The 228,553-nt window shown below is 42.0% G+C and overlaps 1 protein-coding gene, 1 long non-coding RNA gene and 3 pseudogenes across 9 annotated transcripts; 2 read left to right on the top strand and 3 right to left on the bottom strand.

The window, feature by feature from the left end:
* Nucleotides 1-29,981: 29,981 nt before the first annotated feature.
* Nucleotides 29,982-31,347, bottom strand: LOC129037831 (zinc finger protein ZPR1-like; annotated as a pseudogene).
* Nucleotides 31,348-60,596: 29,249 nt separating this feature from the next.
* LOC129037832 (large ribosomal subunit protein eL43-like) lies at nt 60,597-60,846 on the top strand (annotated as a pseudogene).
* A 30,335-nt stretch (nt 60,847-91,181) lies between these two features.
* On the top strand, nt 91,182-216,970 carry ARMC2 (armadillo repeat containing 2). 8 transcript variants are annotated; one of them, XM_054490015.2, is made up of 19 exons: nt 91,190-91,329; nt 94,435-94,545; nt 97,041-97,301; nt 100,985-101,057; nt 111,582-111,753; nt 118,888-119,095; nt 136,934-137,010; nt 142,159-142,257; nt 146,652-146,827; nt 152,846-152,948; nt 154,282-154,505; nt 170,126-170,271; nt 178,907-179,006; nt 195,108-195,426; nt 204,104-204,226; nt 204,547-204,660; nt 206,692-206,824; nt 207,490-207,650; nt 215,841-216,970. In XM_054490015.2, the coding sequence occupies exons 3-19, from the start codon at nt 97,084-97,086 to the stop codon at nt 215,996-215,998; spliced, it is 2,604 nt and encodes an 867-aa protein (XP_054345990.1). In that variant the 5' UTR covers nt 91,190-91,329; nt 94,435-94,545; nt 97,041-97,083; the 3' UTR covers nt 215,999-216,970. The 8 variants fall into 8 exon arrangements, with proteins under 8 accessions (XP_054345987.1, XP_054345993.1, XP_054345992.1 ...); XM_054490011.2 differs by lacking the exon at nt 91,190-91,329 and adding an exon at nt 91,474-91,577; XM_054490012.2 differs by lacking the exon at nt 94,435-94,545 and having other exon boundaries at nt 91,182-91,329.
* LOC129038233 (small ribosomal subunit protein eS12-like) lies at nt 97,557-99,516 on the bottom strand (annotated as a pseudogene).
* On the bottom strand, nt 150,087-166,095 carry LOC129037834 (uncharacterized). Its single transcript, XR_008502998.2, has 3 exons — nt 166,053-166,095; nt 164,963-165,032; nt 150,087-150,690 (listed from the first exon to the last, which is right to left on the bottom strand). It is a non-coding gene; the product is annotated as an uncharacterized LOC129037834 (long non-coding RNA).
* Nucleotides 216,971-228,553: the final 11,583 nt, after the last annotated feature.

Below are 228,553 nucleotides of genomic sequence, written 5' to 3' on the forward strand. Positions count from 1 at the left end.
AAGTTATCCAACATCTGGCAGCTGAGCTGCTACTTGCTTTTTTAAGCACAAAACGAAGCATTCAAATGTTCCCAGTTTAGCCTCATAAGCATTATATTGGGCTCCTCTACCTTGGCCCACAGCTGGCAGCAGTTCAAAGCTCTCTCTTATACAGATACGTTCAGTTTTTTTTCCCGGCATGCATTCCCTTCATCCCCAACTGTGATGAAGTCACACTGGAGGAATTTTTCTAGAGGCAGCCACTCTTGTGTCTTACCAAGGTTAGGTGTCCAAAAGGTTTCTCTGGGGCTGAGGTGGAGGTGGGAGTGTCCTCAAAAGGTGGCCTTCTTGAAAAGCCAGTTCCTCTCTGTAGCCAGGCCCTCATTGCTAGCAGCCAGTTTAACTTGTGCCATGGACGGGTGGTATGGTGTTGGTGGGGAAAGCTAACCCCGCCTTTTTTCTCCTTCACATCTGGGCAGTTTGAGAAGCTGGTTGGTGGGAGGCTGAACTCTGGAGTCAATAAACTCCATTCTCAAATGCTAAGCATCCCGTTTTGTGAGCCCGTTCATCTCTTGCTGATGCTGTGCAGGACCTGAGGGCTCCTAGGCCGCCTGATCCCTCTCTCTGTTTTTTCTCCTGTCATGCTGCAGTTTAGTGCTGCCTTCTGTAGGGAGCCTATGCAGTCAGGGAATATCGGCACTAAGGGGCTTCAAGCTTGTCTCATCTCACTTTTTTTTTTTTTTTTTTTTTTTTTTTTTTTAGGCAGAGGCTGGAGAGCAGTGGCATGATCTCGGCTCACTGCAACCTACACCTCCCAAGTTTAAGTGATTCTCCTGCCTCAGCCTCCTGAGTAACTGGGACTACAGGTGCCTGCCATCATGCCCAGCTAATTTTTGTATTTTTAGTAGAGACAGGGTTTCACCATGTTGGCCAGGCTGCTCTCGAACTCCTGACCTCAAGTAATCTGCCTGCCTCAGCCTTCCAAAGTGCTGGAATTACAGGTGTGAGCCACCATGCCTGGCCCTGTCTTACCTTCTAGTTCAAAGCATGGGCAAACTGACGTTGATGGCAGGTTGGAGACCTGCCTCGGGTCTTTTCGCTAGTTAGTGGCCCAGCTTTTAGTCCTGATCCTAAACCAGCATGCCTGTCACAATAATGGATTAGTAATAGATTAAAGCTGATTTTTTTTTTTTTTCCCAGACAGAGTCTCTCTCTGTCACCCAGGCTGGAGTGCAGTGGTGCGTTCTCAGCTCACTGCAAGCTCCACCTCCTGGGTTCATGCCATTCTCCTGCACAGCCTCCAGAGTAGCTGGGACTACAGGCACCCGCCATCACGCCTGGCTAATTTTTTATATTTTTAGTAGAGACAGGGTTTCACCGTGTTAGCCAGGATGGTCTCTATCTCCTGACCTCATGACCCACCCGCCTCGGCCTCCCAAAGTGCTGGGATTACAGATGTGAGCTACCGTGCCCGGCCGAGCTGATTCTAAAATAGCATTTACTATATGCAGGATACCATTCTAATGTATATATAAAATCTTCCCATGTTATGCATGAAGAATGTAAGGCAAAGAAAGGTTAAATAACTTACCCAGAGTCTCAGATAGTAAGTGGCAGAGTTGGGATTTGATCCCAGGCAGTCCGGCTCTGTTCTTGACCACTCCACTATACCGATACACTAATACCCATTCTTTGACTTGTTTACATCAGGTCCAGATGAGAGATCTCTAGTAAAACTCCTTGGTCAGAGGAATACTGGCTTAATATCTTACCCCTGGAGGAGCATTTCCCAAAATATGATAGCAACAGGTGTTAAACAAACTAACCAAAACAAAAATAAATGCTATGGCCAAATAAATTTGCAGTTACATTAAACCAAGTTAAACAGGTTTTATATTACAGAACTTCTGAGAGCCTTTAATATGCTAATAGACATTATAAATTCTCTAAAGAGTCTAAAACATTTCCCCAACTTTTGGGACAATAGAAGCCTTTTTGATGCAATGATGTCATGACATATCATGTGCCCTGTGGAAAACTCAATTGAGTAAAAAAGGCAAATTGTGTATTATTACAGAAAGAGTTTTGACCTCAAGAATGTCCTAAGATGGATTCGAGAGCCAGGCATGGTGGCACACACCTGTAATCCCAACACTTTGGGAGGCTGAGGCAGAAGGATCCCTTGAGCCCAGGAGTTCAAGACCAGCCTGGCCAACATAAGAAGACCCCCTAGCTCTATATTTTTTAAAAGGCCTTTTAAAAAAATGAAAAAACAAATAAGATGAATTCAAGCACCCCCAGGGTTCCCTGGTCCACACTTTGACAACAGCTGTCTAGAAAATACTATTTAAAATATAAGACTTGAAGCTCATCTTCAAGGAAGGCTAAATACCATATCATACTGCCCCATGCGTAGGATGAAGGAGAAAAGCAAATGAAAGAATGTGGATGTGTGTTTTAAAAACAGTCCCCTTTCATTTCACACTCTATGTCCATATAAATAAAAATAATAATAAAAATCAGTCCCCTATCCTACTAGTTCTTTTTTTTCCTTTTTTTATTCTCTTTCCTCTTTTTTTTTTTTTTTCATTTAAAAATCTTTTGTTGCTCCATAAAGATTTAAGGTAGTTTAATCTTCCAGTGAGCCAATGTTCCTGTTGACAGAGACATATTTAAGTAAAGGGTCATTATTTTAGGGGGACTCCTAACCCTTCACTCTATCCTAAAAATTCCCTATTATCATCCTACAGGTCAACCTAAACTTTCTGTCCTTAGCGTTTTGTTTATTGGGGTAAGGCCATGTCTTTCTAGAAAGAGGCCTTGGGTTAAGATATAGTTTCATTATGTGGCTAGGTGTGAACACACGTGGCTACTGCCACATGGGAATGTGTCTCTCAGATTAGGGCACTCATCCAGGAAGAGACCCCTAAGGACAGGGACCCAGGATGGGAAAGTACTGCAGTGGGCACTTGCATGCAGCCCTAGAAAGTGAGGTGCCCTGCTAAGAAGTCACTCTTTCCTTTTTAGGGAGATGTCCAAAGATACGTTTTATTTCTTTAACAGGTTTGCTTTTTTTTTTTTTTTTTTTTTTTTGAGACAGAGTCTTGCTCTGTCACCCAGGCTGGAGTGCAGTGGTGCTATCTCTGATCACTGCAACCTCCACCTCCTAGGTTCAAGCGATTCTCCTGCCTTAGCCTCCCAAGTAGCTGGGACTACAGGTGTGTGCCACCACGCCTGGCTAATTTTTTTGTATTAAAGTAGAAATGGGGTTTCACCATGTTGGGCAGTCTGGTCTTAAACTCCTGACCTCAAGCAATCCACCGGCCTCTGCCTCCCAAAGTGCTGGGATTAAGGCATGAGGCACTGCACCTGACCTCTTTAACAGTTTTATCTAGGGCCTACCCTTATGCAAGGTCATTTTATGTTTATATTAGACTGCAGGTCTTTGAACCTGATTTCAAACCTCATGTCAAGGCTAATGCAGCATCTGCAGTACTGCACCCGAATATGACAACCCAGACCAGGTAGGGAAAATGAAATCTAGTTCAGGCTGGGTGGCCCAAGGTCCCCCTTGTTACACTGGCCAGCAGCAAGGTAACACTGGCCTCGGCTCACAAGGCACGTAAACCACACAAGATGCTGCAGTCAACACCACTGAGGCGAGAGAGAGAATTACAGACTGGAGGGGATGCTAAGGGTCCTCTTCCCTGAGAACCCCACCGTCTCCCATGCTTCTTTGTTGTCTTCACAGAGTTGGGGGCTCCAGCTATCTGTAATTGGGAAGTGAAGAGGATGTGACCGCCAGGTGATGCTAACCCCGAATCCTCGGTGCCTGTGTTATGCACCATATGCTGAATTTCGGTTCCAGCTGTGTGCTAGGTGAGTCTTTGGGTGTTTCGCTGAATGATCTTTTAAGGCTGGTGTGCCCCTCGTCAAGAGTAACCCATCCAGCTAAGTGTTTTCTAAACAACAAAACAGTCTGGGCACAGTGGCTCACATCTGCAACCCCAGCATTTTGGGAAGCCAAGGCAGGTGGATCACCTGAGGTCAGGAGTTTGAGACCAGCCTGGCCAACATGGTAAAACCCCATCTCTACTAAAAATACAAAAATTAGCCGGGTGCGGTGGCAGGTGCCTGTAGTCTCAGCTACTCAGGAGGCTGAGGCAGGAGAATTGCTTAAACTCAGGAGTCGGAGGTTGCAGTGAGCCAAGATCATGCCACTGCACTCCAGTCTGGGCAACAGAACAAGACTCTGTCTCAAAAACAAAAACAAAAAACAAAACAAGCTTATTAGTTGTTTTTGTACATATGTTAGTAATGCATACTAATTATAGAAAATTTAGAAAATACAGATAAGAAAATGGAAAAGTCGTCATAATCCTATCACCCAGAGATAACCACAGGTGACTTTGGATGTAAGTCCCTCCTGCCGGTCCTTCCCGCCTCTAGCTCTCACTACATATGCTGCTGATGGGATTCACGTGGGATCTAAGCATTGCACTGCCCCACCTCTCAGACACTGATCGGCAGCCATGACTGACTTAGGGGAAGGGGCCAGTTTTTCTGTTGGGCTTCTTGGGCCTGCAGGGTAAAGGGAGAGGCTAACAGGGAGCCTGGCCCTCTCTCTGTCTCAAGGCTGGGTCTGACCTGGCAAAGAGGAACTGGCTCCACAGCTCTGGGCAGAATCCACTGCCGCTCCCACACAGGGAGGACCAGGGGAACTGCAGCCCCACTCTGGTAAGTGAAGGGAGGGAAGCTGTTTATCTTCAATAGTGCGCTGGGGCTGCTATTTTCTCTCCTGGCACCCCCTTCCCGGGGCAGGGTCCTCGGCAGTAGTGGACAGAGATAATGTCCTCTTGGCCACGCGTCCACGTCCTTAGCTCCTCACACCCCCTCCAGCACTGGCCACTGAGGCTGCTTTGCTATTCCTTTTAGATTTCCCAATTCCAAGTCTATATTTAGTCTTTTCTGCACTAGAACACGCACGGCAGTTAAATATGAAATCTAAGATGTCATCAACCAGCAGCCTAGGATTCCACATAAAATGCATGCGGAAATGTACTGAGGCCTGGCTGGCTGTGATGAGTCACCTTAGGGCCCCCAGCCACTTGCCATCACTCTTAATTCTTCACATTAAGCAGGGAGAACAGCTGGGGAAGCTGGGCTCTTGAGAGGCAAACACTGGCCAACTAGGGGATGCTCCTCTGCTGTTTCCACTTCTCCCCAGGCAGCCCCTGCTGGCTTTCTGTTTATTTTGCAATTAGCACTTGAAGGAGACTCTGGGGATATTTTTGCTTGGGGGCTGAGAGCTGATATTTCAGAACTTCTTCCCCTCCTTAGAGCACTAGTTTCTGGAAGGAGGGTTTGGAAACAACAGCTCTCAGCGTTCTTTCCAATAATACTCCTGATAATGATCCTTGGCAATTTCATTATCCACAGACACGATCCTTCCAATACTCAGCCTTCTGGTTCCTCTCCTTGCTCTTCTCCACCAATCTTGTCCTTTATGGCATTGCGGCCACTCACCCCTATGGCCGTTCCCTTGATTGTGTCGTTACTCCGAGTTGTGCTGTCTGTACCATCTTGAATTCAAACATCCCACTCTCCTAACACAGTTCCCATCCCACTCAGTCTTCCCTCTCCAGTGATTCTTCAGCTTTACTGGGACCCACAATTGACTGATCTGCCATCTTTTCACTGTTCCTTGCTGCTACCTGCAAGTCCTCCCTGCCCTCTGTACCCACTTAGATACTGTGATCTGGGGCCTCATCCCTCCCATCAATACACAGTCAACTCCCTTGACCCCCTCTCCTTTGTTGTACCTGCCTGGCAAGACCACAGTCCTGGCTGAATCCTACTGTCTGCCCACTGTGTGCACATGCCCGGCTGCCTGGTCTCACTCTAAGTTCGGTCTCACTCTAAGTCCAGCCTCACTAGCTGCAGTTGGGTCCTGGTGTTTGGCTGGCCCTTCTATTTCATTTCCCTGCACCACTTATTCTCACACTCTCCAAGACAGTGATTTCATATTTTCTCCCCGCTCAAACTCACAACACGTCCTCCCCTATCCTCACCCTCACCTGATGACCTTGCTTCCAAATTCACTGAGATAGTAAAATAACTGGCTGCCAAGTTCCCATCTTCCCACCCTCGCCTGCACTCCCACCTCCATCTGTGCCTACCCGCTCTGCCTTCCCGCCTTGGACAAAGAGTGAATTTCCCAAGCGCCTGTCAGCAATACCCAGTGTAGGCCTGAATCTTGACTGCATCAGTATCACCTGGGGGATGGTCAGAAAATGCAGCTTGTCCACCCCTAGTCCAGACCTGCTGAATCAGAATGTCTGGGGCGGGGCCAGGCGCAGTGGCTCATGCCTGTAATCCCAGCACTTTGGGAGGCCGAGGCAGGTGAATCATTTGAGGCCAGGAGTTAGAGATGAACATGTGAAACCCCATCTCTACTACAAATGCAAAGATTAGCCAGGCATGGTGGTACACACCTGTAATCCCATCTGCTTGGGAGGCTGAGGCATGAGAATCGCTTGAATCTGGGAGGCGGAAGTTGCAGTGAGCCAAGATTGTGCCACTGCATTCCAGCCTGGGCAACAGAGCAAGACTCTGTCAAAAAAAAAAAAAAAAAAGAATGTCTGAGTTGGGGCCCCAGAATCTGTTTCAATGGGCTCTCCAAGGCACTCTTATGCATGGCACTAAGCTAGGTCCCTTTCTCTGTCACCTACTCAAGGACATCCCTCCAGCAGTTGTCTCTTCTCTACAGGATCATTTCCAATATCATACAAACAAACCAGAAACAAAACACCTCTCTAGACCCCAAACCTGCCTTAGCTACCACCCTATTTCTCTACTTTCCTTTTTTCTCTTGAACTCCCTTCAGTCTTTGGTTTCCACCCTCCTCTAAAAGTACTCTTGCCAAGGTCATTGTGAGAGAAACTGGCTAGATGGTCACCAAACCACTTCCTCTTCCAGGGCACACAACCAAATGATGTTTCCCAGTTACTTTGCCTCTAAATGAGGCTGTGTGACTAGTTCTTGTCATGGGAACTCCAGTGGGGTCAACGTGCCAGCTTCAGGCTGAAGCACCAGAGCTCAGGTGTGCTTCTACATGGACCACTCCTTCCCTTTCCAAGGGAACCATGGCAGGTGTGCACTGAAGATGGAAAGAACCTGGTACCCAAATCACAAAGAAGGCCACCTGCCAAATACTTGACTGGACTGTGAGATGAGTGAGATAGAAGCTTTTTATTGTACTAAGTTATTGATTCAGGGGCTATTCATTGGAGAAATAAGACTGCCCTAATAAAGTCACCAGGGGCCTCCAAATTTCTAAATCCAATAGTCAATTCTTAGTTATTGCCACTTGTGACCAAATAGCAGCATTTGGCAAAGTTGATCAATGGTTACTTTTTGAGAAATTTTCTTTATATATTCTCTAGGTTGTTTTTTTAAGAAAAAATTATTTAACTCACTTTAGTATCCTTTGCTAAGTCCTCTTTGTGTAAGATTGCCCCAGGACTTAGTCCTTGGATCTCTTCTCTCTCAGTACTCACTCCTTTGTTAATATCAATCTCATTCTTGGCTTTGAATACCTTCTCTACAGTGATGATTTCCAAGCTTACATCTCTAGCCTGAACCCAAGACTTGCTTGATCCACAGGCTACTAGACATCTCCACTTGGTGTCTAATAGCTACCTCAAACTTAACGTGTCCCAAACCGTACCCAAAACCATATCTTGATGCCTTTCACCCTACTTCACCCATAACCTTCCTCTTCCCAGTAAATGTTAACTCTCTCCTTCCAGTTGCTTCAGCAAAAGAAACTGTGGACTAATCCTTGAGTCTTGCTCATTTCCCATATCCTATTATTATTAAATTCTGCAGGTCTTACCCTAACAACATCCAGACTCTCAGCTCATTCTTATGCTGCTGTCGTGGTCTGAGCCACCGCCACCATCTCCTGTTTGGGTTGTCCTGCTCTTCTCCTCACAGTCTCGCTGTTCACATTCTTTTCTGCCTTCTTTATAGTCTTAATTGAGCACCCAGCATGAGCTTCATACACAAAAACCAGATTGTCTCACTTTTCTGTTTCAACCCTCCCCTTCCGCCAGTATTTTCCCAGATCACTCAGAATTAAAAGTGCTGAAGATGGCTCGCAGGCTCCCTGTTGCCCCTCTGCCTTCATCTCTCTGGACTCTCCTTGGCTCAATCCATTCCTGTAACACCCTCTTCTTTGCTGTTTGAATCCCGCTCTTGCCTGGAATATGCTGGCCCAGAAAATCTTCACTTGCTCCCTCACTGCCTTCAAAGCTTTGGTCAAATTTACCTTAACAGAGGGGCCTTCCCTGATGTCAGCTCATGCCCTACACTCCCTGTGCCTCTTAGCACTTATCACTACCTAGACAGTTACTTTATTGTTTGTCTACTGCCACCAGAATGTAAGGTGGGCAGGGACTTTGTCTTGTTTATTCTGTGTCTCCAGAACATAGAACAGTGTTGGCTACACAGTAGGTGCTCAATAAACATTTGTAGAATGAATGAAAGAACAAACAACTGAAAGGGCCAGCTACAGCCTCCTTGGCTTAGGTGAAGAAGCAAGTTTTTCCAGTTGCATTTTGCACGTGTGCTTCCATTCTAGTGGACCCAGAGTCCCTCCTTCCTCTCCTTGTGAATTTTGTCTCAGGGATCTTGTTTGCCTCTTGTGTGACCTCTTTTGGACTGTCCTGGGTGACTTGCCCATCTTCTCAAAGAATTGGCCTCGCAGATAGCTGGTGACATCGTACGTGACTCTCTACCATAGGTTCTTGTCCATGAGGCTCCAGGACTCCGTTTTACACCACGGGGAGGGCTGATCCTCCACCTGCTGAGCTCTGACCAGGGTCACCAAGGGCAGCACCGGGTTGTCCTTTTGCAAAAGTGCAGAAAAGCAATTATGAAACCATCAGAGGAGAGGAGGGAGGTGTGGAGGCCTGTCCAGTCATAGGATTCTGGAGGAGGGATGAGCGGGCTGGGCAGGCTGCTGAGGAGGTGCTTCTTCCTGTTGCCCTCTCCTCTCCAGCACTGTCTCTGGGAAAGGTTGTTGGAGCCAGAAAACACACAGCCTTGGTTGATGAAAAGCCTGTTTATTCCTAGTACACTGGACACTTTGTTCAGGAATAGTTCATCCATTTGAAAATATTGCCCTTGTAATGGTGCCAAGGTCATTGCCTGCTGGGGTTATCAGCACTGTGTGTGCCAGCTCTGACTGGGTGTTTTAATAGGTGGATCATTTCCCTGCCAGAGGGACTAAAGAACATTGAATGGTTAATTTGTATTCAGTGCTATCCCTGCATGCAGTCTTCATATTAAGTTTTTGTTGGGACTTTAATTAAAAAAAAAGAGAAATGAATAAATAGGTTAGGATGCAATGAACTGCTTTAAAAAGGAATTTTAAGTGGTACTGACTCATTTTAGAGTTCTCCATACCCATCTGATAATAACAATATACCTACCTTTGCAAAGTACTGGGGAGTTTGCCAACAACAACAACAACAACAACAACAAACCCTTGTATTCATCGTCTCCTTTGATGCTCAAATCAATCCTGTAAGGTAGGGTGGTGTGGTCCCCTATTTTAGGTGAGAAAACTGAGGCTCAGGGAAATTAAATGACTTTTGTCAAACAAGGTCAAAGAATTAACACAGTGGAACCAGCATTGTGACCCACGTCTCTTAATGCCCAGGTTTGACTATGTCCATCCCATCATGGTGAGCCGGGCAGGTGTAGTAGAGGGGAAGGATCTAGCTGGGTTTGGACAGAGATGCTTGAAGTGTCTAAGTGAATGTGAGTGAAGAATAATTTTGTTACTAGCTATAGCCCTCTGTCAGCCAACACACGGTAATAAATACAGTTGCTCACCTTGAAAATGGTGTGAAGCCCCTACCTGCCGAGTGGATGATGAGTATCCACTCAAGTGTGGCCAGGCCTGAGGGAGGCAAACATCACAGGCAGCAGCCTGTGGCACTGTGGGAAAATCTCTACTCTGGTTTTTAAGAGATCAGAGTTCTAGTGCCAGCTCCACAGTACATAGGTCCGTCGTGTGACTTTGAGCAAACAAGGTCTATAATCTGTAAAAACATATTTGGTCATATCTGTTCACCCCCCTGCTATACACAGCCAAGTTTTATTGCAATGTACCAGTGGCTGGAATAAAGAAATAAAAAGCTCACCCATCAAGTTTGTGAATGCCATGAAGCTAGAGTGTAGCTAATAATGACAAATGACAGATAAGTTTTCTTGAAGACCTTGAGACTTGTAGAAACATTTAGACGAAACGTCTAAGGTAAATGCACAGAATTGTATTTAGGTTTAACAAAAATTGCGCCAGTGACAGCATTTGTTCTTGATGCACATCTTGTTTACTTGTTGAAAGGATTTGGGAAAGGGAATACACAGGTTTGGGCTCAAGAAGATTTAGGAGTTTTAATTGATTCAACTCTCAATATGAATAGGGATTGACAAAGAAGTTGGCACAACCATGGACACTCCCAACACAAGTGTAGAATCTAGGACAAGGAACCACACTGGGCTTGCATGCATGGCCAGGTGAGCATTGGGTTCTGTAAGCATGCGCTTAATAAGGTTGTTGACAAACCGGAACTAGCGTAAATGGTTGGGAAATCATGGTCTATGTCAGGGGTTTTAAGGCCTGTAAGGAGAACACTTAATGGACTGACATCATGGTGGTTTGCACAGAAATAAATGGCGAGGAGGATGAGGAAGTGCATAATCCATGTGGGTATCTGCAGGGCCAAAGCTAATCCAGCAAATGAAACTAAAGGGAGGCAGAGTTTAGCTGTAAAAATGGAAGCAGGAGGCCTTGCCAGGTGGTGAGCTTCTTGTCAGATGTGCAGGCAGTGGCAGCCTGACCTTGTGGGGACTGGCGCGGAGGTTCCTGCACCATGTGGGATTGGAGCTAAGGAAGGGCTCTTGACTGACAGCAGCAATCTAGGAAACATGAGAATGAGTGAGATGAAAACTGGAAACGCTCTGTAAATGTGAGGTTGTACTGTTAGGCACTGAGGAGGAAAACCCTGAGCATTCCCGCAACTCAGACTTTCCACCATTCCCAGGTAGGGCGAGAAGTGTCTGTCTGTACTCACTCCTCACTATCTACGGCCAGTCTCTAAGCTCTACCCGTCCCCCTGCATATGCCAGCACACAGTCACACAGTTTGCTAAGAAGTGTTTGTCTGTTTGTTTTAGACAAGGTCTCACTCTGTTGCCCAGGCTGGAGTGTTCCTAAGCAGCTGGGACTACAGGCACGTGCCACCACGCCCAGCTAATTTTTTAATTTTTTTTTGTAGAGATGGAGTTTCGCCATGTTGTCCAGGCTGGTCTGGGTCTCCTGGGCTCAAGCAGTCCTCCCACCTCAGCCTCCCAAAGTGTTGGAATTACAGGCGTGAGCCACCGCGCCCGGCCTGCTGAGACTTTTGAATGTGTTCTGTTTCCACTACACAATTGAGAACACTGAAGTACCAGAGACTTCCAGGGTGGGGAAGAAATCCAGAGGCTGCTCCTGAAAGGGGTCACCCTTGAGTGTGAGTCTGTTCCAAGTAAATCAAGTGAGCTGGAAGATTGGTGAGCTTGGATTTATTTGGTATCTTTTTTTTTTTTTTTTTTAAGGGAGCTGTAGAATTAAGGGTTGAGGTTTTTCTTTCTTATTCTTTTTAGAGATTTTTTGGCTACCTAATACATCAGCTGAACTAATCTGCAGAAAATAAATTTATCTTTAAAATAGAGCTATTTAGATGCACGAGTAACAAACTCTATCTCAATAGAAGCTATTGGCAAAATGAAGCTCACCTCTTAGGCTGACAGCACTGTGGAAATGATGCTCAAAGTTTCAGGGGTGAAACCAGATTGGCTTCTGGCCAAGGGTACCTTACTAATGGGCGTATTTGCATTTGGGGAGGAAAAGACCTGTGACAACACAGCCACGTGGTTGTTCCTCATAACCCACAGTTGGGTTTCATCTGGACTCCCTCCCCACCCCTAGCGTCTGCCGATGTATCTGTGTCTAAAGCCATAGTTTACTCTTTTTTATCCTCATCCTTCAACCAGCCCTACATCTTACGTGCCTGCTGTCCAGACTTCTCTTAAATCTGTCTGTTCCTTTCCACCCCAACTATCAATTCAACTGAATAGCCACTAAATGAGGCACTGTGCTAGGCTCTGAATTGCAAAGATCATTAGGGCATTTGGTCTTATTACTTCAGTCCTGGGTTATGCACCTGTGCCAGGAGGTGCAGCTGATTTTCCTGATTACACTTCCAGACGTGCCACTCCTTCTCATACACACAACTCTTGCTCAGACACTGTCCTGTTCTTCCTGTAAGGTACAGTCAAAACCTGCATTTTCAGAGGCCTCTGCAGCCTGCACCCATTGTGATTGTGCAGTCTTAGCTCCTTTTGGCCTTGTGGAAGGAGAGTGGATTCTAGAAAGATCCCTACCCAGCCACTTCCTGCCCACTGTGACCTTGAGCAAAATCTCTGGCTCCAAGTGTTGTATGGGTGATGGTGAAGGGGTAGCAAGGAAACTTGAGTGGGTTTGTCAGAACTAGGAGCAGTAAAAAAACTTGAAAGAGCCTCCTGTCTTAAGAAGGCACTTGACTGCCTCTGATCAATTCAGGGAGGCTTCAACAGCTCTTAAGAGGATTAGGCCAAAGGACTTCAGTGAAACTTTTGTGCTTTTGTTCTCTAGAGTGGAAACCCTTGACACGTGTTACACACAAACAACACTTGGGGTGGAACAAGAGCTTTACAATGATCTGTCTGGGACCCATAATACAATTCAGCATCTCTTTAGAGCTTTAGTCTATCAAACATTTTCAGACTATTTCACTTAACCTTCACAATTATTGAAATGCTTGGGGGGAAAAAACCTCCACATTTGAGATTTCCATAGCAGAAGCATCACCAGCAGCCTCAACAGCCATTCAAAAAGATGTCATCTCCAGGCTTGTTACCTCTTATTCTCCCTCCATTGTATTATAGAACTCTTATTCTTAGAGAGATTGCCTGGAAGGACGTAAAGTATGCATAGACATGGTCAGCCCCATTTGCAGCTGAGGAAATGAGACTCAGAGTGGCAAAGTGACTTTTTCAGAATCATAGCAGTAAATGGTAGCATTAGGAAGCTAAGCCTGATCATTCTGTTCTTGGCCTGTTGAGGAGATAGTGAGAGCAAAGGAAAGTGGCAACAATGAAGGAATAAAACCCAGCTCGTCCCCCTGTTCCTCATGCCCAACCCTTGCCAAGACTTCAGGTAACAGAAGGAAGAGAACACATGGATGGGCACATGCTGGGCCCGGAAGAGCTGTGCATGTCCAGCAGACCACGAGTGTGGAGCCCATGGCCGTGTGAAGGGGGTGGGGTCACAGTCCTAGAAGCAGGATCATGGAAGTGGCCTTGGAGGACCTGATGAGGAAGCCTATGATCTTCCAGGTACTTTTAGGTGATGTGGATTTAGACACTGGATGTGGCTGTGAAGCGGACTTTTGTTTTTTTGGTTGTCCGGTATCCATTTAATCATGCCCCAGCTTCCTGCTTGGGAACTTCCACTAACGCTGTCAGTCCATGGACTTCTAGAGGAGCTGAATCTACTGCTGGCTCAGGAACAGGAACCTGACCTGGGACTAAGCTAATGAATCCAGCAAATTTACCTTGGCAAAGTGATTGCCTCAGGAATGGGCAGTGACCCAACTAGAGCCAATAGGACTTTTCCCAGATATCCTGAAACAGACACTCTTTTTCTCCTGGATGTGGACCTGAGACGGTATAGTTCTGGGAGTTGCTGACAACCATCTTATGGTCATGAGCTGATTTCAGATTGGCTTCAACAAACAGGAAGTGGAGATGGAGATAAATTGGATCCTGGTAAAATTTGTTTGGAATCTTGTATATGTTGATTTTTCTCCTGAATTTTTTCAGTTATATGAACCAATTCAATTTGTTTGTTTAACCCAATATGGGTCATGTCTTCTCTCAACTGCAGGTGAATGAATCTTGTTTCATAAAGTAGGATTTTAAACATAAACAGTATGCAGAATAAAAGTTTATCATACAGATTTCTTATAATGGAACTTCTTTTTTATAGAATTGTGGAAAGCTTGAAAAGGGCTTCTGCTTCTGACTACGATGGAGTGACTGGTATCAGATGGCCCTCTTGTCAGGAACAACCATAAAAGCTATACTTCACCCAGCTTTTCGATAGCATGGAGAAATGTCAAGGCAGCTGGGATTGGAAGGAGTAGATAGGATCCCTGACAGAATGAAGTACAGTTCCAATAGAAAAGAAAGCCCAGATTTTGTGGAAAGTGACAAGCTAATTTCAAAATTTATATGGAAAGGTAAAAGTCCAAGAATAGCAAAGACTCTCAGGAAAAAGAAAAAACATTTTCTTAACATGACTAAATATGAAAACTTATTATCTGGTTACAGTAACTAAAACAGAATGATATGACCTCAAGTATAGACAAATAGATTATTGGAACAAAATAAAAAATCCAGACCCAGAAATATACAGTCTTTTATTTTCAGCAAAGGTGCCACTGCAATGCAGTGAAGAAAAGATGAGCTTTTCAATAAACAATGTGCTGAGTCAATTGGATATATAATTGAGAAAAAATGAACTTGACCCCTACCTCACACTACACACAAAAATCACTTTCAGATTGATTATAGACCTAAACGTGAAAGATAAACAGTAAAGCTTCTAAAAGATAGCATTAAAGAATATCTTCATGGCCTTGTTCATTCTGGTATTTCCTTAAGAGTTTGGTACGTGGTCAGTGTTTGATAATTGTCCATTACATGAATTATGGAGTAGGGGAAATAAAGTAAGAGCAATGGATGGGAGGCTGGTGTGAGAGCAGCAAAGGTAGCAGTCATGGGATCAGGGAGAAAGGACACACTTCATCATTCTGGGGTAATTTTTAGCAAAAGATACATAATCCCTCCATCAAGGAAGGTGGAAGCCATGGCAGGTTGGAGGAGCAGGCCAGGAAGGCTCTAAGCCAGCCAGGCCCACAGAAAGTCAAACATTTGTACTCTCCTGAGGACTCCAGCCTTTTAGCTTGTGGGACTTCATTCAAAATTTCTGTCCTTGTATTTTGTAGTTGTTTTAAGAATTTGAATAACTATATATTATTAGTTAATAACTTACATATTTCACTTGTTAAATTTTGGTGTTGCTGCTTACAAAGTGCCACAACTGGCCAGGTCTGGTGGCTGATGCCTATAATCTCAACACTTTGGGAGGCCAAGGTAGGAGGATTGCTTGGTCCCAAGAGTTTGAGACGAGCCTGGGCAACATCTTGAGACCCTGTCTCTTAAAAAAAAAAAAAAAAAAAAAAAAGTTTAAAAAAAATTAGCCAGGTGTGGTGGTGCATGACTGTAGTCCCAGCTATTTGGGAGGCTAAGGTGGGAGGATCCCTTGAGCTTGGGAGGTTGAGGCTGTAGTGGGCTGTGGTTACACCATTGCACTCCAGCCTGGGTGACAGAGTGAGACCCTGTCTCAAAAATAAAATAAAAAATAAAACATGTCTGCAAATTCTTTGATGCTTCTGCCATTGAGAGGTAGGTTTATGTATCCTTCCGCTTCAATCTGGGCCTTAGTTATTTGTTGACCCACTTTAGTGACTGGTTGGCCAATGTAATAAGGCAAAGATTATCTTAAATGTCTACAATGTTAGGTTATAAAAAGCAGCACTGCTGTAACTGGTTCTCTTGGGATACTTGCCTTTGCAGCCCCAAGCTGTCATGTAAGAAGTCCAAGGTTGCCAAGCTTTGAGCAAGTCTCAGTCACATCGAAGGCCAGATGAGGGTTTTCTGGATAATGGGCCCAGTTGAAATCCCAGCCAACAGATGTCGTCAATTACCAGACACATGAGTAAGGCTGCCTCCAGATGACTCCTGTCCCTCATGACTGAGTTGCTCCCAGCCTCCAAGTCTTGCCAATCAAGACTCTAGACATTACAAAGCCATGGCAAGCTGTCCCCACCTTGACTTTGCCAAATTTCCAATCCACAGAATCTGTGAACATAATACAATGATTATCTTTTACTGCTAAGTTCTGGAATAGTTTGTTACACAGCAGCAGATATTTGGACTATCAGTCATGATGTACTTTCATCAGAACACACTGATGTTTGCAGTAACTGCTGTTATGAAAAAACAGTTGCTTGTGTCTTATGTTTCAAATATACATCTATATAGTATCTAACAGTTTCTATTTACTCTAATAGTCAATGATGTCAATTTCAGTGGCTTCTACAACTTAAAAACCCCAAATACAATGTCCCTCCACCCAAAACAGATGTGTGAACACGTTGATATTGTGTGGTTTATATAGCATGCTCATGAGACTGAGGGAGGAGTAAATACATAGCACTTTTATACTCAATTCTCGAGTAAGTGTCCTGCATTTTGACTTGGGCTCAGAAGGTGTTTCTCACAGTCTGGTAGGAAGCCTGGTGAGGGAGGCTGACACTCTAGTTCACCTGAAGGTAGAACAGAAATGACGATGGGGAGCTGGTGTTGGAGGCAGGGAGGAGAACGTCCTGGTAATCTGGTTGGAAGTGGCCAGTCTTTCTGTTTAGATAAAAGAAAAAACTCAAACTAGACTTCAAAGTAAAAATGCCTCATGGGCTATACTTAAGACTCCATGTAAAACTATGTGTTATTGAAAGCCTAAAAACAAAGGATTGACAAAATCATACGAAGCAAAGGCAAATAAAAAATAGGAATTGGCACCTCTAAAATCAAACAAGTTTGAATTTAGAGAAGTATTATTAAATTATTAGAAGAAGTGTTAAGCAAGACAAAGCATGATGTTTTGTAATGATAAAAGTGTAAACCACAATGAAACCCTAGCAGTTACAAATAGATATATAGTAAGTTATAATAGTGATAAATTCATAAGACATAAACTACAGAAATTCAAAGAGAAATAGAAAAATACTAATGGTAGAAAATTTTAATTCTTTTACCTGAGAATTTGACAGGTACAAAAAAATAAGAATATTGAAGACTAAAATAATGTAATTTAAAAGATAGACTTTATGAACATATATTCAAAATCTATATCAGAATATATCTTCTTTAAAGTACTCATGCGATAATCACAAAATGTTGCTCTTATATTAGATTGAAATAATACTTCACTAATTTTCAAAATGGAGAAATAGTGCAGGTAAAATTCTCAGACCGCATTTCCACAAAATGGAAATTAGTTTTTAAATAATTTTAAATCTAAAAACCTTATCATTTAGAGCATTTAAACTCTTCATTAACTTTTTGATCAAATAGGAAATTTAAAAGTATAGGAAATCTACAAAGTAACAGCAACACATATATAATCAGAATCTATGGAATATTGCTAAATCGATAAACAAGAAAGAAAATAAATGAAGTATCCAGTTCTAGAAGTTTAAAAGAACAATAACACTAAGGCAAACAGATGGAAAGAATACTAACTAAAAAAAATCAATCCAATTACTGATTCTTTAGGGGAAAAATAAAAAACTGTATAGATGTTAGTTAATCTAATCAAGAAAATAGGGAGAAAGCACAAATATATAAAATTTTAATAAATGAAGTGAAGGAATCATAAAAGGCTACTTTGCTTAACTATATGTAAATAAATGGTAAATGGATGTTTTTCTAGGAAACATAAATTTCCAAAATTGGTCAGAACAGAAAGCTAAACAGACAAATCAACATGGAGAAATTAGAAAATGTTATTAATAATATTATTAATAACTAAATAGCAATAGGCTTGTATAGTTTATTAAGCAAATTCTATAAAACTTTTAAGAAACTGGTAATTTCAATGCTATTTAAGATGTTTCAGAACAAAGGAGGAGAATCAAAGGTGCAAATTTTTCTTATGAAGCCAGTATAACATTGATATTAAAACCCAACAAAATGGCAACAAAAATAAATAAAATTATAGCCCAATCTCACCTAATGAATATTGTTGTAAAAATCTTGAATAAAAGAAACAGACCCATTAAAGTCAGAAAATAGATGAAAATATGTATTATTATTTAACAATGAACTGGAAATGCTAGTCAACATAATTAAACAAGAGAAAAATAAAGGTATGAAAACTTGAAAGTAGGAAGTAAAATTACCATTTTGTGTAGATAATATTTACTTTAGAATTCAAGACAACTAAAAATATGTTATAAATAATAAGAATATTTAAGAAGCACGTTACAGAGTTAACATTAGGAAATCAATAGTCTAATTATGTAGAAACAATAGCCAGTTAAAATGTGACAGAAGAAAAAACTCATGTATAATAGGAACAAAAAAAATAAGTTGTCCAGAACAAATTGTTTTGTGTGTTTATTTTGAGACAGTCTCGTTATATTGCCCAGGCTGGATTCAAACTCTTGGCTTCAAGTGCTTCTCTCACTTCAGCCTCGAGTAGCTGAGTCTACAGGCAGGTGCTACTACTGCCCACAGCCAGAATAAATTTAAAAGGAAATTGTGCAAGGACTATGTAGAGAAAACTTGAAAATGCAAATGAAGACTTTAAAAAATAGAAAGACATGATGTTCTTGGGTAGGAATATTCAACACTGTAAATATGTCAATTCTCCCTAAAGTAATATACAAATGTAAAACAATGACAATAAAAATACTATCAGAATATTCTTTTGGAATTAAATAAGCTGATTGTACAGTCTATTATAAAAATAAATAATTACTAACCAGAAACAAATCTGAAAAAGGATACAAGGAGATGTATTAGTTTTCTATTACTGCATAACAAATTACCATAAATTTAGTGTATTAACACAATACCTATGTATTAGCTCTCAGTTCTGTAGGTAAGAAGTCCCAGCACAGCAAGAACGGGTTCTCACCTCAAGGTCTCATGAAGCTGAAATCCAGGTGTCAGCCAGGCTGCATTCTGATCTGGAGGAGGGACTGTGGGAGAATCAGCCTCCAGTTTCATCGAGCTTGTTGGCCGAATTTAATTCCTTGTGGTTCTAGGATTGAGGACCCAGTTTCCTCGCTGACTATCAGCCAGGGGCTCTCAGCTCCCCAGAGGCCTCCCTCATTCCTGGCTACACAGCCCCCTCCATTTTTAAAGCCAGCCAGGGAGAATCTCCCTCATATTGATTTCCTTTCATGTTTTGAATCTAGCCTCCAGGAAAAGCCCATTCTATTTTAAGGTCTCACCTGGGTCAGGTCTACTCAGCATAATCGCTCTTTTTTAAAGTCAGCTGTGCTAAATAACATAAGTTAATCATGGAGTAACTATCCCATCATTCACAAATTCCAGGGGTTATGAAAGATGTTTATACCTGGGAGCAGGAATCTTGGGGATCAACTTAGAATTCTGCCTACCACAGGGGGTAATAGCCTTATTATTACTATTACTATTACTAATGTAAAAACATACTAGAAGGTAACAGTTAAAACAGTATGACACTCCAAGGTGGGCAGATTGCTTGAGCTCAGGAGTTCGAGACCAGTCTGGGCGACATGGAGAAACCCCGTCTCTACTAAAAAAAATAATAAATTAGCTGGGCATGGTGCTGCATGCCCATAGTCTCAGCTACTTGTGAGGCTGAGGCAGGAGGATCACTTGAGCCCAGGGAAGTTGAGGCTACAATGAGCTCTGAGCGTGCCACTGCACTCCAACCTGGGTGACAGAGTAAGACCCTGTCTCAAAAAAACAAAACCAAACCAGTATGACACTGATGAGCAAATAGGTCAATATTTGTTGATCAATAAATAATAGATTCAGGGCTGGGCACAGTGGCTCACATCTATAGGAGTTCGAGACCAGCCTGGCCAACATGTTGAATCCCTGTCTCTACTAAAAATAGAACAAAAAAATTAGCTGTGCATGGTGGTACGCGCCTGTAGTCCCAGATACTTGGGAGGCTGAGGCATCAGAATTGCTTGAACCCGGGAGGCAGAGGTTGCAGTGAGCCAAGATCACACCACTACACTCCTGCCTGGGCAACAGAGTGAGACCCTGTCTCAAAATAATAATAATAATAATAGTTTCTATAGATAAGTAGGTCTAAATTGAAAGTCAAGGAATAAATGCAAAAGCATATAGAGATACAGAACATGAGAAAGATGATTTTCAAATTATTGGTGAAAAAGATCAATTATTTCATAAGTGACAGCCATCTGGAAAAAGTAGAGTATGATCTCATATTAATTATATAAAATCACATAACTGCTATAACAAACTCCAGGTTCTCAATGGTTTCACATAATTAAAGTTCATCCTTATGTATGTCATGTACAGTTGGCTGTTACCAGGTTGTGTAGTCTCTCTTATGGTCATTCAGGGAGCCAAGCTCTATTCATCTGGACACTCTCTAGAGCTGTGCTGTCCATTGTGTTGGTTACTAGCCCCAGTCCAAAGTGAGACGTGCTGTGAGTATAAAATACACATCAGATTTTGAAGATATAATATGAAGAAAAGAATGTAAAATATCCCATTGATACATTTTGTACTGATTACTTGTTGAAATGGTAATATTTTTGATATATTGGGCTTAATAAAATGTATTTTGACAATTCCACTGTTTGTTTTTTTGGTTTTTTTTGAAATGGAATCTTGCTCTGTCACCCAGGCTGGAGTGCAGTGGTGCGATCTTGGCTCACTGCAACACCCGCCTCCCAGGTTCAAGCAATTCTCCCACCTCAGCTTCCCAAGTGGATGGGATTACAGGCACCTGCCACCATGCTCAGCTAATTTTTGTATTTTTGCAAAGAAGGGGTTTCACCATGTTGGCCAGGCTGGTCTTGAACTCCTGACCTCAGGTGATCTGCCCGCCTCAGCCTCCCAAAGTGCTGGGATTACAGGCGTAAGCCACCACACCTGGCCTAATTTTTCTTAATGTGGCTACTAGAAAATGTAAAATTCCATTTATGTCTCGCATGTATGGCTCACACTTATTTCTATTGAACACCACTGCTCTGGAATCTTCTCCAGAGCCTTCCCCATGGTGACTTGAGATGACAGATAGGGAAAATGGGAGGGTCCCATGACTTTCCCTCACATTCCACTGGCCAGAACTCAGTCACATGGTCATACGCAACTGCACAGGAAGGGGAGAAAATGTTGTCCAGCTGTGTGCCAAGAGGAAGGGGAGACGGAATTGATGAACAGCTAGGCATCTCTTCCACAGATCCCTCACTCACACCTTGCACCAAAACAAACAGTAAAGGAATGAGATTAAAATGTGGTAAAAAGGAAGGAAGGAAAAAAGAGAGGAAGGGAGGGAGCCAGAAGAAATGGGAAAATTTTTAATTTTAAAAATTATTTTTAGAAATATTTTTAGATTAAAAAAAATCTCAGAATATAAAAGGTCCAAGTATGACTCAGATGTAGAGCTATAAAAGACAAAAGAAAAGATCAATTTAAACAATCTTGAAATTAAAAAAAATTCTACCTGACAAAAGAAAACACCACAAACTAAAAACAAGTCAAATTCTAACTGGGAAAAATCTGACACATTGATATCTCAACCAAAGTATAAATTTCCTGAAGTATAAAGACCTCTTACAAATCAATTTTAAAAGAGCAATAAAACCCTATAAAGTAGTAAGCAGAACATGTAAAGAGATAATTTCACTGAAAAGGAATAAAAACAGTTTCTAAAAGTATGAAAGAATGATTCTTGACTTCACCTATAACTAGAAAAACACAAAGCTATTTGTTTAACCTGTCAAACTGGCAAAGATTAAAAGATGGGTAACACGTTATGTTAGTGACGGTGTGAAGTCAGTTTGGTGGGGTATAAATTGCTCTAACCTCTGTGGAAAGCAATTTGACAGTTAAATTCAGCATATCCTTGCTCTTTGATCCAGTAAACCCACTTCTAGCAGTTTATCTTGCAGATGTACATAATGAAAAGACAATGTACAACAATACAGTAGTCATGGTGAAGATTTTACATACCTAAATGTTTGTCAATGTGGAAACAGTTAAATGCAATGGAATACTGTGGAGCCATATAAAGAACGAGGCCTAATATATATGTGTGGTATGTATGGTCATGACTAGTATTCCATACTCTGCTCTTAGTCACAAAAGCAACATAAGAATAGTGCATAGTGTCGAAGGGTAGACAGAGATTGACTTCTGAGAGAGGAAGGAGAATATTTAGAAGGTAATCAGGAGCCGGAGGAAAGAGATGAGAGAGCAACTTTCCAGCCAGGCATGGTGGCTCACACCTGTAATCCCAGCACTTTGGGAGGCTGAGGTGAGAAGATCACCTGAGGTTAGGAGTTCGAGACCAGCCTGGCCAACATGGTGAGACCCTGTCTCTAATAAAAGTACAAAAATTAGCTGGCCATGGTGGCACGTGCCTGTAGTCCAAGCTACTCGAGGGGCTGAGGCAGAAGAATCACTTGAACCCAGGAGGTGGAGGTTGCAGTGAGCCAAGATCGTGCCACTGCACTCCAGACCGAGTGACAGAGGGAGACTCTGTCTCAAAAAAAAAAAAAAAAAAAAAAAAAAGAGCAACTTTCCTGTTATAATATATCCACTTCAAAAATTTTTTGCTGTTCAAATTTTCTACAATGTGCATGTATTGGCCATTTTTAAAAGTAGATAATATATATTTAAATTTTGGAAGCAATGTCCTTCTTTGTGTTATTTGTGTCCTCTGAGATGCAAGTAATTTATTGGGGAACACACCTGTAATGGAAAATGGGGATGGAGCCAGAGGCGACAGGGAGAACGCTCAGAGTGTGATGAAGGTCTGACCCTGGAGAAGACAGGAGAGAAGGAAGGAAATTTTGACAAGGTCAATGAACGTCCTTGAGCCAAAATTGCCGGTCAGAAGAAGTCCTACCTCTCCCAGGAGAAGGCGTGCCTTCCTATTCCTGCTACACTGAGAGGTTGGCTGGGGGCAGCCCCTAGGAAGCGCAGCCTCAGATGTGTTGATAGATTCAGAGCACAGCAGCTGGGACCCTTCATCAGCTGCACTCTCTGCAGCAGATCTCACGGCTGTGGCCCCTCCAAAATTTGTGCTGTTCACCTCTTCACTGAAGTTTGCAAATATTGCTCTTATGTGACGACTTCCTTGATTTTATAGTTACAGTGACTTGGATTCTTCTGATTCTACGAAGTAACTTTTTTCTTTAATCATTTATTCATCTATTCATTTAACCAGTCTTTATTAAATACTTACCACATGTTATGTACTGAGCTAAGTGCTGGGAACACAAAAGTGAGCAAAACAGACCTGGGTCCCAGATTCACGGACTTGAGGATCTGCTGAGCAGGCAGAAATGAATCAAACGATCAGCCAGCATATAACTTCCAACTCTAATGAATGCTGCAGAGAAAAAGTGTAGAAAGTCATGATGCATCTGACACCAGTTGGAGTTTGGGGAAGGCTCCACAAAAGACGTGAAATATTAGAAATAAATGCTCATTGAGAAAACTGTGTGCAGAAGAGTGTAAAGTACAAAACTAGGCCAGGTGGTGGCTCACGCCTGTAATCCCAGCACTTTGGGAGGCTGAGGCAGGAGAATTGCTTGAGCTCAGGAGTTCAAGACCAGCCTAGGCAACATAACAAGATCCTGTTTCCACAAAAAATCAAAAAATGAGCCAGGTGTGGTGGCACGTGCCTCCCATAGTCCCAGCTACTTAGGAGGCTTTGGTGGGAGGATCTCTTGAACCAGAAGGTCAAGGGTGCAGTGAGCTGAGATTGCGCCACAGCACTCCAGCCAGGGTGACAGAGTGAGACCATGTATCAAAAAAATAAGAACTAAAAAAAAGAACAAAACTAAAATCACTCATAATTCTAGAACCAGAAATAACCTCACCTAGCAGCTTTCTTTGTCTTCTACAAAAAATGCAGTTGTCTAATACAGCACTGTTCAATAGAACAGAATGTGAGCCACATATGTAATTAAAAATTTTTAAGACTCTTGAGACATTTTATAAAATTTTTGGAGAAGTGCTGTTCTCATTTGCATTGCTGGCAGTCCTCAGAGTGCATGTCTCACTGTGACTCTGGCAGTGGTGACCAATGTAATTTCCTCTAAATTTGTTAATTTGATTTGTCAAATTTGGCATTTCCTTATTTTCACAAACAATTCTGAAGTCTTTGCATTCTAGAGAGGCTGAACATTCTTTGTCCCTCTGCTCATTAGCTAATTCATTTCTAGTTTTACATTACTAATTTTCTTCTTTTAGAAGTGAATGAATGGTGCCTCTTACATTGGAGTCAGATGAAGCCTGATACTTGTATTTATTTTCATATGCTAACATGGTTTGATTTCAAATCTCATCAACAATGGTTAAGCTTTGCCGACTGGGAGATGCAGTGCTGAGTATTAGGGGAAATACACTGAGAGTTGGAGGGTGCTCACAGGAAGCATACGAGTCCTGGAGGAAAACGGCAGGCCGGGCACAGCAGCTGAACCACGAGGCTGTGCACAATCAGGTACCATAGGACATCTGGGCGCCCACGAGAGGAAGAGTGGGGCTGGGTTAGCCAACTCTGGAGGGATCAGGTTCATGGAAGCAGTGAGATTTGAAACAGACCTGGGGGAGAAGGATCTCCACGAGCAGGGTAGGATGAGAGGAGCTGAGGGCTGGGCTGGAACAATAGTGGTGTCTAATAGCAGATGTGGGAGACAAAGCAGGAAGGTCTGCTGGGCCCCTGTTCCAGCAGAATTTAAATACCCCCCTGAGGCTTTATTTTATAGATTTTTGAGAACCTGGCCAGGCATGGTGGCTCATGCCTCTAATCTCAGCACTTTGGGAAGCTGAGGTGGGTGGGATACTTGAGGTCAGGAGTTTGAGACCAGCCTGGCCAACATGGTGAAACTCTGTCTCTACTAAAAATGCAAAATTAGCTGGGCTTGGTGGTGCACACCTGTAATCCCAGCAACTTGGGAGGCTGAAGCAGGAGAATCCCTTGAGCCCAGGAGGTGGAGGTTGCGGTGAGCCAAGATTGCGCCACTGCACTCCAGCCTGGGCGACAGAGTAAGTTTTTTTTTTTTTTTTTTTTCAAAAAAAAAAGAGGATTTTGAGGACTTGATGGTGCTTTTAAGCAGTTTTATTTTTCCTTTGAGAAGAGAAAATCCTAATTCACAGAGCTTTTCAAGGGAAAGGGCCTAAAGAGAGAAAAGGTGGCGTGTCCTCAGCTCTTCTGCTGAAGTCAGCCTACCAAGGAGAGATCAGCTTTAGTTCCTCAGAGACATACCCAGTGATTCCAGGTGTGTGCAGGAGAGCAGCCAAACAGCTAAGGTGGTAAGTCTGTTCTGAAGAAGACTTCCTGTGTGTCAGGGGCCCACCTGCCGTGGCCAGGGAGGCTCTGCTTGTGCTTGAACCAGGCTTCTGTCAGGTCCCCTCCACCCACTCCATGCCTGCCCTCTCCACCCACCCCCTCCTCTACCCCCTCCCCTTCACCACCTCCCACACCCTCTTACCCCTGCCCCTAAACCCCCACCTACCCCGGGGTCTAGTCCTTTGGGGGGAACATGAACTTGGCCTTCTTTAGAGCAGGCTGACCAATGGCTACCTCCATTCAGAAATGCTTGCTGTAAGTCAGGACATCCTGTGTTGGCTTTGTCCCAAAGTCCAGGTGAAAATCTCCCAGCCCTCTGCACATCTTAGGAAGAGGGACCAAGCATCTAATGAGGTCTCTGATCTGGGGAGGAGAAGCCCCTTGAGGCAGGGAAAGCCTCTTCCAGCACAGACAAGGCAACCCTTTCTTTACTGGGTGTCCTTTTCAGAACCAGGTGTTGCTAAATTTAAAAGGTATTCTGTTTGCTAATTCAACTGAAATACACACAATCCACCCCCAGTGCTGGGTTCAACCTCTTTTTGCCAAGGCGGTTTTTACAAATGCTGATGAACCACTCCATGTGGCTTCCTTGGCAAGCACATTCCTCAAGCATTTTGACACCGGCTAATGATTTAAAGTCCCTTTGGCTCCATAAACAGTGGAGGCCGGCCCAAAGTGTTGGCTGATTAGAAACCCATTGGGCAGGCTTGCCCAAAAGGGCCTGGGGCTGGGTGAGCGCTCCACCTGCCTTCCCTCCTTGGGTGAGGAGGAGTGGGGTGGAAGGAAGGTGAGAAGGTGGTGCCCCCTTTCTGGATCTCTTGGTTTCCCTTTGACTCTCCATCTAGTATTCTCTACATACACACACACTCACACACACGCGCACACACATGCACACTCGTACGCGCACGCACACTCGTCTCTGCCTATGACTGTTCGATATCTTGTTGAATAGGCTCTGTGAGGGGCTGTGGGAGGGGCACATGTTGGAGAGAATGCCTACTTTTACTTCACTCGCAAAGATTCATCCCAAATTCTGTGGGGGTGTGTTGGCAAGGAGGGGAGGCAAGACTAAACAGAGGGGATAAAAACTTGCATCCGCATGATTGCTTTTTAAAAATATGACAACTTGTGAAAGCTTTATTTTCTGTTTATAGTGAAAGGCATTTCTTCTTGCCATTTACAGAGCAATTCTGCAAGAGAGCTTCAGCAAAACAATCGCATCCAGAGTCGGCACAACCCAGGTCTCCCGACTTTGACTGGTTCCAGGCGAAGTTTCTTTTGTCGTTTGCTCGCCTCCAGGGATGCAATCTCTATACTCTCTGCGGGATGGAGGGGGAAGCTGAATGGAGGGAACGTTAAATATTAGGAAACCCGAAGAAAAAGCAAAAGCAACTGCTTTCTCAGGCTGCCCTTCCGAGGTTCGTAGTCCGGGAACGATGAAGGGAGACTGCCACCTATGGGCCAGGTTCCAGGGACGCCCGCACGTGGGGTTCTGTGGGACAGACGCAGTCTTAAGGTAGAAGGGAAGGCGTCTTCATGGGACAGTGAGTCACCGCACACTCTGCTTGCAGGCAGAAGCACTCTTATTCAGGACAGATAAGAATTTTCCCAATTTAAAGGACACTTTTTTTTTAAACAAGGGTGTGATCTTGTGAGCCAAGTTTTGTAATACAAACAAAATAATGGAACTGACACCCCAGGACCCACCATTTAAATTAAACAGATGTTCAGTTCACAGTTTGGCTGCTAGGTTCCACAGTGGGATCCACTCCGGCACTATACCTGAAACTGTGTGGCTGCTTAATAAAAATGAATCAGCATAACGAATCAGGGATAAACATCCTCTTGCCGTGCCACCCCAGTAGAAAAGCAACAGGATAAATAACAATTGGGCAAATATCAAACCCATTCCAGCAGATGCCTGTGGGTGGGGGCAAGGGAAATGAAAGTGGAATCAGACACAAAGGGGAATATAAAAGGAAGCACAGTTGTAAAACTAGAGAGGGACCTCACATACAGTCATGGTAATGGGATAAGAACTGAGGAGTATAATTCAATCAACTCTGCTCCCAGCGTGAAAAAGAAAAGTTATATGCTTTAAGCTTGGCAAGTGGGAGACGGCTGTTGTGTTATAGTGGTTCCAATGGTATCATACAGTTGTCCTTTGATATTTGAGATCTATGTGTTCGTGAATAGCAAATCCTATTATTCCCATTGTCTTCCATTATAAAATCAGATCTGCCACACAATACCTATACAATACTGGATTTAGAGTAACCAAGCAGTCCCGACTCCTGTTGCAGAGAAGGGAGTGGTGTAGGTATTTGTGTGTGCATTTTTTTGTCTGAGTGTGTGTGTGTACATGTGCATGTATATGAAAGCATGTGTGTATGTATGTGTGTTTAAAAAAGGAGCTCAGGAAGGATTATGGTTCTGTCACTCCAAACCAAAGGGGATTTAAGATCCTCTGCTCAGCATTATAGCACCTAGAGAAAAGCTAACCCTGTCCAGGGAGGCATCTCTCCTGAATAGGCACATGTACTGAATAGGCACGGGTCCAGACCCATCAGAAAGGCAGAGTTGGGCTGTAGAGTCTTCAACAGAAATCAGCAGGTAAAACTTGGGATGCTAGAATGGTACTGTACTTTCAGCAAGTGGCAAAGGAAACACAGGAAAGAATCCAACAGAAGCAGGATGGGGATTTTCTGGGCAAACTAGTAGGCTGGGTGAGGGAGAATAACCCAGTGTTGCACTCTATGAATAATCCACATTTTGTTTGCCCATTTTGCTTCTAAAGGACCTGTAGAGACAGGAGCTAGGCCAGAACTGTTCTCTTAGTCCCACCAACTGAGAGTTAGTAGCATCAGTTCCTAAGTGAAGAAGAACTGGCGACTGATACCAGAACCCATCGAATGTCCTTTAGGGTTCTTTGTACATAAAAACATAAATAGTGCCAAATTCTCATTAGTAGCTCAGTTGCTCTTTAAAAAAACACTCTTTTTATCTTTTATGAAATGTAAGTTCAAGGGTCTTTCTAGATGTTGTGATATTCAGACACCTGGTTTAGGGGGCCTCTCTCTCCCCCCTTCATATATGTGAACCATAACCAGGAAGATGAGTATCTTTAATGTATTAGTAAATTATATATACTATCATTTCATGTACTTTACATTTTATGTAAATTATATTGTATAAATATTTATGTTGCGTCTTTCTAGTTTATCATTACACATTTTAGATGTATCCATGTAGGTGATAAGGATCTAGTTCACTCATTTTAATGGCTGTGCAACATTGCATCACATGAATAATCCACATTTGATTTGCCCATTTTGCTCCTGAAGTTCAGGTAGCTTGTTTCCACTTTTAAGCTATTACCCAGAGTGCTGAAAGAATCTGCTTTTGTTCATATCTCCTTGGACCCATGTGTCTCTTGGGAACTTCTAGACATATAGTGGCAGAATTTTTGGTCATAGGTTATGCATTAACTTTACCAGGTGTTGCCAAATCGCTCTCTACAGTGGGTCTGTCATTTTTACATGCCCACTAGCAGTGGATGTAAGTGTCCATTTCTCCATTCTCATCAACTTTTGGTATTGTCAGAGTTTTTTCAAGAAATTCCCACTCTAATAGGCATGAAATAGTATCTATTTGTTTTAATTTGCATCTCCTTGACTACTAATAAAGGCAAGCACATTTTCATGTGTCTATAGACACATGTCCTCTTTTGCCGATTGCTTGTTAACATCTTGAAGCTTTTTTGATGTTTGGTTGTTTCTCTTTTTCTTGCTTATTTGTGGGAACTAGTTGTATATTTTGGATAGTAATCCTTGGTTGGAAATGTGGGATATAACTATTTTCTCCAAGTCTGTGTTTGTCTTCTTGCTTTGCTGTTAGTGCCATTTGTCATTAAGAAGTTTTAAAAAATTATACACTTCAGCTTCTCACTTTTCCATGATAATTTTTGGTTTTGTATTGTTTAAGAAACCCTGCCCTCCTTGGATGTCATAGAAATATTTTCCTATAGTTCTGTCTAAATGTTTACTGCTTTTCCTTAACACATCTGAAATTTGTTTTTGTTCACGCAGTGAGGTATGAATCTAATTTTTCCCTTAGAAAATATTGTTAGCCAATAGTCATAGTGCCATTTATTGAATAGTCATCCTTTCCCTGCTGATTTGCAGTATCACCTCTTATATCCTAAGTTCCTACTTATGTGTGTTTCTAACTTTTTCAGAAAATTTGCCCCATTGATCTATTTAGCCAAATGCTGATACCAGAATATTTTATTTTATTTTATTTTCCAGGTGTAGTTTTATTCCACTTTCTCCAACTTCAGAGTTCCAACCTTAGAGGACAGAGCATTATGTGGAGGGAGGGTAAAGATTTGATATGAAAAAAGTGATAATGACATACCCCTGGTTCATTTCTGGGTTTCTTCCTAGGCCGATTCAAAACCTCCAAAATAAGGTCAAGTAACACAATAGGCTTGCACTTGCATCACAAGCTGTTTAGAAAATGTGCCTAGATCTCTGACTCAGACAAGGTGTCCTCCCCACCATGGGCAAGGGCTGGTGGGGAAGACACTCCCAGCCTTCTTCCAATACTAATAAATAACCTGCAGAATGAGCAGCGCTGGAGAGCTGGCCCTTGACCCACCCACTGCTACTGTTGTGGAGCCAGGCCTACCTCATAGCCCTCTGTCTTCATGTCATTGAGCTCTAGCTCCTCATTTTAGTCAAAGGTGTGCTTATAACGCTCCGCCTTCATCTCAGGATCATCTTCAGGTGCATACACATTCTGCAAGTAACTGTTTCCTGCTGGATCATCCATAATAAAGTTGGTCTTCATGTTACCTTCGATGATCTGGTCCATCTTCTGGCTAAACTCCTGCAGTCTCTCCGTCTGGCCGGGATTGGAACTGTCACCCAGTGTGAAAGGGTTTTTGGTCACCAGTTCCCAGATATCTTTCAGCAGCCCTTCCAGTGTGGTGAACTTGCACCCGAGGATGGCCATTCCCAGTCAAATTCTAGCTCTGGGATTTCCACACTACAAGTCTCAGACTTGAGGAGGTCTCTGGTCATATCTGAGGGACCTGTGATGTGGAGGGTGATCCTGGTGCCCAAGGGTTCTACTGCTTCTCCAGATTTCACCTAATTGGTCTGATACACGCAGTTCTTGCAGTTGGTCCCTCCTTAAAGTGAGGGATTTGTACTAGCTTCATGTTGGTCTGAGCGGGGGCATTGCATTTTGGGCCGTTTGTGTTAAACTGGAGCACTTCATTTCTGAGATCTTCCTCTTCTGGCTTCTCTGTTGGTGCTTCTGCTTGGAGCCCCAGCATCTCTTCCTGCTGCCAGGTCCGGTTGTGGTGTGTGATCACCAGGGCATCATCTTTCTGAGCAGCATATGGGTTTTCCACAAAGCTGTTCCCTGAGGGATCGTCAATGATCAGAGTGAAAGGGGAGGCTGCTTGCTTTAGCTCCTTCAGTTTGACAATGAACTCATCAACTCTTTCAGCTGTGGCATCTTTGTTGCCCTTCATGCAGGCTAGTCCTGCTTCAGGCCAGAGATAGCATGGGTGATCAATCCTTCAACAGTGTTCAGAGCTCCTTTCTGGCTAAAGGCAGGAATTTGAAAATCTAGCTCAGGAATCCCTGTGGTAGCAGAGTCAGTCTTCACCACTTCTCTGTTCATGTCCTCCAGAGCCCTGAGGCTCAAAGTGTAGCACACTCCCTGGTCCTGGATCCTGCCTGCTGATTGGATCTCCATGTTGTTCCAGCCACAGTGGTGGCAGGAAAAGGAGCTCACGATTATTTCTCTGAAGAAGGGAATCTTGGTGAGCAGGAGGCGCGTCATGCCATTGCGGTAACAGTTTATGCACAGCGACTTGATCTGGGTGGGCTGCTGCTCCTCGTCCTCGGTGCTGATGGGCCGGAACAGATGACTCAGGGCGGGCAGCAAGGCCAGGGTGGGCGAGGGGGCAATGGCTGACCCCGGGGACCCCACTTCCACAGCCCCGGTGGACGCCATCACCACCCTGCATCCAAAATATTTTAATTACTTATTTAATTATTGAACCACTGCACTTCAGCCTTCAGCCTGAGTGACAGAGCGAGACCTTGTCTCAAAAGGAAAAATATATATATACATATATGTAAATGTATGTGTATGTGTATATATATGTGTATATACAAAAAATTTAAATAAAATTTAATTTTAATTTTATTATTTTAATAAAATAAGTTCATTTTTGTTAAGTATATTTTCTTTTATTTGCCCCACATTTACTCTCAATATAACAAGGGTACAAGACATTAAATGAGGAAAGATGACTCTTTTTCAACAAATGATATTGAGATAACTGGATAGGCATATGCAAAAGAATGAAGTTGCACCCCCTCTTCACTTCATTTATAAAATTAACTAAAAATAAGATTTGCTATCTGTTAGGGTGAATCCTTTCTCTTTATACTGTCTCAAAATTGTGGCTTGGCATCGTGGCTCATACCTGGAAGCCCAACACTTTGGGAGGCTGAGGCAGGAGGATCACTTGGGCCCAGGAGTTAGAGGCTGCAGTGAGCTATGAACGTGCCACTGCACTCCAGCCTGGGCGACACAGCAAGATCTTGTCGCTTAAAAAAAAATTGTTTTGGCTGTTCTTAACCCCTTTATTTTTCTGGATGGATATTCTGATCTGCTTATCAAGGTCAGTGGAAACAATTCTCCAGGGATTTTGAATAGAATTTATTAAATTAATAGTATAAATTTAGGAAAGCTGCTACTGTTAAGCTGTTGTCTTTCCGTACATAAACAGGGTGTATCTCATCATTTCTTCAGGTTTTCTGTCTTTCAATGAGGTTTTAGAGCTTTCTTTGTAAAGGTTCCATGTCATTTGTTAGATTTATTTATAGATAACTTATAGTTTTTTAAAAACTATAAATGTAAATGGCATGTCTTTTTATTTCATCCTCATTCTTGAATGATAGTTTAGCTGTGTATAGAATTCTAAGTTAGCTATTTTCCCTCAACACTCTAAAGAGAACTTCTCTCAGATAACTAGGTATAGAAGGAACATTCCTTGCTGAGCACAGCAGCTCACGCCTGTCATTCCAGCACTTTGGGAGGCCAAAGCCAAAAGATTGCTTGAGCCCAGGAGTTCGAGACAAGCCTGGGCAACATGATGAGATCCCATTTCTGAAAAAACTTTAAAAACTTAGCTGGGCCTAGTGATGTGTGCCTGTAGTCCTAGCTACTCAGGAGACTGAGATGGGAGGATTGCTTGAGCCCAGGAGGTTGAGGCTGCAGTGAGCCATCGTCACACCACTGCCCTGCAGCCTGGGTGACAGAGCAAGATCCAGTTTCAAAAAACAACAACAAAAAAGGAACATTCTTTAACCTGAAAATGGCATCTACCAAACCCTAAAGCAAATATTATTCTCAGTGGTGAAATCCTAAAAACATCCCATTTAAATTCAGGAATAAGACACGGGAAATACTGGAATGCAACATCATCCTAATTATCAGGAACAAACAAGATGCAATTTTTAAAAAACATGACATATAGCTGGATTTATTTAAATTAAGTCTCAGCCCTTTAACCTATGAAGTTAGTTCATTTACATTATTGTGATTATATACTGTGGTGGATTTATTCTTTAACCTTGCTTTGTGCTTTCTGTACGTTTTTTTCTTTTTCTCCTTTTTTTGCCTTTTATAGAACTGATCAATATTATCTTTCAAATGATTATATTTCTGTTTTTTCATATTTACTTTAAAATTGAACAAACATACTGCTCAACAATCTTGTAGGTTAATCAATATCCCTCGGTTTCCTTTCAAACAAAATAAGGACCTTAGGTTGTTTTCTCTCTTATTCTTCTTTTCCTCTCACACATTGTTTCTAGTATTTTAATTCCATCTTTTTATGGACCTTCCATTAGTGCTTTTGTTACTATTGTTTCATACAGTCAATGCTTGTTTAGATTTGACTATATATTTTTCAACTTTTTAATTCTCCACTGCTTTTCTAAAAACATTTTTGAGGTATAATATACATATAATTCCTCCATTTAAAGTATACAATTCAATGGTTTTTAGTATATTGACAGTTGTACAACTATCACCACAATCAACCTTAGTACATTTTTATGAACCTCAAAAGAAACCTCATACCCATTAGCAGTCACTCTCCAATTTCCCCCCAACCCAACCAGCCCTAGGCAACCACTAATCTGCTTTCTGTCTTTATAGATTTGCCTATTCTAGATATTTCGGAGCAATGGAATCATACACTATATGGTCTTTTGTGACTGGCTTCTTTCACACAGCATATTTTCTTTTTTTTATTATACTTTAAGTTCTAGGGTACATGTATGTGCACAACGTGCAGGTTTGTTACATATGTATACATGTGCCATGTTGGTTTGCTGCACCCGTTAACTCGTCATTTACATTAGGTATATCTCCTAATGCTATCCCTCCCCCCTCCCCCCATCCCACGACAGGCCCTGGTGTGTGATGTTCCCCGCCCTGTGTCCAAGCGTTCTCATTGTTCAATTCCCACCTATGAGTGAGAACATCACATAGCATATTTTCAAAGTTCATCCATGTTGTGGTATGTATCAATACTTCATTATTTTTATGGCTAAATAGTATTCCACTGTATGGATATACCACATTTTATTTATCCATTCATCAATTAATGGACATTTGTACTGTTTCTACTTTTGGGCTACTATGAATAATGCTGCTATGAACATTCATGTGCAAGTTTTTGTGTGGACATATGTATTTCATTTCTCTTGGATATATATCTAGGAGTGGAATTAGAGGGTCAAAGGGTAACTTTCAATTTAGCTTTTTGAAAAACTGCCAAACTGTTTTCCAAAGGGGCTGTGACATTTTATATTCCCACCAGCAATGTATGAGGGTTCTACTTTCTCTATATCTTTGCCAAAACGCTATCTGCCTTTTTCATTATAGCCTTTCAAGTGTGTGTAAGTGGTATCTCGCTGAGGTTTTGGTTTCCATTTCTCTAATGACTAATGATGTTTAGCATCTTTTCATGTGTTTATTGGCCATTTGCATATTTTATTTGGAGATTCATATCCTTTGCCTCCCTTGCTTTTTGTTGAGACAGGGTCTCACTTTGTCACCCATGCTGGAGTGTAGTGGCACAATCATGGCTTACTGCAGCCTCAAACTCCTGTGCTCAAATGATCCTCCTGCCTCAGCCCAACAAATAGCTGGGACTACAGGCATGTGCCACCATGCCCACCTTTGTCCATTTTTAAATTGTGTTATTTGCCTTTTTATTATTGAGTTGTAATAATTATTTTTTATTGAGTTGTAAGAATTACAAAAAAAAAAAGAAGTATGTAGTTGTAGGTCTTACATTTAGATCTGTGATCCATTTTTAGTTAATTTTATAAATGAAGTGAAGAGGGTGTGCAACTTCATTCTTTTGCATATGCCTATCCAGTTATCTCAATATCATTTGTTAAAAAAGAGTCATCTTTCCTCATTTAATGTCTTGTACCCTTGTTATATTGAGAGTAAATGTGGGGCAAATAAAAGAAAATATACTTAACAAAAATGAACTTATTTTATTAAAATAATAAAATTAAAATTAAATTTTATTTAAATTTTTTGTATATACATATATACACATATGTATACACATACATTTACATATATGTATATATATATTTTTCCTTTTGAGACAAGGTCTCGCTCTGTCACTCAGGCTGCAGGCTGAAGTGTAGTGGTTCAATCATAGCTCATTGCAGCCTTGACCTCCCAGGCCCAAGCAATCCTCCTACCTCAGCCTCTCAAGTAGCTAGGATCACAGAAATGCACCACACACCCAGCTAATTTTTAAAAAGATTTTTGTAGAGAAAGGGTCTCCCTACATTGCCCAGGCTGGTTTTGAACTCCTGGCTTCAAATGATCCTTGCATCTCAGTCTCCTAAAGTGCTGGGATTGCATGAATGAGTCACCACACCCAGCCTGTATTTTTATATTTCTTAAATAAAAATATTATTTCAAAATAAAATATTTTGGACTAAGTCTATTTTATTCATCCATATCTATTCTTAAGCAAGTACCACAGTGTGTTCACTACTGTAACTTTGTAATACATTTTGAAATCAGTGGGAAATGTGAGTCCTCCAACATGGTTCTTCTTTTAAAAAATTGTTTTGACTATTTTGGGTCACTTGCACTTACATATTAATTTTAGTATCATTTTCTGCAAAGGAAAGCCAACTAGGATTTTGATAGAGATTAACTCTGTAGATGAATATGGGAGTATGGCCATTTTAACAATATTAAATCTTTGAATCCATGAACATGGGATGTCTTTCCATTTATTTTGGAATTCTTTAATTTCTTTTAACAATGTCATAGTTTGCAGAGTACAAGTTTTATACTTCTTTTGTTAAATTTATTCCTAAGTAGTTTGTTCTTTTTAATTCTCTTATAAATGGAATTGCTTTCTTAATTTCTTTTTCAGATTGCTCATGGATAATTTATTGCTTCTTGATCCTTTTCTCATGGGTTCATATTTCCTACTCCCTGAAGTATATCCTCAAATAATTCATAAAATAAATCTGCAAATACAATTCTCTTACTTTCCATCTGAAAATGTCTTTATTTCACCCTCACTCTTGAATGATAATTTAATTAGGTATAGAATTCTAGGTCAGTAGTTTAGAAGATATTTTTCTATTTTATTTTGGCCTTCTTGTTACTGAGATGTCAACTGTCAGTCTAATTGTTTTTCTGCAGACAAAGTGCCTTTTTTTCCTGGTTGTTTTTAACTTGTCTTAGTTTATTTTTGAGGTTCCACAGTTTTATTATATATATCAAAATGGAGCTCATTTTATTTATTCTATTCAATGTTTGTTGTACATCTTCAACCTAAGGATTTGTGTTTTAGTTCTAGAACATTCTCAGTGATTAATTTTTTGAATATTGCATTCTCTCTAGTATCTCTTTCTAGAACTCTCAGGGATATACTTTCTCATTGTGTTCTCCCAGTGTCTATTTTTGTCATTAAAAATATCTCATTCTGGTTGGATGTGGTGGCTTACACCTGCAATCCCAATAGTTTGAGACGCTGAGGTGGGCAGATCACTGGAGCCCAGGAGTTCAAGACCAGCCTGTGTAACATGCTGAAACCCTGTGTCTACCAAAAAATACAAAAATTAGCCAGACATGGTGGTGTATGCCTATAGTCCAGCTACTTGGGAGGCTGAGGTGGGAGGGTCACCAGAGCCCAGGAGGTCGAGGTTGCAATGAAAAAAAAAAATATATATATATTATATATATGGGATATATAATATATATATATAATATATATGGGATATATATATATTATATATGGGATATATATAAAATATATATGGGATATATATATATAATATATATGGGATATATATATAATATATATGGGATATATATATTATATATGGGATATATATATATTATTCTGAACTATAGTTTTAGTACTTCTCAATTCTATATTCTAGTTCTTTTTAATACGAAGTAAGGGAGTTAACTCTTCTCAAAAAAAACCAAACTTTAAAAGGAGGAGGACAGGAGTTTCATCCAGGGGAGAAAACAATTTTCATAAAAGACATTATACCTCTTCCAATCATACTCCTTAAAAATAGCAAATGGCCCTAAGGTGGCTGTATTTTTTTAACATAAATATTTGTGAGATGATTAGATTCATGCTAAGGAAATATGTCTGAAATTGTGGTGAGAAAGGACCATATATTTCATGATTATGATTTACTGTCCCGGTTTTACCTGTTGAATCTGACAGTGTGGCAGGATTCAAAACAGCATGTGCTTTGAGGTCAGCCAGACTTGGGTTCAGGTGCCAGCTTTGCTAATAGCCAGTTATGGGACTTGGGCAGCTTATTTTAACCTCACTGAGTTTTTCTGAATCTTAATTTCATCATCTATAAAATAAACCCATCAATGTTGTTATGAAGAACCAATGACATGGCAGATATAAAGTGCCTTGTGCAAAGCCTGGACAACAGCAGGTGTCTCATGCAAGATTATCATTATTTCTGGTAGAAGACTCTTAATTAGAATTGGTGCCATCATGTGGGTTATCTTCATTTAGTATTTGAGACCTTCTCATTAGTCATCTCCCATTGTAACCTGTTTGCTGTGAGCTGACCTTCCTAGGATACACAGATTAATAATTAATCCAAGTAAGAGATGGAATCGTCGTTTGTGGAAATGTCTGTGTTGATATTTCCCACACTTTTCTTCTGCAGCAGTCCCCTTAGACAGCTATCCAAGGTCCCAAGTAAAACATTCTGGGGTTCTTTCTTGCAGCAGATGATGTAATGCAAAGTCCATCTGGGAGGCACACCCTATAAGAAAGGCCTCTAGGACTCTTAAAAGATAAATGCTTAGAAAATTGATCCAATCAAAATGGAACTGTTATAAATACGCTTTCCCTGTAATTTTTCAAACTAATATATTTAATTCTGTCTGGCAGCATCCTCTAAATTGAATCCACATGAGATAGATGAGACCATTGGTAGAATATAATATACTGACGCAGGAATTACTCTGCCTTCGGTGGGGGCAGTCAGTGTTTCCTGACTGCCTCATGTTTGGGGTGAAGCTGCCTCATGCTTGGGGTATGATGGCAAATATTGCCTTCAGCAGGCTCCTCATGAATTCTTTCTGTTGTGAGATTTATGACAGGAAACGGGATTTTTCTGTAAGCACAGTTTAATGACTAACATTCCTACATGTGCAGTACATTCAGGTCTTTTCCTTGGGTGGGCTTCTTGATTGTATAGCCACCTGAATGTCCACTTTTATTAAACAACATCAATTAACCTTACCCTGCAATGTAATATTGCACATGCCATCATTACCCGGAGCACAGAGAACATGTGAGCCACTAGGAGAATGGTGATGTCATTGTTAACGTCACTAGGCTATTTAAGGTGGGGAAAACCTTCAATAATTTAGCGATATTAATAATTGCAATAGTTAGTAGTTATCATGTAGTCTCTGTGTGCCTGATACTATGCTAAATGCACACCTCTATTAATCTATGTTTATATTTGTATGTGTTAAAGTTAGTCTTCGCAATAGCCTTGTGAGAGGGGTACTGTGATTAGCCGCATGTTCTAGATGAGGAAAATGAAGCATGAGGCATGAAGTTACCTTGCTCAGGGTGGCACAGTGAAGCAGTGGGGGAGCTCGATCCATACCCAGGTGGGCTGGCACCAAGAGGAAAGTGGCCTTACCTTCACCACATGAACATGAGGCCTGGAAGGTTCAGAGGGCCGCCCTCTCTATGCTCAGAGATACCTGGACTCAACTGATGTGTGAAAGCCATGCTTCGACTCCCCAGTCTAGTGTAACCCCTCTAGATAGACTGTCCAAAAGGCTACATACAATTCAGAACATTTAGCTCCTCTTTAAATTGTATACTTACCTTACCAACTCCACTGGCATTAGGGATTCATCTTGCTCATCATTCCTTCCTTTCTCTGTCTTCACATTTACTGGGTGCTTTGGGGACAAAAGGAGGAAGAGGAGAAAGAGGAGGAAGCGGAGGAGAAACAATTCTCTTTGCTTAGGAAGTCTGCATTCCAGCTCCGGCAATGGGCTCCGTAACTGTGAAAGAACTGGAGAGTGACATGACAGGGTTTGGTAGCAAGTCGTTCCCTCCTTAGATAGCTCAGGCGGAACCAGGTGAACATCTCCAGACTCTTCCCCACACATTCGGCCTCTGCCTCACCTCTCCCTGGTGGGGTTAATTCACTATGTCCCTACTCTGTGGCCTTCCCAGCCCATTTCCCTGACTCTGTCACAGTCCTCCTTACTTTGCCACCTCATAGGGCCTTCCTGATAGAGCAGGAGGCCAAAGTCCTCTGACCAAGTTTACAGAGTAAATTTGAGGTGAAATGAAATTCCACCTCCTAAGTTGACAGAAGGCACAGTCAGATCATTAAATTCGCTGTAGCACATAGAATAATTCTTATATATTTTGAGAGGTCTGGAAACGTTTGCTTACAAGCAAGTGTTTCAGAAAGACCTCCTTATATTTTGATATGGTGATAATAAAATAAAAATATTTCTAGTCTATCCTCTGTCCAGGGAGAGGTGCTTTTAGCTCTTAGAAGCAAGATGAGCCACCTGGTTCTTCTCCTGGTCACCTTTCCTCTTGCCCACCACCTATCTCAGGTGAGTCAATGCCATAAACGATATTTACCTTTAAGATCAGAATAATTGATCTTTCCAAAGTGACCACCTCCTACTGCTAATTTATAGACCAAAGAAGTTATCTGAGATAAGTATTTATTCTATAAAACTTCTGAAGAATCTAGCTTAAACAGATATTTTTCCTTAAAATTATTTTTTGTAATACATGCGCAAAGTCAGAGCATAAAAGAACATAACATTTGTTTGTCAAAAACTCATTGAATAATATATATCAACAAAGTTGATTTAAATGTGAAAAAAAACCCAGTCATGACATTAAAACCTAGTTTTTCTCACTTCCCTGTGCCCTAGCCACCCTACCCTTCCCCAGAGATTACTGGATTACTGCTGGGATATTTTTTGAAGAGGGTGGCATATTGACTTCTAGAGATGTTCCCTGCATGTATGCATTTATAATCTTTGTTGTTGTTGTTGTTTGTTGTTTGTTTGTTTTTGTTTGAGACAAAGTCTCACTCTTGTCCCCCAGGCTGGAGTGTGATGGCGCAATCTCAGCTCACTGCAACCTCCGCCTCCCAGGTTCAAGCAATTCTCCTGCCTCAGCTTCCCAAGTAGCTGGGATTACAGATGCCTGCCACCACGCCTGGCTAATTTTTGTACTTTTAGTAAAGACGGGGTTTCACCATGTTGGCCAGGATGGTCTAGAACTCCTCACCTCAGGTGATCCACCTGCCTTGGCCTCCCAAAGTGCTGGGATTACAGACATGAGCCACCGTGCCCGGCCGCATTTATAATCTTTTTTAACAACCTGCACATGGCAGCATTTTGTACACTCAGTTCTTGCTTTTGTCTCCTACTACTGTATAATGGAAACAGTTCCATATCAGCACAGTCAGTGCTGCTTCATTCTTTTGATGGGCAACACAGTTCCCCCCGGCAAGGCTATAGCCTAATATCCACACCAGTTCTTTTCGATAACTTTTAAGCTGTTTAAAATCTTTTGTTATTACAAACAATGCTTATGTATAAGCATATCTATAGAATAAACTCCTGTGAGTAGAATTACTAGGTCAAATGGTATATAGACTTTATAAAATAGTTTAAATACACAAAAAAGTATAAAAAATCATGTAACTAACAACGTACCCAGCATTATTACATCTCAACAAGGAAAATCACGTTTCATTTAGGAAGCACTGAAGTGCGAGGTCACTGAAGTCATGAGTTATTGCTAATTTATTTGGAATAAGGGAGTTATCTAATTTTGCTTTGAAATCTGGAAGCCTGCACTCAAATGCTGCTAGGATTGTAAATGTATTCCATCTAGTGGGCTCAGCTGTGTCCAAAGTGGATTGTTTTTTCTAATCAATCACCTGTGTGTTCCTAAATTTAGTTCTTTGGTGTATTTTACCCTAATCAATGAGATACGCAGGCCTGGCCTGGCAAAAGGCCCGAATTAGCTCAAAGGTGACTGCTAAGATCATGTAGCCTATCCCAAGTATCCTGTCATACAAGTGACTTTACAGGGATTTGTTTTATTCCTTATTAGATGGAATGAGCTTTCAGTTTCATTCTTATCATTTAAGTGGATTGTGGTTTAATGTATTTGTAAAGGCATACCGTGTATCTATGCACATGTGTTGTTTCCATTATGCTTTATCTCAGGCCTCATACTTTCTGCAAGGATTTTCATAATGTTTTTCTGAATGGGAAGCCAGGAGTTCTCTCTGTGCCTCAACCCCTGCTCCCACTGCATTCATTCTCTTTGGGGTTTGCACATAGGGTTAAGGATTTCCGGTTTCCCTTTGAACAATGATTGCTGTATTAAACACAGCTTGGTAACTTTCAGCCTATTATTTGTGTAAATGGCTCTCTAGTGCTTTTAAATTTACTTAATTAAAATTCTAGAATGATATGATTCCAGTGGGTTACATTAGTCTCACCCTTAACTTCTTCAATCAGTTTTGTCTTCTAGCCTTTTTCTTTGCAAGAGTTCTTATTGAAGACGACAACAGCTTAGCAGACTTCTCAACTCATAATTCATTACTTAAAAAAAGTTAAAATAATTAAAAGCGTTTGTTGTGGAGCACAGTGGAGTTAAACTCAGCTTGATATTCATGCAACATTGCACTGCTGCAAAAATGTAGCTAACATATCCTTAAAATGAAAAGGGAAAGGTTGCAGTTCCCAGAGATTTTCTACCCATCTTTTGAGCTGAAATCATTTCATAAGTTAACCACTGAGTTTGAATGTATCATCTAGTTATAGTTTAATAGGAGGGAACAAAGGATGCACATTATCTTTTCCCTTTATACCCAGGACATAGTAAGATTCACACAACATAACTCATTGCCCAGGCATCAAGTATTCCCATGCATGAACAGACCTCTTGTGCCTCTACGTTTTTCCCTCCCTTAGTGACAGAAAATTCACTGGATTCCAGCAAGCGCTGAGCTCTGGCAGCCATTGGTCCCAGAGCTCTACCTCCTGCCTCTCAGTAGGTAGAAGCTAGCTAGGGAGGTGGCCAATCCGGTGGTTTGTATCCAGGAGAACATGGCACAGTTAGCTATTTAAATCCAACCAGGATGATGTAAGCGAGCGGGTTGAAAGAGTTAGGCGAAAGGCGAAAGGAGAGGAGAAATCCTGTCAGGCTGCATTATTTACAGTGAGCTGGGCTGAGACTAACATGCCCGCCACCTGTACACTGAGCCAAACTCCTGGCACCTCCATGCTGCTTCCTTGCAGCCCTCGAGAAAGGAGGAATCACTGCAGAAAATTATCTGATGCTAAATTATGTGGGGAGAGGGAATGGTTTAATTTTTAATATGATTTTTTTAACTGGAAGAGCAGGTCTCTCTACTTAGATAAAAACACACAGACCTGCTCTGGTTTGCAAATTACTGGAGTGTCACAGCAAAGCTGGGCTCTCTGTCTCTCTTGCTGATAAGAGAATGGTGTTTACTCTTGCCTCTGTGGTCCCAATAATCCTGAGTGAAACTTTGTAAAATGAGTTCTTGTTTTGCAGCACGAGCAAATGTTCAGGCTCAGGAAATGATGCTAAAGACACTTTGAAAAATGTAAGATGGGCTTGACACAGCATTGGCACAGGATACGTGACAGGAAGCAGCGTGGGGAGCGGTGATAACAGTCCCTGCGGCAGGCAGAGAGCTGGTTTCACACTCCAGCCTGGGTTCCCGCAGCAGGAGCGGGCTCAGTGCACTGAGGCGAGAGCCTTGTTGCCCTGCAGAATGAGGGAGGAAATCTGGTGGTGCTCCTAGGGGCCTGGGTTGGGGGAGTCCTGAAGAAGCAGGAGAGGGCCCTGAGAGCACCTTCTTACCAGTAAGGGCTTGACATTCGCCTGCACACACACACCGCACTTTTAAAAATCGTGTTGGCTTCGGTTGGTTTTGGCCCTGCTCACACTACTTTTCCAAAGCACCTCCTGTTGACAAAGCTGGCTTTGGGACAAGAGAGGATGCGTTTGTCCTTAGGGTCTCTCAGGGACAGGCCACGCAACACCACATACACAGGTGCTCAGTAAGAATTAGATGGAGCGGACAATGCTGATTACTGTTAATGACGGGGTAAGTTAATAAAGGCAAGATGCCTGTTTCCGGGCAAATCCGCCCCAGTGCGATGGAACCTGCAGCTGATCTGCTTAGGAGGGTGGCTTTTCTTCCAGATGGCCATGGTCTTTGTGTCAGGGAAGGGCTTTTTTTCGACGCATGGTGCACTCTGGTTGTGATGCAGATTAGAAATTCATTTTCATTTGCCACTCTTAAAAAAAATAAACATTCTGGGGGCATGAAAGGGAGCTTTCGAACCCCAAGAGTGTGCTGTGTGTTTGAGTGCATGTGGCGGGACCCTCTCCTAGGTCATTAGCAAGTGCGCCTGGCTCTGAGGCTTTATTCAGGCTTCAGCCCTGGCGTCGTTCCGACAGCTCTGCTCTTAAAGATGGACTCCCATGCACCCAGTAACTTTTGCTGTAGAGACCGGAGGGGAAAACTTGATGATATGGATTTACAACAATTATTTTACTAGGTTTGTGTTTCTCTTGCACTATATTCTTCTTTTAAAGAGTCAGAAGGGAGAGATTGATGCCTATTTGCCATTGTTTCTTTAATGTTGTCATTGCTGGTGTAATTTTGATGAATACTGGAAAGTAGAACTATTCAAACTGTGTGAGTTCTGAAGGGGTCACCAAATTTAAATGATATGAAAGGACCAGCACAGGCAATGAAGTGACAGGGATAGCACGGAGGATAATTCCACAGTATTGCAAAACCAACAGACAGCATCTCATCTCTGTTAAGCACAGCCAGGCATAGGAAGATAGCAATCTTTATCTAGGTATAGATATGATTCTTGCTTCCAGGTGCTTAAAATCAAGTGAGAGAAACAGACATGTATACAAAGAACTCTAAGACAAGGCATACATGTGACCAAAGTGAAGTGTAAACCCAACACTGCATGCATGCCGAAAAAGTATGACTTGTTCTGGTGGGTGAGGCCCCTCAGTTGAACTTGGATGAATGAGGAGGACCTCAACAGGCAGAATGGGGGATACCGTATCTGAAACTCTATATCCTTAAAAAAAGAATATGCAAAGTCTATATGAACAAATATAGCAAGATATCTGAGATAGATTATATGATAAAGGAGTTTACCCAGCAATATGTGTAGAACTCCTACTTTTAGGGTTAAAATATACACAGTATATGAAGAGTAGTTAATCTTTTAAGCTCTAAAGACAGGCTGGTTAAAATCCCAGCTCAGGACTTTCAGTGGATTGTGTTACTGCTGAAAAATATTTACCGTCTCTCCCTGGGGGAAGGTTATTCGTTCCTGTTCATTAATAGCAGGCTGGGCCTAGAACCTGCTTTGGCTAATGAAAAGAGAGCAGAAGTGATATATGCCCCTTCTAAGTAGATGGTTTAGGAGCCACTGTTTGCTTCTGCTGTTTTATGATGATCAGCTAAGTCCCAGATAGAGGGTGCTCCTTCAGCTTCAGCCTGGGTCCTGGAACAAAGACAGCATGGAGCAGAGCCACAGCTGACTCCTGGTCAACATGATTCATTAGCATAAGCAAGAAATAAACCTTTGTTATTGTCAGCCACTGAGATGTTGAAGATTCTTGTTGGCTGGTCACGGTGGCTCATGCCTGTAAACCCAGCCCTTTGGGAGTCTGAGGCGGGCCGATCACGAGGTTAGGAAGTTGAGACCAGCCTGGCCAACATGGTGAAACCCTGTCTCTCCTTAAAAAATACAAAAATTAGCTGGGTGTGGTGGCATACGCCTGTAATCCCAGCTACTCGGGAGGCTGAGGCAGGAGAATCGCTTGAAGCGGCGGGGGCGGGGGCAGAGGTTGCAATGAGCCGAGATCGTGCCACTGCACTGTCTCAAAAAAAAAAAAAAAAGAAGAAAGAAAAAAAAGAAAATGCTTGTTACCAGAACATAACTCAGCCTAAGTTGAGTGACAGTCACTTTACCACCTATGGGATCTTATTTGACCTCATTAAACCTCAGTTTCCTTGTCCATAAAATGGGGATAACAAAATACCTACCTCAGAGGATCATTGTGATGTTAAAATGAGTTAATGTTAAAGTGCACAGCATAAAGGTTTGTAATCCCTACCAAGAATTCAGTAAGTATTAGCTATCTTTAAATACGCATAGAAAAATGTCTGGAGGGATATATGCTGTCTTAGTCCATTTGTGTTGCTATAAAGGAACACCTGAGGCTGGGTAATTTACAAAGAAAAGAGAATTATTTGGCTCATGTTTCTGCAGGCTGCACAAGAAGCATAGCGCCAGCAACTGCTTCTGCTGAGGCTGTAGGAAGCTTCCACTCATGGCGGAAGGGAAAGGGGAACAGGCATCACATGCTAGGAGAAGAAAGAAGGAAGAAAGATAGGGGAGGGGTGCCATGCTCTTAAATAACCAGCTTCCATGTGAACTAATTGAGCAAGAACTCACTCCTAACCAGAGAGACGGCACCAAGCCATTCATAAGGAATCTGCCTCTATGACCCAAACACCTGCTAGGCCCCACTTCCAACACTGGGGATCACATTTCAACATTGAGATTTGGAGGGGACAGATATCCAAACTGTATCATATACCAACCTATTAACAGCAGCACCCTCTTGAATGTGAGATTACAGGTGACTTTCATTTTCCATTTTAGTTGTGCAATCAAATTGTTTATAAGAGGCATACACTATTTTAATCATCATAAAAAGTAGGTAGTTTCGCTTTGGAAAAATGAACAAAAGCACCCTGTACATTTCTCTATCACAATGCCCACTGCAACAAACTCAGCTCCTTGAAAGAGGGAGCTGTGTGCATTGCCCTGTGCTGTTAGTGGCTGGGTGGCAGAGATTATATACTCAGTAGATGTTTACACAAGTGTAATTGATCAGCTTCTCATCTGGATTACTGGGTGAATGGCAGGTAATGACCTGCTCTGAGATGAGAAACACAAAAAGAGTACCACATGAGGTACGAATTCAGAATGTCCACATTCTGAGTTTCTCATAGAAACAGTAATCAGGCAGCTAGAAGTAGGAATTTGGATATCAGAGATATAAAGGTGGGGTTTATCAAATAGAGGCGATTACAGGTTGAGCATCCCAAATCTGAAATCTGAAATGCTCCAAGATCTGAAATTTTCTGAGCACTGACATGATGCACAAAGAAAATGCTCATTGGACCTTTTTGGGGTTTGGGTTTTCAGATTTGGGATGCTCAATCAGCAAGTATAATGCAAATGTTCCAAAATCCGAAACACTTCCAGTCGCAAGCATTTGGGATAAGGGATAGTCAGCCTGTAGTCGAATCTGTGGATGTAGAGTGGGAGCATGAGCTCTCTGCTTTGCTCTAGCCCCATCACCCTAATTGTCCTCTCAAGACCAAGTCCAAGGAATTTTTAACAACAATATTCAGCCTATCATTTTTATTGAGCACCTGCCACATGCCAGACACTGATGGTACAGAGATGAACTATAAACTCAGACGTCTCTGCCCTCAACCAATTTCTGTTTTATAGTGGGGGCAGACAATAACCAATAACTAAATGAGTAAGATATAGAATGTATTCTGTAGTGATAGAGAGAATGAGAAAACAGGGAGGAGGGAAAGGGAATGCTGGGTGGGGAGTGTTGCCATTTTCAACAGGGTAAGTCAAGGTAGGCCTTGCTGAAGACATGACATTGGAGCATAAAGCTTTAAAAAAGCACAAGATATCTGTGAATCCTGAGAGAATGATCCAGATAGAGCAGAAAGGACAGAGCCCTTGAGGTGGAAACATGCCCGTGCTCGGGGGAATAGCAAAGAGGTCGGTGTGGCTGGAGCAGAATGAGTAAAGGGGTCAGTGGTAAAAGAGTTCAGAGAAATAGTGAGGGGTGGGAGTGGGGATGGAGCCATGGATAGCTCATGGAAGACCTTATCTGCAGGCTACTGAAGGCACTTTGACTTTTATTCTAAGCAATATGGAGGGGAAGCTAATGAAGTTTCATTAGAGGAATAATCTGACTTATGTTCTAAATTGACCAGCCTGGTGAATATATTGAGAACACACTGATGGAGGGGAAGGGTAGAAGCTAGGAGAACAGTAAGGAAGTTATTGCAGTCATAGGTGATGGGTGGCTTGGGCTAAAGTGGAGGTGATGAGAAGAGATTGGATCCTGGATACATGTTGCAAGCGCAGCCAGTGTAATATGCTCATGGATTTAATGTGGCACATGAGAGGAAGAGAGGAATCAAGGATAAGCGCACGGTTTTTTGGCAGTAGCAATTGGGAAGATGGGGTTGCTGAAATGGGAAGACTTCAAGAGTATTGATGGGAAGTTAGGAGTTCAGTTTTAGACACACTCATTTTGAGATGCCCTTCCACATCCAAGCGGAGAAGTAGGTGGATGGACATGTGAGCCTTCAGCCCAGGGGAGGGATCTGTGCTGGCTCAGGACATTTGAGGTTCTTGGTGTATAGGCAGTATTTACGCTGTGAGAAGGGTGAGATCCCTTAGGGAGTAAGCGCAGGGAGAAAAGGAGTCTGGGGACTAAGCTCTGGGTCCCCCCACAATTAGAGCAGGAGAGAAGAAGCAACCAGCCAAGAAGACCGAGTGAGTAGTCAGCAAGGGCAGAGGAGAATCAGAGGTGAGTAGCGTTCCAGAGATACGTGAAGAAAGTGTTTGCGGGAGGTGGGCATGCTACTGCCAGGCCAGCTGAGATGGGGACTCAGCATTGTCCATTGGGTTAAGCCAGATGGAGGTCACTGGTGACCCAGCAAGAGCAAGGGCATGGGTGGAGGGGAGTGAGTGGAGAAGCCTGGAAGAAGGAGGTTTGAAAGAGAATTCGAAGAGAGGAATCAGAGAGCAGAAAGTTTAAACAACTCTTTGGAGGAATTTTGCTGCAAAGGAGAGTAGGAAAATGGGGTGGTAGCAAGAGGGAAAGATAGATATGAGCCCAAGTATTTTCTTTCTTCTTTTTTTTTTTTCTTAAGATGGGAGAAATCACAGTGGTCGGTATACTCATGGAAAGACTCCATTAGACAGGGACAAATTGCTAATGCAGAAGAAATAAAGAGGACGTTTTGTGCTATGGACTTGGATAGGTGAAAGGAGGCAGGATCTATTGCACAGATGGAGAGACTGGACTTAGGAGAGGTTCCAGCTCACAGTTCAGAGAAACAGAAGGCGGAGGCAGGGTGGCTGGACACAGGTGCAGGTAAGTTGGCAGATGCAGTGGTGGCAGTGTGGGGGTGGCAAGGGTGCATGTTCTCTATTGATTGCTCCTTTTTCCTCTGGGAAATGGCAAGCAAAGTCAGCAGCTTAATGACAAGATAGGTAAAGGGGTGTTGGAGATTTGAGAATGAGGCAAAGGTATAATCTGGTGACTTCGGAGGGAGACAGTCCTGGGTGGTCTAGGGAGTATCAGGCCAGCCCTTAAGGACCCCCAAGTTCAGTGGCCCCAAAGTCAAGTGAAATGGTCATCAGGGATATGCATTAATTTCCACTGTGGATATGCAGTTACAGCATGGGTAGACAGGTGGATTTAACTAACCCAGAAGCTGAAGAAATAACCTGAAAGAGAGAGGAAGGAATGGGATCAAGAGCAGATGCGGATGGGCTAGGGAGTTGGAAAGGAACTGGGGAAGCGTCTATTAGTTTGAGAAAGGAGGAAAATAGGACTGTGTTAGTTATCTACTGCTATGTAACAAAATCTTTACAAACTTGGCAACTTGAAACACACATTAATTATCTGATAGTTTCTGTGAGTCAGGAATCTGGGAACAGCTTAGCTCAGTTCTGTTTCAGAGTCTCTCAGAAGGCTGCAATCAAGGTGTCAGCCAGGGCTGGGGTCTCATCTGAGGCTTGACTAGGGAAGGATTCCCTTCCAAGCTTACGTGGTTGTTGGCAGGTTGCAATTTCTTGTGGACTCTCAAAGGGCCTTAATTCTCTGCTGCTGTTAGCTGAAGGCTGCTCTCAGTTCTTGCCATGTGGGCCTCTCCATACGGTGGGTTACTTCAACAAAGCTAGCAAGGCGGAAAGTCGATGGAGACAGTCTGCTAGCCAGATGGAAGCTACAGTCTTATGTAATGTCATCACAGGAGTGACATCACCTTGCCCTATTCTGTTGCTGGAAACAGTCACAGGTGCCCTCATACTCCAAGAGGAGGAGATCCACAAGGGTGCAAACGCCAGGAGGCAGGGATCATCGGGAGCCATCTTGGAGTCTGCCTGCCACAGGGAGAAATGCACAACATGGCAGATTTTGCATAGGGAGAAGGGAAACTGAGGGAGCTGAAACACAGCAGACAGCCTGTCTCCTAATGAAAAAGGGGACGGACTCACCCCTTGAGAAAGAAAGGGCCGTGATGGGGGATGTATTGCGGGTGTAGGGAAAAAAAATGTTTGCAATGAGGAGAGGGAGCCCAGGGGGTAAGTAGGAGATTTCTGAGCAACAAGGAGGGCCCACAAAGATTCTTATAGAAAGCATGGATTTGCTGCAGAGCCAGTGGGCAGTTAAGTGATTTGCTCCAACAATAGATGGCACCCTGTTTTCAGCCAGAGAACAAATGGATGGAGGGATTGCCCAAGGCTGGGTGTGTTAAAAGGTCAGGGTCAGGTCAGGTGTGGTGGCTCACGCCTGTCATCCCAGCACTTTGGGAGGCCAAGGCAAGAAAATTGCTGAAGGCCAGGAATTCAAAGCTGTAGTGAGCTAGGATCACACTACTGCACAGCACTGGGCCACAGAGGGAGACCCTGTCTGTGAAACAATGAAAAAAAAAAGATTAAACACAAGGTCAAGGTCAAGAAACTCTACGATGCTGGTTTAAAAACAAACAAAAAAAAACAAGTGACTCAGAGTCATTTTTCTACTTCCAACTTCCTCATTTCTACTTCACCAATGATTCTAAACTAAGTGTGAGCCCCAGGCTGGCCTGGCTCTGTGAGGGTAGCAATCCGTCACGATGCAGACTCAGGCTCTGGCAGGAATTCCAGACGACCCCACTGGGGACCTCGCAGAACAGAAGCTGTTTCCGTGGAGCGAGGATCCCCGCTGGAGACCTCGGTGTCTCTCCCTGTCTCCAGGCACTTCCTGGCACTTCCACTGGCTCTCACCAACCCTCTCCCTAGGACCAGATCTTCCTCTTCTGCACCCCCATTACCCTCCTCCTCTGCCTCAAACACAGTGTCAAGCTCATCCTGGTGCTTAGCTCCTTTCCAGAAAGAGCTTCGAGTGAGTTATTGATGCAGTCAATACACTGACCTCGAGTTCACAGCTGGTCCAGGAGGTTAAAGTGCTGAAGTAAGTAGAACACACTGTGATGAGTTTGTTAAGAAATTTAATTCTCAGTTTCCAGGATAAACTGTTTTCTTTACCATGTCAGCACTTCAGTCTTGTTATTGTGCTGTTAAATAGGACCAACAAATGACAAGAATCCAATGGCCTTTGAAGGTCATCCTGTCCAGCCTCCTGCCTTCGAGCAAGGATGGTGCCTGAAATAATAATCCCTGTGGGAAGAGTTCAGAAGGAAGACATAAGGCCTTAGCTGCATGGAATTATGATGACTGAGAAGTATTTTGTTTAAAGCTTAGAGTCAATGCAAATGTTTTCTTGCTTTAGAAAATTCTTAGAGAAAGGATAATTATTTCCCACACGAATTGAGCTATGTCGTGTCTCACTCATCTCAGACCCAGCCCATTGTGAGTCCATAATACTTGTTGGATAAACATTTGTTGAACTGAAATGAGTGGATCCAAGGGTGAGACATTAGCAAATATGAGTCATCCCTGAATGATATGAAGTGAAAATTAGAAGAAATTCAGGTGCTTCTAATAGGATACTGAATATGAACACTTGGAGACTCACTCCTATGCGGACTCCTTTAGTCTTCCTGCATAAGACACTTTTTAAAAACACAAGGTCCAGAACTATTTTTAAAGGAAAGCTTTGGGTTGAAATGTTTTCAATGCACGTACATCTAGAGGAGAAAATAGCAATCACCCACATTCCCACCATGCAGAATTAAGTACTATTAACATTTTGGAATATTTGCTTCCAACCTTTTTAGTCAGTACTCTATTTTTAAAACCTTTACTAGTGCAATTATGTGCTGAAAAATATGAGTGTGTCTGTGCATGTGCATAGGTGTGTATACTGTGAACTCACATGTCTCTGCTCACACATCTGTGACCTCTTGCTTGCTCTTCCCCAGGGTTTCTGCACTGGGAGGTGCTACATTGCACACTGCTATGGCAATAGTGGAATAATGAAGCCATGATTTTACATGTCAGTGTACAGATGCATAATCCGAATTATACATTTTTAAAGTATAAAAGCTATAAGGAATGCACACACACAGTAAAAAAAAAAAAAAAAATTCTAACCCGACTCGCTGGCCTTCAGTCTTTCCATTTTTCTCTCCAGGGGCAACCAGCATTGCCAGTTCCTTGCAAATGTTTCCAGAAATATCATTTGCATATACAAACATGTATTTTCTATTTTCCTACACAGATGGTGGCATACGATGTATACTGTTTTGTACCTTAGCATAGGGTTTTGGAAAATTTGCAAATGCTTCTTAACAGTAAGCTTTCTGAATGTGCAAATTAGCAATCAAGGTCTTCCTTTTTTCCTTAGTCTCAGACAATGAACTTGGTGGTCAAAAAAATGTCCTCCACTTGCCGGACAGGTACCTTCAAATTACAAATTCCCACGTCATGGTTAGATGGTGTATTCTTGCCCACTCCTGTTGAACTTACTTATTTAAACATCCACAAGAAAATCCTGTATATTTTTGGTAGCTAAAGCAAAATCCTGCAGAACACAACAAAACCAAACAGAGGGAAATTTGGGGCTCAGCTTAAAATACAGCTGGGCAAGCTTACACTTAGTTGCTGGAATAACAACCAGCTGGGAGGACTAAATTTAGCTTGGAGCCTTAAACACGGTCAGCCCTAATGCCCACAACCCCCACACAGAGAACTTGGGCCCCGTCTCCCAAGTTGGGAGACAAGAAGAAACAACAATGTTGGCCTAAAAGGCTGACTTTGCAAAAACCACTTAGTCAATCTGCTGTGATTTAATAGGCTGTAAAAGGTTTGATTTACAGCCGGTCAATAGGCAAGCAGCATGATTTGTTGTTAGGGGTATAGAGAGCACAAGGACTAGGATGATGCCAGACAGTGAAAGCAGTTAATTAAAATTGTAATATTATTTTAAAACAATTTTTCAAAAAGAATAGAACAAATTGGAACTAGAAGTGGGTCCCACTCTCAGGACTGGCTTGCAGGGAAATGAAAGGCAAGTAGGACTGGTCTCCCACATGGAGACTTCCTGGGACCCCCTTACCCACGCACCACCCCCTTCTCCAGGGGAAGGCTGCAAAGGACAGAGACCCCCAAACACAGGCTCATATCTTGATAATATGACTTGGTTAGCCTCAGTTTCCTGGTTTGGTCAAGTAGTCAAGTAAGGTGGTTGGACTAGATGTGCTCTGAGCCCCAACCCCTCCAGGTCTGCAGTTTTCATTTTCTTGTGTCTCCTACAACTGTCTGGAGTCCCTTGGGTCTTTGAGTCTCCTCCTACAACCTGGGGGTGCTTTACACCCCACCCGTAGCCCTCTCCAATCCCAAGTGGTGGTCTTGGTGCCTCAGGGTGAGACCACATGTTGACAATATGTTAATAACTTGGTAAGGGAGGAACATGAGGGAGCTGGGAGTGTCTGGCATCTCCCCTGAGCCTGAAGATGGCGCTGTGGAAAGCCTGACAACCCACACGGCATCACAGGCATCACCTGGGCTCCATCGGAGAGGCCTGGGACGTAGTTTACTGAAACTAAACAGGATGAAGATGCCCCATTTAGCCCAGGTGGTACCCGGGGAATAACGGGACTTCTGACTGACCATGCTCACATGTGCGAAGAAAATGTCATTGGGGTTCTCATGAGTCCCCCACCCACTGGGTAGCAACAGAAATAAACTAGACTGAGTCCAAGCAGTTCAAGACTTAGATGCCATGATTTAAATACTGTGCCTTTAGGGTGACTTTGGTCTCCACGGTTGAATTGTTGTCTTCCAGATTCTTGTCCTGCCCCCTGCTCCTTTCTTAGAAGATATTTGTGTGTGGTGTGATGAGCAGGCTTTCAGGATGTCATGGCAGGCCTGTGTGTGAGAACACTCTTGGTGACCCCCATGCTGTGTGTGGGCTGGTTTGGTGTGCTACTGGTCTCAGCTGTCTGCAAACTCTTGCTGTGGTCTTTCTCAGCCCACTGGCCCTCCCTGCAGATACGGCCTCCCCTTGCCTCACTCTATCATCACAGACATTTCCGAGTCCCTGTCACATTGTCCCTCTGGGTCCTGGCCCAGGCTGCCACCCACAGTCTGGACTGTAGGATTATTTTGCTCCCAGCCACATTAGGGCCCTGGCAAATCTCCTGGCTTATGGGAGAAAATGTGTTCAAGAGTACACACTAGACCCCTCTCTGCCCTCCTAGCAATGCAAGGCTGCCTATCTTGACCTTCACAGCAGTCCCCACCAAGATCCCAGATGGGAAACGGGGCACAGCCCTGCCATTCTCAATGTTTTCTTCAACCTGATCTAAACGTCTCCTCCTTCAGGCCTAGACCAGAGAGTGGTGAGCAGGCCCCAGAGCTGACTGAGAGCACCTTTCCCTGCCCAGCGCTATTTAGGGCCCGAGGGATGGGACTGAAAACAAAAATTCCCATTCCTATCTACCTGCAATTTCCCCCCCTTCCTTCCTGCCTTCCTGCCTTCCTTTTCTGACACAGCGTCTCTCTCTGTTGCCCAGGCTGGAGTGCAGTGGCATGATCATGGCTCACTGCAGCCTCAACCTCCCGGGCTCAAGTGATCCTCCCACCTCAGCCTCCTGAATAGTTGGTACTATAGGCATGCACCACCACACCTGGCTGATTTTAAATATTTTTGTAGAGACAAGGTCCACTATGTTGCCCAGGCTGGTCTCAAACTCCTGAGCTCAAGCGATCCTCCTACCCTAGCCTCCCAAAGTGCTGGGATTACAGGCTTGAACTGTGCTTGGCCGTGCAATTTCTGTGTCCGGCCATGCAAGTTCCATCTTGTAAAAATTTCCATGATCTAATACTTCACCACACAGAGCCCTTAATATGTTACACAAGAACTAATTTTTTAGAAAACCTTTTTTTTTTTTTTAAATTGAAGGCCCAACTTTCAAGGTTGCTGTTTTGCTTCAAATCTTATTTTAGATACCAGAAGCTGAATATTAACTTTTTTTCTGTTTGCATTATTTCTGAAATAATCCTAATCCTCCGCTCCAGTAAGACCGGGGAGAAGGTCATGAGCTCATAAAAAGCAAACAAAAAGTAATGCCCGGTAATAATTTTCAAAATAGTATTCTGCCTTAAATTTTTGTGTGCTTATTTAATCAATGTCTCCCTCATTGAAAAGCATATTACCTGAGGTGGGGATGGAGGGACAACACTTTAATAAATTGGTCTCATAAATTGGGGCCCTAAGGAACATAGGATGGCCAAGTGTTGACAAGGGAAAATTCCAGGGCAGAGGCATGGCGGGGAGAGGGCGCAGGTCTAGCAGCTGACAAGACACTTAGGTTTATCCATCTAGGAGTCCAAAACTCGCATAGGATCTGAGTCTATCAGTATGAGGGTTTAAGTAGAACACTAGTTGATTTGCCACTTACAGTCTCCCGAAACAGTGCTTCCCAGCTTCTAGCTGCATCAGAATCACCTGGAAGCCTTGCTGAAACCGACCAGGCCTGACTCCCCAGTGTCTGATTCAGTAAGTCTCGGGTGAGACCTGAGGATCCGCATCTGTTACAAATTCCCAGGTGCCCACGATGATTGATGTTGGCCTTTCTACCACTGTTTGAGTGGCACCGTCCCCAAGAAAACGGCACGGGGACCAAGATAGAGACTACAAATGACCGTTAGGATCAGTGGCAAACTGTATGACTTGCTTTAAGATTTTGTTCTGACAATTCTAGGCAGTCGTTTGATTCAAACACATTGTAAAGAAAAATAAGACAGGATGTAGGAGGTGATTTCAACACCTCTAGAAAGGAGGAAAATCATCATGCTAGAGCGTCTGAGTGAAGCTCCAGGTCAAGGATTTTCTTTTTATTTTATTTTAATTAATTAATTAATTTAGAGACAGGGTCTCACTCTGTTGCCCAGGCTGAGGTGCAGTGGCACGATCTCAGCTCACTGCAGCCTCCACTTCCTAGGTTCAAGTGATCCTCCTTCCTCAGCCTCCCAAGTCACTGGGACCACAGGTGTGAGCTACCACACCCAGCTAGAGATGATTTTCTTCTTACAGCCTTTATTAATCTGAGCCGCCCTTGGATACGAGGAAAGACAGGGCAGAAAGCCCCTTTCTTCATCCTGACTAATCTCCAGGGAACTAAGGGGCACTTTTGGAAATACTTGCAGAGTGCCTGTGCTGTGGATAGGTCTCTGCCCGTGCCCTATGCATCGTGGAGGTGGCTGTGTGGCTGCCTCCCAGGCCCTGGGTGAGCGGGGGAGCCCCTGGAGGCTGTGCACACTGTGCTCAGGAGTGCAGGCTCCACACCCAGACCACCCTTCAACCCCAGCTTTGGACTTGCCAATGCTGTGGCTTCAAGTGCGGGCCTTAACTGCTGCCCAATGAGAGAATAATATGCCCCTCACAGGGACGAATGCAGTGAGAGTCAATGGGACATTTTCTGTAAAGCAGTAGCTCCTGTTTTGAGGCAGGAAAGCTAATGCATAGAGGAAAATGTTATTTCTGGCTAGCAAAGCAGGGTCTGTGGGATTGCATCCTAGCAATCCTTATCTTGACCTAGACCCTGCCCCTATGCAGCTCCCTGCACTGGGGTGTGCCAAGGTTTTGCTTTTTCTGAGTCTATTAATGTTTCCATGGTTGAAATACCACTCTCTGATTAGCTCAATAAGTCATTTTAAAAACAGCAAAATTTTTTATGATACCTAAATTGTTTTTTATTATACTTTAAGTTCTGGGGTATATGTGCAGAACGTGCAGTTTTGTTACATAGGGTATACACGTGCCATGGTGGCTTGCTGCACCCATCAACCTGTCACCTACATTAGGTATTTATCCTAATGATATCCCTCCCCTAGCCCCCCATTCCCAGACAGGCCCTGGTATGTGATGTTCCCCACTCTGTGTCCATGTGTTCTTATTGTTCAACTCCCACTTAAGAGTGAGAACATGCGCTGTTTGGTTTTTTCTTCTTGTGTTAGTTTGCTGAGAATGATGGTTTCCATGTCCCTGCAAAGAACATGAACTTATCCTTTTTCATGGCTGCATAGTATTCCATGGTGTATATGTGCCACATTTTCCTTATCCAGTCTATCATTGATGGACATTTGGGTTGGTTCCAAGTCTTTGCTATTGTAAATAGTGCCGCAGTAATCATACCTGTGCATGTGTCTTTATAGCAGAATGATTTATAATCCTTTGGGTATATACCCAGTAATGGGATCGCTGGGTCAAATGGTATTTCTAGTTCTAGTTCTAGATCCTTGAGGAATCACCACACTGTCTTCCACAATGGTTGAACTAATTTACACTCCCACCAACAGTGTAAAAGCATCCCAATTTCTCCACATCCTCTCCAGCATCTGTTGTTTTCTGACTTTTTAATAATTGCCATTCTAATTGGCATGAGATGATATCTCATTGTGGCTTTGATTTGCATTTGTTTAATGACCAGTGATGATGAGCTATTTTTCATATGTTTGTTGGCTGCATAAATGTCTTCTTTTGAGAAGTGTCTGTTCATATCCTTCACCCACTTTTTGTTGGGGTTGTTTTATTCTTGTAAATTTATTTAAGCTATTTGTAGATTCTGGATATTAGCCCTTTGTCGGATGGATAGATTGCAAAAATTTTCTCCCGTTCTGTAGGTTGCCTGTTCACTCTGATGATAGTTTCTTTTGCTGTGCAGAAGCTCTTTAGTTTAATTAGATCCCATTTGTCAATTTTGGCTTTTGTTGCTATTGCTTTTGGTGTTTTAGACATGAAGTCTTTGCCCGTGCCTATGTCCTGAATGGTATTGCCTAGGTTTTCTTCTATGATTTTTATGGTTTTAGGTCTTACATTTAAGTCTTTAATCCATCTTAAGTTAATTTTTGTATAAGGTGTAAGGAAGGGGTCCAGTTTCAGTTTTCTGCATATGGCTAGCCAGTTTTCTCAACACCATTTATTAAATAGGGAATCCTTTCCCCATTGCTTGTTTTTGTCAGGTTTGTCAAAGACCAGATGGTTGTAGATGTGTGGTGTTATTTCTGAGGTCTCTATTCTGTTCCATTGGTCTATATATCTGTTTTGATACCAATACCATGCTGTTTTTCTTACTGTAGCCTTGTAGTATAGTTTGAAGTCAGGTAGCATGATGCCTCCAGCTTTGTTCTTTTTGCTTAGGATTGTCTTAGCTGTGTGGGCTCCTTTTTTGGTTCCACATGAAGTTTAAAATAGTTTTTTCCAATTCCATGATGAAAGTCATTGGTAGCTTGATGGGGATAGCATTGAGTCTATAAATTACTTTGGGCAGTATGGCCATTTTCATGGTATTGATTCTTCCTGTCTATGAGCATGGAATGCTTTTCCACTTATTTGTGTCCTCTCTTATTTCCTTGAGCAGTGGTTTGTAGTTCTCCTTGAAGAGGTCCTTCACATCCCTTGTAAGTTGTATCCCTAGGTATTTTGTTCTCTTTGTAGCAATTGTGAATGGCAGTTCACTCATGATTTGGCTCTCTGTTTGTCTATTATTGGTGTATAGGAATGCTTGTGATTCTTGTGCACTGATTTTGTATCCTGAGACTTTGCTGAAGTTTTTCATCAGCTTAAGGAGATTTTGGACTGAGACAATGGGGTTTCCTAAATATACAATCATGTCATCTGCAAACAGGGACAATTTGACTTCTTCTTTTCCTAATTGAATACCCTTTATTTCTTTCTCTTGCCTGATTGCCCTGGCCAGAACTTCCAACACTATGTTGAATAGGAGTGGTGAGAGAGGGCATCCTTGTCTTGTGCTGGTTTTCAAAGGGAATGCTTCCAATTTTTGCCAATTCAATAAGATATTGGCTGTAGATTTGTCATAAATAGCTCTTATTATTTTGAGATATGTTCCATCAATACCTAGTTTATTGAGAGTTTTTAACATGAAGCACTGTTGAATTTTGTCACAGGCCTTGTCTGCATCTATTAAGATAATCATGTGTTTTTTGTCATTGGTTCTGTTTATGTGATGGATTACATTTATTGATTTGTGTATGTTGAACCAGCCTTGCATCCCAGGGAGGAAGCCAACTTGATCATGGTGGATAAGCTTTTTGATTTGCTGCTGGATTAGGTTTGACAGTATTTTATTGAGGATTTTCCCATCAATGTTCATCAGGGATATTGGCCTGAAATTTTCTTTTTTTGTTGTGTCTCTGCCAGGTTTTGGTATCAGGATGATGCTGGCCTCATAAAATGAGTTAGGGAGGATTCTCTCTTTTTCTGTTGTTTGGAGTAGTTTCAGAAGGAATGGTACCAGCTCCTCTTTGTACCTCTGTAGAATTCGGCTGTGAATCCATCTGGTCCTGGGCTTTTTTGTTGTTGTTGTTGTTGTTGGTAGGCTATTAATTACTGCCTCAATTTCAGAACTTGTTATTGGTCTATTCAGGGATTTGGCTTCTTCCTGGTTTAGTCTTGGGAGGGTGTATGTGTCCAGGAATTTATCCATTTCTTCTAGATTTTCTAGTTTATTTGCGTAGAGGTGTTTATAGTTTTCTCTTATGGTAGTTTTATTTCTGTGAGATCAGTGGTGATATTCCCTTTATCATTTTTCATTGCATCTATTTGATTCTTCTCTCTTTTCTTCTTTATTAGTCTGGCTAGCAGTCTATCTATTTTGTTGATCTTTTCAACAAACAAGCTTCTGGATTCATTGATTTTTTGAAGGGTTTTTCATGTCTCTATCTCTTTCAGTTCTGCTCTGATCTTAGTTATTTCTTGCCTTCTGCTAGCTTTTGAATTTGTTTGCTCTTGCTTCTCTAGCGCTTTTCATTGTGATGTTAGGGTGTCGATTTTAGATCTTTCCTGCTTTCTCTTGTGGGCATTTAGTGCTATAAATTTCCCTCTACACACTGCTTTAAATGTGTCCCAGAGATTCCGGTACATTGTGTCTTTGTTCTCATTGGTTTCAAAGAACATCTTTATTTCTGCCTTCATTTCGTTATGTACCCAGTAGTCATTCAGGAGCAGGTTGTTCAGTTTCCATGTAGTTGTGCGGTTTTGAGTGAGTTTCTTAATCCTGAGTTCTAATTTGATTGCACTGTGGTCTGAGAGACTATTTGTTATGACTTCCGTTCTTTTGCATTTGCTGAGGAGTGTTTTACTTCCAATTCTGTGGTCAATTTTAGAATAATTGTGATGAGGTGCTAAGAAGAATGTAAATTGTGTTGATTTGGGGTGAGGAGTTCTGTAGATGTCTATTAGGTCTGCTTGGTCCAGAGCTGAGTTCAAGTCCTAGATATCCTTGTTAATTTTCTATCTCGTTGATCTGTCTAATGTTGACAGTGGGGTGTTAAAGTCTCCCACTATTATTGTGTGGGAGTCTAAGTCTCTTTGTAGGTCTCTAAGGACTTGCTTTATGAATCTGGGTGCTCCTGTATTGGGTGCATATATATTTAGGATAGTTAGCTCTTCTTGTTGCATTGATCCCTTTACCATTATGTAATGCCCTTCTTTGTCTCTTTTGATCTTTGTTGGTTTAAAGTCTGTTTTATCAGAGAGTAGAACTGCAACTCCTACTTTTTTTTTTTGCTTTCCATTTCCTTGGTAAATATTCCTCCATCCCTTTATTTTGAGCCTATGTGTGTCTTTGCACATGAGATGGGTTTCCTGAATACAGCACACTGATGGGTCTTGACTCTTTATCCAATTTGCCAGTCTTTTAACTGGGGCATTTAGCCCGTTTACATTTAATGTTAATATTGTTATGTGTGAATTTGATCCTGTCATTATGATGCTAGCTTGTTATTTTGCCCATTAGTTGATGCAGAAAAACAGCAAATTTTACCTCAATTAACAAATCTTCTGGTGATGAGGTTCATTTATACAGTAATTAGTGGACATTAAAATAAAGGAAGTGGCTTCCTCGCTGGGCTCGGAGGTGGTATATTAATCTGTTTTCATGTTACTGATAAAGACATACCCAAGGCTGGGCAATTTACAAAAGAAGAGGTTTAATCAGACTCACAGTTCTACATGGCTGAGGAGGCCTCACAATCATGGCAGAAGGCAAGAAGGAGCAAGTAATATCTTACATGGATGGCAGCAGGCAAAGAGAGCTTGTGTGGAGAAATGCCTGTTTTAAAAACCATCAGATCTCATGAGACTCATTCACTATTGCAACAACAGCGCAGTAAAGGCCTGCCCCCATAATTCAATCACCTCCCACTGGGTTCCTCCCACGACATGTGGGAATTGTGGGAGTTACAATTCAAGACGAGATTTGGGTGGGGACACAGCTAAACCATATCAGGTGGCTGGCAGAGACATGGCTAAATGCACCAAGAAGGTAGGAGTCATCAGTAAATATGGGACCCAGTATGGTGCCTTTCTCAGGAAAATGAAGAAAATTGGAATCAGCCTGCAAGTAACATTTTGCTCCTTCTGTGGCAAAACCAAGATGAAGGGATGATGTGGCACTGTGGCTCCAGCATGAAAATGGTAGCAGTGGTGCCTGGACTTACAACCCCAAAGTAAAGTCAGCTATCAGAAGACTGAAGGAATTGGAAGACCAGTAGAGGCTCCATTTCAAACATTACTGGCCTATAATAAATAGGTTAACTTATGTGATTATTTTTAAGGGATCATGTGACCCAGCACTGCCTTCCTTGGGCCAGGATGCCCCAGGGCACAACTTCTTCTGCCTTGGGTCCACTGAAGGTGAAAACAGCAACTCCCCAAAGCTGTGCCTCCCAGGTCCATCTTCTGTCACAGACTCTCCACTTTCCAAACCCTCCTTCCTCTCTTGAAGGAGGGAGCCTCCAGTCCCCACCAGCCGTATAGTCTTTGGCTCTATGAAAGGATAAGGTAACCAACTTATTTACACAAAGTGCTACCTAGCCAATCTTTTGGCTTCTATCTTTAACTGGAGTATGTCTTTTATCATCAACTGCTTAAAGGAGTTTCAGGCCTCAGTAGGAAGAGCTGGAGATGTTCCATTTTCAGGACAAGGGCTCTGGGTCAGTAAGTGCACCTGGAATTGTCCCAGGCCTATCTGCTGATCTTGGGGTTTTTAGGGAACCCTGGGGTAGGGAGCCAGAAGCCTAATGTTTACCTGCTTCTTCCAGCAGGGGTAACCCAGCAGGATTGGGCCTGGTACCAAATGAGCCTGTGGGAGGAGGAACTCCTGCCTCTTTTTGCCAGTCTTTCATATTCACTTCCCTACCTAAAGACAGATCCATCTGCTTCCTGTCTCCTTAAATGAGTCCTTGTCTTGCCTGTCCTTGACCCCAAGACTCTTAGCTACATATATTATCATACCACAGTATTTTAAATCATGTTTAATCATTTCTTGGTACTAAACTTCCTGGCTGATATGGTTTGGCTATTTGTCCCATCCAAATCTCATGTTGAAATGTGATCCCCAGTGTGGGAGGTGGGGCCTAGTGAGAGGTGTTTGGGTCATGGGGTGCATCCCTCATGAATGGCTTGGTGCCCCCCCAATGGTAACGAGTTTATGGGAGATCTGATTGTTAAAACAATCTCAGCACTTTGGGAGGCTGAGGCGGGCAGATCACCTGAGGTCAAGAGTTTGAGACCAGCCTGGTCAACATGGTGAAACCCCATCTCTACTAAAAATACAAAAATTAGCTGGGCATGGTGGTGCATGCCTGTAATCCCAGCTACTTGAGAGGCTAAGGCAGGAGAATCATTTGAACCCTGGAGGCAGAGGTTTCAGTGAGCTGAGATCGGGCCACCACTGCACTCTATCCTGGGCACCACAGCAACTCTGTCTCAAAAAAAAAAAAAAAAAAGAGTCTGGGACCTCACCTTCTCTCTCTTGCTTCTTCTCTCACCATGTGACACATCTGCTTCCCCTTCACCCTCTGCCATGAGTAAAAGCTCCCTGAGGTCTCACCAGAAGCTGAGCAGATGCTGGTGGCATGCTTGTATAGCCTGCAGAGCCATGAGCCAAATAAAACTCTTCTCTTTATAAATTACCCAGCCTCAGGTATTCCTTTATAGCAATGCAGAATGGACTAATACGCTAGCCTTATTTCCTATCTCTTACCTCCCCTCTACCCCTATGTTTTCTTTGCCTTTTCCCTTTCTCCTTCCCTTTCCCTTTCCATTTCCCTTTTCTTTTCTTTCTTTCTTTTCCAGGTCTCACTGTGTCACCTAGGCTGGAGTGAGTGCAGTGGCATGATCTCAGCTCACTGCAGCCTCTGCCTCCTGGGTTCGAGCAATTCTCCTGTCTCAGCCTCCCAAGTAGGTGGGATCACAGGTGCCTGCCACCACGCCCAGCTAATTTTTACATTTTTAGTAGAGACGGGGTTTCACCATGTTGGCCAGGCTGGGTTCAAACTCCTGACCTCAAGTGATCCGCCTGTCTCGGCCTCCCAAAGTGCCGGGATTACAGGTGTGAGGCACCACGCCCGGCACCCTCTGTTATTTTTACCTCTACTAATAAAATGTCTGCCAAGGAAATGTGTCATTGAAATCATCCTTTTTGACTTTGTAGGAAAGCCATGGCAGGCATTTTGAGACATAAAATGCAGCATCAGTAACATAACCAGAGCAAAAGGTCTGACTTGAGCATAAGAACTCGAAAGAGAATTAGAAACATATTGTTTCCTTAACTTTAAACTCTGAAGAAGTCAAGGAAGCAATTTAATTTAAGGGCTATTTCTGTCAGGGAATTTGGTAGAGTCAGAAAAGCTGTAAGTCTGAGGGAAAATTCAGTAAAATAAAAGGAAGCTTGTTGTGTAACAATACTATTAAAATGTCAGCACACTTCTTGGAGGTGGACCCAGGCAGTCCAAATGAAAGCAGGGAGGTTAAAATGTCACATTGCTCCGCTAAAGGGAACTGCCCTCCCAAACGTGCTATTTGACTTCTGGTTACTTCTCTCCATAATTCAAGTTATTTATGTACCTTGTAGAATCAAAACAAGGCCATGATGGCCCAATAATAGACTGGCTCATTTTCAGTTTGCAGGAATATAAGTTGGGACTTAGACTTTTCATTTGATTTCTTATTTTTATTTTAATTCTTTCTTTTCTTTTCTTTTTTTCTTTGTGTTTTTTTGTTTTGTTTTGTTTGTTTGTTTTGTTTTGTTTTGTTTTGTTTTTTGAGACAGGGTCTTGCTCTTTTGCCCAGGCTGGAGTGCGGTGGCATGATTGTAGCTCACTGTAGCTGCCACTGCAGCCTCAACCTCTGGGTTCAAGCCATCCTCCCAGCTCAGCCTTTTGCATAGCTGGGACTATAGGCATGTGCCACCACACCCAGCTAATTTGAAAAATTTTTTGCAGAGATGAGGTATCCCTGTGTTGCTTAGGCTGGTCTTGAACACCTAGGCTCAAGCTATCCTCCCGCTTCGGCCTCCCAAAGTGCTGAGATTACAGGTATGAGCCACCATGCCTGGCTTTCATTTCATTTCTTTTTTAAAAAAGAGTGTAATGATTAGTTCAAATCCTAATCTGAAACCACATGGTGTCTAAATAAAATTAAATAAAAATGCCATTGCTGTCAGATTAAACACACCACTCTCCAGCAGATAATCCTGCAGTGGCTTCCCCTTACTGCAAAATTGAGAACCAGTGCCTTTGTCCTGAATTCAAGGATCTCTCTGTTGGGTCTTAACAGCTTCATTGGTTTTGTCTCACTGTTCTGCTTTTGAAAATAACAACCTTGCCAAATGCTGCTTCTCCCAAGAAGACTGCACCATTATCAGCTCCCAAACCAGACCCTCTCCTCTTCTGCATTCACAAGAGTTCGTCTGCCTTCCAGGCATCCCTCTCATTTTGTCTTGCAATATATGCAGTTACTTATCTTTCGATCCACCTTCCAACCCTCACAGTTTAGGCCCTTGGAGCACGAGAACTGATGTTACTTATCTTTTTTTTTTTTTTTTTTGAGACAGAGTCTTGCTCTGTCACCTAGGCTGGAATGCAGTGGCACCATCTCGGCTCACTGCAACCTCTGCCTTCCATGTTCAAGCAATTCTCCTGCCTCAGTCTCCCTCGTAGCTGGGATTCCAGGCACCTGCCACCACACCCAGCTAATTTTTGTATTTTTAGTAGAGACGGAGTTTTGCCACTTTGGCCAGGCTGGTCTCGAACTCCTGGCCTCAAGTGATCTGCCTGCCTTGGCCTCCCAAAGCACTGGGATTACAGGCATGAGCCACCACACCTGGTGGGGTTTACTTATCTTTGTAATCCCCTGAGTGCTTGAGCAGAGATAACACTCAGTAAATGTATGTTGATTGATGGCAGGTCACAAAAAATATTTTTATAAGGATATTATTAAGAGATTTGTGCTCAAACCATTCATGGAAGTTGTCTGTGCAAATTGTTTAAGCTGTTAGGGATAAGAATTCTGTAGCCTAACCAAGTGAGCCTACTTTTTAATTTAACCATGTTTCAGGACAAAACTTTCATTATTTTGGCAAACCAAAGTATGATTTTTCTGCAATATTACTCCTTTTCTCTAATTTTAGCTTTAATAAAGTTAGAAGCTAGTTGAACAATTAAATTAGAATAAAAAAGGCTAGTAGAACAATTTGGTCTGGATAGGAAAGAATCCAAAGAAAACAAAGGAGACTCGGCTTTGGGGCAGGCAGGACATCCCTGGGTCAACCTTGTTTTCCTACTTAAAAGCAAGCTCGTAGGACGGGTGCGGTGGCTCACGCCTGTAATCCCAGCACTTTGGGAGGCCAAGGCGGGCGGATCACCTGAGGCCAGGAGTTGGAGACCAGCCTGGCTGACATGGTGAAACCCTGTCTCTTCTAAAAATATAAAAATTAGCTGGGTGTGGTGGCAGGTGCCTGTAATCCCAGCTTGGGAGGCTGAGGTAGGAGAATTGCTTGAACCTGGGAGGTGGAGGTTGCAGTGAGCCAAGATCGTGCCATTGCACTCCAGCCTGGGCAACAGAGCAAGACTCCATCTCTAAAATAAAAAATAAAAAATTAAAAAATTAAAGCAAGTTCATGGTTTACTCCACAACTCATTTACTCATTTGACAAAGGCTACCAAACAGCTTCGGTTCTTCTTGTCAGATAAAGATGCATACTCAGGCTGTTAAAAGACCATTTGAGGAGGTCTTCCTTATTTATTTCCCCCACCTTACTCCCAAAAGGATTTGTGTTGGCTTTATACAAATGCACACACTATATCAAACTAAAACAGACAAAGAGATAGGGCAAGGGGAAGATGAAAGTGGAATAGTAAGTTAAAGACAACAGTGAAGTTAGTTCATGGAAATGTATACCAGTAATTCTTGAGCTTCTAAATTTGGCTCTGAGCCTCCTGGGCACCAAGTCAAAGAAGGGAACACATTGGCTACACATTTCACAGAGTGTTTAAAATCAAACCCTAGTTCCCTAGCACCTGTGTGCCAGAGACTGCACCCCCACCTCTCAGCGGTTCTCTTTATTTAGGGTCGGTTATCTGGTGCCTGCCGAGGTGGGCCACATGTGTTTGAGACCATAGAGTAGCAGGGGAACCCTCAGTTAAGCCTGTGGTCCATCTGTCTTTAAGCACAATGCCTATTCTTGACATGAGTCAACCTAGCAAGGCTAGCTTCAAGAAAGAACTCATTCCCCAGGGCAGCATCACATGCAAGATCTTCAGCAGTGGTCATGGTAGTGACAGTTGCCACCAACAATGACCTTAGAAAAGTCAAAAGTGGAAAAACAGTCTTTAACCTCCTCTTGACAATTGACATCTTCCTTGTTTCTGCCCCGCAAGAAACCATGATACTCTCTGGTACCGAAAGCCCAACCCTGCTTCCCCCAGAGTCCTCTGCCAAGTGGCCCTGGCTCCACATTGCTTTTCTTCTTCCTCACATCCTCCCAAAGAAGATGACACATTTCTCTCTCAGATAGCTATTAGGAGGAAACCCATGTAAGTAAAATCATTAATACAATCATGTGCATGACAGATATATAAGCCTCCCAGGAATGGATTTTATTTTTTGAGAATAGCTTTTTAACCCACTTAAAACTCTAATTAACTGACTAGAGGATTGATTGAGTAATAGATTGTGGGTGTGGGTAGCGCAGAGCCAGAGATTTTTTAACAATGGCACTTCCTCTGGTGTCTCTTGAATGCCTTTAACGACCACTTTGTCATCCATGAAAGGCCAAGGAGCTAGCAATTTGACATTGAACTTCTAAAAATTTACAACCATTGCCATGGTGGTATGTGCAACAGACTGGAGTCACTTAAACCAGTTACCTCTCTAAACCTCAACCTTAATTCATTAAGGGGAATAACAATAGAAGTTACTTGAGGAAATTTGGATATGAAAGTCATTGGCATATACTTTCTCTTCCCTCTTTTTCTATCATTCATCCTCCTTCCTTCACACTCTTGTTAAATGTAACAACCGGTTTCATGCTTGAAATCGAACCTCCTTGGCCAGGCGCGGTGGCTCACGCCTGTAATCCCAGCCCTTTGGGAGGCCGAGGCAGGTGGATCACAAGGTCAGGAGATCGAGACCATCCTGGCTAACACGGTAAAATCTCGTCTCTACTGAAAATACAAAAATTAGCCAGGCGTGGTGGTGGGCGCCTGTAGTCGCAGCTACTCGGGAGGCTGAGGCAGGAGAATGGTGTGAACCCGGGGGGCAGAGCTTGCAGTGAGCCAAGATTGTGCCACTGCACTCCAGCCTAGGTGACAGAGCGAGACTCCGTCTCAAAAAAAAAAGAGAAATTGAACCTCCTTAAAAGCACTTTTCGTCCCACCCTCCCTGCAGTTGCTCTGTTTCTGGACAGTGTAGAGCATTCTCATATATTACTCTACTGTCCACCTTCCATACAAATCTTTCCCATTGGTGTTGTCTCATAATTAAGGCTATCAGCCTGCTGGTAGGCTGGTTTTGCCAAGAAGTTAGATGTGGGGTACTCACTGCTCATCGCTCAAGAGTTATTAGGTTGGTGCCATTAAAAGTAATGGCAAAACCGCAATTACTTTTGCACCAACTTAATACATGGCACATGCCACCTGCTCCAGACTGCTTTGTCCTACATCACCTTGCCAATGGGAATAGAATTGTCAGTGGCATTCATCAAGGGGGAACACCTTGTGATTATTTAAATCGGTTCTATATACTTTGTGTATTAAGGCCCAAATTATGCTTTACTTTCTCTTATGTACAGTTGGGTTTCAGAGTTGAGCATTTGGGTAATTTTGAGCTTCTCAATAAATAATTTCCAAATTTTGAATATATTTTAAAATAATATACAATAGTGACAGAGTGCTTTGGTTGGACAAACCCTCCCAAACAATAATTATGATATCTGGGAAACATTTTTCATAAAAATGACTATGAGAAAGTTGTGAAAAATAACCAAAAGCTTTGAGAAATTAGATAGGAATCTGCTGTGGTAAGACTCACTCATTTGCAGCAGCTTTTTGCTTTCGCTCACTTCCCAATCTGTGCACAGCTTAAGGACAGCAGAAATTCACACCATCACTGGGTTGACTAGTCAGATGCAAACAACACATTTTATACAGGAGAAGAACAATACATATAACACCTTCTAATAATAGCAAAGGCCATGCTGGGCATGGTGGCTAATGCCTGTAATCCCAGCATTTTGGGAGGCCAAGACAGGTGGATTACCTGAGGTCAGGAGTTTAAGACCAGCCTGGCCAAAATGGTGAAACCCTGTCTCTACTAAAAATACAAAAATTATCTGGGTGTGGTGGTGTGTGTCTGTAATCCCAGCTACTTGGGAGGCTGAGGCATGAGAATCACTTGAACCTGGGAGGCAGAGGTTGCAGTGAACCGAGATGGCGCCACTGGACTCCAGCCTGGGTGACAGAGTGAGACTCCGTATCAAAATAATAATAATAGTACAGGCCAGAATAAAATGGAATAACATATTTAAAGAACAGAAAGGAAAAAAATAATTCATTCACTGGAGAATTCTATCCAACATTTAACAAAGTAATAATACCAGCTTTAGACAAAATCCTTTAGAAAATAGAGAAAGGAGAAATATTTCACATCTTCTTTTAGCAGGCCAGTAAAACCCTGATACCAAAATCAGACAAAAGCTTTAAATGAAAAGAAAATTAAAGATCACTATATGTCATGAACATGACACAATAATTCTGAACAAAATGATACATCATGATAAAGCAGGTTTGCTCCAAGAATGCAAGGTTGGTTTAATATTTAAAAATCAAACAAATGCATTCCTCCCAAGTAACAGAATGACAACACAGATTAACACAGTAGACACAGAAAAAGCATTTGACAGAACTTGACACTCATTCATAGTTTAAAAAAAAAATAACCTCTGAAAACTTGGAATAGAAGAGAACTTCCTCAATCCGATAAATGGCACTTATAAAAAATTTACAACTAATACCTATATCTATTGTTGTAAAGATAAATACCTTAAGAATAGGGAATATCTGCTCTCACCATTTTTAGTCAATATGTACTGGAGGTGTTAGCCATTGTTATAATTGTTGTAAGGCAAGAAAAACAAAATAAAAATTAGAAAAATTAGAAACGAAGTAAAACTGTCCCTATTTGCAGATGTCATGATTGTTTACTTAGAAAAACCCAAGGAACCAACAATAATAACAGCAAAAATCTAAAACTAGAAAATGAATTCAGCAAGACCTCAAGATACAAAATCTATAAAGATATATAAGCATAAAAATGTATATTTCTGTATACTAGCAGGAAATAATTAGAAAATAACATAATAGCCCCAAATAATTTTATTTATAACAGCAACAAATTATAAACTATTTAGGACTAAATTTAATGAAAGATCTCTACATGAATGTAAAACTTCTACACTGAAAACTATAAAATAGGCCAGGGACGGTGGCTCAAGCCTGTAATCCCAGCACTTTGGGAGGCCGAGGCGGGCAGATCACGAGGTCAGGAGATCAAGACCATCCTGGCTAACACAGTGAAACCCTGTCTCCACTAAAAATACAAAAAAATTAGCCAGGCATGGTGGCAGGCGCCTGTAGTCTCAGCTACTCGGGAGGCTGAGGCAGGAGGATGGCGTCAACCCAGGAGGCGGAGCTTGCAGTGAGCTGAGATCACGCCACTGCACTCCAGCCTGGGCAACACAGCAAGACTGCGTCTCAGAAAAAAAAAAAAGAAAAGAAAAAAGAAAACTATAAAATATTGCTGATGGAAATTAAGGAACTCCTAAATGAATGGTGAGTTATACTAAGTTTATATACAGGATGACTTAATATTTTTAAGATGTTAATTCTCCCACATTCTCAAATGCACATAAAAATGCAAAAGACCTAAAATAGCCAAAACATTACTGAATAAGAACAAAGAGCTTACCTACTGTGGCAGGCTGAATAATGGCTCCCTAAAGATGTTCATGTCCTAATATCCAGAACCTGTGAATATGTTACGTTAATAGGCAAAAGACATTTTACAGATGCATTAAGAATCTTAAGATAGGAGAATACCCTGGGAACATGCTAGATTACTTGGGTAGGACAAATTCAAGGGTCTTTATAAGAGAGAAGCACTAAGATTAGAGTCAGAGTTGGAAATACGATGACAGAAGCAGAGCTTGGAATGATGTAATCACAAGCCAAGGAGTGCAGGCGAACTTTAGAAACTGAAAGAGGCAAGTAATGGATTCCTTCTGGAGCCTCAAGAAGGAACTAGTCCTGCCAACACCTTGGTTTTTGCCCCTAACACTTATCTCAGACTTCTGACCTTCAGAACCTTAAGTGAATATATTGGTATTGTTTTAAGTCACAAAGTTTGTAGTAGTTTGTACTAGCAAGTTAGAATATTGATATGGCTTTGATTTGTGTCCCCACCCAAATCCCATGTTGAATTCTAATCCCCAGTGTTGGAGGAGGGGCCTGCTGACTGGACCATGGGGGTGGATTTCCAGTGGTTGGGCATCATCCCCCAGTGCTGTCTCATGATAGAGTTCTCATGAGATCTGGTTGTTTAAAAGTGTGTGGCACCTTCCCCCCATCTATTCTCTTCCTCTTGCTCCAGCCATGTAAGATGTGCTTGTTTCCCCTTCTGCCATGATTATAAGTTTCCTGAGGCCTCCCCAGTCATGCTTCCTGCACAGCCCACAGAATTGTGAGCCAATTAAACCTCTTCTCTTTATAAATGACCCGGTCTCAGGTATTTCTTTATAGCAGTGTGAGAACAGACTAATACAGAAACTAACTCATCTACCATATAAGACATATACTCTAATAGTAATATAGACAGTGTGGTATTGGCATAGAGATAGTCATATCAACCAATGAAAAATAATAGAATCCAGAAATAGAGCCTCACAAATACGGTCTATTGATGTTTCACAAAGGTGCCAAAGAAATTAAAGGGGAAAAAATTATTTTCAAAATGATGGTAGGACAACTGGATATCCACATTTAAGAAATAAACCCTGACCTCAGATAATACACAAAAATTATTTTGAGATGAATTATAGATACAAACATAAAGGCAAAAACTACAAAGTTATGTACAAGAAAACACAGGAAAATATCTTTACATCTTTGGAGTTGGCAAAAAATTACTCAGACAGGATAAAGAAAGTGAAAACCACAAAAAAATTAACAAATTAGTCTTCACCAAAATTAAGATATTCTGCCTGTCAAAAGACACGATTAAGAAAACAAATAGACAAACCACAGACTGAAAAATATTCATAAAACATGTATCTGACAAAGATCTTGTATCAGAATATATAAAAGAACTCCTAAAACGCAATAATAAAAAAAGAAAAGCCCAATTTTTTAAAAGGGAAAAATGTTTGAACAGACACTTCACAAATGAAAATATACACACATCACTAATAGCATATGACAAGGCGATCAGCCTCATTACTCACCAGGGAAATGCAAATGAAAAGAGCAATGAGATGCTACTTTATATCCACCAGGGTGGCTAAAATCTAAAAGGCAGATAAAGCATGTTAAAGGATGTGGAGTAACTGGGATTTTCATATGCTGATGTATAATGTGGAAGGTATATGTTGGACTATAAAATGGTTCAACCACTTTGGAAAATGGTCTGACAGTGCCTTATGCAGAGCATAGAGTTACACTTTGACTTAGAAATTCCATTCCTAAGTATTTATTGAAAAGAAATGAAAACGTGTCCACAAAAAGGCTTGTACAGAAATGTTCATAGCAGCTTTTCTTCACAACAACCAAAAGCTGGAAGCAACTCAATATCCGTCAACCAGAGGATAGATAAGCAAAGTGCAGTGTTTGCTTATCTAGTCCATTGTATTCTATAACAGAATACAACTCAGCAATGATAAAGGAGGAACTACTCAACAGCACCGACAAACCTCACAAACATTATGCTAAGTGAAATTAGATTCAAAAAGTACACAGATAGTTCCATTTTGGTGAAGTTCTAGAACAGGCAAAAATAATCAAGGCGAGAAAATGAAAGCAGTGACTTCCTCTGAATGGGGGATGACACGGAGGAGACATGAAGAAACTTTCTGGGGAAACAGAAATGTACTCTATTGTAATGGGGTGTAGGTGACATGTCAGTATTCATTTGTCAGAATTGTACAGTTAAGATTTGTGCACCCTCTTGGGTAGAAATTTTACCAAAAGGACTAAGTAAAAAGTATTTATTTGAGACGGAGTCTTGCTCTGTCGCCCAGGCTAGAGTGCAGTGGCGCGATCTCAGCTCACTGCAACCTCTGCCCCCTAGGTTCAAGTGATTCTCCTGCCTCAGCCTCCCAAGTAGCTGGGATTACAGGCACCCACCACCACACCTGGCTAATTTTTGTATTTTTAGTAGAGACGGGGTTTCACCATCTTGGCCAGGCTGGTCTCCAACTCCCGACCTCATGATCCACCTGCCTCGGCCTCCAAAATGCTGGGATTACAGGCGTGAGCCACTGCACCCAGCCTAGTTAGTTTTTTGAGACGGAGTCTCACTCAGTCACCCAGGCTGGAGTACAGTGGCACAATCTCAGCTTACTGCAACCTCCGCCTCCTGGGTTCAAGCAATTCTCCTGTCTCAGCCTCCTGAGTAGCTGGGACTACAGGCGTGTGCCAACACACTGGCTAATTTTTGTATTTTAAGTAGAGACCAGGTTTTACCATGTTGGTCAGGCTGGTTTTGAACTCCTTACCTCAGGTGATCCACCCGCCTCGACCTCCCAAAGTGCTGGGATTACAGGCATGAGCCACCGTGCCTGGTCTAAGTAAAAATTATAATAACTGGATGTAAATGTGGGAGGGGAAAGGGGAGAGATATAGATCAGACAAGAATGGCAGAATATTGATAATTGTTGAAACTGAGGGTTGGCTAATAGGAGCTTATTCTACTCTTGTCCACTTTGTATGCGCGAAAATTTTTCCTAATAAATTTGTTTTAATAGTGATGTAGTCCGAGCGCAGTGGCTCACGCCTGTAATCCCAGCACTTTGGGAGGCCAAGGCGGGCAGATCACAAGGTCAGGAGATCGAGACCATCCTGGCCAACATGGTGAAACCCTGTCTCTGTGCATGCCTGTAGTCCCAGCTACTCAGGAGGCTGAGGCAGGAGAATCACTTGAACCCAGGAGGCAGAGGCTGCAGTGAGCCGAGATCGCGCCACTGCACTCCAGTCTGGGTGACAGAGCGAGACTCTCTCAAAAAAAAAAAAAAAAAAATTATGTATAATTCCTTTTGACTACTATAAGACCCACTGAACATTATCTAGTATTTCTAATTAGCTGGAGGTTTAAAATGAGAAATTAAATGGCTTACACCATGAATGTGTCTCTCTTCTTTGATCATTTTCATTTGTTTCAATGTTCAAAAACAGAATAGAAGTCATTACTGCAATGTGGTCTTGATTTTTACAACTAACATTTCTTCAGAGAATAGACAAAAGAATTTTGGTTTTACTTGAAAATTCACAAGCCTTCACTTTAGCAAATTGTATGAGAATATGTTTAGTAAACTCAAAATATTAAACTGTCTAACTTAAAAAAGTTCTACTAAATGTAGTACTTAAAAGTTTAAGACGGATGGCTGGTTGCAGTGGCTCATGCCTGTAATCCCAGCACTCTGGGAGGCCAAGATGGGCAGATTGCTCGAGTCTAGGAATTTGAGACCAGCCTGGGCAACATAGCGAAACCCCATCTCTACTAAAAATACAAAAAATTAGCTGGACGTGGGGGCGCATGCCTGTAGTCCCAGCAACTCAGGAGGCTGAGGTGCGAGAATCACCTGAGCCCAGGAGATCAAGGCTGCAGTAAGCCAAGATTGTGCCACTGCATTCCAGCCTAGGCAACTGGAGTGAGACCCTGTCTCAAATAAAAAAAAAGTGTTTAAGATGGAAATTTTATGTGTATTTTATCACAGTTTTAAAAAATTATGTAAGTTTAAAAAAATCCAAATGAAGGATGAAATGATTTTTTTCTTCCACATCCTCAATATTTATTTTTCTTGCTTTTTGAGGTCACACAGTATTGACTATTACAGTTCCTAGAAATAAAATACTTTGAAAAATATTTCATATAATTGTCCTCAAGTTCCCAAGAAGCAAAGATCTGGGATACCAATATTCCCTTAAATTTTAAAACAAATGTTCCATGAACAGTTGATTCATCTGTAAACTTCTTCATGAGTTTAATTTTAGCAGCTTGCTTTATATCAGCCTTTTTATTTCATAACTTAAACACCCCAATTTTGATAGGGGAACAAGAAGAATAAATAGGATGGGTTACATGTATAAAGAATGCTTCAGTATAAATTCACTAAAACAATCTTTAGAGAAAGAGGTAGATTGTAAAACTGGACTTTCATAAGGTTCTGATTTGGATTTTCTTCAAGTATGTACGCTTTTGTGCTGCAATGTCTCTAGCTGAGCTATTGGGGAGGTTTTGTAATCTGTTTTCCGAGAACATGGTGGTTTTAGAAACAGAACAGATATTCCTCCAGGGCAGCTTTGGGCAACCAGGCAGCTGGAACAACTTGGCAGTCTTGGCCAGATACCAGGGCTACAGCGGGAGTTTCTGGGATGAATGAACAGCCCCCACTAGTTTCTATCCTTGAATCACTTGGTTGGAGACGAAAAGTCTTGAGAGAAAGCATCTGATTCACTGAGCTTAGGTGTGAGCCTGCTTCTGGCTGCTCGGGGTGACAGGAAGTATCTGCCAGAAAGAACCTTCAGGAACCCCTTCAGCCTTCTTGGTGGCAGGTCAGATTGTTTCCATTTACTGAACATAATGGAGGAAAGGAAATTCCACAAAATGAAATCGGCTGCTATTGTAGAGGAAGAATGGATGCTGAGTCCACTTCTGAGAGGGACAGTTGTTCAGAAGGGACTTTCTGAATATGGCCACGCTTTACATCCATTTTATTTTCATGGATACACATCCACAGGCTGCTCAGGTCCAAGGAGATGGCCATGCCTTATGTTCCTGTCTATCACAATCATTTTTACAGGGCTGGACACAGAAGTAGATCATGATGCTTTGGGCGGCAAGTAACAGGAAAGCTTCAACTTAAGTGGCCTAATCATTACAGAAATGTAACATATGTTCCGGTGAAGGTGGAGGAGTATTTCACATATGAAGTAATTCTGAGATGGAACAAACACAGGGTGGTTGATTCAGTGGCCAAGTAATGTTATCAAGGATCCAGATTGATTCCGTCTTTCTGCTCTGCCATTCTAAGCGTGTCAGTCACTGGATGGCTGCAGCAGCTCTGGGCTTCAAATCCTCACACACCACTCTCCAGAGGCAGAACAAGGGAAGTACTGTGTCTTTGTGTCCCTTTTTTTTTTTTTTTTTTTTTTTTTTGAGACAGAGTCTCCCTCTGTGGCCCAGGCTGGAGTGCAGTGGCACAATCTCGGCTCACTGCAAGCTCCGCCTCCCGGGTTCACACCATTCTCCTGCCTCAGCCTCCCGAGTAGCTGGGACTACAGGCGCCCACCACTACGCCCAGCTAATTTTTTGTATTTTTAGTAGAGACGGGGTTTCACCATGTTAGCCAGGATGGTCTTGATCTCCTGACCTCATGATCCGCCCGCCTCGGCCTCCCAAAGTGCTGGGATTACATGTGTACCTTTTTAAGAACTAAGAAACTTTTCCTGGAAATCCCTCAGCAGATGTGTCTTCATGAATCATTGGTCACACTGAGTCACATGCCTCTTCCGTGAGGTAACATCAAGGAAATGGAATGTCCACAACTGGCTTAACCAGAGTAGCTGGGAAGGGGGCAAACTTCCCCAAAGCTCAGGGCCACAAAGAGTAAAATAGACAGCTGGACAAAGTTAGGTAAGATTTTGTTAGCAAATAGTGGACATTTGTCACATTCGTGGCTGACTATATTTGAGAAATTTCCCACTTTATGAGTCCTGCCCACCAAAGAGGAAAACAGAATTCATCTTCCCAGTCGGCAGGCGTGTTTGGGTACAGGTATGTCACCTGGACTTCTCCAATCAGACACACCTGCATAATGCCCGAATTCAGAACTGAGAAAAGTATGGAATCAGGTGCCAGGCGGAATCCATGTTCCGGTGAAGGTGGAGGAGCATTGCAGAAAGACAGTCAAGTTTTCGGAGACAGCTGAATGGTAGCATGCTGTGCATAGCATCTGCGCTGTAGGCGGCAGCGGATGCAGGCCTCCGCTGGAGCAGCTTGGTAGGATAATTTGGGTATTGTTCCAGGTTATGTAGCCTTCAAGCCTTTATTTTCCAGCCCTCCTGGAAATTCTATGAGCTCCCTATGTTTCTGAAAAAATTCCTTTCTGGCCTAAATTAACTTGGGTGGGTTTTGTCATTCATTACCAGGAATTCTGCAAGGAAGAAGTAGGCAAAACTGTGTCCATTACAGTAGGGGATCAGTAGATACTTGGCACTGCAAAACACCAGGGGGCCGTACGCTCTGTGCAGCACCGCAGTGTAGCACTCACAGACGATAAAGTATGAAGATGCCCCAGAAGTTATACCCTGACGCCAAAGTCGGCTTCCTTTCTGCCACTGTCTTCCTTGTGATGCCCACTCACCAAGCTTTCCCTGGACGTCTGCCCAGTCTCTCCCCTTGAGCCTTGCCACCGAATGGCTTGACACCCTGAGGGTTCCTGCCTCCCCCGGCCTAATAGGTAGGTGTATAACTTAATACAGTGTGGAAGTAATCATAGACCAGTCCAACCAAGCCAAGCCAAGCATAAATGTAAACGTTTTTAAAAACAAAATGCTACAGAGTGATACAATGGGCTACGGGGTGGGTGGGGGGTGCTGAGGGATCGCGCCTGTAATCCCAGCACTTTGGGAGGCCGAGGCGGGTGGATCACGAGGTCAGAAGATCGAGACCATCCTGGCTAACACGGTGAAACCCCGTCTCTACTAAAAATACAAAAAATTAGCCAGGTGTGATGGCGGGCGCCTGTAGTCCCAGCTACTCGGGAGGCTGAGGCAGGAGAATGGCGTGAACCCGGGAGGCGGAGCTTGCAGTGAGCCGAGATCGGGCCACTGCACTCCAGCCTGGGCGACTGAGCGAGACTCTGTCTCAAAACAAAACAAACAAACAAAAAAAAGTGATATATTGGGTAGAACGTACACAACTCAGGTGACGGGTGCACCAAAATCTCAGACTTCACCACTATACAATTCATCCATGTAATGAAAAACCACTTGTACTCTAAAAACTACTGAAATAAAAAAATTTTTAAAAACATGAAATGCTATGTATGCTTAACTTTGTATCTTCTTACATATAACCAAAAGGTAATGTACCTACCCTGCAATTAATTTAACATTTTTATCAAACAAAAACCATTATGGTAACATGAATGATACTTTAAATAGCAGAAGAAAAAACTGCACTTACAATTCTGCTTCTCCCCCTGCCTCAACAGAACTATTTGTACCTCTGAACATTGTGTCATTTGTATATCTCAAGGCCTCTACTTTACCTTTATATTCATTAAATGGTTACAATATCTTTTACCTAACCACTACCGCCCTCCTTAGATGGTCAAGAGGCTTCTGGCTTGCAAATGTTGTTATATTAATTTTGTGTTAAACAGGTGTAAAAGATTATTCTTCTTTTGGATAATGCAAATCACTGAATCATATAAATATTTCTAATGGTTTTGCATTGCTGTTGGCAATGTAGGTGTGGACGAGTTTCACTACACCATCACCAGCAATGGGTATTTTCTAATATTTAATAGAAGCAAAATGGAAACTTATGCTGTCTTATTCTGTAGATTTTAATATTATTGATGTTTTCTTGTGATTGTAAAGATGCCCTCATTCAGCATTGTCATAGAATCTTCAAAGACACAGAGTGAGCACCAGGCACATGGGTTGTAACTGTGATAAAGATGTGCACATTATCAAGAACGTTTCAGAAAGTGCCATGTGGTTTTCTTCAGGAGCTGGTTTTAGGCAGAATTAATCCTTTTAGAGGGTTATTATATTGGATTGTCCTAGTTATGTCAAAAGATGGCCTGGGGGAGGGGATTTCTTCATTTGTCTGAACATTGCTGAACGTTTACTTTCAAATTTTCTGCTTAGTGCATAATGAAGAATGTTCACCAAATTTGTGGCAGTAAATATAAACTGTATTCTTGACATTTGAAAAATCTGAAATAGATTAATATTACAGAACTATAGCAGTTCTCTGTGACATCCCTTCCCAAAAATAGAATTGCTATTTTTTTAGATAAATTATTCCTCCTTTTCCCTATTATTTTATCTGCCACAAATATAAGCAGTGACTTTAAAACAAATAGCGATTGAAAGAAATTTACATTTTGGCAAACATAACTTAATTTTGAATGCTAGGATAGGCTTTCTCACAGAAAGCCAGGGTCCTGAAAAACAGAATGTTCTTTTTTGAACTGCATTTTGAAAAGGGAAATTAATCGTAATTCTTGCTTTTCCAGGCCGTGCCATCCCCGGGGAGGACAAGAAAAAAGTAACAAAAATAATTTTTGGCTTCAAGCACCCAACAATGGAAATGCTGAAACCCATGTCCTCTAACTCCTTTTCTTCTCCTAGCAGAGGGCCCTCTGCCTACACGGTGCACCGTGGTGGCCATTTAATGTACTCCTGCTTGGTACCCACCTCTGCTCTGCCCCCTGGTGGCCACAGACACCATTGCTGCTGCCTTAGCACAGTTTGACCTTGTTGCTGCCAAGAGCCACCTCTCCTCTCATCACTGTCCCCACTCTCCTGCCATGCCTCAGGTGGCTGCTGAAGCTGTTCTGGCAGAAGAGCAGTGGGCTTTGTTTCCTCAGCACATCACAGCAACCACTGTCTTATCAGCTCACACCCTCAGGATCTTACTGCCCCTTTTCCCAAAAAACTCCACTCTGGCAACCCTGGCCCTGCATCATTGAAGGACATTTAAGTGACATAACATATTGTTGCCTCAAAAAAGTTTCTTCCTTCTTCAACAGCTGGGACAACTGGATAACCACATGCAAGAGAATGATGTTTGGCCACTAACCACACCATACATATGAATTAACTCAAAATGAATCAAAAACTTAAATGTAAGAGCTAAAACTTGGAATAAACTGGAGAAAATCTTCACAACCTTGGATTTGGCAATGGATTCTTAGATAAGACACCAAAAGCACAAGCAACACATGGAAAAAAAGAGATACATTAGAGTTCATCAAAATTAAAAACTCTTTTGGGCATCTAAGGACACTATCAAGAAAATAAAAAGAAAAACTACAGAATGGGAGAAAACATTTACAAATCATATATGAAAGGATCAAATATCCAGAATATTTAAGAAGTCTATGACTCCCCAACAAAAAGACAACCCAATTTAAAAATGGCCAAAGGACTTGAATTGATATTTTTCCAAGAAGATACGCAAATGACCAACACACACTTGAAAAGATATCCAGAGCTGGACATGGTGGTATGTTCCTGTGGTCCCAGTTACTCAGGAGCTGAGGCAGGAGGATCACTTGAGCCTAGGAGTTCAAGCCTGGAGTGAGCTATGATCTTACCACTACATTCCAGCCTGAGCAACATACGGAGACCTGGTCTCAAAAAAAAAAAAAAAAAAAAAAATTCAATATTAATAGTCACTAACGAAATGCAAACTGAAACCACATTGAACTACTTAACACTCACTAGGACTAGGACTATAATTAAAAACACAGACAATAGCAAGTATTGGCTAGAATGGGTAGAAATTGGAATCTTCATACACTGCTGATGGGAATGTAAAATGGTGCAGCAACTGTGGAAGACAGTTTGATGGTTCCTCAAAATTTTAAACAGAATTACTATATGACCCAGTAACTCTTGGATGGAATAAAAACTTTGTCTACACAAAAACCTGTACACAAATAGCAGCACTATTCATAATAGCTAAAAGGTGAAACAATCTGAATGCTCCATCAGCTGATGAATGGATAAACAAAATGTGGTATATCTGTAGAAAAGAGCATTACTCAGCCCTAAAAAGACAAAGGGAGTACTGATACATGCTGTAACATGGATAAGCCTTGAAAACATTATACTAAATAAAAGAAGCCAGACCCGAAAGGCCATGTATTATATGATTCCATTTATATAGAATGTTCAGAATAGGTAAATCCAGACAGACAGAAAGCAGGTTAATGGTTGCCAGGGGCTGAGGGGAAGGAGAAATTGGAAGTGGCTGCTTAATGAGTCCTTTAGGGGTGATGAAAGTGTTTCGGAACTAAATAGGGATGGTGGTTTTACAGCATTGTGAATGTACTAAATGCCACAGAACTGTGTACTTTAAAATGGTTAATTTTATGTTATGTTAATTCCATCTTAATAAAGAGATGAAAAGCTTACAATTTGTTAAAAGGTCTCCTCCAACACTGATGCGTATTCCCCAGAACAGAAACCTTCTGTGTCCGGTCTCCTGAGGCCAGAACATCAGTCCTGGGGCCGTCTATCATTTTCTTTCAGAAATCTCACTGAGGCCTCACGTAAATGGAACTGGGAAGGAGCAGGGAAAAAAATGTCCCTTGGGCCACCGAAGTCTTACTATATAATGAAATAAATGTTTCCCAAATATGCCAAAACTGGAGAGCTTATGTAACCAAGAAAACCTGTAAGGACGAATGAGCAGAACAGAAAGTCAGTGGTTTGGGGTTGGTTACATTTGTGGTTAAGGAAGGGCAGGGAGAGGGGAGGAGAGGACTAGGGGAGGGGACAAAGAAAGAAGAAACAGAGAAACAGAAAAAGGAGACAGGAAGGCAGACAGGAAGGCAGGAAGGAACAAGGAAAAGAGAGAAAAGGAGGAGACAAAAGAAGAGAATTCAAGATCTCTTTTCAAACTTTGAGACCCTGACAACTTTGCCTGTGGCATCTGTCCTGCTGTGAAGGATGACTCCAAATTCAGTTTCATTTCCCCACAATGCAAGTGCATCTAAGTCCCAATTCTGTGGTTAAAGCTTGAAAAAAATGCAGAAACCCACATGTTGCATTTTATTACAGCATTAACGCCAGTAGAAGATAATGAGTAATGCTAGCACCTTTTCTCTCTACAACCTGGGCTAGGAGTGTGACCAGCCTCAGAGAGGAGAGGAGCCTTTTACCTCTGTACTTACACAGAGGCTGCCCTCTTTGGTGTTGAGGGTGGGCTGTGTCCTCCCCATGCCAGGGTATCACTCCCTTGCAAGCCTTTCTTGGCTAAACTGATTTCCCCACCCCCTCTGCTTCCTTCCTGCACCCCTTGTCTTCACTTTCTTCTCTCAAATATCTCTCGGTACCACATAGATCCACTGATTTCACAGACCCAGAAACTGGGGCAATGAGCTCCCACGATTTCTCCCCCCAACACAAGTGGTTAGGAGCAGCAGCTGTGTGAGCACTGGTGTGAGCGGCCGTGTGAGACTTCACCAGATTCCGGGTCCTTAGCCAGGAACTCCTTCCCAATCGTTCACACCGGGCCTTGCTGCCTTTACATCTGGGAGGCTGGTGACCCCTACAGGTGCCTGCAAAAGGAAGGAGTTTCTTGGTGCCAGAAGAGGAAATGGAGAGACCAGAAGTGAGGGGGCTAGCAGAGGTCTGTCCAGTGGCCAGGCCTGAGTGAGGGAGGTGTGCGAGGGAGGCTGAGGGCGCTCTGTTTGTGACCGGCCCTGTGAGACTCTGGGCGGACGCAGTGCGGCTGTGCCCAGAGACAAGGGAGGCTTGGATCCAGAGAGCCCACCCCGCCACTCCCACCTCAGAGTGCCCTAGGGGAAGGACAGCAGAGCCACGCCCTCCCCAAGAAAAGGCACTTGCAGCTGCGGTAGTGAGGGGCCCTTGAGACGGCGGGAATGGGAGGGAGAAGCGGGCTTGTTCTGTGCACAGGTGAGGTGGCACCGCCACAGGCACTCCCAGAAATGACGGGCAGCCTGGGGAGGGGGAGGCGAGAGGGGTCTGGGGAGGTGACTGGTGGTGGAACTGCATCCTGGCACATAAGCATTACACTTGAGGACACTCTCACCCTGCACAGCATATCCTCAAGTTCACGTTCGTTTGGTCATTTATTCCACAGAACATCCATATGTTCCAGCTGACATTCTTGTGTGGAGGGCACCCAAAGGTGTGCAAGAGTGACAAGATCTCTGCTCTCTGGGTGCTCGCCTCCATACAGTTTAGCATCTCCATTCTCTTCTTGGAGTTCCCCACTCCGTGACTCAGATGGACAAGAGTGTAATACACAGTGGAAAAAAACCACACACCAGTAACTGAAAAAGAGACAGTTTGGGATAGCTTTGAAAACTTCCCACAGAGGCATCATTAATCTTTTTTCTTGGTAAGGTTCTTGAAAGCAAGGCCTGTATCTCTGCAAAGGACCTCCTTTACCAAGTGCTTGGCGAACATGAAATGATGCTGTTCCATTTGGGATGGGCTTTCCTCGTTGCAGACATGACCTCAGGGTGGCTCCTGGCGGGAGACCCAGAGGGGGCTCTGTCTGAAGCTGCTGTAGGAGACCAGCTGGTACAAGATGCAATCACAATGTTTTTTAGTGCAAAGCCTGGTTGGGTGCAAGGCCGCAGTGGGAGGTGGTGTATCACGTGGTGGGGAAGGTGGTGGGGGTGGGGTGTGGGACCCTGCCGCCTAATTAGAAGGCCGGGGAAGGTAGGATCAGTGGAAGGCATGAGCAGCGGCAGCCAGTGGACAGAGCGCAGCAGGGTCCTAGCAGAGCCAGGGCTCTCCACTCCCGATAGAAAATGAGTTGCTGTGGATACTGCCAGCGAGGCCAAGAACTCCTGCCTTTGAGTTTAAGCTCTCAAAATCAAAATGAAAACAGAAACATTTGTTGCTTTCCATACCCTAATAAGAATGGTGATTGACACACCACCCTTCATTTTAACACTCTCTGGGTGTGAACTTAAAAAAAAAAACAAAAAAAAAAAAAACCAGAAAGAATAATTTCACTGAATGACTTTCAGCACTGAAATTCACTCTTCCTGGGCAGTTAAGCCAAGCTATTGGTTTTCAAGTTTCAGAGGGAAATTGTTTTATCCACACTGCATTGTGGAATAATCATCCTATTTATTTCCAGAATGATATTTCCTCTGCATTTTAACTTTTCACCTATAAGCCTTACAGAGATGAAATACTAAGCAAGAGAGTGAAGAGGTTTATTTTAAACTTTTTATTTTGAGATAATTGCAGAGGCACGTGCAGTTGTAAGAAATAATATAGAGAAATTCTAAGAGGTCCTGTGTACCATTTGCCCAGTTTCTCCAATGGCAACATCTTGCCGAACTATAGTGCAATATCATAGCCAGGATATTGATCGATAGAATCCATCACCATATTCAGATTTCCCTTGTTTGATATGTGTTCTGTGTGTATAGGGGTGTGTGTGTTTAGTTCTATGAAATATGAAACGTTTTGTGCTCTGATAAGGAAAAGTGCTTTGCAAGTACACAATGATTATCATGACATTTTCTTTGTGGCTATTACTTCTGCATTTTTGTTTTTGTTTTGTTTTTGTTTGAGACGAAGTCTCGCTCTGTAGCCCAGGCTAGAGTGCAGTGGTGTGATCTCGGCTCACTGCGAGCTCTGCCTCCTGGGTTCACGCCACTCTCCTGCCTCAGCCTCCCAAGTAGCTGGGACTACAGGTGCCTGCCACCACACCTGGCTAATTTTTTGTATTTTTAGTAGAGACGTGGTTTCACCGTGTTAGCCAGGATGGTCTCGATCTCCTGACCTCGTGATCCGCCCGCCTTGGCCTCCCAAAGTGCTGGGATTACAGGCGTGAGCCACCACGCCTGGCCTACTTCCGCATTCTTGGTAGATAAATTTGTAGATCCTATTTATGTAATATCTTCTATCTAATAACATAAAGACTTGTGTGACTATTCTCATGTCAATGAAGATGTGTGCTTAACATCTTTAGCTTTTAAAGATCTTGCTATTAGAAGCCCAGATACATTCAGCTAGATTTGGAACCTGCTAGGATTCCTTGAATATTTAAACCTGAAGCCGGACTCCACATTTCCTTGAATTATCACAGTTAAATCAATTTTTCTTTTTCTCTATTTAAATTGTCCTTCTTGTCATATTGCCAAAATAATATATTCTTGGGCTAGTAACTCAATAGCACGTACGTACATTGTTGTTGTTGTTTTTTTTTTTTTTAACTGAATTTGAGTGCACTAAGGAGAGGAAAAAAAATAAGTGTCCTGGGGGACCTCCTTCTAGCCCATGGGTCCCCAGACTGCCTAGGGGGTTCCTTCTAAGGGAAACTCACTTCTGTCATCACCCAAGAGAACCAGGAGGCATGTCTCTCCCAGAGCCGCAATCCCTGGGGGTCACTGCCTTCTCTGTGGGATGGCGCATACAGGTCATTCTGTACACAGGTGTTGTTAGCACAGCACAAGGGGCTTGAGGTACCAACTACTGACAGTTCAGGCTTTCTCTCCTCCTATCCCCTCTCTGTCAGTGCCTCATCTGGCCTCTTGGGACCTCTGACCACCTCGACTTTCTCCAGGACAGTAACCAGCCAGGCCACTTCTTGGACCTCATCATCTGGCTCTCCCATCTGAGCCACCTCCAAAATCTCTAACCCTCAGCCCCCTGACAACACCTCCTCCCGTGGAATCCCAGAGCTCAGCAGTATCTTAAGGGTCATTTGGTTCAACTTCCACATCTCAAAGAAAAGACAGCTGCAGCTATTAAGTGACGTGACCACAGACACACAGCTGAGGGTGTGTGCCTGTGTGACCTGGGTAAGCGAAGAAACAAAACCTCAATTTCTACGCATGTAGAATAAGGATAATAGCAGTACTTTAGGGTTGGAAGAGGAACTGATTTAAAGTAAGCAAAGCACTTTAGGGAGAAGCAGCATTTGAATTAATAAGATCTCCTGACTTTCCTTCCTCAAACTGCGTCATCTGCTCTGTTCCCATCAGTGACCTCAGTCCTCCAGCCTCTCCCTAACCCTGCAGACCATTCCTCCTTCTCCCTTTACTTCCCCATCCAGCCTAGGCCTGTCGCCTGCCCCTTCAGACTTTGTTCTCTGGCCATCCCCAGCCCTGGTCATCCCCATAAACACAATTTCTGTTCCTCCTCCTGGGCCATGGGGCATTGCTACATAAAGCCATAAAGGGTGGGTGCTGACTGGATCCACCATGAACTTGACCAATTAATCTTTGTCTCTCCTGTGGACTACTTCAAGGTGAATTCCTCTTTGCAGTCCTTTCCGATGGGTGCCCAGTGCTGAGTAGACATGCTTGCTGAGTATCCCATGGCAGGGACCATTCGAAACCAAGGCACAGAGGTGGTGAGATACAGCGGGTGATCAGGGAGTGGCAGCAGTCTGGTTTGGCTGAACGTGTAGTGTCTATAGGAACATGGCCTCCTAAGTCCAATGTGATGGTTAATACTGAGCGTCAACTTGATTGGATTGAAGGATGCAAAATATTGATCCTGGGTGTATCTGTGAGGGTGTTGCCAAAAGAGATTAACATTTGAGTCAGTGGGCTGGGAAAGGCAGACCCACCATTAATCTGGGTGGGCACAATCTAATCAGCTGCCAGCGTGGCTAGAATATAAGCAGGCAGAAAAATGTGAAAAGGAGAGACTGGCCTAGGCTGTCAGCCTACATCTTTCTCCTGTGCTGGATGCTTCCTGCCCTGGAACATTGGACTCCAGGTTCTTCAGTTTTGGGACTCGGACTGGTTCTCCTTGCTCCTCAGCCTGCAGACGGCCTATTGTGGGACCTTGTGATCATATGAGTTAACACTTAACAAACTCTCCTTTATATATATATGAATATATGTACATATATTCATATATATGTGTATATATATGAATATATGTACATATATTCATATATATGTGTATATATATATATATATATATTCCATTAGTTCTGTCCCTCTAGAGAACCATAATACACCCAATAAGCTGGGCTTGAATCCTAGATCCACCACTTTCACCACCTGTGTGACGACCTGCGTAAGCGAAGAAACAAAACCTCAATTTCTATGCACGTAGAATGAGGATAATAGTAGTACTTTAGGGTTGGAAGGGAACTGATTTAAAGTGAGCAAAGCACTTAGCACAGAGCCTATGACATCTAACCCTCAAATAAGTCCTAGTTCTTAGAATAACAGAGAACTACAGGCTATCATGCAGATCACGGAGGATCTGAGACTTGACTTGGTGGTCAGTGGGCAGACATTGAGAGCTCCTGGGCAGAGGGGGTGGGAGGGCATATCCAGAACTGTGGTTTATGACACCCACTTTGGTTGTTGAGTGTAGAGTGAACAACACTATTGGAGCAGGAAGGGAGTGGAGTGGGGTCAGAGGGGCCAGTTGGAGACGAGATGCAAAAAGTGCCCAAGATGGCCCGGTGATGGTGGGGGTTAGTGGGGGTGGACATGGCGGGGGTACACGTCTTGGAGAGCACCATGAGTCTGTGACATGGGGTTTTTCATCTCTGGGTCATGCATAAATTAGGTTCCTCTCCATCTCTTCTGTTCTGAAAGCCAGGGATTCTTCAGGCAGCTCTGCCTCCTGCTGGGTTGTGGCTGAGGTTCTCAAGTAGGGGAGCTCTGGCTTCACCAGTGCTGAGGTTCTCCAGGCTGGCTGTGCACACCACAGTCACCTCAACAGCTCTAAAAGGCTGGCTCCACTCTCCCATACTCCCACCTACCCCAGGCACCGAATCAGTTCGTCTGGGTGGGTTCTGGGCCGAGATGGTGCTGAAGCTCTCCAGGTGACCCCACTGTGCAGCCAGGATGGAGCCGCAGTGAGACCAGGAACCAGGCCTCACCTGAGAGTTAGCACCAAGATAGAGCACCCTGCCTTGTGTTACACCTCCAGCTCTCTCCAGGTGGGACAAGCAACTGCCACAATCTCTCGATTCGCAGGATGACTTTCTATTAGAGGATCAAGAGTTTGTGACAGTTGCCCATTCAGACTGGAGAGACCTGTCACCAGACCACTGTGGTGGTCTTCCAGATCTATCCAACAGCCGCTGCCCCTCCTTCCTGCTGAATAGAGATCCAGTTTGCTTCAGGTTGTGGCAGAAAGGGCTCAAAGTGGACTCCTCCCCCAAAAACCTGAGGGATGAACCTTGATGGATTGAAATCAGTCACAGTAATGGTAGCCCCATCCATCTCTGCTAGGGCCTGGTATGTGGCCATGTGACACAGCCTGGCCAATGAGATGTAAGGACAAGGTGACCAAGGGGCTTCTGGGAAATGTTTTCCTTCCCAGTGTAGAGATATACATAGAGAGGGCCCTTCCCCTTTCCCAGCTCAGTGCGGCCACCACCATCTTGTGACCATGTGGGGAGACTTGACTGATCTTCCTTGGTCCCTGAGCTGCAGGGCCAATCCTGAAGCAGCCCAGTTCCAGTGATTGTTAAACAAAACAATAAATGTCCTTGGCGTGTAAGCTACTTTTGGTGGAATATTCTGTTATTTGCAGGCAAAAGCTTCCAAAAGATACAGGCATGCTCATTTAGTAATGTCTCATAGGTGAGTTGGACAAAGAATATTGGGTTTCTGATTGTCTTAGTTGGTCTGTTTTAGCATCCAAGAGGTGTTCAGGATGAGGTAATTCATAGTTACAATCCTACTGACACTGACATACTCCCTGAAAACTAGAACCTCCTCCCTTCCAGTGAAATGCAGGGTCCTTAGAGACTCTGTAATTTACTGGTAATTAAATGGACCCTCATTAATTAGCATTCCTGTCAACAACTTGGCAGCTTGGTAGAGCACGTGGCCTGGGGTGGCAGGGGTGATATGGGATAATGTACTTAAAGGTAAAGTAATACTTAGGTGTACAGGTCACAGCTGAGGCCCAATAAAGACAGGATTTACATAAACATTTTAGCTGATAAGTTTTAGGACAATTCCACAGTCTCATGTCTATCCAGTTCCATGAAGTTAGTTAATTTTCATTGAATTGTAAATTTCCAGCAAGTTGCATTTTAATGTATTTGTGCCTTTAAATTTGTATGCAAAGATTGCATAGGCTGTCAATTTGATGAACTCCTCACACTATATTGTGTGATATATATAATTAAAGCACCAAGATTCTATATTGACAAAAGCAGAAAGTGTCTTGAAGTGAATATTAGAATTCTAAATTGGCAATTTTCATTCCATGCCAGAAGTATTTTTTCCCCCTGTGAGTCACAGCTCAGTTGTAGTCATAAAAATCACTGGGTGGGGGGGAGTGGGGGGAATTGTGAACATTAAAGAAGTATTTATTTAACCTGTATCTTTTCAAGAATATATCTAATAGGTAAATTAGGATGAGCTATAGATATTAAATAAGAGGTGTATGTGATAGAAACTATGATATAAACTGTAAAATCTACTAGTAGAGTCTGTGGATAAAAAGCATCTATGAGTTCATCATTCTGTTACAATTTTTGCATCTAAGACTGCATAAGATTGTATCATTACCCAATCTCCTGCCTATATAATTCTTGCTTTAATTCAAAATCCAGAAATTCAGAAGGCATTTTCAAGTGAATGTAAAGATTCTTCAGTTCCTCTTGATCCCTATAGCCCCATGCAGCAAATACTCTGGGATAAGTGAGAGGAGGAAATAAAGAGCATAGCTTGACACCTTCAGTAACCTAGAAACTACCTTTCCATGCTGGGGGCAAAATGCATGTATAATAGCAGCACGGCGTACTGAACTTGGGCGTCAAGAACCCCAGATCTCAAGGTCCTTTTACTAGCTATGTTCCTGTGGGCTCATCACTTCACCTCCCTGAACCTCAGTTTTCTTCCATCTCAAATTGAGATACCTACTTTCCAGGCTTATTGTAAACTCCAAATTAGATAAAAGAAATGAAGTGTTCCAAATAAAAGCAATTTGGAAACCATAAACTGCTTTATAAATGTCAGATACTTATAATACTTTGTCTTCCTCTTTAATCTCTCCAAAGTATATGAAACATGTCAACAGTTTTGTTTCTAAAGCAATGCCACTTACAAAACCGATGTAAAATTCTGTGAAATAGCCATCAGGTAACTGTTGAGAAACAGCCAGGTCAGTATAATACGCCACTGCTGTGACAGCCTAAGTATTTTCTCATATAGTGTTCTTCAGTGAGGTAAGCTGGGGAGCTTCATTGCTTCAAATAACTGCTTCCTCTAATTCTGCCCGTGTCATTCTTTTCAATTGTGCTAATTTGCCCGGCAGATATTTCCTGGCCAGCTGAGTTGGGTAGCATCAGGTTCCAGTAGCTTGCTCATGGTCTATTTTAGACCAAGATCCTAGGGTGCAAGACCACATCTAGTAATTGGCTGTACCAGAGGTTTTTAGGCTGATGTTTCCACTGAGACGGTGATTATGTAATCATCAGTTCCAAGTGAGGTGAGGCAGAGTCTCCATAGGGCAGGTTACAAAGAAACCTAAGACCCCCTCAACCCCTCACCCAGGCTGAGGCTAAAAATAAGGGGTCAGAGAGTGGAAAGGGAAGATGTGTGGGGAAACGTCTCTGGAGAAAGGAGTGTGGGGTGCTATGCCCTTCATCTCAAGCCAGCGAGAGGGGCTTCCTCAGGGGCCTGGGACTGCCAGAGACTGTAGTTAGGTGGCCTGGAGAACTGGAGCCTGACTCACTCCTGGATAAGCTAAAGCTCCCTCCTATGGGAGCCTGGAAGGGGCTGCACCCAGACAGGCCTGAGCTCTCAGAGTCACTAGGATAACAGATATGTGGGGTTTCCCTTGGGACCTATCTAAAGGGGCACTGAAATCTGGAATAAATCCTGGGTTTTTAGGATTTTCAGGAGCCTCCAGGAGGGAGGTCCCCATCAGTGGGAGACTCCAAAGGACCAGGAAAGACCTACATGAGCTGCTTTAACCATAAGCCAGCACAGCAAGCTTGAAGCTGCTCAACTCCAGGAAGAAATGCTCCATCTCTTTCCTTCTCCTCCTCCTCCTCACTGCCAGTTTGATCCAAGCTGGGCCTTAAACAACCTCTAGTGAATAGGGGGGCGGGTGGGGGTGGGGGACAAGCCTAAGCCTAGTGCACCCCTTCAGGGAAGGCCAGCTAGAGACCTTAAGCCCGGGGCTGGAATGGGGGAGGAAGATTTTTTGAAGTTTGATGCATTTGTTTATATCTTGCACCCAACATTATAGTTTTGAAATGAAGCTGTGGTTGAGATTTAGTTACAACAAGACTGTCAGTTATCTAAGAATGAGCAGAAAAATCCAGGGCTTTACCCCCAACTTTCTTTCCATCCAGGGACAGGAGAAGATAACCAGCACTGAATAAATTTTAAAATGACAGCAAGAGACCAAAATAAAGTGGCATTGTATCACATCTCACAAGTTGTGAATTCAAAACACATAGTTTTATGTAAAACGGGCAACAGTCCATTTCCACAGTGGAGTCCACTGACCAGTAAACGCGAATTGTTGATATAAGTCATGTTGAGTCACTGGAAAATAATCCTGAAGAACATAAAATATTTTGTTTCGGGTCCTAAAATTATCCAATCAATGAATAGGTATTTATTTTGTTATGTTTGAAATCCTCTTGAGTATTTTGAAGAATATTTACATTCCTTTAGTTCAGGTTAGTATCATTTCCCACCTGGCACGATGCCTTACACAGAGTATGTGCTCAAAAATATTTTCAATTTAATTATTCTTTACAAGATGCTTAGCACCAAGGGAAGTGGCATTTTCCCAATGTTGATGACAAACAGCACTTCAGCTGGAAAATCCCCATATTTATAAAACGTGGTGCAAACCTGAATGGAGAGTGCTTATGATCTCACTTGTATTTAACACTGTACAGTGTTGCTAATGGTCTAATAGGAGAGAAGGGAATTTAAACTAGAAACACATAAATGGAGTGCTTTTTGCCGTTCAACTGTGATGATGCACGAACAAAAAACGATTGGCCACGGGGTCCTAGACTGGAATCTCCTTCTCCTGCTCACTACACCTCAGGCCCCCAGTTCCTCTCCTGCGGATGGGGACGCCAGGCTGCCTACCTCAGACTCAGAAGGTACGATTACGTGCTTACACTCTGCGAACTCTGAAGGGCTCTACAAATGCAAAGGCTTAATAACAGCCAACAGTTTAATATTCGTTGATTGCCACGTGCATAGCGCTTTACATCTATTTTCTCATGCAGTCTTCATAACAGCCCAAGACCTACCTAGGTACTATTATTAGTATTTCCTGCCACTTGACATCGCAGGAAACAGAGGCTCAGCAAGTGGCTCCAGGTTATACAGGGCCCTAACCTGAGCCAGTAAATCCTTCTTACCCGCAAGCATTAAGCTTCCGTCCTGCCTGTTATTTAACAGAGGTGCTGGGATCCGGCAGGGGAGCAACAAATGTGGTTCGGCAAATTGCTAAACTAAAAGCGGACACCTGCCCATGACGCCTGCTCTGATCTCACCTCCCGGCCTCCAGCCCTCTCCAGGCTCCTCCCACCCGCTCCGGCCGTTGCCACGCCTCGGAGCTTCTACGCATGCGTTGGCGGGACCCGCGCAGGCCCAGTGGCCGAGCGGCGCCCTGGGGCTACCCCGCGAGCTCCAGTGCTGCTTCCCTGGCAGCTGCCCGAGGAGAGCCGGAGGATGAGCTGAACCTCGCAGCCGCTGCTATCTCCAGCGCTCATCACAGGTGCTTTGGGTCAGGTCGGAAGCCTCCTTCCCTGCGCCCTCGCCAAGCTCATTCCCCGGCCCGCTCCGCCCACCCTGCAGCGGCCTGGCCCTGCAGTCTGGCTGCCCGGGCGGCCGCGGGAGGTAGTTTGTGTACGGTTACCATGGAGACGCTGGCGGCGGGGCGAAGTGGGAGGGAGGCCGGGCGGGGTGAGGTTGCTGCTGCGCTCTGCCCTGGCCGGGACCGTGGAGGAGCGGGCACTGCAGTGGGTAGGGGAGCCGCTGTCCGCGCGGGAGGTGAGGTGTCCCCTGCGGCTCCCCGGGGACCCCTCCTGCCGTCGTCCGCCTGTGTGTCCTCGGATGGGGTAGAGAGGCGATGAGTGCCCTGTGCATGCTGTCAGGGGTCCGGAGCGGTTGTCTTTTATTTATGTACTGTCGCACTTACCCAAGTGCGTGGTGCTTAATAAGAAGCCCAGTAATATTTGTTGAATGAGAGTGGTAGACTAAGGGGCTTTGTCTAGGCAGGCGGTGACCGGGCCAGAGTCATACAGTTTATATCTGGGCACTTCCAGGCCACAGGGCCTCAATAAATAAAAATGTCTGTGTAACAATATTTAACATACTTTAAAATCATGGAGTGTATACATAATGCCTTTTGTGATCCATTCCCACAAGTAACACAACAGATCTTACGTCCCACCCTGATTTATAATAATTATACTTTAATTTGGTTGAAAAGCAAGCACCATTTATTATATTTATCCTGGTTTCTTAATCTGTGGGATTCTGGTTAGTTGTTGATGTTGATTTGGCATAGCCGATGTTCAATAAAATGCTTAATAAAAGTTATCTGTTTTCATAAAGGCAAGTACCACCACCCGCCTTTTAAAAGGAGAAATACCTAATGTAAATGACAAGTTGATGGGTGCAGCAAACCAACATGGCACATGTATACCTATGTATCAAACCTATACGTTGTGCACATGTACCCTAGAACTTAAAGTATAATAATAATAAAAAAACTTATGTATAGAAACACTGAACAAACATCATTCTCTCTTTTGCAGTTTCTTTTTTTAAATATTGTTTTTCATTCGTGGAAATGATTTTGCTGTATCCTTTTATCATGTAGCACTTGGGCAATAATTGTTAACATCTTTAAGGGCCATATTTAAAAATGTTAACATTTTTTAAGCACCATGCTAACGAACTTTACATGTATTATATCATTTAATTCTTCAAACAATCCTATGAGGCAATTATTATTACTATCCACCTTTTATAGATGAGGAAACTGATGCTTAGAGATATTAGAGGCATTGCCTAAGGTCACATGGCTGTGAATTGTCAGCATTTAAACCCTTATTCCAGCATCTAAGCACTTAACCACTGCCTCTTTGGATACTCATATTAATACAAAAATGATTCAGAGTTATGGAAGGGTCCTGAGTATTTGATTTGCAGGGAAGACTGTGAAGCTGGCCTGCTTTTCCCCTGTTGCAGACATCCTGGTAGCGCAGTGTTGCATTTAGCAAGAAGGCTCTGGTTCCGGTGGCTATTAGCAGCAACGATAAAGACAGGTCTTTATAATTAGTTATAAACTTCTATAAATTATGACTCTGAACTTTCACCCAGACCAATAAGAAATATCTTGTTGAAGAAAAAGTTCTTCACTTTCAAATTTCCTACTGCTGGTGGTGTTCACCCTCTAGAGGTCCTGTGGCTACCATGGACTCGGGATAGTGTGATGCAAGACAGAACTCAGCCTCTTTCTTCTTTCCTCTTTAAGTCTGCTTCTCCTCCTGTTTCTTTTAAAAGGTCCCTTGCCCTCTGGCTCCCCTAGGTTTGCATACAGAGTGTTGTTTCTGGCCTCTTCCTGGAATCATGGATGCCAAATCCTGTTAATTCTGTTCTCAGTGCACCTCACTTGTTCTCATCTCTCCTCTAACCTCTGCTTCACCTTGACTCCTGTGTCTCAGGCTTTCCGTACTTCACTTATTCATCACAACATTGAGTCCTACTCTATGCCAGGCAACTTGAAATAAAGGCAAGACAGAGAAAGGAGGCTAAATCTGAACTCATCTGACCACATAACATCAAGAATCAGATTTGAAATAAGGTCCAGATTTCATAATTCACTGTAACAAATATCACCAGTTAGAGAAACTATGCAGCCTTCATCTGAAAATGTCTTAGCTCAAGTCTATATTTAAAAATGGAGTCTAGTGATTATGTAAGTGTTGACCTTCAGCTGTGCCTCACGTGGACGGTTGGGGCGGAGAGTCTCGGGCCAACACCACATGCACAGGGAATTCTAACGCAGTGGGAGAGTGGAGTGGCAGAGAACAGCCCGGGGCCTTGTGGAGTCTGGAGGAGGGGCACTTAACTCAGGCTAGCAGGGTGGGAGAGGCATGTCCAGGAAAGCTTCCTTGAGGAAATGACCTTTGAGAGTTAGCTGGGTGATTACATAAAAACTGTCTGATTTCACTACTTCTGATCTTTGCCCTCCTTTCCTTCCTGCCCATCTCTGCCAGATCACATCATCCCTCAAAATGTTGTATTTGATCTGCTCATCAACTTTTAATTTCTCGCCATTTAATTTAGTTGGTTCAGCCCCAATCGCCATTTTCAGAGTTCCCTCTTGTCCACACACACCCTGTATGTCTTGATGCTTTGCATTGGCTCACTTGCTGACTTTGTTGGAACTTCCTTCTCTACTCCAGCTCCAGTGCCAGCCACTGCCACTTGCTCAAATTCAGCCCTTTTTTCACAACCTAGCTCAAGCACCACCTCTTCCAGGAAGTCTACCTGATGTCTTCCCCCAATCAGAAATCTCTTCTTCCTCTGTGATCACATAAATAATTTGACTCTATTTTTTTTATTGCTGCCATCAGTTTCTACCTTGTATTTAAATCATTTGAGTATAAGCAGGGTAAATACTCAGCTGGTACATACCAAGAAGGCTGCTCCTGTTGGGTAAATATTGGGGTCTCTATGTGAGTGGGTTAATAGTTGCAGCCCCAATGCCTCTAAGTGCCCCACCTCCTACCACCCATCTAGTGGGTAAGAAGAGTTTGAATATTATCTGTGGGCATGTATCATAGCTTTTTTTTTCCTATTGCTTAAGACCCTGTCCAGACCATGGATTACATGGTGGCTCACACCTGTGATCCCAGCACTTCGAGAAGCCAAGGAGGATAGCTTGAGCCCAGGAGTTTGAGACAGCCTGGACAACATAGTGAGACCTCATCTCTAGTTATTATTATTATTTTTAAAAAGATTCTATCCACCTTGCAAAATTGTTGTGGGGTTAATTGAGATAATGCAGTCAAGAGTACTTAGCACAGTGCTTGGTGTTAAAGTAAATGTTTATCTCACATTAGTGGTTCTTCTTGCTTGAGAGTGAAGACGGTCTTTTATTCCTCTTTGTGTTTCCTCTTCTGTGTTTCCCAGAGATCTAAGCAGAGGGCTTTACACATAGGAAACAGTTAATCAATACTACTAGCTGAATGGATTTGCTCTACTTGGCAGGAAAATTTTGTAAAGTTAGAATTTCTGTAGAACTATTGTGTTATGGTTCAGGTATACTTTAAGTAGATAAGCTTTCAGGTCCTGAGTGATTAATTTTTCAAGTTGGCAAAAACCATCTATGATAATTTGTAGTTTAACAAATATCAATTTAAAAATCCTCCCCCCAAAGCCCCACTTCTAATTCTTCTAGGTCAGTTCACATGTATTATTAAATATTTCCATGATTGATTTCGTGAAAATATATGATCGTAACATTGTGCAGATTTTACATTATTGTACAAGTTTCTCACAATATAATTGTTAAAGTGAGATTTGGTGGAAAAAAGAAGAAGAATAGAGAAAGTTGTATTAGAATTTTTGGTAAAAATATATAGACAAAAATATTTTTAGCCCTGTATCTACATTGTTTCTGTCAGTATAGTATTTGGTCATTCTAAATTCCTGTATGCCCCCAGGTAGTTCACAGAATTTTTAGAATTTCATCTGAGCAAATGTTCCTGCTTCATCACTCTCTGGAGGAGTATAGTTTTTAATACAAACTCAAAGATAGCCAGAGAGAACCTTAGGTCAGGAGTGAGAGTCCATTATTACTCCCCACAGAACTTTCTCTAATCTTTATTAGATTTGCCAGATTACTTTTGGACATTGTTAGACTTATTAGTGCCATGTGAGGCCAAAGGGGTGGCAAACCTGATTTAGGCTCTGGAAGAAGCCTGCTTATTATACAGAAACCTCTTCTCACTTAGTGGCATAATTTCTTACTGCAATAGGTCTTTTAGAAACAGACCAACAAACCTGTCATGGCCGCTTAAGTTAGATGTTATGGGACTGAATTTGTATTGTGCATCCAAAAATAATATACATATATGTAGATATAAAAAATTGTGTATCTATTTTAAATAATTATCATTGAATATTTTAAAGTAAAAGCCAATCATTTCAAAAGTATTAGAAATAAAATGTACTAGGCCTCTCATCGTTTTTGATAGTTATATTAATGAACATAATTGTAGAGACTGTACTTAAATTCAAAATCCTGTATCAAAAATTCCTAAAATAGTATTGCTTATCAAGTAATTTTTTTACTGTTTTAACTCAACACCTGGCATTTCCATATGAAAAGTATGACATATTGTTTATAGTTTTCATCAGAAACTCTTGTGGTGGGGCCTGCGTATAACTAAACAAATGTTCTTGTTGTCTGTTGTTATGTAACAACGTTTAGAATCAAGATGTAGTAAATCTTCATTTGTCTAAGGAATCACCTGTTGATTCTACTTATAGAAATGGAATCTTTTTAGTTTCCTGGAGCATGTGTCACAAAGCAGTTTTCTGTTTTGCAGAAGTTGTTCTAAAATTGGGCAGCTGAAATAGGTGAAAAATTCACATAGATCTCTGTCTCTCTAGAGATATGACATTTTATGGGGTTCGAGTTTCTTTAAAGAAATAAACACCTAATGCTATGTACTCATTAGAATTACATTTTAAAAATCTGTCCTATTTTAAAGTTTATATTTGTCTCCATGGAACACACCATCATTTGAGAAGGGTCTGCATTCTCATGGCCCTTGTAATGACTTTAACTCTTTCAGAAAGGGGTTTTGGGAAAGGATCAGTTGGTATTGATGTTTGGTATTTATTTACTTAGGTCATTACCTCAAATTATAGGTGAGTTGAATCAATTCATTCAGTTATATCACGGACAAATGTGGGGCCGAACCATTCTCTGAGGTTTGTTGCAAAATCAAGTGTCCTTTAGAAATACAACATTTCTGTCTAAAATATAACTTTATAGTATCACTAGTGTGGAGGGCAGTGGGGAAGAAAAGGAAACTGTAAACATTTAACAGAACCCACAGTGTTTTTTGTAGGCCGAAGACCATGAGATGATTCGCTCTTCCTATTCTGTCTTCTTTCATGATTAGTCTTTCTCTCTGGGTTTAGCTTTCATCCTGGTTTTCTTCCCTGCACATCTTTTTCCTCAGTTGTATATTTTTGAGGAAATTTTCCTCTCTACATTTTTGAGAGCTGTTCTCAGATCCTAACCTTCTAACTGCTTGGTGGATTTTTAATTAAAAATTCATTCAGATTTTTAAAAGCTTAATATAGAGGAATGATTTAGTATATGGATGGGCTTAAGCATTCATTTTTATAAAGTCCTGGACAAAAATAGTTGATGGTTTTTGTACCATGTATTTGCAGGGTGTGGTGTCTATCTGAAGAATATTTTACTTTCAAAGGAAAGATGCTGTCTCCAAATGATAAAATGTTAGGAAAACTGGATCCATTTTATCGACCTTCAGCGTGCAAGCAGAAGACCAGTGCAGAAATCATAAGTGAAGCACGAAATGCATTAAGAACAGTTAGAACCCAAAGGCCATTTACACCACAGGAAGCTCAAAGAAAACTATTCGGACCTGCATCCTCGAGAACATCAGAAAATAGACCTCCTTCCTCCTTCAGGTATATGGCATTTCACATTCATGTTCATTCAGATATTTAAGCACCAGGTTATACCTTCCCTTAATTCTACTTATGGATAGCTTTTAAAAATAGACTTATTTTTTAGAACAGTGTTAGGTTCACAGCAAAATTGAGTGGAAGGTACAGAGATTACCCCCTACCACAACACATCTGCAGCATCTCTTTATGACCATCCCCCACCAGAGTGGTACATTGGTTACCATCGACGAACATAATTTGACACACCATTATCACTCAAAGGCTGTAGTTCACATTGGTGTTGACTCTTGGTGTTGTACGTTTTATGTGTTTGGACACATTTCTGATGCCATGTAACCACTATTATAGTATTATACAGAGTAGTTTCACTGCCCTACAAATTCTTCACTCTGCTTATTTTTCACTTCCTTCCCTCATCCCCTAGCAACCACTGATCTTTTTACTGTCTCCACGATTTTGCCTTTGCCAGAATGTCATATAGTTGGGATATACAGTATGTCCCCTTTTCAGATTGGCTTCTTTGACTTAGTAATATGCGTTTAAGTTTCCTCCATGATTTCTCATGGCTTGAATAGCTCATTTTAGTGCTGAATAATATTCCATTGTCTGGATGTACCACAGTTTATCTATCCATTCACCTACTGAAGGACATCTCATTTGCTTCCATGTTTTGGCAATTACAAATAAAGCTGCTATAAACATCCACGTGTAAGTTTCTGTGTGGACATAAGTTTTCTTTCTTTTTTTTTTTGAGACGGAGTCTTGCTCTGTTGCCCAGGCTGGAGTGCAGTGGCACGATCTCAGCTCACTGCAAGCTCTGCCTCCCAGGTTCACGCCATTCTCCTGCCTCAGCTTCCTAAGTAGCTGGGACTACAGGCACCCGCCACCACACGCAGCTAATTTCTTTTTGTATTTTTAGTAGAGACGGGGTTTCACCATGTTTGCCAGGATGGTCTTGATCTCCTGACCTCATGGTCCATCCGCCTCCGCCTCCCAAAGTGCTGGGATTACAGGCGTGAGCCACCTTGCCCGGCCAAGTTTTCACCTCCTTTGGGTAAATACCAAGGAGCATGATTGCTGGATCATATGGGAAGATTGTGTTTAGCTTTGTAAGAAACTGCCAAGCTGTCTTCCAAAGGGGCTGTATCATTTTGCATTCCCACCAGCAATGAATGAGAGATCCTGTTCCTCCACATCCTTGCCAGCATTGACATTGTCAGTGTTCTAGATTTTGGCCATTCTAATAAGTGTGTAGTGGTATCTCATTGTTTTAAGTTACTTTCCCTGGACGTATAATGTGGAGCATCTTTCTATATACTTCTTTTACGTATGTATGTCTTCTTTGGTCAGGTGTCTGTTAAGGTCTGTGGCCCATTTTTTAAATGGGTTGTTTGTGGTGTTGTTGAATTTTAAGAATTATTTGTGTATTTTGGATAACAATTCATTATCTTACATGTCTTTTGCAAATGTTTTCTCCTGCTCTGCAGCTTTTCTTCTTCTTCTCTTGATGGAGTCTTTTGCAGAGCAGAAAATTTTAATTTTAATGAAGTCAAGCTTATCAATTCTTTCTTTCATGGATCTTGCTTTTGGTGTTGTATATTAAAAGTCATCGCAATACCCAAGGTTTTCTAGACTTTGTCCTATGTTATATTTTAGGGATTTTGTAGTTTTACATTTAGGTCTGTGATCCATTTTGAGTTAATTTTTGTAAAGGGTGTTAGGTTTGTTTTTTGTTTGTTTTTGTTTTTGCATGTAGATGGTAGATGTCCAGTTGTCCCAGCACTGTTTTTTTTTTTTTCTAGGAATGTGAGCCAAAGTTTTGCTTGTTAATTTCTTGCATTTGAAGTACTCTTTGATAACATCCTTGGCTTGAGATTTTTTCCATAGTCCTACCACACAACTACAACCAACCATTTTATGGGGTTTCCCTCCCTGTCAGTTTCACAGAGACCTACCCATTACCCTAGTTTCTTGTCATCAACCTTAATTAGGTTGATTTGGTGTTCAGCTTAAAGGGCCTCCATCAATTTGACATGCACAGGCTCATCACAGTTAGATGAAAGCCACAAATATGGGCTTGGCTCTTTTCTGAGGCTTTGACAGCTTCGGAAATTCCTTGTGCTAGGCTGTCCTGGATGAGAGTGGTCTTCAGCACCTCTTTTAAAGCAGTATTAACATCCACTGCACCTCCAGCAGCAGTGTCTTCCTCAGCCATGGCAATGGGTTATAAGTGAAGGTGGATCTTGAATACACTGAGCCTCCACTTCTGCGAAAGAGCCCAGCACCATTTTTTGAAAAAGCTATGTTTTCTCCATTGTATTGCCTTTGCTCCTTTGTCAAAGATCAGTTGACTGTATTTATGTCCGTCTAGTTCTGGGCCCTCTATTCTGTTCCATTGATCTATTTGTCTATTCTTTCACCAGTACTATACTGTCTTTATTATTGTAGCTTTATAATATATCTTAAAGTCAGGGAGTGTCAGCCCTTTTAATTTGTTCTTGTTCAACATTGTGTTGGCTAGTCTGGGTCTTTTGTCTCTCCATAGAAACTTTAGAATCAGTTTGTCAATATCTACAAAATGACTTGCCAGGATTTTGACTGAGATTGCATTGAATCTATAGATCAAGTTGGAAAGAACTGACATATTGACAATATTGAGTCTTCCTAGCCATGAAAATGGAAGATCTCTTCATTTATTTAGTTTTTTTATTTCTTTCACTGAGTTTTGTAGCTTTCCTCATCTAGATTTCATCCATATCTTGTTAGATTTATAACTAAGTATTTAGTTTTTGGAGTGCTAATATAAATGATAATGTGTTTTCATTTCAGTTTCCAACCTTGTATCTTGCAACCCTACTATAATCACTTATTAGTTCCAGGAGCTTTTTGTCAGTTCTTTAGGATTTTCTACATAGATAATCCTGTTATCTGCAAACAGTTATTTCTTCCTTCCCAATCTGTATGCTTTTAATTTCTTTTTCTTGTCTTATTGCATTAGCTGGGATGTTCTGTATGATACTGAAAAGCAGTAGTAAGAGGGGACATCCTTGCCTTCTTCCTCATCTTAGCGGGAAAACTCTTTCTTACCATAAAATATGATGTTAGCTGTAGGTTTCTTGTAGTTATTCTTAGAAGTTTTCTTCTATTCCTAGTTTGCTAAGAATTTTTATTATGAATGAGTGTTGGATTTTGCCAAATGCTTTTTCTGTATCTGCTGATATGTATCCTCTTTAGCTTGTATTTTCTGTATCTTCTTTAGCTTGTGGTGTGATAGAGTACATTGATTGATTTTCAAGGTAGTTGTCTTTTTAAGTTTGACTTTTGTTCAAGATTCCTAAAAGTAATTACAAATATTGGTTCAGGAAGTTACTTTGGAATGGAATGGTTACTAGCGGTTGTGCCATACCAGCTTTATAAAGTGATATGAACAAAGCTTTTTAAAAAATTCCAAAAAAAAAAATTCCTCTATACACTTCTTCTTTTCATTATTCAGTATTTTTTAAACTTCCTGAAAGTAATCAAAAGACTTGTTAATAAACTATTTTAAGTAGAATAATATTAAACATTTTTTCCTCAAGGTTTATGCATTGCAGCCTTTTACTTGTTTTTTAGCTAGAGTTAACTAATATATACTATAAATAAAGAATTCTTCACAAACTAACACTCTGCACCTTTTATGCTAGCCTCCATGCATCCAGTTTTGAGTCATCTGATTCCAGGCCTATCTCTGGCGCACGTCTTAGTCCACTAGAGCTGGTGAGTACTTTGTATAACCACCAGTAATTTATACTATGTTGTGAAATGAAATTGGCCAAAAACACTTGGAATCAGTACTTATATATGCTATGATAATTATCATGTACACCTAAATAGACTAATAATTTAATATGAAAACAGATTCTTTTATATTGTTCAAATGTAGTGGGTAATATCTAATGAAATACTTCTATAATTTACCTATAGTTTGATAATAAAGAAGAATTTTAAAAATATATAATGACTTGGTAAGCAATATTTCACAATATTTTTGCTTTCTTAGTTATACATATGTATTATTTTCTTAACAGTTATATATACAAAAATTATATGTATAATTTATATTAAAGTTATATATCTTATACATATATAAAAATCTTATGTATTTATATGTAGTCTCTCTATATATACACATTTACATATAAATATATGTATTCAAAAATTTATTACAAAAAAACTAACAAAAATCCAGTGGTCTCCTGTCCCCTTATTCTTCATTGTTCCCTCCTCAGTGGCTTTCACTTTAAGCTCTTTTGACACATCCTTTTAGGATTTACATCCAGACTTCCCAATGCCACACTGTCTTGCTGCTTTCTGACTTATGAGCTTGAGGAATTATCTAATGACTTCTAAGGAAGATGAAGATTTAGTTTCTGTCTGTCTTTTTGCCTCTTATCACAATGCGTTCACCTTTTCTATCCCCACTATTACTCCCATACAGATATAACTTTGGTTAGATCTGTTTTCTCTGACTGTGATTACATAAACCCTGTTCGTAGCTGAGACTTGAATTAATGATAAATTCTCCTTTCCTGCACCACTTTTTGTTTTCTCTGGCATTAATAATTGCCTTACTTTTTGAGTTTTGTATTATTAGTATTTCAGCCCCAAACTCATCCCCAGTGGCCTTAATCACCTTTTATGGCACATGAGGCATTCTATGGATTTACCTCCTTGGAGAACTCTTCACACATCCTGCCCAACCACTTTCCCTGAGCACCTGGTGCACAGCTCTCCTGGGGTGCCCCTCACCATCCTCCTGGGGAGATGGCTTCTCCTTCTTGTGCTGGGTTTTTCCTGGTTCCTATGTCTCAAGTCCTCTTTCTTGATTTACTGTGATTTGGTAGAGCATTACCTCCCATAGTTTCTTGAGAAAGGGTACATGGGAAGTAAATTATTTGAAACCTTGATTCCTGTTTTTTCTTCTCTGGAAGTTTGTAGGATGTTTCTCTCTGTTTCTAGTGATCTGAAATTTAATAACAATGGTCCTTTGTGTGAGTCTATTTTTATCAATCATGGTGGGTACTTGAAGGGCCCTTTCAATGTGGAATTTCATGCCTTTCAGTAAACATGGATATTAATTGAATATTTAATATCATCATAGTGTCTTACCCACTTTTTTGTTCTGTTTGCTCTTTCTAGAATTTATTATTCAGATGTAGGACTTCCTGGCCGGGCGTGGTGGCTCACGCCTGTAATCCCAGCGCTTTGGCAGACCCAGGCAGGCAGATCACCTGGGGTCAGGAGTTCGAAACCATCCTGACCAACATGGTGAAACCCTGTCTCTACTAAAAATAACCAAATTATCTGGGCATGGTGGTGCATGCCTGTAATCCCAGCCACTAGGAAAACTGAGACAAGAGAATTGCTTGAACTCGGGAGGTGGAGGTTGCAGTGAGCTGAGATTGCACCATTGCACTCCAGCCTGGGCGACAAGAGCGAAACTCCGTCTCAAAAAAAAAAAGATGTAGGACTTTCTGGACTGACACTTCAGTTTTCTTATTTTCTCTCTTTTCTGTTTCACATCTTTTTGTGGAAGAGACTGTATTCTGATCCCTTTGAGTTTTTTTCATTTCTGCTATCACATTTTTGATTTTCAAAAGTTTTTTCCCTCTACATTATCTCTTTGTATAGTAGTCTGTTCTTATTTCATGGTTGTAGCATGTTATCTGAGTATCTTAGTGGTAGTTTTGATATTTTAACTAAGTTTTCTTCTCCCTTTATAGTCTCTGTTGCATTTTTGTCTCTGCTTTTTATACTAGAGGCTTCCTCTGATGCCTCATGCTGTTTGTTTGGCTGCTCTTAAGAGTAATGGCGGCCAGGCACGGTGGCTCACGCTTGTAATCCCAGCACTTTGGGAGGTCGAGGCGGGCGGGTCACGAGGTCAGGAGACTGAGACCATCCTGGCTAACGCAGTGAAACCCCGTCTCTACTAAAAATACAAAAAATTAGCTGGGCGTGGTGGCAGGCGCCTGTAGTCCCAGCTACTCAGGAGGCTGAGGCAGGAGAATGGCTTGAACCGGGGAGGTGGAGCTTGCAGTGAGCTGAGTTTGCGCCACTGCACTCCAGGCTGGGCGACAGAGCAAGCCTCCATCTCAAAAAAAAAAAAAAAGAGTAGTGGCGTGTGGATTGGGTTGGTCAACCTATAGGAGGTATCTACCCACACCTGTAGTTAGGGGGATCTGACTGGGCTGTGTTGTTGATGACACCCCAGTGGCAGTATCTTCAGGACTTTTCTTACGGGCAAGTCATATTCTCTGTAAAGAAGTATCTTCCACGCTTTTTCCTGGATGTTAAAGTCTGGTTGCTAGCTTCCAGGTGCAAGAAGAAGGGAGAATGCCCAGCATTTAGGATATAAATATTCAGTTAACATCCATGTTTATAATAAGTACTCTGACACTCAACGATAAGGGTACTTATAGTAATAGTACCCTTACTTATTGACCTCAATTAAAGAAGACCCTCTGTTTTACCTTCTTTAGAGAGAATAAACCCATCTTCTTCTGGCTTCAGTAGCCTGACTGCATGGAGCTGGGAAGGATGGAATTACACAGATTTTCAGCCAATCCTCCTTACTTTAGCCACTCCTTCCCTTCTACCTCTGCTACCAGAAGTACTTGGTGATACCAGTTCCCTAGGCTCTATGAGATTGGTATGTTAGTCAAGCGCTTCTCAATTTCTGTTACTCTGTGTATGTGTGTTTATGTGTGTGTGTGCACACACACACATGCTTGTATGTATGTTTGTTTTGGATGAACTATTTGAAAGTAAGTTGCAGACATTGTGATACTTCATCCACAAAAATTTAAGTGTGCATCTCATATGAACAAGGACAGTCCTACATAACCACAATACCATCATTACAGCTCAGAAAATTATCATTACTCAGTAATATCATTTAATGTATAGTCCATGTCCAAATGACCCCAATTGCCTCAAAATGTATCTTATATTTTTAAAGTATTTATCAGAATGCCTCTGTGAGGAAGATTATACTTGTTCATATATTGCAGATGACAAAAATAAGATCCCAAGATAGCAAGCACGAACCAATATTGCAAGAAATAATTTACCAGCTATTGTTGACACATGGCTTGTTAATGTCTACAACCTTGGGAACCACTTGGGTTTTGAGCCAGCTACAGCCTGAGGACCCAGTTCGGCAGCTCGGTGGCTCTACCTTATTGTAGAGTGGCTCTTTATTCTATGATTCTGTAGTTTGACTCCTATAAATTGCTTTTAATATTACTATAGTTTTTTGGGGACTCACTCAGTTTGGGACTCAGTTTGGGTCTACCCGTCCCTTAAAAAGAATCTTATTTTCTAGAGATAACCTGGTCCTTGTCAAACTGGTACAGTTCTTGGACTGCAGGATTAGCTGTTGGGCTAAGACAAGATAGGCATTTATCTGTTTAGGGTCATTGAACTTAAATTTCCATACCTCTGAATGGTTGGACGCTATGTTCAAAGTAAAAGTAGACGGCTAGGCGCGGTGGTTCATGCATGTGATCCCAGCACTTTGGGAGGCTGAAGTGGGCAGATCACCTGAGGTCATGAGTTTGAGACCAGCCTGGCCAACATGGTGAAACCCCATCTCTACTGAAAATATAAAAATTAGCCAGGTGTGGTGGTGCATGCCTGTAATCCCAGCTACTCTGGAGGCTGAGGCAGGAGAATCACTTTAACCCAGCAGGCAGAGGTTGCAGTGAGCCAAGATTGTGCCACTGCACTCCAACCTGGGCAATAGAGTGAGACTCATCTCAAAAACAAACAAACAAACAAACAAAAAAACAAAACCAAAAAGCAAAGTAAAAGTAGTCTAAGAAGTTCCCATTTTAAGGAAAATGACTGCTTAATTTGAGATTGTGGTTGTTGTTGTTATTGTGGATTATGTGAGGGTCTTAAGTACATTTCATTTTAAATAGTAATTAAAATTTGGGGCCCCCAGTCAAAAAATTCTGAAAATGGCCCCATGCTACGTGACCTTCCACCTTTTTTCTTCTTTATCACTTCATTTTTTTAGAGAACTCTTTGCCTCTGATAACCACTAAATTGGCAAAGGGCAGAGATAGGGGAAGGGAGAAGGAGTGGAGAGAGGGAGATAACTGGAGAGAGAGGGAGAGAGAATGGCAGAGGAGTGTCTCACAGTTAAGGGACACATTTGCTGAAAGAGTTTGTGAGGACCTAACCAGTTGAATGTCAGTGCTTTTTGGATCTAGGACACTTTTCAGACCAGTTTGCCTTTTAACAATTCCTCCACCAGCAGTCAGTCAGGGAACAGGGACTCAGACAGTAGTCTTTCAGCTCCTACATTGAGCAGATTAGCTCAACGCTGCTTTTGTACAGCTACCCTCTCTCTCTTTCTCACCATCCTATCTGGCACACACACACACCCTCCAGCGGGCAATGGGCTGCCCACACTCAGGACTGCCCAGTGCTTCTGCGAAGAGGAAGAGCTGACGCTTGTGGTTCCTGATTGCTCAGGCCCTGCCCTCCAGCCCGACTGGCCCAGGGGGTTCCTGTTAGCAGAAACACCGATTTGTAGGGGTTTTTTTGTTTGTTTGTTTTGTTTTTTCTGAGACAGAGTCTTGCTCTGTCACCCAGGCTGGAGTTCAATGACATGATCTTGGCTCAGTACAGGTGTGCACCACCACACCTGGCTAATTTTTGTATTTTTAGTAGAGATTGGGTTTCATCATGTTGGCCAGGCTGGTCTCAAACTTCTGGCCTCAAGTGATCCGCCCACCTTGGCCTCCCAGAGTGCTGGGACTACAGGCATGAACCACCATGCCCGCCTGATTTGTTGTCTTTCATTAACGTTTATATCTACCTGCTATATAGGTGTGCCAGCTTACATCTTTTTTCCTTCTTAGCAGCTCCCGGCTGCTCCACAAGAGCACTGAGACCTGGGGCAGTTGGGTGATAGTTACTCCATTTTTCTTCTACTCTAGTTAGATGGTGTTCAAATTTGTTCACACAGAGATAACTGCTCTCTTGCTTTGAATTGCATAAAGTCAGAAAAGAGATGTGATCATGTGAATACACAGGAAGTGTTGTCTTTCATCATTATTTTAGACAACAAAATAGAATTTTCTTGGTTTCCTAAACTTACCGAGTCCAGTTATGTAAACCCCAAATGTTTTTATTCAACTTTTTATTGACACAGAAGAATTCAGCTTGATACATTTACACAAACTAAACACACTCAGTAACCAGCATTCAAAAGGAAAAAATAGATCGCTGCCAGCATCATCAAATTGATCATTTCTGGGCTCAGAATCCGCCACCATGGCCCCTCTCAGCCACTGCCTCCTCTGGGCAATTACCAGCCCCACTTCTGACAGCGTGGATTAGTTTGAGCCACATAACCAAGCTCCAGGTAATTGATAAGTGAAACAAAATTTAATATTTTTGAAAGAAAGGGACCTAGGAACTCATATAAACCTTGGGGATGGGCGATCCAGGGTAAGACAAGTAGAGTAGAGCCAAAGCAGTGTTTTTTTTTTCGCGATTGCTGAAGCAAATGGTGACATTACAACAGTGAGTCACATGCCAAGAGTGACAGAGGACCCCAGTGTACCTGTGGAGAAAATCATAGTAATAGAAGCGCACACAGAACTGCCGCATTACAAAGGTTCTGTGCTTGTGTGAATTTTTTCTTTCTTTCTTTCTTTTTTTTTTTTGAGATGGAGTCTCGCTCTGTCACCAGACTGGAGTGCAGTGGCACGATCTCAGCTCACTGCAACCACTGCCTCCCGGGTTCAAGTGATTCTTCTGCCTCAGCCTCCCGAGTAGCTGGGACTACAAGTGCCCACCACCATGCCCAGCTAATTTTTGTATTTTTACTAGAAATGGGGTTTCACCATGTTGGCCAGGATGGTCTCGATCTCTTGACCTTATGATCCACCTGCCTCGGCCTCCCAAAGTGCTGGGATTACAGGCATGAGCCACCACGCCTGGCTGCTTGCAAGAATGTTTAATATTTGCTTTCTGACTTTCAAGGTGTCTTTTGTTGCGTGTGTGTGTTTGTGTATGTGTGTGTGTGGTCTGCTGCTTTACAGATTAAATTGTGAGCACCTTTCTGGGGTGAGATGTCCTGAACTCCCTTTTCCAGTTGTCACATAGGATTGGGGGAGACCCTGTTGGGTGATCTGGAAGAGCCGGGGCAGAAATTGGCCAGGGTGATGGTGCTTGGAAGAATTGTGGCCAGCCTGATGGATACCTTAAACGTTCTATGTATTGTGTCTTCTTTGACGGGGTTGTCCTATGGAAATAGACTGTGTGTCCTCAATGGACTCTAACAGGTTCACCAGCCAGAACAGACCTTAAAATATGACTGTGTCTGTGTCCTTGATTATACTCAAGTCATGGGTTAGTGTCGTGAAACAAAATGTGAGGTAGTTAATGTTCTCAAGTGAATTTTTTTTTTTTTTTTTTTTTTTGAGACAGAGTCTCCCTCTGTCACCTGGGCTGGAGTACAGTGGTACAACCTCCGCCTCCTGGGTTCAAGCAATTCTCCTGCCTCACCCTCTTGAGTAGTTGGGACTACAGGCATGTACAACTATGCCTGGGTAATTTTTGTATTTTTAGTAGAGATGGGGTTTCATCATGTCAGCTAGGCTGGTCTTGAACTCCTGACCTCAGGTGATCCACCCGCCTCAGCCTCCCAAAGTGCTGGGATTACAGGCATGAGCCACCACACCTAGCCCTCAGGTGAAAATTTAAACTTACTTGCAACATTCTGTGATTTCTAAAATTGTTTGAATTTTATAAGAGAAACATGTTTGCTGTTTTTCTTTATAAAAGTCATTTTACTCCACAGCGTGAAAGAACATTTTGTAGAACTTGGCATAAAAGAAATTGCTGAGTCATTTAGTTGTTTTCTCTTAAAGAATTAAAAATGCTTTACATCTGTCCCTTTGTATTCTAAGTAGTCCCATGAGATGCGTGTTTAAATGGGACACATAATTTATTAAATGTCAGTAGTAAAATGGAACTGAATTTTTATTATACAGTTACTAATTTTGCACTAAGAAAATAATGCCTTTTATTAAGGAGCATTTGTGGGACTTTTATCTTGCCCTGCAGAGAAAATTCAGTGACTCTCTTGTGGGGAAATTTGCTTTCCAAACCATATTTTCCCTCTTTATAAAATCTTTTGGCTGAGTGTGGTAGCTCATGCCTGTAATTCCAGCACTTTGGGAGGCCAAGGCAGGAGAGCTTTTGAGCTCAGGAGTTTGAGACCAGCCTGGGCCACATAGGGAGACCCTGTCTCTACAAAAAATAAAAAATTAGCTGGGTGTGGAGGTGCATGCTTGTAGTCTCAGCTACTCAGGAGGCTGAGGCTGGAGAATTGCATGAGACCAGGAAGTCAAGGCTGCGGTGAGCCATGATCGAACCACTGCACTCCAGCCTGGGTGACAGAATGAGACCCTGTCTTTAAAAAAAAAAAAAAAAGATCTTTCATTTAGTACAGTTTGGGTGTCTGTAGAAGGAGCCGTTTACTTTGTCTGCATGATTGTTATTTGACAGATTTCTTGATCTTTGTTTCAGTTTCAGGGTACCTGCAGAATACAGACGTTTTGAGTTAAGAAAACCACACTTCTATCTTCAAAACTGAGATTAACCTCTATATTTCATTTTTCATAATTGCACAGAAAACACCTATTTTCCTGTATTACAGTCTTAGCTTTTCTGTTCCTATTAGCTTCATGGCCTAAGTAACATTCCTGTGATTATTTTGCAACAAAGTGGGGAGGCTAAAAAGTAAAGTGATTATTTGTTAAACAAATATAGTGCAATTTATGCAGACAAACAAGTGTTACCTCCTTCAGAACAGACCCCTCAGAATCCAATATCTTAATTCTAACAAGCCTCTGTCAGAGGCTAGGGCCTTGACTTTTGAGAGGAGTTAAAAGTAACTTGGAACCAAACCTGATAAATAAAGGGTGAGCAACTTAACATGGGGAAGGGAACTGGCATTTCTTGAGCTTCCATAATAGGAATTGTGTTTATGGGAATGGCCCTGTAAGAAGGGGACTACTGTCTCTGTGTTATAGCTGGGCAGGTTCAGAGAAGTAAATGGCCTGCACAAGTTCACATAACTAGTGAGTGGGTCCTTCTCCAGGTCTCCAAAAGTGATTTATGCTTTCTTCCATATTATGATGATTATTTTATTTACTGTTTTTTTCTAACTGTGTTAGAAAAATATGTCTTTAATATCATAGAATAATTTTTTTGGTCTGGTTTATAAATTGATCCTAAATACAAATGAACAAGAGGAAATAAACATTTTGAAGAATGTCATCATTATTGAAATGAACAACTTCTTGGAAGGAACACCCTAATATAGATGTCTATGTTCTATTCATGTATGTGAGAAAACAAGTGTTTGGGATTATGCGTCATACGTGATAAATGACTTCACCCAATTTTCCAAATTATATGACTTGAATTTCACACTGGATGTTTCAAAAATTTGTTGATTAACTTATTGGATAGTGACTCACTCATTCACATGTTATGGAAGTGACTTTAGGAATGTTAACTTGATTATTTTTGGTTAGAGCTAAAAGCACTTGCTGCCATAAGGTTGTTCTTTCATAGGCAAATAACTGTGCTGACATTGGAGGCAGGAAGGATAAGACCACCAGGCAACTCTAACACTAGGAGCTTAGTCACCCTATGAGGGTCTGGCACCAGGTCAGAGGCCACTCAGATTAGAGGGAGTTCTGGGTGGCACAGAACTTGGTGCAGGTGTTTTTTTAGAAGTTTTTAAGGAATTAGAATTTTGTTAGTAATGTTCCTCTACTAAGAGTATCAGCATCGACGCTTAAGAAAAGATGGGGGAAAAAATAGGGAGTATCAGCATAGAATTTCTGAGATGTAAAAAATAAAACATTTTCGGCTGGGCACAGTGGCTCATGCCTGTAATCCCAGCACTTTGGGAGGACAAGGCAGGTGGCTCACCTGGGGTCAGAAGTTCGCGACCAGTCTGACTAACAGGGTGAAACCCTGTCTCTACTAAATACAAAAAAAAATTAGCCAAGTGTTCTGATGCATGCCTGTAATCCGAACTACTTGGGAGGCTCAGACAGGAGAATCGCTTGAACCCGGGAGGTGGAGGTTGTGGTGAGCCAAGATTGTGCCATTGCATTCCAGCCTGGGCAACAAGAGCGAAACTTCATCTCAAAAAAAAAAAAGTTAGCTGGGTGTGGTGGCAAGCTCCTTTAATCCTAGCTACTCGGGAGCTGAGGCCGGAGAATCACTTGAACCCGGAGAAAAACTTGAATCAGGTTGCAGTGAGCCGAGATCGCACCATTGCACTATTGCACTCCAGCCTGGGTGACAAAAGTGAAACTCCATCTCAAAATAAATAAATCAATCAATAAATAGAAATAAAACACTTTCATAAGTCCGAGACGACTTCTTGCTTTTATGTTTTATGACTTTTTCACCTAACATTTAAAAATTTTGGTATCGTTAAAAAAATACATTTGTGGCATCCCAAATATGTAAATGTACCACTTACATTCCACATAATTCTTGGTACATATAGGTACTCAATAAATGTTTTCTGAACTGAATTGTACTCAGAAATTTTTAAAGCATGTTGAATATGCCATATGTAATTTTGTAGTCTTTTTTTTTTTTTGAGGGGATGGAGTCTTGCTCTGTCACCCAGGCTGGAATACAGTGGTGCAGTCTTGGCTCACTGCAACCTCCAGCTCCCGGGTTCAAGCAATTCTCCTGCCTCAGCCTACTGAGTAGCTGGGACTACAAGCACGCGCCACCATGCCCAGCCAATTTTTGTATTTTTAGTGGAGATGGGGTTTTACCATATTGGTTAGGCTGGTCTTGAACTCCTGAACTCAAGTGATCCACCTGCCTCGGCGTCCCAAAGTGCTGGGATTGCAGGCATGAGCCACTGCGCCCGGCCGATTTTGTAGTCTTTTATACAGATAATATCTGTTTGCTAGTGTGGGTAAACTGTTTTACTCAAGTATGCTAACAGCACAGCAGAGTAGTTAATACAATGTGATTGAGAAAAATAATTTAAAGTGCTTTGTATATACATATATCACATTATGTAAGATGAGTCAGTGAGCTGGTAGAATCAGGAAGCCAAGATGAAGCCAGGCAGATAGGCCTTGTGCTCTTCCCGAAGGGTTGTGGCCAGCTCTGAGGTAAGTGTTATTTGAGACGCAGAAAGTCATTCCAGTTATTTAAAAAATCTCTTTCCAGAAACCGAAAGTTCCAGCATCTCCCACCAGAGAGGAGGATTCCTGCTTTTCCTTTCCTAAGCCCCCAGCGGACCCTGCGAAGATTAGAAGAGTAAGCAGCGCCAGGGCTCGCTTATTCAGGGCTGCCTCCCAGCGGGCCCTTCTGCCGGACAGATCCCTTCCTCCCTCCAACTGTAAGGCCATGTAACATCCTGTAATCTCTGGGGACAGGCATGCTTCTTGAATTTGCACACAAAAGCTATTTTTATATGATTTTTCCTAAACCTGGATGATTTTTATATTAACTAAGAGTTAATATTGGGCAAAAGCTGGTTAAGAAACATTGTTCATATATTTTTCTGGGTGCTTATAAGGGATACCAAAATATCACAGTTGGTAGGAAAAGAAAATTAGGATAAGTGACTGGGCGCGGTGGCTCATGCCTGTAATCCCAGCACTTTGGGAAGCCGAAGCGGGCAGATCACCTGAGATGAGGAGTTCGAGACCAGCCTGGCCAACATGGTAAAACCCTGTCTCTACTAAAAATACAAAACTTAGCTGGGTGTGGTGGCACATGCCTGTAATCCCAGCTACTTGGGAGGCTGAGGCAGGAGAACTGCTTGAAACCAGGAGGTGGAGGTTGCAGTGAGCTGAGATCATGCCACTGCACCCCAGCCTGGGTGACAAGCAAGACTGTCTCAACAAAAAAGAAAAAAAAGAATATTAGGATAAGTATTCCCTAGTGGATGGTTCATGTATATCAGAAATAAATGATTTTTAAATTAGAGTTCAAAAAGTTATTAATTTTATTAGAAATTAATGAAAATGATAAGATTCTTATAATGCACATTAAGCTTATTTCTTTGAGAATGCCCTTCTGTTCCCATGTGAGCATGTAAGCAAACTTTGAACAGGACTTTTCCTACTGCCTGAGAATTGCTGCCAGGCACCTAAACCTGGGAACAGAGAGGCTAAAGATCATAGCCTGAGGAGTCCCACTAACAATTGGAATCACTCCCCATCCAGGGCATACTAAGGGTTTCTCAAACTGTGGAAAAGGACCCAGAAGTGGGATGACAATCAATTTAGTGGATCACACCAGCATTTTTAAAAAATGAAGCAGAATAGAATATAATAGAAAATGTCAGAATACATAACACACAATAGGGGTAAGTTTTGCTTCAAGAGACTTTACTTCGGTCTTCAGTGTGTGTTCAGGGTCATATTACAAACTGATTTCTGACTGTGTGTGGTCAAAAAAAGTTGGGAAACCACTTTACCAGGAGCTGACAGAACTGGTTCTCCCTCCATCAACAAGATTTGATGAAGAGAGATAGGCTTACAGTCACAGAGAGATGGGGAGAGCCTGGAAGATACGTACCAAAGATCACAGCCCCCACCTGAGCATCATACTTGACGGACAAGTATTTTTTTTTAATTCATTTCCAACATTTAAAAGGTAGAAGAATCTCATGGAAGAATCCAGATTTATGGCTTCTTGTGAAAAATCAGAAAATCTGGCAACACTGGGTCCCCATTCCATGCGGCCACAATGGGGCATGATCGGAGCTGAGTGGTACCTCCATTCTGTGGCCAGGATATGATCTGCAGTCACCATGTCCCCAGCCTGTGCCATTCACTTGCCTGTCTGGTCCCTGATGTGGCTGAAGAGTTAGAATAAAGGAGAGAAAGAAAGAAAGAAAGAAAAAGAGAAAGAAAGAGAAAGAGAAAGGAAGGAAGGTAGGAAGGAAGGAAGGAGGAAGGAAGGAAGAGAGGGAAGGAGAGAGGGAAGGAGGAAAGGAGGAAAGGAAAGAAAAGGAAAGAAGAAAAAGAAAAAGAAGAGAGGGAGGGAGGAAGGAAGGAAGAAAAGAGAAGAGAAAAGACAGGACAATGAGGACGTGCAGGGTGTGTACCTCATGCTGTGATGCCGTGACCAAGTAGATCATCAGGCAACTTGCTTTACCTTGATGTCCCGATTTGTTTCCTTTCTTACACTGCCAGTCGGTCTGATATTTATCGAACTCCTACTAAGTGCCAGGCACCATTCTAGGCCAACAAAGTTCTGTCCTCAGAGAGCTTATAATCTAATGAGAGGAGATAGACAATAACAGGAGAACAAATAAGTAAGAGAATTTGAGTGCTGATGAATGCTCTGAAAAAGATAAACAAGATAATGGACTCGAGAGTGACTGGTGGGGTAATTTGCTTTAGCTCAGGTGGCTCTGAAAGGTATCTTTGAGGAGCTGGCAGCTGAATAGGAAGGTGCCTCATGAGAAGAAGGCAGCCATGTAAAAATCCATGGACCAAGTGTCCACAGGGAAGGAAAAGCGAGTGCAATGACCGGGCACGAGAGCAAGTGCCGGTGGTGGAGGACCCGGAAGTCCAGTGGCTGGAAAGTGGCTGATCAAGGGAAGTTGGAGGGAGCTGAGGTCACAGAACTGCCCAGCGCCTCAGAATATGGAAAACACACCCAGCTGTGTTGTACTTGTAGTGAAAAGATAGGGTTTACCAAAGGGAGAGACAATGTGGTGTAGGTTTTTTCACCAACAGCAGTTCTCAACTGTAGCTGCCCATGAGAATCACCTGAGGAGCTTTTCCCCACCCGAGTCCCATGTCAGCTCAGGTAAATCAGAAAGGGTTGGTAATTGCAGGAGCAAAGGGCTTGCCAAGATGAGAGGGGCTGGGACCTGGAGGTGAAGGGCACTTCTGAACAGGATGGCAGGATTGGTGCGAGGACTCATACCTTGTTTTTTATTCTGTGTTCTTGCTTGTGAGGTTGAATACTGTGTATGTGTTTCATGCATTTTTAACTTTTGGGAGTGCACACTAGAAAACCCTGCTGCTTGCTGAGGTACACACTGATGTGAAAGTGACCACAGAGATGAGTGCTTTGCCCACCATCCTCCTCCTCAGTGCTTCCCCAGTGGCTTAGCTCCTTCCCTCCTGGGGTACCTGACTGTTGTCTGCATGCTCTGGGAGGTGCCCTCTGCAGCTGTGATTTCCCAGCACTGAGGCCAGCTTCACACCTCCAAGGTGCATTGAAGCATGTTTTCATCGTGGTTCTTTTATCCACCCTGTTTGCAGTCACCCCTCTTCACCATTCAGGTCATCCCTGAGGTCTGGGCCAGTATTCAGGAAATACTGGCAGCAAAAAGTCATTGTTATTTTAAAAGCACATGTCATCCAATTATAAGGTTATAAAAAATATTTGAGCTCTCCAGCCTTGGAATCATTGTCATTTGTAAAAGAGCTCCCTGGGTTTCATTTCAGATCCTCTCTATTGTTTAGAAGAGGTAAGCTTTGTGGAGTAACTGAGGTTGTAGAAATGGAGGGCATCCCTTTGTTTGCTGTGAAGTCGTTTGTGGCTGATGCTACCCCACAGGCAGGGCCAGGGTGTGGTGGCAGGTTTGGAATTCCTGCTTTAAGACAGTGAAAGAGGAAGAGATTTGTGTAGTCATCTCCCAAAGGCCAGCAGTATAACTGCTTTGCGTTCACATAGGGTTTTTGGCTGGAGGTGGCACTGCTGTGAATGCTTCCCCAGTTATTCAAGCCAGACAAGAGGCCTGAGAGCAGTACCACCTCCTCAGCCATCCCTGTCACACTCTCCATCACCAAGCCCTACACGTGCTTCCTGACTAGCTCTTGAGTCTGCATTCTCCCTCACCACTGCCATGCTGCCTCCATCCCTCTTGCCTCATCCTGTTTTGCTGCTCTTAAACCACCGTCTGCTCACTGGGGTGCTGTGATGGTCTGCACGTGGGTGGATGCGAGGCCCTCAGCCAGAGGAACAGCCAGTGGAGCCTGAGGATGCTGAGCTCCCAACACGACATGGCTGTGAGCAGCAGCCTTATCCCTTTATCCCAGGGGACCATGAAAAATGATCATTTTCTGTTGTGTTCCATAAAGCACAAGAGGTCGGGAAGCAAATAAAGATCAGATTGCACCACCCTCTTGCTGAAAACCCTTCAGAGGCCCCGCTGTGCCTATAGAAGTGTTTGCCAAACTGAGTTCCAGGGAACTCCAGGGAACACTTTTGGCAAAATGTTAATAGCTTTTCTTTGGAAAAAGGGCTCAGTGCTCAAATAGGTCAGGGAAACACTGCCTATCCCTCATCTTCTTGGAGAGTCTCTGTGCACATGAGTGTATTAAAATGTTGGTGGAGAAATCTGTTTAATTTTAATTCAACACAGCATTTCACAAACCTGCTGGACTGTGGGATCTGTCACTAGCCTACTATAGAAGTTGGCAAACTTTTTCTGTAAAGGGCCAGATAGTGAGTATTTTAGACCTGGTCCTTATGGTCTCTGCTCAACCTCCTCGGTTTTGTATTGTAGCATGGAAGCAGCCATCCACCAATTTATGGCCACTGAAACTTGAATTTCTTGTAATTTTCACTTGTTACAAAATATTGTTCTTTCTTTGATTTTTTTTCTAACCATTTAAAAATATAAAAACCGTTCTTAGTTTGCAGGCTATACGAAAATGAGATAGGGCAGATTTGGTGGGGCTTGTAGTTTGCTGAGCTCTGGTGGGGGTGGCGGGAGATGACGTCCCAGCTGCTCCAAGTGCACAGCTGTGTTGTGATCCAGCCCCAGCCTAACATTCCAGGCCCTGCTCAAGCCTGTCCTGGGCCTGCCCCCTCATGGTGGGTGCACCGGCAGGGTGGAACCCCTTGTTGTTCCCCATACCCACCTTGCTGTTCCAAGCCTCAGGCAGAACCTGCTAGGTAATTTGCTGGGCCCAATGCTGAATGGAAATGTGGGGCCCTTTGTTCAAAAATTATTAAGAGTTTCAAGATAGCCACAGCAGAGCCTTAAAACAAGTATAGGCCCTTCTAAAACTTGGGCCCTGCCTGACTGTACTGGCAATACACACTTGAAGCTGGCTTTCACTCCAGACTTTTGTTCTCTTTTCTTTAAGCTGTTTACCTCTTATTAACCATTCAAAATGCTTCTCAGCCCCCACCTCCTCTGTGAAGCTTTCTCTGACCAACTCCCAACCCTCAAGCTTTCTCCACTCTCTCTGCCCCCTCCTTACCTGGCTGGGGTCACACTGGGCTTCATTTATCTCTTTACACATCTGCCCCCTTTGTCTCCCCTGCTAGATAGAGCATCGTCATTAAGAAAAGTGTTTTTCTCTGTTTGTTGCCCAAGAGCCTGTTACACAGTGTGGTATATAACAGGTATCAAATAAATATTTGTGAACCTGAATTGGTCCTATGTGTTAAGGCTGCTGGGAGCTGTCTCCTTTTGAAGTTTACCCACGATCCATTACAAAATTCATATAATGTGCTGCAACTGTCTACCGAGAAGATACAGACCATAGTTACACATGCTCAGTTTCATCGAGGACATTCATCAGGAATGAGAGTGAGCCCCCCAGGGCAGCTCTTCGTTGTAGTAATAACTGACAAACTTACTCCAGTAGATTTGAAGATAGACAGGTATAGCTCCTTGACCTATAGGTATGGTTGGGTTTCCCTTCTAGAAGCTCCATGATGGCTGGGACTTGTTCACCATGGCTTCACCCGTGCAGTAAACAGCACCTGGCACATAGTTGTGGGTGCTTAATAAATATTCAGGGAGTGAATGAATGAGAGAAACAAATGCTAAAAGATAACGGTAGGCTAAAAATACTTTGTAATCGGAAACAGAATGTGTGCTTCATAATTCAGTAGTAAAGTCATTTAAGGTGGTGTGGTGATATGGAGAGAGCCCTAGCCCAGAAGTCAGGATTCTTGGGTTCCAATAATCATGACAATAACTTCTAGGTTTTGAGCATGCTAGCACCATGTAAGTCACTTTACTAGGCCACATCATTTAAAATCTCACCACATTCCCAAGAGGTGGGGACCATGGAAGGTGGTGTGAATTGAGCATCCACATCACAGAGTGGGTGCTCAGGGGGGCCTGCACTCGGACCCAAGTCTGAGCCAAAGCCTGTGTTCTTCCCACCCTGTGGTCCTGGCTCTCCCTGTGACCTTAGACAGGTCATTTAATCTTTGAGTTCTCAATTTTCTCATCTTAAAAAAAAAAAAGAAGCCTAGAATCTCTAAGGTTCCTTTCAGTTTTAAAATTTAGCATTTTGAAAGCAGGGAGTTTGGTCAGAGGGGTAGAACAGGTGGTTTTGTTGTTATTAGTTTTTATTGGTTTGTTGGTTTCTTAGTAAGTACAGAAAAGGAAAGGAAACCTTGAGTCATTTGGAAAAATCTTGCAAAACAGTAAGTATTTTTCTACATGAAGCTCATCCCCACCCCCGCACACTGTATTATGGGAGATTTACTCTCTTCCCCTTTAACAAAATGTTTTCTCACAGACTACAGCCTTGTAGCAGCATGGACAATAAACTATTCCTAATACCAATTTGCTGATAAGGGAAGTGTTATATTATTATATGTCTAAGAATCTGCAGTCATAAGCAAAAAGGATATCTTCTTGCAACTCTGTCTTATACCTCTTTAGAGGTATGTTTCAATGCCCTCTCCTTTCCATTGCAGAGTAGTGGTCTACTAGGCTAGGCCTCCACAATCCACCCCTCACCCCTCTAATCACCTCTCCTCCTCTTCACCTCCTTGCACACTGCATTCCTGCTATTCCTTGAGCACCCCAGGCACAGTGGGTGCTGAAGAGTCCCCCACTTCAGCCTACCTTAGAGCCTCCATACCAGCTGGTCTCTGTGCTGAAAATACTGGCCCTGGTGGCTGGATGCCTCACCCCATAAAGGGTTTGTCCTCCTTACCCTGCTGTACCCACCCTATTCCCAATCCCCTTGACCCTTCCCTACTTTTATACTTTGCTTTTTCTCCATAGCACTTATTATCTTATAACATGTCATATACCTTATTTATTATGGTTATTACTTATTTTCTGTTTATTAGGATGTAAGCCCTGTGAGATCAGGGATCTATTTTGATGCACACCAAGTGCCTAGGACAGTGTTTGACATGGGGGAGCCACTCAGTAAATATTTTTTGAATGAAAAATTATGTGATCAAATTCAGGAGGAAAAGCTGCTGTTATGGTACATGGAAGTACTTATGTGGACTAGGCAGTTTATGAGCCTGAAGTTGAGTGTTTGCCTTTAAGTAGACTCTAAGCTGGTAGAGGTAAGATTCTATACATTTTTACCTGCAGAATTGATGGTACCAGACTTAAGATACTGGTCTTGTGTATGCTCAGAAAGGCTTTGGCCATAAAATTCCAGACTTAATTATAAGCAATGTATAACTTTTAAATCATATAAATTCTTAGATTGAATAATAACATTGAAAGGTAGTGATTCCTAAAATAAGAATACTTCAACAAAACATTTTCTTGGTTATATTGCAGCAAAGAAGACAGTGGAATCCAAAGAAACAGTTATGATGGGGGACTCTATGGTGAAAATAAATGGGATTTATTTAACAAAATCAAATGCTATTTGCCACTTAAAGAGTCGCCCACTTCAGCTAACTGATGATGGAGGCTTCAGTGAAATAAAGGAGCAAGAAATGTTCAAAGGAACAACATCCTTATCATCTCATCTCAAGAGTGGAGGGTCAGTATTCTTTTTATTTAATTTTCTGGTCAGGATAATGATGTCATTTACTAGTTTCTTCTCTATTTTATATAGATGATTGGTTTGCTTTTTCTCTTTTATGTAAGCAAATTTTATGTTAAGGGTACATGAATAGGAGAGACTACTTCTCATGGCCAAATGGAGTTGATTTTATATGATTCCTTATATAATACTCAAGAACACTTTTATTCATGACTGTCAAAGTGCTGCTTCTGTAGGACTATCAGAATAACATTTAGTTGGACTATTTCAGCCATCCCTTGAGTGATGACTGATCATTCCGTTTGTATGTTATTTGGGATTCTTGCATGGCCTGGAATCTCCTATTATCTCCCTTTGGGTTAGTTCACAGTCCTTAACTCTACAAGAGTGGACACTTATTTTATTCTTCAGTAGATCTTGGATTAAATATTTATTTTGCAAACTAATGGCTAAAACAGAAGAGTCCTGTAGATTTCAGTTATCTGTGAGATCCCTCCATTGGCCCCTCATAAATGAATGATTGGGAATTACTTTATTTCATACCATGTTCCTGGATAGGGTTTCCTTGAGAATCAATCTTCCTACCATATTAAGGATCTGTGGAGAAATGCTTGCTGTTTGGACTGTGAATTCTTACCCTGGTGTTTTACTGAAGAAATCTTGAATAATTGGTGGCTGGAATGGGGGAAAGAGTGGAGAGAAAAGGCTCTGCTTTCCAGTCCCAGCCAGTAATGATGCTAAGAGAGGCAGAACGTCTTGAACTGGACAAGGTCACTCAGTTTAAGATATTTTTTTCTAGGACTTTCCATTGGGTCATCATGGATAACTGCCCGGTTCAGATTTGCTTAACAAGATTAAATTCCATGGGCCATTTTAAGATCAAGTATTTCTTACACTCATGTTAGATTTCGGGTCTGACTTTGGCTTGGACACGTGTAGCATGCTTAAAACTTTTCCCCCAAGTGGCTGCTTGCCAGCTTGTTTAGCTGAACCGACCTTGTCTGCTGACACAGCCTGAAGAGTGTCACACACACGGAATTTATATTAAGCAACCTAGTAGTCCTTGTAATGTCGTTTCACATTCAGAACATTTTTTTAAATTAAAGGAAAAATGAAATGTCTCCTTAAGTGGAAGAGAACGACTTCAAATTGGGACTTTGGGAGTTGAGTAGAAAACATCAAACTGGCCATTGCAGACAAATCGTTTCCAGTTGGTGAATAAGAATAGGCTGTGGACCTCAGAGCTTAAACATAAAAGGCAGCAGGAAAACTTGTGTTTCTTTCAGTACTGAAGTAAAAAGGAAACATTTATATTGCTGCATCCATCCTTACAGTAATGAAAGTTGACTAGAAAAACCAGACAAGAGCTATTTAATTTGTTTATTTGCAAACCTTCAGATGTGGCAGAATAATCTGGAAAGCCAGAGTTCATTATGTCTTCCTCATTCTGGGACAGCAGGGGCATTTTCAGTTATATATTTTATCCCACAAACAGCAAAAGACAAATCAGTTAGCACTTCTTCCTCACTGTCCAAAGTTATGAGGCATTGGCAACAGCACTAATTGTTTTCTTTGTGTTTTGTTAGGACGGCTTTTGCATCATATAAGGATTGTGTCTAAGTTGGGTTTGCAATGTAACCCTGGCAAGGTTAACTTTCAGTAACATTTTTGCTTTATGAATCTTTACCTCCTTTAATCGTTGGGTGGAATTTTGTTGGAGTGGTGCCAAAAAAAAAGTTTATGTAGTAGGATTAAAACAAACCAGAAAACAGAAACTCTTAGCAATTCTTTCATTAATGACATTAATGAATCAGTCTGGGACACTTGATAATTGTTTCTTATAAACATTTAAGTGACTAATTCCAAGAAATGATATTTGCTATGCAGTGGAGTATTCCCAGTTCTGATGGTAGAGCCCTTCCCTCAATTAACATTTTTTCATCTTTAGACCATAAAGTGGAAAATGAAGACTCTTGTCAGTGAGCTGGGCTGGCAGGAGCAGGGAGGGTTGAGAAGGAGTGTGTAAGTAGACCGTGGAAAGGGGACAGAGTGGGTGAGGACACATTCCCAGTGTGGGGGCCTTGCAGGCTTGTCCAGTGTGAGAGCGGCCACCTGTGTGGTGTGTGTTTATCTGGCTGGGAGAGGAAGGAGCATTTTGTTACCATGAAACTGCAGTAATTGTATACCCTCATTTAAAATATGGATAATTCAGATATGGGATGGAATGGAGTTCAACTTTATGCTGGTTATGGTGGAAAAAGGATTTGCTAAACAAAGTATCATTGTAAACAATATTTTAGAGGACTATTTAACTTTACAAAAGAGAACACACTCTCAAGCACTTACGGAACTGTCATCCTCAAACCTTGTGCCAGTTATGATAGTCTCCATATGCCCATTTAGGGATTCATTTAAGGTCTGACAGACTTGCTTCTCAGGAATACTTCACCATCACTTGCTTTGTATTACTATATGGATTGAAAGTAATGCAGCTGCCATTAACAAAATGTGTGTATGCTCCATCCGTCCATCCACCCATCAACCCATCTACCTATACACCCATCAACATATCTACCCATACATCCACCCACACACCCATTCATCCACCCATCCAACTGTCCATTCATCCATCCATCCACATACCCATCCACCTATCCATCTACCCATTCACCCACCTACTCATCCACTCATCTGCCCATCCATCCACACATCCATCTGTCTACCTACCCACCCATCCATCATCCATCCATCCATACATCTATATATCTACCCATCTATCCACCCATTCACCCATCCACCCACCTATCCACCCATCTATCTATCTACCCATCCACCCATCCATATATCTCCCCATCCATCCACCCATTCACCCATCCATCCACCTATCCACCCATCCATTCATCCATCCATCTACCCATCCACCCATCCATATATCTACCCATCCATCTACCCATGCACCTATCACCTACCCATCCACCTATCCACCCATCCATTCATCCATCCATATACCCATCTACCCATTCATCCACCCATCCACCTATCCATGTACCCATTCACCCATCCCCCATCCATCCACCCATTTATCCATTCATCCATCTATTCATTAACCTGTCCACCCACTCATCTACCCATCTATCATCCATCCACCCACCCACGCAGTCATCCATCTACTTATTCACCCACCTGTTCATCCACGTGTCCATCCATCCGTCCATCCATCCATCCATCCATCCATCCATCCATCCATCCATCCATCCATCCATTCATGGAATCTCTTTCAAAGCAGATGAATCTCTTTACCTGCTTAAAAAATCTGTTAAGGCTTTCCGTGTAAATGTTCAAACTGTCATGGTTTGGAAATGTGATCTTTAGGAGGAAAGCCCAAGAACAGCCAATTGTTATGGAGAGTCAGGGACTCTTCCTGAGGAGCCAGAATCTCTGGATTTAGATTTGGTCCTCTCTCAGCCACTTGATTTAGCTGTATTTGGCAAGTCTCTTAACACTTTCAGGGGCTCAGTTTTCTAATGTATAAAATGGAAATAACTCTACTCTTTTACTCCCATCTCCTTCTAGCCCTCACTGTAGGTTGTGGAATGATGACTAAGGCTTGAAAGCCTTACTAATAAACTATCAAGTGCTCTTAATATTGTTGGAATCAAAAATAAGAAAAGAGGGCTTCTGGTTAAAGGCACAAAGGCATTCTCCAGTAATCCAATGAAAGCAGCAAGGAATGAAAAACAGAGAAGTAAATTTCATCAATGAAACAAACAAAAAAAATGGCTATGACCCTGAACTACACAACATGAAGCAAACTTTACACTGCGGTATAGGCTTGATTTTTGTTGGTCTGTCTGGCAAACAGGCCGCCTCACATTGTGTAATAAATGCTGCTCAGTCCATAGTTGGAGAAGGGCTAGTCCTGTCTTCCCTGTGTCCCTCCCAGGGGTGGTTATGTGGCCCAAGGCTGGCTAATCAGAGTTCGCCAACCCCAGCTATAGCAGTTGATTCAGAGATGGGCACATGATCCAAGCCAGGCCAGTTGCATTCCTCCATGGGATTTTCACCAAGGCCTTTGGGGAAAGTGCTCTTTCTTCAGGTTCACAAACTATAAAGATGATGTGGTCTTGGAGCTGACAGTGGCCTTTTCACAGCCTTATGGAGAGAGATTCTGAGAGGGAAGTGGTACATAAACAGAAAGAGCAAAGAATGAAGATAATGATCAAGTTCAAGGATGATATATAAACCTCTAGATCCAGCTGTGCCTGAAGCCACCACATCAACATTGTAGAATACTGTTTTGTGAGCCAATGTGTTCCTTTTTCTTTCTCCTTCCTTCCTTTCTTTTTCTTTTCTTCTCTCCTTCCTTCCTTCCTTCCCCCTTCCCTCTCCCTCTCCTCCTTCCTTCCTTCCCCCTTTCCCTTCCCTTCCCTCTCCTTCCTTCCTTCCCTCCTTCCTTCCTTCCTTCCTCTCTTTCTTTCTTCCTGTGTTCCCTTTTCTCTTTTCTCCCTCCTTCCTTCCTTCTCTTTTCTTTTCTTTTTTTTTTTTTGACAGAGTCTAGCTCTGTCGTCAGGATGGACATCTTGGTTCACTGCAACCTCTGCCTCCCTGGTTCAAGCGATTCTCCTGCCTCAGCCTGCCCTGTAGCTGGGATTACAAGCATGTGTCACCGTGCCAAGCTAATTTTTGTATTTTTAGTAGAGATGAGGTTTCACCATGTTGGCCAGGATGGTCTTTATCTCCTGACCTTGTGATCTGCCCACCTTGGCCTCCCAAAGTGCTGAGATTATAGGCGTGAGCCACCGTGGCTGGCTTGCTTTCTTTTCTTTTCTTTTCTTTTTCTTTTTTTTTCTTTCTTTCTTTCCTTTCTTTCTTTCTTTCCTTTCTTTCTTTCTTTTCTTTCTTTCTTCCTTCCTTTCTTTCTTTCTGTCTGTCTTTCTCTTTCTTTTTTTCTTTCTTTCTTCTTTCTTTTCTTCTCTCTCTCTTTTCCCCTCCCCTCCTTCCCCTCCCTTCCTTCCTTCCTTCACTCCTTCCTTCCTTCCTTCTGACAGGGACAGTTTATGATACTTTAGATTAGGTTTTGTTACTTGGAACATTGCATTCATAAGAATCTAGTTAACATTCCAGGCCCTAAGAAGTCTAGATGATAACAAGGGGTAATTTGAAAGTGGACACATACCTTCTCAGACCTTGAGCAAGAAACAGATTTCACTGAAAGTGAGTCTCTTAGTTCAGAAAGGTGTACTCAATATTTAATTAAATATATGAGATCTAACGATGTAGGCAGGCTGCGGGAGCAGGGAGTATGCCCCGTGTAAGGACTCCATTCAAGATCCAGATCAAGAAGTGAGGGAGAAGGTGGAGCTGAGGATGACACACACTCCTGGTTACATGTGAGCCAGCTAGTTTGTGTGTGTGTGTGTTTTGGGGGAGGGGCTTGATACATTAGAATTTAAGGAACCCAGCATGTGAAAGGGCTTTTCCGTGCGTCACAGCGACCTGCTCCACACAAACCAAGGGAACATATACTCCCAGGTCAGCAAAGGTAATGGATTTGGTGATTGCAAGTTTAAGAAAACAGACTAAAGTTTAAGCTACAGAATACCCCCGTTCGCTCTCTCTATGGATCCTTATTCAGCGTCAATAAATACATGGCTCTGTTTAAAGATAAATACTATTAAGATAGGAACCAACGTGGGACTTGAGCTTAGATATGTATAAGGAACACAGCAAAAAAAAGATGAAGGAAGTGGATCACAGAAGGTATTACCCTCCAAAAACATGGAAAGAGTTCAAACAATTTTCCATAGACTCAGAGAAATTATAGATAATGTGATCATTCCCTTAAAAAAAAAAAAAGGGTTCAGGCGTGGTGGCTCATGCCTGTAATCCCAACACTTTGGGAGGCCGAGGCGGGCAGATCATGAGGTCAGGAGATTGAGACCATCCTGGCTAACATGGTGAAACCCTGTCTTTACTAAAAATACAAAAAAAATTAGCTGGGCATAGTGACAGTTGCCTGTAGTCCCAGCTACTCGGGAGGTTGAGGCAGGAGAATGGCGTGAACCTGGGAGGCAGAGCTTTCAGTGAGCCGAGATCATGTCACTGCACTCCAGCCTAGGCGATGGAGCGAGACTCCCTCTCAAAAAAAAAAAAAAGAAAAGAAAAAAGGAAAAAAGCACTGTTCTTTGGGTTATAAGAATTTAAATTAGAGATTATAGCCCACATTAGGAGATGAAAAATAAGCTTACAGTACGCAAAAAAGAAATGAAAGAAAAATGTATCAAGAGGAAAGCCACATTAGGAATAAAAAATTAGAATAATACAGGTGAAAATACAATAGGACGTGGTGGACAGGCTAGAAGAAATCTTACAAAAAGAAATGAATAATAAAGCTATGAAAATGATTATTGAGATAGATATAGAAGAATGAAACTTGTTTTCCTGAAGAAGGTAATTATCTTCCTTCACTTCCTCTGCTAACGCTATCTTACTGTGAATTGTCAGACACTTTTCTAAGTGCTTTACGTATATTAAGTCATTTAACATTCACAACAACTCATGAAGAATGGAAGAGATCAGAGCAGAAAGAAGAAGAAAAATATTAAGACATAACAGAAGAAAACTTTCTGAAACAAATACTTAAATCTGAAGCTCAAATGGACACATGGTATTCCAAGAAAAATTTGATATGGAATAATCCATACTAAGACATTTCCACCAGTGCTCAGCACTAGAACACTACCCAGTACATAGTACGCACTCAGTGAATAATTGTTGATTGGGCGGGCAAATGGAAAAAAGTTTCATATGGCCATCCCAGCTGAACAAACAAGTCACATAAAAGGAAAAGAAGGCAGGCTGGCCTCTGGTTTTCTTAAAGAATCACTCAGTGCCAGAAGGCAGTAATGTCTAGGAAGTCCTAAGTGTAATAAGGGGTAACTGAAGAATTGTATTGCCAGTCAAGTTGTACAGAAGCAACAGATAGACACTTTCAATATGAATGAACTGAGGGAATATACTACTTATGCACTTTCCAGAAAACTTGTAGACAACAAAATGATGAGTCAGAATTCAAAACCTAGAAATGAAGAAGCTATGGTAAAAGTATTCATGGTGAGTACAGTAATGATTTTGTTTTCGTATTGGCTTAAAACTAAACAACTCTGTTTATGGAACAGAAACCTTGACAATGTGGTAGTAATATAAATAACCAAAACCAGTACTTGGGAGGAAGTGTGAGTACTGATTTCTTTATTTTCATAATGGGGAATAGATTTGTCAGTAGCTAAGGTCTGAAATTGAAATATATAGTTGAAAAAATAATGATTTCAGCATCCTAATGTTTTTCATTACTTTTTTCTTAACTTTAGAGAGATCTTTTAGAAACTGTTCTCTCTTTGTGAAGACCCATTCATCTGAAGTTCTACAATTCCTTCAGTTTCACCTCAATTTCTGTTTCTTTGTTAAGTTCAAGCGAAGTTTATACTTAATGCTTTTTCACTACAATAACATGTATGGTATGATTCCATTTATATGTATCCATTTACCTGCCCTACCTCCTGCCCTTCTGTTCTTTCATTCTTCTATCTTTTCCTCTGAACATATGCAGAAATATGTCTGAAATAATGTTGCCCACATATTATGATGTTTATTTCTGGATGGTGGGATCCTGGATAATTTTTTAAAAATCTTCTTTGTACTTTATTATATTGCCTGGCTTTTAAAAAATAATAAATATATCATTTTTTCAAAAACAATGAAGTCATTATTCTTTTAAGATTTTAAGAGCAATGTGGCTGAGAAACTTTCCATTTGGAAAAGACAAAGACATTGGCCTGATTTTGTAGAGACCCTCCTTGTTTCTGTCTGATAAGCGTTTCCCAGTAAGCAAAGCCCTGTGCGAAGGGGTTGAGAGATAGAGGAGTGGACCCTGTCCATGAGGAGCTTACCAGTGTGTCAGGCCTTGCTTCTCAAGTATGGTCCCTGGACCAGCAGCAGCAGCATCCCCTGGGAGCCTGTTAGAAGTGTAAGTCCCCAGACTTATCAAATTAGAATCTGCATTTTTATAAGATCTCCAAGTGCTTTGAATGCACACACAAGGTCTAGAAGCACTGTTCAAAGATGAACTCAAATGCTGGAGGAATGAAAGGGGAACTGAAAGAAGGTATACTGAGAGTTTAGAGGTCAGAGCAGCTAATTCTGACTTGAGGATCAAGGGAAAATTCCTAGAGTAGTTGGGATTTGGGGGTGCATTTTGAAGGTTGATTTTCATGAGGGATGGAGCACTGTGTTCTTGGCTAAAGGAGCAGCATAAGCCAGAAGTGGGATTTGACGTGGCAGTGGCAGGAGGCATCCTGAGGCTGCAAGCCATAGTGCTGAGCAGCATGTCTGGAAGGGAAGTTAGGGACACATGACAGATGGCCTTCAATGCTACTCCCAGGTATGTGGGTCCATTGTTTAAATAAAGGTGCACCACTGAGGGGTGACTTTCGCTGTCAGTTATGTGAAGGACGAATGGGGAGAGGAGAGCCTGGGACAAAGGAAGCCATTGGGAAGCTGTTGTAGCAGTTCTAGCGTAAGGTGTGAAGGGAGCACGGCACCAGGGCATTCAGAATGGAAAGCAGAGATGGAACCCTGCATGGCACTGGTTAACACAGTAGCATGCTGCAGAAGAGGCCAGTCACAGCTGCTGCTCCCTGTACTGAACGAAGTCCTCATAGATGCAACACTGACAAGTTACAAGGGCTTTTCACATGCAGTGCCTTGAAACTGTGGGGCTTTGAATGTTAAGGGGAGTATGAAACCATGAGCCTTTAAGCTAAGGGAATTTAAGGTTAACTAAGTTAAGCTAACATGGATAGCTACAAAGCAATATATCTAATCGTGTATATATATATATATATATATATAAATTTAATAATAACCAGTTAGTGATTATTGAAAAAGGTGCCAAGGGGTGTGTGTGTGTGTGTGTGTGTATGTATTTTAGTCTTGTGCCCAAGCCAACACTATTAAGTACCTTGGAGGACTTTCTTAAAATTCTGATCTTACAGGCATCCCTTTAAAACCATGTCCTTTAATTTCAAGTATTTGTGTATAGCTGTTTAAGTAGAACGTTTAAGTTTAGTAATTAAGAAAAAGTGATAATCTGGCTGGATGCGGTAACTCACACCTGTGATCTCAGCACTTTGGGAGGCCGAGGTCAGGAATTCAAGACCAGCCTGCCCAACATGGTGAAATCCCATTTCTACCAAAACTGCAAAAAATTAGCTGGGTGTAGTCCGAGCTACTTGGGAGGCTGAGGCAGGAGAATTGCTTGAACCCAGGAAGCAAAGGTTGCAGTAAGCTGAGATCGCAGCCCTGCACTCCAGCCTGGGTGACAGAGTGAGACTCCATCGCAAAAATAAATAAATAAATAAATAAAAGAAAAAGTGATAATCTGTCTGGAAACTGTATATCTGGTGCTTTAGGCTATGAAACTTGCTGAGGGGACCCTCCCTCCATTGTCTACCCCTCTGTTGGCATTACCAGATTGCAGTCGAAGTATCGAAGAGACTATAAAGCAGAGTCAGCAAACTGAGACCCATGAGTTAAATCCAGCCCCATTGCCTGTTTTTGTAAATAAACTGTATTGGAACACAGCCACACTCATCATTTACCTGTTGTCCATGGCCATCTTCACACTGCAGCAAGAGTTGAGTACTTATGACAGAAACTGTGTGGCCACAAAGCCTAAAACATTTACTACCTGCCTTGAACCTACACAACTTGAATCTAGTTTGAAAAACAAAGTATCTTTTTCTTATGGCAAAGATAAGTTTAGTTCAAAAGTTGCTAAATTTTCTCTTATCCATAATCATCCTTTACAATTTCCTCACATCATTTTTTCCAAAATGGAAATAAATTTATTGACTTTTTAAACATTCCAAATCCTTCTATTTAATCTACTTCATAATACTTATTTAGTTATTCCTCCAAAGTAGGAATAAACAAACTACAGCCAGCCAGGTCCAGTGGCTCACACCTGTAGTCCCAGCACTTTGTGAGGCCAAGGTGGGCAAGTCATCTGTGGTTGGGAGTTCGAGACCTGCTTGGCCAACATGGTGAAACCCCATCTCTACTAAAAATCCAAAAATTAGCTGGGTGTGGTGGCACATGCCTGTAATCCCAACTACTTGGGAGGCTGTAGCAGGAGAATCACTTGAGCCTGGGAGGCAGAGGTTGCAGTGAGCAGAGATCACACCACTGCACTCCAGCCTGCATGACAGAGCGAGACTTGTCTCAAAAACAAACAAACAAACTACAGCCCTGGAGCCAAATCTGGCCATCCATCTGGTTTTTGTTTGTTTGTTTTGTTTTTCTTTTTTACAGCCCTTGAGCTAATAATGGTTTATGCACTTTTTAAAATCATTACATTTTAAATGGTTACAAATGTAACCACGTAGTACCTGAATTTTCCCACTTGGCCCACAAAGTATGCAATATATATTATCTAGCTCTTTAGGGGAAAAGCTTGCTGACCTCTGACTAAAGAACCTTAGTCATAAGAATTAGAAGAACTGTCAGAATTATAGCAAAGTCTGAATTTTATAGTTTTGTTTTGTTTTTTTGTTTTTGTTTTTGTTTTGAGACAGAGTCTTGCTCTGTTGCCCAGGCTAGAGTGCAGTGGTGCGATCTTGGCTCACTGCAACCTCCGCCTCCCAGGCTCAAGCGATTCTCCTGCCTCAGCCTCCCGAGTAGCTGGGATTACAGGTGCATGCCACCACACCCAGCTAATTTTTCTGTTTTTAGTAGAGATGTGGTTTCGCCATGTTGGCCAGGCTGGTCTTGAACTCCTGACCTCAAGTGATCTGCCCACCTCAGCCTCCCAAAGTGCTGTGGTTACAGGCATGAGCCACCATGCCTGGCTAATTTTATAGTATTTTTAAAGAAATATACTTGTGTTTCTTTGGGGTGCATGTGGTCCAAAAGTAGATATTGTCCACATGATTGACTCATGGATGGGCAGTGGTAACTCAAGTCAGTCCGTGTGTAGCACTGCCATAGCCACAGATTGGTTCTGGCTGTTCAGAGCAAAATGTAGGACCCTCCTCACTGATTGCAAGAGAAGACTTTGCTTTTGCTCTTAAACATGTGGGCTGAGGAAGAGAGGCCTGGGAATGCCGGACCCATTTTGCTTTCATCAGAACTCCAACCTGGTTACAGCTGGAACTGAGGGAAGGGCAGAGCTGAGAGAATCGCAGAAAGATGCAGCCAAAGGCCTGATTGCACCATGCCTAAAACCCACCTTACCTGTCCACATTCAGGTTATGTGAGTCAATAAATTCCATTTATTGTTTAAATCCATTAAAATTAGGTTTTTGTTATTTGTCGATTAAGATATCCTAAAGAACAAAACAGTGCCAATCTGCCTCTACGAAGAATTTCACAGAGGAGCTTTAAGAAATAACTTCTGAAATTATTTTTGGTACATGAAAAATCATTGCAAAAAATTTAATTACAGTCTTTAATAATATGGAACAGGAAACTAGGAAGAACAATTTTGCTGGATGACTGAATTAAGATCCAAAAACATCTGATAGGCAAGAATGCTTTGCCAAATGCAGCACTGTGGAATTTAGGAAGAACAAGCAAAGGCCCAACCTGGATGGGAAAATCTGCCTTAGTGCACACGCAGGAAAAGATTAGGGACACCCACCACTGTGATGTGACCACCAAACCGCTAATGTCATTTTAGGCTGCAGTGTTACTTAGAACATCTCCTCTCTGTCTTCAAGCCATACTACCTTTGGCTGAGTGCTGGGTTCCAGACTTTAAAAGGGATCCAGACAAGCGAACACTCACTTCAAGTAACTGAGTGTCCTGGAACAGATTTGAAACCGCATCATGTGAGGAACAATTGAAGGGACTGGAGGAGTTTGCTGATGACATCAGTGACGACCACAGCCATAATAGTAAACATGTATTATTTACCATGTGCCTGGAACTGTGCCAAGCAATTGCACATCCTATCATTTAGTCCTCACAACAGTCTCACATTGGGGGATAGTGTTATTTACCACCCTCTTACACAGATGAGGAAACCAAAACTTACCCAAGGTCACACAGCTATAAGTGGTTGAACCATGGGATTTAAACCATAGGAGATGACTTTATGTGGGGAATGCAACATCTTTAAATATGTGCAGGATTATCAAGAAGAAAAAGAATAAAGATTTGTTTCATGCAGTTCCAATTAGTAGAACCAAGACCAATGAGCAGAGTTTACAGAGAAACAGATTTCTGTTGAGTACGGAAGTCCATCTATTCTTCCTTTTCTCCTTAACGGAGTGATTTTCTTTTCTTGATGCCTCTCTTCCCCATTCAGTCTTACTGTGGGACTTCAGCTCTACGGCTGTGTGGAAACCCTGGTAGGCTTCCCCTGCTATCCTATTCCTCCATGGCTACATTCTGTTATTTCCTCTGCCTGAAATCCTGTCAACCCTTGACTTATGGAACCTCTTAAATGTGTTCCTTCTTCTCCAGTTCCACTGTCACCCTCAGATTAGTCATTGTTCCTTCTCTCCAAGTCTCCTAAATACTCTTATCATTGCACACCCCCAAATCCCATCACTTCCTTGTATAAGAACCGATGACAGTTCCTTATTGCCTGTCAAATCAGATTCATTTACTCAACCCATAGAGTGGGTTGAGTAAACCCATAGAAACCTTCTATGCCTGTCTTACTTGCCCTGGGCACTTATCCCCTGCCCTCAGAATCAGGCTGCTTATGCCTGTCTTTATTTTCACTCATGCTATTCCCCTTCTGAGAGTAGTGTTGTCATTTGCTGGTTTAACTTTCATTCTTTTATTATTATTATTTTTTGAGGCAGAGTCTTGCTCTTTTACCCAGGCTGGAGTGAAGTGATGCAATCTCAGCTCATTGCAACTTCTGCCCCCTGGGTTCAAGTGATTCTCCTGCCTCAGCCTCCTGAGTAGCTGGAATTACAGGCGCCTGCCACCATGCCCGGCTGATTTTTGTATTTTTAGTAGAGATGGAGTTTCACCATGTTGGTCAGGCTGGTCTCGAACTCCTGACCTCAGGCGATCCGCCTGCCTCGGCCTCCCAAAGTGCTGGGATTACAGGTGTGAGCCACCGCACCCTGCCTATTATTTTTGAGACAGGGTCTCACTCTGTTACCCAAGCTGGAATGCAGTGGCACAATCACAGCTCACTGCAGCCTCAACCTTCTGGGCTCAAGCGATCCTCCTGCCTCAGCTTCCAGAGTGGCTGGGACTACAGGTGTGTGCCACGATGCTAGATAGTTTTAAAAATTTTTTTAGAGGGAAAGTCTTGCCATATTGCCCAGGCTGGCCTTGAACTCCTTGAACTCCTAGGCGCAAGTGATCGTCTCACCTAGGCCTCCGAAAGTGGTGGCATTACAGTCGTGAGCCACCACGCCGGCCAACTTTTATTCTTTTAAGGCCCATTTTGTGGTCCACTTCTCTCACTCAATAATCACTTCCTTCTTAGCACCCTCTAGTTCTTACAATCTGTTGAATTTCACATTCTAGTACTTTATTAACAACTCTATTGGACTTTTCCATTAAAAAACAGTGGTTCCTTAGTTCCTCAGAGTAGATTTTAAACTTCATCAGGGCAATGCCGTGCACATTCTTTAGCTCAATAAGATTTGGCTCTGGACTGTTTAGACAAGTGATTATTGACTCATAAGGAAAGAGAAAATTAATCTGTTTATTAAGTTCTTCCAATGTCAGTCACTGTACTAAGCAGAGTCATTGCATTCAATTTAAGATGAGGAAACCAGGCTCAGCACAGTGGCTCACACCTGTAATCCTAGCACTTTGGGAGGCCGAGATGGGAAGATTGCTTCAGGCCAGGAGGTTTAGACCAGCCTGGTCAACATAGCAAGCCCCCCATCTCTATTTAAAAAAAATTTAATGTTGAGGAAACCAAAGCTAAGTAGTTCGCCCAAGATCACAGTGCTGATAAAAGTTAGACCCAGGACCCAAACTCAGGCAGCTTGGCTTCAGAGCCTACATATACCCACCACACCATAAAGATCACATAGAACAGCAGTTAATACCAGTCCTGTGCTCTTTTTTATTTCTAACATTATTATTACTTTTTTAAAAATTATACTTTAAGTTCTGGGATGCATGTGCAGAACGTGCAGTTTTGTTACATAGGTATACATGTGCCATGGTGGTTTGCTGCACCCATCAGCCCATCATCTACATTAGTTATTTCTCCTAATGCTATCCCTCCCCTAGCCCCCCACACCCCCCAACAGGCCCCAGTGTGTGATGTTCCCCTCCCTGTGTCCATGTGTTCTCATTGTTCAACTCCCACTTATGAGTGAGAACATGCAGTGTTTGGTTTTCTGTTCTTGTGTTAGTTTGCTGAGAATGATGGTTTCCAGCTTCATCCACGTCCCTGCAAAGTACATGAACTCATCCTTTTTTATGGCCGCATACTATTCCATGGTGTATATGTGCCACATTTTCTTTATCCAGTCTATCATTGATGGACATTTGGGTTGGTTCCAAGTTTTTGCTATTGTGAACAGTGCTGCAATAAACATACGTGTGCATGTGTCATTGTAGTAGAATGATTTATAATCCTTTGGGTATATACCCAGTAATGGGATCGCTGGGTCAAATGGTATTTCTGGTTCTAGATCCTTGAGGAATTGCCACACTGTCTTCCACAATGTTTGAATTAATTTACACCCCCACCAACAGTGTAAAAGCGTTCCTATTTCTCCACATCCTCTCCAGCATCTGCTGTTTCCTGACTTTTTAATGATTGCCATTCTACCTGGAGTGAGATGATATCTCATTGTGGTTTTGATTTGCATTTCTCTAATGACCAGTGATGAGCTTTTAAAAATATATTTGTTGGCCGCATAAACGTCTTCTTTTGAGAAGTGTCTGTTCATATCCTTCACCCACTTTTTGATGCGGTTGTTTTTTTCTTGTAAATTTGTTTCAGTTCTTTGTAGATTCTGGATATTAGGCCTTTGTCAGATGGATAGATTGCAAAAATTTTCTCCTATTCTGTAGGTTGCTTCTTCACTCTGATGATAGTTTCCTTTGCTGTGGAGAAGCTCTTTAGTTTAATTAGATCCCATTTGTCAATTTTGGCTTTTGTTGCCTTTGCTTTTGGTGTTTTAGTCATGAAGTCCTTGCCCATGCCTATGTCCTGAATGGTATTGCCTAGGTTTTCTTCTAGAGTTTTTATGATTTTAGGTCTTCCGTTTAAGTCTTTAATCCATCTTGAGTTAATTAGTTCCGTGCTCTTCTTGAGAACTGGGAGACCCAGCACTGCTGAGCATTTGCATATAAGAAAGACACTTCATTTTTTCCTCTAGAAGTGGGGATACCTGTGTGTGGTATTTATGTAGGCAACCTCATCACTGACCATGACCTCAGGGAGAGTGGACTAGTGACTTTGAAAGCCCATTAGTTGAAAAGTATCTTGCTTGATTTTAATAGTTGTGTAGAGCAGGTGTATGTATTGAAAGGAAGGCCTTGTCCCTAGTCTCAAACCTTCTCGTTATTTCTAGGAGTGATAAATATCCTTGGTTCCACACCCTGACAAACTTGGTATTTTACCTTTTCACAGGGTTGATTCTTTTATTTCTGCCTTCTTTGAGAGGTCCCTGTCCCCATAGCCATTTTCGATTGGCTAGTGACATTTGCTATCATGTATTTTTATTATGTACAAATAAAGCAGTTGTTTCTGAATATTAATTAGACAATTTTTGGAAAATTGACTTCATCTTTTTCCTATTTTATGATTAAAGGAAGTGTTAAGTGTTTAAAAAAAAAAAGTGGGGGTGGCTGGTGGGTGCCATGGCTCACACCTGTTATCCCAGCATTTTGGGAGGCCGAGGTGGGCAGATCACCTGAGGTTGGGAGTTTGAGACCAGCCTGACCAACATGGAGAAACCCCGTCTCTACTAAAAATACAAAATTAGCCAGGCGTGGTGGCACACACCTGTAATTCCAGCTACTCGGGAGGCTGAGGCAGGAGAATCCCTTGGACCTGGGAGGCGGAAGTTGGGGTGAGCCGAGATCGCACCATTGCACTCCAGCCTAGGCAACAAGAGTGAAACTCCATCTCAAAAAAAAAAAAAAAGGTGGGGGGAACACGTTTATGAAGTAAAAAATGGTATTTGGAGAAGCTAATCTCCAGGGCGGTAGGAAAGGCCAAGGGCTAAGCTGCAACACAGCATAGTCACTGGGGGGCTCACTACACAGGAAGGAGAAGACACGGGCACATACAGATGTCCACAGGGACTGTCACATGTATAAGCTTTCTTTGTGAGTTTTTTGGAACAACTATTATATTTGATGGCCAAAAAGAAATTTTGATATAAAACTTGCACTCTTCTTCTCCTGGTGTTTTTTTACCTTGGAATTTTGTGCAGATATTTAAAAGTAAGTACTTCTAAGTGTCAGCTCTGGCTAAAGAGAAGCTGTATCTTTCAGAGATGTTCTCTACATTAAATAAAACTTTTTAAAAACCTGAGCATATAATCCTGCTATTGGCCAGCCACTGCTCTTTTATTTGGAATACAAAATATTTATCATCTGGGGACTGTCCAGATTTATTTTCAGTTTTTTAATGTTTAAAATATTTCTAAAAATAAGTATTTTCAGAGAATATTAATTTAATTTTAAAAATGGAATCAGGGCACATTTTTATGTAGTGGAAAGAGAAGTGAATTTGTAAATTATGAGACCTAAGTTCCAAATCTGTCTTTACTGTGTGACCTTGGCTACATCTGGCCAGCTGGGACACAGTTTCTTTATCTGCAGGGATAGGGAGAGGGAGGAAGAGAGAAAAAGAGACAGAGGTCTTTCCCAGCTCCCAAAGGCTAGGCTTTTGTAATCCAAGCATCCCAGAGTTCTTTCTTATTGTAACAGTGACCCCTTGTGGTATATATCCTTAACCAATTTTGTTTTGATTTGCAAGGTAAACTGGATTTTTTGTTCTTTGTAGTAACTGTTTTTCATGTTGTTAGGCAAATATGACTTGTTTTAAAAAGATAAATCTTACTGGAAAATCAAAGGTAAATTAAAGCAGCATATAGAGGCCAGGGGTGGTGGCCCATGCCTGTGATCCCAACACTTTGGGAGGCTGAGATGGGCAGATCACCTGAGGTCAGGAGTTTGAGAACAGCCTGGCCAACATGGCAAAACCCCGTCTCTACTAAAAATACAAAAATTATCTGGGCATGGTGGCATGTGCCTGTAATCCCAGCTACTGGGGAGGCTCAGGCAGGTTGCAGTGAGCCGAGATTGCACCACTGCACTCCAGCCTGAGCAACAAAGTAAGACTTCATCTCAAAAACACAAAAACAAAAACAAAAAAAACACCACATATAGAGCACCAAACCCCACCTTATAAACAATTCTCGATGGTTTCTTCAGAAACTGTATATTGGCTGGGCACAGTGGCTCACTCCTATAATACTAGCATTTTGGGAGGCTGAGGCAGGAGGATCAGTCGAGACCAGGAATCACCAGCCTGGACAACATAGTGAGACCCTGTCTCTACAAAATATTTTAAAAAAATAACCAGGCATGGTGGCATGTGCCTGTAGTTCTGGCTACTCGGGAGCCTAGGGTGGGAGGATCACTTGTGCCAAGGAGTTTGAGGCTGCAGTGAGCTATGATTGCAGGACCACTGTACTCTAGCCTGGGTGACAGAGTGAGACCTATCTCAAAATAATAAATAAGAAACTGTATATAGCAGACTCTTGTCATTTACAAAATTAGAAATGTTGTGATGTTTGCGCTGAGTGTTTTATGTATTCCTCCTAGGGACCAGGGGAAGAGACATGCGAGGGCCTCATCATGCCCCAGTAGCTCAGACCTGAGCAGGCTGCAAACCAAAGCAGGTGAGGGGTCCCCACACTCCTTCATCTACAGCATCTCCACTTGAAGGAAAAATGTTTGCACTGAAGATATCTATGTTGGCCACTGAAAACTTCAGGAAGTTTGTCCAATTTGATCACAAATCAACATTTATTTTTATACATTTTTATTATATTCATACAATCTTACCATCTTACCACTACCCAACTCTGATGGCTCAAACATCTATAGATGACAGTCTTTTTTTTTTTTGAGATGGAGTCTCGCTCTGTCACCCAGGCTGGAGTGCAGTGGCGCAATCTCGGTTCACTGCAAGTTCCGCCTCCCAGGTTCACGCCATTCTCCTGCCTCAGCCTCCCGAGTAGCTGGGACTACAGGCACCTGCCACCACGCCTGGCTAATTTTTTGTATTTTTAGTAGAGGCGAGCTTTCATTGTTTTAGCCAGGATGGTCTCAGTCTCCTGACCTTGTGATCCACCTGCCTCAGCCTCCCAAAGTGCTGGGATTACAGGGGTGAGCCACTGCGCCCAGCCTAGATGACAGTCTTAATGGTTTTATAGACATCATTTTGTAAAAGCATTTGGAAAGTTGCAAAACTTGACATTAACATAGTTCTTAGGTTCAAAGCTTGAGTTCAAGGCATTGCTTGGCTGGGCATGGTGGCTCACGCCTGTAATCCCAGCACTTTGGGAGGCTGAGGCAGGCGGATCACTTGAGGTCAGGAGTTCAAGACCAGCCTGGCCAACATTGTGAAACCCCATCTCTACCAAAAAAAAATAATAATAATACAAAAATTAGCTAGGCATGATGGGAGGGAGTGGGGCACCTGTAATCCCAACTACTTGGGAGGCTGAGGCAGCAGAATCACTTGAACCCAGGAGATGATGTTTGCAGTGAGCCTAGATCATGCCACTGCACTCCAGCCTGGGCGACAGAGCGAGACTCATCTCAAAAAAAAAAAAAAAAAAGATAATTGCTCACTTAAACTATATTAACTTTATTAAGACCGTCCTTTGGGCCTTTAAATTTTCTGTTTAATTGAGAAAATATATAACAATATAAACCACAGTCTAGAAATGATACAAAATGTATTCATGCAATAGAATATAGTTGTTACAAAAGTGAACTCATGGGCTTTTGTAATATTGTAATATTGAGTAAATTCAGTACAAACATAATATGAGATGAAACAAGTTGCAAAAGCAAAGACATATATTGTTTATGGATACACAGCCATGTGGTAAGCATGTGAAGTCAAGTGTAATCATAGTAACCAGTGGATTTAGGATGGTGGTAACCCCTAGAGGGAGAGGAGGAGGGGAATGGATGCAGAGAGCCACATATCTGTAATGTTTCGTTTCTTTAAAATAAGGGAAAGGATAAAAATATGGCAAAATGTTAATATCTGACCAAACTAGTGTGGGGTACACTGATGTCTGTTATATTCTTCATATATTTTTGTACCCATGAGATTTTACAATATTAAATAGTAGATTTCAAAAATTCTTATCTTCAAAACTTAGTTTTTTATCAATAAAATGACTTCTGTGCCATTGGGAATTTCTTTACTCAGGAAAATCTTAGATATACTAATTTCTGAGCCAGCATAGTTGCTAAGGATTTTACATTTACGTGCTAAAAACATCAGCCAATCCAAACATTGTGTCAGGTTTTTGTGTCCAGAACTCAAAGCTGTGGTTAACAACTATAATCACTGAGACAGCAAAATCTTCAAAAACATGCTGAAATTTTTGCTTGACTTACCCAATTTCCTGTTGAATCATAATGTTTATATTTAGCAAACTGTGAACCTAGATGAAAGTGCTTTCTAAAATATTAGATTGTTGCCCAAGATCAAGACAACCTTATTATTATTTGTGTGTCTGTGTGTATCTTAAAAAGCAATTATATGATTCCATGCTTCATTTTCTAGAGTAACTCAGGGATTGTGTATAAAATGGAGGCAGGAGGAGGCCCAGCGTGAGTGAAGAGGTGGAAAGGCTGTAGCCAGACACAACTGTGCCCTTTGAAATTCCTGGGAGAGGGTTGGAAGGAAACCTTCATACCAGTGACTGAGTAACTTTGGTTCTGAGAAGAAGTAAATCTCAGAAACATTCAGAAGGGCCCGTGAGGGTTAAATAAATTGTTCTGTGATTTCTGATTCACCCCTATAATTCAGCTCTTTCTGGGGTGAATAAGTTATCCATTTTATTTGTCCTGAAAAACAGGTTGATAGTCATGGTTTCTCATAGAAGCTCTCTATTAAGCATCATATTGCATAGGAGGTAAAAAATGCAGACTTGAACTTATTGGACTCAAAGTCTGGTTTCTAGTAAATTTAAGTGTGTCATAAATATGTGTCAATTAAATAACTCGCCTGACTTATTTTCTGGCTTTCACTTGCCTTGATAAATGTTGATTTTATTTTATTTTTTATATACTTTCGACTTTGAATAGGTTAGTTGTCCACAAATATGAGCAACTATGTTTTTTGTATTACTTGAATATTGATGTTTACTTTTAGAATCCATATCCATAAATTATCAAAGTTAAGGCAGATTCATAAAAACAATGACCCAAAAGATTGAGATGGTAGTCTACAAATTATCTGTAGTTCCAGAATCCCTGAGCCTGATGGGAAGTCAGTTAGAGTCTTGGTTTTGTGAATATTCATATATTTTGCTACAGAGTGCTGCCGCAGAAGACCCTACGGGGGTGGTATGTGATATGCAATGTGTATACCATATTGACTTTCTAAAATCCATATGTTCCTGTATCCCAAACCACATCTGATTCCAAAGGTTTTGGATAAGGGATTGTGAATCTGTACTGATGTGGGCTAATTTGTCCTAAAGACAATTCAATTTAGTATCTGATGGTGAAGTCTTGCATTGGGTTAGATAGATAATCTGAAACCTTGCTATCAAGGCTATTTACTGCACTGCAAATGTTTAATAATAGCTTTGTTGACAACCTCTTTCTATTTACTTTTGCTGCTTAGATGATCTTGGATGCCCTGTGTGGGTCAGCTGCTCTTGGCAGTGGGAAGGGTTGATAAAAGGCAAGCCTGGACTTGCTGCAACTGGTAGTGGCCATTTCTAGCATGTAGTATAACAGGAAGGCCTGTGTGTTGGGTGGGATAGGTAGATTGTACAGCCTCCCTGCTTCTCCTGGGTGACATCAGCACCATTTGATGGTTTGAGGATTCATTTCAGAATTCAAATACATCTCTGAATTCAAGTGAATTTTTAAATATATGCCATTATGTGTTATCTATGGATTTCTCTGCTATTTTCACAGATAATCATCAAGGGACTTTATTGGATTTCTTGATGCAGAGAATTCTATTTTAATACATATTAATATTAAAAAATATTAATATGGATATTTACTAAGGTATTACACACATTCAATATGTGTTGTATATATTTTTCTCTTCAAGAATAATAAGAATGTATTAGAGGCATTGGAAAATACAGAAGAGCACATAAAAGAAATTAATAATCCTAATCCCAATATTTAGAGATAACCATTGTTACCCCATTTTACAGAAGAGAGGTGAAGCAATTTGCGCACAGTCAACCAGCTAGTAGGTGGCAGAGCTAGGATTCAAACCCAGATGGTGACTCTGAACCTGTGCTATTAATAGGCCTCCTGCTCAACGTGTCCTTTGTTTAAAGTAACCTGAAAATACATGGGCCATATACCCTTTTGCTCCTCTCTCTGTCTCTGTCTCTCTGTCTTTCTCTGTCTCTTCTCTCTCTCTCTCTTCCAACCTCTCACCATCCGATTATTCCTGATTTCTAACTCTTTATGTGACATTTTTAGGGTCCAGGCATCTTCTGTGTGGACACTTAATTGGCACCAGGTCCACCCTGCCCCAAGAGGGCATGGACTCCCTGACTTGATGTAGACCAAGTGCCGGATAAAGGACTTAAGGGGTGGTCTTCAGAGAAGGGAGACTGAGGAATACATCTCAGGACTGTTCAGTAATGCCTCAGCACAGCAATGTCACCTCCAGCTACAGTCAGTGTTTTAGATCTTGAGATACTGCCTGTGTGAAATATAATCATAATTTGCAGTTTCTAATATGAGTTACATTTCCCCCCAATGTTACCCTTTAGTCGGCTTGTTTGCTGCAAGTCAGCATAGCTTTGAGGTCAAATGCAGAGGCTGGGGAGTTATATGACCCTGGGAAGATAAGTTAATACACCTGGGCTCCACTTTCTTCACTTGCAAAATAGGGACAGTTTGGGAACCTCCTCATAGTGTTACTGCAAAAATGAAATGGAGGCCTCCTGCATCTAGAGTACACAGTCAATGGTTGCTATTCCCTACAACGCATATTCACAGGCAGCATCTACTCTTGATGGCTTGGTAGTATCACACAGGCATGAGATATTGCAGGGGTGATAACCTGTTTGTATGCTTGTTTAATCAGGGAAATGAAATTAATTATATACTGTATATTGCTAAAGGCTTGGCACTGAGCTCAGAGCTTTACCTATACCATGTCTTTTAATTCTCATACCCTTGAAGGCAAATATTCTGTTTTGCTGATGAGGAAACAGAGACTCAGGAAGGATAAGAAACTGGACCCCATCACTCACCATGTCCATAATGGAGTTGGGATTTGAATTGAGATTTGTCAGCCCCCAAGGCCCAGGCTTTTCTGCTACACCACACATAATCACTTGGCATTAATGCTACTGGCCCCATGTTAGTGTGGACATTTTATTTCTATAGAAAAGAAAGTCATTTTAGGTCTCCCTTTTAGAAAATTTTTCATTACACATTTTTAAAATCCTTATTCTTTACATATCTATAGTTATCTATTCTACATTACAGAGGGATAAGTTTAAGTAAAAATGTACTCAAAACTGTTTGCCTTACTGACAGTCATCAGTATTTACAAAGCTTACTACTCTATGAAGTGACCAGATCATATTTTAAAGTTCTGACTTTTTTACATCATCCAGTCTGAGTTTAATTTGGGGTAATTTGATTAGAAGACCTGTAGTTCTAATGAGAAATAGTCAGGCTTGGGGAGCAAAGGGTAATTTAATTCTCTAGTTTATTAATTGTAGTGATGAATAGTAAAGGCTTTTGACCGTGCTTCATGACAACTCCTTTTTCATAGCTTTTTCTCCTGCTCTGGATTTCTTTTGCAGTCCCAAAAGCTGACCTGCAAGAAAAGGACGCAGAAATAGAAGTAGACGAAGTCTTTTGGAATACAAGAATTGTACCGATTTTGCGTGAATTAGAAAAGGGTAAAAAACAAACAAACCAAAAACTGTTTTTGTTTAAAAAAAAAAATACCTGTAGTTATTTATGTGTTCCCCATTGCCCTGATATTTTTAGTAAGTTTTCACTATCATTTCTGTGAACATGTTCAAAAACAAATGAAGTCATCTATTTATTTACCCTGTGTGTGTTAAATATTACATGCACACATACTTTTTAGTAAGATTATGCTTTAAATGCACCAAGAGAGCCAACTTCTAAAACTTCCTCTGTAATATAAATTAATTATCATTTCCTCTGCCCTAACCTCTCTCAAGTGGCTCTTCATACTCAAGAAAGTAAAAGATTAAAACAGATTTCAGGCTTGGAAGCTGAGTCTCATAAACTGGCGTCCTTGACAGGTGTGCCCATGGTTTCCTTGGTCCAACTGGTATATGTCCTACTCTCTTGAAGGGAGCACATCTGTCAGGAATGCCACCCACAGCATGGGAAACGGCCTGGGATGTGTCCCAACCTTGCGCTCTGAACTGCCCCAGAAGTGAAGGCCCACCATCGATGGGTCCCTGCAAGGGTAGGGAAAGCATGTCATGGGATGGCCTTCCACTTTCTCCCTCTTTGCAGCTAGCTCCTCAAGGATTCTCTTTCTGAAGTTAACCAGGCTCCTCTGGAGTAGTGGTCATAGCCCTAGGGAGAGCCCAGGGCCTGGCACACAGTGCACAGTAAGCCTTTGCTAGGAGTTGTTGATGAGCAAACCAGCTTGGTAGCCACAGGAAGATGCTCTAAGAGAAGCAGGGTAAATGAATCCTCCCCAGCAACCAAACAGGGATGTGCTGCAAAAGACCTGATTACTGACAGGTTCAAATGACCTCACCCCTCCTCTGCTCCCCATTGGTGCTTGGCTGTGTTCATGGTTAATGTGGGAGCCCTGGACAGGGTTCTGGTCCTGGTGCTGCTACTCGCTAAGCATATGGCCATGAGGAGTCACCTAGACTCTGTGTGCAATAGTGTTCTCACCTGCCAGACGAGGTGGAGATTAGGTTATCTCCAAAGGCTTCTGCAGTCCAAAGTCCTAAGGATATGAATGTGATGACTTTTTCCCCTCTAGAGTTACTATGTTCACCCTCATATTAGTGTGCCAGGTTAGCTTTGGGCCCTTTATTTCAGGAGATACGTGCAAACACTAGTGAGAAGAACAATGAGTCTGGGTAAGGGTTACACAAGAAAATAGATTGCAAAACATTGAATGGGGACACTGAGTCAGTATTGTGAAGGCCTTTCTTATACGAAGTCTTCCTACAGGAAAGAAGGATTTTTTTTTTTTTTTTTGAGACAGAGGGTCGCTCTGTCACTCAGGCTGGAGTGCAGTGGCGCAATCTCGGCTCACTGCAACCTCCGCCTCCCAGGTTCAAGCTATTGTCCTGCCTCAGCCTCCCGAGTAGCTGGGACTACAGGCGCCTGCCACCATGCCTGGCTAATTTTTTGTATTTTTAGTAGAGATGGGGGTTTCACCATATTGGCCAGGCTGGTCTCAAACTCCTGACCTTATGATCCACCTGCCTTGGCCTCCCAAAGTGCTGGGATTACAGGCGTGAGCCACCGCACCTGGCCTAATTTTTTTTTTCTTTGAGATGGTCTTGCTCTGTTGCCCAGGCTGGAGTGCAGTGGCACCATCTCAGCTCACTGCAACCTCCATCTCCCAGGTTCAAGCAATTCTTGTGCCTCTGCTCCCTGAGTGGCTGGGATGACAGGTGCGCACCACCACACCCTGCTAATTTTTTGTATTTTTAGTAGAGACGGGATTTTGCTATGTTGGCCAGGCTGGTCTCAAACTTCTGGCCTCAAGTGATCCACCTGCCTCGGCCTTCCAAAGTTTTGGGATTACAGGTGTGAGCCACTGAGCCCAGCTGGCATGTATTTGTTAGAAACAAAAGCATTATCTTATATATCTGGAAATTACCATACAATACTATAAAAATCTTACTCAAATTTTGCCGATTTGTCCCAATAATTTCCTTTATAGAAAAAATAAAAGCCTGGATCACAAGTTCTCATCACTTGTCACATCTCTTTCGTGATCTTGATGTATTTGAGGAATATTTTACAGACTGTCCCGCAAATTGGGTTTGTCTGATGTTTTCCTGTGATGAGCTCCAGGTTAGCATCTTGGGCAGGCAGAGCACATGAGTGCTGCTGTGTCCCTCTCAGCGCCTCCTGCCAGGAGTACACGATGGTGATGCGTTCTGTTGCTGGTGGTGTCCCACAGCTGTACCCACTGTGAGGTTTTTATTCTTTCCTTTGTAATGAATATATATCTTGGGGCTAGAAGTTACTCTGAGATTATGTTACTCTCTGTTACACATCAAACTTTTACCCACTAGATTTAGCCCCTTGCAAATCTTGATAGTTTGTAGATTCAAGTTGTCTTTTGAAGCTATAGAGCATTTATAACAAACTATTTGGTATAAAGGATTGATTTGATCAATAGTTTAAAATTTGACCCTTGAGCCTTTCTTTCTAACCCTTTTTTAAAGCTAAAAACAAGTATTCTTGAGTAGAACCTACCAGGCTGAAGAGTTTGTGGAAGGAAGTCTTAGAAAAATACTTTGAGGACCACCCACTGCCAATGAGTGGCCCAGAGCCTGGACTTAGGGTTTGTAAAGAAACTGCCAGTCACAGAAGAATAAAACAACAAAACACAAATGTTTCATACAATAGGAGTTCAGGTTTTTCCCTTTATTTAAAGTTAGACTAAGTCATTTCCCATCAATTCATTCATTTAAGTGCATAACCAAAAGACATTGAAGGTTACTTAGCTATTGAGGTTTAAAATTTTTTCTTAGATGTTATTGTTGAAAAGAGCTAAAAATGGCCTGAGTCACTTCCTCCTGCAGGCACACACTTCCTCTATGTGGGCTTCTAAGAGCACATTATGGTATTTATTTAAGATTGGTTTCCTACTTTTAAATTTCATGAAGGAATCTATCAGAGATAATATTATTCGACAGAATACATTAGATTATTTTATTTCCCCTCATGTTCCATTTTTTTGTGCTATTTTTCTTCTTTGTGTGCCAATTAGTGTGGCTACCACTTTCAAAAATTACTTTCCCAGGACTTCGGGAGGCCGAGGCAGGCAGATCACTTGAGATTAGGAGTTTGAGACCAGCCTGGGCAAAATGGCGAAACCCCATCTCTACCAAAAATACAAAAATTAGCCAGGCGTGGTGACACATGTCTGGAGTCCCAGCTACTCAGGAGGCTGAGGCAGGAGGATTGCTTGAGCCCAAGAGGTGGAGGTTGCAGTGAGCCAAGAATGCACCACTGCATTCCGGTCTGGGTGACAGAGTGAGACTCCATCTCAAAAAATATATATATTACTTTCCTCACAATCATAATTATAAGATGAAAGGTTCAAGATCTCCCTGTTTCCTAACTAAAATATTCTCCTTTTTTTAATTTATTTTTTATTTTATTTTATTTTGGAAGTAGGATCTTGCTGTATTGCCCAGGCTGGCCTTGATCCTGGCATCAAGCAGCCTCCCACCTCGGCCTCCCAAAGTGCTGGATTTACAAAAATCTTTTTATTCTCCTGTTTTCTAATAACCACCTCCAGATAATGGTGGATTTTGTGACATTTCAGGCTTTTGTTCTGTTAGAACCCTCTTTTCTTAGATGATGAGCATTGTTCTCATAGGAAAATACTGATCATTGTTTTTGTCAACAGATATATTAGAAAATGAATATGTGTGAAGTTATGCTGTATACAGTATTCTATACAGTATTCTCACTGTACCATGTGCTGTTGATAGGACGATATGTAAGACTGGCTCACTTAGTATGACGTCTGTTTGAGGGCACTGGTCATATAGCACAACACACACATATGTTCATGAAAAATAAGTAACCTAAGGTAATGTTTGTTGAATGTGGAATAGTGCATCTTTTCTGAAGCAGCTACAACATAAACAGAGCATCGAAGGACCAAAAACAGTAGGAATGAGGGTTATGGAGAACATTTTAGGCCAGTAGAACTATGCAAAAAAGAGTTGAAGGTCAAGATGCAAGTGGCATGCGTCTGTGAGACTGAGCAGAGCACGGGCTGAGGTGGAGGGCGTCTGGAGTAAAGGAGGCCAACTGAAGCAGGTAGCAGTCCCATTCTTCAATACCTCTTTCAAAGACTGTGTATTCTAGATAAGCTAATGACTGATAAGCAATAAGTCAACATGGTAGGAGATGGATCAAAGGGATGAAAAAAAATCAGGTAGATGGAAGTGATAAGATAAGAAAAAAATAGAGTTCAGGAATTTGAAGATATCCAAGGAAATAATTACGGGGTTTTTACTCACACTGTCTGTGTTTGACACACTTGGAAACTTAACCTTAATTAGTAAGTGTTGCTTTACTCTCTTTGCTCTGACAGAAGAAAACATTGAAACAGTTTGTGCTGCTTGCACACAACTTCATCATGCTTTAGAGGAAGGAAACATGCTTGGAAATAAATTTAAGAGAAGAAGTATTCTCCTGAAGACCCTATGTAAACTAGTTGATGTTGGTTCAGACTCGCTCAGCCTTAAACTTGCAAAAATAATTCTAGCAGTAAGTTTTTCTTTCCTCTGGTCTAGTAGACTATATCACATAAAAGCTTTGTTTAATGCTTTATTTGTAAATATTACAAAGAATATTAGAAATGCAGTGTATTTGTTTAGAATCTTGGAAAAAAATTAAGATAATAAACTGACATCTCAGAATTTGACTAGGAAGTATTATCTAAGGAACTAAGGCTGAGTACATAGAAAATGTTCAAAGAAACTCAATGTTTTTGGACTGCAACTAAGTTAAAAAAAAAAAAAAAGAAGAAGGAAGGAAAGAAAGGCAAGAAACAAAAAGAAATAACCGTAGGCAAATACATTCAAAATGGTTGCTCAAATAACTTGACTGGTGATCAGTAGCAGATGGTGCAGGCAGTGGTTTCTCTTGGATGCTTGATTCTGTCATATGATTTAATAAATAACTAAGTAATGTAGGCCACAGTCATAATAAACCAGGTGCTTTAGGAACCAGTGTGAAACCGAAAAACAGCTGCGTGTGGTCACAGGAAGGTACCTCAGTGGTCAGAGAAGGCTTTCACAAGGTGTGAGAAGAAAAGGCCAGACACCAAAAAAAAGTCTGTAGAAACTCTGTCTCAAACAAAATGATATCACTGTTTGAGGGGAGCACTTTGTTGTCACAGCCATAAACAGTTGGAACCAAAAGATAAGCCACAATTATTATAGAATGTTCTAAGAGAGCCGCTAAAACAAATGAATGAAGCTTTGTTTTCTTGATTTCATACAAGTACAAGCTTTGTGCTAACACCTCATAATTTACAGAATTTAAAATCTTACAGTACACAGTGAAGGTAAGTGTTGGCATACTTACTATTAGTTAATGAGAATGCCACCTTTTCTTATTCTGATGATGAAGTCTTTCATAAAGCAGAATTTTCTGAGCATATATCTGTGTAATATCAGGGGGAGGCTACATTCTTATTCAGCTGTCAAACTATTAACTCTCTTTTTAAAAATTGTGATATGTGGTCAAGAAAGCAACACTTCTTTGAAATAGTGATTTCACTCCAGGGCTCTGGTGGTGCAGCAGCTGCCCAAAGATTGCCTTTGCTATTTTAATCTGGATCCTAGACATTTTGTTCCATACCAAGCCAAAGAAAGAGAGAAAGAATGAGGAAAAAAAAAAGAAAGAAAGAGCAAGAAGGAAAGGAAGGAGGAAGGAAGGAACATGAATTATTTTAATGCTTTGCAGAGTAAATATTATTTCAGTTATTAATGGTGTCATTCAAATTAATTATATATATGGCACAAATTTAACTATTTTAGGGCAAAAGGCTAAGTGACCTGCCAGGCAGTGAACAAGTTTTGAACTAAACATATGATTAGATGAAGCCCTCTTGGTGACATTGACGGCCTTGCTGAATCAGGAGCAAGATGCTAGGCTAAACTCCACAGTGCAGAGCTGGGTAGGTTTGCCTTCTGACTAGCTACAGAACCAGCAGTTCAGAAGGGACCTTCAAATCCATCAAGGCCAACTTCCCATCTACTGCCTGGATCTCCTGTAACATTCCAGACAAGATCTTGTTTAGCTTAGGCTTTGGTGATGCGGTTCTATTAAAATGTTAAAAGACTACATCATAAGAACTGTTGAAGAAGAAAAAAATCAGCAAAAACTAAAGCTGTATGGGACTAAGAAGTTTTTCACAACTTCTCTCTGCCTATTTATTGGCAAATACTGGCAAATGAAAGTTTTCCAGACAGTCATCTTAATTTTAATCTTTGTGTCAAAAACTCTTACAAAATAATGTACAAAAATATATAAGCTTAAATGTTACTATGTTAAGATTTTTTTAAAGGAGTATAAACAAATACATACAGTATGAATGTGACTATATTTAGGAGGGAAAAAATCTAGTGCCCTATGTACAGGGTAAAAAAAGAAAAGAAATACCAATACCAACTGTGATGCTATATGGTGGTACTCTTATGAGTGATTTTAAACTTTTCTTACTTTTCTTTAATTTGCCAAATTTACTTTAAATAGAATAAACTACTGTTTTTAACATAAGAAGAAAACTACCCTACCACAAGAACCTACTTTGTGCCAAGACTCTTTTTTTTTTTTCTTTTTCTTAAAGACAAGATCTCGCTCTTGTCACCCAGGGCTGGAGTACAGTGGCGAGATCACAGCTCACTGCAGTCTCAAACTTCTGGGCTCAAGTGATCCTTCTGCCTCAGCCTCCCAAGGAGCTTAGGACCACAGGCATGCACCACCACACCTGGCTAATTTTTTAAAAATGTTTTGTAGAATTGGGGTCTCGCTATGATGCCCAGGCTGGTCTCAGACTCCTAGCCTTGAGCAGTTCTCCCACTTTGGCCTCCCAAAGTGCTGGGATTACAGGTGTGAGCCACTGCACCTGGCCAGAGACTCTTCTTGACACTGGGAATACAAGTGAATAAACTAGCTTCTGCCTCTGGGGTTGCCACTGTAGCAGGGCAGACAGACAGCAAACACAGCAGGTACCAAAGGAGATAATGAGAGCTAAGGGAGAAAAATAAAGCAGAGCAAAGGAAAGGTAGAGTAACAGGGAATTTTTAAAATAAGATCGTCTACATCCCTTGCATAAATGTAAGATTTTATTATCTTTTCATGTCTTAAAGTCATAATTTTACAGTTAACAATGGAGAAGCGGTACAAATTTGCTCTGAGTGTAAATTGATATAGCAGGCCTGGAAATTGTGGTTGTCTTTTTTCTTTGTTTTCTTTTTTGTTTTTTCTTATTGTTTCAATGAAAACTGTGATACAAGGTTTTGTTTTGTTTTGTTTTCCTTTGCCACTTTTTACTAAAAGTGTAAGATTTGTTGGGGAAAAGCAAAGTGAGTTGTATACATTTTTTTCATGAAGTTTTATTGAGTATGGAACACATCCTACATACTACATATAGAAAGAGTAATAAATTGTGGTTTTGACCTCAAGGACTCACAATCTAGTAGAAGATAGTCAACCAATTCAAATATATTCCCAAATATTAGGAATAATATATATGTCCATCAATATAGAAATGTTCTTCTGTTTTCTTAAGCCTGCTTATTTTCTGGGGGTTTTAAACAATATTGTTTTAAATACCTAATCATTAAACATTTATTAAGGTTCCCATTTCCTATTTTCCTCCTGGGAACAGAAGGAATCTCCATTATGCCATGTGTTACAGTTTCTGAAGCTTCCACAACAGTGTTTCCCAGACTTCACTGTGCATATGCGTCCCCTGGGGATCTTGTAAAATGCAGATTCTGAGTCTGTAGTGCTGGGTGGGGCCTGAGATTCTGCATTCCTAATACATGCCCAGGTGATGCCAAGATGGTTCTGTGACCTGTCTGAGGCATGCACTCCTCAAGTGCAAAATGGGAACGACAACACCAAATTTCCAGAATAACTTTTGTAAGTGGCCTAGTGCAGGAGGGTATGCAGAAGCTGCCCCACAGGCAGTGCTCCCCTCCCCAGGCCCCTCCAGCTGGGGGCTGACCATGGCCGTCTTGGTGTCTTCTGCAGTGAGCAGCACAGTGCCTGGTACACATCAGGTGCCCAGTAAATACTTGTGGATCAAACACAGAACAAATACTTAACAAATATGCCTGACAGATTCTATCTTTTTTTTTAAGTAACTGAAAACTCTAATAAAATGTGGGAGGCTGAGGTGGGAGGATTGTTTGAGCCTGCTAGTTCGAGACCAGCCTGGGTAACATCTCTACAAAAAAAGTTGAAAAAATTAGCCAGGCATGGTGGCACATGCCTATAGTCCCAGCTGCTCTGGCGGCTGAGGCAAGAGAGTTGATTGAGCCCACGAGGTCAAGGCTGCAGTGAGCTGTGATGGCGGCATCACTGCACTCCAGCCTGTGTGAAAGAGCAAGACCCTGTCTCTGATAAAAAGGAGAGAGAGAGAGAAATGTGGTAGCCGGGCATGGTGGCTCACCCCTGTCATCCTAGCACTTTGGGAGGCCAAAGTGGGTGGATCATTTGAGGTCAGGAGTTCGAGACCAGCCTGACCAACATGGTGAAACCCCGTCTCTACTAAAAATACAAAAATTAGCCAGTCATGGTGGCACGTGCCTGTAATCCCAGCTACTTGGGAGGCTGGGGCAGGAGAATCACTTGAGCCCGGGAAGCGGAGATTGCAATGAGCCGAGATCATGCCATTGCACACTAAGCTGGGGAAGAAGAGTGAAACTCCGTCTCAAAAAATAATTAATTAAATAACTTTAAAGATAGTTTTTAATAATAAACTAATCACCTATATGCCATCCTTTTCACACAAATAATTTTTTGTTCAGATGACCTTATTCCTAAAAATACATTTTTACACCTTTGCAATGAGGGCACATATTATTTCCATCTAACAGTAGGTTATAAATGTTTCCCTTTTTAGACATAATGTTCACAGTTATGCTTTTTTGTGACTGCTTAATATGAATAGTATTGATGTCCCACAATTTAATAAACTATTCCCTGATATTGGATACTTAGGATGTTTTTTATTTTTCTTTTTTACTACTTTAGATAAATACACAGCTAACTTAGACCATTTGATTCAGTCAGTAATCCTATACTTTGCTTTTTTTTAAAAAAAAAAACCATATTTCCTTATCACCCCGTGTTTAATTTACTTAGATATTTTTGTATGATTTAGAAGGTAATTTTCTTTTCTTTTTTTTATTTTTTGACACGGAGTCTCACTCTGTCACCCAGGCTGGAGTTCAGTGGTGCGATCTCGGCTCACTGCAACCTCCACCTCCCGGGTTCAAGTGATTCTCCTACCTCAGCCTCCTGGGTAGCTGGGATTACAGGCACGCGCCACCACACCTGGCTAATTTTTGTATTTTTAGTAGAGATGGGGTTTCACCATGTTGGTCAGGCTGGTCTCGAACTCCTGACCTCATGATCCACTGGCCTCAGCCTCCCAAATTGCTGGGATTATAGACGTGAGCCACTGTGCCCAGCCTAGAAGGTAATTTTCAACTTTGGATGTTACTTGTGATTATCTCAAAGCATTCCAGGAATAGACCTTAAAAAGAAATATATGTATATTATCAAATTAAGCAGTATTACTTTTAAATTTTCTTTTATACAAATGATAAAAAAGACCAAAACTTTCCCCCTTTCTTTTCTTTCCTTCATCTCTACTATGTGTTCCTTTCTAAATTAACGTGAAATTTTGGTATTCATCTTCCTCTACTTTTGTGTTTTAATGCAATTACACTAATTAAATTTATTAACAGTATACTGCACCTCTTTCTTCCTCATATACTCCTTTAAAAGTAACTAATAATCGCATGTATAAATATGAGACTTGGCTGGGAGTGGTGGCTCACACTTGTAATCTCAACACTGGGAGGCTGAGGTGGGAGGATTGTTTGAGCCTGCTAGTTCGAGACCAGCCTGGGCAACATCTCTACAAAAAAAATGTTGAAAAAATTAGCCAGGCGCAGTGGCACAAGCCTATAGTCCCAGCTGCTCTGGTGGCTGAGGCAAGAGAGTTGATTGAGCGCACGTGGTCAAGGCTGCAGTGAGCTGTGATGGCAGCATTACTGCACTCCAGCCTGGGTGAAAGAGCAAGACCCTGTCTCTGTAAAAAAGAAAAGAGAGAGAGAGAGACTTTATGAAGTAAGAAATAAATATGGAGAACAGATTGGAGGTTCCTCAAAAAAGAGAGCTACCATATGATCTGGCAACCCCCACTGCCAGGTATATACTCAGAAGAAAGGAAATCAGTATATCGAAGATATATCTGCACTCCTATGTTTATTCCACAGTATTCACAATTGCTAAGATCTGTCATTAAAATGTTTATTCTAAAGATAATTTATATTGTGTTTACTCTAACTGAGTTAATTAGATACCACAGTTGGCAAATATGTGGTCTAAATTTTTCAAAGTTGATTTCTTTAGAACTTTTCTTCATGTTTGAAAATACTGTTGCTGCACTTTAAAAATAGATGTTTGTGGTTTTTTTTTTAAATACAGCATGTCTTTATTTCCTTCTGCAATAGAGATGTGTTTCTTTCTCTGCAGCTTAAAGTGAGTAGAAAGAATCTTCTTAATGTCTGCAAACTTATATTTAAAATTAGCAGGAATGAGAAGAATGATTCTTTGATTCAAAATGACAGCATTCTGGGTGAGTGTCATTCAGTGCTACTATTGAGCAAATGTTGTACTTGAGTAAAAATTAGAAGTCTGGAGAGAAAATATATAATCAATGATAGCAAGAATATTTCGTTTTCTAGAAACATGCAGAAGTTATGCAATGCTCATTTTTACTTCATCCTTCTCTGTTTTCCACATTCAGTTGAATGCATCCTGTGGTAGTTTGCTCTTTTCCTTCAACACCTGTAGTAACATTATGTGACTTTACAAAGTGTTCCCCATTTAAGAATTCATTTCCTGGACTTGGATTTAATATATAGAAAAATGCATTTAATAGTATTTGACATAGTTGAAAATTTTAGTCTTTTAATATACTAGGAATGACTAAAAGTTGAAAGACATCTATAACTGTTATAGAAACCTGACATCAAAATGTTTCAAATTTGTAGCTAAGGAAGTTTTATTACACCTTATCTAGCTAATGCCTAATTTTTGTTGTACTTCTAAATAATTAAGATACCTAGTTACCTAAATGGAAATCTTTTTATGAATTAATATTGCTGATACAGGAAAAGAAAATACAAAGTATTTTCCATGCAGCAACATGGAAAATACTTTGAGTTCTCTTTTTGCAACATAGGATAAATTATCTTTTCATCTTTCTTTTCCCCTGGCAGATAGGGACAAAACCAGTACTGAAAGAAATGTTTAATGTTGAATCAACTAATTAAGAATTGTAGACTGAAAATAATCATCTCAAATTATTACATTAACATTAATATAATTAAATGTGAGATATGCATTATTAACGTTATTGGATTTGCCTGGATTACTTGTAAAACCAAGTAGTGGTATGTTATTTGAATAAATGTTCTTAAGTTGTCTTGGGAAAAGGATAGGTGTTATATTCAAGTTATCTTTCTAGGGTGATTGAGATTTTTTTTAAGCTCCTGTCATGGATTTCCCACTAATAATACAGCAACAAATATGTTCTTAAAGGCTTGTTGAAATTTAATTCTTAAATGTGTTAAATTATTAGTATTCTATGACTCAAAATTTTTGTAACAAAAAACAAAGGTCAATAAATAATTAGTAAGAGGCAAGGAATGACATTAATTAAAATAATACTTTCTCATTTATTTATTACCAATCCCATCCTTCTGCTGAAATTACTATTACAGAGATTTGTCTTAGCTAAAAGTAAGCTTTTCTCTTTGTACTATATAACTCTTAACAAGCACTTGAATGTAGATTTTGATAAATATATTTTATGAAGTGTATTTTATGTTCACACACAAGTGCTTTAATATATTTCTCTCCAGCTGTTATACTCAGACATTTATAATAATTCATCTCTTTGACAGAATCATTATTGGAGGTACTAAGAAGTGAAGACCTGCAAACTAACATGGAAGCTTTTTTATACTGTATGGGATCTATAAAGTTCATTTCTGGAAATCCGGGATTTCTTAATGAAATGATCAGCAGAGGTGCTGTGGAAATACTGATAAATTTGATAAAGCAAATAAATGAGAACACCAAGAAATGTGGTACATGTTTGCCTAATTCGGGCCACTTGCTAGTCCAGGTAAGTATTTTACTTGAAAAGGTTAGATGTGTAAAATTAGTTTTCACATTGCCTAATGCCAGTTTTAAAAGAATGGCACGCAAGAGGCCCCTACAGCCAGGTGCAGGTGCCTGGCCTCCAAGGGCAGCAGCCATAGCCCACCTCCACCCCTTGAGGGCCTGGTGCCTGTTGTCCTGGACAGGCTATTCCATGGCTATTACCAGAGCAGCTCTCCACACAGCATGCACTTTCACTGCCCTGCAGAGAAAGCAGGCCTGGAAGAAGGAAAAAGTTGTACCTCTCTGCAAAATAATTGCATGTTAGAGTCAAAATTTTAACAAGCTGTTTAAAGTGTTGAAGATGGGCTTGGCCTAGAGATGATTTATGATGATTGGTAGCTAATGTCATTACTCTTGTATCTTCAGTAAGAAACAGAAGGTAATGGGATTGAGTGGACAGTCATTGCAGTGGGTATGTAGATACCAGGCAGCCCCGAGACTGCAGGAATTCAGGGAACAAAACTGGACGCGTGAAATATAAACAGAGCAGGTAGACCAATTTTGTTATGTGTTAGGGTTTTATTACTTCTGTTGTAGCAGATTAAATTTCATAGTTAAATTATTTTCACTGGAGCTGCTCTGGCTTGGATACTCTTTTTTAGATGAGATTTTACTCTTTAATAGCATTTGTATATCAAATAATAGCATCTTTGATGTAATAATTCATAGGATTTGAAATGTGTTTGTCAATTAATGAGGATTGATTGAGCACTCAGAGCACTCTAAGCCACTGGGAAACTGTGTTAAGCATTAGACTTAGGCCCTGCCTTCAAGATGCTTAAAATATTTAGGATGATTATTAATTTTGGACTTTGTGGTCTGTCTCCATTTTGAAGAAGATTGTGAAAACCTCTTTTAGTCATCAATAATGCACAATTTTTCTGTATGCCCTGTTTTGGCTAGGAAACTTCAGAAATATAATTTTCCATGCTCCCAGTGTTATCGAATCATTCAATTTTTTCCCTCAATAAAAATAGTAATTTCTGATTATAGAATAATTATATTTCCTATTAAAATGCTGAAAAGTGTAAGGAAGAATATAAAAATCACCTGCAATTTTTTCACCCTGAGATAACACCTCCAGCATTTTGGTGGTTGTTTATATACATATACATAATTTAATAGAATTCTCCCTTTTTAAATAACCTGTTACTTTTAATAGTCACTTCTGTTTGTTTTCTATCATTCTCTTCCCTCCCTGTTTCTCTTTCTGGTTTATCCATTTAGCTAACATTGTTCACACTGATGTGTTCAGCACCTTTTAATACACACACAGGATTTAACAAATGGAATATTCTATGCCCTTCTCTCTCCTCATTTAACAATATGTAGTAAAAATCCCTTGAGTTAACCCTAAAGGCTTAATTAATTCTTCTTAATGACTGCATAATATTCTGTGATTAGGATATATCTCAAATTCTCAGCCATTCCCATATTGAGATATTCACGCTGTTTTAAATTTTTATGTAACAGCTTATGGGATTCTTGTCTAGTTAATCTCTTTCCAACCCCATCTTATACATATATAAATGTTGTTTGCTGTTTGCATCAACTGTATCACTGTGTGTGTATGTGTGTGTGTCTGTGTGTGTATGTGTGTGTATGTGTGTGCGCACACACACATATGATCAGTTGGTATGAAGGAAAGTTGAGTGTTACTGTGACCAAAAATATATCAAATCAAGAAAGAGGACCTCTGGTGTGCACATACAGTATATTACTCCCTGTGTTACTCTTTTATGTCCCTTTTCCCTGGATTCAGCATCCTTAGGTGCAAACTGATTCACCAGGTCGGATCCCCACTCCTTTCTTGACATTTGTGTCCCCCCACCTCTAGGGGGCGCTGTAGAAGTTCCTCTTCACTGCCCACCACCACCTGCCACCACCTGATGGCAGTGGGCTCTGTCATTGTCTCCACAGCCTTAATTGGAACCAGCCTAAGGCCTGGCATGGGTGGCCCACACCCCTGTCTAGCAGGAGAAAATGGAGCTCATGATGGCATCCACCTGAACTTACTCCAGCTGTGGTCACCAAATGCCATTTGTATCAACTGTATCACTGTTTGTGTGTTTACAGATTTGGGGAGGAAGGAGACATTGTTTTAGTCTTTGTCATTTGCAGAATCCCCTGAATGGGACATTTCCTCATATTTAATGAAAACAAAAGCTGTTTTGTATCATACGAATGATAAAATGTAAGCAACAAGACTTCACTCCAAGAGCAGATGAAAGCCTCTGCTTTTGTGAAGTGTAACACTGACTGACTTTTCACCAGCCGGTTCATGTGCAAATTCAGCCAGACAGATCTGGCCACAAGCAGAAGTGTCTGTTTACACCAGCTTTGAGAACCTGGTAACTCCAGCTCAGGAGGCAATTTTTTTTTTTTTTTCTTTTTGAGACCGAGTTTTGCTTTTGTCACCCAGGCTGGAGTGCAATGGTGTGACCTCGGCTCACTGCAATCTCCACCTCCCAGATTCAAGCGATTCTCCTGCCTCAGCCTCCTGAGTAGCTGGGATTACAGGGACCCGCCACCATGCCTGGCTAATTTTTTTGTATTTTTAGTAGAGACAGGGTTTCGCCATGTTGGCCAGGCTAGTCTCGAACTCATGACCTCAGGTGATCTGCCCACCTCGGCCTCCCAAAGTGCTGGGATTGTAGGTGTGAGTTACTGTGCCTGGCCAGGGGGCATTTTTAAAAGCGGCTTTTTTCAATTGAAAAAATAAATAAATTACTTGTGGCTGTAGTAAGAATAAAATAATGTCTGCCAGCCAGAGAGAACATGATGAGGGCCAAAAAGATACAAGCAGGCAACATCTAGTGGCATGACTGCTTTTCTTCTAGGACTTTCAACCCCAAGAACCTCAGTAGCTTTGGCCCACTTTCTGGGGACCTCATATTACAAGACTTCGCTTGCTTTAACATCTGGCACAGCGTTAGAGTCATCGTGTTTTCCAAAAGCAGCTCCGTTGGGCTCATTGAAAGAGTGGAAAACATCTTCCAAAGCTGGACCCTGAAGATTGTGCAGGATTTGGGAAACTAGAACAAAGGGAAAAGGATGTTGAACACTCAAGTGGGAAATAAATAAGGTGTGTTTGGGAGGTGCTGAAGAGGTAGGGCTGTCTAGAGTAGAGATTCTGTGTGGGAATCTTGGAAGGTGAGATTCAGAAGATACAGTCACGAGTCTTGAATACCAGCTGCCAAGAGTGGACTTGGGGCAACAAGGAGCAATTGGAGGTGAGTGTGTGGGGGGACGAGATGAGATCAGAGCGGCAGAAAGATGAATGTGCACAAAATGTTAAACTGATAAAGACCAAATAGCTGAAAGGTGATGGGAGGAGAACGTATCCATGGTACATGACAGATTGGAGGGCTAAGATCTCAAACACACCAGCCCCAGTTAAGAGGCATTGCTGCAGTTAGATTTTAGACTGATTAGAATGGAGACAAAGGAATGGGTATGAAGGAAAAGCTCCTTCAAAGCAGACGGACTAATGTTGCTTAGAGGAAAAAAAAACACTGTTGAACTTTGGAAGGTCTTCTTTGTGTTGTTTCTTACATATACGTATACGTATGGCTGTATGTATTGATATATATTTATCACCTGGTGGCTGAAATCAAGAGACACTCATTTCACAAGTTTTGTGGTGTGGCTGCTCTGTGCCAGGCATGTTCTGGGTGATGAGTAAGACAGGAGAGCTGCCAGTAGGCACCTACTTTTTGGTGATCTCTGTATCCAGATAATAGTATTCCAATGCTTATTCTTCTGCAAAATTATGGTACTTCCACATGGCCAACATTGCATTCAGTTCTGCATGTCAGACATGTAATAGCATTTTGAGAAGGACAAGATGCTCAATCAAGAAGATTGAGAAACTGGGTGCTGCCATCTGTGCATCAAGTCAAAGTGTGAATAGTCCCAGGCTGGCAAAACTGGAGATGCGAGTTTGTCTGTAAAGTTGTAAGAGTAAAGCAGGTTAAACTGTGCATGTTCACTGAACTCCAGAACACTAGAATTTAGGGGGAGCTCCCTGGAACTTGGAAAAAGAGAAATATAGGCCAACTAACAGGCAAGGCCCCTAAATGCCAGCAGTAAATTGCACCACCAAGGAGGTGGCACAGATGGAAAGAGGGACTTGTCAGTGTTGCTCTAGAATGGATTATCATGAGGTGTTAGGGTTCATCTGTGACCTTTAAAGAGCAACAGTCGGGCAGGCATGACACAGGAGCTGAAGGAAACTCCTGGGGTCACCTCCATCTGAAAGTCTGTTTTGGTCTCTGTTGTGCCCTTTCCTGGAGAACAGAGAAGAGTTTTCTGTCTATGTCACAATCACAACCAAGCCCAAATTCTCCCGGTGTCTCCTTTGTCCTCTGTGTCTTGAGAACATCATGTACAAAGCTGCTTTGCTGTAATTGAAGGAAATCTCAACGTACTTACATTACCAGCTAGGTAATTTATAGGTGTACAATGTAGCTATTAAAGCTCAGATTGACTTGAACTTGCATGCCTATTTTTTGGATTCACTTGTACTTCCAATCTGTTTTTTCTTTACAGCCTGACCCACTTGATTTTGAATTCAATCCTTAGAGAAATGTATTATTTCCCTGCTTTAGATATACTATTTTTGAAGTTAGAACTGTTCTGCAGCACCCCAGGTAACATGGTTTGCTTTTCCTCCCCGCAGCCCCCTACCCCTGCTTCTCTGTCCTCTAATCCTGCAGACACCTCCCTAGCAGCTCCGGCAAATCCAGATCCTCTCCCCCTTGCTCAGTACCATACCACTGTCATGTTCTTCGTTTTTCTAAGTGGAAGTCTCTCAGGAAGGTTGGTCCTCCCACCTCATCAGTCCTTTCCTTCCTTCACTCAGTTCCTTCCTTTTGTTTTTAGGGTTTAGGGAATAGGAAAGTGTATTGAACAAAGAGAGCTGGCTCAGACAATTTGAGCCTGCATAGTTCAGAAAATAATAACTGATAATATCATGAATAGAAATTAGAGAGTTACAGAAAGGAACTGGATTTGGTGAGAGGAGGAAAGAAAATTATGGGAAGAAAATTATGTAATTAGCTTTATTTTTTTTAATTTTTAATATATATATTTTTGAGATAGAGTCTCACTGTGTCGCCCAGGCTGGAGTGCAGTGGCGCTATCTTGGCCCACTGCAACCTCTGCCTCCCGGGTTCAAGTGATTCTTCCGTCTCTGCCTCCAGAGTAGCTGGGATTACAGACGCGTGCCACCATGCCCAGCTACATTTTGTATTTTTAGTACAAAACTAAAATTGTTTTAGTAGGTCTCTAGTAGAGACGGGGTTTCACCATGTTGGCCAGGCTGGTCTCGAACTCCTGACCTCAAGTGATCCACCTGCCTCAGCCTCCCAAAGTGCTGGGATTACAGGCGTGAGCTACTGCTCCCGGCCGAAATTAGCTTTAATCTAAAACATTCAGATGCCAGCAAAATAGCCATGCAGGCCTGTCGAGTAGGAAGTAGGAGGTATGAGCTGAGGCTTGGAAGAGAAGGTAAGACCAAAAATACAGATTTAGGGTCATCTACATGGATTTGATGGTTGAAGGCAGAAAGACAATGAAATTACCCAAGGAGAGAGTAGAGAAAGAGCAGAGGGACTGATGACAGATTCTGTGAAAATGGCCTCATTCGTGGAATGGGAAGAGAAAAGGAAGTGACTGGGAAATGAAGGGCAATGTGCAAGAGTAGAGATTTTCTCAGCAAGGCTGGGTCAGCTTTGGCAAATGCTGCAGAGAGCGTTGTAGGGGAAGAGGAATCCCGCCACTTTGGAGCCGTGCGAATAGGTGAGCGAGGGGTTTGAGGGGGCCATCTCCTAGGGCAACAGTGTGCTCTCTTGCTCTCTTTCAATCTTACATAATTCTTTAGCTCTGTATTTTTAAATTAAAAGGTGTTTTGATATACTTGATTTTTTTTTTTTTTTTTAAATTTCTGAGCCCTAGAGTGAGCTCCCTACTTTGGCTGAGCTGGGCTCAATCCTGTATTCAATATTTGCCATCGGGAACCCTGATGGTTCATTCAACCCTGGAGCATGCTGGAGCAGGCCCAGTGCTGCCACCCTGCATGGTCCAGTGAGGATAGCACCGCACTGGTGCCCCCAGCCTAAGCTGGCCTCTCAGCTGGGACAGAGCCCACTTTACCCTCTGAGCCTCACCTTCGTGTCTCTAAAGTGCTGACTATGCCTGCCTTAAAGGGCAGCTGGGAAATGAAATGAGATCGTCTAGTAAAGCGCCCATAACAGGGCAAGGCACATAGTAGGCACTCACCAGAAAGCCATTCAATAAAATAAGATCAGAATTACCTAAACCTGAACCTTCAAAGAGCAATTACTTCTGATGGGATAAAAATGTAATCACAAGAAATTAAGAAGATAGAGTCTAAGATGGATTTCAAATATTTAATCTTTTTGTTGTTCGGGCTTTGATAAACAATGTAGAAAAGAGCACCAAAGAGAAACTAAAATTGGAGGAGGGTGTTAGAGTAATGTATGGGATTCTGGGTACATGACGGACCCCAATTCTCAGAGCCAGCTATTCTCTGCTTCAAGATTTGGGGAATTTAAGAGAGGCCTTCAACTGAAGTCTGGGGATTTGATCAAGCAGTGACTTAAGTTATTATTAGTAATTAAGGATTGTACCAAGGTGGCCGGGGTTTTTTAAATCTTGTTTTAGTTATGTTTAATAGTTTTTAAATGTAGAGATTAATGCATTTGTATTTAGGTGTTTAGATAATTGTAAGTATGTGTACTTATGCTGGAAATTATGTTAATTCTTTATCTTGTGCGACCCCGCCTATTGGAAGCCCACCTCTTCAGACTGTGGGATCAGAACCAAGGTAGCAGTGTGTACCAGTAGAACTTTGCTCTGATTATTGGAGGAAGTAAACTGCATACCTATAAAATGGGAGCAAATAGCCCCATGATTGTATTTCCTAAGTTCTTACAGATAATTTTTTTGGAGATTTGATAATTTAAACCAAATTTAAAGCATTTATTTTGAAGGTTTTGCTTGAAGAGCAAGCAGCAGATGAGGTTTTTAATTTTCTTATTGTTTTAATTAAGGTATAATCTACATCCAATGAAATGCTTAGATCTTATATGTTTGATGAGTTTGACAAAAGTAGAAAGCCACGTAGCCCCTACCGTTATCAAGATACAGAAGGTTTCTGTCACCTCAGAAATTTCCTCCCACTTCTTCTCATTAATCTTCATTCTTCTACCCTCCTCCCAGAGGGAACCATTTTTCTGATCTCTTTCACCACAGATAAGCTCTGCCTGTTCTAAAACTTTATATAAACGGAATATACAGCATGTACCCTTTTGTGTCTGGCACCTTTTTAAACTTTTATTTTGAACTAAGTATAAATTCACAAGATGTTGCAAAAATAGTACCGAGATGTCCTGTGTACCCATCACCCAGCTCCTCCCAGTGGTGATATCTTGCATAACTATTGTACATTATCAAACCCAGGAACTTGATATGGGTATGCCATAGTTACCTAGAGTACTATATCTGGCTTATTTTGCTTAGCATATTGTTTTTGAGATTAGATGAAATATTTTTAGGGGTTAGTCTTTGGTATTGATCACTACGCTGGCTAATTTTTTGTTTTGTTTTGTTTTGGTTTTGTTTTTGTTTTTAGAGATGGAGTCTTGCTCTGTCGCCCAGGCCAGAGTGCAGTGGCGTGATCTCGGCTCACTGCAACCTCCACCTCCCGGGTTCAAGCTATTCTCCTGCCTCAGCCTCCCGAGTAGATGGGATTACAGGCGTGTGCCGCCACTTTTTTAGTGATGTATTTGTTAATGGGAAGGAGACAGCTATTTTCTACTTATGGGGCTTCCTTCCTATAAAAGAATTGCCAGCAGCATAACTAACCACTCACATGCCCAGTTGCCACAAGAGAGTAGGCATTTGGAGCAGGTTCTTCCTCTTCCCTTCTCTTCCCTTTCATAGGAAGGAGCTATCTATAGGCAACTCATGTTCTCCTCCAATTTTCCAGGGACAGCAGATCTGAAGATCTGAGAAGACTCAGAAACCTAAACATGTAATGCCTTGGGTTTTTTACTTAGAAATAAGAGGCTAAGGAGGCTGGAGATGGGGATAAAGTTATCACTGTAGTTGGAGGATGTGGCTGATAGCTGAGGCAGGCATGCTTTCTAATCCTGAGTCCTAGAATTAGATTTACCCATGCAGTCACAGACCATGTTTGTCCCTGGAAGAGCAGAACACCTGTGTTCTGATGGCAGCTCACTTCTAAAAGAGGAAGGGAAGAGATGGACCAGGTAGGGGCTGGACTGGGAGTGTCTGATTCCTGTCCCAAGCTCACCAATCAGGAAGTGAGGGTGGTGGATGGCCAGGAGTGTTATGCTAAAAGACAGATCAAGGATGGAAAATGAGGCTCCTACTGTGTCTGAGGAGAGCCATTTGCTCTCAATTAGTGCTCTGTCTGCTCAGCCTCCTGTCTTCACTGTAGATCTATTAGTTGTGGCAGTAAGGAAATGTCACTAGCTTTAGCATATAATTGTGAATAGTGGTTTCATTGCTTGGTAGTTCTTAATGCACTATCTTTTTCAGACTCCTTTTTCTTGTTTTGCTGCATTGCCATTCTAAATTGTTTGTATGATATTCAAAATTTCTCCTATATTGATACATACATAGCCACAACTAGAAGAATCAGCTACCTACTCATTTTAGTGAAGTAACTGACATAGAGGCAGTAAATGGAGAAACAACAATAAACACAGCCAAATGTTAAATAGAGTCTCAAAGTAGGACATTGGGGGTTTAAGGAGGACAGAAGCATTTCCTGCTAAGTCGGACATGCATGGTAGGGATGTGCCAAGTAGGCCTGTGTAGCCAGGCACTGAGTGTTATCAAGGATTATGAATTAATATTACCTTCATATGCATATATCTTAATAAATTCCCAGAAAAGCTTAGACATGCTTGTTACCAGTGATTTCACATGTCTGGCAGCATCTTGTCATTGGTTTCTTTTGTCTCAGCCAGAACTGTACAAATCATACATGAGACAATATGAAACTTCTTGGGTTACCACACAGGCTCTGGTTTTGGCATATATGTGGCCTCAATTGGGCACAAGTTCAAAGAAATGAATCTGCCTTTATTAATAGAGGGAGATGGTTTAGCTGAGGTTGGAAAATAGTCGCTTTGGTCGTAAATCATTTCACACTGTTTGTGGTCTCTGGCGGCTGCGTTTATTCTTTTACATCATCAGTGGGAAGTCAACAGTTTTGCAGTTGGCAGTTAAGTTGAGACAAAGCTCGAGGGATTTCAGTTGTGAATATTCCAGATGATTGCAAAATGCTTTTAGAGACCAGTGCCAAATAGAGTAGGGAGGCAACAGACCAAGAAACTGAGGCCAGGGCACTAGCCTACCTGGGAGCTGATAGACTTCTGAGCTTCAGTGAGTCACAAGCTCCTCTGATCTGGGGCAGCTCTGATGGCAGGTTGCCTTCTAGAGCAGAATCTGGTGAGTTCCTTGAGGACAGAGTACTCTGATGGAGGAAGGGTGCAGAGGGAAAAGAGAGGGCCGTCCACTCTGGACATGATCAGTGTGTGTGGAGGTTGCCCCACTTCGCACCCACCCACTGCAGTAGAGAACGCAGGAATGAGACCACAGCTGCTGGGCCTGTGTTGTGTCCTCAAGTCCAGTGATCCAAGTCAGGAGGGCCCCCCCCCTTTTTTTTTTCTTGAGACAGAGTCTCACTGTGTCACTTAGGTTGGAGTGCAGTGGTGTGATCAAAGGCATGGCTCACTGCAGCCTCAGCCTCTGGGGTTCAGGCGATTCTCCTGCCTCAGCAACGAGAGTCGCTGGGATTACAGACCTGAGCCACTGGGCTCAGCCCCATATTTTAAGACAAATATTTCCTGTGTTTGCTAAGGTTTCTCAATTAATTAATAGTTGAAAACACAATTTGAAATTGATAATTAAGTACCTATAGTCAACTTGAAAAAAACAGAAGCTAAAGCTTTTGAGTTCTCATTTTACTGTATTAAAATGTAGTTGTGCATTTATAAATGATCTAATTTCTTCTTAGTACATTTTTTCCCTTTAAAATGGGTCTCCCAATACTGACTACACAATGAAAACTTTGAGGCTTACATAATTCAATGTGAGCTGGGTAGCTTTGCCAAGTCTCCAGGTGTTTTCCCTGACTGAGGGTGATACCTGTTATGATCCAATAATTTGGGGAACATGGAAAGAAGCTGCCTCAGAAAAGTGAGCACCAGAAAGTTGTCAAGTGTAGCTCAGTCATTTTTCAGCAGTAGATTGGTAACCAGAAGCAAAATGGAATGTTTCTTCCTGGGTATTTACCAAAACCTTAGGTCCCCTTTTGTCCTAAACATCACCTAACAATTGCTAATAAGCAAGGAAACTTACATTTGTATTAGTCCTCTTTGTGGATTATCAGTGTCGTTTTCTTCTCTTTTTTCTTCTTCCTACGGGCTGCCTTTAGGATTGCAAGTCCCACAGGATTGCAAGTTAAGAGATGGGGAAAAAGATAGGAATTAAAACTTGTGTTTTTCAGTGTGCTATTTCTTGGTGAAATGCTACTTAAGAGGTTGGGAATTTCTCTGCTAAGTCCTTTAGAGACTAAACAAGACTTTTTTTAAGTAAGGGATTTGAGGTGGTTTGAAAGATTATATACAATAAAAAAGAAAAAATGTGTGTTTAAGTTTGTGCATTTATACATAATATAAATTAGAATACAAAGTTAAGAAAGAAATGGATGCACACCTCCAAGCATAAAGCTTGGGCTTTGGTTAACTCCTGCTTTGGGGGTGGGCCCAGTGGGTGGGCTTTTCTTGGGGGTGGGAAATAAAGACCCTGCTGTAGAGCACAGAACTCATTGATAATTTTCACAGATTTATCTCTGTTCAACTGAGAGTTCTTGTTTTTTTTTTTTTTTTTTTAATTTTCACTTGTATATAATGAATTCAAAAGTAGGAGCAAAATTCAGAGTTAAATGGGTTGACTTTGAACTTGCCTTTACTGTGACCACGTGATTTAGCTAAACTCTCTTCCCCACACCCTTTTTTTTTTTTCTGCATTTTTTCCAGAAAAGGCCACTGGTCTGAGCATTCAGGGCCCCACCATCACCCCACAGTGAGATTGGTGGCTCTCAGAGATTGGTGACAAGTCTTTCAAGATATAAGGCCTTCAGAGCTGCATCTGCGTGGTGGCCTTTTCCTGATCCTTCCCCCTCAGGGCTTTAGGCCCTGGTTCACCCAGGCCTCTGCTAAGCTACCGCACTTTCTTGCCAGAGGTGTCTTAAAGGGAAAAACCTCTCTTTTGTCGCTCCTGTCCCTTCTTTCTTTCTTCCCCCTCCTCATTCCCCTCCTCCTTCCCCTTCTCATTCACTCTTCCAGCCCTCCAGCAGCTGAACATTTAAGAGCTTTTTATGAGCACATTTGTTGTCCTCTGAGTAGAAAGAGGAATAAGAAGTGGTTTGTACTCTAGAGGAGCTCACTATGGAAGAGAAGATGCCTGAAGACAAGTGACAATGCTTCTGTGATGGGGGTTGTAGAGGCAGGAACAGGATGCTTTGGTAACAGGGAAGAGGAAGCAGAGGAAGCAACTGATCAGCTTCGGAAAGGACTTCATAGACAAGTTATCTTGAGCTGGGTTTTGAAAAATGAGCAGGAGGCCGGGGGCAGTGGATCATGTCTGTGATCCCAGCACTTTGGGAGGCCGACGCGGGCGGATCACTTGAGGTCAGGAGTTCAAGATCAGCCTGGCCAACATGGCAAAACCCTGTCTGTACTAAAAATACAAAAATTAGCAGGGTGTGGTGGTGCTTGCCTGTAATCCCAGCTACTCGGGAGGCTGAGGCAGGAGAATCGCTTGAATCCGGGAGGCGGAGGTTGCAGTGAGCCGAGATCGAGACTCTGTCTCGAAAAAGAAAAAAGAAAAGAAAAATGAGCAGGAGATGGCCAGGGGGAGAAGGGGTGGCAAAGTGTAATCGAGGGCACTCTGGGCGGAGGAGGCCGCCTATTCAAAGGCATGGCGTCATGAAGGGTTGAGGACCTCATGTGGTGCAGAGTCTGAAAGATGGCCAGGGTGGTGCCGAGGCAAAGGAGATGAGTTTGGAGGGGTGAACTACACTTCAGAGACTGAGGAACCTTTAGGCTATGAGTGCTACTGGCTGGGCCAGAAGTCGCAGGGGGCCTTTGAGCAGGGAAGGCGGGGCTTTGAGATGCCCCCTCTGGCAGCAGTGAGCAGCTATGGGGGCAAACTGTGGAAGGAGCCCATCCAGGGGCTGTAGAGTTTGGGTAAGAGATGAAGTGAGCTTAAACTGAACCAGTGACGCTGGTGATGGAGAGAAGGGGTGAACGTGTGACCAGTCAGGTGGGGAAAGGGGTGGGGCCCGGGAGTTTAGGAGCTTGGGAAGGAGCTGCTGTCAGAAATGAGATAGGCTAGAGAACAAATACACAGAGGCTGGTCCCCTTCCAGAGAGTTCATTTTTCTTTCATCCGTTATTTTTTGTTCTGTGATGGATGGGGGTTATAGAGGCAGGAACAGGATACTTTGTTAACACGGAAGAAGAAGCGACTGATCGGCCTCTGAAAGGTCTTCATAGACAAGTTAGCCTGAGCTGGGTAACTACAGAGTCCATTTTTCTTTCATCCATTATTTTTTACTCCTCTGCTTTCAAAAAAAATCTTAAAATCTGTCTACCTCAGAGATATTGTCTGCTTAGCCCATGGTGTTCTGATATCCCAGTCTTTCCTTTGTAGATGTCCACCCCTTCATTCATTCCATTAATAAATGCCTATTGAGCGCCCACCATGTACCAGGCACTGGACTTGGAGCTGGATGTACAATGGTGAAAAGGATGAACAAGGTTTACGCCCTTACTGAAGCTTCTAGTCTGGAGGAGTAGACAGATAGTAAAACATAATATTAAATAACCTAGCATTAAGTAGAGTTGATGGGGGCATATATGGTATGAGATGAAGCTTGACGGGTTGAGAAGGAACAGATCTGTTGAGCCTTGTAGACCATGGTCAGGGAACTGAATATTATCCTGGGAGCTATGGACAAAGAGCCAATATGGCTTGGAGTAACAGAAAGCAGAAAGGCAGGATTCTGGGATGTCTCTGCTTGAGCAACTAGGTTGATGGTGTCATCTATTGAGCTATTGCTGTGTATTTTTCAAATGCGTGGTATATGTTTCATGCATGTTATTTCTACCAGCACCACGAATGACAAATTTGGAAATATGTGAGGTATTGTATATTACTCAACTGTGTGTATCACGTGCAATAAATGGGTAGGAATTTCAATCAGATGACATGTCACATATAAATGTAGGCTTTCTCTCCTAACTTGGGTTATTTATGAAAGTTATGTATGCGGGGCAGAAGAACCTTGAGCTATCTAAACTTTTGCTGATGAGGTGAGAATAAGGCCTGAGAAGGAGAAAAAATTGAGATTGAAACAAGAAAATAAAAGCTCCTAAGGAAACTATGGTCCTTTCTGCTGGCAATGTCCCTTGCCAGAGGTTAGATGTGGGGAGTGTGAAGATGACTATGGATTGGGATGTCCCATCTTTGATGCCTTGGGGACCAGGGAAAAGGAACTGTTGGTGTGCAGTGACTGGAATGGGTATTTCATGGTTTCCCATGGTGGCTGTCTGCATGGGAGTTACACAGGCATCTGTACTCTTTGGTCTCCATGGAAGAGAGTTTTGAGGCATCCTCTCAATTAATGTAAACCAGTAGTGCTCTGGTGCCTGGGCTGTCTCAGGAGAACAGGTGGAAACAGGGTCAGTTGATGAGAATTTTCCATTTTATGACAGCAATGGAATTCCTAGAATGGTTCATTAGTCTTCACAAAAGATCCATTCCTGGCTGGGCACAGTGGCACACCCCTGTAATTCCAGCGCTTTGGGAGGCTGAGGTGGTTGGATCACTTGAGGCCAGGAGTTTGAGACCAGCCTGGCCAACATGGCAAAACCTTGTCTTTACTAAAAATACAAAAATTAGCCAGACGTGGGGGCACGCGCCTGTAATTCCAGCTACTTGGGAGGCCGAGGCACGACAATTGCTTGAATGGGGGAGGCAGAGGTTGCAGTGAGCCGAGATCCTGTCACTGAACTCCAGCCTGGATGACAAAGGGAGACTCTGTCTCCAAAAAAAAGTCCATTCCTTAGCTTAGAAGAAGACTACATTGTGACATTGTGCAGATCTATGGAGTTAAGTGGAATACTCAAGTAGTTTGTTTCACCTCCAATGTTTGGGATACTAAAACTTTCAGGGAAGAATTTACAGAATCATTGTATAATTGAATTGACTGCAAAAGACATGTACACATTTATTTGAAGCTTTTTTTTTTTTTTTTTTACGTTTTCTGTGTTCTCAGTGTAGTCAGTTATATTTTAATGTATCTTTTTGTTGCTATTGTTATAAGGAAAAACTAATCATGTCATCTTAAGAATTGTTTTTAAAAGTTTATGTACTATGGCTGTAAGGATGCTTTATGTTTACATGATGCTTTACAGTATTAGATAAGTAATAAAAACAGTGCTACATGTTTCCATTTGCTACACACAACCCCCCGAGAGGTGAGCAGTGCTTGTCACCTCACCCGCTTTTCGCAGATGAGGAAGTGGGGAGGTGGAGGAAGGAGTGGCTGCCCCTAGGCACTTTACTAGGAAGAGATGTGGGACTTGAATCCCTGTCATTTGACTCTAACGTGATGGCAGTGATGCCATTCACACATCTCATCTCATTGAATCCTCACAACTACTAGGCAAGTATCATCACCTCTACTTTATTGAATGAGAAAAATGAGCTCTGGGAGGTTAAATAACTGATCCAGGCTGATGGGTGGTGAGGCCGAACTGGCTCTTAACCAGTAGCTTTCCTGTAGTGTCCCACAAGGAAGGAGCACACTGCATATTAAAATTATTAGATAACAACATTAGTTTTATGATTTACTAAACTCTTCTCTTCTTGACTCTTTGACGAAGGTAGATAGCTTTCCTGAATTTTTTTTTTAATAAAATAAGACAAATTTGTGAGATCTTAATACTTGTCTCTTGGGAGAGAATGAGACTAAAGATCTTAAATATTCTTTGGCCACAACATTCATTATCTGATGCTATTTATAAAAGCATAGAACAATCAGACAAGAATACCTATAAAATTAAAAAAAAAAAAAAAGAAAAACATAGAACAAGACGTTTCTAATCTGCAGAACTGATGTGGCTATCACAGGGCCAGCTGAAGATCTTAGGAGTGTTAGCAAACCTAGATGATGATTTGTTTAACCGTGGGTTTGGGGTATACCAATTGCTTACTAAGATTAATATTTCATTCTTTACCTTTCAACCAAATTAGGCTTTCTTTGTTTTCATTTGTTGCTACTTGTGCCTAGGCTCACATTCTCTGGTGGGAGATGCATGGTGGGAGATGCATAGTGGGAGCTTTGCTTAGCTACTGATATAAGGAAATTTATGAGATGAATTGTACTGTGCTGTTTCGTGTGGTTATATTTTTTCAGTTTAAAAAAAATGGCACAAGCATGCTTTTATCCTAGGTGACTGCTACATTGAGAAACTTGGTTGATTCACCATTAGTAAGAAGTAAGGTCCTAAACATCAGTGCCCTTCCCCAGCTCTGCACGGCAATGGAACAGTACAAAGGTGACAAGGACGTCTGTACCAATATTGCCAGAATATTCAGGTAGGTAGACTAGGACGTGAACTAGCCTTACAAAAATGCTAATGCTTAGATTTGGGGTTATCTTTAATATTTGCTTGTGTGACTGGCAAGGAATCCTTTTTCTTCTTTTTACTTCACCTACCAGAAAGGGTAAATCTAGTGGCCCAAGTTAAAAATGAACAATTCAAACAAATGACCCCTTTGTCTATATGATTCTATTGTGATTCTAAACTTATTGGTTGTTAAGTCATTTTAGTTCTTTGGTGAGTTGTGAGCTACATGTGTGTGTGTTTAATCTTCCTCTCAGCTTATTTGAGATAAAAAACTGTATACAAAACACAGCAAAACCTTCCAATTTGCTAGGAAATAAACAAGAGTTTTAACTCAGAAAAGGGGATCAATGCTTAGAAAGTCTGATCTGACTTTGTAATAGAAGGTTATTCTATTTCAGCTATTTGAACTTTGGCTCAAGCTTTCACTAGTCATGTCTAAACTTACTTTATTTCTTCCAGAAATAATGATCATTTGAATCCAGGTTGCCTCCAAGCAAGATGTTGTTAAATTTACAGAGCTGTCTTTAAATTATGCATTTCTGTTTCCTCCCGCGCTGCTCTTTGTCAGTATTTTAATATAATGATTCTTCTTGGGAGCCTGGGGCTTTTCTTGAACTATAATGTTGTAGTTGTAAAGAAATGCAAAATTTCCTGAAGACTGAATTGGTACTTGACCCCAGGACCCCTGTATGAGGATGTGAGTCCAAATCTGATTTTTTTTTAAATGAATGTCAACTTGTATTATAGATTAAATGGTACACAGGTTTTTTACCTGGGTAAATTGTATGACGTGGAGGCTTGGGGTCTCGACAATCATGTTACCCAGGCAGTAAGCATAGTACCCAACAGGTGGTTCTTCAGCCCCAGCCCCCTCCTTCCCTCCAGATCTGATCTTTTTATACTGCACTTCCCTGAGCTTTGTTCTGGATACCTAATTACTACCTATCTAATGCATTGTAAAATCATAAGGAATTTATTTTTGTTTATAGTGTCATATAGGGATCCAACTTCATATTTTTCCCATGTGGATAGTTGATTGTTCCAGCACCTTTTACTGACTATGCTGTCCTTTCTCACTGATTTTGTCAATCAGACAGAAGTTTCCATATAATTTCAGGTTTGTTTCTGGGCATTCTGTTTGGTTTCTCCTCAGACCTGTACCACACTGTACTTACTATTATAGATTTAATTTGAGTCTTGCTATAAGATGAATCCTTCACTTTTTGTTGTTGAGATGGGGTCTCGCTCTGTCACCCAGGCTGGAGTGCAGTGGGCACAAACATGGCTTACTACAGCCTCGACTGCCCAGGCTTAAACGATCCTGCCACCTCAGCCTCCCTAGCAGCTGGGACCACAGGTGCACGCCAACATGCTCAGCTAATTTTATCATTATTATTTGTGGAAACGAAGTCTTGCTATGTTGCCCAGGCTGGTCTCAAACTCTTGGGCTCAAGTGATCCTCCTGCCTCAGCTTCCCAAAGTGCTGCAATTAGAGGTGTGAGCCACCCTGCCTGGCCTTCAAATCTCTCACTTTTTTTCTCCTTTCAGATCCAAACTCTTGGTCAGGCACAGTGGCTCACACCTGTAATCCCAGAACTTTGGGAGGCCAAGGTGGGGGGATCACTTGAGCCCAAGAATCTGAGATCAGCCTGGGCAACATGGTGAAATCCCATCTCTAGCGCTGCCCCCCCACCCCCAACCCCTGCCAAAAAATTAGCCAGGCATGGTGGTATGTGACTGTAGTCCCAGCTACTTGAGAGGCTGAGGTGGAAAGATTGCTTGAGTCTGGAAGGTGGAGGTTGCAGTAAGCCAAGATAGTGCCACTTGCACTCCAGCCTGGGCAACAGAGCAAGACCCTATCTGAAAAAAATAATCCGAACTCTTCTTGTTCTTTTCCCTTCCTTATGAACTTATTAATCTTGCATTGATAGCTCTTTAAAAATATTTACTTATTTGTTTATGTATTTTAGCTGTCTCCTGTAGGAAGGATATCCAAGAATCTTGATGAACATTAGGACTAGGAGTTTGTCTATAGATGCTCTTGGATTTTCTATGCAAATTATCTGCATATAAATTTTTTTTTCAATTATTGTAATTCTTTCCCCTGTCCTCATCTCTTCTTTATTGCATTGTTTAGGAGTTCAATACAAAATTGTGAGTGTTGAGCCTGTTGTCTTTCTTCTGACCTTAAAGGAAATATTTTCATGGTTTCACTAGTTGAAAATAATATTTGTTGTAGGTTTTCCTAACTACCCTTTAGAAGATTAATGACTTTTTTTCTCTTTAATGGGTATTAAGTTTTGTCAAATGCTTGCCCTGAATCTTTTTTTTTTTTTTTTGAGATGGAGTCTTACTCTGTCACCCAGGCTGGAGTGCAGTGGGGCGATCTTGGCTCACTGCAAGCTTCGCCTCCCAGGTTCGTGCCATTCTCCTGCCTCAGCCTCCCAAGTAGCTGGGACTACAGGTGCCTGCACCACACCCGGCTAATTTTTTGTATTTTTAGTAGAGACAGGGTTTCACTGTGTTAGCCAGGATGGTCTCGATCTCCTGACCTCGTGATCCGCCTGCCTCGGCCTCCCAAAGTGCTGGAATTACAGGTGTGAGCCACCGCACCCGGCCCCCCCCTTTTTTTTAAACTTTTATTTTAGGTTCAGGGGTACATGTGCAGGTTTGTTACATAGGTAAACTCATGTCACGGGGGTTTGTTGTACAGATTATTTAATCACCCAGGAATTAAGCCCAGTATCCAATAGTCAAAAGAGTTATCTTTTCTGCTCCCCTCCCTCCTCCCACCCTCCACCCTCAAGTAGACCCCAACATCTGTTGTTTTCTTTCTGTTTATAAGTTCTCATCATTTAGCTCCCACTTATAAGTGAGAACGTGGTATTTGGTTTTCTTTTCCTGTGCTAGTTTGCTGAGCTAATGGCCTCCAGGTCCATCCATGTTCACGCATAAGACATGATCTCATTCTTTTTTATAGCTCCATAGTATTCTATGGTGTATAGGTACCACATTTTCTTTATCCAATCTGTCAATGATGGGCATTTAGGTTGATTCCATGTCTTTGCTATTGTGAATAGTGCTCAGTGAACATCAGCGTGCATGTATCTTTATTGTAGAATGATTTATTTTCCTCTGGGTATATACCCAGTAATAGGATTGCTGGGTTAAATGGTAGTTCTGCTTTTAGCTCATTGAGGAATCACCATACTGCTTTACACAATGATTGAACTAATTTATACTCCTACCAACAGTGTGTGAGTGTTCTCTTTTTTCTGCAACCTTGCCAGCATCTGTTATTTTTTGACTTTTTAATAATAGCCACTCTGACTGGTGTGAGATGGTATCTCATTGTGGTTTTGATTTGTATTTCTCTAATGATCTATGATACTGAGCTTTTTTTCCATATGCTTATTGGCCACATGTGTGTCTTCTTTTGAAAAATCTTTGTTCATGTCCTTTGCCCACTTTTTTTTTTTTTTTTGAGACGGAGTTTCGTTCTTGTTGCCAAGGCTGGAGTGCAATGGCGTGATCTCAGCTCACCGTAACCTCTGCCTCCCAGGTTCAAGCGATTATCCTGCCTCAGCCTCCCAAGTAGCTGGGATTACAGGCATGCACCACCACACCCAGCTAATTTTTTGTATTTTTAGTAGAGACGGGGTTGCTCCATGTTGGTCAGGCTGGTCTCGAACTCCCGACCTCAGGTGATCCGCCCACCTTGGCCTCCCAAAGTGCTGGGATTATAGGCGTGAGCCACTGTACCTGGCCCTTTGCCCACTTTTTAGTGGGGTTGTTTTTCTCTTGTAAATTTGTTTAAGTTCCTTATATGTCCTGGATAGTAAACCTTTGACAGATGCATAGTTTGCAAATATTTTCTCCAATTCTATAGGTTGTCTGTTTACTCTGTTGATAGTTTCTTTTGCTGTGTAGAGCTCTTAAATTTAATTAGATCCCATTTGTCAATTTTTGCTTTTGTTGCGTTTGCTTTTAGTGTCTTTGTCATGAAATCTTTGCCCGTTCCTATGTCCAGGATAGTATTGCCTAGGTTACCTTCCAGGGTCTTCATAGTTTTGGGTTTTACATTTAGTCTTTAATCCATCATCCATCTTGAGTTGATTTTTGTATATAGTGAAAGGAAGGGGTCCGGCTTCAGTCTTCTGCATATGGCTAGCCTGTTACCCCGTGATTATTTATTAAACAGTGAGTCTTTTCTCCATTGCTTTTTTTTTTTTTTTTTTTTTGTTGAGATGGAGTCTTGCTCTGTCACCAAGGCTGGAGTGCAGTGGCGCGATCTCGGCTCACTGCAAGCTCTGCCTCCCGGGTTCACACCATTCTCCTGCCTCAGCCTCCCAAGTAGCTGGGACTACAGGCGCCCGCCACCATGCCCAGCTAATTTTTTGTATTTTTAGTAGAGATGGGTTTTCACTGTGTTAGCCAGGATGGTCTCGATCTCCTGACCTCGTGATCCACCCGCCTCGGCCTCCCAAAGTGCTGGGATTACAGCGTGAGCCACTGTGTCCGGCCTCCATTGCTTGTTTTTGTCAGCTTTGTTGAAGATCATGTGGTTGTAGGTATGCAGCCTTATTTCTGGGCTCTCTGTTCTGTTCCCTTGGTCCATGTGCCTGCTTTTGTACCAGTACCATGATGTTTTGGTTACCATAGCCCTGTAGTGTAGTTTGAATTAGGCAATGTGATGCCTGTAGCTTTGTTCTTTTTGCATAGGATTCCTTGGCTATTTGAGCTCTTTTTCAGTTCCATGTTAAATTTTAAAATAGTTTTTTTTTTTCTAGTTCTGTGAAGAATGTCATTGGTAGTTTGATAGGAATAGGATTGAATCTGTAAATTGCTTTGGTCAGTATGGCCATTTTAATGGTACAAATTCTTCCTATCCATAAGCATGGGATGTTTTCCCATTTGTTTTTGTCTTCTGTGATTTCTTTGAGTAGTGTTTTGTAATTCTCATTGTAGAGATCTTTCACCTCCCTGGTTAGCTGTATTCTCAGGTATCTTATTCTTTTTGTGGCAATTGTGAATGGAATGGCCTTTCTGATTCAGCTCTGTGCTTGGCTGTTTTTGGTGTATAGGAATGCTAGTGATTTTTGTACATTGATTTTGTATCCTGAAACTGCTGAAGTTGTTTCTCAGCTGAAGGAGGTTTTGGGCTGAGACTATGGGGTTTTCTAGATGTAGAATCATCTGTGAGTGTTGGGCCTGTTGTCTTTCTTCTGACTCTAAAGGAAATATTTTCATGGTTACACCAGTTGAAAATAATATTTGTTGTAGGTTTTCATAAGTACCCTTCTGCAAACAGAGATAGTTTGACTTCCTCCCTTTCTGTTTGGATGCCCTTTATTTCATCCTCTTGACTGATTGCTCTGGCTAGGACTTCCAATACTATGTTGCATAGGAATGGTGAGATAGGGCATCCTTGTCATGTGCTGGTTTTCAAGGGGAATGCTTCCAGCTTTTGCCCATTTAGTATGATATTGGCTATGGGTTTGTCATAGATGGCACTTATTATTTTGAGGTCTGTTCCTTCAATACCTAGTTTTTTGTTTTGTTTTGATTTGTTTTTTGAGACAGTCTCACTTTGTCGCCCAGGCTGGAGTGCAGTGGCATGATCTTGGCTCACTACAACCTCTGCCTCCCAGGTTCAAGCGATTCTCCTGCCTCAGCCTCCAGAGTAGCTGGGATTACAGGCACGTGCCACCACACCTAGCTAATTTTTGTATTTAGTAGAGATGGAGTTTTACCATGTTGTCCAGGCAGGTCTCAAACTCCTGACCTCAGGTGATCCACCTGTCTCAGCCTCCCAAAGTGCTGGATTACAGGTGTGAGCCACCTCGCCTGGCATCAGTACCTAGTTTATTGAGAGTTTTTAGCATGAAGGAGTGTTGAATTTTACTGAAAGCCTTTTCTGTGTCTATTGAGATAATCATGTGGTTTTTGTCTTTAGTTGTGTGTATGTGATAAATCACATTTACCTGAATTGCTTTTGATTATGGATTTTCTTTTTTAAAATCTGTTAATATAGTAAATTACACTAATAAAGTTTCTCAAGTTAAGCCATTATATATTGCTGGGTTTGGTTCACTAATATTTTGTTTAGGATTTGTCATTGGTGGTCATGAGTTACATTGACCTATATTTTTCCCTTCTCATATTGTCCTTGTCTGGGTTTAGTATAAGTTTATACCAGCCTCATAAAATGGGTTAGGAGGTAATCCAATTTTTTCTCTTTCCTAGAAGAATTTGTAAAAAGCTGATCTGCTTCTTGAAAAGTTTTAAAAACTTGCTCAAAATGCTATTTTTATCCAGGGTATATATGTGTGTATGTGTGTGTGAATATTGTTGACTACTGATTCAATTTCTTCCCATATGGTTATATGTTTCTCATTTCTACTTGGTTCAGTTTCAAAAAGTTATGTTTTTGTAGGAATTTGATAATTTTATCTAAGTTTTCAAACAATGTAAAAGTTGCTCCAACTGTTCTCTTATTATTATTCTGATCTCTGTTGTATCTCTAATTATGTCCCCTTTTACTTATTTTACCTATTTAACAGTTATTTTTATAGCACTTACAACATGCTAGGCAATATTCAGAATACTTTCCAAATTCGAATTCATTTCATCCTTAAAACAACTTTTTAAGATATGTATTATTATTGTCATTATCATATTACATATGAGGAAACTGAGACATAGAGAAGTTTAGTTATTTTCCCGAGATCACACAACTAGTATGTCATAGAGCTGCAGTTCAAACCATATTCTGGCTCTACAATTCATACTTTGAACCACTATGTTACCTTGCCTCTTCATTGTTAATATTGACTTTCTTTCCTAATTTTGATTGTTCGTGCTGTTTCTCTTTTTCTTAGTCTTGCAAAATCTTTCCTATTTTATTAGCTTTTACCAAGAACAAATATATTATGATCCACTTTATTGTATGTTTGCTTCCTGTCTTATTTCTTCTGCTCTTATCCTTATTAATCCTTTTCTTCGTCTGTGAATATATCATATTTTTCTTCTAACTATTTTAGTAAAAAACATAACTCCTTTCTTTTCAGCCTCCTTAAACCTATAAATTTTCCTCTAAATACTAATTAGAGGAAATTAGTATTTATAAGTTTTTTTGTTTTTTGTTTTTTTGAGACAAGGTCTCACTCTGTCACCCAGGCTGGAGTGCCGTGTTGTGATCTTGGCTCACTGCAACCTTCGCCTCCCAGGTTCAAGCGATTCTCCTGCCTCAACCTCCGGAGTAGCTGAGACTACAAGCATGCACCACCACACCCAGCTAATTTTTGTATTTTTCAGTAGAGACGGGGTTTCGCCATGTTGGCCAGGCTGGTCTTGAACTCCTGGTCTCAAGTGATCCTCCTGCCTCAGCCTCTCAAAGTGCTGGGGTTACAGGCGTGAGCCACTGTGCTTGGCCCATCCTACAAGTTTTGATTTGTAATATTTTTTATTACTCGTATTTCAGTATTTCTTTTGTAATTTTCATGTTTCTTTGACCTATAAGTTAGGTGTTCTTACATTTCCAAAAAAAATGTTTTTTAAAAATTTATTTTTTAAATGGTTTCTCATTTAATTGCACTTTGACCAGAGAATGTGGTCTTTGAGATAACAGTTCTCTGAAAATTTACTGAGATTTATTTATGGCCTGGTATGTGGTCAAGTTTTTAACATATTAATGATGTTTTACCTATTGATTCATCAATTAGGAAGAAATATATGAACATCTCCTGATTTGTTGTGGGTTTGTCAATATTGCCTTATGGGTTTTGTTTGCTTGCTTGCTTGCTTACTTGCTTTAGAAATTTTGAAGCTGTTTTCAAGGCTTTCTGCCTTAAGGTTGGTCTATTTTGCCTAATATTAGTATAGCACTACCAATCTACTATATTAAAGCAGGTTTTTGTTTGTTTGTTTTGAATGTATAGGTTTGTTTGTTTGTTTGTCTGTTTTGAGGCAGACTCTCGCCCCATTGCCCAGTCTGGAGTGCAGTGGTTCAATCTTGGCTCACTGCAACCTCTGCCTCCTGGGTTCAAGCAGTTCTCCTGCCTCGGCCTCCAGAGTAGCTGGGATTACAGGCACATGCCACCACACCCAGCTAATTTTTGTATCTTTGTAGAGACGGGGTTTCACTATGTTGGCCAGGTTGGTCTTGAGCTCCTGACCTCAAGTGACCCAGCTGCCTTGGCCTTCCAAAGTGCTGGGATTACAGGCATGAGGCACCGCGCCTGGCCTATTAAAGCAGTTTTACATTTGCTTCTGATGTGATCCCAGGGGACTCACTGGTATCCAACCAGATTTCATATAAATTTCATGTAAGTTTGTGTTTTCTGAACTACATGGATAGTGTAAATTCATACCATCTACATGTAAGTTATCTTTTAAATTTTTCCGGATCCATCTCACTAGAGTTTAGAGCAGATAGCAAGCCTCTTTGCAGCTTCTCTGAACTGATGTGTAGAGTATTTTTAGACTCCTTTTCTTGAACTGGGCAAAGTTTTGAAGGTCTGCATTTAAAGTGATACTATGTGTACTTGAATTTTATAGAAAAACAAAGTTTACCTTTATTTTCCCATTTGGCATTTCTGCAGCAAACTTACTTCTTACCGTGACTGCTGCACAGCCTTGGCCAGCTATTCCAGATGTTATGCCTTATTTCTGAATCTAATTAACAAATACCAGAAGAAGCAGGTCAGTTCTTCATTCATTTAATTCTTCAATGAGTCTTTACACTAATGTATTTGTGTAAGCCCATGTTGAATGTCTTTATGTTTTGAATGTATGGGTTTCTATAAGAAACTTCCATTAAATGTATAATGGGCTGCCCTGGGAGGCAGTAAGTTACCTATAGGAGTTGAAGGAGTTGTTTGAGTCAGAAATGAAATGTTGATGTTCTAGGAAGTTTCCTGGTGTAGGAAGGAAGGTGGTAGATTATAACAATATTTTTCCTCCCAGTGATCTGTAGACAACCTACATGGGAGTCACCTTGGGGTGGGGGTGAAGGTATAACTCCACCCCAAGGGTTATTTCCGTAATGGTTATTTCTTCCAGGTTTCATTCCAGGCTACTGAGTCAGATGGGTAGGGTAGGACCTACCTAGCCATCTGCATTTTAACAAGAACCACAGGGACTTCTGATGCAAATTAAGGTTTGCAGTTCCCCTGCACTGGATATTCCCTGAAGATTCTTCTAGCCCTTAAGTTCTCTAATTCTTTGACCCCACTGTTATATTTAAAAGGTAACATTCCCAGGTAAAGTGTTTAAATGAAATAATTTAGTTTTAATGAATCAAGGCAAAAATGTATATAGTTGTTTAAAAAAGGAAGAACTCACAAATGATTTCTCATTAATCAAATCATAATACTTCATACAGACATTAATTTTTTTTTTTTTTTTTGAGATGAAGTCTCACTCTGTTACCCAGGCTCGAGTGCAGTGGCGAGATCTTGGCTCACTGCCAGCTCCACCTCTTGAGTTCATGCCATTCTGCCCCCTCAGCCTCCCGAGTAGCTGGGACTACAGGCGCCTTCCACCACGCCCGGCTAATTTTGTTTTTGTATTTTTAGTAGAGGTGAGGTTTCACCGTGTTAGCCAGGATGGTCTCGATCTCCTGACCTCATGATCCGCCCGCCTCGGCCTCCCAAAGTGCTAGGATTATAGGCGTGAGCCACTGCACCCGGCCACAGGCATTAATTTTTATTATAAGTTTTTAAATATTCGTTAAAGCAAAGTCTACTTTTATTCACATTCATAAATTATTAAAGTGACATCAACTTAGTGAGATATTTTGTCCATGAATACAATAAGTATTCATTTTAAATGTGGTAAATTTTCAACATCCTATAGTAAGTTTTACCAGTTTATGGACCAAATAACTTATGTATATACTAACAATATTTTAATCTAAAGCTTTGTGTTTGTTTTGTTAACCATATTAAGACCACCTCAAAACATAATCTCTGTTTGTTACTGACTAGCATTGAACTTATTTTTACCCAGCCAAAGACTTCTGCTGAGAATTATTAAATTTGTCAGGTTTTACCCCAGCTTTAGCCTCCCAAGTAGGGATTACAGGCATGTGCCACCACACCTGGCTAATTTTTGTTGGTTTTTTTTTGGTAGAGACAGGGTTTTTCCATGTGCTGGGATTACAGGTGTGAGCCACTGTGCCCTGCCCAAAATAATTCTTTTACATGTTATACTCAAAAGAGATCTATTTATATATTTTATTTTATAATTTAATGTTATGAATTTTAATTATAATTTTATTTTCCCATTACTACCTTTTTTTTTTTTGCTTTGGTGCTTTGATCTTGGGTGATTTAGATGTGTTTAATTAGAGAAGATTTATTTGCCTTGCCATTAGAATTTTCAAATATGGACAAAAGAAAATACTTCTGTTTAACAGTTTGATTTCAAGTTATGTTATAATCTATAATTTTTTTAAGGAAGAAAATTCATTAATTGAGTACTCACAAATAGTGCTGTTGTGTTCTAGCATTACTAATAGATACTTTTTGTTTCTCTGATTGGAGCTTAGATGATGGCCATATGGAATAAACCAACAAAAATCCTGGTATCTCACCAATGTGAGAGACTAGAGATATCAGTATGGCTAAGAGTATGCTTTTTCTAGTTTGAGTAAGTAAATGTCCTAAAGTTTTTTTGTTTTTTGTTTTTGTTTTTTAAAATAAAGATGGGGTCTCACTATGTTGCCCAGGCTGGCCTGGAACTCTTGGGCTCAAGCAATCCTACCACTTCAGCCTCCCAAAGTGCTGGGATTACAGATGTGAGCCACTGCACTCAGCCTGAATGTCCTAAAGTTTAAATTGGCATAAAATTTTAGTATACTTTTCACTAAACTACTTTTCACATTAGACCAATGGTTATCTGAAAAGCAAAACTTATGTTTAGGAAACCACATTTTTCTCTATTGATACATATTACAATTTTATATTCCTATTGATGTGGTTTGGATTTTTGTCCCAGCCTAAATCTCATGTTGAATTGTAATCCCCTGGATTGGAGGTGGGGCCTGCTGGGAGGTGATTGGATCATGGGCGGAGTTCTCATGGATGGGTTAGCACCATCCTCCTGGTGCTGTTCTCGTGATAGTGAGTGAGTGAGTGAGTTTTCGTGAGATCTGGTTGTTTAAAAGTGTGTAGCACCTCGCCTTGCTCTCTCTCTTCCTCCTGCTCCGGCATGTAAGATGTGCTTGTTTCTCTTTCACCTTCCGCCATGATTGAAAGTTTCCTGAGGCCTCCCCAGAAGCTGAGCAGATGCCAGCAGCATGCTTCCTGTACAGCCTACGGAACCATGAGCCAATTCAATCTCTTTTCTTGATAAATTATCTAATCTCAAGTATTTATTTGTAGCAATGCAAGAACAGACTAAAACACCTATTAAAATTATTTTAATTTCCAAAGAGGAATAAAGAGCACCTCGTAAACCATGTACAGTAACATGCTTATTCAGAACCATCAAAGAAATGCATGTTATCACTTTAATCACTAGACTAATCATTGTGGCAAAAATCATATTCAAGTATATTGCATGTTTCTCTTCCTTCTTAGAAGATATTAAAACTAACTTAACCTCTTGATACCAAAGGTCATTGTTATAAGCATTAATTATTGCTCTAGAGACTGTCCCACATGGGAAGCCTGAGTCTGTTGATGAGGTTCTTTAAATGTCTGCATCTTCTTTGTAGATTTTCTCTCTCTTCTTTTTCTATTGGTTGCTACCTCCACCTTTGGTAATCTTTACCTGCTTTTTTGCAATTATTTGTTTGCAATTAGCAAGGGAACCTCATAACCAAGCTTATTGAAATTAGCCTGTAGTCCCAGCTACTCAGGAGGCTGAGGCAGGAGAATCACCTGAACCTGGGAGGCGGAGGCTGCAGTGAGCCGAGATCGTGCCACTGCACTCCAGCCTGGGCGACAGAGGAAGACTCTATCTCAAAAAAAAAAAAAAAAAGTAACACTGAAGCGGCATCATTGTCTGGGGTAACACCCGAGGTTCACTGCTTCATGCCAAGGAAATCAAGGACACGGACACACGTGGAGTGAGGTTAATTTCGGAGGTTTAATAGGCAAAAGAGAGGGGAGAACAGCTCTCTCTCCTGCGCGTGAGAGAGGCACCCGAGTGGGACTTCTGGCCCGTGCACAGGGTTTTGTAGACAGGCTTGAGGAGGCAATGTCTGATCTACAGAGGGCCCAAAGATTGGTTGGACCAGGTGTGATGTTTACATAGCACGCAGGGAAGCTGGCCACCCCACCCTAATCTTATTATTATACAAATGGGGTTTTTGCTTGGCTGGCACCATGTTACCTGCTCTTTACTGTACATGTGGCTGGCAAAGAGAAGGGAAGATGGAGCTGCCGTAGTGGACATGCCTAGTCCCAGGTACCCTTTTTCCTGTTGGCACAGCTGGCAGCATTTACCCGTGCAAGCTTCTAGCTTGCCTTTCTATGTCTGCAGCTTGAGTTTACAGGCTGCTTTTTATTAGAAAAGAAATTATTTGGGGGCTGCTTTTCATTAAAAGGAAAACCTTACCGAGGACCTCCTTACCCTCACTATCTGCCTAAATAATTTCTTTTTAACTCCAGTATCAACACATAAGCCAGGCATGGTGGTGTGAGCCTCTAGTGAAACCAGTTGTCCAGCTTGGGCAACAAGGTGAAATCCTATCTTAGAGAGAGAGAGAAGACTGGCAACATAGACCTCATCTCTATAAACAAAAAATTAGCTGTGCGTGGTGGCACATGCCTGTAGTCCCAGCTGCTTGGAATGCTAAGGCGGGAGGATTGCTTGAGCCCAGGTTGCAGTGAGCCATTGATCACTAGCTAGCTAGACAGACAGACAGACAGACAGATATTTTAGACTAAAAACTCTAAAATAAAATTGAATGTGAACAGACTTAATGAGAAGAGCCTAAGGGGCTCTGATGAAATTTCTCTGTGACTTCTCCTCTTCAAAGCCAATTCCATATTTCAAGTTGTAGCTCTCTTGTCTGCTCCTCTGTGAGGCCTCCCAAGCAAGACCAGTCAATTTCTCCCTCATCAGTGCAACATTTTTAAGACTTTAACATAGCTGGTACCCCCAGCTAGTACACTCAGAGCTAAGAACCCAAGAAGTAGGTGTATGGCCTTAACCACTTCACTATTATTTAGAAAAACTATACAAATCTTAGAGATAAGGTGTGGAATAGGCGGAGGCATGTCCTGACAAAGGCATGCCAGGGCATTGTTTAATGACCCAATCAGGATTAATTCTCTAGGCCAATGTATTAGTGTTTGAACTTGCTGTTTACTATTCGGTTAGATCCCAGACACAATAAAGTTACACATTAATTTGTAGGTTTCAGTCTAGTAGACAGGATCACCTCAAAAGTTATGGTTTTATTAGTTTGTAGGCATTTGTCAGGTTTGTATATAACCCAGAAATTTTAAGTGCTTGTAAATTCCCAGTTCTTCAATTGTGCTTGGAACAAAGTTTACCATGGTATGGGCCCCCTCATTAATGAGTTAAATACTTTTTAAGTGTGTTCATTTTATGAGCCCATGAGAGTCATGTTTTTAACTTTTAAAAAATTATACTTTGACTCGATACTTTCAGTTATAATAAAGATTTAAATGTTGTAGTTTTGAGTCATTACTTTGATTTTTTTCTTGTAAGAAAAATACATAATTTATATTTTCCTCAAAACCAAAATATTTTAGAAGAGCAGGGAAAGAGTTTAGGCTACAAGGAAGTAGTTGTGTGTCCCAACTACTTCCTAAAATCATTAACCAGAAGTTCCCATAAGTCTTCATAAGCATTTCTTTAGTGGTTCTCCAAATGGTTATCATTATGCAGCTGCCCTACCCACTACTGCGAGTTCCTAAACAACACAGGCTTTGTCCTGATAGACTGAGATGATGCTTGGCAAAGTAAGCTCATAAGTGCTGGAAGAAAGAATTTTGAGTGTGTGAAATGCTTTGGCACCTGTAAGGTGTTAAAAAATATTTTTTCTAATACTGGAGTGCTTCTTCCTTAAATATGTACTTTCTTCTTCCTAGTTTGGAGGAGGAAATAATAAGAATTTTTTTCCCACAACTTTCACATGGGTGGGCTGCCATAAACAGCAAAACAGAATTCCTTCAGACCAGTATGGCATCTTAGTTTCATGTTTCCCGTGGCCCAGGTGGCCGATCAAATATGATTTGTTTTTCCTCTAAATGTTCTGATGTGAGTGTATTGATCTGCAGTGGTTAGACACTTTGCCGCACCTGGGATTTACTTGAAAGTTGAGGCTTAGAACTGATTGTGGAGACGTGAATCAGCCTTCCAGCAACTTACTTAAACAGAATTATTACTTCCTATAATTATTTTTTTTTCAGCTCTAGGAAACATCCCTGCAAGACTAACTTGGGTTGTAGAGAAATGCTTTGGAAGCTTTGTAATCTCTTAATATACATAGCCATTGCCAAGTGATTAGGCAATCAGAAAGAGTCAGTAGACCTTCCCTGTTTTTGTTCTGGGAGGTTAGTATTGCTTCTGTCTTGAAAGCCTGAGGACTACATTTAGAATCAGCATAGGTTTCATTTTTCTAAGACGCACTTTTAAATCAAATCATGTGTATGGCTAATCGCGTTTTCAAAAAACATAGAAACAGAAATCTAAAATGAACAAGAAAGAAAGGAAAAAAACCCTTTATAGTGATAAATGAAATGTCACCTACACTTGCCTCTTGAACTGATCTTATCAGCGGATGGGGAGCTTCACAGGAAGCTGCCGGTCGCTGCTGCCGTCCACAGAGGGGGAAATCCTGTTTTGAACCAGGTAGCACCAGGGCCGGTTGCTGTTGGAAGAAGTAGAATATTTCCTCCCCATCTGCTGTTGTTTTCCATTAAAGGGGAAAAAATTAGAATTACATGAGAAGATACCAAAAGTCACAAAATTTTCCATTATTTTTACATTATTTTTCTCTTGTCAAGGTAAAGTCTGATTTCAACATGTGAGAAGTCTGAATATACTTTATATATTCGAGTATATAAAGTCTGAATCAAGTCCGTCGACAGGAGGGGTTGTGGAGTGGTTTCACTTTTCTATACACCTGTGCTGTGAGGGTTATTGATGAGGAATAAGGATTTATATTTACAAGAATTCATATTATTTTTTAAAAAGCATTATTATAAAGACAAATAATGGGTATTCAAGTGGTGAGATTTCTAATTTTTTCTTGATTTAAATCAGAGTGGCTCCCCAACTTCGCTTATCATCAGATTTGCCTGGGGAGCTTTAAAAATACAGGTGCTCAGCTGGGCACAGGTGGCTCAGATTGGCCTGTAATCCCAGCGCTTTGTGGCAGATGGATCGTCTGAAGCCAGGAGTTCGAGACCAGACTGGGCAACATGGTAAAACTCTGTCTCTACAACAACAACAATTAAAAAAAAAAAAAAACCGCAAAAATTAGCTGGGTTTGGTGGCCCATGCCTGTAATCCCAGCTACTTGGGAGGATGAGGCAGGAGAATCACTTGAGCCTGAGAGATGGAGGTTGCAGTGAGCTGAGATCGAGCCACTGCACTCCAGCCTGGTTACACAGTGAAACCCTGTCTCAAAAAAACAAAACAAGACAAAACAAAAGGAACCCTTAAGGCTATTTTCCACTTAAAATTTGAGTTGAATTAAAATTTTTTTTAAATTAAAAAATAGAAATACAGGTGCTCAGGCCCCACCCAGAGAGATTCTGATTCAGGTCTGGGATGGGGCCCAAGAACCTATTTTTAAGAGACTTCTCAAGTGACTCAAATGAACAGCAGGTTTTGAGACCCTATGGTATAAGTTATTAAGGTGGTTCTTTAAAACCATTCTCTTCAGTATTGACAGCAGAGGGGTTCCCATAAAACCTCAAAAGATTTTAAAGTGATTAATCAAATCAGCCACACAGGGTCAGTCTTTCTCTACAGGAGCATAGCTGACAGTGATTCTTCCTGACAAAGTAGGAACCAAGTTGACAAGACCCACCAGGTGCTAATGTAGGCTTCCCAGTAAGTGGTAAGAACCACTGGCCCTTTGCCTTTTGCACAGGCAGCTGAGGAATGATTTCTTAGCTGGAGAACACAGGATGGTACATTAGTCTTTTCCACAAATTTTCGCTGCCAGACTTGTGTCAAAATAAGTCCTGGGACCAAATCTAGTTTGAAGAAGGTGCCCATCACACTGATGAGGCTTCAAGCACTGGCCAGAGTGGCTCCCTCAGGAGAGATGAGCACAGGCTGTACTCCTCAGGACCCTTAGAGCCGCCTGTCCAAGGGAGGGAGCCTTCAGTTCAGTTGGCTAGACAAGCCGCGAGTTGCTGATTCATTTGTTAGTGAAACAAGCACCAAATTTCATCTTTAAAATAATTCCTGCAGATGTCATGTTTTGAGACAGTTCAGTATATACCCATATCTAAATGTTGTAGTTTGCAACAGTTAAATTGAGAGTGATGAGTTCACTTAGAATATGGTCCGCTTTACACCCCCTCTGTTTGCATAATGGCCCTCAGTGAAGTGGGCCTCCGTTTCCATCTGTATGTGATGGTTGTGTGCATGGCCTGGGTTTCTGGCTCACCAACAGTCTCAACAAAAAGGCAGCTACTCCTCCCAGCTCCCATAAATGACTTCCACAGGGAGAGCAAGGGAAACTTCTTTGGCTCATATCTGTGTGGTTAATTTGTCCAAGATCCATGATGCAACTAGTAACTCCAGTTCCCACACACACAAAAACTGAGATGAAACAGCCTCTCGGTCGGCTTAATGCCGTATGAAAGCTAAACTTTAGAGTTAGGTAAAATATCTATTAAAAATGCTGGCCAAAATTCAATTAAATGACAAATCTCATTTAAGAAATGTGCACATATTGTCTGCTTTATGGTGTAAACTGCATTTGGTACAAAACAAATGTGCAAGCAGATGGGCTTAATAACGAAGGAGGGAGTGGGGTTGCTATCAGCCTTTGGGAGGCAGAGCCTGCCTCAGGAGGCGCCTCTGACGTCAGTGTTGCTACATTTAGCATCTCAGGAAAATACGTTTGGGTTTGTTTTTTGGAAGAACATGAAGGGATTTTCCCCATTTCTTCTGTAAATATCTACTGGGCAAGAGATCTGGTAAAATGCCTCAAATAAGACTTTCAAAAGACTGGCAATATTTTGCAAAGGTCATGATCAAAAAGAACAACCTTTGCCTACATTCCTATCACATATGTCCATTGACCCACTGTCTATTTAACTCTCTCCACGTTTAGATATGGTTAATTTCTTGTTTCTTTTACCACAGAGCTTCCAGATGCAGCAGGACTGTCGTCAGAGCCTTTGCAAACCCTGGGAACTGCCAGGCTCATTCTTGGTTGTGCTGCTTTTAAAGTCCCACCTCTTTCATTCTGTTTAGACTTCTATAGGCATAAGCTGCTGTCTTCAGCCATGTATGCACAGTGAACACTGATTTGGAATGCTTAGCCATTGTGGTATCAGAAATGAGAGCTGGAATGTCTGAACAGTGTGGGCTGAAAGCAAAACCACCTCCATTTTTCTAGCTGTTCATCTTGAATGTGACCACAGCCTTTCAGCATTCCAGAGAGAGGTGCCTTCTCTTCCCCTCCATCCTCTTTGGGCCATCGAGGATTGGTTAGGAAGGTGCCTCCACCCCTTCCCCTGGTGCCTTTGTAGGGCAACTTGGCTCCCAGCTTGCCCTCTGCCTCCTCCCTGACAGGAGCACGCCCTATGGCTGTCTTCCCAGCCCCTCTGCAGGCACATTCCCAGTGGGTGCTGAGAGCATTTGGCCGAGCTTGCTCCTTTTTTCAGCCTTGGCCTTGGTCCGCGCCCCTGACCGGGCAGGCCGTACAATACGCCCTTAGCTTGTTCATTCTTTCCAGCTCCTGCCGGCTTTGCCCTTGTGGAACTGGCTCTTACCCCGCTCAGCACGGAACCCAAATGCCTGATTTATGTCTGCTGGCTTGAGAAAGAACTTAGCACAGTGAAATTCTAGCATTGGCCTGGTACTTTTGAGTGACATTCAGAGGCATATCGTGGGTGCTCAATAAATGATTGCTGATAGAACAGATAGATGGATGGAGGAATCAAGTGTAATCTCTTCTGGTTTTAAAATGATTTTCTACTTAGATTCTTGGCTTTGAGTCTCCAACATTTCAGATTCTTCGATTTTATATAGTTAAACACGTAGGCAAACTCTTGACCCACTTTCAGTGCCCTATGGTCAGTTAGCATTTTTGCAGTAGTGCACAGTCTGTCTTCCAGTTTGCTAAAATTTATCTGTTCTTCAAGCCACCTGCAAGCTCAATTAATGTTTGGGTTTTGTTTGAGGGTGGGAAGTTGGATAAACAAAGCAAATTGTAAATCCTGATTCAGTTCTCAGGCACGAGAAGTTTGTAACCATATTTTAAACAGGGCATTTTGATTAATTTTCTGGTTAATAGAGGGTTCAGATTTTAAGTATATTTACATCCCCTTCCATTTCAACCCATTCTTACAAATCTTTCTAAAATGTGTTCCTTTACTTAGTGGAAGCAGTTCCCTCCTAAGTGGAGTCTGCTGAACATAGTTTATTCTTTTTGTGACAGCTTGATATTGTTTCTTCCCCACAGTCAACATTATGCACATGAGTTATTTTAAGGTACGGGAGGAAGGGTGTGGGAGTCGGGGAGGAATGTGTTCACTGTGGCTGGCCGTGGGCAGAGAGTAATGTGAGGTAGCAAAGAAGTGGTTGCACGGGGCCAGATGATGCATTAGATGCTGGCTTTGACATTCATTTAATAGGCAATAGATGTTTTTGAGCAAAGGGAAGAGCTGTGCTTTAAGAAGTGGTGTTAGGGTTGATGGCAGAGGGAGGAGCCTGGAAAGGGCCTCTGACAACAGTCTACAAGCAGATTAGCCCAGGTCGGCCTGGGCAGGAGGGAGCTGGGGAACATTTTGAGATGACAGAGTCGAGGAGACTTGGTGACTGCTTGGTGAGGGGGTGAGATAGAGAGGAATCAGAGATGCTGGGGCTGGGGGACTGGGAAGATGATGATAATCAGCAATGAGGAGTTGGGCTGAAGGTGGTTTTGGAAACCATCTGTGTGTACAGAGATGATTGTTCAAGTCCTGCCTCTTCTCTTCACCAGTGTTTGACTTTGGGCTTACTTAATGAGTCTCCTGAAGCCTCAGTTTCAACATCTCTAAGTAGGGGTAAAAATGTCTTTCATTGGCTTTAGGCCAATGTCTCTCCCATGGAAAGTAACATGCAACAGCTGCTGCCAATGATGCCACCATTGGAAGTCGACATAGACCATCCTGGTGAGCAGTGCCCTGTTCCTGGTTTTATTCCAGTTAAAGTAATTTCATTCACAGGCTCGTGGGGCCCATTCAGATTGAGTAACTTGCTTGCTCATTGGGGCACAACATCTGCGAAACTAATGACAATATCCCTCAGGCTCTAACTGGAAAGCTCTGTTGAGGTCAGTCTTCTTCCTCTAGGTGTACCTGTTTGTCTAAGCTCTGGTTGGCCGTAGCTGTTGCTAGGCTGATTCTGTTTTAAGCAAAATTAGAAAGTCAATATGAACTGGTTATACTAGACTGCCTTCTTTAGGAAAAAAAAAGCTCTCTCTTGATTCATCTTCATTTTGCTATTTCAAAATCACATAGTTATGATATGAATATGCAACATTGTGTTAAATTTAATAAAAATGCTATAAAAGTGGAGTGTTAATTTATAGATGACTCTCAGATATTGTCTAAGAATAAAGGAGAGAATCTGTGCCTCAAAGGAGAGCTGCATATTGATGAAATCGTTTCCTGCTGTGGAACTGGTGCTCTCTCTAAATAGATGATTTTGGCCTTGGTTTAATTTTTACAAATCTTTATAGAATATTAAGTAATATTTTATAGACTTGAGATGGCTTGGGCTGTGGAACAGTAGATAATCTCTCCATGATCCTGCCCAACGCAGACCTTGGTTCAGTAGCGAGGACCTTGGAGTGCACAGTTTGGGAGCAGAGGCCACCCATGGTGAGGAGAGGGGCCCTGGAAAGCTGTCGTGCTCAACCTTATTCACTATTCCAAATGAGTCAAGACAAGCCCTGGCATGGAGATAAGAAAACACTACCTCTGCTGACCTCCTGTGAGACGGCTTCTATTTTGGCCCCTTCCATGCTCCCTAGGTCCATGTAGAATATATTTAAGAAAGGAGGGGAAAAAAAGAAAAGAAAAAGTGCCTTAGCCAACTCTGAAAAACAGGACAAAAACAGTAAGCAGAGATAGCAGTTGCTGGAAGTTTGGTGCTGCAGACGGCACAATCTGCCATCCCATTTGTTGATCTCGCATGCCATGCTTCAGTTGGCACCGTGGCTGCCAGGAACCACCCCCTCCTTTTCCATCTGAAGCAGGAAAAGCAGTATTATAACAGTGTTAACTCTTCCTGCCCTACAGCCTAGAGCTTCTTCTTCTGCACTGGAGGCTTAATAATCTCGGCCACGTTAGGACCTACAGAGATGACAGAATCGAAGAATTTTAGAAGAGGAAGGGGCCTGAGGGAATTTTTAGAAAAAGAAAAGCAGCACTTAGTCTTCCCAGATTAGACTGCATGTGACAGTGGGGAGAGGTCATTTGAATTTTGAAGAATGATGACCACTAAGGAAATCTGTTTTTTACCAGGATCTGATCTAAATCCTGGCAAATCAACACTGATAGCTGGTGGCGGGACAGGGCTAGAAAAGCCTACTGAGCTGGACTAAGAGAAAAGCAAGACCAGGTAGATGGAGGTGAAACGGCAAGGCCTAGGAAGAAAAAAAACAATCCAGCACCCTTAGAAGATGCCATGACATTTTAGGAGGTAAATTGTTTAGTCCTGGTAACAATTTAGGGTACAAGATGCAACTGTTAATTAAATTACTTAAGCAGTCACTTAAAATCACTCATAATGCCTTTCCTGTCTTGTTTAACGTGCTTTTATGGAAATGAGAGAAGAGAGCCCAATTCCAGGAACATGGTGAAGTCCAAAACTTATTAACATCACTGTTATCAAATGTACGAGGGAGATGGCGGTTTAGATTGTGAAAGATACTGTGAATAGCTTTGTTCAGATTAAAGAAATGGAAGTTATCATTTTTAGTGAATTAGTTAATTTGTATATATAAATGCTTAGGACAATGCCTGGCACATCATGAGTACTAATAAGAACTATGTATTAGTTGCTGCTACTACTGTGCTGCTATTGTTATTAATTATTAGGATTTTCAGAACTAGAACTCATATAGTCTTTCAGCAGAAAACATGTATCAAAGTTCACACAAAAATTCTGTTTATAGTCCTCAGCTTAGAAAATATCAGATGAAGTTCTTCTTTAAGATGCTTAATTCTTGGAAATACCCTCTGTCCTGGTTGGAAAACTGATTTTCTGCTTCTCTGTTGGGTCTGATCAGGGTGGAGGAGAAGCTACCAACTCAGAGCCCAGGGCAGGGCCTTTGCCACCAGGCATTACTTGAAGTAACACTCTGTTTTATGTGAAGTGGGATTCAAGTATTATAATCAAATTGTGTGTGCTTGTTTTAGACTTAAGGCCCATAAATGTCAGCTTCTTTAGGGAACAGTCAGGTAATTGAAGAATGAGAAGATGACCCCTGGCCCAGGAAGGAGATAGTCCCAGATACTCTCTCAAACTAATCCTCTTCAAACTAAAAACAGGCCGGGCACAGTGGCTCACGCCTGTAATTCCAGCACTTTGGGAGGCCGAGGTGGATGGATCACTTGAGGTCAGGTGTTTGAGACCAGCCTAGCCAACATGGTGAAACCGCGTCTCTTCTAAAAGTACAAAAATTAGCCAAGTTTGGTGGTGCACACCTGTAATCCCAGCTACTTGGGAGGCTGAGACAGAAGAATCACTTGAACACAGGATGCGGAGGTTGCTGTGAACTGAGATTGCACCACTACACTCCAGCATGGGCGACAAAGCAACACTCTGTCTCAAAAAAAAAACTTAAAACAGAACCATTTGACCCAGAAATCCCATTATTGGGTATATACCCAAAGGAATATAAATAAATCATTCTATCATAAAGACACTTGCATACATTTGTTGATTGTAGCACTATTCACAATAGCAAAGACATGGAATCAACGTAAATGTCTATCAATGGTGGATTGGATAAAGACCATGTAGTACATATACAACATGGAATACCATGCAGCCATAAAAAAGAATGAGATCATGTCCTTTGCAGAAACATGGATAGAGCAGGAGGCCATTATCCTTAGCAAACTAACGCAAAACAGAAAACCAAATACCACAAGCTCTCACTTATAAGTGGGAGCTAAACGATGAGAACTCATGGACACAAAGAAGGGAACAACAGACACTGGGGCCTACTTGAGGGTGGAGGGTGGGAGAAGGAAGAGGATCAGGAAAAATAACTCTTGGATAGTAAGCTTAGTACCTGGGTGACAAAATAATCTGCATACCAAAGCCCCATGACCCAAGATTACCCACGTAACAAACCTGCTCATGTACCCCTGAGCCTAAAAAGTTAAAAAAAAAAGAGAGACTTGTCTTCTGCTGCCTGCCCAACCCCATGCTCCCCTCCACATATCTCTGCATCTCACAGCTTCCAAGGTTGAACTCAGATTCTTTCATGATAACTCTGCTGAACCTGACACTGTTCCCAGAGCATCCTCTTTTCAAAACTCTTGTAAGACTACTAGGCCTGCGCCACCAAGTTTATTGCTATTAGTTAGCATTTTATTGATAGGACATGAAAAGAGTTCACAGCAATGCCCGAATCATTGCTCAATACAATTTGTGCTTTGCCTGTTGTATCTCGTGTAATCTCACAGTACAAATTGTGTCTCCATTTTGCAAGTAAGTTAATGGATGTACAGAGAGGCCAAGCATCTGTGTGAGTCCAGCCTGCCTGGCTGTGACCTGGGACTCATAATCCCCTTTCACGTCTCGCTTCTTCCTTTGCCGTTTTAGTCTTTGCTGTTTCCCCACATATGTTAGCCTTGTTTTCTCAGTAGGTGAGAAGCTCTTCATAGCACTGACTTTCAGACTTGGTTATGTGTGTGTATTCCTAGGCCCCTGGCATTAAGAACTTACCTGAGGACTAACATTCTATTTTCTGGGGTGGAGTGAGGAGCAGCGTCTCCTAATTGGACGACCACTATGGTTGGTTGAATGCTATGAGTTGAAATGTCTCCGAAAATGAACTCTGTCCTGGACCATCTCCAGTTTCTGCTATAGCATTAGCCGCCGTCCTTCCTTAATGTTTGGCAAATGGTTTCCGGTTGTGCAAGCAGCAGCCTCGATTCTTCTCTGCCAGTGACTGTCAGGGAAAACTTTTGGATTTTTTAGCAAGAACAAGCAGGAACAAGTTGGTATTGGCAGAGAAGGCCTAGGTAAATCCAAAAGTTGTACTTTGCCCCCCAGTCCTCCCCAGTTTCCTGGCCACACCCAACACCCCGCACGGGGACACTGGTATCACACCTGGACATGTGCTCCTCGATGAAAACGTGCCCAGCCCTTGGCCCTTTGTCCCCTTTTCTTAAGGCTACTGCTAACTACTGATCTGAGCAACAAAGTCACGTTTATGGTCGTCCCTTCTGGTGACATATTTGCATTTTAAAAGGAGATAATTCTTTAACTGTTCTGCAAGAAGGCAAAGGAGGAGAAAAAGTACACAACACCTTGTGTGGGAGGCAAATGTTGGTGTAGAAAGGACACTAGAGTCTGGGTAACCCTGGAATCCTGACCTTACCCTTCACCAGCCATGTGACCTGGGCGGCTTCTCCAGGCCCTAGTTTCTTGTCTATAAAATGGCATAGTACCTGGCACTGTATATAGAGATATAGATATAATACCATCCAGGCCAGTTGTAGCCCTCCAATGAGTATTCCTTTAAAATCTCTTCCTCCCAGGTCACCTCCATTGACACCCACGGGGAAGGCTGATCTGGACTCATATCTGGACATTGTTGTCAAACTAAAAACAGTGATTTTTGTATCTTGTTTAGTTTTAAAATGTTCCCAGCTTAGCGTTTGTAAAAACATTTTAAAATTGTGAAATATAGCCTATATACAGAAAAGTGCATAAAACGGGCATGCACAATTTAGCAAGTAATTATAAAGGTGTCACTCATGTAACCACCACCCTGGGCAAGAATTGATAGGTACTGCCTTAAAGTAGTGTAGCTACGCAACACAGCGCTTCTCCATGGGGGGAAGTTTTGGTTGTCACATCTGGAGAGGTATTGTCATCTAGTGGGTGGAGGCCAGGGATGCTGCTAAACACTCTACAATGCACAGGACACCTCCCCACAACAAAGAATTACCCAGTCCCAAGTGTCAATCCTGCCCAAATTCAAAAACACCATGCTTCAGCAGGAGACAAAATTTTAAGGAAAGATTTGGAATTTCAAGAAACCGGCTATTGTCAAAACTTAGATTTACATGACTCATTTTTAGTAATGCTGTCCCACTCAACTAATTGTTCTCTGAAGGAGATAGAGAAAGGCCAGCCAGAATTTCAGATGAAGGATCTGAAGGTAATAGACGTTGCTGATCACGTCAATCAGTTTGTATTCTTTCATTGCTGCCAAGTGCTTTTAATCTCCTCTGTCACTTTGCACTGATCTTGGGAATCAAATACTGTACAAGTGAGTCAAAGCCAGGCGTGTTCCATTTTACTATTAATGCAATTGTGAATAAATTAAATACTGTCTTCCTCCCCACGATGTGTTCCAGCCCCCTTTGCACTTTTGACTGTGTCTTTCGTTTATTGCAGGATTTAGTCGTCCGTGTTGTTTTTATTCTTGGCAACCTGACGGCAAAAAGTAACCAGGCTCGTGAACAATTTTCCAAAGAGAAAGGGAGCATCCAAACTCTGCTGTCCTTATTCCAGACGTTCCATCAGCTGGATCTGCATTCTCAGAAGCTGATGGGCCAACGAGGCGAGCAGCACAGGGCGCAGAGGCTGCCATCAGAGGCAGAGGACGTGCTCATCAAGCTGACTCGCGTGCTGGCCAACATTGCCATCCACCCGGGTGTGGGCCCGGTGCTGGCCGCCAACCCGGGGATAGTGGGCCTGCTCCTGACCACGCTGGGTGAGAACCGCGGCCCACTGGCTGCAGCAGGCACAACCGACTTTCCCGTGGCCCAAAGACAGTTCTGTGTCTGGGGTGTGATGAGAATTTTATTAGCACAAGTGTCTCCCTATGAAAAAGTCTTAGCTGTATGAAGGAAATTCCCTCTTCTGTTCAGAACTGTCTTAAAAGTAATCCAGATTTTTAGAAAAGGAAAACATAGTAATATAGATTATTACTAAAACCCACCAAATCGTACACTTTAAAAGGGTGAATTTTATGGTTTGTGAATTACATTGCAATTTTTTAAAATTATACTCAGCAAATGAAGAAAACTTGGCTAAACTAACCACAAAGAGTTTAAAATTCCAAATATTTGAGTTTAAAATCCCAAATCCCAAATATTGTGGGCAATCCACATGATTAAAATTAATTCCTTTTTTTTCCTCTTCAGGTTCTTACATTATTTGTAATTACAGTCCCCAGTCATTCAAGTCCTATTCATTCCCCTTGTATTAGCTCAGATTGCCATAACAAAATACCACAGATTGGGCAACTTTGTCAGAAATTTATTTCTTATGCTTCTGGAGGCTGAGAAATTCAAGGTCAAGGTGCCAGACTGTTCAGCTCCTGGTGAGGGCTCTTCCTCCTGGCCTGCAGACAGCCACCTACTCACTGTGTGCTCACAAGGCTATTCCTTGGTGCAAGCACTTGTGAGGTAGGGGACAGTCTCTCTCTCCGCCTCCTCTTTTTATAAAGTCACCAATCCTATCATATTAGGACCCTACCCTTATGGGCTCTGTAACCTGCTATATCTCTTCAAAGTCTTATCTCCAAATACAAGCATATTGGGAGTAGGGCTTCAAAATATGAATTTTGTTGGGCACACAATTCAGTCCATGGCAACCCCTATACTTTTTAGGTCTGTCATCTCCCACAAGCACTTCTGCCTGCTAGTGTGTAGGGAAATTAACTGCAACCCAAGGTAATCAATCTTGCCACTATTAGCTGGGCCTGGTGGCTCAGGCCTGTAATCCCAGCACTTTGAGAGGCTGAGGTGGGTGGATCACAAGGTCAGGAGTTTAAGACCAGCCTGGCCAACATGGTGAAACCCCTTTCTCGACTAAAATACGAAAATTAGCCAGGCATGGTAGCGTTCACCTATAATCCCAGCTACTCGGGAGGCTGAGGCAGGAGAATCGCTTGAGCTCAGGAGACGGAGGGCTGCAGTGGGCCGAGATTGTGCCACTGCATTCCAGCCTAGGTGACACAGTGAGACTCTGTCTCCAAAAAAAAAAATTAGCTACTACTAACCACACTTGTGAAAAGTGTTGTTGTTTCGGAAGGAAGCTTAATGCCGGACACAAATGATGTTTTGGAGGATCAATCTGTGAACTCCCTGCCCTCCCTCGCCCCCACTAGTCAACTCAAGAGCCGTTTCCTGAGCTCCTTCTGGGTGATCAGTTCTGTGCTATACATTCAGTTTCGTTTATTCTGCTCAGGCTGCCATAACAAAGTCCCATAAACTGGGGAGCTTCAACAACAGACATGTATTTTCTCACAGTTCTGGAAACTGGAAGTCTGAGACCGAGATGCCAGCAGGGTCAGGGTCTGGTGCAGGCTCCCCTTCCTGGCCTGTGGTTGATTGCCCTCTCACTGCATCCTCATGTGCTGAAGAGAGCACACTCTGGGGTCCCTTCTACTTCTTGTAAGGGTACCAGCTCCACCAGATGAGGGCCCCACCCTTCTGACCTCATTTAACCTTTATCACTTCCCCACAGGAGCTAGCTCCAAATACAGTCACATTGAGGGGATAGGGCTTTTACATGTGCATTCTGGGGGATACCAACATTCAGTTTAGAACAAGGTTTTAAAAATGGAGGCTGGTATATGCTTTCAAGGAATTCGGCCTATATGGTGGAGGGACATTGAGTGCACAGGCAAGAACCCCAGTTTCTGAGAAGGGCAGAAGCTAGGCGCACACAGCTAAGGGACAGGTGACAGAGCCCGGCTGTGGGCATGTGAGTGACAAGGCCGTGCTTCACTGTGGAGCTTTACGGTTGAAAACACATTTTCATATCTGTCACCTCACAACAATGTCAGGGCACGTTTTTGTTATTTTCATCACTTCACAGATGAGGAAACGGGCTCAGTGAGATAGAGTGACTTTCACAGGTCACAAAGTTAGCAAGTGGCAAAGTCACCGGGCCCCTGACCTGTGCTTGCCCGTACTCCACATCACGTGTCACCTGTCTTGAGAAACGACTCTTCACTTCTGACTGGGATCTGCACCATGACTTACCACTTCCGTGGTAAATAACTCAAAAATCTCTGTGTTTAGGCTTGAACTCTTTTCCAAGCTGCTGACTGCACATTAAGCCGCGTGGAAGAATATGCACCTAGCTGTGAGAGAAATTCAGTTTCTATTCCAACCTCAAAACGTTCAGCATTTGCTCTGTAGCATGCCCATGTCTGCTGAAGCTCTTTCCCCTTCTTAAGATCCACTCACCTCACTGAGCAGGGCTTCTCAGCCCAGGACCAGGGATGGGACTGCTGCAGAATCAGCTGTGGGACTCATTAAAATACCCTTTTTGGTTTCTGGCCCCTGCCCAGAAACTGCCTCTATAAAATGCCATTAGAGTCTTGAAATCTGCCTTTTAATGCCTCCTTTGCCCCCCAGGTGAGTCTTTTGCCCATTAAGTGTTGTTGAGACCCAGTGCTTCAGGGAACCATGTTAGCTTTTCTGGCTCCTCAGGATCCAGCAGAAGCCTGAAACCCACTGGGTGAGTTCTCATCTGTTGCAGAATTAATCCCTTTACCTGACTGTGGCTGCCTGGGAAGGGCCTGAGGACCAGACCTCAAACACCTGGACTGGCACATGGCTGTGAACGGCCAAGGAGTAGAGTTAGGCATGATTCATTTTCCCACAATTGTTAATATTCACATATAAAGTGAAAAAACTCCTCATCTTATAAATATTTTATGAGCTTAGAAATTACATTTCTACCTATAAAGGAAGAGTGAATAACTTGCTTTTGACTCAAAAGAAAGTGATGCTTTGGGGTAGGAGAAAGAGGCAAGAGGCTGGGCATGGTGGCTCATGCCTATAATCCCAGCACTTTGGGAAGCCAAGGCAGGCAGATTGCTTGAGGCCAGGGATTCCAGACCAGACTGGGCAACATGGCAAAACCCTGTCTCTATTAAAAAAAAAAAAATTAGTTGAGTGTGGTGGCACACACCTGTGATCTCAGCTACTCAGGAGGCTGAGGTGGGAGAATTACCTGAGCCCAGGAAGTCAAGGCTGCAATGAGCCATGATTACACTGCTGCACTCCGGCCTGGGCAACAGAGTGAGACCCTGTCTCCAAGAAAAAGTCCGGGCGCAGTGGCTCCCACCTGTCATCCCAGCACTTTGGGAGGCTGAGGCGGGAAGATCACAAGGTCAGGAGTTCGAGATCAGCCTCGCCAACATAGTGAAACCCTGTCTCTACTAAAAATATAAAAAAATTAGCCGGGCGTGGTGGCGGGTGCCTGTAATCCCAGCTACTTGGGAGGCTGAGGCAAGGAGAATCGCTTGAACCTGGGAGGCAGAGATAGCAATGAGCTGAGATCGTGCCACCGCACTCCAGCCCAGGTGACAGTGCGAGACTCCACCTTAAAAAAAAAAAAAAAAAAAAGGTTGGTAGTGGTGGCTCATACCTGTAATCCCAGCACTTTGGGAGGCTGAGGCAGGCAGATCACTTGAGGCCAGGACTTCAAGACCAGCCTGGCCAACATGGCAAAACCCCATCTCTACTAAAAATACAAACATTAGCCAGGCATGGTGGCATGCGCCTGTAGTCCTAGCTACTCAGGAGGCTGAGGCAGGAGGATCTCTTGAACCCAGGAGGTGGAGGTTGAAGTTAGCCAAGATCGTACTGTTGCACTCCAGCATGGACGACAGAGTGAGACTCTCTCTCTAAAGCTCCCTGGCTGCTCCTGATACAGGTGGTCAAGGGCCTCCCTGTGAGAAATGTTTTAGTCTCTGTATTAGAGCCTGGTACCATATGAGGTTGAGCAGAAGTGAAGAAACTCTGCTCTCCTGTGATGGGTCAGGCCTCTTGCCTACTATGCCTTAGGCAGTTGTTTGGGCAAGCAGGTGATCCCTTCTCTATTCTCTCCTGAAAGATTTTTATCTCCAAATAAAAGTTTATAGAAGGGCAAAAGTCACCCCTGACAGGGGGTCATCCCCCTCCACCTTCCCCTTACATAGCTCGACTCCTCGGTGAGTTTCTAAGCCCTGCTAAGCTCTTTATACACTGGTCTCTGTGGATTTCTTACCTGTTTTGTCTGTGTCCGTGTGGAGTGGTGATCACATTCCAGGAAAGGCCTCCTGCCCCCTCTGACAGGCCTGGCAGCTTAGAGCAACACAGGGCCAGTGCTGGGCTGTGACTGTGACTATAGAAAGGGCCTGCCCGTGGTTTGGTTGTGCCCACTGAAGTCAGAGTTGCTGCTGTCGTGTTTACCCTCAGAGCTGAGCACTCTTCCAAGCCTGATGGCTCTTGTGGCATGGCCCCCTTCCCTAGTCCATGGGAAAGGCATCCCTTGGGCTCTTTTCTTCCTACCTCCCTCTAGCCCTGCACCCTTCACCAGAAGTTGCTTGTACCCCAGGACTTGCCTAGAGAGGTCAGCCTCATTGCAGAGGGTCTTTTAAAAATCAATAATGTTTCTAGTAAGAACTGACCCTCTCCGTATGCCACCAGACTCGGAGATTTGCTGACTTAGTGGCAAGTCCAAATTCCAGATTGTCTTATATCCATGAGTGAATTATAGAGGGTAGGATGGTTCTGTCATGCTTTTTTGGAAGCAGTCTATTGCCCCAACTAGCTCCAATGGGAACTCAGCAACCCTGAGTCCTTGGCTTCAGCAGCGTTCTGTGGAAAGAGTAGGATAGTAGGGGTCAAATAGACCTGGATTTAGATGTGTGCTCTGTGAAGTGAGGTGAGGTATTGAACTTCTCTAAACCTCAGTGTTCTCATCTGACCCATAAATTCATCTATGAAGTCCTAACCCCCATGTGATGGGGCCTTTGGGAGATAATTAGGTTTAGATAAGGGCATGATGTGGGGACCTCATGCTGGAGTTAGGGCCCTTATAAGAACAGACACCAGAGCCTGACCGTGCAGCCACCCTGATCTTGGACTTCCAGCCTCCGTAACTGTGAGAAAATAAATTTCCGTTGGTTCAAGCCACCCAATTTATGGTATTTTATTATGACAGGCCAAGGTGACTGAGACAGATGCACCTTTCGAGAATTAATTATTGTGGGTGTGAATTCTTGTAAGTGCATGTAAAACTTATTAGCTGACTTTTGAACGTTCATGCATGTAAAGTGCCTAGTGCTGTTTATGATAAATGCTTAGGAGCTGTGAGTACCTACCCTCTAGTTCCAGATACCAGACACCATTCCTGCTGCCCAAACGTGTGGTCCTTCGGGAGGTCAGACACATAAGAGCTACCCTGCATTTTCTGGACAAGCTAACGAATTCTCCTACCAAGGCAAGAGAAATAAAACAGATCCCCAAACACTGCCCAAGACCTAGTGTCATCAGTCTGGGGCTGGAGGAAACCAGGGCTGTAGGCCCTTTGCCCAAGAGTTAGACATTCACCTGAGCCGCTCCCCATGAGCTGTCATTCTGGATGGCCCATCTGTTCATGTAATAAGCACTTACTTAGCACACACTATGTGCCATGCACTCATTTAAGCCCTTGAATGCATTTAAACTTTGTAACAACTCTATAATGTAGGTGCAATGATCATGCTTACTTTACAGTCAAGGAAACTGAGGCCCAGGGAGATTAAATAACTTGAGTAAGGTCACATGGCCAGTGAGTGGAAGCACAGGGTTCTGGCTCCACAGTCATGGCCAAAGCAAGAGGGAATAATTTTGGAGGTCCTGTGTCCCTTCTTTTACCATAACTAGGATATTTCCTTACAGTAGAATCCCTATTGATAACCAAAATAATTCAGTTCCTTATTCCCTTTTTATGTACTTAAACTAAAAAACAGGAAGTCAGGTCTTTATTTATTCTTTCTTTTTCCAAGTATCCATTAAGTGTCTACCAGGTACTGGGCCTATGCTGGCTGCTGTAGCGGGAGGGGCCACTGGTGGAAGGAACAGTGTATGTCTTCTGCAGCCTACAAATGACTGAGCTTTCCTTTCAACATAGTAATTTATAAAAAAGCTGTTCTCTTTAATGAACAGGAAAAGATGGCCAAAGGGGGCGATACTTAAGTCAGAGAATTTAAGAACAAGCACAGTCCTCTTCCTCAGCTCATAGCCCCCCTGCTTGTTCCCTGAGGAAAAACTTCGGTTTCATACAGGAAATAAAAGGCACTTCCTATTCAGTAATGGGAAGTGGGCAAGTCATGAGCAAAGCTGTGTGCAGGTGCTGAGTGGCCTCCCTCACAGGCTGGGACGGGGCCTCCGGAGCAGATGAGACCAGGTGGAGAAGGACTGGGGGCTCTCCCAACGCTGGGTGGACTTGTGCAGGAGGTAGGGGAGGCGGTGGCCTGTTCAAGCTGCAGTCACTGGCTCAGTGTTGCCGGGCTCGTGATTCTTTCTCTGATTGCCCAGCTCTTTTTTATTTATTTATTTATTTTTATTTTTATTTTTGAGATGGGGTCTCCCTCTGTCACCCAGACTGGAGTGCAGTGGTGCAATCTTGGCTCACTGCAACCTCTGCCTCCCGGGTTCAAGTGATTCTTCTGCCTCAGCCTCCCAAGTAGCTGGGATTGCAGGCTTGCGTCATCACGCCTGGCTAATTTTTGTATTTTTAGTGGAGATGGGGTTTCACCATGTTGGCAGGCTGGTCTCATACTCCTGACCTCAAGTGATCAGCCTGCCTTGGCTTCCCAAAGTGCTGGGATTACAAGTGCGTGCCACCACGCCCAGCTAATTTTTTGTATTTTTTGTAAAGACAGAGTTTCGCTGTATTGCCCAGGCCAGTCTGATTGTCCAACTCTTAGATCCAACTGCCTACCCCTCCTCTCCTGGGGGTGCTTCAGAAGCACCTCAGCATATCTGAAGCTGAATTCATGACCTGTCCCTGAACTTGGCCCTTTTCCTGTGCCCTTTATTCAAGCAATGTGGTCAACATCTACCCAGTTACGTGCGCCGGTGGGGGCACCCCGGGTGATTCCTCTCCCTCACACCCCCGTCCAGTCTCTGCCAAGCACAGTCTCCACTCCGCCACATCTCCGCCACCACCCGTGTCCACGCTATGCTGAGGTCACTGGGACCACTCCCAGCTGCAGCCCTGCCTCTTCTCATCCCCACACGGTGGCCAGAAACGTCAAGAGATGAGTCTGGAGACTGAGTGGGAGGCAGGGACAAAAACCACTAAGGGCCTTATGTGCTAAGCTAGAGGATCAATTATTCTTTTTTTTTTTTTTTTATACTTTAAGTTTTAGGGTACATGTGCACAATGTGCAGGTTAGTTACATATGTATACATGTGCCATGCTGGTGTGCGGCACCCATTAACTCGCCATTTAGCATTAGGTATATCTCCTAATGCTATCCCTCCCCACTCCCGAGGATCAATTATTCTTGCATCCAGCACTCACTATGTGCCAGGCACTGTTCTAGAAGCTGGGAATGCAGCCATGAATAAAACAGACACATCCCTAGGCCTCAGGAAGCTGACATTTTAGGGCTGAAAGACAAACATTAAACACATATGTAACAATATAACATCAGGTGGTCATATGTGCTATGGAGAAAATTAAAGCAGGGTAAGAAAAAAGACAATAGGTGCTATTTTAAATAGGGAGGTTACGGAAAGTATGTCCAACAAGGCGGCATGTAAGCAACTGCTGGGAGGACGTAAGGAGTGAGCCAAGTGGCTAACTGGGAGGAGAGTATGTTCCAGAAGAAAGTTCAGCAGTGCACAGGTTCTCAGGCAGGGGCATGCTGGCATATTCCAAGAGGCCAGGAGGCTGGTGTGGTTGGCCTTGGGGGTCTGGGAGTAGGATGAGCAAATGAGGCCAGAGAGATAAGGCCTGGAGCTGCCAGGTAGGTCTTGTGGACCAGACGACGCGGTCTATTCGTGGGTTATGAGGTGGGTGGTGTTATCTGACTTGCTTTTAAAGGATAACTGTGTTGAGAATAGATTTAGGGAGGCAAAAGTGGAAGAAGAGAAGCCAGCAAGTGCTGAGAGATGAACTAGGCGGGTGGTAGAGGAGGCCAGAGGTGTCTTCTAGAGTTCATAGTCACAGATGGATCATGACCCCAGGGCCGTTCTGTTGGGAGGCGGTGTGGGAAGGAGGGCACAGCTCCAAGGAGGAGCCCCTGGGAGAGCCTGAAGACCCGGAAAACAGGCAGGATTAGAGATGGCTCCGCTCACTGCTGTGTTGGCCCCTTTGCTTTACTTCAGACACAGGTCCCAGATCAGCTGGACTTTTCCAGACCTCCTGGCTGCAAGGATTGAGTTGACAGTGTCCTCTCTGCTCTGGCCAGGAGCAGGCCCTTGCATTTGGGGCATTTCTGTGCAGGAGGAGTCGGGGGAAATCAAGTGGTAAAGGTGCCTCTCCAGGGCCTTTGTGGGGACCTTGCGTGATAGCAGCCGGCTCCTGGCCCTGCTGTTGCTGTAGTTGCAACGTAGTTGGTTCTACTCCTGCAATTGGTCTTTGACTCCCTTATCCTCACTTCATTTCAGAATACAAGTCACTTGATGATTGTGAGGAGCTGGTGATCAATGCTACAGCGACAATCAACAATTTATCTTACTACCAAGTGAAGAATTCCATAATTCAAGACAAAAAGCTATATATTGCTGAATGTAAGGTTCAGAGTTGGATTTGGATAAATGAGTGCTCATTTGAAGTTTCGATTTTATTAACTAAACACAGAGCAGGAGACATTACTATCTTCTGCCTTCTGGTACAAAAATGTCTTAGAGCCTGATGATTCTAAGAAATTAGAATATGGGGAAACTAGAAATGGGAAAAATTAGTTTCTTAGTTCTTGCTAAAGTCCCTTATAGTTTGTATTTTATTATCATTTGAAAATTATCAGTATTAAGTATGATGTTGATTTCCATTAACCTTTAAGTTAAAAACTTAAATTCACTGATTTAATTTCTGTGGTCGCCAAATCCAGTGCTCTTAAAGCTTCTTGTCAGTAATAACATGGATGGAATCCTGGAGGCTGTGCGTGTTTTTGGAAATCTCTCCCAGGACCGTGATGTCTGCGATTTCATTGTGCAGAACAATGGTGAGTTAATGACACTAGAATTCATAAACATTCACTTTTTGCCAACAATCAGCTGAGTGGTTTTGCAGCTTGAATCATTACAGTGTTATGCTTGTTTCTGCTTTGAGATTTGTAAAGCTCCGTGTTTAAGGCTCCTGGCTCAGGATGCCAAGGTGGACCTAGGCAGTGTTCCCCTCTGCCTTGTGAGTGGCTTTCTGTGCTCCAAGATGGGGTGTGTGTATGTCTAACAGAAACAGTGAATCTTGAGTAATCACTTCTGTCTGGGGGCATATTCTTAAGAAGACATTCTCTTTTATGTACTGGAATGTCTATTACATCTTGCTTATAATAGCAAAAAGTAGAAACAACTTAAATGTCCCTCAACAGAGAAGAGGACAAATTCATTATGGTATATTCATGCAATAAAATGTTCTCTAGCATTTAAAAGCAATAGGAGGATATATACAGAGGAATGCCATGAATATAAGCTTTAAAACATACAAAACTACCTTTTGCTTCTGCATTGGTATTGCTTCTGCACAGGTATTCACGTAGTGATGCTATACAGTATAAATAGTAATTGGAAATAGTAAACTCCAACTTAAGACAGAGTTCAGGCTGGGTACAGTGGTTCAAGCCTGTAATACCAGCACTTTGGGAGGCTAAGGTGGGAGGATTGCTTGAGGGCACGAGTTTGAGATCAACCTGGGTAACACAGTGAGACCCTGTCTCTACAAAAATTTAAAATTAGCCAGACGTGGTGTTGGCACAAGTCCCAGCTACTTGGGAGGCTGAGGCAGGAGGATCACTTGAGCCCAGAAGTTTGAGGCTACAGTGAGCCATGATTGTGCCACTGCCCTCCAGGCTGGGAGACAGAGCGAGACCCTATCTCTAAAAAATAAAAAAAATTAAAAAATTAAAAAAGGACAGCGTTCACCTTTGGAAGGAAAGGGATGTCCAAAGATTATAATTGGACCTATAATGTTATTTATTATCAAATAAGAATTGTTTATATTTATTATGTACAACATGTTGTTTGGAATGTAATGTTTTATTTCTTAAACTGAGTGACAAGTACTCACATGTTTATACCCTTTGTATGTCTCAAATATTAGTATACTTTGACTCTCTGTATGTCTCAAATATTTCATGTAACAATAATTTTAAAAACATAACTCTCCATGTTCGTAATGGAAAGTTTCAATAATACAGACACAAAAAGCAGCAGCAGCAAACCATGCCCCATCCTTTCACTACCTGCAGATAACTGCACATTTTGCTGGGCACTATTTAGCCTCTTAAGAGCACATATGTATGTGATGTTGCCTCTGCCAAGCTCACTGCCCAACCCAGTTAACAGGGCCGGGGCTAGAACAGGGCAGCCCCTCTCAGGTGCACGTACTGTGGGAGGAGGCAGAAGGCACACTTTACTCACTCTTCCCCAACCCTTTGCTCAGCGTCTGCTGAGGGATGAGAAAACAGGACAAACGGTTCCCAGTTCCATTTCCTAGGAGTAAGGGAAAATGATTCTCCTGAGGCAGGAGCCTGTCCTGCCTTGAGATGTCCCTACACTGGAAGGCCTGCCTTGCCCCAGGTTGGTTTTCAACAGTCTGAGTCTTACACGTGGCCCTGGGAGACTTCAGGAATGATCCCACCAGGAACCAACTCCCCTCTCCAGGACTGTGTATTTAAAGACATTTGCTGCTGGAGGTTCAGGAACACCTGTGAGAACAACTGGAAGTTAGATGAGTGTCACCTGTGCTCCCTCCTTTCCACCAGCTGGGACTCTTTCACTGCCGTGGGGAAGCAGCTGCTGCCTGGGTCAGGTTTTGCAGTATCTGGGGTTTGGGGAAGCCGACTCTGGGAGTGGTGGGTATTGGGGAACCCACTGCTGCGTGATGGATAAAGCCTTAGGAAGAATGAGTTAAGTCCCTTAACAGGGGTTCTGGGTTTGCAAGCCACTCCCCGTTTCCCCTATACCATCTGTTAAAACAACAGACAGCTGGGAACCCTGAACTTTTACTGGTCTGCATTTGCTCTCTTCCCTCGTAGTCCACAGGTTCATGATGGCGCTGCTGGATGCTCAGCATCAGGATATCTGCTTTTCTGCCTGTGGTGTTCTCCTCAATCTCACTGTGGATAAAGACAAGCGTGTCATCCTGAAAGAAGGAGGTGGCATTAAAAAGTAAGTTTCAAGGCGTAGAGTACTGACTCTCTCAGGATTTGAAGTACATCATTTTCTTGGGAGCTTTGGCCCTTTCATCATTCCTGTGGGGCAAAGGTACTTCAACATTGGGAAGCCCCTAAGCTGAGGCTAAAGAGGGGGTTTAGATTCCACTGGATACTTAAAATAGTGCAGAAGTAGGCCGGGTGTGGTGGCTCACACCTGTAATCCCAGCATTTTGGGAGGCCGAGGTGGGCAGATCACTTGAGGTCAGGAGTTCGAGAGCAGCCTGGCCAACATGGTGAAACCCCGTCTCTACTAAAAAGATAAAAATTAGCCAGGCGTTGTGGTGCACCCCTGTAATCTCAGCTATTTAGGAGGCTGAGGCAGGAGAATCGCTTGAATCCGGGATGCAGAGGTTGCTGTGAGTGGAGGTTGCAGTGAGCCGAGATCGCGCCACTGCACTTCAGCCTGGGCAACAGAATGAGACTCTGTCTCAAAAAAAAAAGTGTAGAAGTAGATTATTGCTACTTTGTAACCACTTAAATTTATAGATAAGGAATTATTTTAAGTGATCACTGGATTATACTTACATATCACAGAAGGATAATCATTATGCTAACAATATTAAAATTAAAGACAGATTCAGACCTAATAACTTCTCAATTTGAATTTTATTAACTCAGGTTAGTGGATTGTTTAAAAGATTTTGGTCCTACTGATTGGCAGCTGGCCTGCTTGGTTTGTAAAACTTTATGGAACTTCAGTGAAAACATCACTAATGCTTCATCATGTTTTGGAAATGAAGACACCAATACACTCTTACTCCTGCTCTCATCATTTTTAGGTAAGACTCTTGACTATGATGAGTCTGTGAGTTTTATCAGAGTGTGAGATAGCTTTTTTCTGTGACCTGTTCGGATAAATATTAGTATGCATTTAGGTGACTGTATTTCTATAAGCATCAAGAGTATGTTAAAGATTACTATAATTTGGAACTATCTGAAGAGGCTGAATGCTATTTACAATGGGGACAGAAGGACTTTCAACTCGTTAGATACAATCATGATTTCTTCTATGGCTTTTTTTTTTTTTTTTTCATTTTCTCTAGAGTGCATAAATATAAGACCTCAGCATAAATGTATTTCTGTTGTTCAAAAGCAAATAGACACTTGTAATTGAGAAAATATGGCTAAAAGCTACTCAATTAAGTCATGCTTTTAAATGAAGCTGTACATTTTAATTAGCTATGTTAATTATCATGTGGGTGAGGGCCTGTGAGACTATTTGGCATTACAATGGAGTTTATATCCTTGAAAGGTAGGAAATCACTGATACAAATCAAAGGAAAGAAGATTGTTTCTTTCTTTTCTTGGGTCAGGGTCTTGCTCTGTCACCCAGGACGGAATGCAGTGGCGCGATCACTGCTCACTGCAGCTCTGAACTCCTGGGCTCAAGTGATCCTCCTGCCTCTGCCTCTCAAGTAGCTGGGACTACAGACATGCACCACCATGCCCAGATAATTAAAAAAAATTTTTTTTTGTAGCGATGAGGTCTTGCTATGTTACCCAGTCTGGTGTCAACCTCCTGGGCTCAAGCAATCCTCCCACCTCAGCCTCCCAAAGTGCTGGGATTACTGGTGTGAACCACCTTGCCTGGCCAGGATCATTTTTTACATTTAAAAAATTTTTATAATTTTAGGATAATTTTTTTCATCCTGGGTTAATTCTAAAAACAATGATTTGGGTCAGTAAATGAGTGTTTTTAATAATCCTTTTTCTCAAATAGAGGAGATGTGCCCAACACTGCCCAGCCACCATACTAGATCCAGGAGGCCATGTGAAAAGGCTCAAGGTCACTTGGAAGCCATAGGTGCTGAGTTTCTAAATTTTGAGCTCAACTTCTCTGCAACCTGAGAAAGCTTAACAGACACCTTTCCTTTACACTCCTTCACTAACCAGAGCGGAGGCTCCCAATCCTGGCTGCAGAGCAGACTCACTTGTGGAACATTTAAAAACACAGATTATCAGCTGTTCCGAAATGATATTTTATCATCTCCAAGATGAGGATAATTAATGTCCAGATTGCAGGGTGATAAATGAGCAGATGTGTACAAAGAGCCTAACACAGTGCCTGCCACATAGCAAGTCCTCAGAAGGTGGCTGACGTGCTCTGGAAACTCTTGAAGTGTTGTAACACTGTGCCACTAAACAGAAACTGGAACTCAGGAGTTGTTTGAAATAATTGGGTTTGCTAGGTTGATGTGAAATTTGGTTTTTCCAGGTAAATATAATTTTGTACATGTGTTTTAAAACACAATAAGGAAAAAAAAGTGAGCAGTTTTTTTTAATCATTGAGGTTCACAGTCGGCTCCATGAGCATTAAACTGACTCAGGTTGCAAGGAGCAGAAGTGCATGTTCAGGTTGCCTTAATTCAGTTCTCGATGGTGGTAGAGCATTGAAATCAGCTGTGGAGTTAAAAACCCAAAAAAACTAAAAACACCTTCCTGGCCCCAGCCCTAGGAATTCTGATTCAGAAGCTCTGGGATGAGGCTGAGAATCTGTGTTCAAAGTTTCACAGGTGAGTCTATTAGCTAAGATTGAGAGCCCCTGCTCTCGTTAGCAAAGGAGCTTAAAGGAAGAATGTACAGAGAGAAGAAAGAAGCCAGGAAACAAGATACTGCTCAAAGCCTCCCAGAGAGCCAGGCAGGAGCCAGAGTCCCAAGTGACCCCTCAGCCGTGGGCGTCATGAGCTCCGCCCCCTGGGCTCCACCATTCTAGAGACCCAGCTGTGTTGTGTCTGCTGTTAGGGAAAGAATTCTCTCCCCACTTACTCCCTCTAGGCTCCTTCTAGATCATGGCTTCAGCTACCTCCAGGCCTCCACTTGCTGCCCTCCCTGTGTCTGTCTGTTGCCAGGGCACTTTCCTATGTCACCCACTCAGGGAGAAGATATGATTGGCTCAGTGAGTCACTGTCCTATGGCCCAGGGCTTTCCTGCGTAGGCAGCAGCTACCCGGTGACAGGCTGTGGTTTCCTTTGTTACCCAAGTCTGGGGCAATCAGCCATAAATAACAAGGATGGTGGGGCTGCGGGGCTGTGTGGCATAAAGATGGATCAGAAGGAGGTGTGGGCATGGCTGGCTTCTCAGCAGGGGCAGTGTACGTGGAAGGCACTTCATTTTAGTGGGCCCTGCTGCCTGTTACAGTCACCCCTTGGTATCTGGGGGGATTGGTTTCAGGGCCTCCCTCGGATACCAACACAAATGCCCAAGTGCCTGATATAAAATGGCATAGAATTGGCATTTCACCTACACACATCTTCCTGCACACGTTAAACCATCTCTAGACTATTTGTAATACCTACAGTGTGAACGCTATGTAAATGGTTGTTGTGCTGTGATTTTTATTTGTATTCTTTTTATTGTTGTTGTTTCAAATATTCTCTATCTGTGGTTGGTTGAACCTGTGGATGCGTGGCCCGTGGATGCGAAGGGCTGACTGCGCTCCATTCCCAACTTTTCCATAGCCAAATTGGGCTTCTGATCGTGCTTCTCCTGCCTCTGTGCCTTTGCACATGTTCTGTTTCATTTCCTACCTGCCGATCCCAATCTGCCTAGCCAGGTGCAGGCCCTTCCCACGTAGCTTCTCAAGCCCACAGTCGTAGGCTAGTCATAGGAAATCTATACTTCTTATTTAGCAATCAATCATGAATTGTGTAACTTGTCCTGTAATTATCCTGTATTATTATTTTGTGAGTTTTATCTTCTTTCCCCTTTCCAACTGAACCACCTTAGGAAAAGGATATTGCCTCATACAAAGAAGGTACTTGATAGCTGCATGTGGACTGGCTAACAATGGTGGTACCTTTGTTTCAATAGTGCTATATCCTTTTAAAAGCATGTTTATTCTATTTTTGAAAGATCTGAGGCCATCAGCTAGGTGACAGATACGGAAAGTAGGTTTTAGGACAGTTAAGTGGCTTGCCTCAAGTCATACTGTAGCAAAGGCAGGACTTCCCATCCGAAAACAAACAACTAGCCCTGTGTTTTCCAGCTGCTCCGTTACCTAGAACACCCTTACTCCACTGCACCCCGTGCAGGGGGACTGTGGCATGGATAACAACAAATAAACACAGCTCACTCAGGGAGCCAAGCCACTGTGCAATGCATCCCAGGTTTCTCACGTGAGCTCCTCTTCACGAACCATGGGGACTGCCTCGTGGGCTGGGTGGTGGGCTGTGCTGCCTCCTGGCTTTTCTCTCGGCAATGAGCACTCAGACCCTGACTTCTGACAGGGTCATGGCTGGGTCTGGGCAGTGGGACTGCTGCAAGTGAAATGGGCATGTGGGTGAGAGTATACTTGCATTTCAATTCTTTTACAAAGATAGCTGAAAAAAACAAAACAAAACAAAACAAAACAAAAAAAAACAGGCCATTTTGGAAACAGGATGAGCTGTTAAATTACCAAGGCCTGTGTTGAAGTATGAGCACTGTTTTTGGAAATACTGGTGTGGCAATTTCTATAGTAATGTAAGTTACCTAACTTTTTCTTGCTGAGTGACTAGAAAAAAAGGATAAGTAATATATCCTCAACATCGTTGGAATGTTGACAGTCTTTCTGGAAAGTGGCTTTCAAAGAATGTGGTCTGAAACTTCCCATTATACTGCAGTCATGTCTTATGAGCTCATAAGCGGCGTGTTGATGCTGAAGTTCTTAGTGGTGTGCTGAGCACTCCAGACTACAGTGAGCCCCTCTGCGGGGAGCTGGTACCTGATGACCATGTGTGTAGTTTATTGTTGCAAATGGGAAGTACACTAGGCTGTTGTATGTTCATCATAAGTTTCGTGGCAGTGGGCACTTAGGTTTTGTGACAAGGGTAGAGTGGGGGCCCACGTTCAAGTTGGAGGATCACATCAGCCTATGTTGAAGAGCTATCAGGTGCTTCTAGAACATTCGACAACTTTGCCTTATGAGAGAATGGTCAGGGCGATGATAAATCCCTTAAACAGCCATCTGCTGCTGAACAGCTAGCTAGGAAATAGTGTAGTGAGTAAAGGAAGCTTTTACAGATGCTGCAGGACACAAACTTCTAATGATGATTGTGTTGTAATGATCATTGATACATTTATATTTTAGGGTCTTTTAATTCTTTCTAATACTTTGCCCCAAATTTTAGTATTTGGAAGCATGCTGTGCCTAAAGAAAGCTTAAGAATGATTGGTTATCTAAATAAGCACTTTTCACACTGCAGGTCAGGAAATCAATTTAGTTGGTTGTGACCAGCATCTTTAAAAAATGAAGTAGCAAAGAAAGAAAATATCAGAATGTATTATATTTAGTAAGGACAAGTATTGTAATGTGAAACATTTGTTTATTCGTATATAAGTAGGTATATGTATACAGAGTCATGATGCAAAATACTGTGAAGCACAGTTTCTAACTTATGATGATTCAAATCTTAAAAAGAATTAATCAAAGGCTGAGTGCAATGGCACATGCCTGTAATCCCAGCACTTTGTGAGGACGAGGTGGGAGAATCACTTGAGGCTAGGAGTTTGAGACCAGCTTGGGCAACGTAGTGAGACCCATCTATACTAAAAGTGAAAAAATTAGCTGGGTGTACGTGTTTTGTAGTCTTAGCCACTCAGGAAACAGGTGGGAGGATCACTTGAGCCCAGGAATTCGAGGCTACAGTGAGCTATGATTACACCACTGCATTCCAGCCTGGGTAACAGAATGAGACTCTGTCTCTTAAAAAAAAAAAAAATGAATCATAGATCTAAATTTTTACTCAATCAGCCTCTGCTACTCTTTGCAGTACAAGTTCCAAAATTTAATACCCCATGTGATATGGCACTTTTAATGTATGTTGTTGTATTTACTTTCAAACTTTAGACCTCATTTCTCTTACCTGTAGCTGTTTGGCTATTCTTGTTATCTTGTCTAACCCAGTTTAGAATTAATATGGTTTGAGGGTGGATTAACTATAGGCTGGGCCTCAAGACAAGTAACGTGGTCTTGACATTAGATTTTAAAAAGCCACACACCCAACAGAGATTTTGCTAAAACCACTAAATCCAACCAAAGCCCTAGGAGAAAGAAGGGACTATGACATGCCCAGGCCACACTGCTTAGCCGCCAGCAGCTTGGGAAAGAAGGACTTCTACAATAGAATGCATTTTCTTTCTTTCTTTTCTTTTTCTTTTTTTTTTTTTTTTTTGAGACAGAGTCTCTGTCGCCCAGACTGGAGTGCAGTGGCACGACCATGGCTCACTGCAACCTCTGCCTCCTGGGTTCAAGTGATTCTCCTGCCTCAGCCTCACAAGTAGCTGGGACTACAGGCACCTGCCACATGCCCGGCTAATTTTTTGTATTTTTAGCAGAGATGGGGTTTCATCATGTTGGCCAGGTTGATCTCGAACTCCTGACCTCAGGTGATCCACCTGCCTCAGCCTCCCAAAGTGTTGGGATTATAGGTGTGAGCCACCGTACCCAGAATTTATTTTCTATACAACAGAATTCATTTTCTATACAACGGAATTTTATTTTTATACAACAGAATTCACTTTTCAACAAAAGTTTAATGTTCAGAAAATCTGGAAAACAGTGAGCAGGAAGATGGCCTAGAAATCTGAAATCACTGGCTGGGCGCTGTGGCTCACACCTGTAATCCCAGCACTCTGGGAGGCCAAGGTGGGTGGATTACCTGAGGTCAGGAGTCCGAGACCAGCCTGGGCAACGTGGCAAAACCCCATCTCTACTAAAAACACAAAAAATTAGCCTGGCCTGGTGGCACATGCCTGTAGTGCCAGCTACTTGGGAGGCTGAGGCACAAGGATCACTTAAATCTGGGACATGAAGGTTGCAATGAGCCGAGATCACACCATTGCACTCCAGAGCAGACTCTGTCTCAAAAAAACGGAATGAAATCTGAAATCACTGAGACTACCTGACTCTTTTTGTCTGGAAGTAGCCAAACAAGAAGAGCTTTGAACGCACCAAATATCGCCTGCATTCTCCTCCCCTCGGGGCCCAGTTATCTCATGGGTGGGGAGATCCAGGTTTGCTTACAGAGTCTCCATGGAGCTCCTTGCCGAAGTGTTTGTGTCTGCCTGGAGCTTATCTCAGAACTGCATAGTTGACCACTTGGTTGTGATGAGAGGAAGGTACAAACTGGGATTCCAGACTCCCTTATCTTATTTTGGGTGGTGACACTAACACCCATAGTGCCAAAGTACACAGTGAATGTACACAAATATTCAGTGTAGAAAATCTGATATCAACAGTCATGAAATATTTTATAATAGGATTTTAATTGGCCCTATAAAAAAAGTGTTGGCAGCTGAGTGCAATGGCTCACGCCTGTAACCTAGCACTTTGGGAGGCCAAGGCGGGCGGATCACTTGAGGTCAGGAGTTGGAGACCAGCCGGGCCAACATGGTAAAACTCTGTCTCTACTAAAAAGAAAAAATTAGCTGGGCGTGGTGGCACATGCCTGTAATCCCAGCTGCTCAGGAGGCTGAGGCAGAAGAATTGCTTGAACCCGGGAGGCAGAGGTTGCAGTGAGACGAGACTGCACCACTGCACTCCAGCCTGGGTGACACAGTGAGACTCCATCTCAAAAAAAAAAAAAAAAAAAAAAGCGTTGGCCATTTAAGTAACAACATCTGTGGTTGTTAGGATTTAGTGGTTACCATTTTAGAAGTTGGCCTCATGTCGCAGATGTAGGAAGTGGCAGAGCTAATCTGATTGGCAGGTCAGTGCACTTTTCTGAAGTCTGTCACACAGGGTGTGAGGCTCAACATCAACATGTAAAATTGCTGTGGCAATCAGCACAGAAACCTCAGTGGTCATTTGTCTTCCTACTTGGATTGAATATATTTATGGTGTTCCCAGAATTCAGGGTGCCCTTAGATTAAGAATTGAAGTTGTACTTTTGCATTTTATTCTTACAAGTTCTTGTCTGCATTATCCATGGGCTCACTTGGGATTCTAATACTCCTTGGGATTCCCAAGTTCTCTCAGTTTTCAGTTATGGAGAGAGTTTGGGGGTGGAAGGTTGTCTTTCCAAAGTACTACTTCCCTGCTGCTTTGAAGCCAGCAAAGTTCTGATTTTCAGTAAAGTTTAAAGTGTCAAATTTAACTGAGCTATTTTCCTAAAAGATTTCCTGATTCCTTTTATATCTAACCTTTGAAGTAATTAACTTTTCTATGTACACATAAGGAAGTAACATATTAATACGTTGTTTATTCTGAGAAATTGTGATCTGACTTTTAGATACAAACTTACATATAAAAAACTAAGGAATTAGTTGAAATAAGGGTTCAGTTCAATTTTGGATTTTTTATTTTTTGGGACAGGGTCTCGCTGTGTCGCTTAGGCTGGATGGCGGTGGCATGATCGTGCCCCACTGCAGCCTCAATGTCCCGTGCTCAAGTGATCCTCCTGACCTCAGCCTCTCGAGTAACTGGGACCACAGGCACATGCCCCCATGCCCAGATAATCTTCTGATTTTTTTCTTTTTCTGAGCTGTCACTGTGTTGCCCAAGCTAATCTTGAACTCTTGGGCTCAAGCAATTCTCCTACCTCAGGCTCCCAATGTGTTGGCATTATAGGTATGAGCCACCACACCTGGCCAGACTTTTTTTGAAAAAAATATTGCCCATTTAAATTGAGATACCAAAATAGACTAATTGTAAACTAATGGGCTTGGCGAGGTAGCTCACACCTGTAATCCCAGCACTTTGGCACTTGGGGAGGCCAAGGCAGGAGGATTGCTTGAGGTCAGGAGTTGGAGACCAGCCTGGGCAATACATGGAGACCCTGCCTCTCCAAATAAAATAAAATAAAATAAAATAAAATGATGTATTCATAAAGAACAGAAGAGAGTAAAGAACTTCTCTGAAATCCTGTCTTGTGTTACGTTGGTATTAAAGGATGACCCAGGGTGAGTTTAACTCATATCATCAAAATTAAACTATATTCAACAGGATTACATTTGTAAATAATGCTGTAATTTAAATTTTTCTAATACAGATGAAGAACTAGCACTGGATGGCAGTTTTGATCCAGACCTAAAAAACTATCACAAACTCCACTGGGAAACAGAATTCAAACCTGTGGCACAGCAGCTTCTAAACCGAATTCAGAGACATCACACCTTCCTGGAACCCCTGCCCATTCCCTCTTTCTAACATGATGCAGATTAACAGTTGAAACAAGAACTCACGTCTCCCTCATTCTTAAGAACTGGTAACAAACGTGAACATTTTTTTCAGCATTAACAAATGTGGAAAGTTTTTCAAGAACTGGTTTTAGTGAGTAGCTGAAGTATTTTTTAAAATTAAGCATTTCTTCTTGTTAGGTATTATGGAAAAATGAATATACACGTTATGTTTCCTGTTATGAGAAATGTAAGATGAAAATATATGCATTTTTAAGTAAATGACTTTTTCTTCTATTCTCTATTAAACAATTTAGTTCTAGTCTTAAAATCTTGATTTAGCACTTGGAATTATGAACACTTGGAATTGAAGTGTTCATAAGTTAAATGAACTGTGCAATAAAGGCTGTTAGATTATATAGAAAGAAGGGTAGTCAACATGAGTGGAACACGTTACAACATAGGATCTGTACTAATTCTTACTATGTCAAATAATAAATGTTCTAATTAGGTACCAGTATTTTTTTGGTCTTTATATTAAGAGAAGGAGTAAGCAGAAAAACTTAAAACTGCTTTGGGCCATCTGTTCTTTATTAAATAAGTAAAATAGATAACACGAGAGTATATTTTCATTTGAAATAAAATGACTGGACTAAGACAGTCCTTCTAATTGTAACTCTCTGTGTTTGACAGGTGAGGTAATGTATTAGAAAGAATGCAGGCTTAGGTGAATGGTAGACCTGAATCTGAATCCACGCTCTCCCCTGCTAGCTTTGTGGGCCTGGAGCAAGTAACTTAATTTCTTGAGCTGCAACTGCAAAATGGGAATCATATCAATTTTACTGTAGTGTAGTTTGGAACAAACCATTAAATGAGCAAATGGCCCAGTCCAGTGTATGATGTGGAGTGGGTGTTCAAGAACATTATGATGGCAAGCACTTTCTTAGCTTGCCATCCTTTGTAGGATGAGTTTGGCCTTTGAATAAATGATTAAAAAACAAAAGATTGAGCTTACTATTATTATCCTATACTAGCCAAATGAAGATGAGTTGGAAATAAAAATAAATTTGCTGGCTCATACCTGTAATTCAGCACTTTAGAAGGCTGAGTGGGGAGGATCCCATGGGGCTAGGATTTCAAGACCAGCCTGGGCAACAAAGTAAGACCTCATCTCAACAACAGAAGTAAATTTACTACTCTGCTTGGAGAAAAGCTTTTATTAACAGCTCATTTCTCACCCTACAAAACACCAAGACTCATGGGATAAGAGCAGGCATCCCAGACTGAATAGGTTCTTGAAGCCTATTAGAATAAACCAGCTGTGCATGGTGGCTCACACCTGTAATCCCAACACTCTGGGAGGCCGAGGCGGGCATATCACCTGAGGTCGTGAGTTTGAGACCAGTTTGGCCAACATGGTGAAACCCCATCTCTACTAAAAATACAAAAATTAGTCTGGCATGGTTGCACATGCCTGTAATCTCAGCTACTCGGGAGGCTGAGGCACGAGAATCTCTCTCTCTCTCTTTTTTTTTTTTTTTAATTATTTAAGTTCTGGGGTACATATGCAGAATGTGCAGGTTTGTTACATGGGTATACATGTGCCGTGGTGGTTTGTTGCACCCATAACCCATCATCTACATTAGGTATTTCTTCTAATGCTGTCCCTCCCCTAGCCCCCAACCCCCTGATGGACCCCAGTGTGTGATGTTCCCCTTCTTGTGTCCATGTGTTCTTATTGTTCAGCTCCCACTTACGAGTGAGAACATGTGGTGTTTGGTTTTCTGTTCCTGTGTTAGTTTGTTGAGAATGATGGTTTCCAGATTCATCCATGTCCCTGCAAAGGACATGAACTCATCCTGATTTATGGCTTCATAGTATTCCATGGTGTATATGTGCCACATTTTCTTTATCCAGTCTCTCACTGATGGGCATTTGGGTTGATTCCAAGTCTTTGCTATGGTGAACAGTGCTGCAATAAACATACATGTGCATGTGTCTTTATAGTAGAATGATTTCTAATCCTTTGGGTATATACCCAGTAATGGGATTGCTGGGTCAAATGGTATTTCTAGTTCTAGATCCTTGAGGAATTGCCACACTGTGTTCCCAATGATTGAACTAATTTACACTCCCACCAACAGTGTAAAAGCATTCCTATTTCTCCACGTCCTCTCCAGCATCTGTTGTTTCCTGACTTTTAATGATTGCCATTCTAACTGGCGTGACATGGTATCTCATTGTGGTTTTGATTTGCATTTCTCTAACGACCAGTGATGATGAGCTTTTTTTCATGTTTGTTGGCTGCATAAATGTCTTCTTTTGAGAAGTGTCTGTTCATATCCTTTGCCCACTTTTTGATGGGGTTGTTTGTTTTTTCTTATAAATTTGTTTAATTTCTTTGTTGATTCTAGATATTAGCCCTTTGTCAGATGGATAGACTGCAAAAATTTTCTCGTATTCTGTAGGTCGCCTGTTCACTCTGATGATAGTTTCTTTTGCTGTGCAGAAGCTCTTTAGTTTAACTAGATCCCACTTGTCAATTTTGGCTTTTATTGCCATTGCTTTTGATGTCTTAGTCATGAAGTCTTTGCCCATGCCAATGTCCTGAATGGTATTATTGCCTAGGTTTTCTTCTAGGGTTTTTATGATTTTAGGTTTTACATTTAAGTCTTTTATCCATCTTCAGTTAATTTTTGTATAAAGTGTAAGGAAGGGATCCAATTTCAGCTTTCTGCATATGGCTAGCCAGTTTTCCCAGCACCATTTATTAAATAGGGAATCCTTTACCCATTTCTTGTTTTTGACAGGTTTGTCAAAGATCAGATGGTTATAGATGTGTGGTGTTATTTCTGAGGCCTCTGTTCTGTTCCATTGGTCTATATCTCTGTTTTGGTACCAGTACCATGCTGTTTTTTTTACTGTAGCCTTGTAGTATAGTTTGAAGTCAGGTAGCATGATGCCTCCAGCTTTGTTCTTTTTACTTAGGATTGTCTTGGCTATGTGGGCTCTTTTTTGGTTCCATATGAAATTTAGAGTAGTTTTCTCCAATTCTGTGAAGAAAGTCAGTGGTAGCTTGATGGGGATAGCATTGAATCTATAAAATACTTTGGGCAGTATGGCCATTTTGACGATATTGATTCTTCCTATCCATGAGCATGGAATGTTTTTTCATTTGTGTCCTCTCTTACTTCCTTGAGCAGTGGTTTGTAGTTCTCCTTGAAGAGGTCCTTCACATCCCTTGTAAGTTGGATTCCTAGGTATTTTATTCTCTTTGTAGCAATTGCGAATGGGAGTTCACTCATGATTTGGCTCTCTGTTTGTCTGTTATTAGTTTATAAGAATGCTTGTGATTTTTGCATATTGATTTTGTATCTTGAGACTTTGCTGAAATTGCTCATCAGCTTAAGAAGATTTTGGGCTGAGACAATGGGGTTTTCTAAATATGCAATCATATCATCTGCAAACAGAGACAATTTGACTTCCTCTTTTCCTAACTGAATACCCTTTATTTCTTTCTCTTGCCTGATTGCCCTGGCCAGAACTTCCAATACTATGTTGAATAGGAGTGGTGAGAGAGGACATCCTTGTCTTGTGCTGATTTTCAAAGGGAATGCTTCCAGCTTTTGCCCATTCAGTATGATATTGCCTGTGGGTTTGTCATAAATAGCTCTTATTATTTTGAGATATGTTCCATCAATACCTACTTTATTGAGAGTTTTTAGCATGAAGGGCTGTTGAATTTTGTCACAGGCCTTTTCTGCATCTATTGAGATAATCATGTGATTTTTGTCATTGATTCTGTTTATGTGATGGATTACATTTATCAATTTGTGTATGTTGAACCAGCCTTGCATCCCAGAGGTGAAGCCAACTTGATCATGGTGGATAAGCTTTTTGATGTGCTGCTGGATTCGGCTTGTCAGTATTTTATTGAGGATTTTCGCATCAATGTTCATCAGGGATATTGACCCTGAAATTTTCTTTTTTTGTTGTATCTCTGCCAGGTTTTGGTATCAGGATGATGCTGGCCTCATAAAATGAGTTAGAGGGGATTCCCTCTTTTTCTGTTGTTTGGAATAGTTTCAGAAGGAATGGTACCAGCTCCTTTTTGTACCTCTGGTAGAATTAGACTGTGAATCTGTCTGGTCCTGGGCTTTTTTTTGGTTGATATGCTATTAATTGCTGCCTCAGTTTCAGAACTTGTTATTGGTCTATTCTGGGATTCAGCTTCTTCCTGGTTTACTCTTGGGAAGGTGTATGTGTCCAGGAATTTATCCATTTCTTCTAGATTTTCTAGTTTATTTGCATATAGGTGTTTATAGTATTCTGTGATGGTAGTTTGTATTTCTGTAGGATCGGTGGTGATATCCCCTTTATCATTTTTTATTGTGTCTATTTTATTCTTCTCATTTTTTTTCTTTATTAGTCTGGCTAGTGGTCTATCTATTTTGTTGATCTTTTCAAAAAACCAGCTCCTGGATTCATTGATCTTTTGAAGGGTTTTTTGTGTCTCTATCACTTTCAGTTCTGTTCTGATCTTAATTATTTCTTGTCTTCTGCTAGCTGTTGAATATGTTTGCTCTTGCTTCTCTAGTTCTTTTAATTGTGATGTTAGGGTGTCGAATTTAGATCTTCCCTGCTTTCTCTTGTGGGCATTTAGTGCTATAAATTTTCCTCTACACACTGCTTTAAATATGTCCCAGAGATTCTGGTACATTGTGTCTTTGTTCTCATTGGTTTCAAAGAATGTCTTTATTTCTGCCTTCATTTCGTTATGTACCCAGTAGTCATTCAGGAGCAGGTTGTTCAGTTTCCATGTAGTTGAGCGGTTTTGAGTGAGTTTCTTAGTCCTGAGTTCTAATTTGATTGCACTGTGGTCTGAGAGACTGTTTGTTATGATTTCTGTTCTTTTCCATCTGCTGAGGAGTGTTTTACTTCCAATTATGTGGTCAATTTTAGCATAAGTGCAATGTGGTGCCGAGAAGAATGTATATTCTGTTGATTTGGGGTGGAGAGTTCTGTAGATGTCTATTAGATCCACTTGGTCCAGAGCTAAGTTCAAGTCCTGGATATCCTTGTTAAATTTCTGTCTCATTGATCTTTCTAATACTGAAAGTGGGATGTTAAAGTCTCCCACTATTATTGTGTGGGAGTCTAAGTCTCTTTGTAGGTCTCTAAGAACTTGCTTTATGAATCTGGGTGCTCCTGTATTGACGCATACATATTTAGGACAGTTAGCTCTTCTTGTTGCATTGATCCCTTTACCATTATGTAATGCCCTTCTTTGTCTCTTTTGTTCTGTGTTGGTTTAAAGTCTGTTTTATCAGAGGGTAGGATTGCAACCCCTGCTTTTTTTTTTTGCTGTTTGCTTGGTAAATATTCCTCTATCCCTTTATTTTGAGCCTGTGTGTGTCTTTCCACATCAGATGGGTCTCCTGAATACAGCATACCAATGGGTCTTGACTCTTTATCCAATTTGCCAGTCTGTATCTTTTAATTGGGACATTTAACCTGTTTACATTTAAGGTTAATGTTGTTATGTGTGAATTTGATCCTGTCATTATGATGATAGCTAGTTATTTTGCCTGTTGTTGCAGTTTCTTCGTAGCATCAATGGTCTTTACAATTTGGTATGTTTTTACAGTGGCTGGTACTGGTTGTTCTTTTCCACGTTTAGTGCTTCCTTCAGGAGTTCTTGTAAGGCAGGCCTGGTGGTGACAAAATCTCTCAGCATTTGCTTGTCTGTAAAGGATTTTATTTCTCTTTCACCTATGAAGCTCAGTGTGGCTGGATATGAAATTCTGGGTTGAAAATTCTTTTCTTTAAGAATGTTGAATATTGGCCCCCACTCTCTTCTGGCTTGTAGCATTTCTGCTGAGAGATCCACTGTTAGTCTGATGGGCTTCCCTTTGTGGGTAATCCGACCTTTCTCTCTGGCTGCCCGTAACATTTTTTCCTCCATTTCAACCTTGGTGAATCTGACAATTATGTGTCTTGGGGTTGCTCTTAAGGAGTATCTTTGTGGTGTTCTCTGTATTTCCTGAATTTGAATGTTGGCCTGCCTTGCTAGATTGGGGAAGTTCTCCTGGTTAATATCCTGAAGAGTATTTTCCAACTCGGTTCCACGTTCCCCGTCACTTTCAGGTACACCAATCAGACGTAGATTTGGTCTTTTCACATAGTCCCCTACTTCTTGCAGGCTTTGTTCATTTCTTTTCATTCTTTTTTCTCTAATCTTGTTTTCTTGCTTTATTTCATTGAGTTGATCTTCAGTCTCTGATATCCTTTCTTCTGCTTGATAGATGTGGCTATTGATACTTGTGTATGCTTCACGAAGCTCTCGTGCTGTGTTTTTCAGCTCCATCAGGTCGTTTATGTTCTTCTATAAACTGTTATTCTAGTTAGCAATTCGTCTAACCTTTTTTCAGGGTTCTTAGCTTACTTGCATTGGATTAGAACATGCTCCTTTAGCTCGGAGGAGTATGTTATTACCCACCTTCTGAAGCCTATTTCTGTCAATTCGTCAAACTCATTCTCCGTCCAGTTTTGTTCCCTTGCTGGCAAGGAGTTGCGATCTTTTGGAGGAGAAGAGGCATTCTTGTTTTTGGAATTTTAAGGCTTTTTGTGCTGGTTTCTCCCCATCTTTGTGGATTTACCTGCCTTTGGTCTTTGATGTTGGTGTCCTTCAGGTGAGGTCTCTGAGTGGACATCCTTTTTGTTGATGTTGATACTATTCCTTTCTGTTTGTTAGTTTTCCTTCTAACAGGTCCCTCTGCTGCAGTTCTGCTGGAGTTTGCTGGAGGTCCACTATAGACCCTGTTTGCCTGGGTGTCACCAGCGGAGGCTGCAGAACAGCAAAGATTGCTGCCTATTCCTTCCTCTGGAAGCTTTGTCCCAGAGGGGTATCTGCCAGGGGTATCTCAGGGCCAGGATACACGGGTGGTCAGGGAACCACTTGAGGAGGCAGTCCGTCCCTTATCAGAGCTGGAACGCTGTGCTGGGAGATCCGCTGCTCTCTTCAGAGCCAGCAGGCAGGGACGTTTAAGTTTGCTGACACTGTACCCACAGCCGCCCCTTCCCCCAGGTGCTCTGTCCCAGGGAGATGGGGGTTTTATCTATTAGTCCCTGACTGGGATTGCTGCCTTTTTTTCAGAGATGCCCTGCCCAGAGAGGAGGAATCTAGAGAGGCAGTCTGGCCACAGCAGCCTTGCTGAGCTATGGTGGGCTCCCCCAAGTTCAAACTTCCCAGTGGCTTTGTTTCATGAAAATCTCTTGAACCTCGGAGGTGCAGGTTGCAGTAAGCCGAGATTGTGCCACTGCACTATAGCCTGGGCAGCAGCACAAGACTGTCTCAAAAAAAAAAAAAAAAGAACCTATATTTCCAGGAACGAATAGACTTTCTAAGAATGGTTCTAGTCTGGGGCTCATACCTGATGTGGCTCAGCAAAATCCTCTAGGGACACTCACCTTATTGTAGTCCATAATGTAAGTATATGCTGGTAGATTCACTCCAATAGATGAAATCAGTTTAAGTCACAGGGGCTAATTTATCTAAAACATTCACAGATATAATGTATTTCATCCATAGCAAGCTATTTATTCTACTTTTAGTGGAAAAAAAAATCAAACTCTCTCTTCGCCAAACAGCCCCCTTCATATTTATGACTAATATAGTAACTCATGGTGGGATCCCATTATACCTATTCTCTTCCGTACTTAACTGCTCCCCTCAGACCCACATACAAGCTGGACCATTTGGAACTATCTGCTTGAACAAAACCTGTGGTTAAAAAAACACGTAAAATCTACCATTTTAACCATTTTAAGTGTACAGTTCAGTAGTTTAAGTATATTCACATTGTTCTGCAACAGATCTCTAGAACTCTTTCATCTTGTAAACTGAAGCTATACGCACCAAACAACTCCCCATTTTCACCCCCACCAGCTCTTGGCAACCATCAATTAATACTTTCCATTTCTATGACTTTGACTACTTGATATCTTATATAAGTGGAGCCATACAATAGTTGTGTGTGTGTGACTGGTTTATTTCACTTAGCGTTAATATTATCGAGATTCATCCATGTTGTTGCCTGTGATAGGATTTCCTTACTTTTTTTTTTTTTTTTTTCTTCCCTGAGACAGAGTCTCAGAACAATCTCTGTTACCCAGGCTGGAGTGCAATGGCATGATCTCAGCTCATTGCAACCTCCGCTTCCCAGGTTCAAGTGATTCTCCTGCTCAGCCTTCCAAGTAGCTGGGATTACAGGCATGCATCACCATGCCTGGCTAATTTTTGTATTTTTAGTAGAGATGGGGTTTCACCATGTTGGCCAGGCTGGTCTTGAACTCCAGGCCTCAAGTGATCCACCTGCCTCAGCCTCCCAAAGTGCTGGGATTACAGTTGTGAGCCACCTGTGCCCTGCTGATTTCTTTCCTTTTTAAGACTGAATAATATTCCATTCTATGAATATACCACATTTTGTTTATCCATTCATCTGTCAATGAACATTTGGGTTGCCTCCATATCATGGGTACTGTGAATAATGTTGCCATGAATATAGGTATGCAAATCTCTCTTTGAGATCTTGTTTTCAGTTCTTTTGTGTATATACTCAGAAGTGATGTCTTAGTTCAAGCTGAGATAACAAAAAATATAGTTTGGGTGACTTAACAAAAGTTCATTCCTCACAGTTCTTCAGACTAGGAAGTCCAAAGGCAAGGTGCTGGCCAGTTCAGTTGGTGGTCAAGGCCCTCTTCCTGGTTTGCAGAGGGCTGCCTTTTTGCTCTATCCTCACATGGTGGAGAGAGAGAGATCATCTCTCACCTGTCTCTCCTTATAAGGGTTTACTGCCACTCATGAGGGCTCCACCCTCGAGACCTAATTACTTCCCAAAGACCATAGGGCTTCAACATGTGAATTTTGGGGGAACGCAAATATTCAGTCCACAGCAAGTGGAATTGCTGTATCATATGGGAATTCTATTTTTAACTTTTTGAGGAACCTCCATCGTGTTTAAGTGGTGATTATCATTTTACATTCTTACCAATGCCACATAAGTGTTCCAATTTCCCCACATCCTCACCAACACTTGTTATTTTGGGAGTTTTAAAAATAGTAGCCACCCTGATGAGTGTGAGGTAATGTGTCTTTGTAATATTGATTTACATTTCTTATAATTAGTCAGGCTGAGCACCTTTTCATAATTTTTGTTTGTTGGTCATTTGTATATCATCTTTGGAGAAATGTCTATTCAAGTCTTTGGACTTTTTTTTTTTTTTTTTGGAGATGAAGTCTCGCTCTGTCACCAGGCTGGAAGTGCATGGAGTGCAGTGGCGCGATCTCAGCTCATTGCAATCTCCGCTTCCCAGGTTCAAGCCATTCTCCTGCCTCAGCCTCCAGAGTAATCCCAGTGGGTTACAGGTGCACACCACCATGCCCAGCTAATTTTTGTGTAGAGACAGGGGTTTTCCTATGTTGGCCAGGATGGTCTCGATCTCCTGACCTCATGATCTGCCTGCCTCGGCCTCCCAAACTGCTGGGATTACAGGCATGAGCCACCACTCCCAGCCCCATTTTTTAGTTATTTGGTTTTTTGAGTTGTAGGAATTCTTCATATGTTCTGGATATTAACCTCTTATCAAATATATGATTTGTAAATATTTTCTCCTATCCTATAGGTTGCCTTTTCACACTGTTGATTATGTCCTTTGATGCACAGACATTTTTAAGTCTGATGTAATTCCAATGGTCTTTTTTTCTTTTGTTGCCCATACTTTGTGTCACATCTAAGAAATCATTGCCAAATCCAATGCTGTGAAACTTTCCCCCTGTGTTTTCATCTAGTTTTACATTTGTCAGTCTTACATTTAGGTCTTTGAGTTTTTTAATATATAAGGGTCCAACTTCATTCTTTTGCATGTGCATATCTAGTTTTCCTAGCACTGTTTGTTTGTTAAAGAGACTGTCCTGTCCGTATTGAGTGGTCTTGGTACCTTTGCTAAAGATCATTTGGCCATATATGTGAGAATTTATTTCTGGACCCTATTCCATTGGCCTCTATGTTTGACTTTGTGCCAGTTCCACATTATTTTGATTACTGTTGCTTTGCAATATGTTTTGAAATCAGGGAGTGTGAGACCTCCAACTTTGTTCTTTTTCAAGATTGTTTTGGCTATTCAGGGTCCATTGAAGATTCTAGATGAATTTTGGCATGGAATTCTCTACTTCCCTGAAAAATGCCATTGGGATTTTGATAGAGATTGCATTGAATCTACAGGTTACTCTGGGTGACCATGAGATGTCTTTCCATTTATTTGTGTCTTTAATTTCTCAGTAATGCTTTACAGCGGGGGTCCCCAACCCATGGGCCATGGACCAGTACTGGTCTGTGGCCTGTTAGGAACTGGCTGCAGTACTGGTCTGTGGCCTGTTAGGAACTGGCTGCACAGCAGGAGGTGAGTTGTGGGCAAGCAAGCATTAATGCCTGAGTTCTGCCTCCTGTCTGATTAGCTGCAGCATTGGATTTTCATAGGAGCTTGACCCTATTGTGAACTGTGCATGTGAGGGATGTGGGTTGTGCACTCCTTATAAGAATCTAATACCTGATGATCTGAGGTGGAACAGTTTTATCCTGAAACCATCCCCCACTGCACCGTCCACCCTGGGTCCATGGAAGAACTGTCTTCCATGAAACCAGTCCCTGGTGCCAAAAAGGTTGGGGACTGCTGCTTTACGGTTTTCAATGTGTAAGTCTTTTGTCTTAGTCTGTTCAGGCTGCTGTAACAAAATACCTTAGACTGGGCAATTTATAGATAACAGAAATTTATTGCTCACAGTTTTGGAGGCTGGGAAGTCCAATATCAAGGATTTGGTGCCTAGTGTTTTCTTCCTCACAGATGGCACACTCTAGCTGTGTCCTTACATGGTAGAAGGGGAGCTCTCCAGACCTCTATTAAAGGGCACTAATCCCATTCATGAGAGCAGAGCCCTCTTGACCTTATCACCTCCCAAAGGCCTACTTTTTAATACCACCACATTGAGGATTACATTTCAACATACAAGATACATCAACATACAAATGTGTGGGGAGACACAAACATTCAGCCATCACATATCCCCTTGGTTAGGTTTATTCCTAAGTATTTTATTCTTTTTGATCCTATTGTAAATGGAATTGTTTAATTTTTTTGGATCATTCATTGTTCGTGTATAGAAATACAACTGATTTTTGTGTGCTGACTTTGTATCCTGCAACTTTGCTGAATTTATGCTTCCTCTTGATCACACCATCCTCTGCTGGGGAAGAGCTAGGGTGAGCAAAATCCACAAACTTTCCTAGCCTTTTGGTGCAGCCTTTTCCTGGCTTTGCATTTGCCTAAGTGCTGCAGTTTCCCAATTGGTTTCTAGAGTTCTCACAAAGATATTCTGGCCCATATATTGTTAACTCAGCATCTCTGGGAGAATGAGGACGTGGAGTTCCCAAGTCCATCATCTTGCTGACATTACTCCCATCTACCAGTGTTAGCAAAAAACTAGTATGATGATTCATATATGATATTCACATATACAAATATGCTAGTAAAATTTCTGATTCATATATGATATTCACATATATGAATATGCTAATAAAATTTCAGAGTGTATTGATAAAAAGTGCTTATCCAACAAATTTTACTTATCTACTTATCTCCTGGTGGTCTGTATCAAAATCAATCTCATTCTTAGAGATGATTAAGTTTGGCCTAATAAAAAATTTTCCCAAATATGGCCAAAAAAACTCAAATTTTAACTCTTGAATCCTGGGACCCTCAACCAGAAATCTTCTCATGATTATTTTAGAAAAAAATTTTCCTCTGGTTGGGGAAGGTTTTGATATCCCCAGTGTAATGTACCTTCCCTAATTATTTTGGAAACTACTGGTTTCAAAGATTATATAGTAACATTAGAAATCCTGTGTGTTTAGTTTTGAGAAAACACTCCAACAGGAAGCACCTGCTAAATGGGAGGCATTGAAACATTAACTTTGTATCACATGCACTTTTATTACTTTAGGTATAAACATATTTTTTAACTCATTAAAATTTTGATTTCAATTTCTAAGTGATTATAAGTTCCAGTGGACTAAATGCATTCTAGTTGATCTTGTTTTGTGATCACTCTACTGCTGATTAGAATCTCTACTAGAAATTTTGTATTTTCAAGAGGAGGAACAAAGCAGAAATGGGATAAGTAAAATTTTAACTATCTTCTTGGGTTCAATTGCATTGCTCTGGTGAGAGAACTCAGCAGCAGGCAGAAGAGGACAAAGGCATGATGCATATTCAATGAGTAATGCACTTATAAGTTTCTTTAAATATAAAACATATTGAAGATAATAATACTCTATTTCTAGCTAAGGTTATAGTCTTGTCTTCTCATGAGAGTAAATATCCTTGAGGACAGGTACCACCTCTGTTCAAAATTGATCCTTCCCAACCCCCCACTTCCACACTACCCCATACATTTGTAGGCAGGCACTAGATTGAGCTCAATAAATGTTTTGAGGAGTAACAGAGTTATCACAACAGCTTCAGTTAAACT

The sequence above is a fragment of the Pongo pygmaeus genome, chromosome 5 (genome assembly GCF_028885625.2).
Source record: "Pongo pygmaeus isolate AG05252 chromosome 5, NHGRI_mPonPyg2-v2.0_pri, whole genome shotgun sequence".
Classification (NCBI taxonomy): domain Eukaryota; kingdom Metazoa; phylum Chordata; class Mammalia; order Primates; family Hominidae; genus Pongo; species Pongo pygmaeus.

Bases quoted from the DNA above. Each gene is read 5' to 3' on its own strand.
- ARMC2 (XM_054490012.2), top strand. From the start codon at position 97,084: ATGCTGTCTCCAAATGATAAAATGTTAGGAAAACTGGATCCATTTTAT. The intron at 101,058-111,581 runs GTGAGTACTTTG...ATCTCTTTCCAG, and splicing joins GTCTTAGTCCACTAGAGCTG to AAACCGAAAGTTCCAGCATC. The intron at 111,754-118,887 runs GTAAGGCCATGT...GTTATATTGCAG, and splicing joins ATCCCTTCCTCCCTCCAACT to CAAAGAAGACAGTGGAATCC.